This window comes from Struthio camelus, chromosome 2 (genome assembly GCF_040807025.1).
Source record: "Struthio camelus isolate bStrCam1 chromosome 2, bStrCam1.hap1, whole genome shotgun sequence".
NCBI lineage: Eukaryota > Metazoa > Chordata > Aves > Struthioniformes > Struthionidae > Struthio > Struthio camelus.
Window position 1 is genome coordinate 147,181,934 of NC_090943.1, and position 236,742 is coordinate 147,418,675.

Here is a 236,742-nt window from a genome sequence, read left to right on the forward strand (position 1 = left end):
AGGTATCACGGTATGCAAGGTAAACTCCTCTCTGTTGAAAAAGAAAAAGAAATAGAAAAAGAGAAAAAGAAAAAGAAGTCATCCACTTCACATTGTTTTATTAAACTAAGTAGACTAAATAATACTATGGCTTGGTTTATTTATTCAAGTAAATAATATTTTATTTAGAAGGATGCTTTATGTAAGTGACTTTAATCAAAAATCAAGCTTAACACAATAGACAGATTGTCAGCTGGAATGAACTGGCACAGCTCTGTGGGTGTCAACTGCTGACTTACACCGGCTGTGGGGCTGCCCCAGCACGCTCATTTGTTGATTAAACAAACTTCCTTAAGGCTGAGGAATCCAAATAACGGCAGTGAGGCTCACTGCAGCTTCTAACTTGTGCGATAAGGTCTTGGGCTAGTCCTCCCGACCGGGGAGTAAGACAAACAAACACAGCTAGCATTTCTGGACTCTATTGCTTTTTTGAAGGCTATTATTTAAAAAGTAGACTGCAAGAGATTATTACCAGAGGCACAAGACTTTAGAACAAACTTCCCAGAAACAAAATAAGTTTGGGGAAGACCCCTCCAACAATCTCCCTTGCTGTAAGACACCTGTTCTCCTTAAAACACTTTTTTTAGTGGAAGCCACCCCAGCTGAATTAAATTTGTTTCCCTTGGGCCTGCATTTTCTCTAGCCAACACAACAGCTGCACCATGTGGAGATGAGCCACAAGAAGTGTAACAACACATGTTTGTGATTGCTGTATCAGCTTTGGCAGATTTAAGTGCAGAGGTCTTTAGCTGCCTTCTATTAGAGAGCCAGCTTTACAATATATACAACATCTTGCAAAGTAGTAGTGATAATATATATAGTTTATGTATTTCTTGTACATGCTGGTACAGTAAAACCAGAAAGGAACTGCCTTTTACTTATAGCTATAAATATTGTATTAAGCACAAACATTTTCTTTTGCATGTAAAAGTAGGAGCAGAACAGGAGGATGGGTTAGCTACAGTAGAATCCCTAGAGGCTCCTTGTGCTAGCTGTTGTCCAGTCCTGCAGAGATACGCAACCATTCAGAATTTGCAGTAACCCTACTATTTCAAAGCTGCAGTAAATTTAATCTCGCCAAGAAATTGCTGAATTCCTGGAAAATAATGCATAATCTTTGTGCAGAGTATGTAGAGTATGCTCTTTTTTTTCCCCCTTGTTTTAAGAACAGGTGCCAAAAACTGGTCTTGGGAGCCTAGTTCAATATGCTTTAGAATAAGGCTTTAGAGTCTGCTTTTGAGGCATTTAACGAAGAGCTGCTGAGTATCCTACACCCTCTAACATGAGGAGGCTTCAGGTATTTGTTTTTGGTCATTTTGAAACTCTAGGTCAAACACCAATAATACAGCATAAATCAAGCATTTGTGTTTATAGTGTTCTGTTTCTGTTCCTTTATATGTAACTAGTACTATAGATATTTGTGGGTATTCTTTCTTACACAGTCGTTTGTCTTTAATCTGCCACTACATAATCTCACTTAAAATTACGATACCATTTAAAGAGTCCTCAAATAGCAGAACATTGTGGAAGTGTCTCTGTGACTCAGGACAGCAAATTTTCTCAGTTTCTCAACTGTTTATTTTATCTTATTTAACTACATTTTTTCTAATCAGACAAACCTACGGCATATTATTAAGAGATTATGTTAAATCAATGGTGGTGTCTAATGTGATCTGCTTCTGATTTTGACCTTTCCTCCATGCTCCCAGGAGATGAATCAGACTGAGGATGGAAACATCAGTCAAGCAAAAATCTTCATTTATATTCACACTCCCATCAGCAAATTAGAGATGATCTTCCTTTGAGAACTGGTCCCCAAAGCAATATATTTCAATGAAAGACTCTGTTGATGTTAATGGATTTTGGATTAGGTCCTAGAGATATTCCACCTACTATGAATTGTATACAGCAGGGATTTAATATCTACTAATCTTACTGAAGGAGAGACAATATATATTAAAACATCTAGTTTAGCTTTTTTCTTCTGTTTCAGTTTTTCATTATGCTACCTCATATTCAGATGAACACGTTCATTTTAAAAGGAGTTTTAAAGAATTAAAGATTTGTATTATTAATCAGGTAAGAGCTGCTTAATAACACCCACGTAACAAATTAGATCATAGAACTACAGAAGACCTCAAGGATGAAGCAATAAAACTTGTGTATTGGCCAGTTCAAGGTTACACAAAACATTAAACTCTCCCTTGTTTAGAAGACATTGAAACCTGATATATGAACACAAAAGAAGTAATGTCTTTAAATCTTAAAGCGATTAGCAGTTTTACTCTGTAGGGATCTCTGGGAGGAGATGGACTCCACCCTGAGGAAGATAAAGAGCCTCAGTTTTCTGGATGGGAAGAAATGATTCATTTTAGGTGGAAGCTGTGTACATGTGAGATGCTGAATATTCCTCATGTGGTAACTCAACTGTTCCCATTAAGAAACTTCCTAGCATATGAAATTGTTTTATTTTCTTCTGCTTTTCTAGAGAAAATCTTATTACCAAAACACTTTTTTTTTCCTGCTCAGCTGGGTAAGAACGAGCAGCACAGCTGCTGATAAGCTCTTTTTTACTGTTAAAGAAATTCATTAATCCTCCACTAGTTTTCTGCTTGTAACAAAGAAAACATATTTTCAGTGAAGAAATAGAGGAAAAAAAACTTAGTTCTCAAATTTAATGAGATTTCTGAGATCTCTAGATAGTAACTTGCTTTACGTTTTACTGTGATTTTTACAGCCTGCCCGGCATACGCTCGGCTGCCGCAGAGTTCTGTTTCGAGCAGGGAGCTCCCTGGCTCAGCAGTGACACTGTCCCAGCGCTCATCCCGGGGAGCAGGGAGGCTGCCATAAAATCTCTCCTCTTGAACCAAACTGAGCCTGATTAGTGGAGGCCAAACGAGTGCACCTTATAAAGGAAGTTCTGTGCAGCTTTACTGTGTGCTGCTTTGCTGTGGCAGAGGGGCTGCTGTGGGGATGGCGTCCTGCTGCTTTTAAGAGCAGAATGGGAACGTAAGTGCAAAGCTTAATCTTTTTTCTTGTACTGAGTGTGTTTCTACTTTCTGTGGGATCCTATTTTGTAATTAGACCCACTACTTTGGAGTTAGTCGTTAAATGATAATTATGTCACTGAGCTTTTTTGTGAAGCTTTAAGGCTAGAATTGCTTTTGTGTTTTTTTTTTTTTTGTTTCTGTGTTTGGCTTTTTTTTTTTTAAAGGTATGACTGTGTATGTTATATGAGTAGCTTATTTGGGTTTGAATTAAGATCTTTGGGCATGTTTTGATTGGGAAAACTCAGGGGAAAAGAAGAGGAAACTGAAATTTGGTGGTTTTAAAGTCAGCAGAGCAAGTGGTCCTTTCACAAACACAGCACTTGCTTTGTTGTAGGTATAAAGCAAGCTGGAAATGCACTTCAGAAACAAATAGGAAGGGTTTTATTAACAAAAGCACCATAAACTAAGGTAAGCTGTAAGCATTTCACGACACAGCCTTTGCAGTGCTCCCTATTCACAATGTACTTTTCAGTACTATGGGGTTCTGCTTATTTGTTATCTGTTCTTGTATATTTGTGCCTCCTATCTTTTTATCCTATAAGAACAGGAAAGCTTCCCTTCTCCATAGCCGAAAGAATAGATCTTGTTAGCTTCTTGAAAGCATTGTCCCTAGAAATGAAAATATGCTGTTCTATTCCTAATCTTTCTTTAATGTTTCTGCTATTTTCTCCTTTAACTCTCAGCTCTGCAACTAAAGGAAGAGGTGAGAAAATGCAGTCTTCACAGTGACAGAAACCTTGGGCTAGCCACGCTGATGTAGCTGTATATTCAGACAGCTGAAGTTTGCTTCCTGTAGCACTTGTTCCATCAAGTAACGATGATTCAGTCATTCTTTAGTTATTGATACTAGTTTCCATTGCTAACGGAGGTATCAAGCCCTGCTGGGAAGCGTTGTGGGCTCTCTGGTGACCCAGCACACCTTTTTTGCAGATGGGAGAACAGATGGTTGCGCCCATAAAGAGGGTGAATGTTTTTGTGTCGATGGGAAGGCAGAGTAACTCTGAGTATTACCAACAACAGCAGTGATTTTTTTAACAAATCAAAAGATTATTTTTTTTCCCACATTGATGGTGATCCTTAGATCCCAGGAGCACAATCAATGCAGCTGTGGTACATATTGGAATATCTTTTGTGGTTAACTGTAAATAGCAACTCTGTATCCACGGTTTATTTTTACTATAGTGTGCTATAATAGGAAAAATAGCAAATGGTAAGTCTATATATAGCCTGTTACCAAGACTGTGAGCTAAATGCTCAGTCAATAGAAAAATTCTATCCTAATCAACAAATATACTTAGCTCTAGCAATAATATTTCGGATATTAAAATGATACGTATTTCATAGTGAGAAGAATTGCAGCAGTAAAGTTAATATTTTACTATGCCACATTTTACTACTCTTTTTCATGCCAAGGAGGATCCTTGTGAATCACGCTAGTTTCAATAGGGTGAATGCGTATGACAGAATCTGTACCTATATTTTCTGACTGTTTACTTTCTGCATGTTTCTTTGGATGGACCAGCAAAAATCAATAGTCACTGTCCTTTTATGCAAAATGAATTGCCTGTTCAGATGTGGATGCGTCAGGGGAAAAATAAATGCAGTTCTTTATCTCTAAGTTTTGTAAAGAGTTGCTTTAAAAAAAAAAAAAATTGAAATTTTGGTCCAAACTTGAGAAGATGTTGTTCTTTTACTATTTTATTTATAACTATTTTATGACTGACAGGGTTAGGGAATTATATAACAAATTCTTAGATAAGCCGTCAAGGTTACTTCACATTAGATGTGATAGGTAGGAGAAAATACAGGCAAAAGGCAGTTTTTCTTATCTTCTGTATGAACAAGCTGGTATTTCACTCAAGGCCTTTCCTTAACTGTCAGCATACCAGATCGCTATCAGGCAATCACACTGAGAGACATGCAAACATGTTGTTGTTGACTATTTGTCTACAGAATTTATAAATCGGTTTCCTAAGGAAAGAAGGCTCCTGCAGCCCCTCTGCCCCCGTGCGTGCCTGCCAGGCCTTTCCTTTCCTCCCTTCGCGGTAGCTGGTGACTAAGCTGGCCAATATTAACGAAGTTTGAAGAACAGGAGGTCTCTAATAATATCAGGTTCCTATATTTGCAAAATGCGTAGGTGATTGGGTAGAGGAGGGAATGCCCTGTCTGTGGGTCCATCCGTCTGTCCCACAGTACGGGAGAAATAAGGGAAACGCTGCCCTTAGCTGCTGAGGGCGCGACCGTGCTGCGAGCTGACCCGCCAGCCGCCTCCTGCCTGTGAGAGGCCGAGGCGGGGAGCGGGTGCCGAATTCGCTGCCTCGCACCTCTGCGCGGCAGCGTCGCGGAGGACCCGGCCACTCGGAGGTATCGAGCGAGGCTGCGCAGGGGCGCGAGGCACCCGGAGCCGGGCGCGCGTGCGGGGTAGCGGAGGGCACTAAGGGTATCGTGGGGTTCAGTGTGGGGGCACGAGTGGGACTGTTGTAGGAAGAAATAGGGGAAAGGGAGGGAGCACAGAGGAGCCGAGAGGGACCTGGGAGGCTATGGTAGCCAAGGGGCAGAAAGCACGTGGAGAAGGGGGCAGGGCTGCGAGAAGCACCAGGCATGTGATGAAGAGCTGGGATATTTTGTTTGATGAAGAGCATAAGGTGCTCATGACTTAAGAGTAAATGTTTTCCTATAGATTTAAGTCTGGTGTTTCCTAGAAAACACCAACCTATTTGTTAAAATGCACGATGTGTAAATGAGCCTGACCTGATACCTTCTGAAGTGGATGTTTATTCTATTTGCTGTCAAAGAAGCTGTACGAGGTCCCTAATATAACACATCTTATTTATGTGATGTTTATGAATGTTTGTAAAGTACACATTTGGAATTTATATTTTGTTATTAGTAATACCTCCTAGAAATTCAGACATGATCTTTGCAGATAGTAACTTTTGTCCTTCTCAGTTTGTGCTTTATTATGAATTCTGTCTTAACTGAGGTAGGATTGACGTTTTGGAATTTGTTCGTACCTATATTTAGGGGCTTGGACTTAGTGGTTATACAGCACCGATACTTCTCCAGGCCATAATGATTCCTGATTCTATTGCAGTATAAATAATTATAGTTGTTGTAATATAAATTCTTCTATTTGCTTACGAAATTACATTTTAATACAAAATAATTAGAGCACTCAAATACTAAGTACGGTCTTCATTCATCCTTTTGTCTAAGGAACTGTACTTGATGTTGATGCCAGTTCTGCAGAGAAGTGAATGCATGCTGGTAAAATGGTGAAGTGGATGAGCTACTTAAAAGGAAGAAGAGTAATTCAGTAAGTTTTTATCCAGTCTTAAGAATTTTAGTAAATTCTTAGTAAATTCTGCATCAAACCTTTTCTTACAACACCACCAAGAAGGTGAGCAAGTATAGTTCCACTCTTGGAAGAAATCATGGGAATACTAGGGCAGAATGTCTGCAACTGCCTCATCTCCATGTTGTCTAGACACAAGCAATCTAATAGTATATTCATGCCTCCAGAACATCTAGACTTGCCTTTATTAGAAAGCCTGAATTAGACAGTAGGAGATTGTTTTCCCTTTCAAAATTCCTTTGCTAGTGGCTAGGTACAGTATTGTAATAAATACTGAATCAGTATTATATTTCACAGCAAGGTTCCCAAATTGACATTGCAGGGGAAAGGTGAGATGATGTTATTTATTCCAGGCTAAAAATACCATTTGGAAGGACAAGAGATTAATAAAATCATCTTGAAAAATACTACAGCATCTATGCTGTTTTCCTATTGACATTTTATTTTCAGCATGAAAGCATTCTGGCAGTTGCAGAAGTTTCAGTTGTGCCTTGTTCAAGTGAGAAAGGCATGGAACTAGTCCATATTTTTTGGCACTGCCCTCCTCACTAGCCTATAAAGCCAGGTTATCTCACTTTTTCTATTTATTTTCTAGTCATCTTGGCTTCCTTCAAACTGTTCTGTCTTCAGCAGTAGAGATGGAGGATGCTCCTGTTCCCTTCTTCCTCAATTATCTGGTGGACAGGGTATTTTGTAGAAGTGGAGACTGCGGTAGTAAATCACTTGGAGGTGCTAACCTCTAAATCTGCTTTTCTTGGACAAGCTGGACAAGTAAATCCCTTGGACAAGAGATTTATGAAGGGGGCATTGTGCTTAACCAACTGGATAGTCCTCTGTGGCAAGATGACTGCCTTGGTGGGTGAGGGGAGACCAATGGATGTTGTTTATCTCGGTGTCAAAAACCTCTCTAAAGCTGTCTCCCATAACACCTCACAGAAAAGCTGAAGAAGTATGGGCCAGGTAAGTAGACAGTGAGGTGGACTGAAAACTGGCCAAGCTGCCAGACTCAGAGGGTTGTGATCAGCATCACAAAGTCCAGCTGAAGATCAGTCCCTGCTGGTGACCCCCCGGGGTTGACACTAGATCCGATACTGTTTAGCCTCTTCATTAACGACCTGGATGACCGACTGAATGCACCCATTAAGAGACCTCAGTAGGTTAGAGAAATGGGCAGAGAGGGACCTCATGAAGTTCAACAAAGGGAAGTGTGAAGTCCTGCCCCTAGGGAGGAATAACCCCATTCACCAGTACATGCTGGGGCCAACTGGCTGGAAAGCTGCTTGGCAGAGAAGGACCTGGGGTTCCTCTTGCATCAAAGAAGGCCAACAGCCTCCTGGGCTGCATTAGGCAGAGCATTGTCAGCAGGTTGAGGGAGGTGATCCTTCCCATCTACTCAGCACTGATGAGACCACTTCTGCAGTGCTATGTCCAGTTCTGGGTTCCCCAGTGCAAGAAAGACATGGAGCTACTGGAGCAAGTCCAACAAAGGGCCGTGGAGCTGAGGAAGGAATTGGAGTATCTCTTGTATGAGGAGAGGCTGAGAGAACTAGGCCTGTTCAGCCTGCAGAAGAGAAGGCTCAGGGGGCATCTCATCAATGTGTATAAGTATCTGAAGGGGAGGGTGTTAAGAGGACAGGGTCAGGCTCTTCTCCTTGGTGCCCAGTGACAGGACTAGAAGCAATGGGCACAAACTGGAAAAATCCACTTAAACATAAGAAGAAACTTTTTCAGTGTGAGGGTGGTTGAACACAGGAGCAAGTTGCCCAGGGAGGCTGTGGAGTCTCCAGCCTCGGAGCTAGTCAAAACCTGACTAGACATGGTCCTGGGCAATGTGCTTTAGGTGACCCTGCTTGAGCAGGTGGGTCAGATGATCTCCAGAGGTCTCTTCTGACCCCAACCATTCTGTGAATCTGTGAAGTTTTCTTTAGACCTGTTCCTTTCAACTGCTGTTGAAGGGGGAGTGGAAGATTAGGCTGTTCAGCTTAACTTTTTCCAGAAAAAGAGCTACAAGTGTGGCTGTGACGTGGAACACCTGTTGGCTCGCTTTCTTTGTGTCTTGCTCTGACCACTACCACATAGTAACCGTATTTTTGTATGACTGTGGCTTGAGAGGGAAGGGGGGCTGGAAAAATCCTGCCTTCTCCGAAATAGTCAGAACAAAATATTGTCTTAAAGATGTGTATTAAAGGATGTGGAGACAGTCCCTGCATTCCAGGTGTGTCATAACCAAACGGGGTGTCAGGCTACCCTTCACTGGGTGAAACTGGTGAAATGTAAATAATAAAAAATTGGTCAGGTGGGTATAGCCAAATAGCCTGTAAAACAAAGCTGGAAACTAGCCACGTATCTACCTATCCTCTCTTGACCTAGAAACGGGAGAGTGGAAGTCCTGCAGGGTTCCTCCCCACCATTTTCTAATACACTTGTACTGTACTGAGTTTGAGGTATCCGCTGGTTCCTGTGTGCATTTTTGGTGTCTCCTGCAAACAGTTGTCTGTCGTATGGACATATTTGGAAGTACTGCTGGTGGGCCACTCGGGCTTATAAACTGATATTTGAAGAGCTCTGCATTAACCTGCTGTGTAAAGGAAAATGTACTATTGCAGTTTTAACTTATTTAAAAAAACAAACAAACTGCAAAGGTTATATGGTGGCATGTGCTTTGTTTTATGGGTTCATTTAATCTTGCCACTGTGCATGTATCCTGACTGTAGTGAGTCAACTGGATTGGACTGACTCGGGCAAAATGGTGGGTTTTGGTAGCACTGGGACTTGAGTCACTTAAAATTTCCTTGCTAATGCACATTGAGATGAAACTAGTGTGTGGTTTTTCTGTTTTATTTTTGTTATGCATCTAAAATCTGCTTAAAGTGAAGCTAGAATATCCCAGTACCTTTACAGATCTTACCCAAGTTTTTTACTTCCATTAATACAGGAACTGGCTTGAACGTTTAAGCTTTTCTTGTATTGACTTGACTGGGTCTACTTGGATGCTCTGCAAGTTAGCATCTGAACTCACGATGTAAACAGCATGAGATTTAAAGCTGTAATGGGGAGAGATTGCAGATAACTGTCACACAGTACTCAGCAGCCTAAACCCTCTTGAATAATTACATAATTGCTTCCTACAGTTTCGTAGGATAACTCATATGCTTCGGCATTAAAAACAGTCGACTGCCAGCGTTACTCATCTCCAAGCCGTGCTGTGAGCCGGGAGCCAGCCTCGGAAAGCGGCTCCCGCTCCCTGCGGGACTGACTACGGCCTTCCTGCCCCCTCTGCTCGGGAGCCGCTTGCCCATAGAAGAAAGGATATAACTTCCTGAGGGGGGGGGGGTGGAAGCAGCTTCGCGCCGGCCTGCGGCTGCCCCTCGGCCGCAACCCTGTCCGCTTGCGCAGATGAGGAAGAAAAGCACAGGCTGCCGGCTGCCCGGAGCCGGGCGGTGAGGCGACTGCGCTGGGGTGGGGGGGACACGGCCGTCCCTCGCCCCCCGGCTTTCCGGCCCGGCTCTCGGTTTGGCCTGGTCGGGCCGGGCCGGCCCCTCCTGCCGCCCCTCCGCGGAGGCCGTGGGGAAGACTACGTCTCCCGGCGCGCCCCGCGGGGCACCGCCGCGCGGAGCATGCCGGGAGCGCGGGGCCTCGGGCCGGCATGCGCCGCCGCCTGCATGTCGGTTCCCCCCTCCCGCGGGCGCCATGCCGCCCGCTACTTCCCGTGAGGCGCACCCTCCCTCCCCGGCCCCGTGGTGGGCGGAGTCTCGGTCTCCTGCTGGCTGCCATGCTGGGTGACTTCCTTCCCAGCCAATCAGCATTTGTTATGGTACGGTTTGTAACCAATGAGAGGGGCGAGAGGGCGGGCCCCCACCGGCAGGCGGGTAGGCAGCGGTAGTGGCGTTTGGCTGAGAAGCCGGGAGCGGCCGCGGCCGAGGGAGGGCGCGAGCCCCACTTAAAGGGCCAGCGAGTTTGGCGGAAAGTTGCGCGGAGTTCCGCGGGCCCAGCCCGCCGCTGGCCAGGGCCGTCCGCGAGCCGCGCCGGGCGGCGGCGGGGGCGCCGGGAGCCGGCGGCACCATCATGGAGCAGGCAGCGCCCAAAAGGTAACGACCCTCGCGTGCCGCTCCTGCCCCTCCCGGAAGCGAGCGCGGCGGTACCGTCGGTACGGGGCGGGGGGGAGGCGGCCGGGCGCGGCCTTGGCCCGGCGCGGGGCCCGGCGGGAGCGGAGCCCTGGGCGCTGGGAGGGGGCGTGGTGCGCGGGCAGGGCCGGCGGCGGCGGCGGCGCGGGCCCCGCTCGGCCCCTCGGCGGGCTGGGGCGCGGGGACAATGGGGGCGCGGCGGCTGCGCGGCGTCCCGTCGTTGTAGCGGGCTCTGGGCCGCGGAGGGGCGGCCCGGCTGCCGCCGCGGGCCGCGGCGGTGCTCCGCACCGGGTAACTGCTAGCGCGCGGTAGCGCTCCCGAAATCGTCGTCCTGAGTACGCGTCCGAGCGACCCTCGGGGGATGCGAGCGCTGACTTGAGTTAGAAGAGGAAAACTTTAACGGGGAGTGAGTGAGCCTGGAGCTAGAGAGCGGCCCTTTTCGGCCTTAAAGTCTGCGTGCTATTTCATAGTTCAGGTCTAAGGGAGAAACCAGTAGAAGCAGTTCACGTCTTCCTGCGTTAGAAAGTGCCCTTCTGTCTTGCTGGTAGAGAGGTGTTTGTGGGGGTGGGAGTTGCATACTTGCAGTTGCAAATCAGGGAGTGGGAAGAGGCAAAACCGAGTTTCTTTCCCCCAGTGTATGCGTTGCTGTTTGGAATAACCATTCTTAGTAATCGGTCATGTTTTGGGATATTTAGAATATGAGTCTTTCTCAGGGCAAGAAAAAGTTTTTGCTTCTGAGTTTAAGCAGTGATGTGAACCCCTGAGCTTTTGCTTTAAAAATAGCACTGTGGTCTTCATACACAAAACTATTCTTCTTTAATTACATGGATAAACTTAAACTGGAAGAGTCCTTTCTTAGATGTAGTTAGATAGTATACTGAAAGTAGTTATATAGCATACATGTGTTCTTACCACTTTAGAACTCTAAAGAGTTCTAAATTCTTGCTTCCTGTTAATTTAGTGAAAAATCTAGAAACTGCACGGTATAAATTTATGCTGGAAGATAATAAATCCATTTTTACTTCCTACTTTATTTCTTGTGTCTTAATCTTTGGCTCCTGATTTGCAAGCCTGGTAGTGTGGCAACGACAGAAGCTGCATTGTGGTCAATATGAGAATAAAATTTTGTCTTCTCCAAGTTGAACATGTGAGAGAAGACACCTAGTATATGTTTAATTTGCCTTAAGGACTGATGATGAGCTTTATAATGTTTGGCCCTGTTTTGTTTTCAGTGTATTGAAGCTCCTAGCCCTGAGAGGGACATGCTGACCCCAATACATTGAGGAACATGGGTGGTAAAGAAATGCACGAGATAATTTTTAATTTGGAGATAAACGCAATGTGGAAGGAGCTAGATGAGATTCTATTGATAAATTCCATTTTTGCAAATGAACTCATGCTGGTGTTATTGACAATATTTCTTGCCAATATACTTTCTGCAGTCTTTGTTGACCTAGTTATGAGACTTTGAGAAGTACTGGCTTTAGCAGTCTTTTGCTTTTTGAACTATTTGACCGTTTTGGATATGTTTATCTTAGGCTTCTCAAGCTTTTCTTTGCCATTATGACAGCTAGAAACTGTCTTTGAAAATGAAGACTCATACTGTTTTCTGGTAGATACTGGCTCCTGTTTTTATGCTGAGGAGGACAGTAGATACTGCAGTGTTGCAGAAGAACTGCAAGAAGTAGTAAAATTTGAAGGACAACAGCCCTGATTTTCTTCTTGGTGAATATAACTATTAAACTATCTGTTTCCAGCCAACTAAATTTACCAGTGTTTAAGGTAAGGGAAAAGCAAGCAGAGACAGTATCGCTATTTAAAGCATTGAGGCTGCCTTTCTCTACCTCACTTGTAGTGAGAGAGCATGCTACTGCCAAGAGAGACAGTGCTGCAAAGTGGATTGTATTTTAGGCTTTTCTATATTCTTCTTTCTTTATATTTATTATTTATATAATTAATATTTATTCTATATTTAGGTTTTTCTTTATTCTTCTCCTCTGGACCTCACCTCTGGGCTTCTTTACTAACTAAGTTCTTCTAACTTTAACTACTAACTTCTTTACTGTGAGGGTGACGGAGCACTGGAACAGTATACAGCCTGCACCGTGTATCCCTTTTGTCTATTGTCTTTTGCAGTTTTTGAAGTGTTTTGTGGTGTTGCCAACTATTCTGCTAGGCTACATGCTTGTTCTACAAGTCTGGAAAGAATGCAGATTATTTTGTGAGTGATCTTTTTTTTTTTTTTTTTTTTTGGTCTAAGTACCTGCCATGGGTGCTGTGGTGCAAGAGAAGCACCATGTTTACCTGGCAAAATAGATATGATCATCAGATTTCTTTACTTACTGTGTCTTCTATCTACAGGATCAATTACTGAGAGGGACCTATATATGTCATATATATATATGGTGTATATATAGCATAAGATGCTTATTTAGAGGTAGCAAGAGTTTCAGATGAACGCTTCAAAGCTCCATAAGATCCTGGAATCCCAAAGTTCTTGTACTTGATAGAACACTTTTATTTCTCCTTCCTCTCTGAAGGAACATACCACTGATGCCAATGGACTGCCTCACAGAAATTTGGTGTAGACGCTTGCAAACCTTTAAGACAGGTTCTTCAGAAAATAGCAATGTGGCAGGCCAGGGTGTTGTAGGTGTGTGTTTTTTTTTTTTTTTTTTTAAATTGGAATGATTAGACAAGGAAAGTTAGTGGTTTTAACAGCAATGTACTGCAACAATAGCAAAAGACTTGTAAGAAGTCCTTTTCAGAATCATTTCATTTACTTTTTTTTAAGCAGAACACCTACCTCAAAGGTGAAGAATTTTTGCAGCAATGACATGAATTGTTTTCTTGCATCTGAATCTCTAATTGTATTTCAGATGTGTTTCTCTGTCACTGAAAAAGATATTCACTCTTGAACTGCAGTCGGTTAGAAGTGGTTGAAAGTTGTTTTGGCTACAAAACTTGCCTCTGAGCCTTTCTGCCACTTTCCTGTGGTTTTTGGTTGTGTTTTTCTGTATGTATTAACATACTCGTGTGTGGAGAAGTAGATTACATGCAAGGGAAAAGGAAGGTGGCTAGAGATGCAATTCTATCAAATAAATGTATTTTAATCTTGCTCATCTGTGTATCCTGCCCACTGCCCCCAAATAGAAGGCTTCTTAGCAAGAATGGAACATGTTGATCAAGGTTTTACAGTCCTTTCTTTAAACTGTAGCGATTTCATTTTTATTTAAATACAACTTTCTAAGTTTGGGAAGGGAGAAAGTTCTTACTAAAATATGAATTGCCTGTGAAGCAGGTGCAGTTCCTAGTGTGAATGGGCATTTACTTGGTCGTATGGATGACAATTGCCAATTTCCCTCTGAAAATGACAGGACAAAGGTGCAAATTGGCTTAAGTTGAGAAAACTCTGCGCAACATAATGTAATCTCTCTTAAACTTGCCTCTGTTTATATGAATGGCGTAAAACTGTATAAATATCTGAAGGCTTTTGTATGCCACCTCTATTTCTGATGATTATAGTGATTTCTCTTACTAGCTTCTCTTTTAGTATTTCATTATAATTGATCCCAGCCATTCTTTTTGAATGTTTCAACATGCTAGTTCTTCTGAAAAATAAGCTGTGCATATATCCATGTTTCATGGAGTAGGTGTTTGATTTTTCTGTAACTCATGACAGTAATTGATGAAACTGTGTTCTTTAGCTCTGCTTTATTTTTCTTTGCCAGCTTTCAGTGTTCTTTATGCCTGTCTCTTGAACACATTGCCAGTTTATTTTGTACAGTCTGTGCATAGTGACATAGGACACTAAACTCTTGCTGCTTTTTTTCATGAGGGAAATATTTCCTGCTCTTTCAGTCCCAAATTCAGATTTTTCTAAACTTTATGCTAGAATCAGTAGTTTGGATATCTTTCACTGTTTCTAAATTTCTCTAGTTGTGTGCAGTCTTAGTGACGTAATCAATGACGCAAAGGATTCTGGTCATGCTAAGTATGACTATTTTTGCCTATCAATTGGATTTTTTTAAAGTAATATTCTTTACTAGTTTTTTTTTTTTAAAGAAACTAGATCTTATGCAAAAAGTCAGATCTACTTGGATCTAGAAAATCCTTTTGATACAACCTATGTTGCCCCAGAATTGTAGTTTAGTTGGTCTCCATGCTTGCAGGAACAGTTCTCCTGGATAATTACTGAAGTTGCTCATAATTGCTACTTAATGATTATGGGAAACCTTTCTAGATCAAACAAATACAGAATGACTTTTTCCCTAGGGTTTATAGTTATCTTCTACGTTTCTCCTTTAGGCTTTCTCACGGTTATATATATGGGACTTGCATCCTGTAGCCAGAATAAAACTGTTCCTGAAAAGTTCCTGATTTATTCTATTTTATACGCTTCTGTCGTGAGGACCCCTTGGGGAGAAGAATGCAAGGAGACGATTACTCTAATCGCTATGCGTTCTTGAGCCATTTGTCTCTACAGTTTTCCCTCCTTATTTCTGGTGATGCCTTAGCAGATAGGTATTGTGTTGGGTGCTCATAGTATGCACTTATTGTGTAGAACATTATAATACTTGCAGTAAATACCTATTTTAAATCAGCAGTGATGCTTCTAAAATGTTTAGCTCAATGTGTCTTGTTTGTCTTGCATGTCTTTAAAACGAGGCTAGCAGGGCGCACGCACAACTCTTGATTAAGAAGCTGGGTCTTAAGTTTTAGATGTTTCTTTCTGACTACGATTTTAGTTGCTTGGTTCTTAACCAAGATAATATGCTAGTGTCTCTAGTCCGTTCTTCTTGTATTCCATTTAGTGGTTTGTAGTCAGTTATGATAGCTGTCGTCTTCCTCTCCACTTTCTCATTAAATTTTCTTAAACGCTTTCTTTATCTCAGCCTTTAGTTTAATGGTTTCTAGCTCTGAAAGTCTAACAGAATTCCCGACCTTTAAACCATCAGTGTCTTTAGTAACTTTCTGCATGATTCAAAGACCTGTGGTGTTGATACTGTCACTTGAACACTGGCGTTCTTTTGTGATCTGCTATCTGTGCTTTTCCAGCATGTTTTGGACGGGGAAGGAGTGTGAAGTACTTTGAACAGTGTATTTGGGGATGAAATTACTGTGGCTGACACATCTTGCCTCCTCTAAATTGGTTTAGTATTTAGTTGTCTTGGTCAGTGTTACTGACCTCATAAAATGTTTTCCAGAGTGGGATAAACATGAAAATCATTTTAAAACTAGAGTGCTTATTTCTTTGGTCTCCAAGTTATCTTTTAAGTACTCCAGATAATATTCGTTATTTGACAGTAATGCTTGTTTCATTCAATTTATGGCTATCCGTTATCACTTCCCTAGTGCTTCACAAGCAGCCCTGATGCCTTGGCATCAGGGAGCTGATGAAACCCTTTAGGTATCGAGCATATTCTGAAGTCCTCTTTCAAGAAGCAGAACTGCTGAAAGGAACATTTGAAAGTGAAATTTTGAAGGCTTCTTCAAAATGGGGTTCAGATGGGGAAACTTTTATTTTAGCAAGCGTTATTCTTTTGGTGAGCCAAGCGGAAGTGTTTTCTTCTTACGCCTCTTTAGGAGAGGTCAGTGTATGTTTTCTTTTTTCCTCTAATTACTAAAAAAAAGTTTAGTCTTGCCACTGGTTCTGTTGAAGGTGTCATCTGTTACACAGTTCTTCAGTTAAGCGAGAGACTCAGCTAATGGTCATGTCTTTTATTTAAGGTTTTTAAGGCATTGCTGGTAGCATAAATGTATTGTTTTCTGTTGGTGGCAAACCGAGGACAATTGCAGTAATTTTTCTTCCACAAACCTTATCTTTAAGGGTACAGGTAACCTGGGTGGGGGTGGCGAAGAGAATTTGAAACAAAAGAATTTGAAATAAAAGAAAATGCTTCTAAGCTTCTTAATGATTTAGTACTTTGTTTAATACTTACATTTTTATTTATGCCTCAGTTTATACTCATTCAATAACGAAATATGTGCTTCCCTGCAAGATTTCAGTTCACAAGCAGCTCTTCTCCTTTGCTTTGGGGACTTTTATTCCCCCTTAAACCCATATGATTTCCAGTGACCTATCTGTTCGTTGTAGCAAACTGTGTGGTCTTTACTGCAGCACATGCACCTTCCGTCACCGATTGTGGATGCTCTTTATATTCACATTGGTTGCTTACATCAGTCAGATTGTTATTTTATATATAAATATATAGACGTATGTGTACGTGCACACAGCGCTTTCTTTCCTTGTTTAACACTAATTTACATGTGACCTGTGTGCTTGTACGATTACTTTGAATTTTTGTCTTTACTCAGATGACTGGCAGTAACAAGTCCTCCGTGTCCTGTCCCGTCCCCCACCGAATAGCTCAATCACAGTCATTTCGTTTATCTTTTTACTTCTCTATATCACCAAATTACTTCATTTAATATGAAGGAGTTTGTCTTTTGAGTACTGTTCTTTTGATATTAGATTTGACAATTTTTTCTGTTCATGCCTTCCTCCCTTCCTATGTTTTGCATCCTTTTCTGGGAAAGTGCCCCAGGGTAACATATTTTCCATAAGATCTCTGATAGTCTGTGCTTCAAAGTTTTCTTCTCCTCCAAATGGAATATATTGTCTTTATCTAGCACTGCAGCACCAGCTATTCTTCAGGTCATCTTTTGCTTTAATAGTCCCCTTGGCTACCATGTAGATTTAACTTGTTAATTCAGTCTTGTTGCAGAATGCCCTATAACTTTTAGAGTGAAGGATTTACATGTTGCAGCCATACGGCCTCACAGCAGTATGTATTTGGTTTTATTTTCCTGTATTATGTTCAGTGTAGCTTCATCAGAAGCTTGCAGCCCAGTTACTTTCTCCTTAGATCTGCAAGGAACCTGCAAGCTGAGTGGACAGGAGGACTGGAGATCAGGGAAAAGACTAGGACACAGTGTAAAGAGCTGAGGATGGTGGTGAGAGTGGGCTGAAGATGTTAGGAGAGATGGCAGTGTGATATGCGGCTGTGAGAGAGTAAACTGGAGGAAAAATACTGCAGTTACATAATTAGAGGTGCTGTGTTGTAATTGTCCCTATATGTATTCACAAACATGCTGCAGTGAACTGTGCCTACAACTCCTTCAAGAGTATTTGACTTTTGGAAATTCGGTGTTCTGCTGTCATTTGTGAGGCTGAAATGCGACCATCTGCTTCCAGAGTCATCTTGACTCTGGATTCTGCTTTTAACTTAATGTAATTCATTGGTTTATAAGAAGAGTGGTCTAGCTTAAAAACCCTGAAGACTTACATGGCTGAGTTAATTTAAGTTGCTTACACTTTCTGTGCTAATTGTTTTAGTTCCCTTCTATCTGAGGTGTGTTGCAGAACAAGCTGTGAATTTTAGATGTAATAGACATTTCATTTGTTTAAAAGTAACTAAAATCCACACTTTCTTAGAAACTGGGTATTTCTTAGATATGCTACAGAGTGCAGTGGTCAGTAATGACCCTGTATTTGCATGCTGGCTACTTTGTGATGAAAGGTGTGCCTTACTGGATGATTTTCAAACTTGTGCGATTTGTTTCTCTCCTGGCCTGTATGTATCCTTTGCCAAGGAAGTGGGTTGGTCAGTGAATTGGTCCCATGCTACTCTGACTTGGGCAAACATTAGTAGGAAGTTTGTAATGTCAAAATTGTCTTAACTTTCCCCATTTTGTACTTTAGTTGATAATATTTTATTAGTACATTATAATTGGACACCGTATTTTCATTGCGGTATGTTTTTCTTAGCAATCTTTTTTTTTTTCCGACCACTCACTCACACATTTGCTCAAGTTCTTTTTGTTTATCTTCCTCCTTCAAAATCAATTAACTTTTTGTCTTTATCTTAGCAAACTGAAAAAGCTAAGTGAAGACAGCTTAACTAAGCAGCCTGAAGAAGTCTTTGATGTTCTGGAGAAACTTGGGGAAGGGTAAGTGCAACCCTTTATGAGAGGAAAGGATCAGAGGGGAACGGTATATAAAGCATGTGCTGGAACGTTGCGTTACAGAGGCAATGACTGTAAAATGCCAGAGGAATGCTTCTCAATCTTTTCTAGAGAAATTTTAATAATAAAGCAAATGCATGCATTGATAAACTTCCTTGCTCTCCCAAAGCTGCTCCTGCATTCTTGTCATGTCTCTCACTTACTATGGCAGCAAAGGTGTGCGCGCCTATCCTGAGGTCAGATACAGTACATCTTGACAAAGGTTCATTATTCAGAGATATTACGTTTCTGAAGTCCTAATAGAGTAGGAATTCTTGCACCCTGGGAAAAAAAACCCCAAACTTCTATGTGAGATGTGGCTTATGTGACATTTTAGAGGTAATGCTTACTAGAAATGAGAAGCAAATTCTCTTGTAAAAATAACACTTTAATTCCCTCTTATTTTCAGATCTTATGGTAGTGTGTTTAAAGCAATACACAAAGAGTCTGGACAAGTTGTAGCAATTAAACAGGTCCCTGTGGAGTCAGATCTTCAAGAAATAATTAAAGAAATCTCTATAATGCAACAATGTGACAGGTAGGCATGACAATTCTACTCCCTTTCTAAGAATCTATGTGAAAATGTATTTGCAATTGTATTGTGTTGTGAACAGAAATTTAGAAAAGTGTTTGCAGCTGCATATGTGGAAAACTGAAGCAATTTACATTGAGTGAGCTGCTTAAAGCAACCCCTTTGAGGATCTAATCCTATTCTTAGTTTGGACTGAAGGAAGTACAAATGATGTACTTCACAGAAATTATTGAAAGACTAAATAGTTGTATCTGCTTTGATTTCTCCACATTTGCATCACTTTATTTGCACTGCCAAGCCCAAAGGTTAATATTTCCTGTAAACATTGTAGGCTCTGTGAATTTGGAGTTACTGTTTTGGAAGATTAATACAGATACTTATAGGACAAGCCTAATGGCTAGCTGTTAACTTCCAAAATAGGAGCATATCAATAGCCATTTTTCATGGAGGAACATATCTTAAATAGCAGACAGTCTTATAATAGTTTTGGAGAAAGGCTGTTATCTTACACCACATAAACAATATATCTTATGATGGCTGGTATTGTAGGATTGTAGCATCAAACGTCTGCAAGGATGCAGAAATAAATTATTTTGTTTCCTCTCTTCTATAGAATGTTTTTTCTGCTTCCTCCTACTCCATGTGTACCTCTTAGTATCACTTTTTAATGTTTTGGTTATAATTTCCCTAACAGATATGTCAGGATGAGTTTTTTATTCATATCTAATCAGTGCTGCAGAAGTCTATTGTTTGCAATTCAAGGAATACTTCACACCAGTTAGAAGAAACTTCCTTTAAAGTGTTGATCATTTTAGTCATTAAATTGGTGAATTTGTATTATAGCAGGTGGTCTGTTACTTTCTTAGTTGTGTTTTTGCTTTCCTGGGGTATCGGTGTTGAAGTTTTGTCCTTAAATGAAAAATTTGTCCTTATTTGACCATAAGCAGTACTCATCCCAGATTTGAAGATAATATTTTTAGTTCAATCTGTATTTATTCAGATGTTGCTGAATATTTTGGACAAGATGCAGCCGTTCTCTGGTTGAAAATGAAGGTTGGGGTGCAGCTCTGCAGTGTGTGCTTGCTTCTGTGTTGTCTTCCTCAATGCAAATACAATACTGTGCAGTGCTGATGGGAGGGAGGGACCATACCCTTTTACCACTTCCTTCTGTGTGGTTATTCCACAGATGTTGCATTAAAGCCCTGGGTTGTTGGAGCAACTTAAATAAAAGATGCTTCAATCTTAACACTTCCCCCCCCCCCCCCCCCGCCTCCATGCTAGGTTCTAGAGCTAGCTACAGTGTTTGGGCTGAAGCCCTCCTCGGGGGGAAAAAGGAGATTCTAAGGCAAGCAGTTGCTGGTTCACCTAGTTAGTTGGGGCAAGGCTGTAAGCAAATGTGATGTTCTTAAAATTGCCTTGTCTTGATTTGTAATAATACACAGTTTTTGCTGGGAGTGCTAACACAGTGCAAGTCTGATAGGAGATGATCACAAAAGTCAGTGGAGTTAATATTGTTGAAAAGTTTTTTTTTATTCTACAGAAATGACAGTGAACTTCCTCGCTTCAGGGATACCTAAGGGGCAAGATCAGTATGCAGTTCTTATTTGTTAGATTTGTTAGGTTTTAGTTCTAGATTTGTTAGGTAGGTGGGAATTGAATGTTCTTACGGCGCTGGCAGTAGCTTTTTAACATAGTGTAGTTTGCAGCACCTGCGATATTGTGAAAAGGTGCGGTTGTTTCAGGTGTTGACCTGTCCTGCGTGAGATAGCACTGTGTTGCAGGAGCGGTCTTCTAATAAAAAACCGTGCTGCCAAAAGCCGCCATCCAAAAACACAGTCCCTTGCTCCAGAACAAGACTGTGTTCAGTTCCACCACAATGTAGATGTTCTGACCAGAGGGGCCAGCGTTACAGATCTCAGGGTCTTTTTTGCTGCTCTGAGGGACTGATGCCAGTCTGACTAACCTCCTTTGCTTAAGTACCTGGAAAAAACTCCTTTTATTTCCATAAACACGTCTAATCACTGTTCTGAAGGAAGATCCTTGTTACGTCTTTAGCACATCTGTTTATGCCTCTTTGTTGTCAGTGCCGCAGAGGAAGCGTTATGTCAAGTAACACGTTGATGAATAGCAAAGCAACATGTTCTGTTTATGACAGTACTATATTTGTATCTTCATATGAGACACTTCAGTATGGAAATGGATTTGCAGATCCAGGCATCTTGTTCTAACCAATGCTAAATTCTGTTTTCAGGTAGTAGCCTACATCTGCACTTGAAAGAAATTCATGTATGTGAAAAAGGGGAAATGGGGCAGTGTGTGTGTGTGTGTCTGTCTGTCTTTTTTTGTTGATGGTGTTTTTTTTTTTTTTTGTTTCTTGGTACTGGGAGAGAGGAAAACAAAGGGGTTTTTCAAGGTACTGAGGGAAGAAGGGGAAAAAAACAGTAGCTTCCTGAGGAGAGTTTAAAGTGGAGAGGTCTTAGGAAGAGGAAAAACAAGCTTGTTCTGATAAAAGGCAGACATCTTTCTATCTTAAGACTGATTGGGCAAAACTGTTTCTTTAAGTTATCACTGAAAGCTTATGATGTACATAGTAGTTGCTTTATCATTTTATTAAGCAGTCAAACTTCATTGTTTTAACTAGGCCTTGGTTAAACTAATTATTGTTTTCAAATGTATTTGGTTACACTTGCTATCTGGATGTGCTGTTGTCTGTCAAACTGAAATTTTAAACAAAACTTGTGCTGATATTTTTCCAATGAAAATTCATCTGCTTCTCTATTTTTTTTCCCCCATCTAGTCCCTATGTTGTCAAGTACTATGGCAGCTATTTTAAGAACACAGATCTGTGGATTGTTATGGAATATTGTGGGGCTGGGTCTGTTTCGGACATAATTAGACTTCGTAATAAAACGGTGAGTTCCCCCCCCCCCCCCCCCCCCAAAAAAAAAAAATCTTATTAAAATTAAACTGTTGTTTAAGACTAGAAGTCAGAATGAAAATCAGAGTTACCAGATAAGATTTTGGCTGTTGCTGAGGGAAGTGTTTCCTGAGGAACCAAGGTGGAAACAGGCTTGTGCATTTGCTCTGGCTGTCTGTTTATCCATTCCTCCATGGAGTAATCACTAACAGTAGACAATGTATCTTGAAATGTGAAGTTCCTTCAAGTTTCATGAAAATTACTGCCTTGTAAAAGGAAAGACTTTTGTGTGGCTTCCTCCTCCTACCCCTTCCACCCCAAAGCCTGTGAGCAGGTTGTTTATTTAGTGCATGCATGGCTTGAAAACAGCCACAGAATTGTCTTTCTCCCACTCAGTAATTAGGGAGCATAAGTAAGTGGTGTTACTCAAGGGATGAGAAGGGGAAAGGATGCCGTTTAGGGTGTGTGGGAGAGAATCTAAAGGGGAGTTGTAGGGAGGAGTCACAGTGAGGTTATGATGAAAGTGATGTAGAGGAGGATGCAAGCCTGCAGGAAACAGGCTTTGTTAGTTCTACTTATGAAACAGTTTCTCCGAAAAAGGTTTTGTTGTAGATGCCGAATATTCTTTAAATGCTTTGGTGGTGTTGTTTCTCCAGCATTGGGCTGTAACATTAGGTATTTATTTTACTACTAAGTGTTTTGAGATGACTCTCCACTTGCTAGCTTTTTTACATTTTGTAAAGATACTTTAAATATGCTCTGAAATGTTCTTTGTACTGCATGTGGGAACAGAGAGAGGAAATAAAGCGTTGAGGCTTTGGAGGAAAAAAGGGTGTAAGGGAAGATGGAGCTGGATTTATGAGAAAGTGGGGTAATGTCCAGAACAGAGGGAGCCTGTTTGGGAAGAGTGACATTCATTTTAAATTAAAATACATCAGGACTGCTATGTTGTTGAATCGAAGACTGGGGAAAAGCCAAAAACTATATGAGAGTATACTGCTGGAGTTTCTGCATCATTTAGTGATGATGTTCTTATGGTTATATTTTATCCAAGGGGTAGGATAAGAATCAATAGCTCAAAGAGGAAATGGTGCAAAAAGTGGTCCAGAACTAGTGAAGTTCTGTTTAAACCAAGGTAGAGACAAATAAGCAAAAAAACTTCTATGTGTGTCTATAAAAAAGCTAGAATTCTTTATATATGTATACAACACACTTTTTTTTATATCTACATATATATAAATAAAATTGGGCAATACACTTCCTTATATATTTTAGAATATCGAAATGATAGGATGCTAGAGACTCGATGGGAAGATGATGTTTGAAGAGTCTTGGAGGAAATGTGTAGCAATGATCAGAGACTCTAACACTTCTCTGCCCCTGCCATTCCTGTTTCATATGGTAAAAACTGGTAACAGAAACTCTACTCTGAAAATAGAATCGATAGATACATGGATAAACGTAATGGGGGGGGAAAAGTCAACATACCTCTGGTAAAAGGAAGTCATGCCATGCATGTCCAGTAGAGGTTTTTTTTTAAAGGAGTTGCTGGCCATGTGAGTAACTCTGGGTCATGTCGATATTCTCTAGTATTGAAAGATTTACTTGGACAGACTTTCACACCAGAGACTGTTGAAGAAAAATGGCTGCAATGGTGTAAATGGGAAGTCCTATCATAGATTAAGTGGTTTATAGCTAGAAAAAGAAAGATAGGGTTAGAATAAATCGTCAGTTTGGGACCCCTATGCAGGTCTGTGCTATCATCTCTGGGAAACAGGATAGAAATGCTGATAGAGTATTACCAGTAGTAAAACCAAGGAAAGAGTTGCAGGCTTTGTGCATACTGAGTCTCTGGCTGAGAAAAGATGTGCAGGTAAACGTGAAGGGATTCGTTTAGCTTGGGGCGAGCAGGTGACTCTTTAAGTTGAAGTGCTCAGGAACCTGTGTCTAATGTTTGGCAATAATTAAATAAATAAAAGGGGGTGCTAAAGATGCCAAGGACGTAACAGAATTACAGAATTTAGAGAAAGGTGGTGAGGATGATCAAAAGCACAGAACGTTCCTGTATAAGGAGGTACTAAATAAATTAGTCCTCTTCTGTGTGGAAAGGAGGTACCCAGAGGGCAAAATGATGAAGGCTTAGAAAACCGTAAGTGGCATAAAGAAAGTGAATAAGACTTGGTTGTCTGCTGTTTATTACAAAACAAGGAAACACTTGGGTAGTAGATTTGAAACTTTTTTTTTTTTCCTCCACTGATGGTGATGAGGTCCACCATATAATTTTAAAAGATAGTATAGCTTTTAAGAGTTTGGTTTCAAAAGGCAATTGGACAAGACCATAGAAAAAATAGTGAGGGCTGATGAACACAAATATTGAATATCTGGCTCAGGAAATTTGCGTACTTCAGATTGCTGGGTAGGTGAAGCAGGCAAGTATCACTGTTTACTTGCCGTGTTCTTACATGCTTCCCTAGATACATACTGTAGGCTGCTGTTGAAGACAGACTATTGAACTGCATAGACCTTTTATTCTGGCTTTTGACAGGCAGTGTTCTGGTGGAAAAATAAAAAAGCAAAGCATACTCCTTCAATTCTCACTTGCATGTGTACAACTCTCAGGAGTTGGAGGATTTGGGCAGTTTTCTTCCTGTACTGCCAAAACTGTATTCTTATTTTGACATCTCCGTGCCTCGTATGAAACGTTAAGAGAGATTTTGAAAGTTGAATAGTATTTCATAGATGCTGATGATTGCCATTCGGCCTCCTTTTGTTGTCTTCTCTGTAAATATGGAAGCTATTTAGTGTTCTGTTTGCATAAGACAATTTGGACAGACAATTGCTATTGTATTTATGCATTATATTTAAACACAAAAATTTAGCTTAAAGTTGCATATATCTTTACAGACTTTGTGTGGTGAGTTTGTGGAAAATACTCTCAGGTTACAACAACAGACAAATCATAGTGGTTCAAAGTCTTCCCTGGAAAGCGTGTGTAGTGTACTGGTTGTCTGTGTTAGTTGTTGTGTGAATTTGTCAATAACCCCTTGCTTGTGTAAAGGGAGAATAAGAATTTTACTTGTGCTACGTGTGTATGCTTTAAAGTGTCTATTCTTGTATATGCTGAACTTCAAAATGAAAAAAATTGCTATTTTATTTCTAGTAAGTAAAACGATATTTGCTCTAATTTGCTTCAATCGCCTTATTTTAAGAATGTGGCCTTTTAAAATTGTAGTCTTCCCTTTTCAGTCCTACTTGCCCTCCCTGGCAAATCATTTCAAGCTGTCTGAAAGAGCTCTTAAGTGGTTTAATTATCCTATATACAGTTTAGTTACATTTCCATATGAAAGCAATTTTAACTGTTTGTATTGTAAGTCTCCATGGAAATAGTTACCTTAGTAAGCTAAAGCTGGTGCACATCCCATTAGTGACTTCCATAATTTATAAGATGAAACTACTATATTTTTTTGTATAGTGACTGAGGAACAACTGCACTTACCTTCTTGATTTTTGTGGAACAGTGACTTGATTACTCTGACTATTGTGTGGTGGAAAACGTCTGACAACGTGTTACTGTGGTGAGGCTGCTTATAGTATTCAGTGGTTCATCTTAAACCAAGTTTGTTTGTGGAAACAATACGTGGCTCCGCTATGTAGGAGGTGATCCTTATTTTGTCAGAAGGTGTATTCAGTAGCCCCAGACTCTCATGACAATTTTCCTAAGTTGTCCTAGTGCAAATGAAGACTATGGAGGGGCTAAGGAAAATGTGTTTCCTGCTTTTCTATATCTAAGAAGAAGAAACTGAAGAAAAGAGAATTGAAATAAGAACCCTTACTTCAGGGCAGTGGATATTTAAAAATAAGTGCTAGGAAAAGGTGGATGGCTTTTCCTATTTGGAGAGGAGACGTTATTAAGCACTTGTCCTTGTTGCTTATCTCTGCTTGTTGCTTGCCCCTATATGTAAGGATGTGCTTTTCAAGTTCACTAAATTTTTCTATTCCTTTGCTTACCATACCTCTTCAAAGCTTTGTTTGCCTAGAAAATGGGCAAATCTGGGCTCCTCTGTAATGTAGCTAAAATGGGGGAAGCAGAATCCAGAGTTAAGGCAGTTTCTGATGACTGGTTGGTAGCTTATGCACATGAAAAATTTTCCAGCTTGATAGGAGCAGCTTCTTGCTGAAGCGGTTAAAGCCACAACTCTGGAAGCTAAATCAACCCCTCAAGTTCTGCCCTAGAGTTGTACAGCAAGCTAGGCAGATTCAGCAACGCTGGAGCAAGCGTGTGATGCTGCCTGCTAGCGTATCTGAGGTGTAGTGCTCATCAGTCCAAGGCAACAAAGCTGTATATCTAGTTTTGTCCATTTTTTCATGATGACTGATTTGGGATGTGCTTGTATCTTACACAGTCAACTCCAGGTAGCTGTCAAAAAGGGCAGTTAACCTGGCTCATGTGTTCCTACCTCTTCCACGCCTCAGACCCAGTGATTTATGTGCCTCCAGAGAAAACTTGGATAAACTTTTACTTAGTTATTTATTTTGAAACTGCTTCCTCTTTAAGTTGGTTGGGATTTTTTGTTTGTTTGCTCTTGTTTTTTTCCGACTCTTAGTGAGGTAACTTGAGTCATGTTGTAGCAACATAGTGGGTAGATCTGAGGCAAGAGAGGCATTAAGAATGAGCAGTGAGGAAAGGGAGGGAAAAGAAGGAAGGAGACTGACTTTCGGTTGCAGCCTGCAATGGAATGAGATAGTATAAAGCTGTACCTTAAGTTCTGCTGGCTGCCATTAACGCTTCAGGGAGTACCAGCCTCTTTACTGATAACCTTGCTCATCCACTGATCACAATCTGCTCAGGTGTTGTAATCGCATCTCTTTCAAGGACCAAACTCAGTCAGCTGTAGCCTGCTGTATAGCTGTGCTTGGCTGTGGGTTTGTGAGATGAAACCTGCTTGTTCAGGACAGTGTTGTAAACAGCAAATGTAGCAGTGTATCACTGTATAGATGATGTGTTGTTCAGTCCAGAGGTCCTGCATCTTGTATTTAAGCTGCAGCTTCCTTAACGTATCAAATTATTAATCTGTTTACTTACCCATTGCCTCATGTTTTGTTTTCAACCATGCATCTGTTTTATTTTCTTAGCTAATTACTTTTTGCTTACATCTAAATGCCAGCAATTCAAATGAACAGTGTATCTGTATCTTTAAATGCTATGCTTGAATGTCTGCTTGATTGCACTTTCCCTGTCCAATCCCAGAGGGGCCCGGGGCACACCTTTGTTACCTCTTTGGGCTAAAGGCATTTTGCTCATTTTGCTTTGTTTTGCAGTTTTAAGCAGTCATACTTCTCGATATGTTTAATTTCACAGTTAAAATAGTTTAAACTTGTGGGCCTTTGCATAAAACATGTATGACTTGCAGCTGTGAACTGGATATCCAAGGCCTAAAATCTCTGTTAGGGTTTTCAGCTTAACTGATATCTATTGTAGAATTACTTCCCTTCATAATCCCACATGGGTGTATTTATAACCAGCCAGCCTTTACTCAAGATCAGAACTGCTTGTGTTCTGATTAACTTGCCCTCCTGGTATCAGTGGTCAAAAGTTGAGGCAGTGGACAAGTCCATCTGGGATTTGTTGCCGACCATGTTCTGTTGCTAGGCTTTCCAGGAGATGAATAGGATCAATAAGCTGTGCATCTGTTCCAGAGTGATCTTTAGGCCAAGACTTTTCAAGCAGTTTTCTGCACAGCCAGGCTGAGGAAACAGCAAGGCTGAGAAGGCAGGATAGACTGTGTGTGTGACTAGGGAAAGGAAAAATGTGTTTGTGTGTCCTCCTTCCTTTCTTGCTATTCTATTGCCTCTCTTTCTACCCTATTTTACACCCTGCTTATTTCCCTCATAGGATCACACTTACCCAACTTGCATTTGTTTGGTAAAAGAAACAGAAGTGGAATATTTCCTGTTCTTCTATTCCTATCGAAATAATTGTCTTCTGCCAATGTCCTATGTTTCCTTCTGTTCCCTCCAACCACTTATCTGTTGTTTTCTCTTTTGATCAATCTCATGCCTTTCTAGCATGCTAGAGTCCCAAGATCCAGCTTTATACCCACTATGCTTGTTTACTGCCATAAATCTGTCAAAATGGATCTTCTGCCACCTGTGCCTTTAGGTGCCTTCCCTTGATTATGTGCTGTGGGTAATAGAGTCCTCTTCCCTCTCTTTCCTCTGTCTCCTCCTGCTGAGCTCCTCTCATCTCTCACCTTCTCGCTGTGTCAGAGGCTCACTCTTCTCTTGCTGTCAGGACCCAGGCGGAGTAGTGGCTCCTGTCCGGTATTGCTGTAGAGCTCCACGTGTTGGAGTGCCACAGCTTCTTGCTGATGCGGTCATTAACAGAGAAGAGCTGAAGTGCAGCAGCCTTTTGCAGTCAACGCATGTATGATCTTGATGGCAAATAACGTCTAGCTTAGAAAGCTTATGTCTTCAGAAAGCCACCAGTGGTTGAGGGAGAGGGTTGTTAATGTCCCTTAACTTGTCCTTTGGTTTGGCAGTTGAATGTGGCCTAAGATCTGGCAGCTGCAGAGCACTGTCTTAGTTGGTGACTGCTACAATGGAAGTTGGGCTCCTTCTATAACAAGAATGGAGCTCCTTGGTGATTGTATTGTTGCTATAGTTAGTAAACAAATTAATAATATGAGAAGCTAATGATTAGTCTAAAAGAACAAGTACAAACTTTTGCAGAATAAGAGCTAACTTTTGTGTGGTTACCTACTTATAAGGTACATAAGGCTGCACTGCTCAGTGTGCTTTGAACCTGGATAGTGAAACTCTGTGGGACAAGGAGAGGGCAGCCCCTGACTACAGGCACTGAGCTGGGATGGAGAAGCGTTCTGCATTCCGGTGCTTTTCTTGGATTTTTTGTATAGTCTATAATTTTACTATATTACTTTAAAATGCATATGCAGTTTAGGGAACTATTCTCCTACTCTTTGCCTTTCTTTTCCCTTCCCTCCCAATTGTGCTAGCTCTTAGGCTGTTCTTGTTTTCTGTCCTTGTTTTTTCAGAGACCCAGCTTCAAAAACATGATGATCCCAACAGGATGACTTAAATGCTAATCTGTAGGCTTTCTTCTGGGAGGCAGAAGATAAGTGTGTTTGAATTCACTCTGAATGAGAAGGGCTTAGGTTTCCTGCCATGATTTATCTCCCATGACTAGATACTGGTTGTTTGGTATCCATGCTGGAATCTTTATATGGCTCTTCCTTCTGTCAGTTTGTGGAGAGAGGAGGAAAGAGGTTGATCCCAAATGTCCTGGCTGCCTTATTCCTTGCCTAGCCTTACAAACCAGGGTAGCCTATACTAGTTTCTGCCGTCCAGCGCACAGCTTATTCAGTTCTCGCACCAGAAAGTTGGCCGGGGTGGATGCAAACGTCTAGTGAAACCCTTGTTATGGCTCTGAACAATTGGCTGTTACATAAGTGCTGAGTGGTACTACCTCAATTTTGAGAGTTATTTTTGCTCAGTTCTTTAGAGTAGCAGTGTAGGTTCCCTCAGAACTTGGTTGTGGTGTCTGAATCTCAAACTGATAGAGCTTTCTTCAGCCCTGCAGTAAAACTGTATCAGCGTGTTTGGAAACTGGCTCATGGTGGAAAATGAGTTTTCATTTCAGGAAGAGAACTTTTTTTGCACCAGAAGTGAAATGGATGTGATATGTTGGTTAAATGACATCAAAAAGAGCAAGTTAGAACTATGCTGTTGTACACTAGTTATTCTGAAAGCAAATTAATATATTATATGCAAATAAGGCTGCAAAATAGAGCATTCAGGAATTGGGAAGTTTCTGAATCAGGATTCACTGTGCAATTCTGATTCATCCTCTGGTACATGCGCAGCATGAAATACTGTTTAATTGTCCTCTCGCCCCCCCCTTTTCTGCAGGACTTGGTGCTAGAGTGCAGAATGGACCATGCTCGCTCAGTGAATAAACACTGTATGTGCTGTTAAAAATACTATGTAATTCAAGGTTTTGTGTTAATTTGCACAGTATTCAACAGTTGCTCTGAAGATGGAGTTATTTTTTCCAGACTTTTGTATTGTATTATTCATTGTAAGATCTGAGTAGTTAATAGCAGAATTTATTTTCATAGAAAGCTGAAGGTCACATAAACATCTACAGGTCGGTTTTAAGGAGAATTAGCTTTCTGGAAGATTCCTCTAGTTTCCGACCTAGATTACTCGAGGTAGATGCTTAAGATGTTAGCTGTTTTGTGGGCTGTCTTAAAGTTGGGGGCAGCTGTGTAATGGTAAAGTGTTTAGCATTATGTAATTTATTGGTCATCTTATTTTTAAAAAATGCTTGTTGTAAGAAAATTGACACCAGACTACTTCAGTTCTAGTGGACGTATTTGTTGGGTTTCACAAGGTTTACTTTTGTTAATGATCTTATTCTGCCATCTGGTTGCTACTGAAAGCTGAGAGAGGCTTCTGTATGTTCAGTGGGGAATAGGGGGACAGAATTTTTGCGGAATTCTTGTTTTGTTTTTTCCTAGCATGTACAAAGTGTCTACTTGCATATTCAGTGGACTCCCCCCCCCCCCCCCCCCAAATTTGGGGGATTTCAAGAGAATGGCAGAAGTTACACCTGTGTTTCATATCTTTCAATTTGAGCTGTTATAGGGGTTTTTTTTTTTAAATAAAAGATTGCTAGGATTACATAACATAAGCAACACCTTTTTTCCTCTTGTATATAGTTTTAGGTAATGTCAGCCTTATGTTACTGAAACAATAGCATGATCATATAAACGCAGGATGAGAAAGAATTTATCTGTACTAATGCATTCCAATCAAAGGTAGCTACTTAAATGAGTGTTTAATCAGGATATTACTATAATACTGTTTCTGTAGTACTAAAGATGGAAGACTAACCTTATTCCCTTCCTGCAATGCATTTCCCCTCAAAAAAAAAAAAAGTCTGTTGTAGAGCTAAAACTGTCAAATGAGTTGCTAATGTCTCTTTTGGTTTTTCAGTTTGAGGCAATCTCTCACTATATAAAATTCTAATTCGGACAATAAAAATTGTCTTAATGATTCTGGTTTTAATTCCTTAGGATGAAGGTTAGAACAAGATAGCCTTCCTTCGTATATGTTTTCTTTCACAGTTAAAGAATCTATATTTAAAGTTGGGATGGATTTATTAAGCTGTATATTATTATGGTGAAGAAAGGGGGGAAATGTAGGAAAACTGCAGATAAAGGAAAGGTTCCTCTGTTGAAATTGAATGTTTATTTTGGAGGTGGTGAGGGAGGAGGTGAATAGCTTTTTGCCACTACTTGAAACAGAATAATTTAGCTTGGAAGGGACCTCTGGAAGTCATCTAATCCACTCCTGCTCCAAGGAAGGCTAACTGTGAAGGTCAGGCAGATTGATCAGTTGATCACCTTATCCAGCTGAGTTTTGAAAATCTGCCAAGATCTTTCTGGACAGCCTTTCTGTGCTCACTCACTTTCACTGGGTGTTTCTTTCTTCCTTGTATCTACCTGGAATTTTTCCTTGCTGCAACTTGTGACTGTTGCCTCTTCTACTTTTGCTAGGCAATTCCAAGAAGTGTCTGTGTGTGTGTGTGTGTGTGTTCGTTTTTTTTTTTTTTTAATATTCAGGTAGTTGAAGGCTGCATCAAGATCTCTCCTGTTCTCTAGACAAGACAACCCCTGTTCCCTCAGCCTCTCCTTGTGCGTCATGTGCTTTAGCTCCCAGCCAGCTTGCTGGCCCGTTACTGGACTTTCTCCAGTTTGTCAATATTTCTTTTACCATATTACATATACCAAATTTCTTTTACCAATTTTCTTTTACCATTTCTTTTACCAGTATTACTTCCAGCCCATAGCTGGAAACAGCATTTCAGACTTGTCTTCACAAGCATGAGTTAAAGGGCAGTATTTATTTCCCTTGACTTGCTGACAGTGCTTTCCTAATGAAGTGCAAGCTTACTGATATGGCAAGCCTTCACTGTTGCGAGTGTACTGCTGTACATGTTCAGTTCGTCTCCTGGGACCCCTAGAGCCTTTTTTGAAGTGATGCTGCCTAGCTGGTGTATCCCCAGCCCATACTGTTGCATGCATGGGGTTATTCTGTCCCAGATGCTGGACTTTGCCTTTGTTAAACTTAATGGATCTGCTGTCTGCCTAATTCCTCCAGCCTGAGTTCTGAGCAGCAGCTCTACCTTTCAGTGTATTGACAGCTCCCCACAATTTAGTGTCATCCACAAACTTGAAAGTGCATTTTAGCTCATTGCCTAGGTTATTTGATGGAAATGTTGGAGTACTGAGTTATTGGAGCTTTTGACTCCGTATCAAGCCCTGACGAATACCATTCATACCTGCCTGTTGGTTAGACTTTGAACCACTGTGGAGCCCAGCAGTACACCCAGTTATTCCTCCCCTTTTTGTAGTCTACCCACCTGCTCCATGATTCCCCAGTTTGGCTACGAAGATATGGGAGACTGTCGACAGCCTTGCTAAAGTAAAGATAGGCAACATCCACAGCTCTCACACCATCCTTGCAAAAAAGTGGTCAGGTTAATAAAGCGTAATTTCCCCATGGTAAACTTGTGCTGGCTCTTTCTAATCACCTTCTTACCCTTTGTGTAATGGCTTCTGTGAGGATTTGTTCCATAATATCCCAGAGACTGAGGAGAACCTGGCCAGCCTGTAATTTCTTGCCCTTTTTGAAGAAGATGTCATAAGGGACCTCCCCTGATTGCTGTGACCTTTTTAAAGATGGTGGAGAGTAGGTTTGGGTTGGCATTCACCAGCTTCTCAGCACCTTTGGATGCATCCCAGCTGTTCCCATGGACTTGTACTTGTCCAGTTTACTTGAGCAATTCCTAACTCATTCTAGTTTGCTACTAGGCACAGAGGTCTGGGAGGTCTGAGAAACTCCACTCAACCCCAAGGTGCTGAGGAGCTCCTTTGTCTTGTTAATAGGTTGCAGCAGGCCAACGTTTAGCAGCAGGCCCGTTTAGCAGCAGGCCAACGTTTTTCTTGATCTCTTTTGCTGCATATATGCCAGTAGAGCCTTTCTTGTTATCTCCATACTGCTATCCAGTTTCAAATCCAGCCCAACTTCGACCTTACTAATTCCTGAGTGCCCAGGCAATGCTGCTTTGATTTTGGTAATCTGTTCCTGCTTCTCTCTGTTACACGCTTCCTTTTTTGTACTCAAGCTCAGTCAGGAGTTCCCTGTTCATTCAAGATGGCCTCCTGCTGTGCTTGCTCACTTTATTGCAGGTTGGGATGGACTGTTCTGTGATCTGAGGCTGCCCTTGATGATGAATCAGCTCTCCAAGGCTCCGTCGCCCTTCAGGGCAGTGTGCTGTGCCATCCTGCCTACTTAGTTCCTGGAACAAACTAAAGTTTGTTATTTGGAAATCTGGTTCTGTTACTTGCTCCTGTCACTTCCCTCAGTATGTTAAGCTCCACCATCTCATGGTCACTGCTAAGGCTGCCGTTGACTGTCACATCCCTGGTGAGTTCTTCCTTGTTCGTGAACGACAGATCCAGCAGAACAGCAGCCCTAATTGGCCTCTCTAGCCTGCAGCAAAAATTGTGCTTGGTCCTGGATTTCTTGTGCCCTGCCATGTTGTCCTCCCAGCAGATACTCAGATAACTGAACTCCCCAGTGAGAGCCAGGGGTGAAGCTATGATCAGGGGACTTCTTCATCCACATGCTTCATCCGTTGTGTCTTTTTGATGGGGTGGTCTATAGCGGATGTCATGATGACTTCCCCTTTTTTGGGCTACCCTTATGATCCTGACCTATAAGCTCTCAACACGCCCGTTAACTATTCCATAGCAGAGCTATGTGCATTCATACTGCTTTTTTTGTGTACAGCCCAGCCCTCTGCCACTATCTTTCCTGTCTGTCCCTTTTAAAGAGCCTGTATTGCATCTGTCACATGCTCTAGTTGTGTGAGGTAACCCATCACGTCTCATGTGCCTTGCAACTGTGCGCAGACCGCTAGTTCCTCCTGTTTGCATCCCTGGCCAGTTGGTTTTGTGTACAGGAATTCAGATGTACCCTCACTTGCCCTGCTTTCTCAAGGGGAGCAAGAAAACCTCCCTGTTTTGATGAACCTAGTTTAAAGCTCTTCTTGTTAAGTTTAGCAAGCTTATTGGCAAAAATGCGCTTTCCCTCCTTTGTCAGTGGATCCTGCTTCTCCCCAGCAGTCCTTATTCCTCTGAGGATCCTGTGGTCGTAAAAATACTAATGTTCTGCTGGTGACACCAGGTGTGCCGCAAGGTCTCAATCTGCAGGTGCATCCACTTCTGCATGAGGCTTTCCCCTTGACTGGCATGACCAAACCCACCATCACACAGACCCTTGTTCTTTTTGTGCTGTTTGCTCGAGGTCTGCCTTGACAGTATTGTTGGGGCCAATGTGGAGGAGCAGCAAAGGGCTCACAAACTACACACCCATTTACAATACTGCCAAGTGATCTATTTGCAAATATGTTTTATATCATTGTGAAATGTAATTTTTTTTTTTTGGTCACAGCTCAAGTAGGTGCTTCCTGTTTGAAAGGCATATGGTGATATCTTTTTGAATGATCTGTGAATAGGATTTTCATTGGGCTTTTTGACCCTAATCACAGTACTTTGTCAGGAAATGACTTTGAAGAATCAAATTAACTGTATCGATGCTGATCACAATTGTGTGTATCGTGTGTGTATCATGACAAATGCTTGATATTTTTCCATGTTACCTGTACTTAGTACAGTGTTGAAGAGGCTCTGTGCTGTTCTATGCTAGCTCCAAGGTTGTGGTCAACATCTGGTTAGCCAATTTAGTATTTCACAGACTTTTTTTTCCTTTTTTTTTTTTTTTTTTTAGCAAGCTAAAACTTGGTAATGAATAATAAGGTCTAAGGAGTCTAATTTCCATATTCAGTTCTTAATCTCCTTATATTGGAGATTAATCACTTGGCTAATTAGCACCAAGTGATTGAGCATGGGTTCAGGGAAGATGGCTGTGATTTCCTGAAATAGTTTTACATAGGAGCCACTAGATGTGAATTACACAATTTGCTGTTGTTTATAGGCTAGGCTCACTTTCAAACTACAAATAAAAGACTGGTTCATTAGTGCGATTTTTGTCCAGTATAAAAATGCTAAGTTAAGGGACGAGGAAGCAGGGTCTATTGCATATTATATTCAAGAAACATTATAAATTTTTTGTTACAGGGATTACGTAGTCAAAACCTCAAATCTGAAGAAATACGAGAACCATTCCACACCTGTGCAGCTCTGTTCTTGTGACTGTTGTTGTTCTTGTGAATTATCATTGTTATGCTTACTGTTGTTTATTTTTCATGTGAATCTTGTGTGCTGAGTGATTTATGCTTAATAAGAAGAATGACGTTTCCTGCCTCACTGCCTTCATTATATACCGTATGATGCTTGTCTCGTTTATTATACTTCAGTAAAACTGGTAATTCCTCTGTGGTAGTGAGTTCTTATTCCTCCCATTACCATAATATTGAAGTGTTCCTTTAGTTTTACTACAAGAGGGGAAAGGGATTATCTCCCTTAGCATAAAAATATTGATTCCTGAAAGCCTTAAGCCAAACCCTGTTGGAATAACTAATTTAAATGTCATGATTTGGTACCTCATTCAAGACATACAGGCTGTAATTCTGTTTGAAGAGCACTGTCTTCACTTGGAGTGTGCAAAACTGCTTAAAAATAAAGTCTCAAAAGTAATTGCTCTGAAAGTGAAGCTCAAGTAATTATTGGCTTCAGGAAAGTGTAGTTTCACTGAGGTTTGTAGCAGACAGAGTGCGATCCAGAATCTAGCCTTGGCCTCAGGCTAGAGCTGTAACCGTAACTCTCTTTCTGTAGCTTCCTGCCTTATTTGCAGTATAGTTTATGAGTTTTAAAAAGTGAGGAAGGAGTCTTAGTAACTTTGTCATCTCTTCTCTGCTGCTAATCTCTCCCCTGTCTCAGCCTCTTAGTCCAGCCTAATCCTCACATAAATGAAGAGGGAGAGAGGTGTGTGATTATAAGGTCAGTGATGTCTGAACCTCATAGCTTGTTCTGGTGAAAGAATGATTATATCATGGCCCCTTTATTTGCCATGAAGCTGGGGACCAGTGTGCTTGGTCTAATCAATCAGTCTGTTCACGTGCAGTGATCTGATACTTCCTGGAAGCATCAGGCTTAATGTGCATGTATTACATGGTGTAAAAAGAGCAGCCGGGAATGGACTTAGGCAGTTAAAACAATTCAGCTGATTGACAGTCATTTCTAAGGGGGTCTCAGGAGGGAGAATGACTGACTGTGAGCCGAGAACCTGGTTAGATGAGCTGTCCCAACATAAGTGTGTGATATAAGTCACATAACATAAAAATAAATATGTGAATGAGGTGGTTTCCTATTAGATGTGGAACACCTGAATTTGCTGTATGTCTGATTTACTCCAAATTTTCATTTTAAAGATTGGCTTCATAGTTGATACTGTTATTTGTGTTGGTCAGTAGTGTTGTCCGTTTTTATCATTCTCATTCATTGTAATATATCTTACATGTTTTGTAATGATGAAGGATTTGAAGCTGCTTCATAGCTCTCTCATGTTTAGAGGGTACTGCCAAACCATCAAATGGACGTAGCGTACAGGACTAGAACTAGCCAAAGACACCAAGCACGTGAATGTTCCTCAGGATTTTAAATGAAGGTGCTGACATAACTGAAGATCAGAGACGAAGTAGGAAGACAATAATTGTGATATCATACAAAGGTGCAAGGTACAGGATACATTATGCTAGTAGAAGAATGGTGTTGTATATTTAAAAGCTTAGCATCAGATCAATCAGCTGCTCGAACAAGAAACATGGTAGCCCTATGGCTTGACCTTCTGGTACAGTATAAGAAGCATACTTGCTGCCTGACCGGGATAGCAACACCAATTGTAAGCTATTCCTAGTATTAAGATACTAAATAGTTTTATTTCTTTTAATGGTGTTGTGTGTTAGGTGTCAATGGCTTTAATTGCTTGTTAACATCAAACTAGTGCTAGGACTAGCGAGTACAGGGTATTAAGTAGATGGCGAGTTGTTTGCTATGCCAAGCCAAATTATGTACTGATTCTGTAATTTGTAGCTTCCTTTGTAGATTGAAAATCATTTCCAGGGACACAGGCATTATGCTGCCTACTCTAGTGACTTTTAACTGTCCTCATGAGGAGAGCCTGTAAGATAGGGGAAGGAAGGGAGGAGGCTTAGTTAGGAAATACTTTGCTGTGGATATTAAGAGTTTCTATGTAATTTTGTAGGCTCCGTCTGCAAATGAAGTGAATCAGAAGTTTTGGATCTGTTTTAGTGTGCTTTGGCTCTTTGCTGCTTGCAGCAATCGGGAGGTTCAAAAAGTACACCTGCCTCTTCTTTCCCCATGAATTGCACCAAACTTAAGTTAGTTTATGTGCCACCAAGTCTGTATACTGCATAAAAAAGAGCTATACATTATAATTTGCGGTTAAAAAATGCTATATTTTTATAGATTTCCCAACAAGATATTTTTTTCATAACTTGTAAAGATAATGATATATGCCTGTGATGCTTTTGGGGTAATCTAACTTTCAGGATCATGTCCTTGCAATGCAAGCTTAGAAAGATGGAATGCATTCCAAAATCCCCAAGGGGGTAACTGTACAGCCATAGTAGGGGGGAAAATGCCTACCTTCTGTTTGGACACAACTTGACTGAGTTGTTGGATGTTCCATAGCAGTTAAAATAAAGGGATCCCTTAATATTTTAGGGTAACATACAAGCCTTAAATGTAGATCAGTCAACTAAAAAAAAAAAACTCTGAATTATTCAAATGGCCTAAATGCACATAGGCCTGCTGTCTAGAATGATTTAGTTGTAAATGATACTAGTATAAAATATTTGAATACATTACTGCTGTGCAAAAACAGCTGCAATAGACAGTTTTGCTCTCTCACCTCTTTAGAAACAGTATAGGACTGTATGTTCTTGTACGCTACTTTGTGTGTTGAATAAGAGTAGGTAATGATAAAATGCATGTTAAGATGAAATTCATAGGTGGACTGTCTGTAGCTTTAGAAGTACTTCTACTGCAGAATTTCATATTTCTGTAAATGTTTGAAATGGTGTGCTTAGTGGAATATGTTCGGTAATAAGTTGAATGTTTAAATTGCATAAAAATCAAGATGATTCTGAAAAACTAACATGCAATCGCAATACAAAAGATTTTTAAGTAATGATTAATATGGTCATACGTTATTTTTTGAAAAGATAATCTTACGTGGGGAACATGAGCATACTTTTTTCTTGAATGAGACTAGAAGTCCATTATGTGTCTAAATGTTAAGATGTTAAAGTTAAATATTTTGTCTCTGTTATGTATACACTAGGCCATGTTTAGCAGCAATAATATAAACAGGAATGATTCCTTTCAAAACTGCATCAAGCTATATAGGTGATGGCTATATATTTTACAAAGTATAAGTGGATGGAACGGTGGCATCCAGAGTTGGGATTGCATGGCGAGTATCGGAGCGCTGCGAGGCAGAGTAAGGCTCTTCCTCTTTCTTTTCCCGTGTACTTTTCTGTTACTGCTGTTCCTGATAGAAGTGACTCGCGCTCTGCCATCTTGTTCGAGCTGCACGTCACAGAGCTTTCCGTTCTCATGGCGTACAGGCCTTGGAAGCAGCACAGCAGTCGGCTTAAAGAAGTAGCACAAAGGCTTAGAGCAGTGTGCCACCAAACGGGAGGGGTGAAGATGAACCGCTGTGACAGATCTAAGATAAATGCCTGGCAGGGAGTGTATGTGTTGGAGAGGCGGTCAGTGATGGCTACCGAGTGTGGAGTTATTGTCTTCCTCGATTTTCTTCTCTGCTTGCACAGGGAAGGGGCAAGAAAGGCACTGGGAATCTTTGGGTATGGTTGCACACAGGCTTGTTTGGAAGGCCGTACCCGCTTGAGCTCCTGCCTTTGCTATACCCTCATTGGCTATGCTGTGAGTTGAATCAGGGAACTGATTGCTTTGAAAAATAATGTGAGAGACAGGTTGGTTTTCACCGGGGTCAGTCATAGTCATTCAGTAGAAGGCCTGGCACAGGGTGGGAATGACTGCTGTGGGCTTCAGTGACAGGAAGGACTGGAGCTTGACACTGCTGTTGAACTAAATGTGTACGTAACTGTGCCCTTGGGCTCCACACCCAGATTTTATGGGGCTGGATTGAAGCAGGAATAGGGAAGTGGTTTTGTTTGTTAAATAATTGAAACTTGTTATGAGTAACTCGAGTAGAGATAATCTTGCTGACTAATCATTTTTTCGTTTCTATTGAGTCATTCTGCTGGCTTATAAAAAGTGACTGTGAGAATTGGTTGGTGGTTTTTTTCTTTTGGTGGTGAGGAGGGGAGGTCTGGATGTGTATCCAGCACTTTCAAAACTGAAACTGGACGGAATTGCTATTCCTTAATTTAATTTCAGTGTAGAATTGTGAAAGTAGAGAAAGGCAAAATTGGAACCCCATGTTGCAGCCCAGTTAAAGTATACCCCTTCCCTTTTAGAGGTTCTTGCATTTCTGAGAACGTCAGGTTCACTTACTTAGATTAAAAATTAATGTACTTTTACTGAACAATAACTCAATTGCATGAATAGTTTCTCTATTTCTTTTGAAAACTTGTATCACATGGAATGAACTGTGTTTTTATTTTATTCTAGAGTCTTGGTCAAAATCTAAGTGTTTTTCTGGGGTATGGCATGTGCAAAAGGTTTACTTGCACTGTTTCTCTGCGGGCACTTATTCAGGAAGCGTTACACGTTCCTGTTATCTTAATCTAGAGTGATTAAGACAATTATGCTAGCTGATGATTCAGTAGTTCACGTAGTTAATGAAGCAGATAAATGAAAGTATGTATATCAATTTTTTTTGAACTATGTTGCATTTTCTTTGGTAATAAAGTGCCTGTCAGTTTGTTGGCAGATGATACTTGCAGCTTATTGCATCATTTGTGATGCTATATTAATTCTATAATGTATTAATGGAATAAATGAGAGAGATATTTTAGGCTGTCTAGTTTACATTACTTCTTTACTTATAGTAGGTAGCTAATAGTGGGTTTCTTTTTATATTTTTAAAACTGAAGTTTGTTTGGTCTGCCTAAAAAATAAAATCCAGCAAAAGAGTTCTTAGTGGTTCATTTGTGATATCTTTTCAGAGTTTAATAGATTTCCCTGTTGACAGTTTTTTTTGGCTTACTCTTCAGTTTTTTGATTTTTATTTTTCAGTTTATGTTCAATTTTACTGTGCTCCTTGCCACTCTGATTAATTCTGAGAGTATCTTTCTGTTCATCCTGACTGAAAAATGAACAGCAAATGTAACTATATGAAAAAATGCCGAGTATAGCTATGCAAAATGTATTACTGACTTTACAGTATAGGCTCTATAGAACTTGAGTTCCTTTTATGTTATTTCTCAGAAGTAACTGAAGGCCATGTTGCTCTTAAAGAATCTTGTTAAAAATTCAACATGGTTATAGGTGATACTTATGAACAAGTAAGCTTCATGTTTTCTAGAGAACAGATGATACTAATAGGTTGCAGCTACTTTGAAAGTCACGTGTTATATTATTTTCACATAGCGGTAGGTTTCCTTATTAAAATATGGTGTCTTCCTTATCAAATATATTCAGGGCCAGCTGTGTTAGGATTCCTACTAGTTCAATTATGTAACCTTACAGTGCAATAGTAACATGATACAATGTAGCCCATGTGGTTTATCTACACTTAATATTATTAAGAGCTAACAGGAAACCTTTGCATAAACAACACAGTAATTAAGATTCTCAGAAGGCACTTTAAAGCGTATGGTATATATGTCTGAGACTGAAAAGCCATACATTCAGTATGACTGTATTTTCCTGTGAGGATGTCATGTAGCATTGCAGAACGATGCAGGTAGCAAGCAGAACGTTCTCGGCGTCAGCCAGCCAGCCAGCCAGCAACGGAGAGTGGTGGAAGAAGGAGCCCGTAGCATCTGATTGGCATCGATTCTCAACTGTTTCTGCGGTTGTCTGCAGATCAAAGGAACAGGTGATAATGGTTATTGGCACCTGCCAGCGTAACAGTACCCTGACGTCTTTGTTTTCCTTTTTCAGGGCCGAATAGGAGCTTTGGGAAGGGCATAGGTCTCATCTGTATAGGTGCAGTTCTACAGCTTTGTGTTAGCATAGAGCACAGGCCGAGTGAGAAATATTTATCTCCAAAAAAATTAGCATTTACTTTGTACTCTGTACAAAATTAAGGCCCTAGCCTTTAAAACAATAGCTTACTTTATAAAATTTTACTGAAGCCTGTTAACTAGTAGATAACTGTTGGGAATTTTATCTGATTATTTATATTTTGGCATACTACTTTATCCTCTTACAGAGAGTAAATAGCAAAGCGACCTTGGTGAATATATTTTTAGCAAGCTTTGTGATAAATAACTTTTTGGCTATTTTTTGTATACCACAATTCCCTGCCTTCTGTTTTGTTGATTTTTGTTCTTGCCAGGAAGCTCTTAATTCCTTCTTTCCACTTAGTAGATTGCTAGCAGTGAGAAACTAAGTAATGCAATTAGGGTTGCTAATGGGCAAAAGCAGATTCTTGATAATACTAACTGCAGACTTAGCCGGCGTTTCATATGTGGGAGTTTGAGAAATTAAGAAAACATGGCATTCCTTTCATCCCTTTCCAACCGTAGGACTCTGCTAGTTTGTTGTGCAAACACTTAACTTAAGGGCTCCAATGCTTGGGGAACGGCTCAGGCTTGCTAGCATGGAGAAAAGGTTATCTTTTTTTTCTAGGGAAGTATTCTGATGTGTACTCTCTGGTCTAGCGGGGACCAGCTGTTTTGACAAAGGTAATGCATAACTTGACAATTAATGTTTATGATTTTAGTGATAAACGTTAATTGTGTGTTGTTGAAACTGTGCAGTAGTTTTTATGAAAGACTTCAGTGTCTGAGGGGTAATAACTTTTGACTGACAGACAAGAGAATATTGCCTGTTGCACTATCTGATCTGCATCAGTCAGTCCCTTCTCTAGTTTTGCAGCTCACTTACTTTAATTGGACTCTAGAGGTGTAGACATTAGCTATGTGGATCAAGTTGCTAAATTAGAGGTTTGAATTGTAAGCGCTCTTGGGCATGTTCCTGTCTATACGTCCTGTTTTGTGTATTTTTTATAAGAATTGTTATGAAGTGCTGACCTGATCATGTCTTAAATAGTTTAAATATATACACATTGTGTATGCATATGCCTGCAAATAAAAGTGATTTTATGTATTCTTGCAGCTAACAGAAGATGAAATTGCAACTATTCTTAAATCTACTCTTAAAGGACTTGAATATTTGCACTTTATGAGAAAAATACACAGAGATATAAAAGCTGGAAACATCCTTCTTAACACTGAAGGGCATGCAAAATTAGCTGATTTTGGTGTGGCTGGCCAGTTAACAGTAAGTATATGTGGAAAGATCATTTAAAAATGCTTTAATGCTCCTTACTGTGTCTTTTACTTTTCTCAGACACAAAATCCAAGGGAGAAAAAGAGAAGTGACTAGTGCTGGCAGAAGAGCATTCTTTGTCGCGATGAGTATTTTGTGTATTGAAAGGCTATTTAGTTTCCAGTTGTTTAGTATAATAATACTGTTTTACATAGCAGTATTAAAGCTGGATGATCCTGCTTTACAGTTTTATTTGAGACTTACAGTCATTGTCACCTGTTTGGTCTCAGTAGGTTGACAGACTGAATCAGTTTGATCATAATTGGAAGTCGTTACAGTTTGACCTTTATTTAATTTAACGTTTAAATGTAGAATTAATATCAAAGAAGTCCATGAAAATAAGCATTCATGTTTTAATTGCACAAATAATATAATTGCAGGATACAATGGCAAAACGTAATACTGTTATAGGAACTCCATTTTGGATGGCTCCTGAGGTAATACAAGAGATTGGCTATAATTGTGTGGCAGATATCTGGTCCCTTGGCATCACGTCAATAGAAATGGCTGAAGGAAAGCCTCCATATGCTGATATTCATCCAATGAGGGTAAGTGTGTATGGGGGGGGCTGTTTCTTGTTTATTGTATAAAAATGTTAATTCTGTAGTCTTAGAACTGTACATTTATGGGCAAAGTTTTAATAGATTTTTTTATTTGCTGTCTTACTTCTGTTTACTGTAGTTTGCCTGTATTTTGACATTTGTCTGTAAGGTTTTGAAGTAGTGTTGTCTCTACGTACGTGGGAGAGAAAGCTAAGGCAATATGTGCTTAATTGGCTTGAAGGTAGCGTATAGAAGCCTGTTAGGCTGTACCTGTATTCCCAGACTTGCATCACCAAGAGGCCATCCTAGTTTAAAAGGCAGTCTTGAAGTGAAGATGGCCAAGAGAAGAATTCAGAATTGTCCTATGTAAGCACTGTTAATATAAATAACCTTGGGCAGTCTTTATTTATTACTGGCTCTTAAACTATTTACTGAACTAGTTTACTTTTTGCAAAATAAAATGTAATTAGAATTAGTAGTCTTACGAGAAGTAGCAGTTATAAAGAAATTACTTTGAGGAGTTTACGGGAAAAAATGTTTGTGTAGGGATAACTTGCTGCTGTTGGTCATGGATTTTGGTTTTTTGAAATGAGCTATAGAATAGTTCTGCTGGTTTAGTATCGATAAATACTTAGTTCTAGGATTGTGTACATCTAAAGCCCATTTGGTATGAACAAGGCATTTTATATAGTTACACTTTTTTCCGTCTGTGTGCTTTGCTATAGGAATGGCATGCACACCGAATTATCTATTCGATTTTCTTCTGCTGATGTCTCGGATACCAGGCTCTTAATATCGGGCAGTCACCACTGTTGATAGAGAAGGTCCTGTACGTACATGATTACTTAAGGTAGCACGTACATGAATTCAAGTGCTTTTCATGCTATTGGGTTCTTGTTTTTGGTTTGCGTGAGAGAAAGGACATTTTCTGAAGGTTGTTTTTTTTTTTTTTCTTTTTTGTAGTGTACAATACAATTAAAGCTAGTAACTGTTTTGTAATTTGAAACGTCAAGTTTTGTTCCCAAAACGATGTAGTATTTGTCCTGCACCATTATTTTTTCCCCTGAGAAGCAGCTATTTTAAAGTCGGTATCCAAACTGAAAATACTTCAGATAAAGCTGTGAAGATAATCATGTGTCAAGCTTATTTTTAGTGGGGAATTTAACTTAAGATGAATTAATATTTTGAAATTATTTTTGAGAACCATATTGATTACAGATTAATTTAATTTGGTCATGCTAGAGTTTTTTAGTTGTACCCTTAAATTAATAGTCGTCTTTGCCTCTGGGTTCATTTTAACATAATAGTGTGTAGTTGTACTAGCTGATGAAAGGTAAGGGCTACATTATCAGAGAGGATTTTATAAGCGTGACAATAGCTGCTTATAAACCAAAGGTCACTGTTTGAATTTGAAAGCTTATGAATCTATTTAATTCTTGTAATCAAATGAATGCTATCAAAGGCCAAAGTAAAACAATTCTGGGTTGCATAGAACACGTGTTCTTGTTAATAAATTACGTTATGGTCTTTAAGGACCTCTATGCAGTTAGTATTCTTTTGTATATTTGATACCTACAGTTTGCCTTAATTTTTATTAGTAAGTTGTTACAGTGGTTAACAAGAAATACACATATTTAAGTTGCAATAGTTTTTTCCAGTGTTATATGATATAACTTCACAGGACTTTTGGACATATGTAGATGCTTTCCTACTTTGTTTTAGTTATGACATAGAATTGATACAGGCAAGCATGAAAGCTTGGGCAAATTTTCATTGCTTTTTTTTCTAGATGTTGCTGGAGTTCTGTGGTATTTATGTAAAGTACAATTTTGTTACTTGGGAATGCATGTTGAAATTATCATGTGTGCTATTTTGCTGTAGGCTGGTTGGCACTGCCACAAAGGTAATGCATTGCCAGTAGGCCATTTCCTTGTCAACTGCATTTACAGTTTAATGGAAATATTGCATGACTTCTTTAAACAAGTGTTTTGGCAGAGAGGAAATAGCAGATTCCTGGCAAACAAGCGTAGCTTCCTCTCCTTAACCACACTCCAACTACTCCGAAGGATTGTACTAGTTTCAGTTGGGAAAGGGTGAGAAGTGGGGGGGTGCAAAATGGAATTTTGGCAGTTTATGGCACTTTTATGTATTCCTCATTTAGTGTATATGACTGCATGAGTATCATCAATGATATTTCTTTCACTTGTTTTTACTGCAAGTCTGAGTCCAATATAACCTGCAGTTGTCGTACTTTTGATTTAAGGCTCAAATGTCAAGATTACCTGCTAGCCTAATAGTCTAGTAGTAATACTTCGTGCAAGAATTATGGGATGCCTCATGTTTGATGTCAGAACTCTTTCATACTTTCAGTAATGTTATGATAATGATGTACTTTGCTAATGCTGGAAAGTGAAATCTCCGTATTTTCTCTGATATGTTTTCCTCAAAGCAGAAATTCTTTCAAGTAGTTTTAAAGGTGGGGGAAGTGCAGGCATCTTCGAGGTTGGTGGAAAACGCTGTTATACAGCAACTAAAAATAGCAATGAGTTTGCTGTTAAGTTGAAGATCACTCAAACCTAGACGTTTTAACCCATCCAGCATGGCTAAAAACATGTCTGTTGTAGTAGTTGGTGCAGCAGCTAGGGATTAATGTGGTTAATGGTGTGTGCATCTGCCTTGGATTCCTCTGCTGGGATGAGCAGTTATCAGTTTACAGCTAAGCTAATGAAAGAGGGCTTCACTATGATTCTAGGACAAGATTCGAGCTCCTGCTCTGGAAGTGTAATGAAATGCTTTAACAGCTGTGTTCCTGTGTCCCCTGTTGATTGCAGCATATATGCTGTCCTGTTCTGCTAAGGTATTTATGTCCTACTGCTGGCTGAGTTTAACTCAAATTATTAGCTACTTTGCTCAGCCTCTCCTCTTCAGGCAATATTTATCTCTTATTTCTTTTTGTTTCCAAATTCCTGCTCTTTTGTAATGGAAAGGCAAAGGTTGGCAGTATTTTGCTGTAGTAGTTCTGATATCCTTTTTTAAATCAAAACTGGTAACATGCCCTTGAAATATCTTTCATTTGTTCTAATCAAGCCATATTCTCAAATTCCTCATGTAAAGGATCTTTGACCAAAACCAACTCTTTTAAGCTAAGCTTATGCTTTTAAGCTATGTTTTTACTTACTCATAGTTTACCAACTCCTGAAGTCTGTCTTTGTTAACAAGTAGATTAGCAACACTCTACCATAAAGCTAATCATAAACTTTAAGAATGGCTCACTTTGAGATCCTTTTTCTAGGACCACTCTTACCATAGATTTTCTTATATTCAGGCAGTGTCATGATCACTTGCTGCTGTGAGGCTGTGATTTTTAAGCCAATTTAGATGTGGGCTGCTGATTATAGAGACAGCTTATTCCAGCCATGAGCTCCTGACCTTTCTGTTAAGCAAACTCTAGTGTTTTTGTGTCCTCACAAGGAATCGGATAAAGGAGTTGATCTCCTTAAAAGTCAATGTGACAAAAACCCACCAGAATGGTGCAAGAGGAGGTGCCAGAGCACAGAGGTAGACAGGGAAAGTGGGTAGAACGGAGCTGCATACACAGCTGCAGTTTGGCCACAGCTACGCACAGATCTTGTGGACCAATGCTAAAATTGACTTTTATTTAAAAAAAAAAAAAAATTTGCTCTTCTTTGCAATGTGAAGTCTTACTGACAGTATGGAGTACTTCAGATAAATGCTGGTAACTTTCTTCCAAAACACCTCTTTTCTTTCATGCTGTTCAGGCAGCTGCCATAATTTGTGTTGCTGTGGTATGGAAGAAGCTGGTGGTGGATGTGTTTTTTCAACACTTCAGTGTTGGCCTTTGTTTTTTATGGTGAAGTTTGTTAGAGGAGGACATGTGGGCGTCACATGTTCTACAGTGAATTGGAGGAAGCCAATTTGAAATGCTTCCATTTGCCTTAGGTCCAGTCATGCTATTTATTTTTCCATGGCACTTACCCAGGTTACCCTCCTGCTTAGCCTGGGTCATTTCCACCCTGGTCTAATCTGTTTGTAATAACCTTGTATTTCTGATAAATCCTATAACAATCTGCCATTTTCCAGTTTTTGATTCTCAGTATATTGCATATAAATTCAGAGATTGAAGTGAGAATTATCACTATTTAAACTTGCAAGAGCCAAGGAAGATGTCACGTTGGGCATCACTGTAGGATTGAGACCTGTTTTTCAATTGGTGAGAAAACAGTTTCCTCTAAGTCTTATGCTAAGAGTTAAGGACAGAAGAAAAATCCACTCTTGGCAGTGTCAGCTGTCTTTTTATATTCTAACAGAATAATCTTCTATGTTTCTTCTCTCCAGCAGTTGGAATTGTCTCATCAGTTTCTATTATTTTCTTTGAGATTTAATCAATCTGATCTCAGCATTCCTGCTTTCAATTTAGAGCAGTTCTATAAGAGTATATCATAAGTGAAAACACTAACGTAAGAAACCTTTTTCTTTAGAATTAGGGTTAACTTCAAGTCCTTTCCACTGAGAACTCTCTGTGAGACACTTTTTGTTAGTCTATGGTTTGCCGCCTGCTGTTTCTAGACAGGGTGAGCTAATATTAAAAGGAACTTACAATATGGATTTTTGATTATACCTTACTGTTTATTTTATATCCCTTCAAAAATCTTGTGGAAGAATGGCAGAGAGTTGTGGTAAGACTCATTGAGTAGGATTGTTCAGGGATAGTAATCCTTCAGCGTTTCTGTTGCGAGTTCTGTGGTGTGGTGGTTCCCTTACAGTTGAATATCCTATGTGCTTTTAATATTTTACCATTGTAAAACACTCTTAATGCTTTAAGTAGTTCTTGAAAAAGCATGCGAGACCCTAACACATCTAGTTCTTTCAATGGTAGGGTTGCATTAATGGATACAGTTGAAGGGGGGGAAAAAATTATTTCTTCCTCTGGATCTTTCTTGGTCTTGTCTTGCAAATTTGGATTTCCTAGGACAGGAATTAAATATGTGCTGTCTTAACACAATCTAAATTCTTAAATAGTGATCCCTTATATAATGTGCTTTTATAGTGGGGAGCTAAGGTTGTGACAGGATTTTGAATTGAGACTAGAATTTGAGACTAGAATTGAGACTAGAATTTGAGAAGCCTCTGTCTTGCTACAGGCTTCCTGTAGAGCTGTTGGAAGATTTTTAGACCTCTCTGGGCTTTAGGCAGTGTTTTGTGATTGCCTTAAACTGATGTAAAGGCAGGCCATGGCTACAAAGGGATATGCTTCCTGCCTGTTTCTCTCTGCTTCCATCACCCATTTCTGTTGGAATGAGCATTTAGGCAGCTGCATGACGAGCTGGATCAGGGAACTGCTCTGACTGACTCAATAACAAGAAATAGCTTTCACTTGTCATTAAAATGGTGCTGGCACCAGGTGTGGGCAAAAAGTGTGGCTGGAGCAGGTAGGAGAATTGGATCATCCCTTTTGGCAACAGCCGATGCTGAGGTTGACTTGAAATAATTGTGAGACCATAGTCTCAGCTGCTCATTTGTAAATTCATTTATTATTAAAAGATGGTAATTATTTAAGAAAGCTCTTATGCAGGTAACTACACGAAAGGTTATGATGCATCCAGATATTGGCATGCTTGAGGGCTGTAGCTGCAGGTGCAGTACCGACATGCTGTTTTCACTGTCTCTTGATTCATTTATTTATCTTTAAATGCGTGGATGATCTGAAGGAAAGGGAAGAAAGTACTCTTCCTTTTTCTGCTAATGGGTATGTGTCTACAGACACTATCCCCAAAGAAGCTCTGTATTACCTGTTTGTAAGGACCAAATTGACACTTACGTAGCTTGTTCTTCCTGTCCTTTTGGACTTTTCTAGTTGGGCGTATTGGTGAAAGGAGACATGCTGCTAGACCTCATGGTCTGCCCCTGCTCAGCCTACCTTCCTTCCCCACCTCATCTGCTCTTCCTTCTTTGAGTGCTCCTTCCCTAGTATAGCTGAACTTCCCGGGGATCAACTGCTCGGGGGCTTTCTGTCTGCGAGCAGTTGCAGGCAGGGCTTGCTTCCTAGTGTATTTGCCTTTGTGGGCCTATTTATAGCTAGAATTTCAAATCAGTGTTACAGTTTTACTCAACCAAAAAAAACCCCACAATACCAGACATTATTTGTTTCAGAGAGCATATTTTATTTTCTATATATTGATCTTTTTCTCCCATTGTCAAAGGAATTGCTTCCCACATAAATCACTAAGAGAAAAACAACTCCATATGGTAATGGGATATGTAACATTTTTCCTTTGAGGGAGTAGTAGTGTTTGTGCTTCAAACCAGTTGCACCAGCAGTAATACCAGTACTCATCTAGGAACTGCATTTTTACTGTATTTTTTTGTTCACAGCTTTCTTTTTTCAGGGTTGAATTCTAAGAACCTGAGAATCTTTTCTAAGAACCTTTACATAAAGCAAGCTTATACATTTTCATTTAAGTATGCTACTACTTTGAATCAATAAGCAGCCTATTCAGCTGAGAGGTCTGATCACAATGTGAATAATTATTTTTGTAAAAATCCTCATAAAATAAGAACAGATTGTTAAGATGCTTCTGTCTTGCAGTACAATATTTTAAAAGCAAAATGTACCACATGCTTTTTCAAAATTTATTTCACTTGCCAAAATACACAGAGTGTGCTTTTTAAAATCTTGAGCAAAGATCTGTATATATGGTATGTGAGCAGACCTCTTTACTTGAAGGATTTACTAGCTTCTATTTTAGAAAGCTCCTGGAGTGAGAAGTTAATGCCGAGGTGCAGTCTCATTCCTAAGACCGTTTTATGCTTCTCTTGCAGAAGCTGCTGGAATGGAGAGGTTGTAAATGGGAAGGGCAAATTAAAACATGAAGATGTGTACATTTGAATTTACACAACTGGCATATCCCATTTTTTGTGAGCGAATACCTGATGTGCCTATTTGAATGAGATCGAGATAATATGGTTCTGGCAAAATCTATCGAGATGTTAGGTCTACTGAGCCCAAGGAGAACTGCATTTTCCGTGCAGTAAGATGCAGTGAGGTGCCTGCCGCACTTGTGATGCTGGTTGGAATTGGTGGCGTGGCATGTCAGAAGCAAATTTTCTTTGGGCAACTTGATGTAACTTAACACGAGGAACTCTTATTTTGAGTTGTATGTAGGCTCTCCAAACTTAAAATTACTATTTATCATGGCTTGAATTAAATTGTCCTTGATATTCACCTTTGTCTGTAGGTGGTCTGGGGGGAATTCAGGTGCTTTCCTCCTTAGCTCCTCCTCTTAACGGAAATGCTAGGCATAGCTGCAGACACAGTATGCTTTCAAATGTAGTTCCTTTTTGTGTGCTTAATGTCCATAAGACTCACGGAGGAAGAGATTTTTTGAAAAGGATTTCATTAGTTGTTTGCTTGTTGACCAGCCCTTCCGCTGGCTGGATGTAGTGGAGGAGGCAGCTGGGAATGTTCTAATGTGGCTCTAGTGAGGAGGTCAACACAGGCAAGTGCATCTAGCTTACAGTCTTGTTTCTTGGTAATATAATAGAAGTATAATTTCTTCTCACTTTTCAGCATGTCTAGCATAGTTTTAATGAAGCTTTCTATGGCTATTTTTTCCAAACAATAAACAGAGTAAAAGAAATAGTACATGAATTGTTCTCAAGCATTGAAAACAATTTTGGGGGTGTCAGGTTTCAAAATGTATGACATAAAGCTTGTGATATTTTACTTATTTTCTTAAATTGCAAGGTAGTTCAATGACATTACCACATTGAGTTATGTATATTGAGCCTCCTTGAGGGTGATATGCTAGCATGGCAGAATTTAATTTTCCCTTTGCTTGCTATACAAAGAGATAGTATGCTTAGCATCACCCCATTTCACATGGAAAGAAGGAGTTTTGTGATACTGTTTTAAAAGCAAAGTAGGAGAAAATATCATTCGTCCTCTGGCAAAACTTGCAGATGAGGGAGATTCCTCCCCTGACCCCCAATCCTTCAAGGAGCTTTTTGAAGGGGTTCTGCCACGTTGCTATATTGGAGCCAGTACTCCCTTCTTCCCACAGAAGAGACTGGCAGATTTGCGGTTCATGGGACTCAGAGTGCAAACCACATAATAGAGTAGAGGCATGTAGTAGTTCAATTCTGCTTCCATATGTATTCACAAAGGGATGTAGAATGGGCCTGATAATCTAGTTTCTTTTAAGTGAGTTACCATCTCGCCAACATGTGGCTCTTCATAGAGGGAAAAATGGCATAAAAGAGGTGGCTGGAAGTAAAGGAAGAAAGTGGAAGATGAGGATTACTGTACAGAGAGATGGGTTGAGTTCGGCTTTAGAAATCCAAGAGATCTTACTGAGATAAGACAAGAGTAACTATGTAAAATCTGGAGGAAGAGCTCGCCAGCAAGAAGAAATCAATGTGTTGTAAAAGCTCACGTTCTTTTGTAGATTTTTTTTTTCCTAACCAGCACAAAATGATGCAACATGAACGTCTTACGTTTTCATAATCCATGTGTTTAAGGGAGATAATAACGGTGACTAGGTCAGAGGATGACAAGGCCCTGTTCCTGTCCCTATTCAAGCTTTTTAAATCTCCAGTCTGATATAGGAAGACAATTTGATTATATATATGAATTGCTGCTTTTATCTGTTGCCCTTGCCCCCACCCCTTGCATCTCTCTATCTTGTTTTTCCTGGAAGTGAAGCGATGTCTCAAAAGTTTACATAGTGGACACTGCTGCAATATAAATAAATTACAATTAAAAATATTTGTGGTTATAGAATCTACTATAAACGTTTCATCATGGTTTGAAGAATGCACCTTCACCCCTTTGCATCACTAGAATTATTTTAATTTAGGATAGGATGACATAATATGTATTTTTCCCCCACTATTAGAAGTATAAACTCTTTAATTGTTTTATGATATTGAGTCCATGTGCATGTGTGTTATGCATAAATAGGGCAGGTTAGTCTGGCATGTGTAATAAAGTAGCAGAAGCAGAGAATATTTGATATTTGGACTACAACTTGAGTTTAATTTGAATTAAACAAAAAACATTTATTTCATGCTTCTAAATGAGGATTTAATTAAAATTAAATTAGTTCATCTTTTCAGTCTTACTCCTGAATAGGAAATTTGAAACGTACTTCAGTTGATGGTTGGTTTTCTCTGACTTTGATTAATCACTTTCAAAGTAAGCAGACAATCAGTACAGTAATTTCGTAATTACACACAAGTGAGTTAACTTGAAACCTTAACTAAAAGAACTGTAAAGGCAGTTTGCTCTTGGTTAGTTTCATGGGATGCTGTATGTCTTTTGTATATGGTTCAAATTCTTACAAGTGCTAATCTGAAAAAGGCCTGCATGGTGATACTACCCATTTATTTGCACAATACTTTAATAGGGAAATGTTTGAATTGGGAATATGATTTTTTCAAAGACGCTGGAACGGTAAATGGAGGCTGAGTAAAGCCATGAAGGTGATGGGAAGATTCTTGATGGCTTCAGAGTGCATTGCATCAAACCCAATGTTTGTAAGTGTTGTTAGAGATCATTGGATAGAGCTGTCTCTGTGGTTAAAGCAGGCAAGTATTCAACAAATCTAGCACTGTATGGGTTAATATTATTCTCTGCTACTGAGCTGGCTACCTTCTCTCTGGAGAAATGTTTGAAAAAAAAAAAAAAAGGACAAACAAAAAACCCTAATTCAGAAGTTGAAATCACTACGGACCTGCTCATTTGTGATGTTACTGTAAATATTCATCAAAGTGCAGAGCAAAAGCAAAACTATCCTGCAACTTGAAGACCTTAGTTTTATTTGAAATGAGCAACCTTTATTAAATCAAGATCCATTAAAACTTGAATCATAATGTGAGTGTAGCAAAATTTTTTTTATTATTTAACTGTATCGATACTCTTGAAAAAGCCATTCTATCATTAGTACATGTTGTTGTATGCTGAATTTACTCAATTTATATTTAACTTACGCTATGGGCTTGGGAAAATAGTCAGCAAGTGCAGTCATATGTGAACCCATTTTACTAAAAATTCTACAATACCCTGCGGGATATTGTAAATTTACCACAGACTTCAAAACTTTGAGTAGCTATATATATTTACTGTGGAAGCTTCTGTTTCTTTTTATATTTATCATCTTTCAAGCTCCTCCAGGATTAACACAAAAATATGCAAGGTTAATTTTTATTCGGAGGTATGGCAGCTAGCTTAATTATAAGTAAAATACAAATTCCCTCTTCAATAAAGTAGGACTGTTTGGATTTGTGTACATGACTAGTGTCGTCTTAAGCCAAAAAAGAACTCTTAAGTAATTTTAGAAGGTTCTTGGAAGTTTGAATCAATTCTTCTTCTTTTTAGTAAACTGTATATTCATTCCTTTTTCTTGAATTTCAACATGTTTTATATCAATATAACTAATTGACTTGGGGAAATCCTTTAAGGAGACTTGACCAGTAGGGAGCCAAATTCTGGACACATTAATATACTTTTAAAAAGTGAAAGTGTATCTACTTGGATTTTGGGTAGAGGAATATCTATTTGATTTTTTTTTTCTTTTTAAAGTCATATAGGAGAAAATGGCAGTCAGATTAGGAGGAAAGTATTAAACTTTTATTGCTATTCACTTTAAGACTTTCTTATGTTTAAGTTTATATTGGTTGCTTACTTTGTAGAAAATCTTAAAAATTGCTTAGATTGAAGGAAGGGTAAAATTTGGAATTGAGAAAGCCTATTAACATTGTATATACCCACTTTCTATCTAGGTATTATATTGCCTTAAAATGTACACTAAGTCATTTTTAAAGAGGATGATGCATATTTAATGTAAGAAATTTATTTAAAGGAAGGGTTGCCAATCAGTTTAAATTTGTTTCAGTTAAAACTTGATGGTCTAAAGACAACTTATAATCCTTTTCTTGTTATAAAGCATTGTCAAATTTGTAGTAGTGTCAGTAAAAAAGTTTATGGAAACTTTCTTTTAAGGTGGTTTAAAGTAGAACTAAATCTTTAATTTGAATTTGATGGCACCTGTTTTCATTTTGTTTCCCCAGCAACACCAGTGGTATCAAAAATTGCCTGTAGACCACCCTGGTTTTAGAGAAGAATGAAACCAGCCTGGTTATTTCATTTCAGCTTTTTATTTTACTGGCTAAATATTCACACAGAGCTCTGACACGTTGTTGTAGTTTGTGAGCTAAGTCTAATAATTTGGATGTACAATTTGTGGGTTGTTTTTTGTTTGTTTGGTACTAGCATTTCCTGTATTTCAGTTTGTTTAGTTACTTTATTTAAAAAAAAAATTAAGAGAATACATTAAAAATTACTTGCAGTATCTCATGGCACAAAAAAATTACTGCAAGCCACATAGTCTACTTGCAGAAAGTTAGACTTAAAAGTTTGTATTTTTTAACTGGAGTGATCTGTTTTTAAAGTTGTATGGATCCAGCTTTTTATTCTAGATGAAAGTTTTCATTATGGATGTTCCCATGGGAAAGGAATGAAGCCAACACAAATGTTACCTCCAGATTTCTACTTTCCTCTGCCTCTTTACCATGTCTGTGAATTCATATTGGTTATGAAGATTGTTTAAAGGCTTAGAATGCCATATGTATTTTAACGTGTAATCAAATTTTAGTTTATGTTTTAGAAAAGTAAAAAGGGAGACAGTTCTTGGAGACGTTGTTTATCCTTACCTGCATACCTGAAAAGCTCTCCTTTTCCATAAAAGCCTTCTCCGCAAAGTATATCTCCGAACTCTGTGCCATACTGTTGATGCTGAAAATGTTTGTTCTAAGGAAGCAAATCAGAACTAGCAACAGAAATGATTTATAGTGAAAATTACAGGAACGCTTGAGTCTGAAGTTTCAGGTATGTTCTATTTTTCATTCTCTCCCAGAAATTTAGAATAATTTTGGAATATAATTAAATGAGCTGTTCTCAGAAAAAGAATATTTCAGTAGGGAGAAACTATGATGGCATTCTAGGGGATATGTACTGCCCCTTGCAGTATTTCCCAGCATTCTGGTACCTAGGCTATAGACTTGCAGTAGAGGTGGGAGCCCAGTACTCTCTCTGCTGCTGTTCCTTTTTTCATGCTTTGAATGTTTACATTATTGGAGCCCTACGTGGCAGCGTTAGAGAGCACAAAAGACTCAAGGGGAGACTAACATGCAAGTGTTGAAGTAGTCATCTGTTGCAGCAGATTTATTGTATTTCGTGAGGAATACAATAAATTGTGAACCCTGACCTTGTGACAGAGGGCACCTCTGCATTGACAGGTGCATACAGCCACAAGTGAGCTTTGCTCACACTGTTTCTTCTTGTGCTTTTCTCTAAGCAGCAATTCACTTTTGTCAGAGCGATTGTACGCTTGGATGAACACTTTCACTTTTTTTCTTTGTCAGATGAGGGGAGAGCCTTACACTATCTTGTGGTTTGTTTCTTTCCCTGAATAAGACAACTGATCTGTGTAGACCATAATATTTTAGATATTTAGGAGTAAGCTTTTTTTTTTTAGATGAAAATGAGTTTGTGCAATTTCCTTAAAGCCCCTCTAAAATTTAACCAGTGCCATTTAGTTCAGTAGTCTGATGTAACTGAATCTTGTAGAGAAATCTGTACACAGTTTCTTAAAACTTGATCTTTCTTCCATTGATGAGAGTTGTTAGATATCCATAAACTCTAGTGTGAATGAATAGCAACTCTGGAGCAAAACTATTTGGGACCACCTGGACCCAGTCTCAGTTTCTTGGTATGAGAGTACTTTGAGTGTGATCTAGCTAGAAGGTTCTTGCTAGACTGGAACTACTACAATAAGCTGATAGTGCTAGAAAAAAGTTTTATTGTCCTATCCCTGGATGAACAGTGGGATAGGCTAAAAGCCAAAGGGCATGTCTGTCTGTCTGGGTGTTGAAAAATGGGTGGGAGCTCAGATACCAGGGCTCTTAGAGGGCAATGTGTGAGTCATCTCCAGCTCAGAGGCAGTACACTGCGTTAATGTGCAGGTGTATCCAAAGTATTACACCTGACTTGAGAGTTCACTTAACATGTAACCTCTCTCAAAGTACAAACTACAGGTTGAAACACGAGATATTTTAATCGTGGATACTGGATTCATTCATGCTGCCTAGACTGAGTATGGGCACAGACATGCAATTCTCTAATTTGCTAGACTGTAAGCTGCAGTGATTCTGCTCCTAATTTGTTGACTTTATGCTGGTTGATGAGCATGTGAGTCAGCGTAAAGTTAGCTAATATAAAGTTTAACCTATTAAAATTTCTTTTTTTAATGAACTTACTGATAAAGTGTATTCAGTTGCAATATTTTTGATCTGGGACTAGGATTCCTAAATCTGCTTTAGTGTTGTCTGAAGCCATGTCTTCCTTTTTTTTAAAAAAAACAAAAAACAAAAAACAAAAAAACCCCTAGGTTAACGTGTCCATAATATGGCTACACAGCAAAAATGTGATTGTAATATTGGCTAATATGCTAGATCTACGTTATCTAGCATGTGTAAGGATAGCGATGATAGTGATTTAAAAAAAAAAAAAAAAAAGTATGAGGAAAACTGGCCAGTGAACCTCAACAAACCTACTCAGTGAACACAGAAGATCCATTTTGCCACAGCTTCGCTGTTCATCCATTCCAGTGATTCCAAAATACCACAGTCGGACCTTCAGTTAGTTGCAAGTCTTTTATCATCCAGAGTTCTTCTGAAAACTTAAAGCCAAACTATATTTTGTTAAACTTAAGATGAAAATATTCAGGATTTGAACTGTGTACAGAGGTATTTAATGTACTTCTCAAGTAAAGAAAAAAAAATCAAGTTTTTAGAAAAATCAAGAAAATAATCAGACTTTAATTGCCTTCTCTGCCTTTTTTTCCCCTCCCAACCTTAAAGAAAAATGTGAAACTTAACCAACTCAGCAGTTCTCTTTTGAAAAATAGGTTGTTGCTTGTGAATAATGTCTGACTATTTATTTTATTTATTTATTTTAAGGCATTACTTGGTAAAGGAAACACAGTCCAGTGCTACCTGAAATGTTTTAGCCCAGCCAGTAGAAATAGCATCAAGAGTCTGTCTTAAGAACTAGAAAATAGGATTATAAAAATGGGTGGATTTGGGGAAGGTACTCCTGTACTTTGTCAAGAATCAATGTTGTTAGTTATTTAACTCTTACATTTTACTACCCTGGAAATGAAGCAAAAATCTGTTGATAAAATGTTTTGGTGACAAATGACATTATAAACTTTGAGGAGGATAAGAATATCGTATGTGAACACCTAGATCATCTCGTGGGTTAGAGAGAAACAGAAATGCACTAAGTATTCCTGGTAAGAGATCAGTCCATTTTAAGAATCAGGCAGATCACAGGAACACCAAGATTGGTATTCTGCAGTGGTGGCTAAGAAAAATGGCATCTTGGAAATATGGGAATGTGGGGAGTGTTTGCAGTAGAGCTAGGGACATATGAGTACCTTCATACCAGAAACTGGTGAGAGTGTGTAGGTGGTTCTGGTCACCGTGAAAGGTGTGTTACTACCGGAAAAAGTACAGAGAAAGAGGGCTGAATACTAGAGGATCAAAGCAAAGAGGCTGAAAGAGCTTGGCTTATTTAGTCTGACAAAATAAAAACTTAGCAGAGAGAAGATTGTACTCTTTGGGCACACGAGCAGATAAATCCTGAGAGGGGAAGAAGCTATATAAGGTAGCGGACAAGGTTGGCATAAGAACCTGTGGTATAAATTAACCATGAGTCAGTCTGGGAAGCGGGCTTTTAAACATCAAGGAAGTAAGGGTAGAGTTGCATTATATGGTTGGTTGAAGGCGAAGCCTACTGAAGAAGTTCCTTCTCGTTTCCTTTTTTTGCCCCAGAACTGCTGTTTTATGCCCTTGCAGGATGGTGTCAGACTGTGCAGTTGTGCTGAGCGAATGACTTGTTGCTGTGGAAGGGGGCAGACCAAGGAGTATCAGGATTTCTGCAGCTGGTGTTTTATGATCTCTTGTGCTTGTCTGACCTGACAAACTTGTCTGGTGCTGTCACTAAGCTCATCCAACCTTCTGATTTGACAGAAGACTTTTTTTTTTTTTCTTTCGAGGTGAAGGTAATTTTCTGCCAGATCAACATGTTGAATTGATTTACCACAGTCAGAAAAGTACCAGAGGAGTAGGAAACGGGATGGGGAGAGTGATCTCATATTCATATTCAGTGGCAAGCAGCAGTTACATCAGCACAGTTGTATGATGTCAGCTGTGCTGACACAACTGTTTGTGGGAGACCATTGTAAACTGGATCTTTGATGTGATGTTGGTTAAAAATAGACTTTCTGAAAAAATTTACATTAGTATAAATGAACATAAAGATCTGCATATAGAAGGTTTGTAGAGAAACGTCTTTCAAGAAACCAGCCTATCTTTTTGTCTGTCTTGAAACATTTCTAGATGTACCGACTAAAAACAAATGTGCACACACACATGCGCACACATACAAATATGTATATATGTATATATAGCACCAGAGATGCCCAAACAACTCTGTGCGTGTCATAAATATTTTCCTTAGGCCAAAGTAAGCTCTCACTAGTATTGAGTTCCAAAAGAATGAAAAGATTACTTGTTTGTATTTACGGTATCGAAAGAGTTGGGTGGAAAAACTGCATAACTTTGGAGAGAAGCACTCTGCCCCTCTTTGAGAAGCAATGATAATTTTGACCAAAAGCCTCCGATGTTCCTTGCCCCCATCAAAGAAATTGGGAGGAGATTAACTACCTCTTGTAACCTTAAATTTAACATCCCCCTGCCTTATTTCTGAATCACGCATGACGTTTAAATTGCATAACTAGGGCTACTTTGGGACATTTTATCCATAGACTTGGATTTATGGAAGAGTTGGTCAAGGCAGGCTGTTTGCCTTTTCACCTTTGCTTGGTCCTATATTGTCTGTGTGTGTTCCTTTAAAACATGATGCGATTACAGACATCTCATTAACATCAAAACTGTATCTGTTTCTGATTAAGATGTCTCTTTGAAAGTGTTTGGTTGGTTGGTAGATTAATTGATCCCTGTGATGGTTATTTTTTACATCTGTGGCTGGTAGTTTAGAGAAGCCTATTTGGGGTCCCTTTTAGGTTTGCTCAGTGTTCAAGCAATGCTATTGTACAAATCAATTTCCTCATATTTGGGAAAAAAAAATCAGTATTTGGTGCCCGTAGGGGTTATTAACACTAACATTAGGCTACATACAAATATGTAAAAGCCTTTCCTTCTTAGGAAAACGCCATCTTGCTCCCTCCGTTTTTGGTTCTTTTCCTTGATCACCTTCCTTTGTAAATACTAAGCTTTTAACATAACTACAGAGCAAGGATAAAATTGCATTTCTAACTAATAGTGTTTGAACTGTGGTGTTAACTGTAGCTTAAAAAAAAAATCCTTAGGGCTTTATATTTCTGACTTTATATCTTTGACAATCATTACAAAAATAGCTTTTGATATAGCACATTTGGCTTTTTGGGGCTACCTAGACTCATCAACTGGCTTTCTGTAGAGTTCTCCTTGACCCTTGAGTACTTTACCTTTGTCCTCATCCCTTCCAGTATTCCAGAATGGATGAAATCCGTTGGGTATAATGCTAATCTTCATAAGCCGTTATTGACCATGTGTCCTTCAGGTGTAGTTTCTGAGTGCATTCTGTTTCAACTGTTGCTTAATAGTGTAATTAGTATGTTACCTGATTACTTACGCGTATGCAGAAAATGGAATGCGGTTGGCTCAATTGTCTTTCAGACCCCAGGAGAGCTCTTTTATATACCATAAGATTAACCTTTGCTGTGAGGTGAAGAAAAAGACCTACACTGAATGTCATGAGTGACAAATGTTATAATCATGATCATAACACATTTAAGAAACATAAGGTGAGTAGATGGAGACTGGGAACTGTACCAATTGCATCATAACTTTTTTTTTAAGCTTTTGTAACATTACTTTGCTCAAAAGGCTCTCTTGGTGTGTGTTGTGTACTGAAATAAGCTAATCTGCTCTCTAGAATTTGAATGACTGACAAAGTTGCCAGCTTTTCTGGTTTTGTTTGACAATTACTTTTTTAATAAATGGTCGTATGGAGTGTATTAAGGTTCTAAACTAGACCAGGGGCCGAGCAAGACAGAACAAGTCTGAAGCCAAAGACACCCCATAGAAAATATCTTCCTATGAATTTGAATTATTTCCTAGGCTCAATTGCTGTAGTAATCTTGCAAGGTGAGGTGACTTCAGCGTTATCCTTTCACTGGCTTTCTTGTTTTCATGGTCAATTTAGAATTTACTGTTACCTTCTTTGGCTTATTCCTTCAGCCTGCCTGTGCTGATGGGCATCAGCCTTATTTTCAACAACTTTTATGATTTCTCCATGGTACCTCCTGTGGGTAATCTGGCCTTCCTGGTATCTATTCTTCTGTCAAGTCTCTTCTAAAAATCCGGGATTACGATACTGACAGTAAAGCTTGTTGGCTTGTATTTTAAGACAAAATCAACTTTAGAACAGCTATTCTTTTTCAGTATCTATAACTTGAGGCTGATTAGTTAATAGATAAATTTTACTTGAAAAGAAACAAGATCTTAGCACGTACTGTGCATCTCCTGTGGGAAAAGAGGATAAGCAAGTAGGCAGTGCTCTTAGCTGTGAAATTAAGTATCAAAGGTAACTCCAATGTAAGCTACATCTAAGAAATTTGATGTTAAAATAACAAACATGCTTCTCAGTGACATACATATTTTTCTGTGTTTTTCATTGTACTTCTAAATTTCATTGGTAAGTAGGAGAACATTCTGTATTAGAGGATGCTTCTTGGAAAGCATCAAAATACCTAGCAGCGTTTTTCAGGATTCAGGATTGCTTCTGTCAATCCCATCTTTATATTAACAGAAATGGATTAAAACTGGTTCTCTTCTTTTCATCTCCCAATTCTGAATTATTTGAGTGCTTATTTCAAGCTGGTCATTCATGTTGGCTTCTTATGTCAACTCCTTGTTTTGTCAAACAAACAAGCAAACAAACAAAAAAACTGCAAGCACCTAAAGCAGTAACAGGAACTCTCTTATCTTCAGCTGCTATTATGATTTTGTGGGCTTTGCCTTCTAGATGGAAAGCAGATTTATTTTAAAACATTTTTACATGTTCACAGGATATTAAATTAATTTCCTTCTGAATATTTTTATTTATTTTTCTGTGTTCTTATTGTTTTTTCTTTCTGTGCCTAATAGTACATTACAAATGTCTTTTTGTATGTAATTATGTATTCTTGTTTCAATACTTGATATTAAATTCTCTGAATGTTATTAAAGAAGTCTGTAAATGTCCTATTAGTTCTTGACCTTTAAATGTTGGTGTTTGTTTGCTGTTGAGACTTAAGAGTTTATTAACAAATAAGATCATCATCTGCAAGAGAAATTTGTTCTATGAAGTAGTATGTTATGCTTCTTATGCCTTTGCATTTCAGTTGGTGATGGTTTAAATTATGACACCCCAGCCCTTTGCCTTAGGGCTTGTGATTCTGTAATTTTTTTCAGATGCATCAACTAAGCATTGCCTAATTTGTTACGAAAGTGAAAGAAAAGTTGTTCAATAATTCTGACTAAGTTGTGCTGCTAACATCTGTTTCTGATAAAATATTGGTAATATGATAAGGATTTGAAAAAAAAAGTGTGATTGTGGGGTTCAAATAACCATTCAAATAATAGTCAACTAAAGATGGCTTTTGCTTCCTTTGGAGAGTCATTTATATGTATGAGGTGTTGTTAAGTCCAAATGGCAGAGAAATTTAATGCTAAGAGGCTGCCAAGGTGTAGTCCATGTCTCTTTCGGCACTATTCGTCATGGAAATTCTGGAAAACTTGTAAGTTTTATGTTTGTAGTCGCTTCTTGAATTTAGCATTAAGTGTATTTATAATTTAATCAAGGGAATCAGTTGGGTATTCACTAATAAAATGAAGGAGATTGCTATTATAAATAATTCAAAATATACACTTAGTTTTTTTTAATACCTATTTTTAACACTTAGAACGATGGCTCTTTTTTTAAAAAAAAAAAAAAGAAAAAAGAAAAAAAAAAGTCCGCTGATAAGCATAGGATGCATTCTGGAAGTGGAGGGGATTAGTTGGCCCTGTTTGAACCAGAATAATGCTGGATTGATGCTTGGATGGTCCCACACCAGAAGTTAAGGGCAGACTTTGATGCTTATCTTCTGTTGTTAAGGTCAGGCAAGATCTGTTCAGAACTCTTGGCTGTTTCCCTGACTTCCACAGGTTCCAGACACATGGATTTTCTTCTCCTTCATCTCCTCTCTAGTTCCTAGTACTGTGCTTGCACAAAGGGAAAGGTGAAAGCTCTCCAACAGGCAGGAGAGAAGCAGTAAAGCCAGAAAACTGGAAGCCTTGCCAGGTGTCCTTGGGGGTTTTGCAGATCTATTTCACACAGTTTCTCAGTAGCTTTGGAAACAGGGTGAGAATTTGTTTGCATGATGCCCTTACCATAGGGATGTCTTTGGTCTTCATATATATGAACTTTGCATATAGTACAGGAAGACTAGACACCTGACTCTAAATTTTTTTTTAATCTTTTGATAATTTTTCATTTGAAATGTGTTAAGAACTTCAGTGAAGAAGAGAATCTAGTCATGGTGCTCTCTCCACTGGGAACCTCTGCTTTTAGTTTTTTCAGTAGTTTGTGATGTTTCACCTGTTTTTTGTTGTCTCTGCATGCTGACTTCTTCCAAAGTTTAAAAAAAACAGCGCGAGGTCAGAGCGTGCATGCAGGTAGTTAGTGTGCTATCACAGATGCGTTGTAAGAACTCGTCCTTTCTGAACTGCTGCAACTTGCTTGTGTGTCTGTACCTTAGAATTCAGCTTCAGCTCTGATGTGGACAGCCTTGGCAGAGACACCTGTATCAATCTTCTGCAGTGGAAGGTCAGTGAGTTTTAAAAACTTACTCAGGAGCCTCAGGATTTTCAGAGAAAAATGAGCAATTGTATTCTTTGTCATTTCTTTCCTGTGGTTATGAGCTAGTTCCAAGCACATGGAATCCAGGCTCCATTAAGTGAAGGGAAAGAAAGTAATGATTTTTTTATGTAGTTAGTTTTGTAATATAGTTATGGACAAGTGTATCGGGTGCCCCGTTACAGCTGGATATTTTGAGGTGAGCGGAAAAATACCCATTTGTTTAACTTACTAATACTCAGAAGGCGTTATTTGTTTAAGAACTCCTGTGCTGTCTTGCATGTGTGAACTGTTTGTCTATATAGCTCTAACAAATGTTTGTGCCTAACAGTTAGGATTAAATTACATCTCCATCAGATACTAAACTGATGCTCTGCTAGTTTCATTACTAATAACGGGTGCCTCAGGAATGCTAAACTAGTGCATGGAAAATGTTTTTTATTTACTTGTTGTTTTTATTTGTACATTTTGAACATTAATTGGATTCCAAGTATTTCCTCTGGAGCAGAATTCACCAGAGATCTTGTAAATCATTCCACATTTATCTTTACTGCTAGACAGACTCAACATGAAAAATATTTTAACTTCCAGCCATTGGATCTTTTTATGTGAAAAATATGAAGTAGTTGCAGGCACTGAACCTGTGTATGAATTTAGTCCTTTTCAGCTAAATAGATCGCATATATCTAAGTGTCTGTTGGTGGTTTTGAGAATAACTTTCTAGTTTAATCTGTGCTTGAGTTTTAGAACTTGAGCAGCTGAATAGGTTTTGTGTCCTCACCCCGCCCCGGTGCATGATTTTCCTTTAAATGATGGCTTGTGTCAGTCTAACCTAGTAAGGTATATAGCCTAGCAATCTCTAACGGTAGTGCTTACAGTCTTTTTTTTTTTTTTTGAGTTTCCTGCAAATAAAAGGAAGGGTGGAGTACATTTTGCATCTCCCTTTCCTTTTGTATGTCAGTTGAGTTAGGAATGTCTTTGGCTAGCATAAGTGAAATTATTCTTCCTTGTTCCTTTATTTTCTTCAATTTACATTAATATTCTTTATCCTAATTGGAGCGTTTGTTTAATCATGTTTGCAGCACTCCCAGCTAAGTGTTTGTGTTCTCCTTAACTTATGAAAGCTTATTCCCTTCAGTGGGCATATGCATTTATCAGCAAAGAAGATAATTCATTGAAACATTCTTTTTGTTGGGGGATTTGCTATGTAGTGACTGGAAAGACCTTTTGGGGGTGTGCTAGGCTTTTTGGGGCCATTGTTTCAGCACATCTCCTTGTATAGGTCCTTGTTAAGAACCCAGAGGAACTGCAGGAGGAACAGTCAAGAGATCATCCTTGGTGCTTTCTGGTCTTGCTTGCCTGTTCTAGTCACACTTGGAAACCCTTGCTTCATTACCTGCACTTGGTGCTTTGCTTGGTGCTGTTGCTCTCCTTTCTCTGACTGGAGATGATTTGGGTGCAACTTGCGCCCTGATATTAGGCCCTAAAAGTGTAGGGTTGCAGAGGGAGGAAAGGCATCAGCTTGTAAATCTCTTAACATTCATCGTTTACAGTCATTGAAAAGGAGAATGTCACATGTATAAATTCATTGCCCTATAGGTAGTATTTCATTGACTATCTAGCCCGTTTTGCTGATGGAAATTTTGTTTCAGCCCCAGAAAGCCCTTATAGGATGGGCTTAGATACTGAGTCTCCCTCTGCTTAAAGGAAATGGAATAAGTTTGCAGGGCCTTGCTTGGGGTGGGTTGCTGATTTGTCTCATGATTAAGAGACCAATCTCAGTTTCTTTTGACTCTGTCTTTTTGGTTTGCACTTGAGAAGAGGTCATGTTTACTTTGTAACTCAAATGTTTATCGAATTACATGTTAGTGTTAAATTTAGCTCTATATATGATGACAGGGAAAGATTATTCCAGAAAAATTTAAGGACAATTATAGATCCAGCGTTTGTAGGTGCAGTTGTGGCACTCCTAATGCAAGGTCTTATGGTGACTCTGGTCACAGTTAGCATATTGTTGTGGTCTAGATGTGTGGACTTCCATTGTATCCACTATAGAGATCACTTTAGTTATGATTATCTCAAGTTGGGGACCATCATGTTGCATAGAGGACTGTTAGAAATTTATGTGAAACTGCTTGAATGGAGTGCATGCATACTATTAGAGCATACTATTAGAGCAAGAGAGATAGGCGAGATCCTCAGCATCTTCAAAGTTATCTTTCTCAAATCTGCAAACACCTCACCTCCCTTGGTAGCTCCACCTGTACATTGCGAAGTACCATGCCATTCAGAGGCTGTCCAAGCGAGGTAACTTTGAGATGCCTTTCAAGTGACTGTGTAGGTTACTCAGCGTGAAAGATCATCAGTATTGCTAGAAGAAGATAAGAACATGAATGTTTGTGTGTTGAAGGAGAGAGAAAGGCTATTTACAGGTAACTGTATAGAACTGTCATGTCTTGAACCTCTGCACTGAGAATCCCTTCCCCGCCTTTCCCCCGCCACTTCTGCCTTGAACGAGGCAGTACAAGGTAGACCACATATCAGCACCAAAATCTACTAAATTTTGTCAGTGCTGAAGGAAAATACTCTAGATTAAATAATTTGGGAATACTGATGGGTGCTTATCTTGTTTTTTTTTCTTTTTTGTCTTCTGTAGGCTCTCTTCACACTCACTTAAAAATTGGTTTAAACAGAGCAATTCAGATGTAAGGCAATTCCCTCTTGTAAATCTTCTGTGTCAATATCTGTATATCTGTGCTCGTTCTAGCTTCAAAATGTTACACTTGATACTATAAGCTTTTTTCTTAATTACATAATTTTTTTCCCCAAGTTCTTGGTCCTGTAGAGTGACCTCATGACCATTTATATTTACATGCAACTGAGGAGTTTATCTGCATGAATTCAGTGCCTTTCCTCTAGGCTGTACACTGTTGTGAAGATAACGTCCAAGTCTGGAGAATGCATAGGGAAATCTAATTAACTTGCATTGCTGAAGGTTATGCTTCTGTTTTTCCACATTGGGTGACGTTTTTTAAAAGCTGGGCACATTTTGTTGGGAGGAAGTAGAAATGGATACAAAAACCTTGAGAGGTTACAAATAACAACAAACTTGCATCATTCAAACCCTTCCTCTCCTGTTACTGTGCAGATCAAGGTAGAGAGGAAGATCACAGACTGAGAAGCAGCTTGCTCTTGATAAGCTGCTATAAAATGTTGCTTGTATTTAGTCCATTGCTAAGTATCAAGAAAACTTTTTATTTGTCTCCATCAGACAGTCTGCACTCTTTACTGTGTCTATTCTGAATTTTGGTTATCCCTAAGCTACGTAAAGACTGAAAAGCTTCAGTTATATGAAAACTGCACAGTACCTTGGTTTTTAATAATCAAGGATATCATTCCTAGACTTCTTCACAGGAACAAATACTTTATATTCTGCATTTTCTGTGTGTTTTGGCAGCAATCATTGAAGAGTCATTTTTGAAGAGTGTGGGACGTCCTGATCTGTAATTTTTTTTTCTTGAAGGCTGTGACTGTTTGGAATCATCTCTGTAAACTACTAACTGGACTACTATTTTATAGTAGATATTAAATTGTGCTTTAACAGTTGATGCTACTGTTTCAGAAGAATAAAACTTTTGAAAAAATAAGCAAGTCCAAGCATGGCTAGAAATAATATCATCGATGAATTTGTAGTTGGTTGCACTAGGTCTAGTTTGATCTTTTATTTAGTAGTGTAGGCTTTAGTTGTCATTTTATGTGTAGTATTTTTGTCAGAAAAAGCTCGGCCCTTGGTCTTGAATAAGATATTAACAGAGGCATGTTGTGTATTTGCTTTTTGAAGATAAGCTTGAGGGTTTTCCTACTTCTCTGGAACTACTTTCGCTGCATTATCAGTAAAGGTTATTGTATGGCTAATTACATGGCCGTTCAGGTTGATTTAAGAGTACAAATGTTATTGCAGAAAGAGAAGAGGCTTAGACTAGTATTATTTTTAGTGTTCACTAAATCTCCAGTGCTATGTTTTTCTTTTGTACTGTAGCAGGTTAAAATCAACAGGCTTGAAAAGGTTAGTTAGCCACTTGGGATATTAAAAATAAAGTGGAAACTAGATTATTTGTAGTTCCTGGAATATTACTTTTTTTTTTTAATTGAATGGAGAAGAAGAGACGAGAAAAAATTATCACGAGTCTGTTCTTACCTATCACCTCAGCATGTGAAAGAGCTGACTTTTAAAGTAGTACACTCGAACGTGAGAAATCTAGAAGGAATGAAGAAGGAAAAAATAGTAGTTTATAGCTTCAGTTGTGTTTGATGTTAGCCAAAATGTAATTCAAGCAATTGTGTTCTGTAGCCACTGTATGACCTACCCAGCGGCAATCAAAATCCTCCCCTCCCTTTTTTTTTTTCCCTAATTGGCCCATGTTTAGTTTACTAAATGTCATCTGGACTCGGTAAAAAGCAAGTGACCTGCATTGAATTAGTATAATTGTAATGCAAACAGAACATCACATAGTTTTCGTCTTATACAGGAAAGGAGAGAGCTGGAAAGATTTTTCAGTTTGATAAATAAAACTGAAGGTATGGGGAGCCAGCTGTGGTTCATAGTTCATTTTACCTTCTAATGTCTTCTTTTAAAAAATAGTAATTGGCATTTGGATTTTGTACGCATGTTTTCCCTTAGGAATTTTTTTCCTTCTGGAAAAATCACCCTTAGATTATATGTGGTGAAAGTTATTAAATTCACATACCAATTCTAATTTTATCAGAGACAATGCCATTTCTGAAACATAATTTCTTTTTGATCTACCTAGACTGACAGGAATTTGATGTATTACTTTCCCTCTGTCATGACTGATTGGGTAGGGTCACTTCTCAGTGCCGTTATGTGGTTCGTCTTTATTGCGTTCTGTTGCAGAGGTTGCATCTGCCAAGATAGCAAAGTGCTGTGAAGAATCAACGTGTCAGTTCCAATGATGTATTTGAATTTTAACTGTATAACTTTGATCTTGTAATTGTATTATTCAATTTGATTTAAAAGGGGTGTTATTTTAAAATGTAAGGTTAGTCTAATTGTGTAAGTAATGCTGTAGCTTAGTTATACTTTTTTGTTTGGTCATGCAAAATAATGTCTAGATTTTATTCCGTGTTACGCCTTGTACAGTGTGTATCTGCATCATAGCCTATATGGAGCAGAAAAGGAGAATTGGATTTGCCCTAGCAACTAAAAGATGTAGACTTTTACACTATTGTTAGAAAACAATGAAATTAAGAGGCTATAATGTAAATGGTATTTTTGTAAAACTACTAGAGAGAACATTGAAAATAGCTAGGTAAAGACAGTAGCTGTTCTCTGTACGTAGCTGGCAGCTGCGAAGGCAGCACTGCAGTCGCAGCTTGGGTGTGAGCGGGCACGAAGAGGAGAAGATGCTTTTGCTGCTCCTTTGCTTGAAGGAGTACTACAGAGCTTGAAGACATAAGTAGTTAATAATGCTCAGTTACTCTTTAATAGACTAGAAAAATCTTCTGTAATTAATTAGCCACTTCGTTATTTCATGGGGTGTGGGCTTTTGGAACATCTGGAATGTTACCGCTTGTCACTTTAATTTTAGTTCTTAGTTCGGATGCTGCACGTAAATGAGTCCTTTTTTTTTATTTTTACCATCACCTGTTTACCTGTTGCCATTTGTTTTATCCTACTTCACTCTTTATGAATGTTGTCATGTGCATTGCTCCTTAGTTTTTCTTCTGTTAATGCAGTAGCTTCATCGTTCTGTTTCTGTACCTTGGGTGATAACTTGGATGATAAACTTCTTTTTTTGTAACCAAAATCATCTTTGAACATCTTAGTGAGAAGTCAGCCACCGTAGGTTTTAAAATTCACAGTGTGCAGTTTTTTTTGAGCAGGATACTATTCCAGTTGTGATTTGGCTATTTTTAAATTACTGTTTTATTTTGTTACCTGGAAGCCTTTAAAAGTATTGACTCTTAAAAATAAATCCTTACACAGTCTACTTACAACAAGCAGCAGAAGAGATGTGGGAGAGAAAACGGTCTATGAAGGGTCAGATGCATGGGGATTACTGAGGAAAACGTCTTGTGTTGTTTCACCTCTGTATCATGCACCCTTCTGCTGAATTTGCAGGTTAGACATGGGAAAAATACTGTCTTCCATGACTTTACTGTGTGAATGTTTAGAGAATGTATATGTATTTGTGTGAACACAGGGCAAATAGGGGCTTAAGGTGTCCGTGTTTGGAGTGGGAATAGATCTTCCAAATACATATAAACTTTACTCAAACCATTCCAAAAAGTGTTTGTCTCTGCTTTTCTTAGAACTTCTGTCATTGTATTCTTCTGTATCTCCTCAGGTAATCTGTTGGAAAATTACCTGCTCCCTAACCTGGCTATTCTGTGTTGAAGCTTAAGCTCATTAGTTTTTATTCTTTTCTTTATAGCCTGGAGGAAAAAAATATTTGCCTCCTCTTCAAAGTGGTGTTTAACATGTGTGAGACTGTTACCATGTTTCCCACTATAATCCCCTTTTCTTTAGACTAGGCAATCCTACTTTGTTCAGTATTTCCTCATAGATCATGGGTTTTTTTTAGTTATCTAATAATTCTTGTTGCTCTCCTTCTAACCCTCTTCAGATAGTTCATATCTCTCTGAAAGTGTGATGCCTAAAACCGAACACAGTGCTGCAGCTGGCGGTCTAACATATCCTGAATAAAGAGGAACTACTTTGTCTCTTGAAGGCTACCTTTTGTTGTTCCTACTGTGAGGTTATGGCAAAAGTTTCACGTTTGCTGGCCAGCTAGTTCATTACAGCTTTTTCTCACAAATATAAGTTGCTCATTTTTTGACTCTTTTATTATTACATATAATCAGGCATGCAGTTTTTTCCAATTGATGTCTCAGTAGATGTTAATACATTTTTGGATGTCATCACTGCCCCATTTTCTGAGAAAGTGTAGAAAGAAGTGTGGAAAGCAGAGAAAAGATATTATAACAAGCATATTGTTGGGCTTTTCTTGGAGGCAAGAGTAAGTTTCTTAGTCTGTAACGCAGTTTGATTCTATTATATCATCTGGTAACAGAATATGAACCTTGTAGTCGTTATACCACTGTACGTCTGCTGTGAAAGAGGAGCGAATTAATCAAAAGAGCATTCCCTGGGTTGGGTCTGGCAGCATGTGTGCTTTCAGAACCATTTCCTTGGTTGATAATTGATGAGAAGGCCCTGGTGAAAAGCACTAGTTCAGGTTCAATGCCGTTTGCTTACGCTCTAGACCTCTTGGATGCTTTGAAAATTGGGATTTAATTGGAAGCAATATGCTTATATCCAGGAAGAGGTATCATGGTGGTACCAAATATTTATGAGGTACCCTCACTCTTGTTCCCTAGATACCTGCACAGCTGTGAAACATCTTTTAGGCAGCTAGCTGCCTAGCTCTTGAGCAAGATCTGTCCTGATGTAGAATTTGGTCTGGGAGGATCCTAATGTAGCTTAAGTTCCCTAAGGGGTATGATAGGACTTGAAATTGGCTATTGTTCTGAAGAGGATCTGTCTAAGTCTTTCTTGCGTAGATTTCCTCAGAAAGACGGAAAAGGTTGTTTTATAGAATACAAACAAAGTAATTAGCTTGTCAAACAGTGAGGAGGCTAAAATGATTAAACAAGATTGAATATAAATAAAAATTACTTCCGTACCATTCTTTTCCTCTCAGTTGTCTTTGCTGGGAAGGTCTTTGCTTACTAACTTTGGTTTCGACCAGCTCTGTGACTTTGATAACAGGGTTCATTCAGTAAGTATACTGGTACCAAACATCTGAGTTCAGTGCTGGCCACTGTCAAAAACAATAAAAGATCAAGCCTGTAGTTCCTCGGTGTCTGTGGACTGTGGTGTGATCCCCCCACAAGATGTCAGTCATAGGACCCGAAACCAAGAACAGCTTTGATGCTGCAGCAGTGATGAGAAAGGAAGTTTTATAGTGGAAGAAGTCTAAATTCTGATCTCTGCTGCCTGGACTGTATAGGCATTTTGCACAAAATCTGTTAGGGGAAGAAAAGCAAAAAAAACCTCCCAAACAAACAAAAAAGCCCTCAGGTTGAGTATCATACTAGTTTTGTGAATTCTAAATATGAGGTAACTGTATCCTCTCTGCTGAGAGTGTTTACTTTATAGTTGGAGAGAACACAGGATTCTCTAAGTCTTTCAATGCTCTAAGGGGCTGTAATCATCTCCTCAACCTCTTCAAGTCACTCTAAGAGCAGGTGTTGCCTAACACTATCAAAAGGAAATTTTCTGCTATAGGTATATGTTTAAAAATAGCTCCATTTACAAAGTAAAAATTAGGTTGCAGAGTTCACAGCTACATCAGGTACTTCTTGCAGTCTAAAGGCAGCTTGTTTAATAACAGCGACTACTTTTGTTCTACCTTAAACTCCATCCCCCCAAAAACAAAACCATACATGGATGCCTGCATGTACCTTCCCTTCTCATGCTCTGATCAAATGAGTCTGGCTCAGTCAGAGTTGGGGTTAAGTGTATTTTTCAGAACAAGAATGATGAATTAATCTATGGCTTACTTAAATTTTTTTTTTGGAGAGTGAAATTGTTGGACATGCTATCCAGCGCCGTTGTGGATGGTGTCTGAATGTTGCAGTTCATTTCAGATGGCTGAAACTTATGCGTGTTTGTAAGACTTACTGATTTTCATTGTCTTGTTTTCTGATGTACTGTTTGATATGTTTCTTAATCGCCTTGAATTCTTGTCCCTGGGCAGTGTGAAAATGTGCAGACTTGCAATTACTATGGAGATGGTCTACATAAATCCTTTCAATAAAATATCAAGTAATTATACTGGTTTGCATGCATGGTAGATTATTTGTAAGCTAGTTATCTTTATATATTTCTGAGAAATCCTTTATGCATCAGTTTGTATGTGTTTGATGTTCAAAATCTTTAGCTGCTTGGGGTAGTCTAAGTAAAAGCTCTTGAGTTGCGTGGAGTGATTTTTGTTTTCTGTGAATGCCTTCACTTTGAAAGGTGTGTGCTTTGCTTATTTAAAAAAGGCCGGGGGGGAGGAAGGAAGAGGGGAAATCTAAACCCTTTTCATGAGCTCATGGATATTGCAGGTTTTTTTTTTTTTTTTTCCTTCATTTCTACCAACTTCTGAAAGGCAGTTATAGCTCTTGTTTTCAGGCTTGCTACATAAGTTCGAGGAGGGGAGAATACTGAGGGTCGGATTACGATCTCTTCTGATGTAACTTTCCTGACTTTAATGAGTTTTAATATTGTAAATTAAAATAGGCACTTGAATGTTGTGTCCGTAAACAAAAAGGAAATGGGAGGACAAAGTTCAGTTGAATGGCAGAGTTCAAGAATACTTTGTGCCTAAGAGTTGGGTTCAGGAAGTTGAAATGGGCCAAATGAAGTGGGTAGAAAAATATTTTAACCTTGTCATTTTTCACATTTTTCATAAGTTGGAAAGTTGGCAGAAGATAATATCTGAAGAACGTACATGCAGAAGTCTTGAAAAGTTCCCCAAATAGTAGGAGAGTATTTAAATATGTTGGAAGAAAGCCTGGAGAAAAGTCAGTAGAGCTGCTGGACTTCAAGGAAGTAGGAACAATAATAAAGTAAAATAAGCCACTGCAGAATAACAGTTATTTCTTTGCATACAAGTCCAAGAGGTAATTTGATGAGTTGCTTCCAGCTCTCTTTGGGTAGTAAAAGTGATGGTCAATTAGAGATTAAGAGATTAAAGAAGAGGAACAGCTGGATAAATTGGTACATTAACTAACAGAAGAACACTGTGCTGAAGTGATAAATCCTTCTGGGGAAGGTGATAAATATTTTTATCAATAATCTGCAAAAAGGGTTTGGATAGAGAGTAAACATGTAGCTCTTACTGAATCACTTCAGATTAATTAGTGGTGGAATCTTGCTTTTTGTCTTGCTGTTTGGATGACAGCTGATGCAATGAATTCTGCCGCTTACGTGTACCAAAGCAGATTTGTCTCAGCATATGCTAGAACTTGAAAGTTGTGACATGGCTTGGGAGTTAAAAATCGGTTGTATATGTGAGTTTATTTGAAATTAAATAAGAAAAACTAAAACAGAACTCACTTGCAGTCTTGCAGCATAGACTATTTCAAGTTGTTATCAACAAAAAAGAACAAACTTGTAATATTCTTTTGAAATTTAAAGCAAATTTTTTTTAAAAGGAAACATTGCCTTTAGTAGAAAGAGTAAATTTAGATGCGAATCTTTAGCCACAGTGCTGTTACGTGACTGTGTTAACAAGGTGAAGGTTGATTCTTTTCAATAGATTTACAATTGCACCATTACACTTACTGTTGCAAAATGTTTGAGATTGGTATCTTTACATTCTTGACCTATTGTAACGCTGTCAAAATGTTATGAATTTACTAGCAATAATAAATATACAGGTCAATATAAGTGACTTATCTTTCAGTAACCCATCTTTGCTGTTAATCATGTGATTATTCTTTCCATTATCTATCTTTTCTCTGTGTTTATTACTTTATTACTTTACATCTTAAGTGCATCATACTTTGCTTTGAACACCAAAGGTCATTGTTCTAGAAGGAAGCTTGTGATAGTGAATGGCTGTTAAACTACTGGTAATAGTGGTTTTTTTTTTTTTAATGCTACTAGTGTTAATAGGAATTGCCTGTCATTTTATCCTAAAGTAATTAAATTTTCATTTTTACTCTATGTAGTAGCATTTACTTTACATTATTTTTATCCCCAATCACTACTGAAGAACTATTAAAACACGGTAGAATTGTTATATTTATTTCTCATCATTAGGACTAAAAATTCTGTATCAATTATTATTTGTCCAGAACTTCCCTGGATTCAATCTCCCCTTCTCCCTCACCTGAATTTAGGGCTCTGTTCATAATCATAGCTGTGTTTCATTGGGAGTTTGTAGAGGCAGCTGGGTGTAACTGCACAGTATTCTGATTTTCATTCAAGTCAGTGAGGAACCATTGGTAACTATCAGTGAAGGAAATGACCTTTTTTTGTTGATTGTTCGGTGGTAATTTGTTTTAAGTTTTTGCTTAACAGTGGAAATGTAATTTTATTACTGCCGGTATGTCTATTACATTTTGGTGTTAGCTGTGTTTAAAATGTTGTGAAAGAAGAAAACGATTTCCTTTTTTTGATGATTTAGTTTTCAGAAGAATAATTGGTGGTTTTTTGGATGGCTTTTCAAAGCATTTCTCTGATAATCTATTACTGAAGCTAACTGAAAAATAATTCACCCTATCTTTTGTGTTTGATAGATTCACTAATTCATTTATTAGTGTTCTGAAATGTCATAGAAACAGACCTGCCACTTTATCCAAAATACTAGATTTTCTTGCTTTATCAGCTTCCAGACTGCTCAGCAGAAGAGGAGATGCGTTTTCATAGCGGTATCTTTGGAAAAACTGAAGATGTTGGTGAATTTAACCAGCTAGATCTCAGCACAGCGTAGTATAGTCCTGTTAGCTGCTGTCTGTTTGCTTCAGGCTACTGAGCTGGAGTCAGGCCCAAAATGGACATAGGCAGTTGTTTGACAATTTAAAAAAAAAAAAAAAACCTAAACTTTCACATAAAGGTTAAAGCAAGAGACAAAATCCAAAATAATCATAGCACAGGCATTTCACAAGAAAGTGTAAGGATATTGCTGTATTCCAGGAGGGGATCTCTGGTCCTGGAAGCTGGGAATGGAGGGGAGGGATGCTTTTGGCTGATCAGAAAGACCGATGGACAAGCTTCAGCTGATGGGTGGCTGCTTGCCAGGGGAGCAGTCCCTCTGTCTGTAGAGGAGGGGAGATTTCTTTGCCTCCTTCTGGTTGGGCTGGGGTGGCAGCAGCAGGTGGCACAGACTGACCCAGCAAGCTCCTGCTGAGCATTCTTGTCTTTCCTCCCCGCCGATATTGAATACCCCCGGACCTTCAGGGCTACCTTGTCTTTATGGTCCTGGGAAGGATACCCCAAGATGCTTGGGGGGGTCTGACTGAATCGTCTGGTTCTACGACTGTCCCTGGGACAGGCTGGCAGATGTCAGGTGCTCCGTAGAGACGATTGGCTTAACGTACTAAAGGCATTTACTGTTACAGACATATAAAAATTATTCCTATGTGGCTTGTAGCTACTTGGAAGAAAGGCTTAATGAGCCAGTGTTTAGATGTAAGTGATAACCTGAAATTTTGCAGAAAAATCTAATTTTTATAGGAAAAAAACTGAGCTTTGCCATCTTCATGGTGAGATTTGTTGTTCTTTAAGCACTGTATTTGGCGAGTGAAAGATTCAGAAGGGAGTTGGGTCCCCGGGGGAAGAGTTCGTCTGAAGTTGTTGATTGAATGTGGAGCCACTTAAACATCAGCTCGGTAAGTGGAGGGGAACGTGCAGACTACTTTGCTAATCTGTGAAGTGTGACTTTAGGACATGCAGGCATAAAAGATATTTATATATAATCAAAGATGATCATGGCCAATTCTGATTTTGGTAAGGAATTTTATTTTTCTGTTTTATTGATATACTCAAAGTAACTTTATTAGATGCATATTTTTTCTAAATGCTTAAAACAAATGTGTTTTTAGCTAAGATACTGGAGAAGCTGTTGTCCAGTGGGTCGCCAGATCAGTCTGGAGTATTTATTCACTGAAGATACCTTCAGTAAATGCTTTCCACAGCACGTTGTTTCCAAAAAATTAATGATAAATTCAAATAGGATGAAATTTATTTGACAACTCTAGCATATCTCTACTCTTTAATTCAGGGTAAGTTTTTCAGCTCTTTTTGTGCTAAACTGAAATAAGTGCTTTTTGTTTTAGTGTATTTCTCCAAGCCACCTCTCTCTTAAGAACTATGTGGAATATGGCGAGTCGGCAAAAATGAAAATTTTGGCACTGCATGACCATTGGATGGAGAGTTTTGATCTGAGTAGTCACTCTTGCTTTCTGTAGCTCATGTTGCTCTTTCATCAGTGAGATCAGGAAATAGCACTTGCAAAATGGATGAATGGGGGTTGGTGCATGGCTGAGGAAGAGAAAAAGTAAAAATTAGCTTGTGGTACTTTAACTGTTTGAAAAAAGGGAAATAATATTTCATAGAAAATGAATAAGCTTTTCAAACAAACCTTTGTGTATTATACATTCAATTCCCAATTGTTTTTATCAGAATTTGGTGATGTTGAAAATCTCCTTGGATGAGCTATCTGATGTAGGCACTGTTTCTAATGCTGAATCTTATGTAGAACGAGACCTATTTGTAATTTTGTGCAAAAGAAGGGGTGTACCAGCAGACCTTGGAACTGCTACGTTTGTGGATGGGAGGAAGAAGGTGGTAATTTCCAGGGGACTTCCAACAATTAAATTTAATCTATGCTGAAGCAGAAAATGTAAATCTTCTGCCTTGTTGTTGTGCACATAAGGTTGTTCAGTGACTGCTTCTTTTTGTCACTGTTGGAGTTTTGCAAAAAACTTGTAATATGTTATTGGTCTGAGTTAAAACCAAAAAAACCTGCAGGAACAGTGCAGAACCTGCAAGGGTCTCACTGTCCTTGGCTGTGCTGGTGCCCCAGGCAGCTGCCGAGTCTGTGATTGACCAGGTTAGTGGTGTTTCAGCAGCCTTTCTGTGGAAGAAGGGAGGAAAGTTCTAAGATGTACATCACAAAGAAGAAAAAATGTGCTGATTTTAGCCGATTCCTTGCTTCTAAAGCAGATAAAATGTTACAATATTCAAGGTTTAAAAAAAACAAAAAAAACAAAAAACAAAAAAACAAACCCCACACCCTAATGTAGGTCTTTGTACTCTAAAATGTTTTTCCTGTTTAAAAGTATTTGATTCTGTTACTTTTAGAAGTTTTTTAAAAGTAGAGTAATTAATATAAGTATATGGTGCCAAAGCCAACTATAGATGCACATGCTGCCTGTGGATGTCTTATATCCTTACCCTTTTTAAAAAGCTTCTCTCCCTGCAAATTGTCTGGCTGCACTTCATAGCGTAAAAATAAAAATGACAAAATTGCCACGATATAAAAATTTTTGCTGTCTCCTTCTGTAGTAACCAGCGTTGATTATGCTTGGCAAATAATAACAGTTAAATAACAGGACGTCGAAAGACTTTATTGCAAGTCGCTGTTATTTAAACTAAATAGTAGAGAAGTTATTCTAGGAGCTGAAAACAAAAAGACATAGTACCTCTACCAACTTGCTCTTTGATTATTTAACCTGTTCTTGGGCGACATGAAATAATACAGATGTGTGATCTGACTGACAGGAAGAATGAGCTGCAAGGATTTTCTGATTAGGAAATTCCAAACGCAGTATATGAGGTTCTCATTGCTCTTTTGGCATTTCCTAATTCATCTGATAATATTTTCACGCCAATAAAATTGTCCATAAAAGAAACTTTGCAAAAAATTGTTTTCAGCCTGGACTTCATTTAAAATGGTGGGGTCTTTAAGAAGAGTAAAAAGAAAATTATATGCTGACTTACTCATTTCTGCTGCCACTTGAGACGCTTTCCAATACTCCGCTCAGCTATATCTTGGTCCTTGGCCGATAAGTGCTTCCAGAGTAAATCAGGCAATGGTTACAGCAGAAACTGCGTTACATTCATTGCCTAGTGCCCGATTTGGAAGTGGTAGCTGAAAGCTCCACTGGAGAATGGGGTGGTGGTTTGTTTTGTTTTTAGTTCTTCTGTCATGTATATTGTAGTGCTCCTTGAATTCCAGTTTCACTAAGTGACTTAGAGCTTGTCTCAAAGCAATATAGGAAAGATAAGTTAAAACCCAGTTTTGGGTTTTAAGAGTCGGAGCTGGAAAGGCCTGTTCAGGACACATTTAGAAGGGAATCTATTACAGACCGGCAAAGCCAAACGCCGATTAAGCTATCGTGGTCCCTCCGGCCTGAGTTTTGACTTCTCACTGCTTAGAGATGTATTTCAAAGCAGAACTGAATAGATAAAACTGAAGATTAGGGCTTATATGATCTAACACCTTGACTGTATATGTTTGATGTGTTAACTTGGGTAAGACTTGCAGCCTGTCTCGGAAATGTAGAAGGTGATGCTGAAGATAAGGGAGAAAAGAATTAACCCTGTCTCCCCTCCTTAGTATGTCAGGGCCCTGGCTGGGGAATGATTTTTGCCCGAATGTTTCCTGCAGGTGTTAGCAGCCGTTCAGCCTGTGTGATCAGGTGGATGGCAGCGCATATCAAGTCCTGCTCGGTGCTGGTGTTTTAAGCTTCGATCACGTAACGCTGGCTGTGCGAACGTTGTCACTCGTCTTGCTGCAGTAATACTAACAGCAGTGGGAACTTTTTAGAGAAAATTATAAGTGGAGTGAAAGCCAAAAGTGATTATAAGTAGTACTTTGGGAGAAGAAAGGGAATGGAAAAATAGGGGGTAAAATGAAAGGAGAATATAAGTGAAGTCTCTTGTGTTTTCTGCTTCTGATTGAAATTTCTTAGTTTTATTTTAAAATAGGACAGAGTTCTATAAGAATATAAACATGCATTTGACAAGAAATGGAAGGAGAAGTGGTGAATAAATTCCTGTCAGATAAGCGCTTTGGTTTTACTTCTGGAGATTTGGGACTAGTTTTATAACTCTCCAGTGATTGCTCTGCAAATTTCTTGGAAGGAAAGAGGAGTAGTTGGAATCTAAATCGTAGACTGCTGTGAAGGAGAGAGGAAGCTGAACTTTTATGCAGAGAAACGTGCACGCCAATAATGGGAAGTAGCAAGTGAAGATGGAGCTGAGTATTGCCACCAGCCTTTCAGGCTAGTCGACAAAAGGGAGCCGTGAGGGCCGGGAAGGGGAGATGCACGCTAGCCGGTGCATGGCCATAGCTAACGTGTTGGATGAAGCGCGTGGAATAAGTAGTCTAGTCTCTATATGTTGTCTTGTATAAAATAAAAGCATCAAATTGTTTTTTTGGGTAACGCAGCCCACATCACATATCAAGATTTATAAAAGCTTGGAGCTTCAGTGTTAAAGGGAAAGTTTTTTTTGAAGTAGATATTTTCAACAAATGAACGCGGATTTAGGATCCTATCTCTAACTCTTAGATATCTCCTTTTGTAACTTTTATTGCCTGCCATAAAAGAATGGTTCATGAATTCCTGCTTTCTTCTCACTATCCTTTATAGATTGTAAAGAAGTCAATTCTTTGCTGTAGCTCTTAACTGCTGTAGGTGATTAAAACAATTTATGAAGAAAACATATATATATATTTTTCTAGGACATTCTGCTGAATGTGACTCCTAAGCTTAGCTTTGCTTTAATTTTGAGACATGGGTCAGTGTTTATCAAACACAATACGTACATTTTGACACTACATAAACAGTAGTTACTAGTCAAGTATTATAGCTGTGTATATTTAATAGCTACTGCAGAACTGGTCTGCAGAGCTAAGATTATCTAAAGATAAGATTAAAAATCATCTGTTCAAAGTTCAGGTGAGATCATTGCTTTCAAGGACAGAAACAGTTGAATCTGTTATTCACTGCTTTATAGCAGAAGCACTGCATTTGTACTGACAATTAGACCTGTATTGCAAATGAGTTATTAAGGCCAATAGCAGGGTAATAGAGCACTACTTTTCCTGCATGAGTTCACATACTAGTTTGGCAAGGCTGTTCACTGAAGATATAAAACTATTGTAGCATACATCTTAATTTTATTAAACAAAATGCCCAGATCTGTTCCTGAAAGTTTTATCTTAGTCAGGTAAAGAAATGTCTTCTGTAAATATTTAAGTATTTGAATTAAAATAAACTGTTCAGTACTGAAAGAATTTTTAAATTAAAAATTATAATAAAAAGATCTTACGTTGTTCAGCACGGGTTCTGCTTTTCTTCATCATATGAAATTAATTTTAGAATTGGGGTTTTGAACAGGATAAACTGACTTTCAAAGCCAGTCAAACATTAAGCAGTTATGGGTAAAATGTCAGGAAGTTTGTCTTTGTTCACCTCACTTCTCTTCTATGCTTCTAATACAGTCTGCAGTTTCTGGTACCTCTGCTATGTAAACTGTATGCATGATACCTCATTATTTTATATTCCAGTTAGTTATCATTTTACTTTTTCCCCCTTTTTCCATTTTTATTTCTAGAGAGAAAAAAACTCAGGAGTACTAAGCTTAAATATCTTCCTTTCACTTTGGAAAATGTGATAGTGTTGAACCTGGTTTTACAAAAATCATAGCTTATTATTTCAGTCAATAGACCTAGTTCATAAGCCTTAAGAAGTGATACTATATATGTTTGATATTACATGTGGAAGTTCAGAGTTTTCAGAGTTTCAAGTTTTCCTGCTTATTTTATAATAATCTCTCAAAAGTGCATCGCTTATTTTCTTTCTACAAGCGTAAATATTTGATAAGAGGATGTTCTGGTGAAAATCACAAAGGGCACCATTTATATAGCTTTAAGTAGGACAAGAATTTCTTTTTTCTTATATGTAGCATGAATCTTCTTCCTAGATGAAGAATTTGTGTGCATAGGGTTCCAGCAGTGTGAGACTTTGTATAGATAGGTAAATACTGCCTCTTCAGTTTTGAGTAAATTCTTGTTGCTAGTCAGCCAGTTACTCGACTGTTCTATTTTTGCAGTCTTCTGTTGTTTTCGGTCTTTTAGCGTTCCTTTTAAATTGCATTAGCAAAAGCGTATTTTGAAGTTCCAGCTGAACAATTATGAATGCAAAAGCAAATACTCCTACTAATTTTCCTCAGGAGTTCTCCTAAGCACTAAGTGAAATTAAGAGAATGAGAAAGTGAACTTGGCTTTGCGTAGCAACGTTTTGATACAAGTGTATTTAAACAAGCAGTGCCATTATTTCTGCTAAGAATTTCCAGAAGAACCAAGTCATCTCTTGAGACTGATAAACAGTAGTAGATAAAACAAAGGGATGTGCTCAATAGGGTACAGTTTAAATAGAGGAAATCTAATGGGAAATAGCTACATTAATAGCATATGGATTTGCTTCCTGAATCTCAATCTTAGTGGAAATCCTAGACTATTTAAAATTTGTCTTCCAGATTCTTAGCCTGATTAAATAAAAAAAAAAAAAAAGTGGATAAAGCAATTATTTTCTTGACCTCATTACTATGATGATTTTTTGGTCTAAAACTTACTTTTTAAATAATTTATTTATTTACACTAGGCTATTTTTATGATTCCTACAAATCCCCCTCCAACATTCAGGAAGCCAGAGCTCTGGTCTGATGAATTCACAGATTTTGTGAAGAAGTGTTTAGTGAAAAATCCTGAACAGAGAGCTACAGCAACACAACTTCTACAGGTCAGTATATAAGTTACTGAGGAAATGCATGTTTTATGGCTTTCTTTTCTTTTTTTCTTTCCTCCAATCTCAAGCCAGACCTGTTGTGAAAATTTCTAAGAGCAAGTCCAATCTTAGCTGTTTCTATGCTCTGTTTCTTTCCATGTTGTGGTCTAGCCCATCTTATTCATAACTCTGTTGCTGCTTCTAAAAATGAATTTCTATTTATAAAGTGTAGGACTGGTTCTTGCTATTAAAATTGCATTCTTGCTTTGTGGATAGAGGCCCTCATTAGGTTTCAGGATTTAGCAAGTGTTAGGCAAAGGAATTGAGCCCAGGTTACTCTTTGGCGGGGGCCACTTGGGGAGCGTATTCAGTCTACCTTTCTGGTCATGTCAAATTAAGCAGACGAGTTGTGTGCCCTGAAAGGGTCTGAAGCAGACGGGCAGTATGATGAGCAGTTTGTCCTTGGGCTGAGTTATGCCAGCCGGGCACTTGAAATCTAAGCCACAGTTGCCAGTGTGGATCTGTGGAGCCAGTCAGGGGTGTGCCAAGCTTTAGCTTGCTCATTGACCTGAGTTTCTAATAATTGTGGAAGCGTCACAGTTGTATCTTTGTGGTACTGAGATACAAATAAAGCAGAGGAAATTCAAAGAACTGCAACAGTTGAACAAACAGCAGGGACCTATGTGTCAAGAAAGATGTGGCATTGTAAAATAGGCCTAATTTTTTAATAGGGCTGCACACTTTAGTGTTTGGGGGGGGAGAGAAAATGCAAAGGAACGTTCTGCTTTTGGCCCTTTATTTGTATTATTGCTGCCTTCAGTGCTGTCATAACCAGCCTTCAAGTCACTAAGGGAAAACGCATTTATTCAAGTGTTACAGAACAAATGTAGTGGAAGAAAAAAAGGAGTTTGGATTTATTAAAAAATTAAAATTGGTTCTGACAGGAAGTTTTAGTTTCCGTTTCACTTGTAAATACTCTTTCTTTTGATGATGAAACAGAAACTAAATCTTGCTAGGTCCTTTGGTTCCTTTTATTTTTCTGAATCTTCATTCATTAACCTATTGGATAATATGATGTTCTTTTAAGCTTTTCATTGCTCAAGATGTTATTCTTGAGGTTCTTAAGTAGACTGATGAACAAAGAAAACGATTATCTTCTGGAATCTCAGCCATAAGACTCTTGTGATAGTTGTTGTTTTGTTTTTTTCCGCTCCTGTCTGCAGATAGAAGTATCCTCTTTTTTTAAATATAAATTGGAGTCAGCTCCACTACAAGGGGAAATCAACATTTTTGGAAGAAGTTTCCAGTAATAAATCTCGAAATTCATAGCTCATGGTATAAAGTATCTTGTTTTTCCACACTGTGAGATCCTCACAATGTAGAGTGGAAGGACAGTGCAAACTCAACGTTTTAGATTTTAATATGATGAGTGAATCGGGACTTCAGATCTTTAGTTTTCAGATACCTATAGTTAACTGAAAACTGGCAGCTGGATAGAAGAGACTTCCATTAATGCACACACTTTTGGGAAAAAAAAAAAAAAAAATTCAGTGAGCCACTTTCCTTATGCCTACTGGCCAGAAAACCAAATACTATGTTTTGTCCAATGTATGTACCTATTGTCTTTTCCCCAACTGGAATTTAAAGGATGCATGACAGAACTGGAAATGCTATGGGCTATAAATGGGAATTAAAGTACTTCTTGAGGGGGAATATCCCGGAGGGAAGAGGAGGGTAACTGGCCTAATATGGTAGGGGAGAAGACAGGTAATACGTGGAGGACATGAGACTTCATCAGTTCTGTTCTTAGTGGAACAATTTTATGTAGTAATATAGTTCTGAGACTCCGAGAGTTGCATTTTGCCTTGATTCTGATTTTTGAATCATTTCAGTAAAAACATTATCTTTCTGACAAGTGTTTACTAGAGAGCAAAATGAAAGGAAATTGCATTGTGCACAAGTTGCCTTAAAGGGGGAACGATGTTTTAAATGGTTTTGAATTAAAAATAATCTTCCTGCTAAAAAGTAGTATATTTTCTTTTGCTTGTTCCACGTTTAAGCATTGTAGATGATGAAATGTTTTATGACACGTTAAAGTACAGATTTGTTGAAGTAAGCAACAGCCATAGTTGCTCTGCTTACAGCCATTAATTTATGCTGTCAGCTTGTTAAGATTAATTAAATACTGTAACTGAATATCTGAAAAAGTTTGCTTTTCCATGTCAGACAGTCACCACGCTATTTATTTACTACTTAATATGCATTTCCTTTGGACAATTATATATCCTTAACTGCTAAGCAGTTGTGTTTTATGCTTACATTTCCCCATGGCTTGTTGTTTAAAAAACCCAGCTAAATAAAATAATAGAACAATTATAAAGCAGCTAAAGGTATTGGGTGTTGTGTTAGTGTAGTTTTTAATTATTGTGTGATTTGAAATACTGTTTATCATTAAGATCTGATGTTGAATGATATGTTATTTTTAACATGAGTGACTTGTAATTACGTTATATCTGAAGAATATCTATTGTAATGATGTTGTATAACTCCATGATCTTGTTTTCTAGCATGCATTTATTAAGAATGCCAAGCCAGTTTCAATTTTAAGGGACCTGATCACTGAAGCTATGGAAATAAAAGCAAAGCGACACGAGGAACAGCAGAGAGAACTAGAAGAGGAGGAAGAAAATTCGGTGTGTATCCGTATTTTGTAGATTAGCTAGTGTTTCCTTTTTCCTACTTTCTGTACTCAGATGCACAGATACTTTTACTGTTCCTGCTTTTACTCTTCAGCTTGTAAAGTCTGTGTTCTGTTCTTATTCATGCTGAGTAAAATGCTTCTGTGATAATGTAGCATCAGCCTGTTTTCAGCGCTTTTGCATGAGATGCCGTACTAGAAGATGGAAAAGAAACCGTGTCAACTTACTTGTGCAAACTGACATTAAAAAGAAAAAAGTCTGCTAGTTTATACTAGCAGGAACCGTTAAGTTTCCATTTTTACATATGAACTTAAAAAAAAAAGAAAGTCATATAGTTCTCAGAAGTTCAGACCACTTAGCTTTTTCTGAAAAGTCAAATATATAAAATAGTTATTCATGAAGCATGATAAGTAGTCATTAAAGTATCGTTTGACTCAAGTTTTGTGTATAAAGTGAAAATGGTGACAGCAGCTGATTTCTCAGATGACATTGTTAGCATATGTTTGAGGGGGAACAAGGTCATGTGGTAAATCGGTTATATTTATAATTGTTTAGTGATGTTAGAAATAAATCGGTGTTCCTTAGCGTTATTACTCTCTCTACATGATTTATTTTAGGGCAGTCTTGTGCAATGCAGCAGTATACGTTTCAAAGAAGCGTATTGCCACACATTCCGTCAGAGCCAAGGTCGTTCAGGAACAGCACACAAAAGATGGAGGCTGGGATGTTAGTAGAAATCTTGCAGCTTTGAGCAAACACACTAGAACAGTGCAGGATGCATTGTCTGCCTCATCTCAAATTATAGAGTCTCTGTTACATAGATCATCATCTAAGACTATGTAATACATCTAGGAATGGCTTTCAAGCAAATGCTATAGTGTGTTTTGAATCCCAACATGTAATATGGTCTTTTGTTTGCAGGATGTTTTTCTTTTCTAAGAATATTGGTAGTTTATGTTTATAAAACTAGTTTAATCTGGATAGCATTTGCTTATTCAGTAATAAAAGAAGCAGGGAAGGCTGGGATTATTTTTGGCATTAGGAAACGTTACCTATGTGGAGATGTGTGACTTGACATGCAGAGTTGGTTTGTTACTTAATATATAGAATAGTTGACCTTTGAAGAGACTGATTTATAACAGACATAAAAACTTAATGTCTTTACTAGCATGATTTCCTCCCTACTATTGCCTTCCAAATTACAAACCTCAAATGTTTGGGTGTTTGGTGATGTCTTTTCCGGGAGCCCAGAATGAGGAATGACACTTAATTGCACAGTCTGAGGTTCAGATGAGGAATCAGATGAACAGGCAGGGACTAAATAATCCTTGCCAGCCCAGTATGTGGTGTGCCCCACATGTTGTGTGGAAGAGTGCCACCCAACTTCTGTCTACTGTAATAGAAGAGGGGTTTAGCAACTTTTCATACTTTTTGCATGGATACAAAAATCAGAAATGAAGACTCCACAAATAAATAAATACATATATATATACATATATATTTATATATTCTAGACTATTCAGTGTTTAGTACGAGAACCTCAAATACAAGGTCTGGGCAGGAGTCTGTTATTTGTGTACCATTACAGTGTGCGGGAGTTTTACCATTTAGTTGTATAGTTGAGTCAGGCACTAGGTTCTGAGTTAAAAAGACAGCGAGACCTCAGTTTTCACTACCTATTGTAGGATCTAAGGCATCTATCTTTTAGTAACAGAATTATCTTTGGTTAGCAGGGCTGAGAGAGTAATAGTTGTTCATTAAAAGGAAGTGCAGTCACATTATAGTTCATGGAAATGTTAAGTTCATTACTTTTTACTTATATTAGTCATTTCTAGGGGCTGTGGTCATGTATCAGTGCGTGAGCATGAACAGAGGCTAGCTTCTGCCTGAAAGAAATTGGTCTTTAACATAAGGCAGAAAAGCAGCGTGGTTGACAGGGAGGCACGGACAGAAAAAAAAAAAAAAGGTGAGTCAGCACGGGAAGCGCTGGCATTAGCATATCTTGCCAAATTTTTTTCAGGATCGTAAAGTAGAGGAGTTTTAAAGGACAATAACGGCAGTCTTGCAGAGGGCTATTGGAAGCCCTGCCAATGGTAGCAGGGGACGTGAGGAAAGAGTAAAGGGATTTGAAAACTTAACAAGTGGCTAACTGAATAGACCAATTTGAGATCGGAGTTGAAATCTCAGTACTGATTGAGATACGATGGAATAGCAGAAGGCCATGAAGGGAGCTTGTGAATGAAACTAGTCACCTTACGCTTGAGAAAAGGAAGCTCGTAGAAAAATGAAAAGCAGGGTAGGACTTTATCATAATGGAACAGTGGAGAAGTTGGTAGAATGAACCTTTGCAGTGGTATTGCCTAGAGCGGAGGGATCACTTGAGCATCGCAGGCAAGAAGGAATGAGATAATCTGAATAAAAATGTTAGCAGTATGGACATGTTGAGGAAAGGGTGTATTTCTTAGGGCAAGCTCTTTTTACTGATATAACTATAAAAGATTTCAGAATGATTAAAAAAAAAAAGTTGCATTGAAAGTTGAAACCAGGGCACATTATACCATATGGTATCCTCAGAGCTCATTGTTCAAATTGTTTGTACAATAGCTTTACAATCCTTAGTAATTTGATCTCTTGTACTCCTTTTTGTCTTCTGCTATGATGCTGACTTACAGGCTATAGTTGACTGACTAAAGTTAATAGATGATATTTGTAAGGGGTACTGAGGGATGGATCCTGGATACTGAGTGCATACTGTATTGCATTTAAATGCATAAGACATAATTAGGCATTGACAGTTGAATTTTTAAGGTAAGAAGTTTGCTTTGTCAGTGAGATAAGCTGGTTGCTTCTATAGTCTATTTTACTGCCAAAGGTTAGGCTTAAATCAGTGCTGAAGGTAGTCTGAATACAAAGCTCAGAAAAATCAGTTAAAACTATGTCTTGCCTTTTCTTGCTGTAAAAACACTAATTTTAAGAGTTCATGTGGGCACATACTGCATCCTGCTTGGTGGAGGTTGCCAAAGGTACTTATTCTAACAGTTTATGCAAAAGTGCTCTTCCTTGGCAGGGGGACAGAAAGGTTAATCCTTAAAACTTCATATCTATTCTGTTTGCTGTGAGAAAGATCCCGCAGTAGACTAGGCATATCACAAAGAGCCCATAGTCAAATTCATTGTGGGCTAAGGTAAGTCATGTTACGTAAAACTTGCTGCAGACCTGTGTGTTCATCTGAAGGTACAGTAACTCAGAGGATGTGTTAGTAATGCCATGGTAATGTAATTGTGAGTTTAATTGTGTAGCTCTCCAGCAAAGGCCAGCGTTGCTCATAGTACAGAAAATGAGTATTTTTTTGAAGTTAGTTTGTGTCATTCTCATAAACTTCAGTAGGGGGAAGGAATAGATCTGTTTGAGCTTGGGAGGAAGCTCCAGATCTAGAGGAAGACCGCGTGCAAAGAGAACAAGAAGATACACTGGAACAGATGAAAGGGGTGTACCAGCTGGCATTACTGGAGAAGTAGAAATGGCATGTGTCAGTGTGACAATTCTGTATTTTTTTTCCTGACGATGGAGAGAGAAATTTCATTATTCCTGAGGACTGATTAAGCTGAAGAGTTTTTATGCCTTGTTTTATTCACTTAAGTCCATCAGCTTTACAGAAGTAAGGCTATAAGCCACTATGTATTTACTATTGCAAAAATGTCTTGTAATAAGTGAGGGGATAGCTCATATTAGTAGGTCCAGGGATCTTTGCTGTAAGGTTTATATGGAATAGCTAAACTTTTGAAAAGGTGGTATCCTTGCTAAAAGATTAAGTAAATTTTTTTTCTCCTGTCTTTCAAAGAGTTTAGTTTGTTCTTTTATGCTATTTAGAGATATATGCCTCTTTAATTCCCTAAATTTTCACATGATTCTATGGTTCAGAGAACCAATCTGTGATAAGGCTTGTGAAGTTGTAATTAGGATATGATTTTACTTTTTAAAATTTCTTAATGTGATATTTGGTAGTAAGTATGCTTTTTACCACTGGTAAACATATACCTCTAACCATTTTGTTTTGCTTGGTAAGCCTTGAGTGGGGGGAAGAAATTCTTAACCTTAAATTTTAAGTTAGAGCAAGTGAAATTAAAAATACTGAGGGGCATGGGGAATTTACTTGTATTCTTGACAAATACAGTTTGCATGAATCTCCACGCTTAGTAGCGACCTGTGAATAGCTGTCATATGGTAACAATATGTAATTAATTTTGTACAGAACTAATTTTAATAATCATTCGGTTGTGATACAGATTTCCCGTGTCTTGTCACCAAATTTCAGTGCAATAAATCATTATAAGAAACTACAGTTTCATTTTAGAAATAAAATCAAAATGTTGCCCTGTCCCAGTCATTAAAGATTATGATCAGTTTAAAAGCACAAAAACTGCCAAACTGGGAAGTTGTGCTGAACAGTAAGACAAAGTGTTACAGTTGTTTTTCTTTAATCAGAGAAGTTTTCTGTACTGCGTGTCCTAAACTGTAAAGAGCCAGACTGGAAAGGGCTAGAAGACTTCTGAGCAATGTGTGGGTGTGATTGAGGCCAGAATAAAGTGAAATTCTGGAAAGTGCGGATTTTAGTTTTTTAAAGAAAGTTACTAGGCAGAGATTGAGGAACGAATTGACAGATTATTAAAGGAAACTAGGATTTAAAAGAAAAAAAGGAAAGCCTTAGGACATTTGTTTGCCATTTTCTATTAAAAATGTTTTTATTTTTCAGTTTGAAATAGTGCTTAATTTCAAAATAAGATCAAAGATTATGTATTTCAGTTAATTTAGAACTTGCTTTGGGAATGGCGAGAAAAACAATAAACCAGTTCTTTTTACAGCTCTAATTGAGCATGAATCCCTTTGCTGGAAAGGGAATACAGATAGCGGGAGCGCTGATTTGGTGCATTGTAGTGGATGAAGTCAGTGGAAGAGTAAGTAACCATTGCATGCTCCCTGTTCTTTCATACCAGTTTCCACCCAGCTCTAGAGAAATACAGAGCTTCTTACACAGTTTACATGACTACATGAGCATACTATTCAAATGATAATTTAGTTTTTGATAAGCCAACGTGCAAGGATGGCTGCAGTTCTGGAAAGGAATATATGATTGTCCCTGTATATACTTTGTATACTAGCAGTGATAGCAACATACGCATATTTCTTCATTGTTTTAAAAACTCAAATACTGTCAGGTTATGTATGTAATTGAAATCACTGTTGGATTGGAAAGTTATAATCAGCTATCATGTAAATTCTGCAAAATAATACTTTAGAAGGGGATTTTGCCCAGTGATACTGCTGTGCTGAGGCCCAGAGAGGGATACGTATTTAAATAACACCTAAAAGCAAAAGCAAAGTCCGTTAGTGTAACGTAGACAGCCTGTTAACAAAGGTCTCGTGGGCAGTGAACTGAGTCTATATAGTGTTGAAAGAGAATGGTTTGAGTTAACCTGTCTGTGGCTTGGATTTATCGATCTAAAAACCAAAGAATTTCCTATAGAAAGCTTGAGCAGTTGTGTACTTACTGTCCCGTGTTTTGGGACCCTTCAGGAAGGAAGGTGTTAAATGTAAGCATAAGATCCCTTTCTTGGGAAACCAGATTTAACACTAAAAGTATTAAAAGTGTATGCACATATGCATGCGTATGTGTGTGTATATATATATATATATGCACACATATATATTGGGTAATGTGGAAGTTCATTTTATATCATCAATTTTATATGAAGTCCTAGGAAAAGAATGATTTTTATGTTACTCAGTACTTCCAAAGCTACTTTGAAAAGGACTCCACTGATATATTACATTTAATCTTTGATAGTAGCTACCACTTCTGGTTATTAATATTAATAAATAATATTAATGTACAAAATATCCATGTAACATAAAAAAGCAGAACATGTTAAACAGCATCCTTTCTGTATTTTAAACGGCCATATTTAGAGTTACATAGATGCTGTAACGGGCGTTTGAGTTTTAAGTGACTTATATACCTAGAATTGGAATGGAAAGTAGCGTGTGTTTTTGAAGAATTAAACTAGGTACAAAAATTTCCTGGTTATTTACTTAAACTTCAGGACCTATTCAGTTTGATTTTCTTCAAGTGAGGAGGAATCATGTTGCTAAAATTAATTTCTGTTTTTTGTTTTCACCGTTTTCTGTGATCATTTTATACTATGGGAAGGTGTCCGTTTTAAAACGTAAATATCTTGTACTCTTCCAAACCTCATTCTCCACGTGTAACTAAATGGTTGTGTTAAATACTGTCTTTGTGTCTGTATTCTTCCAGAGAGATGCATAAAGCTGTTATAAATAGTGCCCTCCAAATTGATTTTTATGCCTGTTACAAGAGCTGCTTGGCTGATGAGAATGCATTTTGACAAACTGACATGTTTTGATAGGTGCTGAGGTAATTGTACATATTTTTTTAATTAAGCAAAAATTGCAAGTGGTGTATTCTACAGAAGGTTAATCCCAATATCAAAGTTTAAATGTTAGTTTAAGCATTACTAAACATGACCAGTCTCTTCTCTAGTGCATTTTTTGAAGTGTGATGTGAATTTGATTCTGAGGTTGGGCAGCTGTATTAAGGGAATGTAAAGTAACTCGTTGCCTGGCAGCTCACAAGAAACATGTCTAAATATTTATTTCTGTGGATTTTTAAACGAATGAGCTAACAAGCAGCTCTTACTGTGTGTTTTCTTTTACATTTAGATGCCTCTATTATGTGGAGAATGCTTAATTATTTTAGAGTATTCATACAAGTAATTACTACTTCAGTAGTCCATTTTTGTTTCTCTTAGACCTAACTATCAGTACTGCATTCCTGTCTTTATGCTTATGTATTCATACAGAAGTTCCTTTGATTGATCGATATGAATTATGAGAAGCTGGCTTCTGGCTTTTGAGATTTAGCAAATAATTGGTGGTGGTATTCCTTTATTTTTCATTATCATTATATTTATTTTATATTTTTTATTATTATATTATTAATATCAGTAGTTTTAAAGGAATTAGTGAGTTATTTAAGTTATTCTGTATTTTAAATCTGATACACTAGGCAGTAATTTTCAGAAGTATTGTAGACTTGCTTTCTCTCATATATATATATATGTGTGTGTGTGTGTGTGTATACAGTTTTGCGTGACAAATAGGATGTTTAAAATTTTATATTTTCATAGTATTTTTCCTCCAAGTTAGAGAACACTTATTGTATGTACTAATTAAACCTGACTGCAATCCTTTAAGTTAGGTGAGAAATACATAAAGGTCACTTTGTCGAGTGAAATAGCTGAGGGACATAACAACATGCTCCTAAAAAGTTGTCTAAAGTCCACAGCAATGCAGAGCCAGAAGCGTATTACAAGAAGGTGAAACATAGTGAGGTAAGGGTGAGCTGTAAGTCACTCTTACCAGGTACATCAGTTGCAAGTACACAGCAAATAGTCATAAAACAGTGTTTAAGCTTCAGTTTGGACTATTCGTGCACATCCATTGAATTCTATGGGATTTTAGCATATGCTAAAAGTTAAGTCTTTACATGTTTTGCTGATAGATTTAAACTTAAACTTAATATGTGCTCAAAATTAAGCATATATTCGAGTTGTAGCCCGGGCTTTATAGATGTTATGGAACTTTGAAAAAATCCATGTACTAGATCAAACTATATTATGTGTTTATGTAGCTACTACAGTGCTTTTACAAAAAGATAGCTGTGACTACAACCACGTTTTTCAAAGGTGATGATGAGGTGTTAATAGTAAATGAAATTATTTTACACGATACTAAATTTTGCCAGCATGTAAATCTTCCTTTAATGCACTACCATCTAGTTAGCTGTCTTTGGTGTCCTCTAGTGGTTTTTTTTATACATACAAACCATAGATGAAGACCAATTTTAAAGGCACGCTGCCATGTTTGCTTGTCCCGTGCTTGTTTTCCTGTATCAGTCTTCATCCCTTTTTTCTCCTTTGAAAGTTAAAAATGCAACAGAAAAATCTTTAAATCTATATTACTTCAGTTCATTTGGTTATATCATAATGTAGTTTACCTATGATATGCAAGAAAGTCTTCTCTGGAGAAGATACCATCATCACCCGTTAAAGGCTTTTTTTAATGTGATGAGCATGTTGTGAAGTTTTGCACATGGTTCCCATTGAAATCTTTTTGAACTTGGTGTCTCCATGAATATATTATCATACTTTAAGGGTTTATTTTGATCATAAAGTCTTTTAACTTGACTTTGGTAGAAACGGAGATCCAAAGTACATAGTCATATAGCATCGTAGGATATTGACAGTGTTTTACTGAAGTGGTATTGTAGCCTGTTAGAAGTTAGCTCTTGAGCTCGCATGTGCTCTTGCTCTTTGTTGTTGTATACTGCTGTATCGGAAACCCCAGTCAAATACAAATTTGATGCTTTATTAATGTACACAAGAGAATGGCAGCCAGTGTAACGCTACAGTTAGCTGTCTTCATTACTTGATTTTTGGATCTGTTTTCATAAACAAAATGGGAACGTGACACTTCTGCTTTACTACCTTATATTTTTTCCTGGTTAAAGTTGATATTGTTTGTTTTTATTTAATCAGTGAGTTTACATTTTTTTAATAACAGATCAGAAGTTTTAAAAAGATATTTGAGCAGTAAAGTACAAATCATAATTTGTACTAAGGAATAACTTTCTATTATGTAAACATGCACTTACATAACTTTATAAAATTACGCAGTTGATCTAAGTGATTTGTTCAAATTCAGTATGGTCTGCTGGCTTATTAGCTAGATCTCATATTTGTGAAAAATACTGCCTTGATAATTCTGGAAGCACACAACCTGCTTAATCCACAGAACGGATGATTTTACAGCATGCACAGCCCCAGAAAAAGCTGTACATCACACTCTCTCAGTACATCATTTCTGATCTAGAGAAATCACGATTAACACAATATTGAGTACTTCCCTTTTTGTTATGTTAGTTATTTTGTGACCCACAATCTTCTAGGTAGTAGGTAACAATTGTTCTGTATGCCCCTAAGGATGGTTTTTTTTTTTTTTTTAACAAACAAACCAAAAAAGGACTTTCAGGTATTCTTAGATTGGAAAATGAAGTGCTGTTCCTGGGAAGAATCCACGTATTGATTTGAGACAAGAGCTAAAAAATACCAGCATTTTTAATGAAGTGGAAAAATATTAAACTGGCCATTAATGACTCCATTTTATTTGTATTCATATTGGTAAGGTTATCAATTTTTCGTATTAATTTCTATAATAAGATTTCTAAGCTTCAGGGAAACATTTATTTCATCTCTAATTTCAGTTTTAGTAAGTTTAGGAACTTACGTACAGCATACAGATATTAATCATAGTCATGTTGATAAATCAAATGTTACTGCACCTGAAACTCAAAGATTTGCTTGTGTATCAGAGAAACTTTCTTTGAAGCATTTAATAGAAAGACATAGCTGCACACCGTGACTCAGTGTTGCTTTGTATTACGGTACTAAAGAAACACTCATAGACAGCTACTTAATTGTTCTGCCACTTTTAACTAATAATGCAGAAAGACAGCTCTGCATGAAAAGACTTTGCTTTCCAAGTACCCTTTTCACAAAAGGGAAAACTTAAGGAAAAGAGTAGGATCAGCAGGAATGTTAAGGGGGGGGAAAAAAAGTAAAGAAATTTTAAGTTGCCACCAGGAGGAGCACTACTAAAATATTTCTTATTCCTCTGCTGGCGCAGTAGTTACAAATAGTTTACAGCTACAGCCGTGAATCTTTGGGAGTACCGTTGTTTTTTAGGGTAGGTATTAAATATACTTGTTTTAGAATGCAGCTCAAGAGAAATGTAGGAAGAAAGCAAGTGAAGGGCTTGCATATTGCTACAAATTGTGATTGGAAAATGATTCTGTTGACATCTGAAATACTCACCATGGATTTAGGTCTGTATCCTGGTGTCAATATGTTATGCTGTTGGCCACACTCCCTAAATCAAGATTAGATCTATTTCCGTATCTCTGGGTAGGGGAACAGTAGCTAATTTTCGGAGCTAGTGTACTGATATTGCTAATTACCATGCTTTGTATCTGCTTACACCAGCCATTAGTGAAGTAGGCACTCATGCTGCATGGCTTGCTCTTGCAGTTGTGCATATATCAGGCCAAAAAAGTGAATGCTTTGTCAGACTAAGGGGAAAGGAGCTACTTCAGTAAGAAACAAAGGGCCAGAGCTGTAGATGTGTAGAGATTTTTTGTTTGTTGTTTTTTTGTGCCCCCTGACAGATCTGTTTGTAGTTGAAAATAGAAAATATATAAAACAACATAAAGATTTAGAAAGAAAGGGGAAGTTTGTTAGTGGGGGAAATGTGATTTTAGTATTATATACAGCAACAGGCTTGTTGTTTGCTGTTAACATGTTTTTCTATTATTTGCTATGTGATAGTCCTTCAAGCTGAGCTGTGTAGTTAGAATATGTTGCTCACCAGGGGTAGAGTTTGTTGTATCTGAATGCAAGAGATGTTGTTGCATAGCAGAGAAAATGCATGCGTATCAGACTTGTTTTTCTGACGAGTTCCGTCTAGGACGGTTATAAAATCAGCAAGGGTAACACTTATATTTAAAATTTAAATGCGTGAAACTGAGTGCCTTCACAGGGATGGGTATTATTTGTTTTATAAACAACAAAGAGAACATTTTAAATTTATTTTCTTTCTTGGAGAATAGATATTACCCAGGTAGAAAATGTGTATAGTACCTCATGTTATTCCTCAAATTGTTATGATGTTGTGTATATGCTATAAATCTGACTTCAGAAAGGAGTAGGATTTGTTAATGTTTTCAAATATTTGTATTCCATATGGATCTTACATTTCATAAACTGCATTCAACTGGTTTATAATTCATAAACTGATCCTTACATTCATGGTGCACTAGTGCCACTGATTGAAAGTGCTTTTATATCTCCCCAAGAAACTAGCTCTTCCTCCCCTGCCCCTTTAGTGCTAAAGTTTTGTGCTCCACAGAAATGTTACTCCACAGTATCAGTAAGCGCTTTTGCTCGGTCTTACGAAGAAGGATTTCATAAAGAACGTCGTGAAATTAAACCCGTTGACTTTGTGTTTTTGAGGTGGACTTTCACAGCTGTTGCAGAGAATTGTTCTAACACTAAATCTAAATTTAAATTGTTAAATTTAACTGACTTCTGTCATCTGGGTGCTATGTGCTATGTAAGATCCTGGCCGTGGCCAGTTGGGGATGGCTGGAACAAATGCTCGGTGATGGTCCATTACAAAACCACCACATCACTTTGTTACAACGTGGTTCTGATTTTGGAACTCAGATAGGTATATTGGGTCCTGCAGATCAGTGAGGCATCCAGAGCTGTGTGCTCCTGCAGAGTGGATGTGTGGCTGCATCTTGTATTGCAACCAGAACCATGTAGTGTAATAGCTAACGTTAATGCAGCGGGGAGGGAAATGACTGTTCTGGTAAATCCATCCTGCCATACATATGTGAGAGAGAAGAATATTTACTTATTTTTGCATTTCATATATGTATATATCTGCACGTGCACATATATATTACTATTTTAAACTTGGAAGTCTAACAGTGCAAGTAGGTCATGTAAAGATACAAAATTAATGAATAAGCATTTAAGTGATTGCATTGCAACTTTATTCTTTAAAATGCTCTACTGTGTTCTCATAAATATTTCTTCATAGGACGAAGATGAGCTGGACTCTCACACCATGGTGAAGACCAGTTCAGAGAGTGCTGGTACCATGAGGGCCACAAGCACGATGAGTGAAGGCGCTCAGACAATGATTGAACACAATAGCACTATGTTAGAATCAGACTTGGGGACCATGGTAATAAATAGCGATGATGATGAAGAGGAAGATGGGACCATGAAAAGTACGTTGTTAATTTACTTCCCTTCTCTGTTAATAATGTAATACGCTTTCTTATACTGTGTGAGGGCGTTGTGTCATCAGGGTCCATTAAGTGGCAAGTGCTGTGGGGTATGGGGGGTGTTCATCTCCCAAAGTGCTCTGTATGGTTGGTGGAGAAAAAGGTGACTGTAGTGGGCGATTCAAAGCATAAGCCTAATCTTGGTCCTGTGATAAGTCTGTAGAGGAGTCCAAAATCAGACTTTTGTGAATTCTGCCTTCTGTTCTTCTATTTGCCACTTACTTTTTGCCTCCTGCCCATCATACGTTCCTTGGAGCTAAACCACAATGCAATGATTGTGTGAGAAGTTGTTGTGTCTGTGTACGTGTTCCTGTGAGCTCATCATGACTCCCCATGGGTTCAAGTACAGATCTTACTGACAAATTGTTTTATAACTTTATGATCATGTGGCATATTTTTCTTTTATCAGTTAGTATTATTATTAGAACACGTTTGTGGAATGTAATTCAATAATGCTTGATTTGGCTGAATGGTCAGAAGGTTATTGAAGCTCAAGTAAAACATCCAGATGGACTTCAGCAGTATTTGAGTGATTACCTAACAAAGAGAAAATTTATGAATGTTCTGAAAGTATAAAATTATATAAATTACACTAGTGAAATGCGTGCAATCTATATTTGTTAAATAGTTATTTATGTGCCTTCATTTTGATCTGTTTATAATAAAACTACTGCAGAATCAGGCCCAGTGAATGTAACAGAATTATGTATTTGAATCAGTGGCATCATTAGGTGAACTCTGGCTGTAGGTGCCTAATTTTGTGAGACACAATGTTTAACTTGAGTTATTTGTTAAGTAACTTCCTTAACTGAGGGGGGAGAAAAAAAAAAGAAAAAAAAAATCCTGGAAAGAAGGCTTCTTCCTCCCCCCCCCCCCCCCCCCCCCCCCGAAAAAAAAAAAAAATCAATTCTCAAGAATTGAAATTCATCACCAAGTAACTAACTCTGTAGAATGCTTTATAGGGTGTGGAATGTTACTTTTTGTTTGCACTTATACTCCTGATATGACTTGCACAAGATTAGTTGGAGGCACAAGTCAGGAGTATGTTTTATTTGTGGTTTAACATACAGCAGATTGAGGAAGTGGGGATGGGTGTGTGGGTTTTTTTTTTTTTTTTGTTCGTTTGCTTATTTTTTTAGTGTCTTCAACTGTAAGATAATACACGTACCTGTTGAGGAGTGATTGATTTTTAATAGGACGATCACGTCACAAAAGCACTCAGTACATGCTTTAATTTGTTTTGATGTTGAAACAGAATATTTGCCTATTAAACTATGAGGCTAATAGAGGACTTAAATGATCTTGATCTAATCAAGCTCAAAATATTAAGGAAAAAATTAGAGATATGAAGAAACAAAGATATTAGCAGCAAATGTGAAATAAAAGATAATAAAGTAATTCTTATGGTAGAAGTATTACAAAGTAAGGTTTTTGTGCAGTTGATATGCATCCTTCCAAAACACTTAAGGCTTGAATGGCTGTCCATGTAGTTTATGTGCGTGCTGGGGGGAAATATTTGTCAGTATGCCACACCAATCAAAGAAGCGTCGTTAGGCTTGCACTTCAGTCTCTTACCTGTGTCTTATTTGTCTCATATGTTACCGGAGACATTGTTTTCAAAAACTGCTTTCAATTCTGAACTGATTCCAGTAGCGATGGTAGTTACTTAGAAAGGGACCTACCCTTCTTCACCTTGGCATTTAATCTGTAGAATTCTTAAACCCATTTTTTGCTCTTGTGAAAGAGAATATAATCTTTGGTGCAGCAGGTTTCTCCTCTGCCTCCTTGGTGACTGTCTTGACACCTGTAACATCAGGGAAGGAAAGCAAGCAAACCGGAAGTAGACCGATGGCAAGTAACGGTTATGGCATTCAGTTGGCAGGGGACAGGTGTGGGTTCCTACTCACTGAACTTTGTTGTGTGCTTCACGTTAGACACTCATTGATTAAAAATTAAAAATATTCAAGAACACATCTCTCAACTGAGAGTAAATATAAATTGTACCCACCTTAGCTGGTCATCATCTAGTTCTGTGATTGATGTATTACCAGCTAAAACAGGAGCAACAGCAGGTGACCTAATTGCTCCCACAGTGGGAGCAAAAAGGTGCCTTGAACCCGTGTTTCTCACTACTTCCTAAGTGAGATATAAAATACAGGGAGTACTACTGTTGCCTCCTGAGCTGTTTTGTGAATGCAAATGGCTGTGGGTTTATTGAGCCAAACCCAGCTTTCTTTGTATTTAAGCATGCTCAGATCATACTTAAATCTCCCAATGCACTTGATTCATTGTTAGGTGCAGGATTGCCTAGTTTACGAATGCCAAGCCACCTCAGGTCAAAGGGAGGAATTTAAATCTTGGTTCAGCCTAAGTGACAATACCTGTATGAACAGTAGCCAGAATATGAAGCCTTCTCTCAGCTGCACCTAAGTACTTAGGTGAAGGTTTTTAGATTACTTTATTGGACTTGTTCATCTGAATTTTGCCAGAGTTGTGCTTTAGACCTTTGTGTATCGTTTTGTTTTTTTTCTAAGCAGTCCTCCCTTTTATCCTTTTTGTGCTATGTTGCCGGGCATAGGCATACAAACCGTTGTATTGTGCTTGAAGGAGATGCAAGATTGCGGAGATAGATTGCTTCTTCCAATGTCCCTTAGTAGGCAAGGTGAGGGCTTTCTAAATGCTTGCCTGATTTAACTGTAATAGAACAGGTAGCTTAAAAGCGCTCTTGATGCTTCTGAGCAATAGAACGTTGTAAGCCAGCAACTTGGAGAAATAAACTTAGTTAACTAGGGGAGAGGGATTTTTTTTCCCTCCTAGAGACGCAGCATATTTATGACAAACTTTTTTTTAATTGCTCTTATATTTAGTTTCACATTTTGTTTCCCTCTGCCTTTTGTTTCCCTCCTCAAGGACAAAATAAGAAACAATAATAAGTTTTTATTTATAAGTGCCCATGCTCAGAGGCATCTGGGAGCCATGACAGAAAATAATGAAAAACATATTTTTTTCACAAATAGGGAATTGTGCGCAAATAAAACTGGGTTTTGGAACAAAAAGAGGCCTGTCATCCTACCCCAACATACAATATACAACCCAGCAATAAACAACATTTTCCTTTCTTGCCTAGTATGTCTGTGCGTGCTCATGAACAGAGACTATGGAGTATGCACCTAAAAGGGGAAAAGAAAAAAATGTAAGAGGTGGGAAAAACAGAGCTGAGTTTTTCTCCCACCCCATGGTCAGCCACCTAAAGAGTAGGACTCATGGAAAGTAAGTACTTCTTTTGTATAGCTGCTCAGACTGCACTAGCTTTCATGTAGAAGTATCATTCTAGCTCAGAGCAGTATGCAGACCGGTTTCCCCAAGTATTCCCTCTGGGCCCTGTCTGTGAGACTTCACCAAGTATACACTTGATTGTTCTTTCTCTTTTTCATCATCTTTTTTCCCTTCTCCCCGCTTCCCTAACTTTTTTTTGTTACTTTTACATTTGCCATTAGCTTTGGGTTGGCAAACAAGTTGCCACCTCTTGCCATTTGGATTTATTCTGAATTTTTTTGTTGTTGCTTCAAACTTCAGTGAACCTTCTGGATGGTTCATGATTACTAGTGAGTAAACAGAAAGAAGAGGGCAATGAACTAATTAGGTGGCATTTGGCAGACTGAATGTAGAAAACTGGTAAGTGTTTTTGAGGGGGGGGTTGTTTTTTTTTTTTCCCCTGCCCTGTAAGAAATGAAATATTATAGGCAGTTATCCTAGCACATGGGATCCCTGCCTACAATGGAGCGTGCACCACGTTGTACAACCTAGGGTTTGGTCAGGATCCATTCTGTCCTTTTAGTTGAATAGGAGAGCTACATGGGATTTGATTAATTTTTTTGATGATTTCAATCAATCCAACATAAGACTGTACCATGCTGTAAGCCCATCTCCTCTGTAATAGGTGGTGGACACATGAAGCTCTGAATTGCATACTGCAGAACTCTTAGGAAGGGTTAAAGCCCTTCAACCCCAGATGGTTAGTCAGGTTGAAAGAAAAAGCTATTGGTATGTGTTTTAGAACAAACTATGACACAGGTCCTATGACAGCCAGGGCCAGCCATTGGCCAGACACATGTACAAAGCCCCTGCAGACTTCTGCAAGACTCCACATGGTATCTTCCCGTACAGATACATTTACGGGAGCAGGGAAAAATTTGATAGTCAGCATTAAGATGAGAGGAAAGAAAGGCAGAGCAAATAGCAGATTTAGCTTGAATGAAATGAACGTTTGGGAACATGAATTATTTCCTTTGAGGTAAGACTTTTATGTTCAGATTCTTAAATTGATACCAGTTTTCTCGGGGCATTTTATTTTCCTATTCTGGAAATAAACCTGGAATCTAGGATAAGACGGGCTTAGGTTTTAGTAACTGTATTAGTATTACTGATTTTAGTATCAGTTTTTGCATATACTGCAGTATTTTCCCCTCTTATTGGTAACAAATATAAATGGATTACTCATATAACTGCCGTATGTTTTTAACAGATATAAAAATGATAGCCTAGAATTTGAAAACCGTGTGTCGTTTTCTTTGTTTTGGACTAGTTCCTGATAGTTCTTTTAATCACATACTGGTCACTGAATTCATACTGGAATACTAGAGTCTCCCTGATTGGTCTTTGCAATTGGGATTTCGTTAGAAGGTGTTTCTGAATGGGGAAAGTTTTCTTTTATAGAGTTGTTTCTCTTGCTTAGCTGATTTGTAAGAATGAAAAAATACTCCCTCTGTTGTGGGGGATTGTAATGTAGACCTCATTCTGTAATGTGGAATTTTAACACTTTCTAAAAGTCCAATCAAATGATGTCAGCCTATGCCCGTGTGCATTACTATAGTACTAGAACAAAATATCAAGTAGTTAGTGAGGCATGACTGTCTTCCTGTAGCCTTGTTAGTTATTACTAGTTTGTTTCCAAAATGTTCACTCGCATGTTTTTTAAAATTACCTGACAACCTAATTCAGATAGTATTTCTCTAATTATCTCTTCTGTGCTTCTCTAGTTGTCTCTTGAGACTAGATTTTGGCAGTTAGGATGTCTTAGTTTGAGTGGGATAATTAAGAATTTATAGGAACTCGGCAAGAAAACTTAATTATTTACTGATTTCAGTGGTGCTGTAGCCTGGGCATTGATCTTTCGTTGACATAGTTTTGTTTAAGTGTGCTTACTGTGTCCGTGTTAAGACAGTTTGCTTGATGCCAAATACTGTGTACTAGGGCTTTTCTGTTGTACATATAGAAGGAGATAGGTGTTTTCCAAGCCTATTCCAGTTCTCACTCTCCTATGATTGGTAATGAAGTTGTTCATTTGTGGCACTAGTAGTAATACCTTTTACAAATTGGAAGGTTTTTTTAAAGGAAAAAAGCACGTTGGCAATTCTGGGTCAAGAGCGGTTGCAAAAGCGCATGCTTAACATGGATTTTCTTTTGTTTTGCAGCAAGCAGAAATAAAGTGTAGCTGGAAAGGACTAATGGGTTTATAACAGTATTGTCATTGACTGTTTTTTCCTTTTCTCCAGAAGGTGGGGAAAAATGGAGCAAAAATTATTAAACCAGTTTTACAAATCTCATTCTCAGGAAGCAAGCAATATTTTGTGCAATAACCTTTTCCATAAAAAATCTTTAAACTTGAGTTCATAGTCTCTTCAAAAAGTTTGTGAAAGCTGGTTAGTTGAAAAATATCTGGATTTTCGACTTAAATGCTAGTTGCCGTTATTTCTGATGGTTAGGTGTGTTATATTATAAAAACAAAACAAAGAGCTTTACTTCTATAGTAAAGTTCTCAAGGCTGGATTTATAGTTTCATTTTTGCCCCTGGGGTATCTATCCTCTATACTGAATAAGCCCTGAATTTGAATGAGGATTTGGGTGTTTGAGTCGAACTGTGGTGTGAAAGATGTCAATTCAGTAACTACTTTGTTAGGTAGCTTTCTGTTGACCAAACTATTTCTTAGATATATTTCTGGGTTTTCAGTTCTTAGATTGGATTGCTAATCGCTCTGGCCTAAGCAACTGGTTGTCTAGTTTCTGCTCCTACTTTCTTGTGATTGGGAAACTAAGTAGACTGACCTCTAGTTCTCTGAGCTGGGCATCCAATAAACATGTATAAAACATGCCCAATATATACCAGCAGAACTGGCCCACTCATACAATACAGTCATAGTGTCTGTCTGCTTAGAACATGGCTGCAGGAGCTGGCTGTGCTGACTTTTTACAGGGAAGTGTAAGAGTGCTTGCCCAGTAGCTTTGAGCTCTAAATTCCAGAACCTCTTCCGTCCTATGTATTTGAAGCTCCCATCTCCTGTTTCCCAGGAGAATTATCTGCCACTGTATTGTAGGCTAAATCAAGGGCTAAGACAAGCCAGGCTTTTCCGGCCCTCAGACTGTTATCCCCTACTGCCCATACGGGTAGGTGCATGCTGGTAATACTGCTAAGGGAAACCTTGAGCATATCAAGAGTGACGCCAGGGTTCTGGGGGTGAGGGTAGACTACGGTCATTGGGGCCCAGGTGATGTTCTCCTCAATCTTGCTGGTGAAGGAGAGAGGCTTGGAGGAATGGATAGATGCTGTGGGTCAACACCTGGCTGTGCAGCTGGTATTGTTGACAGGGATTCGGCTTTTATGACCATGAGACCTTCTTTGAGGGTGAGGGACTGCTGGGGAGACTGAGGATGCACCTGACAAAGTGAGGCAAGACTGTTTTTTGTCAACAAGCTGGCCAGCCTGGTGAGGAGAACTTTAAATTAGGAATGCCAGAGCAGGGAGATGATGACCCATAGTGAAGTGAGGAAATAGCGATCAGAAGTGGAAAACAAATGGATCAAGCAGACAGGAGCAAGAGAGACTTCAGGAACGATAAAATGGGGCTTAAGGAAGCCATCTTCAAGTGTACGTACACAAACACACAGCACTTGAGAAACGATCAGGAGGAACTAGAACTCCACATGCCATCAGAGCTACAATATCGGTTGGAGTAAGTGAAACGTGATGGGGCAGGCTTGTACAACTGCAGTGCCGTGATGGGTGGGAACAAGTTCTTCAGGGAGTTTGAGGGTGGCTTGCCCTCTGTGTGAAGGAGCAGCTTGAATGCACAGAACTGTTATATGGGATGGATGACAGATTGGTTAAGAGTTTGTTCATCAGGCTCAGAGAAGACCTCAGTAAGGATGGCATTGTGTTGGGATTGTGCTACAGACCACCTCATCAGTCAGAGTCGGGGAGTAGACAAGGCCTTCTTTAAAACAACTCAAGAAAATCTCTGGGTCGGAGATTCTCGTCCTTACAGGAGATTTTAACCTCTCTGATATCTGCTGGAAAGGCACCACAGCAGGATGCAAGAAATCCAGGAGGTTTCTGGAGGATGTCAGGGATAATGTCTTGATACAGGTACTGGATGGGCCAAAGAGGGGCAATACGCAGCTGGATCTGCTCTTCACAAGGAAGAATGGTTGGAGGTGTAATAATCAGTGACAGCCTTGACTCTAACCATGAAACAAGGGAGCTGAAGATCCTGAGAGGAGTGAGAATGGTGACTAAATACAGATGCTGGACTTAAAGGATGCAGATTTTGACACTTAGAGAGTACTGACTGGTAAACGAGGCTGCTTAGGAGGCAGCTCCAAAGGGCAAAAGAGCTCAGGAAGCCAGCTGGAAGGCATCCTTCAAGCTCAAGAATGGTTCAGCCCAATACTGAGGAAAACAAAAAAGATATCAGGAGATTGACTTGACTAAGGAGAGAATTTGTGACTAAGATCCTATGCTCCCTGTATAGAGGAGGTGGGAGCAGGGAGAGGCTGCAGAAGAGGAATTTAGAAATGTTACCTGGGTGTGTGGGGCTGATGTTAGGAAAGCTAAAACTCACCTAGAGTTGAGACTTGCAAGGAACATCAAGGACAACAAGAGGAGCATCCATCACTATGCTGGTAGTGGCTGGACAAGGAAAATACGGGCCTGTTGCTGAATGAGGTGGGTAACATAGTGACAGTGGGACATAGATAAGGCTGAGCTGCTTGATGGCTGCTTTGGTTCTGTCTTCACTGATAAGGTCTCCCAGGCCTCTGTGCTTGGAAGCAGGGTTCAAGATAATGATTGAGTCAGGGATTATATGTGATAACTTGAGCCGTTGAAGTTCCTGAGTATGGATGGGCTGCATCTGAGGGCACTGAGAGATCACTGATGGCATAGGCTACTGTCTTGTAATCTTTAAAAAGTAATGGAGATTTTTTGTTCTTATGGACTTGCTTTGAAAGATGAGTGTGGCATCCATCTTCAAAGAAGGCAGAAAAGAGTCTGGGAAGCTGATCAGCCTCACTTCAGTCCACGTGAAAATCATGGAGCAAGTCCTCTTGGAATACATTCCTGAGCGTATAAAGGAGGATATGATTGGGAATAGGTACTATGAGTTTATAAATGGTAAATCATGCCTGATCAAAATGAGTGCCTGCTATTACAAAATGACTGGATTTGTGGATGAGGAGAGCAGTGGGTGTCATTTACCTCAACCTTAGTAAGGCTTTCGACACCATCTTCCAGTATGTTCGAAATGATTGGATGGTCAGGCTCAGAAGGTAGTTGTTAGTGGGTTGTACTCTCCCTGGATGTCTGTGATAAGTGCTGCCGGGGTCTGTTTTGGGGCTTGTCCCGTTTAACATCTTTATCGTTTACCTGGAGGAGGTGACAGAATGCCACTGTTGTCGGGTTTGCAGACAACACCAAATTGGGAAAGCCCAGTTGATATGTTTAAGCGCAGAGTTGCCATCCGGAGGGACCTAGGCAGCTTGGAAGAATGAGCTACCAGGGACCTTAGAAAGTTCAGCAAGGACAAACATGAAGTCCTGCACCAGGAAAGGAAGAACCCTGGCAGTGATACAGACTGAGAAGTGACTGGTGGTGGAGCAGCTTATCTGAAAAGGCCCTGGGGGTCCTGGTGTACAGCAAGCTGGAGTCATCGGTGCAGCCAAAAGCGACTGTATTAGCAGGAGCACAGCCAGCGATCAAAGGAAGTGATTGTGGCTCTTTACTCAGCACTTGTGAGGCCACATCTGAATATTGTGTCTAATTTTTGCTCCCCAGTGTGGGAAAGACATTGCTCAACTGGAGTGAGCTCAGGGAAAGAGTACCAAGATGGCTGGGACTGGAGCACTTGTCTTGTGAGGAGAGGCTGAGGGAGGAGGGCTTGTTCAGCTTGGAGAAGGGATGGCTTTGGGGGAGCAAAGAGCAGCTTTCCAGTATCTACGAGGTTATGAAGTCAAGCTCTTCAGTGGTGCATGGCAGGAGAACAAGAGTCGGTGAACAAAACACAAAAACAAAAGAGGTCTAGGGACCTCCTGATGTCCTTTCCAACCTGAGTTACTTTGATTCTATGATTTTGCTATTGTCACCCTAAAACATTGTAATTACATTTTATAGATCATTATAGATGTTTATGTCTTTTAATACTTTGTATATTTTTTGTTAATTCAGGTTTTACCTGTATCTTCTATAAAGTCCATTCTTCCCATGGATTTTGTTCGCAGAAAGGAACAATAGAAATTTGTTGAAGGACTTTTTAATAAACTTAACATCAATTTAATATTATTATAATACTTTTCTGTTAGAAATATGTCACTAGTAAGACACTTTTCTTTATAGATGACATGAATTTGATCAAAACATGCATTAGAATGAAACGTGTATTCCTTCTTATTTTGAAATGTTTACTTAGAATTAGTTTTCCCTGTTACAGCTCTTCTAGATGAGGTATGTTTTTGAACTAGATAGCAGAGCTGCCGCCGTTATACGTGTCGTTGCCTAGCTTGTTTTAACAGCGTATTTTTTGGAGGAAAATTCCCTTTTTAGGAATAAAGTTGTTTCGTAGACGTTTGGGGAAGTCCACGTTCTTTGTCTTCCAATTAGTAGTATCAGTGAGGTAGAATGTATTTTTTACTGTCTAGGAGTAGTCTCTGATTGCCTTCCAGCAGCTTTTTAGACTGCTGTTGATATTGTGGCTTTCTTCCCAAAACGATCTTGAGAAGCCTTGGAGTGGGCCAGTATAGGGATGAGGGAAGAGAGGAATATCCTTAAGTGTTGAAACTGTGGCATACTAAACATGATTGTCCTTTGTTGAAGTGCAAAGGAAAATGAGAAGAACTGAAAAATCCAAATGCTATTAGAAGTCTAATGCATGTGACAATGTTTTTAGTCCAAGTGTCAAGCGATACCAGTTACGTTTAACTGTCACAAAAAACTGTAGATGATCTACATCATGTAGAACAAATGGAAAGTAACTTACTGGATATATTTGAATGAACTGGTTGTCCTTAAAAGATTTTTTTAATGTATCATGCTTTTAACTTTCTTCCTTCTTGAAAGACGGTCCATGGGATACTGTTACTCTGTTATAAAGTAAGATATACAAAGCTTTCAGACCAAAACAATCTCTCATAACCTTACATTTTTCAAAAATATTTTACAAAAAAGAGATAGGAGCCTTGAGGGGGGCACTGGGAAGCCGGTTATGCGCTTTTAAATTAGTAGGTGTCAACTTATGCCCTTGTTTTCCATGAGGTATTAACTAAGGTTGTTCATGTTAAGTTAGCTAGAGATCAAAAGGAATTTCTTTTTGCATTCAGTTACCTATAAGGTTAACGGGGGCGGGGGGGGGGGGTGTATGGTGGGTGTGTGGTACTGTGTGCTATGTGTGTTTTTTTTTTTTTTTTTTTTTCCTTTGGAGAAAACCAAATCCTCTTAGCACCTCAAGTCCTGTCATTTTTTGGGCATTTCTCTGTGTGCGTGCATGTATGTGTTCGTATCGGCAATATGGAAATAATAAGCAGCTTTTGTTCTCTTAAGTAGGTTAACTAATTGTATACTAAGTTGGAATTGGAAGCTAGTTCTAAATTCTTTCTTTATCAAAGAAAATAAAGAAGGCCCTCAAAGTGTGAATTAAATGTGTTTCACTCATTTCAGAGAAGTTCCAGCTCTCTAATCCTGCTTGACCCACTTTCCTTAATAGGCACTTGATGGCAAGGAAGTTGGGAGGGGGTTGTTATTATTATTATTTTTTTTTTTACACACATATTGTCAGTCTTCTATTATGTGTGTAAGAAAAATATTTATAAATAGCTCAAATCTTAGAGCAATGCTTGGAAAACCTTCAGTACTTTTTTTTATTACATGAGAAGGAGACTATCTTACCTATAATGGGGCAGCATTATGGTACTTCAGTGTTTCTAATGGAAATGCTGTTATTCTTCCTGTTTATGTCTGAAGGATGAAATGTAAGTACAGTCATCTCAGCAGGAAGAAAATAAGTGATAGTGAAAGGCCGGCAGCGTGGTGCCGTACCTCTTGGAACAAACAGTTTCACTCTTTTTTTGGGAAGCACTCAGCACATAATCTAGCAATTATAATAAAAAAGTGTCATTAAGAAAATGCATTGTACCCTGGTTTTTCATTCCCCTCTTCCCCTACTACCACTTTCTTTTGGATGCTTTTTAGTTTATGCTTTGCTAAAGTATAGTTTTCACTCCTTTAGTGCTAATTGTTCTAGCTGTTTGTCATCCCTGCCATTTCCCTCCTATCCCCTCCTCTGCTCTAGACTCCGGAGATTAAGAAACCTCATTGAAGTAATCCCAAGTTCAGTGGGAGCAGATTTGGGAGAGCAGGTGTCTTCTACCTGGGCCACTTACTTCAAACTTAAGATTGGCTCGCTGGATGCTTTTCTGTGATAGATAGCTGTCAATTAAAAGATAGCAAATAGTGTTAACTGTCATCTGAGATTACAAAAGAATATAGCGATGACTAAGAGGAAAAAATGGGTAAACAATCTGGGAGGAGGAGGTGCGTATGAAAACATGACAGACTGAACAAAGGAATCATCATGGAGTTGAGGTTGGAGCAAATAGTGAAGTGCCATAAGGCCCACCACATAGGCAAAACAGTGGAAGAATACATTCAAAAAAAAAAACAAAAACAAAAGAAATCTTGCTAGAACAGAATGATACAGGGAAAGTAGAAAGGAGAAAGAAAAGAATAAATAAGCCAACATGTTACAAAAGATGGCAGCGCAGAAATTAGGATTAATGAGAAAAATAGGCCACTATTAATTATGCAGCAAAATTGGAATAAATAAAAAAACTAGAAGAATAGATGAAATGAGATACTATAGGAAAAGATGATGAAATAAAAGATGAAAGAAAAATGTCATTGAATTAGTAAAATTAAATGTAGTCAGATGCAAAGATCTGCAAGTCCTAATGCTCAGAAAGTATTTCTAATGTCTTCCGTTTTTCCTCTTTTTAAAAACAAATGGCTCAAACAAAATGTCTTAATTCTTTTGTAACATTTATAATTAAGTGTAGTTCTACCTGTATTCTTTTTCGGGTTGATTGTTTATATTTCTCATCCTGTTCCGTATTTTACTAGTGGAAATGTATTTCATATTTCTCTATGAAAAAAGGTTTACATTGTGAGCAAGTACATGTTTCATGAGTCATAATACTGTTGCAGAAATAATCTGAGATAACCATTACGTAGAACTACTGAAGTATTTGTTAGGTTTTATTTGTTGCTCTATATAATAATTAATTCACTTTGAAATCCCTGAATCCTGAAACAAATTTCAATCATTTAGGGTTATGTTTTATTTATTTATTTATTTTTACTTTAGTTTCATGAAAAGGATAATAGAATGAGAGTTCATAGTATGGTCTTGGTCTGTGTTTCATAAAGCTCTTGCAGCTGTGTAGATGATGACAAACAATCCCTCGGGGTTTCTACACCATAGAGATAGGGCACTTTGCAGCCATCTGTAGAGTGTGATCCTATAATATGCTGAGAATTGTCAGTTAGCAATGCATTTAATTAAGCAACATCTAGACACAATTTGTGCAGTTGTATTTTTGCGATTTAAAAAAAAAATAATTTTTAATTCGCAGTTATGATGAAACTGATGGAACTTGCTTGCTTTCCTACTAGTGCCTGTGCACCAGGCCTTAAAGTTAAGGGCATTCAGCACCCAAAGGGATGCCTTAGCACCTTGTGTTGTTCAGTTTCTATAACAACAAATAGATATCACATGAAGTAACTTCTAAATGCTATTTGTGCATGCAACTCTGAAATGTCTTGAACATTTCCCCACATTGTATCTTGCTGCAAAAATATCATTCTTGGGCTATGAGCTTTTATGCCAGAGATCCTCAGGGGACAAACAGAGACTTGCACCGCATACAGATGATTGTAGTAGTTTCTTTAAAATCCAGGGAAATTAAGGCAATGAGTTAATAAATAGAGTTCATTGAATTAATAAATGGAGTTTATTTTATAGGACATAAATCTTTCATCTTTAAAGAGTTTTAACTTTTCTTTTTTCTTTCAACTAAGGAAATGCTACTTCACCGCAAGTACAAAGACCTTCTTTCATGGACTACTTTGATAAACAAGATTCCAGGAATAAAAGCCCTGAAAACTGTAATCAGAACATGCATGAACCTTACCACATATCCAAAAATGTTTTCCCTGATAACTGGAAAGTCCCTCAAGATGGAGACTTTGATTTCGTAAGTATATTCTTAAAGTTGGTTTTCTTGCATGCGGTTTCTTTTATATACGCCAAAAATAGAATCATTTTCTGTAATTCTGTTAATACAAATAAAATAAGTAGTCCTTCAAGAATACCATCTAGTTTTTTCATCTTAAGGTCATATACTGGCTGCAAAGTAAGTGTATTTGCATAAAACAAGACCTAATAGATGAGAATGTGACATTAAAAATATACTAAATTTGCTACTACAATTTTTAGCTATATCCTTGTTTTTTTTATAATTTATTTGTTGTTATGAGTTCAGAGTTTGATCCAGTTCTATTAAAGGTTTTAAAAATACTGTTAAAGATGAGAAATCATGTTATGTTGAAGGAATATCTTACTGAGAGAATGCGCATTTTAAACGGGATGGAGACACTAATTCAGTCTCCTTGGGAGATTAAGATCACTTAACTGTTTTGCGTGAGCCAGTTGGTTTGATAGCGCACGTATTTCTGCATGGATTTATTGTGTCTAACACTGGTCAATCCCTTTCAGGGTTTTTCTTTTGTCCTCTGCGTAATATGTATAGTTTCTTTCTTTTCACCTACGTTGCAGATAAGAACAGAGGCGAAAAGAGAATGTTCCTAAGCTATTTATATGTATGTAGTGGTTTTCAGATGTTCTTAATAAAGCGCAATAAATAATTACTTTGTTTGAAGACTTGTAGATGATTATACCCGATTTTCCCCTTTGTTAGTTTTTTAACATCTTTGAATGAAAGAACTTAGGTTATCTGTTACAGCTTTAACATGTTCTTCACTGCAGTGCAGTAGCTGAATATGATCACATGACACCTTTTCAAAGTACCCTTGGGATTTGGAGAAAAACATTGTGTTTAATTTTAGGTGACAGCTGTAGGTGTGGGATATTTTTTTTCCAGTTTTCACTTACTGCATTTCTAAATAAAGCTGACTCTTAAATTTAAGCTACTGGAGTGTAGCCAGCTAAACAGCACAGTACAAGCTGTTGCTGCTGGAGAGCAGAGTTTTGATTAAGCAGATATTTTTTTGGACCTTAAAATGCAATCGTCAGCATCCTCATAATAGAGTAATAAAACAACTAATTGAATTATTCATTGGAAAATAACTAGCTATGTTTAAGTGCGGTTATTATAGTGGCAACAAAATTGCTTATAGAATCATTTAAAATTCATTCTTTTACATCACTTGTTAAGAAATGCAAACAAAAATGATTCTTCTTGTAAACGCCAGGATCCCGATTCTGTAAGTGTGTATCCATGAATAACTTTGACACGAATAATCCCGTGGAACTTGCTGTGATTGCTTGTATGTGTGAAGTTACATTCCTGAAATAAGAATTTGTTCTAGGATCAAACCCTGAGGAAGTCTAATTCTTCAGAAAACAATTGTGCTCTTTGTTGGAGGTGAACCTTGCTAGCGGTTTTAGCATGAGTGGCAAGTGAAACACTTCAGAAGCTACATGATGTGTTGTTTGTCTTTGACTTTCTAAAAATACAGTGTTGCAAGTCTTGTTGCTACAAAATGATTCTGGCAGAATAGGATTTAAAAAAATGATTAGCTATTTGTATGGGCTATGTACATAGGTTTCTTTGGGATTTGATTTTAAGCATGGCAGAAGACAAATACGTCCACAGAAAAGCCAGTCTAAGAAAGAGGTTAGGAAAAATCTTTGATAATGGATGTACTCTTTCAGACTAGTACACTTAAATACCTTTTTCTGAAACATCTGCTATCAGCTGATGTCTCGCAAGATACTGGTTTTAACAGTGTGAACCACAGACAATTATTGTTTGTTTATATATTTTATAAACACTTCTATTTATCTTTTAGACAGTCCTGAATTTTTTAAAAAAACAATGTTTTGTAACAAGTGAGTGGCAGTATTGGTAAGTGGTCTGCAAGAGACTTTCCGAAAGGATAAATCGGTGGGTGGCGTGCATAATATATTGTCTACTTTTTATAAGTTCAGCATGAATGTTTTCAGTGGCTGACATGAAGTCTTTAAATGATTCATGAAAGCGATAAATAATGGAAACATGTTGTACTAAATAATTCTATTCTATTTTGATTGGAATTAGCCTTAATGGCATCTAGAAAGGGATCCTAACAGTAAATGCTGACAATCATCATTTTATTTAAGGAAGAAGAAATTAATAAACCTAAGCATAAATGATCAAAATATAATTTAATGTTCTAATAAGTGCTCTATCATGTAGAAAAGAAAGTATGCTCTGTAAGTTAGAGGTCACCAAACTCATTTGGTGGATGATACCTTAACTCTCAGAAAACTTACTTAACCGTATACCTTCGTAAGCTGTACAGAGCATGCCAGTGCTGGCAGCCAGCAAGCGCTTTGCTTGTGAGCCAGGACGGAATCTCAGCGCCATGCTGAGAAGAGGTATTCAAGTATATCAAGTGAAAAGAATTATAACAAGCTTATTAGTGCATATCTCTCTTACAGCATAAAATGGAAAAGAGAAAATGCTAGTCAATCGGGTTGGGAGGGAGAAGGGAACAGGAAGAAGAAGAAATCCTCATAAATCTCTGCAGATAATCAGTTTACTTAACGTCAGTGTATGAGACCTGCAGAGTTAAGAGCCGATTCTTTTGGCCCGAGCATATATTTGCTTTAGTTAGTGGTAATATAGTATCCTATTCCCCATATATTTTACTATTTGACTGCATAAAACAGTACGCCATTATTTAATTTGTTTAAATGTACATGTCATGCAGGTATAGCAGTTTTACACACTCTCTAACTTTTTTAGTTATTGTAAATAAATGATACATGAAGCTTTTATCCAAAGTTGGATAAATGAATGTATAAAATAGCACTGAACAAACTTACCACTAGGTCTAGCTTGAAAGTTCTATGTGTGGGCATAATTTTCTGCCTCGTTGTATATGGTTTAAAACCAGTTGCCAATGAAAATAGAAGACTTTAAGAAAATAAGATGCTTTGGTTGCTAACCAGAGCTGTAAGAAAAGTCATTTTAGCTATGATTTTTCTTCTCAAAGTAGATGTTTATGCTTTGTTTTTGACCATTGAAGTCAATCTGATTTGAAAGTCAAAAGCAGGTTGTATTTCTTTCTCACTAATGTCATATGGGAATTTGAGATCCATCTCTTTCCTCTTGACTGCTGGTCTGCTGCCCCTCCGGTTCGTGATCAGTCTGTGCTCATTGTTGGTGTAATGCTCCGTGAATTGATAAGAAAGAGCTCCTGCTGCATATCTTTAAGTTTTGCACTGTGTTCAGTGGGGAATTGTATAAATCAGTTTTAACCAGACTTGATTCTAATACTGCATACTCACCTATAACGTTACCTTATTCTATACATATTACCCTTTTTGTATATACCTCAGGACTAAGGTGCTATTTTCCATGAATAAGAGTTTTTTTAAAAAGCAAGTAGCAAAGTAGTGAAAAACAAACATTTTTGAACTTTGTGTTTTCTAGGAATTTAATATTTATTTTTAAAAAAATCTTTTTCCATTATTTTGTTGTCTATTTCTAAATCTCATGGTAAATTCTGGAAACTAAAAACATGAGTGTTTTATATCAGTGAGTCCCAGAGAAATGAAGTAGTTTTGAAGTACTTCTAACTAAACATTTTGTTCACTTCACCCTTTTAAAAAGTACACAGCGTTCAAGCTGTGGTTGGATATAAATCTTAAGAATGATAAACGGGAGGTTGTTCAAATTTTAGCCTTTGTATTAGACTTTGAGTATATATTTTACACTGGAGGGTCACTGTCTTTTGTTCATTTTTTTTTTTTCCCGGTGATTACTTCTGACTACAAGCAATTAATTTGCACGCTTCTGTTTTTAAATGACATGCAGCTAATGACCAAATGAAAGCAATATTTTAAACCCTAATTCTGCTAGTTTTACTCGGAGTTAAGTGGTGCTTTATTTCACAGCAGGCCCTGATGCCAATAGGACTAATTGACAAGATATGACTCATTCTGAGGAAAAGTGTATAATGTCTGTGAATAAGTAAAGATGTAGTAAAGCTATACAGTGTATGGATATGATAGTCGTATAAATGTTGATATACAACAGAAGCGGCTTTTCAAAATGAGGCTGAACCATTTAATGGGCTGACCTGTGTCCTGTCTCAGGGCTCACAGGTCAGTGGGTTGGAACAGTGTGCCGAATTAAAGCAAATGACGTGGTGTTTGTCTGGGCAACAGCTCGTCTTGGAAGGACTGTTTAAGTGAAGAGTCCTTTCAAGAACAGTTATTCTATGGATGCTGTGTACTCCTATGAATGTGTTGCTTCTAGAATAGCTCTGTTCTTTCCATGAGCAATATTTTCTATTAGACACATACATGCCGCAGAGAACTATAATGAATGAGCAGTAAAACTGCAAGGTGTCAGTCATTGAAGCAGCTTGTTCAAAGTTATCTTTGTTTTTTCACAGTTTAAGGTTTTGTGGGTATTTATATATAGCTTTTATCAGATTCTTACATGACCATTATAGAAGGTAGTTTCTAGAAAAAAATAAAGTGAACTTTTACTGAGCAGGAAGTGCATGAAACTTTCATCATGTGGGAAAAAGCAGGTAAATCTTAGCTGACTAGACTAATACACTGTGTGCATGTCTTGTTAATTAGCCTGCTCTTTAAATTTTTACTGTACCATGACATTTTACATTTCATTAAGATATAATGTTGCTCTGTGAAAACCTCCTTGCGTTTACTAATGTGTATTAGCATGGAGTGCAATGTTAAAGGATTTACAAGTGTTATGGTGAAATGATATGCAATTGATGGTTACCTGTGAGATGGCGTTACTCAGAATGAGTTGCTAAACTTCATTTGCACTGATTGAATATAGTATTTCACTTTAAATAAAAAAATCATTTTGTTGCAAGATGTCAAGAGAAAAATGTAAAAAGGCAAATCCATTTATTATAGCAACGCTGGGTAATGATTTCTGTCTTTAGTAGAACTATTTCCAAACAGGGATGGTATCCAGATTGTTAAATATTAAACAGTGAACATGTAGATCATGTTTTGCAGCAACTACAGTATCGTGTTGAAGATGCATTTTGGGTTACTTAGATTCTGGAATAGTAACAAAAATTTAAAAAGCCATCTGTTACTCTAGGCAGAATATTTCACTGCGTTTCTACCAGAGCAAATGCATTAGAATATAAGCATTGTGCAATAACTATCTTGCAGATAGGGAGTGCTTTTGTTAACATTTGCAAGTGTGTAATGTGACAATTGATTTGGCAGGAATTAAACACTGTAAAAAGAGTGAAGGTTATGCACAATTTAATTAAAACTTCAATAATAAAGCTAAGCTGAGTTAGCTTCATTAGAAATACCTCCGTTTGTCCAAAACCTTGGCTGGATTTACTCTGATTTTTGATCAGCAGATGACTTTTTTTTTTTTTTTTGGTATGGTTTTCTTTTTAATGGGAGTATATTTCATGTAGTTTGCTTTTCAACTATTTCATGCTCTCCTCTAAGTCATATGACTTTTTAAAATAAAGTGTTAACATATATTCTCTTTGCTGTGTTTTTAATTAGTTGCATAAATATCATGAAGCATTTCCAGATGCTGGCAGGAAGAACATTGAAGTATAAGAAATAGCTGCATTTTGTTTTTTGTAATTGGGCAAATATGAAACTTAGTTTTGGACTGCGTGTCTGTGTGTATGAGATAAACAGGAGAGTAACATGCCATGTCGTGTAGCTAATCAAAGTATTATTGATGTTGACAATTAATCTGCATGCAGAATTTCATCGATTTCAGTCCAGAGACAGCTAACGGAGCAGGGGCTCTAGAATAAATTTGCCTGCTGACTGCTGTATTGAGCTCATCTTGTGAGGACAATGTGAACCACAGCAGCAGAGGTTTTTGTACCTCCTACAGTAGAGGACCAGTACGGTAGCCTCTTGTGCATCAAGTGTTTTTTTTTTTTTTTTTAAAAAAAAAAAAAAGGGAGGGCAGGTGAGTGGTTCAGTGTGAGAGCTGTCTGCTGTGGACGACTTGAAAGTTATAGCAGTAGTTTCTTGGTCTTACTATATAGTTGTTTATGCAGTCAGTAGGGGAAGCTGTGCCAGCCTAACATGTAAGTTTAAAATGTATTATTTTTTCCTGTGGGGAAGGAGAACTGACCAACCTATTAACTTTTTTTTTTATTTTCTCTTTTCAATTCTGCAAGTCAAGTACTGACTCTGACTAAACTAAGGCCTTCTGACTGTATAAGGAATATTAGTTTATTCCTCCACTCTCTATAAGAAAAATATCTGAGCAACGTGATTCTCCAACGAGTATAGAATATATGATCCTTTCTCTTTGAATACATCCCTTCCCCAATTACTATAGAAGTAAATTATTGACCTTGATTTTAAATTCTTTTGGTCTTGTATACAACTCTAAATTGTTTAAGTTGTAAACAGGATCCATCCTTTGTTTGTTCTAGACTGTAGGATAAGATTACTGTATAGCGGTTACGCCAGTCTTGAAGTCATCAACATCGAAGTGCCTGTGCTACACTTCTGCAGTTTTGGAGGGTGAATCTTACCTTCTGACAGGGAAATTTTGTATGAATTTTGTATCCTGAAAGAGCCCAGAAGACGTCCTTCTAGACAAAAACGCTTTTTTGTTTTCTTATGTGTGAACAATGGAATAAGAGATTTTTAGTTATCAGTCTCTCATATCCTCTGAAGGATAGGGCAACTGACAGCCTAAAATTGTGTTTTAAGTTGGATAATAGGGAGACCTTCTGATAGGATAGCAAAGCGCTGGAGTAGTTTGCCTCAGAGGGCTGTGGAAGTGCTGTTATTTTAGGTGTTAAAAACCTGATTAGATAAACATCTGTGAGAATAGTTTTGGTGGAGTTAATCCTGCCTTGGAGCAGAGAAGTGTTCTAGGTGACCTCTGAAAGTCACCGACAGCCCTGTTTCCTCTGGCTGCCCTGTTTCCTATGACTTTTTAAGCTATTGCCGAGTTAGTTGTTAACTGGAATGATACTTTACTTCTAATGTCATAAATACCATGAAAGATTTGAAGAACACGTTCTTACAAGTGCAAGCTTTCAAAAATAGCGATATACCAAACTTATGTTTAAAAGGCTCAGTATTTTGGAGGGTCTGCACTTTGTGAAAATTTTCAAGGTTACCCAGTTAGCAGTCAGCCGTCGTTTCCAAACGTGAATCTGTCCCTGGAAAATTTTGGCCAAGGTTCAGTCAATACAACTTAACCACGTTTTCCTTCTTGAAAGTTTAAAGCATACCTGCTATTGTCTTATTGTATCATGTGAAATATTTGCAATAGGAAAAGGTGGTATGCTTGCATTTTAGTTACAAATTATTTTCTAGTGAGAAGACATTTTGAAACTTATTTTCCAGCCAATTTTCAATGCTTTGCATGAGATGAAAAGCAAAACTCCTCTACTCCAAGGAGTTTAAATGCCTGCATCATCTAAAAACTCTCTTTTTCCACACTAGCTGGAGTGAAGTATAGCTCACGTGCATATTTAGTTATACAGTATGCCTGTAATTTATGCATAGTTTAAAGGGAACAAATGAAAGAAACCAGTGAAACTGATGAGCTGAGGCAGCACTGCTAGTTTAAAGTTACATCTTGTTACCCTGGTAACCAATTGTCTGTATCAATTTACTTCTTTGAGATCATTGTGTAATAGCTAAGTAATGTTTATAGCCTAGAAAGAGCTTTGAAATACTTGCGGGGGGAAAAACCAGTTTTGGCTGGACAAGCTTTAGACAATACTTTTTTTGTCCATCAAAACAATTCACTGTCAGGTCTCTGAATTCTGTTTTCCCTTAAAAGAAGGGATATTTGATCCAAATTGTTTCCATGTTACACGGATCACTGTTAATGCCAAGACAGCGTACCACACCTTTGCGTCTGATGTCTGCTCCCCAGACTGAATGCTGACGCTGAGAGGTGCCCGTTTTACTTTCTGCTGCCAGTTTCAGCAGAGTCCTCTGAAATCATCTCTATGAAATTATCACACAAATTTGCCACTGAGGAGCAAAATCTGCTTTCTTACTCTTTGCCATGATGATTAATGATAATAAAAAGAAGTAAAAATAAAACTTGCCCGAGGAGAGTGGGCGAGTGGAATTTTGCAAGAATGTTTCAATGTTTGTAAGTTCTTGATTTTGAAGAAGATTTCCTCATTATATGGTTTGTTTAAAAAAAAAAAATACAGTTTTGTCAGTTTAATGTTAGGGGGTGTGTGTGGTGTGTGTTTTTTTTTTTTTTTTTAAACTGGGCTGAAGCAGGAGCACGAGAACGTCTCAGATAGGAGTCTAGCCGTTTGGGGTTTAACTGAAAAAAACTTTGGATTAGTTGGGTGTCCATGTGGCTAATTCTCAATGTTGTATTAAATTTCTGTTACTTATGTTTTGATCTGCAGCCAGCCAATAAGTCCTGTGTGTAGACTATACATTAAGACATAAATGTCAACAATATCTCATAAACAATATTAGAAATTAAATGACTGACATTTAATACTGTTGAACTTTATGAAGAATTGAAATTTCTACACAGTTTTTTTTTTTTGTGAATAACATCTAGAATTTGAAATAAGACTTGTGCATTAAGGCATTTCCTTCAAATAGTAGAAGGCTGTTAATACTTATCAGTGTTCTGTGTTATTTGGAATTAATGCCTCCGGATACCTGATTACACTGAACCTAGCGCGCACACGTAACAAACAGGAATTGCTCAGAATACATAATGTTTTACGTGTGTGTTTTTTCCTTTTCTTACAATTGTCATAGCTCGGAGAGAAAAAAGGGTACTCCTAAGAAATGTGAAAATCAAGCCTCTATTTCTATAAGGATATATCATTAATTGTTTGTGTTCTAGTAATGTGTGACTTGTGTGAATTTAAAACGTTACAAACGTCATTCCTTTATACTAATTGTCTGCCTTATTAGATGCCTTATTAACCACATTTACTTTTCTTTATTGAGAGTTATAGCATTGCCATATGCTAGTGGCCTAATTTTTTGTGGAAAAGGTCACTCTTTTAATAGAGTTTAGGTACTGTGTTGAGTCTTTAAGCTGATTCTCTTGGGCTTAATTTTTTGCATTTATTCTTATTATTTAGGTCTTGATAAAAGTGTGCTTTGTGGACAGCACCTCTACTTTAAAAAGATGAAAAACATTGTTCTGTAAAATCACGCAAAAAGAAGGGAGGGAAAAATGAATTTGGCAAGTGTTGGTACCTATTTTGTAGTGTTATATGGGTAACAATATAAAAATAAAGCTGTGTAATCCCAATATATACATCTGATGCAGTTAGTCAGTAGCTACAGCTAATGAAGGTTAATCCCATGCTTCTTGCTAAAGTCAGTGGCGAAAATCCCACTGACAGCCAGGTTGACTTTGGATGTTCACCTTATTGGAAAAACAAGCCATTGTCATTTATGTGTCTAAATGCGAACTTGAGACTCCTACATTTCAGTTTAGGGTTAGCATTGTCAGAGTTTAGAATGTTTTTCTCAATATTAGTCTAGGGCAAGTATGCCTGTAACACTCTTAAAAATATATAAAATGTGCTGTTCCTAGGAGAAAAAACAAAAACAAAAATCACAAAACCCTGAAGAATTAAGGTTTAATTAGCAGGTAGTTGAAGACTTTAGTAGTGTACTCGCTGTTATGTTAGTGTTTGTTTTGACACTAGGAGTTTTACCAATATGAGAAAATTAGTGTTTAAAAAAAAAAAAAAGTTTCTTAACCTGAATAGAGATACCAGGGCAATATTGCTCTGTAGCAAAGCTCTAAGGTATAATAACACAGTTGCAGCTTTTTCAGAAGGCTGCATGATGCTTAGCTGAGACAAGAACCCTCACCGTGTTTATGCATTTAGTCTGCCATACTGAGAAGTAAAACTAGTTAGTTTAAAGCCTTTTGAAGAATTTAACATATTTCACTTTGCACTGCAGCAGACTAGAGTCATGGCCAAGGTCAGGTTGTCTTTTCAGCTGAGAAGCAGGAACTTTGTAAATTGTGCAAACTAGACCGCTCGAAGTGTATGAAGATGGTGTAGTGATTATTGAATTAGATGGGACCGTTTTTAAAAACATTTGAATTTTTTTTCCCTCATGGTGTCAGTACAGGCCAATATATTTAGTTGTTTCTTATAATTGAATGGTCTTCTTTCAACCAAGACTGGAGGAACAGATGTTTGGCAAAAATATTTACAGAAGAGACTTCCCCTTCACCCCAAGAAGCTCTCCATATCTAAAAAGTTCTCTAAGATAAAATGAGCTATCCCAAAATGACTATATCTCTTTTCATTTGTTGTGTCCTTTGAAGGTTGCTCTTTTTGGCCTAGGGCATTACTTGGAGAGTGTGTGACTCGAAGAGGAGACTACCTTGCCAAGGGGTCCAGGGGCAGCACTCCACCTGCAAACTGGGAGGAGGTCCTCCTGTTTTTTTTTCTTTTTTTTTTTTTTTTGGAAGGCAGTTCTTCATGCGGTTCTGATGCAGTTTTCTTTTGCAGTCTGCGAAGGAAAATTGATGAAGAGTAATAGCCAAAATAAGCACTTTTTCAAAGAAAAAAAAATAGATGTAGCCTGTGAACAGGACTGGATTTGTACTGAAAAAATTTTCGTTAAAATTATTTGGGACAAAGCAAAGCAGTGTAAGAAGTCTTAGTGCTCAGGATTTTATTTCAAAATAAGTTTAAACTCATACTGTGCTGTTATAAAAATCTGAAGTTGTTGTTTTTTAATCAAACAGTAAATGCTGTAGCTTTAGTGTATATGAAGTGTACAGGTTAGCATTAAGAATAGAACATAGGATAAGATACGAATGAGAAGTAGTATCCTGATGGTGGTCTTAGTGATAGAAACGTACTTTAGTTGCATGATGCTTCTGTGATGTATACGTATACCCTTCTGCTGGAATAAGCTTTTTATTTTGCTTTTGTAAATTTTGTTGCCATTTCTAATTTTTTTTAAAGCATTTCCATTAATTGATTATATTAATCTATAGTGGCCTTTTAGAGAAGGAGACCCTAGGTGAGCAAGCCTTCATTCAGACATGTTCAATTAAAATAAAGACATTAGTTAAAAAGTAGAACTGACGCTGGTCCATTGTAGCTCTGTTTGTGGCTGTCTAATTATCCATTGACACGTGAGCCCCTCTGCGCAGCTCACCCGCTCACGCCTGCAGAGAAGCCCAAGTGGGCTCTGCAAGAGTGTGTTCATCCTAGTGCCGTTTTATTTATGCGTGCTCTACTGTTTTATTTGTTGACTGTTGTGCAGGTCAACTTCCTTGGGATGAGTTTCGCGGGGGCTGGGGTTACAGTGATTGGTTTTTCCTACGTCGAGCACTTGGACAACACCTAGCGTGTTTTCAGTGTTGTGCTGACGCAAGGCTGTTGAAGTGAGGAGGCTGTGGCCGAATCATGCTCCTTTCACTCATGCTCAGTGGTTAACAGGATTTAACACCGAAATTGTGCAGTGCCCTTTTCTAGAAGAACAAGGGTTTGCAAGAGTAAATTGCATTTGCAGAGAGAGAAGCTGAAGGAGCTGGTGGCTCTGAAGAGGGTTTCTGAGGGATTTGAGGAAGGGGGAGCCGTAGGTGGAGGGGACCAAATCCAGCCTTACTTGAGCATCTCCATGGCCTACCACACTCCAGAGCCTTGTTTTCCCCCTTTCTGTTGGCTGATGACACTATGGCAGCAGCCCACTGATCGTCTTAGAGGCTGGCTAATTCAAAACTACAGGCGAAAATAGTGACATTGGAAATGGGGGTTAGTTTGAAACTAACCTGACCCGTTTTCCATGTTTTAAAGAGCTGTTGCTACGGCAACAGCAGCTCGCAGAGGACAGAGTGCTGCTAAGTTTCAGAGGCTCAGCAGTCACGTGCGTGTGGAGGGGGTGCATCACTTCCAACACCAAACTGTAATCCCTGCCCCCATCATCTTTAAAGATACCTGCTCTAACCTGGAGTTACTGCAAATACATTAGAAAACTGTGCTGCCTAAATCCTAAGTGAGCAGTTCACTAACCTAGCTGGATTTCAATTCATACTTGCAGTGTTCTTTTTCTTCCCTCTCTTTTTGCCCCCTTCCTACAACAAAACACCTCCAAAGAACAGTAGTTGCTCTGTCCTACAGTCTTCAAACTCTCCTCTCATCAAGCACCGTGGTGCTGATGTTCCACATCCCCGGGTATGGAAGTCAGCAAACATAAGCTCTGTTTGACCGTGGGTTAGGGAGAAATTAGTTCCAGAGCTGAGATGCCTTCATTGAAGAATAACCTGACATTTTTAATCAGTTAATTATCTGAAATGTCTCTGCTGCTGGCAGTTGCCATTGTAACATATGGGGAAGAGAGGATTTTGCAGATGGCCAGTTCAAGCAACTATTTCACAGCTTTAAATTGAAAATCAGTACAGTGAGCTTCACCTGGTGTCTGGAGTGTACTATGCTGGCTGTGAGAGTTGTCACTTAGTGGACAAAAATACAATATGCTAACAGAAATGTCTGGTTAGCAGAGGTGTAGTCTGTTTTTCAGTTTACTGCAGTAGTGTTTTTATGAAATGAGTAGAGCTGCTGTGATGTGATCCATATCTGAAAGGGGAAGGTACATTCTTGCCAAGCAGACATTTCAAGAGGAGTCCTAGTCTGAACTGCAACGTGGATACCCAGGAGCAGTTAGGAGTCTAGCGAAACACCGTAATTGCATTAACGCTGAAGCCACTACCTTACTGAATGGGAGAGAAGAGAAGAAAGGATGCTCCAGTTGCTTTTTTCCAATCTACAAGCATTATTTCAGATTTCCCAGGTTCATCCATGCATTGAAAATCTTCCTCCATGTTGTAATCTCTAACAAAGAGATCTATAGGACCAACTATGAAGGAAAATATTAATCTGTGATTTTTTTTTGGCTGTCTGGGGAAAAATAATGATGTGAGGATTGTAAATGATTTTCAACCAATGTAATTTCATATCAGTCATTGAAAAGTGTTAAGAGCTGTGCTGATGTACTGAAATCAAATGCTCAAAATTTAGGGAATTCTGTATTTATGATTGTTTGACCTCTTATGTACCCATTCTAGCTGAGTCATAACTTGTAGTCATGTAATTAAGGACATCATTATCAAGTTAATGTGTAATTAAGCGTAACTGCAAAAAGACAAAATGAAAGTTGCATAAGGAGTTTGTAAGCATTATCTTCCCTAATGCGTTTCAAGTACTTAATTCAATAGTCTTTCAAGGAGTTGTATGCATGTAATTTGAGATTCATTTACAAAGGAAAAGGGTGAAGAAAAACGAAATTTATTCCATGTAAGCATAATAGTCCTCCAGTGCACAATGTCGTGAGGTCTGAAGGCTGAATTGTTAACCGCAGCACCCAGATCAGTGTCTCGAATTGTTAGAATAAGTATGTTGACTGGTAGAAGGAAGAAATCAAAAGGAGGAATAGACTACTAACTGGGAGCCTAGATGGAGGGGACTGGGAAGGGAATGAACAAGGAAAATCAGCTTGCTCATTTTTCTGCTCTTGGGATAGGTTTGCGTGAGCTGGTCCAGCAGAGGTGTTTCTCTGAACAAGACAAAAGTGACTTTGAGCACCAGTCCTTGTGGCGGGGAGTCAGCCCTACTCAGCTCCTTCATATAATAATACATATGTAACACAGTTGCCGTGTAAAGATGCATACTGTGAGATGAGGTGGGGCCAATTAGATGAGTAAGACTTGAGAGTTCAGGTGTCACTTTTTTTTTTCCTTCCCAGAGAAGTGGAATCAATCTTAATTTCTGTTTCTAACCTGTTATCAGTATGTTCTTGTGAAACGTAAGTGCTAGAAAGGACATGGCAATTAAAAATAGTTTATATCCTAGTAAAAGCAGTATAGAATTTCATGTAATTAAGCAGTTGTTGCATTCATAAACCCCAGGCACTTGCAACTTGCCCAGTGTGTAACGTCTGCTGAAGGAAACCGAGAAGGCATTGCAAATACTAAGATTAGATAACTTTCTGAAATGTTATACTGTATCTCGAATCATTCATAATTTCATGCTTAATGATGAAATTGGTAACTGAGTTTTGCTGGCATGTGTAAAGTATCTTGATGATCTCTCCTTACCATAAAATTTTATAAAAAAAAAAAGTGTTAAGAGCTTATTAAAAAGGAAATGTATAGGTTGCTACCAGCTCGCGACTGAATTCTGAATATGTCTAAGGACAGAGTCTCCACAACTTCTGGGCAATCTTTTCCAGTATATGAACATCCTCGTATTCTACTGATAATAACTTGTACAACCTTTTTCATAATGTTTACCTTTGTGAAAAACTAAAATAAGGAAATTACATATTTTCCTTTTGCTATACATGTTTAAGGAGTGTACTTTTTACCCTTCACTGTGTCTTTTCACACAGTTTTTTAAAATAAATTTTAATGCTTTGCAGTTTCTTAGATAAAGCTGGGATCCATACAGATTGGTGGGGTGATTTTTGTTTAAGCAGAGATTTCTTCAAGGGAATTTCTTGTTCAGTTTTTCTGTTGCTACATCTGTTCAGGAGTGCTCCTTAATATATGAGTAGAGCAATATATTAAGCAATTCTTATTTTCCTTTTAATCCGTCCTGTCCTGTCCTGTCCTGTCCTTCTGGGAGAAAGGTCTTGTTATATTTGGTGAGGGGGATAATAGTAACATAAATCCCTACCCTTTTTTTATCGATATCTTTTTTCCCCTAACCCTTTGGTACTTCTGGAAACAAACTGCAAGCTGTTCGGTTCCGTGTATTTGAAGTTACTCAGTTCTGTGTCTCTAAACTCAATGTAGATGTCTGGAATTGAAACAAAGGGTGACTAAAACCAAATTTATTTATAATTATGCTTTTAAAATCAAGCTTTGAAACTCAAAAATATTTCATTGGTCTGCATGCTGACTTGCAGTGTGTTATCTGAACAGGTACTCTGCTGTTAACACAGTAGAAAGCCAGAAACTAGTTAGATTGTAATGATCCTCATTGGTGATCCCTAAGTAAGGGCTTATGACTCAAACCTACAAGGAACATACGGCATCAGACATACTACTTCTGTGCTGCTGGAGGGTTGGTTTGTGCTTAGGAGGAGAATTCTGATCAGATCAACACTGTAATGTTAGAATTTCTAAGTAGGCTGTAGTCATACATCTGGGAGGCATCCATGAAACAGCCTCTTTCTAGCAGGCTGAACACATGGTTTCATTGCAGTAATGTAGCGATCTATCTTCCAGTCACTCCTGAGAATGATGGTCCTTTTTGGGTGCCTGTTTGAGGCTCCGGTAATGAGTAATGCAATGGCAGAAGGCATGCTGGATTTCCACAGCAAAGAGGACAATGCGTAGGAACGTGAGTAGCATTTGTACAAGATACGGCTTGGGAAGTAGTGTTAAGTGAACTTTCCTCAGTGATATTAGGGGTATTAGCGATTGTTGCCAAGCAGGAACAGATGATGTGCCTGGCGGTTTTGCGCATCCCTGTTGAGATGAGGCTGATAAAGCATCCCTGTGCCAAAGCAGCTCCCTGAAAGATGGGCAAAGTTCTAGAGGGCAATGGTGACCCTTTGTGTACTGGGATGAGGTTCATCAAGAATATGCTTTTAGCTGCAGAATAGCGTCACAGCTTCCAACAGAAGGAAATTGAAAGACACCTTTTATACCTGACAGTTTTGCACCTACTCTTGGCCGTGTCAAGTATCAGAAAACTGGTGCCATCAGTAGGTTTGGATCACCCCTTTGAATTTTGTATCAGATTGTTGTTCTCACAAAGCGAGTTGTCTGAGCTGTGCCTAATCCAGGTGGGAATGATCCCCAAAAGAGCAAGGAAGACTTGTGAACATATTAGATATTCAGAATAGTTGAGGTACCATTAAAGTGCTCACCATCCTCCGTTCCCAAAATAATTTAGGCATCTAGCAATACATACATAACAGTTTGAACTAATTGAGATTTCAGTGTAATTTTATTTAATGAAATTATGTAGAAGTTTACCTGTGCATGTATGCAAACATTCTTTGCGTATATGTGCGTACACTTATGTATGTCTTTGTATCTTTGGAGAGGGATAATATATTGTAAAAATTACACTTTGTGTTAAAGGCTAGAGCATACTTTTAGGTTCAGCTCTGAATAAATGGTGGTGTGTAAGGGGTATGGCCTTAGAGAGGTTTGGAAAACGTGCCTTGGAATGTTTCGTGGATGCCCCCTGGCCATATGCCTATGGCTATTTAGAAATTCTAGTAATGTGCCCATAGGGGCACCCACATATCATTGCGAGTATTTCACTCTGGGGGTTTAGCGTTAAGTATTGGGCTGAATGACACTGATCTATTCCTGTCAGCTAAGCTGTTTCTAGTTTGTTAATTACTCTTTAAAATATATTTCCTTTGGTCGTCTTTTTTTCTATTTGGATTTATTTTTCTTTTTTCTCTAGTCCCTTTTGGAGCTATAGCATTATCTTTCTTTGCAGAGTTATTTTTTGCTTACTTTAATTTTATTTACCTTTTTTGTTCCAACGTTTTGGGCCTAGAATTGCTTAAGCCCCCTGGCTTTAAGCTGTGCCTTATATGTGCAATTATATTTTGTGTTGGAAGGAATGGTCATTCCTGGATTTATTTTAGTTAGGGGAAAGCGGTGTACTTGGAAAATGCTTTGTTTGTAATGAGTTTAGGCCCAGAACCCTAAAAGTATCAAGAATAGTTTCAGATATACTATTTTGAATGAAGTTTTATTTGTTTGGGCCTATGGATTAGGTTTGTTCCAGTTTTTGTTTGAAATCTCACTCATTTTGATTTATTCCAGACGGAAGTTGGGAAGTTCTCTTGGATGAACAAAACGTCTCAGAAGAGGTGCTCTAGCAACCCATTTACTTTTTACTGCCTTTATCTTGCCTGCCTTCTCCAAACACTTACGGGCTGTGAATGTCTGGAGAGAGTTGTCTATGAGCCAGCTGAACTTCCGCATCTTGGGATTTTAAGCTTATCCAGAAGAGAAGAAAAGGGAGAGTTAATTGGCTCTTCTTAGCATTACTTTATAGAATTGCTTTAAGGCATCAATTATACGTAGATTTGAGCTCCCTCCTTAGAAGAGGGTTTGGTATCGTGAAATTCTTTTGAGGTTGTACATTTTAAGTTCTATCTTTATTCCGTTTTGAGCAAATTCTTGCCTTGTGGAATAGAAAGTGAAGATCCGTCCCAGCCTTTAAATATAACAAAGCTGTTTGCTTCCTGGTAAGATTTATTTCAACTGTCTCTTTTCCTTAACCAGAACTTGACGTATGTCCTTAACCTTAAGGTGAAGCAGCAGTTACATGGCCTATATCAGTTCTTTATCTTTTCCTGATGTAGCACTTCTATCTTGTGGTCGTAACTCAGTAACGAAGAAGCACCACTGCAGATGCTTGCTTTACTGGAAAGAATGCCAGGTCTAGTTCCCCCTCAGTGATCTAAAGAACAAACACCATCTGTCCTACACTAAGTGAAGATCACTTCAGTGAGTTTCTACATAACCACTCGCACTTGCCAGAGACAGAGAATCTCCCCAGCTGCTTTTTAACTTCTTTTTACAGAACTGTCCTCAAACTGCCCCATATCACACATACAGAAGTACTGCTTCCAAATTCCTCCTCGTTCAAGTCAGCAGCTTTCGCTGGAATTTCTCAGAAGTTGTTCTCTGCAGCATGAGCACTCCAGTGGCACCTGAAAGCGTTTCCTGACCTTTCTCTGGATAGTGAATACCTCTCCTCAGGGTGGTGGTCGAGTCAGAGGTGGCTCACAGTTGTCTTGATATTTTGGAACAGTGAGCTGATTGCTGTATTGGTGAATGTTTAAGTCTTACAGCTGCTGGAGATAACAGAAAGGCTCATGCTTCATACAGATACAGCGCAAAGCACAATTGTATTTGAAGAAATTGATTTTTTCACCATTCCGCTCTGTGCCCCATGTCTTTCACCATGCCACTGTGCTCCCTTGTGGCAATGATGACAGTAGAATATTAGGAACAATCTAAGTCTCCTTCTCTCAAGAGCACCAAAATATATAAGGAAGATAATTTATATAAACAAATAGGGAGGCATGAGGTCTTGATCTTCTGCAGAAAAGCAGAAGATGTTTGGAAGTGACATATCTAGTATCTAACTCAATATATTGGCCATCTATTTCTTGAGAGCACTAGTTATGTTGGGTAACAAATGATTTAATTACATTACCCTGTTCAGACTAGAGAATTATGAGTGGCTAGTCCTCACGGTGATGTTCAAAGCCAATTTTTTGGGATTTAGGGTATTCTACAATGGACCTGTTTTTCCTGTCAGCAAAGAAATATTTTTGATTGAATGAATTAATGTTTTTGATCTTGGCCTGGATTATCCCCATGGTCCTTTTTAGATATTTCTTCAATCTACTAGTCAGGGTCCTTTTACTCATCTTTTTCTTGCATCTTGTCTTTATCTTAACTGTCTGAGGGATCACCACTAATTAAAAGAAGTAAGGTTTCCCTAGCTTGATGGAGGTAGTTTTTATTCCGGAATCTCTTCTACCTCTCAGAGATGACAATGAATTTTGGGTTTCAGGCTTACTGTTGTATGACCTGTATTGCCTGACTCTTGAAATCTTAAGGCAGGCTATTGAATGTCTCCTTGAGTTAAAGTACTCCTGTGCTGATCCTCTGAGAGCATGCTTATCAGAAAATGTTAGCAGTTTGCCATATGTAGATATATAGCCATATGGTTTGATTTCTGTGGGTGGTGGTCAGCTTTGTCCTCATCCTTATGTCTCCTCCTTATGTTGATAAGGAGGAGAAGGTCTCACAGAATAACAGAATGGCCAAGGTTGGAAGGGACCTCTGGAGATCATCTAGTCCAACCCCCCTGCTCAAGCAGGGTCATCTAGAGCACATTGCACAGGATTGTGTCCAGGTCTTCTGCATGTTTTGTGTAGAGAGTCTAGTAGTTTGACAGGTGCTATAAACGAAAAAAATTGAAGCAATTATGTGAGGAAAATCTGAAGGGTCTCAGTAGTAGTTTGTATCTGCTACTAAATTGTGGGCAAGCAGGATTGCTTTGAGATACCTTGTTTGAAGAAAATTTGCTTCTGCTACTAGCTTAGGGGCATGCAGGATTTCTCTGAAGACATGTTGTACCTGAATACACTGTTACTTGAGGATCACTACTTTCTGACCTTAGCGCTTACGTTTTTTCCTAAACAATCTGGATAATATTGACTCTCTATGTTGTTGGAGGACAGTATTGCATAAATTATTGATCACCCTAGGTTAGCAATTAAGGAATGATCCCAACATTTTTTTTTCAGGTTTTTTCAGGTTTTTTATTTAGAAGGGTAGTTCTTCCAAACCACTCCTGATCTGAAAAATGATAGATGAAAATGACTTACTAAATGATCTGTTTTGTGTCCCTACTCAAGTAAATTATTCCAACAATCTGCTACTGAATGCTTTTTCCAGATGAGTTTAGCATGACAGAATTGAAGTTACTTCCATCACTTTCCTTAGGGGGCTGTCTCACAGTTTTGTAGATCTGACTGCTAAAAAATGGGGTTTTTTTTAATGTTCAGTTTAAAATTTTATGATGTTATGCCTAGCTCTTTGAACAATCTTCAGCAGTTCTTATTCCTCCAAGGAAAAATAACTTACTCAAGTTATATAGGTTATTAAGTCTTCCGTTAAATATCTGTCTTAGAGAGAATGTTACACAATAAAACGGTATGTGCATGAGTGTATAAATACCCATCCCACAAATCATTATGAAGATTTGCAGCACTGTGTTCATTTCTCCTTTGAAGGTCCCTGGAGCCTAACCAAGTTGTCAGTAGCTGCTGAGAATGTGATCGCTTCCCCTGTGTTACATGGATTCTGTACTTGAAGCAGGAGTATCCATAGGTGGGAACAGCTCCTCCTTCGGGAATAGGACATCTGTCAGCAGGCCACTAATTTTAGGTTGTAAAAGGCCATCTTTTGGTTCTGGAGCAGCAGCACAGAAAACAATGTAACAACTGCCTTGCAACTCTTTGGCACCAGCAAAGGCAGTGTAAGCAGAGGAAGGGGAGGTGAGTCCGTCAGTCCATGTGCCGTCTCCCCTAAGAAGCTACTTGCTCTGCCTTGTATGTTCAGTTGACTCCAGATAGAGTCAGAGAAAAGGTATTAGAGAGCAAAGTCTTTATATTTTGGGCTCTGAGGCGAAACGCTGTCAAGTTAAAAAGTACTCTAGCGTTTCATGCGTGAACTATTTTCAAGGTGTTGTGTAGATAAATTATTGGCTCCACAGAAGAGAAGAGACTAGCAATTGGTAGCCATGAAGGAATTTACGCTCAAGGATGCTGCCAGGGTTGTTACAATAGTTATGTAGTGTAGAAAGTGTAGAAGTAGCCATTATCTCCAAGCTCAGGATTTCATTCATGTAATCCAGCAGTTAGTAGGAATGATTTTTTTAGAGTGAATGATCTACTCGTACTATATTGTGATGTATTTTCTGGCTGGTATTAATGACTTGAAAGAGGAAAGGATCTTATGCCATACAGTATATTAACAAAGGTTAATGCAATTTAGTACTGGAAATACAAATGCCAACATAAAGAAACGATCTTTGAAATTTTTAAGATCATATCTTCATTGTTTTGTACATTTTTTTTTTAAGATTACGTTCTGATTCTTTAGGATTGTGTTCTGATTTTCATCATAGATTTGCTGTCTTGCAATATTTCTGAGATGTGTTAATTGTACTCTAATTCAAGCTACAGAAAGGATTAGCCATCTTTTAAACAGTTCAGCAGACTAGCTTCAGTTTATTTGGGTTACACAACATTATATTACCTGTGTTGTGCTGGTGAAATGGTGGTGGGTTTTTTTCCCCTCTTTTGTTAGAGAGATTCTTCAGTAAAAATTAGCGTTGTTTATGATTTGCAGATAAACTGCATTTTAACTCTTTGTGCTATTCGTTTCAGAGTTCGTTTCAGAGAATTTAGATATATTAGAGCTGGTTTAGCCTTCATTGTCTCAAGGCTTTTTCTCTAGATTACCTTTTTTATCTCTATTTCTGATGTTTTTCCTCTGTGCTAATTTAACGTACCTGTTTTGCTGCAGGTTATTTTTATGTCACTAGCATTGTTTGACAGACAGGATTCTTTTCAAACCAGCATAGCTATGCCAGATCTTAAGGGAATGAAGCACTGTTTGAACTTACGACAAATGATTTTCATGCTATATAAATCAAATAGAGTTTTTGTAAAACAGAAGGCAATTGTAAGATTCAAGTATTGTGGCTTTTGGGGGGAATTTTCTTTTTTAGTTTAGCAAAATACTGCATAATAAATCCAGATAGGAGTTTCTCAACATGTTGAATGAGCAAAACAACCTCATAAATTAAACAGAAATGCCTTGAGGTCATCACCCTTCTGAAAACTTGTGTTTTCTAACTAGGTGGTTTCAGGGGTTTGGTAGAGCACAAGACTGTTGAGAGTGATGAGTAAGCAGGGATGAAGGCAAAAGAAGGGAGAGTTCTTCTAAAGGGAAAGCTGCTACCTCTAGTTGCTTATATGCTTCAGTGAATGTAATCTTTGTGTATATGGGCTAGCCTAAGTTGTAAGAAAAGACTTTTCTGCTATAGCTGAAGTGAGATAATTCCACTAGTAAAGACCTCTTGACTGAGAGACAGCAGTGAAGAGATTCCAGATCTGGGTATTTATTCAAGGACTTTCTTAAGTGGAGCCCTGACTAAAGCAAAAATGAATAAATTATATGATCATCAGGAAAACAGTGGCAAAGAAACAGGAAGTGGTGTTCCTAAGATACTATCTTCGGTTCGTAGCAGAGCTGGGATAAGATGTAGGCATTTTGCCTTCTGTTCTCCTGTAAAGCTTAAACTCTCCTCACTCCCATGTATCTCATCGTCCCTTTCAAATGGTCTACTGCTTTGTAACAAACTTAACCTTACTTAGGTTGAATCCCCTTCTGGGCAATGAGGTCTCGGTTCGGGCTCTATTGCAGTTCAGATAATAACTGATATGTATAACATAATTTAATCAACATCTATTAGTAAATTACATAAATATTTTACTTATATGGTTGTAGATCTTTTCCTACTACTTCCTTTCTTTTAATATGTGTATATTGAATTCCATCTGTTGGATATTAAAAAGTGGAGTTCTCTTCTCCTATTCTCTTTTATTTTGCCAGCTAAATAAGTGGAAAGATGGGTGTTTGTCAAGATTCGTAATAACCTTGCATATTTCTGCTTATCTGTATGGGTTACTTTCATACGAATTTGTATAACTGACTAAGGCAGTAAGAATTTGTTTCTCAACGAACATCTAGCCATTTTGACCTGCTATATAGGCAAAATAGTATTTCTAACTTTCTTGTCATCTGCATTTAAAACATTGGCTCTGTCAGCGGTGATAGCAAACTGCTGTTATGCTGAAGCGTTGTCAGAATTTGTAATAGCAAGCCTCTCTGCAGCTTGTGCATTGGAGTGTTCTGTTTTAGAATATACAGTTATCAGTGATACAGAGCTTAGAAAAAAATAAGAATGCCTGTTTGTACAGCCAGGTATTTATAAATTAGTTCGGTAGATCTTTCCTGAGTGTATTTAAGTTTCAATTCCTGTCTTTCCTTACTGCAGCTGTTGATAGCATTAACCTTACATGCACTATACTTTGGCTGTTCTAACGTGTTGAGGAGGGAAGGATTTGGTCTGTAATGAGGACCAAAGTCAGAAGTATAAGAAGCAACTAGAAATCTGAGTAGAAAGTATACCTAAATTATTCCTGTAGTAAAATGAATTTGGAATGTCAAGAAAATGCATATTGTAAAATGATACATGGTATGTTTACATTACAGCAATTTTAGGCCTTATTGAATTTTATGTAGGCATTACATTCTGTTGACGTGAAATCCCAGATGCTTTATTAAGAATGCCATGCCGATTTCTTAGTGTTACTTGGTCACAAATAGGAGGAAAAGCGAGGGTGTCGAGAGGATGGGGCCAGACTCTTCTCCGTGGTGCCCAGTGACAGGACAAGAGGCAACGGGCAGAAACTGAAACACAGGCAGTTCCATCTGAGCCTGAGGAAAAACGTCTTGACTGTGGGGGTGGCTGAGGACTAGAACAGGTTGCCCAGAGAGGTGGTGGAGTCTCCTTCCCTGGAGATATTCAAAACCCACCTGGACACAATCCTGTGCAATGTGCTCTAGGTGACCCTGCTTGAGCAGGGGGGTTGGACTAGATGATCTCCGGAGGTCCCTTCCAACCTCGGCCATTCTGAGAAAAAACCTGTATCAAATATGTAAAGACCGTTCACTGATTTATTGAAACATTCTTATAAAAACAAATTGTCACTGAAACTCTTCAACACAATTCAGGAAGGAATTTAAGCGCATTCTCAAGTTCAAGCCTGTGAGTAACCACAGTTTAACAATAGGATAACTAATGTGTTTAAAACTGACATGACTATTTAAATAGTTTCTTGTGTCAGGGTCCTTTGTTGTCTCTTTTGCAGCTATGTTCATTGCTATAGCTTGCAGCTACGTTCATTGCTGTAGCTACGTGTTCCCTTCATTCATAGTTGCAATGCTTACACAAGACTAACTAGTTTCTGGAAAAACGTTGCTTCAGTTCCAGCAGGCTGCTGCTTGTGAAATCTAGCTTTAATATAGTCTAACACATTAAAAATATCAGTAGTGTGAACTTGGTGTTTACCTATGGAACTGTTTATAGCACTATTGAAATCTAAGATGGATTTGCATTAATAATGAAGAAAGCCATAAAGAGTGTATACAGATGTTTCCTAATGCAGTAAGTCTGTTGCTATAAAGGCGTATGATCACATTTGGAAAATTGCTATTGCATGTCTTGGCAGTTCGTTAAAAACTGAAAACTTAAAGTTAACTGGTATTTTGATAGACTGAGTTCAAGGTCACCTTTTGTTTAAATGATGTTTTGTTTTCTGTAATTAGACCATGCCAGGTGTATTAAGTATGTAATTAAAAACAGAAGGTTTGGCTAATTCAGAGTAAATGAGAATGAAATACAAGGTCGTTATTCGTCTCTGGTGAGACTCCAGATGAACAGTGCACATGGAACTATTTATAAAACGTTTTGCATGGTCAAAAATTGCTTTAGGTTGCTGTCCATGGCTTTTAAATTAAACTGCTCACAGATTTTTACAAAAGTACCTGTAGCATAGAAATATGTTCCCATGGCTAGTGCTGAATTTGAATGGAAATAAAACATATATGATGCACAATTTTATGGCTGAGGTTTTTTTTTTAAAAAAAAAAAAAAAAAAAAGCAGTAAGAGAGCCTAGAAGGCCCTCTGCAAAACATTATTAAGGTTCACTTTCCACAGATTGCAGCGGTACCAAACAACTGATTCAAACCAGTAGAAGTAATACCTGAAAGGGAACGGAGTACTCTTGTGTTAGTGGGTTGAATTTGTTGCTCTGTAAATGTGACGAGTTTCCACCACTATATTACATGTAAACCAAGGTCTAACGGAGTCGAAATTAGCCTGCCAGTGATGGTGCCTGTTGCCTCTGCACCACCTATCTGAAGGGCTCAGCCCTCCCCACAGCCTGGAGCTGCAGTGGGGACTGAACTGCAGCTCTGACCAGGCCAGAGTAGGGCCCGTGGAAACTCATGTAACTAGGGAGATTTTCTGGTGATCTCTCAAGGTTAGGAAATACAATGTTAATTCTTTTTTGCTTACTATGTGCATTTTGAGAAAAGCTAAGTAGAAGACATGTATCTTATACATTAATATGTATGCTTCTTAGATCAGATATATGCAAGTGAAATCCCTTAGATTTGTTTTCAGAAATTAGCATAGTCCATAAAAAAAGTTATAAGTAGTCCGTATGTAAAGTTTAAGCTAGTGACAAGTGATTTTTGAATACACCACTGTGGAAGCACTTTTGAGAGATGTTTAGGAAGTGAAGTGCATGCTCCAAAACCAGTCCCTTTGAGATATGTTATAATGGCCTCACTGAATTCAGGCAAAACAAGAAATGCTTCTGTTGTGCTTTCATGGGCTTTTGTATTTTGAATAGTTGTACGCAGTTGAAATGAAAAAATGAGTTTTTTTTAGTGTTACACATTTTATTTACGACTCTAATGTGCTTGGAAGCTCTTTTCAGTGAGAGGCTCTTCTTCACAATCTGTAGCATCATCTTCCGTCCATTTACAAGCGATGCGCGATTGGAGAGAGTTGCCTCAGAAGGACCATCAGAAGGAGCACAGATTTTCCTTTCAGTCCTGTCAATGCAGTCAACAACAGAAACAAGTTTCTGAACTTTATATTTGTGCCATATTTTCTGAAAGACAAATTTCAGAATACTCGTGCAGAATAGTTGGAAACGTCCTTTTATCATTTCTATTTCTGTACCAGAAATTCAACAGGTCTGGGAATTGTCAAGAATATGCGTCCACATCAGAAGATAGTTTTTAAGTCCTGTGTCTGTATCTCTTTGTCTATTTTAGATCTCAGTCTTTGTAGATTCCCACACGAGGAAGAGGGAGTACCATGGTATTCCTGGCCTGTTTTAGTTGCAATTATAAAAATGTGATAACTTTTGGAGTTATTTGCATGTCAGACAACTGCACATCTTTCTGAAGAAATGCTCGTTTCCCTTCATAGTTTTGCCTTCCCCATGTTTACTGTTACATAACTTAATCCTGTTTTCTTATTGTCTGTGGATTTTTCCCTGATCTTATTTTCTGCTGTAAAATGAGTTATTTTTTTGCAGTTTGTACTAACAACCTTGGATCCCCAAAAGTTTGTTTCTTGGAACCTGCAACCAAGCAATTGCACTGGTCTCTTATTGCGTGATCATCGTACTCTTCATTTGCAAAGGCAAAGCAACTAGAGTCCAAGCTGTGCCTTGTGAAGTCCATTTCAAGAAGAGAGCAAAGGTGGTCATATTGCACCTGGGTTGAGTTATGCTGGAGCAGTCTGCATGCGCTGTATGCTAGGACTGTTGTAATTGATTGCAACCTACTTCAGTTGCCAAAAGTCCTCTGCAGCCCCAAGGCTGTATTGCATGGAAAATAAAGCTGGCACACTCCCCATGTGTGTCAGTCTTGATACATATGCACTTCTGTGCTGGGATCCTACAGGACACTGGGACCAAGTGTGGGTATATGTGCCTGCAAACGCCTACAGCTATACATGCAGGATCTGTAACTACAGCTCCTATATCAGGAATATCCTGTCTGGAAATATGAAATTTACTTAGTAAGTGTGGATGTCGGTGCCAGAATCACGAGGAGCTGATTTATGGGATGCATAGTAGAGTTTTTCAGCTAAAAATTAAAATGGGTATCTGACATATGAAACTACTGACTCAGAAGGTTGCTGATTTTGCCAGCTGTTATTGCAGGACTGGCAACATTAAAAAAAGGAAGAAAAATCAGACAAGTAATTATCAATTTGGAGTGCAGTGTCCCTGAGAATATACAAACACATAGCATACAACATAGCATAAAACATATTTTAAGTATTTGGTTTTCCTCCTATCATCAGCAATACATGTTTCTTCAACTAAACAAAGGTGAAAGATGAAAATAAGACACATTCCTAAAGGTAAATGAAAGCATATTTATGCTTGATAGGATGGGAAGTAGTTTTGAGTATTTTATTCTTAAAAAAGAACAATCCCCTTCTTCCCCCCAAACCCACACATTTTAAAGCTGCCAAGGACTTAGCATGCAGGTGGTTATCAATTGAGTAAGTGTCAGGTATTAAAGTGAAGGCTGGCTGGCTTACTCACCTTTTTTTTTTTTTTTTTATTGTTTCTGGCTGACTCTGCCAGCAAACTTCGTGCTTTGTTTCACCTTGTATTCCTCTAATACGCAGGACTTAGGGCCAAGCAGTCCGTGCTCACAACTAGCAATTTCAGTTAAATTTCATAAAAGGTTGTACAAGGTACATTCATGAACATGGAATATACTTTTTGAGTAATATGTCTTAAATATTTCTCTTCAGGTTATTAATTTTTCTTTAAAGGACTTTTTCTGCTAGCTGCTGCAGATGCTGTTAATCTGTGGTATGCCTGTACTTTAAAAAGCATATGTTGACTTATGGAAAAAAGTACATAGTGAAAATGATGCTTTTATTACATCTGTTAGTAACAGGCATGTCTAATTGTGAAGCAGGTAATAAGAGAGAGAAATTTGCTCTAAATACAGCTGGGCTTTATAACAATTTCAGGAGGTTGATACATGTGTCTTCCATTCCTTTGGTAACTTGCAGATCACATTTAAGCCATTCCGTTTTATTTTACGTAAATACTCGTGAGATGATTTTTGTTGCTGCTCGTGTTTTGTTAGTATTTTCCTAGTGATGATACCAGAATGCCTGTGGCCAGTTTTATATTTGGGCAAGGTATTCTGAAAACCAGAAAATAACGGTGGTTTTGTATTCAGTTAACGTTGTTTGAGAACGCAGGGCAGCTACGGAGAAGACTCTTCCTGTCACTTCTGCTTTACCTACAATCTATAATACAGGGATTTGCACTTGATGGTATGGGAAAGAATTCTCATGCTAACATTGGTGCCTTAGGAAGCTTATATCTAGATGGACAACCATAGAAGTCATTAATAGAGACCTTTCTGTCTTTGTTGCTTGCCAACAATTCCTTCATATTTCATCCTTCTAGGGTAAGAAATACTAGGTGACTTCACGTTCTAAGTATAGAGGAGCTTCTAGATTTTATCTGTGGAAGGCTTTTGTTAAGAAAAGATATCTTATTTTTACGTTAAACATATTGAAGGGTTAAATTGAAACACATTCAGACAGTGCTTTGTCATTGATAGCAGCCATCTATGCAGTAGCTTATTCTGTAATATTTGCAAAAAATTGTATCTTATTTTTTATATTCAGTGGGTCAGCAGATGCCTTTTACTTTATAGGCCAGAAAATTTCCTAATAAACATTCACTTTCTGGAGAAATGTTTCCTAATGAGCCCTGGATAACGACTTAGACTTTCTATTGTATTGGGTTGCATCATTTGTAATGAGGAAGCAAAATATATGGAAAAAGTGAAATAGAAATTTCCTCATTGAAATAAATATTTTAATACAAAACATTTTTGTTGCTAAAGTATTATGTTTCTCTTTGTATTTTCATTAGAACGATCACAAGAATTGTGGATTCTGCTATTCTTATACTGCTTTTAAATTCATGTGCTATTTTGACAAAGTGGTGCTTTTGCACAGCAGTGGGAAGATGTGATGCCAAGTCACTGAAGGCTCTTCTGAGAGAGAGCTTCAGATGCTTCCAAATTAGACCATGGGCTGCCTGAGCAGCTAAGTGAAAGCAGGTCAAGACCTCAGCAATAACGCTGAGACAACCAAGGATGCATCAGTGACCTGTCAGTGACACCTTGAACTTCTCCAAAGATAGTATTGCTTCATCTCTGAAGATGCAAAGGCTTTTTAGAAATACATTTCGTGAGTTCGGTTGTGTTTCAAAGTTCACTGTGGTATGATGTCTAAAGTGCTTGAGTGGAACCGTATTTAGATCCACAATTAGGGCATAATTTAAATTCGTTTCCTAATGTAAGAAGATCAAATTTATATAGTAATTAAAACAATCCATGGTACTAGGCTTTTGTTTTGTTGCTTTAATTCTCTTCATTTTTCTCGTGATATTTTTTGTTTTTTATTATAAAGGTATATAAAGGCTTAAGAAATTATTGCGGTAGTTTATTTTCTAAGATGGTGTTTCAAAAAAACAGTTTCCAAAACCATATATTGCATAGCCCATTGATCATATCTGATGATCATACGACAGCATTTCTGGTGTGTGTTTTGCATTTAGAAGAAACTTTGTAAACTAAAAGCAAAAAGTTAACAATTGAATTTTTTAAGTCTGATACTCCTAAACCCACAAGAGATAAAAAAGCTTTGCTTGCTTTTATTAGATTTTTCACTTACAACTTGATTGCTTTTGAGATCCTTTGCTATTTTTGGTTTAGGTAGGGCGATCTTATTATTCTACTACTGAATGTAACATGAATCTTAAAATGTGCTGAGGATGCAGGGTCTCTGTGTTTCTTCTAAAGAGATATGAACACCAGAAGGAGAAAAACCTCTGCGTGGTTTTTTCCCCGCTGTGGTTTGATACTATTGTATTTTGATTACTTGTTTACAGTTCTGCTTGCAGATTGAATTTGAGGAAACTACCAATCCTGTTGCCAGAGCTTAGGGGAAAATATTTTATACGATTATTTCTTTAGTAGTTGTAGTGTATAAAATCAATTGTATTCACTTTGTTATGAAAGCATGGCCGTCTTTCGTAGGGTTTTTGGGACCCCCCTCAACATATCCAAAATGAGATACTCATACTATGTGTTTTCTGCTAACATACAATCATATCAGTGTTTCTCATTTTTAATTACCTTGCTCAAAGAAGAATTTTGTGCAGTTTAGGTATATATTATTTTTAGTGTGTTTCCTGAGGAAATGACACTTCTGTGATGTGCTGGTTGTCCTGATAACTTGTGAGACACGTTGTCCAAATTTCACAAAGGTAGAACTCTCCAAGGAAGCTAATTTGCTGCAAGTTTATTTTCAAAAATTGCAGCTGAGAGAAGGGATCCACATTAGTGCCTCTGCTGCAGTAGGGGCTGTGCTTTGAGGTCAGCTGTTACCCGTTGCCTGGGGCTTGCTTTTGGGCTGGCTCTCACCTGCCTGGCTTGATTGAAGCAGGGGTGGACTGGTGGCATCTTACCCAGCCTTATTTTGGAGATGGGAGTTGACGGGAGAGGGGAGCATGGGCGAAGGAGACCCCTTCTCTTTTTATGGTACTTCACTTGTGGCGACTGTAGGGGTTGTAATGTCCTCCTGTCCCCTCTCCCCAGTTCACCCTGCAGTTTCAGAAGGGGAAGATCTCCCGCAGGGGAGCAGGCAGGAGCCTGAGGGTACCGTACAGTAGGACTGACACTTTTGGCTATCTCCTATCATTAGAGCGGATTAAGTGTAAAATGAAGCTTTATCCATTTTCAGACTGCTTCCAAATCCTACTGCTGTTTTATTAGCAACAAATCAAGACCGTTCTTCCTGCTAAGATTCTTGTCTGTGGCTTAGTTGCATCTCACCTGAACTAACTTTCTTATCCAAGAAATCCCTTTTTTATATAATGGTTTCCTTACGTCTGCTGAATCGAAGCTAAACTTCCCATCTTTGATTTGAGCTCCATTTTACTCCCATCTCTTTTTTTGCCCTACTTTGAAACAGAAGAGAGAGATGAAAAGACAGTGTTTTTTCTTTATTATGCTCTCAATAGACGTCCATGGATAACATCCAAAATGGAGTGTTACTAGACAGACGTTCGGTCTGAGCTTTGTTAATTCTTAAAACAAGGAACTGTAAATGTATTATTTCTTCTACTGTACACAAACCTTTGATTTTGACTAGTCCATATGTTGATTCTAGCTTTGATATAACGATATCTGTGCAACATTTATTTTTATTTTAGGAGAAATTAATGTGTTAAAGGTGTTTTGCTTGTAGGTAGGAATGTCATATTATGCTGCCTGTATGACTTCCATGTCAAACAAAATTCAGGCTCCAGGATGTTTTCTCTTAAAGGTCGTTGGAAAGGTGAGGAGCAGAGATGAAATGATATCATTTCATGTTTACATTTATTATACAGTGCAGTAGTGGGTTGACCTGCAGGAATATAAATCCCTACATTTGAATTCCTTCATAACTTCCTAAGTCAATTGTTAGTTCCTTCTGCTTGAGGGAATTTTAGAAAACCAAGTGGAACTGGCAGCAATTTAGCTATTACTCTATTCTAATTTTGAAGGCTTTTAACTACTTCTATAGTGCAACAGTGCAGCAGTACTATTAGAAGTAAGAGATAGGTTTATAGGAAAACTGAAACCTAGAGGGCTTTGATCTTCTTTTCATTAATTGTGGCCTGTCTTAATGAGACGAAATCAAGAATAAGACCTGCAATTTTTATATTTTAGGGAATGGCTGCTATTGTAGGATTTCACTTCTTGCTTCTCATTAATAATAAGTCTTTGGGATTTATTTCAGTAGTAGCCTAAGAAAGTCAAATCTTCTATAGTTTGTTATAGTCTGATATTCTTTAGTATAAAATGAAACATTCAAAGTTGTTTTGCGCTGTTAGGATGTTGGTCAAGGAGCTCGAACAGCTCGCTTGTGCGGGAAGGGGTAGTCTTGTGCCCTCTCACTGCTTAGGCTGCAGCTCACTGAATCAGAAGCAGCAGTGAGAAGTTCTCAGCTAATTTAGTGAGCTGAATCCGTTCATCGTGGCGTTAGGTGAACACCTCTGTGGGGAGGGGGACGGGGCAAGATGGCAGTAGGTGGTTGTTAGGTCAGTTCATCTCATCTTCTTCTTGCACAGTTCATGAAACAATGAGTTCATACATCATCGCTGCTGATTTGTTTGCTCTAAATTTTTATCTAATGTGTTTTAGTTTTCCCAGAGGTGTAAACTAATCTGCATGAAATCTCTGTTGGAGGACATGGATAATATTCCATCTAGCTGCCTATTTCTATTTCCTCACCTTTTTATAATTCTATCCACGAATTTGTTTGTGCCTAAAATTTTGCTTAAGGCTAGTGCTGACACAACTCATTCTATTCTTATTCTGTTTCTATGGCATTTCATCCTTTATTGCTTGGTATTTTCTTATACAGATTTCTGTGGTTGCTATAGCAACAATAAATAGCAAATTTGTCAATTTTCAAGAGATATTGCTACTTTTAAAATATTGCATTATATTGAATTGCTGAGCAAGAGATGAAATACGTTCAGCATAGCTTAACAAATTGATATAATTAATTTAAATTACCCTGTGGCTTTACAGTGTTACTGCTTCTAGTTTAAGTTACGCACTGTGATGCTACCTGGGAGAGTGTACATAGAATTAATTGGTGAAAGTAAGAAAAAGCAGTCATTAAACTACTGAAACTCCTCGTTTATTATTTTTATTCTAATAGCCAAGTTCTGGTAAACGTGGCTGGCTTTCTGGCAACATCGTCATCAGTCAGGATAGTAGATGTTTAGCTTATATTTACTAGGGTTCCATGAGTGTTACTGGCCGTCAGATGGCAAAGTACAAGCTCCCAGAATGGAAGATGTTTGGAGATACGGATGTCAAAAATAATAGAATGCGCTGTTTCTTTAAGACTGTGTTTAAAGCAAGAGGAAATAGTGGCAGGAGAAAGAAATGTGTCCTGAGATTGAAGTGGGCGAGAAAGGCAAAAAGCCAATACCTCCTTAAATTAATTTTTACCCTCAGGATCATTAATGAAAATGAAAGCATTCAAAATTAGTTATTTTTAAAAATTGATCAAATGACTGAAGTCCACAAGTTTTTATGTGCAGTATGATTATGTCACTACCTTAAAATCTCTCTTGATAGGTTTGCGTTTTTTCAATGTTCTGAAGTCTTCATTTACATTCATTATGACTTTTTAGCTGAGTCTTTGGTGAATTTGATGTTTGCCTGTAGCGGAATAATGTGCTATAAAATAAGGTATTTTTCATTTTCTCTAATATATTTGACTTTACAGCATTGTGAATTCTTGAAAAGTGTTGAGTATTTGTAATCTCAACTACATATACATGTGTGTGTGAGATTAACTAGGACTATTCTAATGAAAACCTTACCTTTGCAGTGTTGTCAAGAAAAAAAATTGCCTTATTTTTGTCTCTTGCGTTCTTAAATTGTTAGTGTAACTTCTATGATGATAGGATGTTAGGACATCTAGTCTCTGATTACCTTGTGATTTCAGAGCATAAGAATGCAAGGTCTTCAGCTGTGTCAGCAGCAGTGCAAATCTCAAGGGCAGAAAGCAGAAAAAGAGGTCTGATTTTTTTTCTCCACGCAAACCTCATCTGGCAGCTTGTACCTTTTGAGGGAAAAGAATTGGCTTGTTGGTCCACTGTTCAGTACGTTTGGTGGTTCAGCAAGGCAGATTGTATTCAAAACTGTAACCGCTTTTTGGAGGATTGTGGCTTAAAGCCAAAACCCACTCTTCTGTCCTTAGGAGATTCTACGTAGAAGAGAATATTAATTTCCAAATGAAAATATCCCTCTTGATTTGGGGTGGAAAGGGGAGAGGAGAGCAGTGTTGGAAATACTTTAAATTATTACATTTCTAAGGTTCTTAAGATTTGTTGCCATATGTTACAAATGTTACTAAACTCCTTGATACTGTGCTGTTTTGGACTTGTGACAGGATATTAACATTGTAAAGATGCACATGGCTTTTCTGAATGTGGCATAATTCTGCCACACACGGTGAATTTCATTAGCACCGATTCAGGAATGTGTGAGGTGTATTTATATGTCTTTCTGGGAGAATTTGCTTTAACAGTAGGTCCTGATGTCCACATCCAGACATGTGCGACAGTTGGATCAAGAAGTAATTCACGTGCTTTGCTAAATACATATTTAATGCAGAAAGTCCAGGACAGACACGTGATCTTTTTGACAGTAACCCTGTGCTTCCCTGCGTTTGTGCTTGTGCGTATGCATCCGGTCTGTTGGTGAAGAGGGAGACGTTCATGCCCTCTCTATTCTCACAAAGCTCTGAACAAGCTAGTGACACTTAATATGTAATCAGTCCCGTTAATTTGTAGTTCCTCTCTTCAGTGTTATATCTTTGAATGTAGCATACCATTCAAACAGAGGAGTAGATCTTCTGTAAAAAAACAAAACCCAGTAATGGCGTTTTAAATGAATTATGAGCGCATTTAATAACTTTAGCATTTATACTTTTGTCTTTGCTTTAGAAAAGCGCTATTCTAACTGAACTGCTTTTGCAAGACACTCTAAATTGAAATCAATTTTTCTTTCACTTTTAATTACTTCTGTCAGTGCAGTTATGAAAGACATTATAGTTCTATTTAAAAATGAGCCTGTGAACTGTATAGCAGTGGACAAATTTTATTTGAGTACTAACACCCTGCATTTCAGGTGTATGTATGTCTGGCTCACATTTTCCTCATTCTTTTTATATGGTCTGGGAATATGCTGAATGGATTGTTTGGAATGAGTTGGAGCTTGATAGGGACGCTCATTATTTCCTGCCATGGTAGTTAGGTTTGGAAATAATACAGGTGAGGCCTCGGTTCTACTTCAGTTTCCAAATCATGAATGCTAAATCAATTTTAAAACCTGCGTTTGAGCCCCAACAGTGTTTTTCAGGAGAAGGATATAGATTTGAAGGTATAGCCATCTGTACTTTAAGTGCAGTATGTGTAGCGTTTTTATTGTTGATACACTGTGTGTTGACTAAGATTTTATAATTATTTCCATTTCTTTAATGTTTTTAAGTCTAGAAAAGTGAAACTTAATCAAAAGATAGTCACTCTAGAGATAATGAATAAAAAACTAGCAGTGGGTAGATAGGCCAGTAGGCTTCTACTGAGACTAGGGTCACATTTCACATCTGGAGAGTTTGCAGAGCTAGTATCGGTCCCCAGCTGTGGTCTGTGTAATTGGTGTAATTTAGTCAAGTGATCCGGACATGGAATAGCAAGTGCTATAAATTGGGACTGTGATTAATTGACAGTGTCGTTGCAAAAGCTTGCACGATACCTGTTTGCATTATGCTTAGCTTTAATGTCTTTTCCTCTTCCTAATAAACCACAAATATATCTGCAAAGTATAATCTGAAAAACATAATTAAATAATATTCTTTAAACTGTGACAAAGGGAATAGATCAGATGTGGCCTAGACCTTTCTAGGAGTTAATACTGTGAAGGTAAGAATGAACTGTGCTAATATTTGGCTTGATCAGACTAATGTCTAAGTCATGGACAAAATATGTGATAACAAAATTATTTTGGCAATTGATTTTGGCAGTTCTGAACTCAGTAAGGGAATGTGTCACTGAATCATTGGATCTTGTTCAATAAATAAATAGTGTACAGCATTTCTAACCGAATACACACCTTTCACTGAGTGGACTGTGTTTTAGAGAACAGAATTAGATGATGGTTAAGTTTCTGTTCAGTATTGAGATAGTCTGAAGTTCTTGTTCATTAAGCTGATGGTACTTGTTTAATTTAGTGTTGCTCTTAGTGGTATGTTGATACATGGGCTTCTTACTTCATCTATTTTAACATAATGATTATCTTGTTCTGTATTTTCATTTTTTAGGATATTTCTTAGTATATTACTTGTAGTGAAAGTAAAGTACTACTACATATCTTTAAAGGAGAAGATACTGAATGTATAAAAAGTTGCTAGCTAAGTGCTGTTTTTTGGTAGGTTTTTTGGTAGTTTCTGTATTTGTTAAGTTGTCTTAGATGTAATTTAGTCTGGACTTGAAGCATGATAGTAGCTGTCTGTCCTACATTTAGTCCATTCTAACGTGGATTTCGTCAGGTTGATTAAAGATTATTAGGTAAACAGTTTTTTATTTAAGTTGTGTTTTATGGCTGTTGAGCTGGTGCATTTTCTCAGAAGAAAAACTAAATCATCAACATTAATGAACCTACTGGAACTGCAGTATCTGTCTGATTTGTATGATTTGTAGATATGATTTCAATAAAAAGCAATGCTGTTAAGAATTAAAGTGTTTCCTAAAGCATAATGAGAATTTTGAAAAAGCTCCTCAGTTCTTGAAATGGGTAAGAAAGTTTTCTAAATGAGTTTCATCAGTTCTTATAACATCAAAGCTGTTCCTATAAAGGAAGAAGAAGTCTCCATCCCTTATGGTCGATGAGCTTCCAAATGTGATCCAAGAGTGAATCGGTGCGGTTCTGTTGTCCGGAGACTCAGCAAGCTGGGCTGCTGCTGTTGGGAACCCAAATGTTTTACTAACTTAGTTCTTTTAGTGCTTAGGAAAACTGTGAACCACATCAAACTTAAATAGGTAGTTGAGGAGTTCCCTGGGAAAAAAGAAATCCAGAAAATGGCTGACATGGAAAGGTTTGAGGAACTTATGGACTGGGACTAACTCTTCAGAAGCCAATAGCGCTTCTGCTGAATCCTTAAGGTTGTACAGAAAATGAAACTTGCTGCCCTCTAGCAAAGATGACAGTAGCCTTGGACCTTGGGATCATTTCTCCCCTCCCAGATCGCTACCAGCCCCAAAAGTAACATCAGCATGCTGTGTGTTGTTGTTTAAGGTTAGGTAGGCCCAACTGTTGTCGTCTTCCTGATCCCTTCTCCCAAGGCATTAAATTGATCTGACTTTTGTCAGGCAGACCTACCTCTCTCTCTCTCTCTCTCTCTCTCTCTCAGCCATGACTCACAGCTCAGTTTCTTTACTCTGTTCTTCTCTTCCTGTTTCTATCATCTGTTTTTGACTGGCTTTGCTACATGGTTGTGTTCAGCTTCTCCTCTTTCTGTTGTTTTGCAGGCCTCTTTATCAGCTGATATCTCAGTTTTACTGTCTTCTCACTCTTTGCTGTATTCTCTTCCATCCCCTAGTGATTAAGAAATGTGACATTTGTTGCCTATAAATTTCCCTGAGTTTCTATAGGGTTTTTGCTGTCCAACTTGTACTGAAAGTGATTGAAACGAATGCTCTCCTGTACGTGACTACCAGAGTGCTTTCTGCACGAAATGCAAACTGACAAACAGTATGTCTATCATCTCTCCGTTTATTAAAGATGATGTGGTGTTTTCGTAGATCCCTTCTAAATTGGCTGTTTTAAACTGAACTGAACTGAATCTTCTTCCTTATAAAGAATATAAATAAGTCAAGGTTCTTCCAACAACTAGGTATAAATATGTATGTGTGTGTGCGTGTGTTTTGGGTTTGGGGTTTATTTTCTGAGGTTGTCCTCCAAGAGACTTTTCTGGTTAGGAAAATTTAGTTTTGCTGTATCCGTTTTTGTTTTCATTTTGAGTATCAGCATGTTACATTTCTAAGAAATGAGAGATTAACTTGTATTGTCCTTCGGTATGACATTGAGGTTGAAGATTTGAAATTCTTTTTAGTCTTTTCCAATGTTCTCCAGGTTAGATGCTTTTCTGGGTCTAGGTTTAACTTCAGGGTTATCTATACGTATACGTTTATGTTGTCGTGTGACAATAAAGGAATCTGGATTATTTAGTGGATTTCCATTTTCATTTTTGTTTTTAAAAGAATCTTAAATGGAAATATTAAAATTAAAGTAGCTTTGCATGATATCATTATGTGTTTCATGAATTTGTAGGTTTCATAATTTTCTTTTTAACTTTAGGATTTTTATTTCACGTTAGTTATGTCTTTTAGTTTTATTTTTAATAGAGATTTACTTTTACAAAATATTGCAGCATAATGGGGAACAATTTTATTCTTCTATTTTGTCTTTGGGATTTTTGGGAGCCTTAATTGAATGGTTTTATTTATTAAAATGATTCTAGTCCTAAATAGTTCATAGTTGCAGTAGATAATACAACTTGCATTTACACATAGGTCAGCGGTACCTTAAAAAGATATAAAACTGTTATTTTCTGAACACTTAAATAACGATCATCTCATCTGAAGAATGAAATGTCAAGGAGGCAACGCCTTAGTTTAGAAAACATGTTTGGAATATGAAAGTAACTTTTGAATCTGTTTAACTGAATGAATGATAACTACAATTTGCTAGAAGCGTGATGCAGTGTTTTTATAACTATTAAACTCAAGTGCACTGTAATGTACCTGCCAGTATCTGAGCCAATGCTGAGGAATATGAAGAATAACCAAAAATGCATGCCCTGGAGATATACATCTTACCAGAGATAAAATACTGACTTTTAGATACTACTTACTGAGCACAGTAAGAACTCTAGCTAAAGAATTCCTTTTTGTTTTAAAAGTTTATATCTTCGCTGGGTTGTGTTTGAAAATTTTTCTTTTTCATGCATTTTTTTTTTCATTCTCTAAAAGGAGGAAGGGGGGGGCACTTTGTGTATTTTTAGATCGGGTAGTAGCTGCTTTGCTGTCAGCACTGTGTGGGTATATTTGCGACAAAGTTTAAAAAGCATGATACGAGTATCCAGATGAAGTATTTTCCTAATCTTTAGATTATTTACTCTGTTGGGAGCTTTGGTAAACATTTGTGGTATTTTTCTTGGTAACTGTGCCCAAAAGCTTGAGATGCCTGATATAGAAAATCACAGTATTAAAAATACATCAAGATCTGTATAGAAGTGTGGTGCTCCAAGGCATTTCAAACTGTGAAGTTTTACCAGGGATACCTGAAAGTCATTTGAAAAATCGCTCTGATAAATGATGCCATTTTAAAGAGAAGGTGAAAGCAAATTAAAGTATCATGCTTTAGTAGAGTCACTTGTAAGTGTGTAACATACCAAAACACTCTCTGTAAATGACAGAACAAAGAGAGATGAGAGTGAGAGAGAGCATGGTAGGCTTTTTTTCCCTTTCTGTACAGTTTTTTGTTATTATTATTAACAGGACATTTTTTCAGGTACTAAACAGTTGCTCTCAAAGCCTCCTGTTAACGCACATTTATTAGCTAACAGCTTTTTGAGGTACATTGCTTGCAGATGATTTCCCCAAGTTCAGATTCTTCTAGGTTGTTCTATCTTTCTTAGTGAAAATTACAGACTTTCCACCTACGTGAACATCAGCCGTCACAGTAGTAAAAGCAATGTCAATGATGTTTGAACTGTTTAGGGCGTGATGAAGCATCAACACGCACGAAAAGACTGGTTTTGTCAGGAATTGCATGAAATTGCGGCATGCAAGAGTTAGCAGTATTACTAATTTTATACTGCTTTTCATGATGATTTCTGCTTTTCCCTTAGGGTTCAATTTCCCTGGTCAAGACTGCTCGTTCAAGTTTTAGACTCGTAGAATTTTGATTCCTGAACTTTTTAGCTGTTTTAATTGTGCAGAAACGTTTAGATTCTAGCTGCATCCTCGTGGCTCAGAAATGAGAAGGGAAATAAAAAGACATCTTTCTCCCCCTAAAAGCTCTAATTTTGCAGATCTAATGTCTTTTAAGGTAATTTAATGATGGTGAAGGACCTGGCTCATGATTTTTGAATTGGCAGTACTTCACATTAGGTTGGCAGTACTTCATGTGCTCAAAGAAGACGCCCTGGGTAGAATAGCGTGCAAACGATGGTATACACTGATGCTACAGAAAACTCCTTTTCCCCCCCCAGGGTGGTTTACTCTTAAAATCTAACTTTGCATAAAGCTAAGAAAAGCTTTCTAAAACCGAAAGTGATGATTTTTTTTTTAGTAACTGAGATTTACCTCTGTTTTGTGAAAACAATGTAACTTTAATGTATGAGCAGAGACAGTTCTACTAGTGAATGTAGGACTTCGTCATATAACATTCATGTACAATTTTATTGCGAAAGACAATTAAAACTACAATTTTATTGTAAAATTACATTGACTTGTCCCTCTTTAATTTTCTCTTAATGCTGTGTGCTTATTTTACCCCCTAAAAAATTTACAGTAAGTGTCAGTCTTGTCTGACTTGTTGACTGAACATATTTTTAATTCTTCTTTCTCATAAATTCTCAAAAATAATGACAGTAAATGAGGTTCTTTTTATATCTATATAACCCCATGTTTCACATTTTGCCACGAGGAGGCTTGCTCTTCAGACCTGTTGAAATAAATGTTCTCCTTCTACCCCCTGTCCGAGTTGGCTTTCTTGTGGCAGATTGACCTACCCTGGTGCCAAGAGGGCAGGTATGCCAGCGAGACAGCTCTGACTGGTGGTTTAAACACTGGGGTGTTTAAATAGCTTGCTGCCTGATGTTGCCCTTCCTAGCTCAATATGATTTGACAAATAAGGACAGGACAAACAGCAGCTGTCGCCTTACAGATGGCAGTAACTTTCAGGGAAAAAATCCTTTTGCACATAGGCCCGAGAGAACTACTACATCAGTGAGATTCACAGGGTTTGGCTAGGAGTTTGCAGACCAGAAAATTAGGTTTAAAAGGCTCACTTTTTACCTTTTGGGTGCAGGCTCAAGTCCAACTTTTTTACATGATTAAATAGGAGTTTGAAATCATCAGTGGACCTCATTCCATAAGCGAAAAGAAAACTGCTCAGGAGAGGTAAAGAAACAGCTAGAATGGAGAGAAAGTAAGTTCCTCTTACCTGAGGCCGCTAACAATGCAAAACAATCCAAGGCATGCACTGGTTAAATCTTAGAAAGTGCTATGGGCAACACACTTTTGCAATTGCCATAGAAAATTATTGTTGTTAGCCATTCTGTTGATAGTTCATATTGCAGGAATTACTAGCAGATGGGAAAATAGATGACTCAGAATACAGTATTAGCAATCCATATTTTTTTAATCAAAGGCCTCTAATAAGGCATGTAGCATCTGTAAGATTCATTTAAGCAGTTGCTAGGAAGAATTTTTTTTTTCAAGTAAACACAACAAACTTAATACAGATTATTTTTTGATTGAATATCTATTTTCTTGACAATTTAAACCCTGAAAATATATTTGCTTGTTTTCATTGCACCAGCTTAATGGCAGTATCCCATAATTTAGTTTGATGGACTGGAGGTTTGTGATGGTAACTCATGCATTATGGAATTACTAATGAAATCTAATTTTATCATATTGAAAACATCACAGGCCTAGAGCTTTTATTTATCTCTGTTAGCTGTCAAGGGTGGATTAAGATTATAGTGTGCTACATCCACCAAAACTTTGGCTTTCACCCCCCGAGAAGTTTGGATGGCTACAGATATGTGCTGGCCAAGTGCAGTTAATGAGTTCCAGCCTCTGTCGTCCAGACCCCTTCACCTAAATTCATGGACTGCAAACGCCGCGAGTACCTCAGATGCGTTTCCTCCTCCCTGACTCTTGTGCTGGGAACAGGTGAAAGCCAGTAGCCAGGATTTGCATTGCACCGCTTGACTTGATGACTTCTGAAGGTCCTTTTTGGCCGTACGCTGTCTCTTTCCTTCTTAGCTGTCGCTACAGAACTCCAGCCTGTAGGCAGGCATGTGTATAGATTTTCCAATTGCCCGTTTTTGCCTGAAATTCCTTCAGTATGACTTGGCCATGGTTGCAAGCAAAATATATAGGATATGGTATGGTTCCTCCTACAGGTAAAAGAATTACTAGCTACAAATAATTATTCTTTGATTTGCTGAAAATACTGATCCAAATGAAGCTAGTCCACCTGGGATGCAAGAAGTTAGGCTGAAGCCTAACCAAAAAGTAAAAGTTGTCTCATTTGACTTGCTGGAGTTTAGTTCTGAAAGACGACCGCATGAGTATGTGAGGAAAGAATTCATTCTGTGTCATTGTTTGATGAAGACACGTTAAAAAAACAAAAACAAAAAACCCCAAAGGATAAGAATATTTTCTGCATAGAAAATAATCTTCTGATGAAATGCTAAAGGGCACTACAGGCCACATACCTTGCATGATAATACTACATTATTTTTTTTTGGCTACAAACTCATTTCTGCTTCTAAAATTACAAATAATAGTGATGGGCCTCCTCAACAAATAATAGTTTCCTCCTCCTTCACACAAGGAAAGTGTAACTATCTCTGGAGGGCTAATAGCTGTGATACGTGTTCTGATCTTGTCATTGGTTGTCAAAGTCCTGTAGAAACTTCAGTTTGCCTAATGCCTTGCAGGCTAATCCCAACCTTTGGGTTTTTAACCTATCCCAGCTTAAGATCTCAGTAGTGAAGAGGGTCACATTAAGCATTGTTAGCAAACTTTTCTTAATCTGTTCTGCTGCTTTTTGACTTACGTATGTAGCCTTTCTTGGAAATGCCTCTAACCCTATTACCAGTAAGTTGAAGAATGGGTCAGGAGGAGGCAAATGATTGGCCTGCCGTTTGCAAAAAGTCCGAGGTAAGGTGTACCGGGTTTCCACACTTACCTAGCTCCTAAGAGGAGCCTAAGCAGTGTGGCTGGGTTGCCTTTTCTAAAGATTATTACTAAAACTTGTGAGTATAGTACAGTAACAAATTTAGTTATGCTTTTATTTTGTGCTGATTGTCTTCAGTTCAAATCGATATTGCTTAAAGGATCTTCAGCCAGAGGAAGCTCTGGGGTGACAGAGCTCCTTTCTGCTTGGGCACCTTTCTACTGCAAGGATTTCCCCCTAAAGCAGTGAGAGGAGAAGGGAGCTGATGGCTCTCAGCTTATATTGCTGCGAGCTCCCTCTGTGAGGGCAGCTCTCAGCTGGCCTCTTTATAAGCAAAATCCATTTCCTTTGGTCCAGCAAAGCAGAGTAGATAATTTCATTCTGACTTGTTTGGGTGAAGCTATGGCTTGAGAATCCTTGAGCTTGTAGAAGAAATTATTCAATATTGTCTGGCTCTGGAGATTGCTCTGCTTTGTTTGCTCCCTCTTCCCTTAGCATTGTGCCTCTCTCTTCAGTTATTGGATTAACAAACATACCTTTCAGGAGAAAATATATACATTTTTTTTTTCCTCTGCACTCTTACTTCTGCTGGAAAACTGAGTATGCATACCCACTTTAGAAGATGATTTGTGTAAAACAGATAAACTCATCTATTTCTGGATATTATATATTGCTGTATGTAATGGATGCATTCGTGCTACTACATGCTCTAATTTGGCCTTTTGCTTCCCTAAAGCCATGTGATTACAAGGTGATATGAAGGGTGCCAGTGAAAGGAAATGCTTTTACCAGAAGCGTCATTCACCAAAAACTGCCTCTATCTTAAGAGTGGCTCATCCTGATACTAATTGTTTTGTGTTTGATGGCGGGTATTTGATCTCAGAAGGGAGAAGACTATTTCTGTTATTTGGAGTGGCAGGAATTGAACCATCCTCAGGGTAATTCTATTCTGATTACTGAAGTGCTACACTTTACAGCTTTTAAAAAGCTATCAAAATACCATATAAAGCCTTTCTGATTTCCTATAGCCTTCACAGCTGAACGCTCTACTCGGTCTTCCCATTAATGTTGGTAGCCGTAATAGTTATGGCAGGAAGCTATGTGGGAAATTATTTATGGCAGTTTGTGAACTGTTTGCAATTGGAAATAAATGAGAGTGTCTAGCTCTATCACTTTAAGAATTGGAATCAAAATATTTACTGATTAGCTAAATCAAATTGGTACCCTACAAAATTGAAAATTATTTCTGTTAGAATTAAGAATTAAATAAAAAGCTATTTATCATTCAGAGGACTAAACTGCATAGGAATAATTAAATTTCCTGCTTGAATTATTTTGCCACATGTCATTTGAGACCTTAGTCTGTTGTTGCGTGCAGCGTTTGGGCTTTTGCAGCCTCTAGGGTTCACTGGGAAATGTTGATAGCATGGATGGAAGTCAAGAAAAAATTACTTTGAAATTTGCCGTGGAGGCACACACACATGCACATCCCAGAATGGCCTGCAGCTTTTCGGTGGGATAAAGTGGTCTTCTGTAGTACATAGAGCACCATGGCCGGCCATTCCTATTTAATCCAGCATTTGATATCAGATAGGTGAGACATTCATTTTTTTCAGTTTCATAGTTTCCCTGTTTCTTGTCATTTACTTCTTTTGAATGACCCAAGCATTATGCATTGGTACAGATGAGTATTGCAGTTGCTTAGACCCCCTGGGTGAGGTGACTGAGATCATTCTGAAAGATGCTTGTTTTCTGGGTTTGAAAATTCAGTCTCTTTAATTTCCAGCCTGGCTGCCTGTGGTCTTTAAAGAGTATTTAATTCTGTTTGCTGTCTCCATTTCTTGATTGAAATTTAAATAAAAACTCACCCATCACATTCCTCGCTGACACTTTATACAAAATATTTTTCAACACAGAGTAATTATGCAATCACATGAGTTTGAGTCTACTACATATAGCGTAAGCCTAATGTCTACAGTGGTGAATCAGAGGGGATACCTGGCTACTCGAGCTGGTAGCTGGTCTGGCCCAGACGAGGTAGCGGACTTCGTTAATAACGGTCCTCACACAGCGTGCACATACAGAATTATGCATGGTGCCTTCCTTAGTCCATTTGCTAGTCCGTGGTGCCCCAAATACATTCCTCCTCTCATACATGCTAGAAAACATGGTTTTATTGCTCCTCTCATATGTGCTGCTTTGGAATTGGTTAAACAGGGGAATTGGCGCTCTGATCTTTTCCCGTGATACTGCAAATCTCTCTGACACTTCTCTAAAGCATATCTTCAGTGAGAAGTGTCTTTATTGCAACAGTTATATTTAGCAATTGGCCAAAAATGAATTGATTTTTTTCCTTTCTTTCCCTGAAAATGGAAACACGTTTTTCTGTAAGAGTCTTGGTGACTGAGGAATTATGATTCCTTTCCCCTATCCCTTCTCGCGTTTATCAAATGTGAGAAGCGTACCAAACTAGAGGATATTTAATTATCTGGGAAGCAACTCCTTCCTTCCTAAGAAGCCAAAGTTGTCATTTGTCCTTGGAGACACAAATATTACTCAATGAGCTACTAAGCACGTGTGAGATTGCTCTGAAGCTAATACTGGTGTGAGGATCTTTGGTCCTGGAAGGTGTTTTGACTTCTTGATTTGTTTGCCAAGTGCAAGGGGGATTGCCCTTGGCTGTGGGACCATAAACATCCTCACCTGGTTCCTTCTGAAGGAACAGCAGAATGATGCACATTTGCTGCTGTGAGGTGGCCTTGTAGAATTAAGAGCAGATTTTGCCTTAATTAGATATCTTCCCCTTAATTCACATGTTCATAGGAATTTCATTATTAAAATCGCATTGCATGAAAAATGGCATCTTTTTCCATATGTTCTTCTATGAATTTCTGATCTCTACTCCCTCTGTCTTCTGACTTTGTTATTCATTTACTATGTACAGTGTAGTATATTAGTAGCAGCCATAGCACTGGTGTTTGGACTATATGTAGCAATATGTGTTGCTAACTTATATGCCTCAGTTGCTGATAAAAATGCAGATCAAAAGTAGTATTGCGTTCCTCAAGGAAAACAGATCAGACTGTGTTGATAGAAGATTGCCCTAGATTCATGAACTACGTATTGACTCATTAGTGGGTTGATTCAGAAAATGTTTTCATTTTTTTTCTCCAAGTGGCATGCTTGTTTGTGGTGTCAGAATATTGGCAAACAAAATATAGATCGTCCCTTTCCTAGGATGAAATTCCATGTGCTATTTGAACTGTATTGATATCTTTCACACTTTTTGTCATACTCAATTTTACACAGAGTAATGAGTGAATCTTTGACAAGAAATAAAAAGGCAGAGAGGCACTAAATTTCCTTAGCAAAAAATACATAGGCCAGTCAAAGGAACAAATTGCAAATGCAGATATTTCCATGCAAGAACAGATAGGGCAGCAGTGCCTGAAGTGCCACGTTCGGTGGCCAGATTCCAGCCGTCTTCTTTGCAGTGTCCAGCAAGGCAGGGAGACCATTTATTTGTAAATGACCCATCAGTCTTTAATTTCTGTGCAAGTTCTGAGCAAGTAATGAGTTGATTAACACTGTCAGAAAATTTTTCTTTCTAAAAACGAGCTTGGTCAAAGCTAACTCCTTCCCATGAATTCAGGGAATTATTTCATGTATTATTTATACACTCTGGCAATTTCTTTGGCTAGTTATGGCAGCAGTCCCTTGAGGAATACAGGTGCCTTGTCATTCTTACCAGAAAGTACTTCTAAATATTTGTCAGAATATTACTTATAGCAGTTGTCTGTTTCTTAACACCTCTGTGGGAGACTAAAATTCAGTAAAAAGTATTTGATTAAGCGGTTTAATTTATATATATGAAAATATTTATATATATATTTTTATATATATTGTAAATATTTATTAATTTTTTTGTTTGTTTGTTTTCATTGATTGATTTACAGTTAAAGAATCTAAGTTTAGAAGAATTACAGATGCGATTAAAAGCTTTGGACCCTATGATGGAACGAGAAATTGAAGAGCTTCGTCAGAGATACACTGCAAAGAGGCAACCTATCCTAGATGCGATGGATGCAAAGAAACGGAGGCAACAAAATTTCTGAGTTTGTTTTACTTTTGGAGATAATGTCATGAGTCAGTGTGGACACTGGTGACTGTGTAAGTCTGAAGGAATTCTATTATGGCAGTTTTAAAAAAAAAAAAAAAATGCAACCTTTCAAATTTTCCTTCACAAACGATGACAATTGGAGCAGTGGAAGAGCATATGTATGGTATTCTGCAGAGGCAGTAAAACACATTACCACTTGTTTTATTTTCAAATGTTTAATGTAATAGAAGTTCAGTCTGTTACTTCTGAATCTTTTTTCAGCTGTATGGTGGCAATTTTGTGTTGTACGTTAGGAGCTGTGTTTTGGAGCACCTGGAACTATTTCTTGATTGTGCAACACTACAGAGCCTTATGTTGCAATATATTTTCCTTCCATTTAGTAGCATATTTATTATGTAATCTTTGGTTATCCTATTTATTTTATGCCTGTTTACTTTTTTTATTAGGAAGTATTAAGATAATACAGTGGAGAGCAGAGTCAGATTAGATAAAATTGGTGTTGCAGTATGATTAAAAAAAGCTCACCACTATATTGTCTTCTGAAACTCCAATTTCAGCAAGCACCCTAATTCAGGACAGCGCTTGAACACGTATCCAGTCCATTCAGATCAGTAAGATTTAAGCATAAACTAAATGATAGGCACATGCCTTGCTGCTGTCCTGAATCAAGGACTGTGGCTGCGGTTGAGCGATACAGTTGTTACACTAGAGAGCGTTCTTTTAGAGAGTATTTCTGTCGTCTTTACGCACACTGAATGATCTCATTAAACAGGAAAACAAGTGCCTAGTCGGTTTTGATTTACAATAATTCAGGAGAAGCAATAATTGCAGTGACTCCTACAATGTAAACTGCCAATTGCTATTGCAATTCTGACCAGTAGAAAACCCTATTTTGCACCCTAGTTTTATAATGAAGTAACAGCAACACTTTTTGGATTTTTTTTTTTTTGTTCATTTAATTTTTTATCACTATCTTGGGGGGAGAGGAAGTTATTAGTGGTTTCGTTTGGTTTGGTTTCACGTTATAGACATTAAGGCATAGTAATTTAAAAGCCAAAGAAAATCAAAATCAACTGAATACTGAAGCACTGAGAAGACGCAGCGTTTTGCAGTACTCTGCGGGTCCTGTCCTGCAGCCACAAAACATTCAAAATTCCTGTAGCCTTCTGTGGTAAATTTTGGGGAATCAGGAAGGCGGGATCAAGCCCTTAGTTCTTTTTACAGCTTTTCTCTCTGGTTCATGTTGTGTTATATCTAGTAGGTAGAATTTATCACATTGCAAGAAATAGTTCAGACTTAGCAGAAAATGTGATCCACTTTCTGAACAATCTACTGTGTTCTCTATTGATATCTTTATAATTGTTGCCTTTTGTGTAATTAATTTTACTGTGATAGTCATACTTTAAACAATACAGCTGAAAAGGTCTTTACTTGCAACCTTCAGCTGTTCATTTTTTAATGGTGACTACTGTATGGGCATCTTCTGTTAAATATTTTCTGGAAGTTAGTAATCATCTCATACCTCTTAGCATTTACTGTCATCATATGTGGACCATTCAGATGGGGCAGTGCAGATTTTGGAGACGGTGCAGTATATTATAGAGTTTAAGCAAAAGGGAAAAAAAAATTTGAACAGTTCAGCCTGTTACAGCCATGGTGGGACCAGAATTTGCTTTTGAGCCGTCTACAGCCATTGTTGTCGTTGTCATTCTGTGTGTGTGTTTGCGTGCACACCACGCTCTGACATGTAAACCTCAGAGTCAAATAAATTCTAACTGCGATTATTAGAACATCCTCATCCTCAGCTCTCTTTATACTTTTTAAAATAATGACCATCCCTTACAAAGAAACAAGAACACAGAAGATCCATAAAAATTATTTTAAGCAAGATAAGACACCTTGTAGTCTTATGCCTCACATTTATACAATGAAATATGTCAAGTAAAAAACAGTATAATCATATCACCATGTCGTTTGATTATAATCATAACGCAGCAAAAAAGTGGCAAGCCCCCCAATTAGTACTGTTATTTATTTAAAATTCATTTCCAGTTCTGAACTTTCTGTTTTCAGAAACTCTCTATTGTTTATATACAACAGCAAATATATGAAAAGCAGAAAGATTTAAACCATCAGGAGAGAAAAGTAACTTGTCTTTTGGTGGTGTGCCTTCTAAGCAAAGTGTCACTGTCCAGCACTCTTACTTGTGTCATTAGTAGCTGTCTTTTCCCTTACTCTCTTAAACTTTTCCTACCAAAGATAAGACACTGATTTTGAATAATGTAGCTTTGCAGCAGAATATACAGCGTAGTATAATGATCACAATTTTCATGTTTTGTGTTATGGAAATTTTTGCTATGTAGTGCACTAAATATTAAACAGCTACCCAGAGGCACTCCAGTAAAAGGCCATTTTAGACTAGAGCTGTTGCAGTCTGACATCTGAAAGATATCAGAAGATGAGGGACATGCTTTCTTTACTCCTGATCTGTCTGCATAGAAGCAATTTGAATAAATTTTGTGCACATGAATACATACAGCTCTGGATTATACACACGGGAAAAAAATCTGAAAGAGTGGAATAAATCAAAAGCCTAACAGGCCACTTAAAATGGCTGAAAAATAGCTTCTGCATAGCTTGGATGGATGCAGGAAGTTTGTGACCAAAGAATACTTCCACCAATTGATATAAAATTAGTAATATTGCCATCTGATATGGCACACTATAGTCAGTATAAAACTGTCCTTGGCTTCAGAAGCCAGCGTATCAGGCTCTAAATTAGATGCAAGAATAACATACAGAAATAGGTTTTGTGTTAAGAGATGGATACAATTTGTTTTTTCTTCTGTTTATATAACTGAATCAAATCCTCTCTATTAATGACTACACATCTCCACTGGTGGATGAGCATTCCTGTAAAGGAAAGCAGACAGTGAAATAAGATATTTTAAAAGCAAGACTTGCAGCAAATCTAATAGAACTACTGACAAGTTAACTTTCAATAAGATTTTAACCTAGTATTTTCTTGTTTGCTTCTGATTTTGTCTGTTTAGGTTAGTAAGAAAAAAAAATTTTGAAAAAATAATTAATTACCAAACATTTGTAATAAAAACTAGTTTCTTAGATATAATTGTCATCTTGTTGTTCATTCTAAGTGAAGCTAAATTATGTTAATAATAACCATTAAAGTTCATTTACATAGCCTTCCGTCATGCTTAAATTTCCTTTCTGTAATACTGTGAGCTCAGCTGTGAGCACAGAAAACCACATCTCTAAAAGTCAGATCTGGAAGGGTTTTTTCCTCCTGAAGACACTGGTGCAAGCTCCAGAAGTCTGGAGATCATAGTGGAAAAGAATAATAGGCCAGTCTAAGGACAGAAATCCTCAATATCGTGTAGAAGTCCCTCTCTGCAGTCTAAGCTTGCTAAAGGCCTAGTCCCGAGAGAGCTGAGCAGTACCCCAGCATGGTGAAGGTTGGAGGTATTGATAGATACCCTTTACTCGGAGGTATTAGCAGACACGAGCAGCTTTAGGTGCACCTTTGATTTTCTAGTGTAGTGAGAACAATAGTTGATGGAAAGTGTGCACTGGGGAAAGCTGCTGCTTATAATTACTTAGATTTGGTGCCATAGCCCATATCTCTTCAGATTTTTTAAAATTATTCACTCTTTTCTAAGAATCTGTCCATAAAGACCCTTTAGTAAAAGGGTCTCATGAACCAAACTCCTCAGTGAACCACAGTATATATGACGTGACAAAATTCTACTGCTAATATGGATTAACCTGACAGTTATTGGAGATTATAATTAGTTACTGTTTATCCACAATAAATAATAGCTTGTCTGTATTTGCCCAGGTAGATTCAGATGAGAGAACATAATGTGCAATGGCGCAGACTGCTTCTCCGTTCATCTGCACCGTACGTGGAGCTTAGAAACGGCTGGTTGTGAATGGCTCAGTGCCCGAGTACGGGAGACAGCTAACGTTAGCGACCCTTCCTAGGCGCTGGTGCTCCCAAACGGAACGTATGCTGTAAAACCGCTGTCAAACACTTCGTGTGCACGCTGCTTTATCAGAATGTGACATGATGAGGGTTACAATTCCTAAGTGTATACTTGGTTATAAAACTATAATTAAAAAGACCTTACAACATGAGGAAAGCCTTTATTTCTTTGCATTCATAAATATTAAGGGCTCCACCTTACTGTGGCTTTTTTTTTTCTGCACTTCAGAAAACAAGGAAGGATGTTCTGTAATGTCGTACAGCTAGTTGGGAAATTGGCTCAGGGCATTTTCTCTGCTGGGATATGCTGCAACAGTGTTATGCCCGCTCTTGCCAATGAAAGCCTCAGAGAAGACAAGTCTTTGGTAGCGCGTGGAGTTTCTTGCCGTATCTTTGTGCCAGGTGACATAATAGCTGATTCCTTTTTGGAGAAGGCAAAGTTGCACTGATGGTTCTTTGTAAAGTCATTAAGTTGCACTGGGGATGTGACCCATTAAGTTTGTTTTAAAATATCTTTTCTTCACAGAGTGTGTTTCCTTTCTCTGGTTAGTGAGTTTCCCTTATGGAAAAGGATTCCCATTTACATGTTTCCTCCTTTCTGCCCCACTGCCATCTGGGCCCATGGAGGGAGTTAACTGCAGATGATGGCTGTTTTGGCAGAGACTTTGCACGCCCCAGCCCTCGGCAGATATGGACAGAGCTAGTTCTATCAGGAGGGCTGGATGAGCTGGATCCTGTAGTCAGATTATCTTATAAACACTGTGCCCCACTGGAAACTGTTATCACCCTCCTCTGCTTCTCCAGTCCCTCCCTGCTGCGGCAGGGGCTTCCAGGCTCCCGGGAGGTGAGAGGAAGGGGTGCAAAGTGGTGCATGAGCAAAGGGGAGCAAACCACCCCATACTCACCTCGCCACCAAGGGAGGTAGCAGGAGTCTGGACGCTTGATCAGCATCAAACCAACGATTCTGGTCTGGGAAGCCTTACAGGAGCCAGCTTACCGTTTCAGGGACCAGGCCGCAGTTACGGGGCAAATGGCTTTTGATCCGACTTTGCTCCATTGGCAGGAATTCAGCATAGCCGTAGCTACTGGTGCAGACGTAGGCAGGGCCAAGGGAAGCCATTTGAAAATTGTACTTAGCCCTTAGAAAGGAAAAGGTTCCTTGTGCCTATTTTTATAGGGAGGTACCAGAAAATGTTTAGCGGCCCTTAAGAAACAATCTCAACATAGCAGAAGGGTCAGCCGATGATTGCTCCAGATGCTGCGCGATGCTGTTTTTCAGTCCAGTCGTGCTCTCCCTAGGCCTCTCAAGTTCTCGCTGTAGGCGGTGGGTTTAGCTTTGCTACAAGTAACAGTGAGGGCAGGAAGTCTGCATGTGCTGTAGGCCAGCACTTTAAGTTCTAGCTTGGTATCAGTACTTGTTCAGGGAAAATAGGCCTTTCTAAGAGCTGCAGCTGATTTGAGAGGGCATAAATTGGGCAGTAAGCAGGGAGCTGCCTGGAGCCAGCCAGCAGGAAAGAATCGGCAGGAATTAACATCATCTGAATCTGAGCTCAAACATTGACTGTTCTGTCACCCACAGTGGGTGAAACACATTAATGGTTTTTACCCAGGTATGGCAAACCCCAAGGACTTTCAAAATTTTCTTTCTTAAGTGTCAGGACTGTAGAAATTGAATTTGTAAATATGCAAGATAAGGTATCTGTATATATGTTTTCCTTTGTAAAGAGAATGAAACTACAGATTCTTTACTATAAAGAACTGGACTCTGCTCCATGTGGATGTTTCTTCTGAAGAGAGAGATTATATATTGCAAAATCTCTGCCTATCCAATTCCAAGAGAGAAATATAGCCCTCCTAATCATGTTTCTCCCCTCAAGGACAGGGGAAACTGACCCTTCAGTGCATCTTTCCGTACACAGGTGTGTGTATATACACACCCACAAACACACCCTCTGACCCTGTTCATTCTTTCGGTCACTTTTGGTCTCTGCGAGAACTGTCTCATGGGTAGATGTACGTGGCACTCAGATGTTTGCAGCTCTACTCTTTTCCCTCCTAAGCTCTTTCTGCAGCTCTGCACTCCTCGTGTACTTCCAAAGCTGTCATGGTTACTGTTAAGGAAAAAAACTCACAGCGAATGCATCAAAGAGGAAGACCAAAAGCTTTGGATTTGATTTATCTGACACTAAGCCTTTAGTGTGATGCATCAATTGATATTTCATTTTTATTACAGTACTATAGGATATACAGACTTAACAGCAAGAGGTGTCCTTTTGATCTCTCGTGGCACGTGAAAGCAGGTGTCATAGTCCAGAGATTATGTAGGTCAGAGATTATTTGAAGGAGGATTAAGTAGCATTACCATTTTTCTTAGCAACCATATCCAAATATATGAGATTCTTTTTCAAATTCAGGCCTTATTTTCAGAACGAAGTATTTGTTATATAGCCTTTCCCTGCTGAAACTATGGAAGAAGACGAGGGTTTTTTTTTTTAAATGTTTTGTGTTAAAAATGCAGAAGCAGATCAAACTCTGTGCTTAGAAATACAATTAATAAAATATCTTTTTGGCATTTCCTAAAGTCCAGAAAGACTTTTTTTTCTGTTAGTTGATCTTTACAGAATGAAATTTCTGAAATCATCCAGAGAATAATACGATGACTATATTGATATTCAATAATGTCGTGATTTATATTATATGCATATGTTTATCTACATGTATACATATCTAATTGCTTAATGCAAATCCAATTTACATCTGAAAAGTGAACAGAAGGCTATAATGCAGGAAGTATTGGTTCAGGTTTTTAATAAATGCAGTGGTGCTTCTGAAATGTTGCTTTTCTTCATTCCAAGAATCTCTGTAATCCTGTTAGAAACTCTGAAACTACCAAAAGTAATTTAGTAACCAGCTATGGGTATGTACCAGCAGGTATGGATGGACTATAACCCTGGAGTGTTTTCTTAACAGCCTGTTGTACTAAGCATGAATATCCAGCAATGACTGCTCAGAAATCCGGTAGCTATCAGGTTTGTTTATATTCTGCAGTGTAATCTGCCTGAAATTGCTGGCAGTAGTGTTGTATTAGATTTGATAAACCTGTTCCTTCTATTTAAAGAGTAATTATAACTGTGTTTTGTTGACACACAGGTGTTTAAACAGCCCCAAAATATGTAATTATTGGGATAAAGAATTAAGAATTTTTATGGTTGTAGGATGGGCAATACAGTAGCCCCACATCCCAACAATTAATGCAAATTTATTCCAAGAGTGGGTAGAAGTTTAAAGCCTTTTAAATGTGGTTAACATTCATTTATTCAGCTCATCAACTGACACAATTTTTATACATCTCATAGCACTTTTCTACAGTTACTGCCTCCACAAAAAGCACAATAGTTGGGTTCTATCTTGCAGCTCAAGTAGGAGGAAGTCTTATTAGCAAAGTGTTTGACTAATAATTTATTTTGTAGACAGATGCTGAACTAAAGTGTTTAGCTCAGCTCTTCACTCAGGAACAAGGAATAATGATTAAGTTATATTTAAGAAGAGATCATTCTGGTGTTTCTGAGCCATGTGCCACCTTCTGTCCCGATCGATGGAAATGAGCCTACTCAGTCTTGACTGTGCCTGAGCAGCTCTGATGTTCGTGCACCACAGCAAGCGACAGAAACGCTGGCCGTGCTTGGGCGACGGTTGCTTCACCTCCCCCTGTTCTCCCCCGTCCCCCCCGCATACGGAGGCTGACAATTTCGTATTTAGAGCTCCCATTCCTACTGCTGCCATCAGTGAGACAAGGCCACGCTTTGCATCTCTGATAAACACTCTATGCTTAAAATTTGGGGAATCTCCGCTTTGGGGAACCAACCTCAGATGTTTGGTCCAGACCTCTAAATTCAGCCATGCAAGGCATGGCTGTCCTGTAAGGAGACACACTGAGCGCTGTTTCAGCTGCAGCTTTGCTTTTGTTCAGATTTATTCTTTGTTTGTTTGTTTGTTTGTTCTAGTCTGTATAGGATTAATGTTTTATTTTAAAAGCTCAAGACCAAGTAGACTGATCTTTCTTTCACTGTGACTTTTTGCTGATGGAAAAGTGCATTTTGCTTTTAATTGTGTTCTCTGAGGAAGGAAAACTGTCAGATATCCGAGATATCTTGATTCTGGAAACATTAACTGTCCATCAAAGCACGTGGCCCTTCTCTTCTATGTTCTTGGTAGGTCTACATTGATCTCTCTTTGAATCTAAAGGGCAGTCACTTAAGACGTCCAGTGCACCTAGAAGCACCTGTCACATCCTACTCCCAGAAAGACTTGTGCCTGCTGGGCACAGTAGTGATTTCAGTGCTGTCCCCAGGGCTTTGATCTGACGAGAGAGCTCTGTTGCCCAACTCAGGCAGGTTGGGCTGGGAGGAAGCGAAGGACGCTTGCCCACAGCCCAAAGAAAATTGCTGTAGGGGCTGGAGATGTTGCCACTACAGCTGGGGTAGGAGCCAGGAGTGGGGCTGCCCTGGCTGGCCACAAAGGAATAAGGAAGGCTCTGTGCTCCGAGCATCTTTGCCCATGCCTGCCACTTAAAGCGTGAGCAACATTGCCCCATATTTATAAAGAATTTCCTGTATTGCAGTGGAGAAGTGTCACGCAAAAAAGTATTGTCCAACCTGCTAGCTCACCTGCCAGGTTGAACATAGCAGGATCAGAAAGAAGCTGCTTCTTGACTTGGACAGTTTGAGATGTTCCTCTTTCGGTGGCCTGCCTTGCCTCCCTGCTGAAAGTGCGTGAGAGAGGGAGAAGCAAACAGGGGAATTAAAGAAGCAATGACCTACTCTTCCAGCAGGTACTTGCAAGTGCCACCTGCTTTATTTTGGATTGTCTTTTTTAAAGTGTTCTCCCCCAGTGAATGCCAAGTGCCACTTCACCAGAGGAAAATACATTCAGGGCTCCTTCATGTTTTCAGGATAGGAATCAAAAAGTTCAAAAAGGCTGATGCTAACAGAGGCAGTAGGAAGCTGTGCCTTGCTATGGAGAGAAGAAAGAATGAGACAACACAGAGGAAAGGATTTTCCCCCCAAAGTAAACCACATTTTTGATGTATTATCTTTTTCCGTGCTTTAAAGCCTAACATATGAAAGTGCTGGCCTGAGATCCACAGTGCCTAGGCACTGGTATAATAGAAATAAATTAGAATTTATTTGGTAATCAAAAGGCTGGTATTTAATGGAGCTATGCTAGGTTGTATATGTTCAGAACATTGCTTAAAATAGAATGTGAATTTCAAGAATACCCTAGACGTTTAGGAGGATAACTTCCACTGAAAGGTGGCGGGACTTACATTCCTAAGTCAGATGATTCATTTTCAAACTCCGACCCCTAATTTTTCTGTGTTGTGACCCTACCACGCCACCCATTCGTCATGTGTAATGGGGGCAGCAGGAATACCACGTATCAGAATACAGCCAACAACTCAAGAGGGTCAGTCAAGAGGGATAGGACTTAAAATGGGGAGAACAGTGGCTGCTGGTAAGCAGACTGTGACATCTGAGTAATCGTAATCTTCCAAATGTGATTAAAAGTCATCTTTGAAGGTCAACAACGTTGTCACTAGCCTAGTCTGGCCAGAACTGCACAGACTCGTGCACTGCGCACAGCTCCTGGGCATGTGGTGACCACAAGCAGGCACTGCATTGGGCATCTCAAAGCAGACATTACTCTTACAGTGCCAGGTTTAGATGCACAGAAGAAATCAGCAGATTTATAGCAGGCTTTGCCCAATCCCTGCAAAACATGGCCCTGATTATTTCTGAATAGGGTTCAGCAAGAGGCCAAAACCCATTGGTAGTTTGAAAGGAAAAAGAGTAGGAGGTGCTGATGGCTTTTCTACTTTTGTGAGCTTGAAGTGTTGAATTTGTGTCATTGCCTCCTATAGCCAGATGGATGCATTTATTAAAGTGAAAACTTACATGATTTAAGGTTGTGTGTAAAGGCTGAGCAGCTATAAGGCAAACACATTTCTGTTGTGTCCACTGGGAGGTCAGTTTGAGTCTCAGCACCTGTGAGACAATTCTCCATCCTCTGTACTAGCAAGAGAAATACATGCAAGAACCAGGCATTCACCATGAGTGTTATACTATCTTAGGAATCGTTTCCTAGGCTGTTTGGAGGCTGCCTCTTCCAGTTGGTGACCCATAGTTTTGGATATGAGAGGTACTCTCATCAGCAATCCTTGATGAGGGTGGTGTTTCTTAAGAAACTCAACGATTGCTCTGGTGGCACATATATCATTAAGGCTATCTCTTAATCAATTAAGTAAAGAACTGTTGCTTTAGATAATATATTACCTCTTGTTAACCTAAGAAATTATTCTTGGGTGAGCATTGTCTTTTTGTTTGTTTGTTTGTTTGTTTGTTTGTTTGTTTCTTTCTTTCTTTCTTTCTTTCTTTTTTAAGGAAAAAGGCATAATCCATGGAAGATGGTTCAGAAACTGGATGGGAATGTTTTCCTATCTCTGCCTAAATTGTGGGCAGCTTGAAAGTAAGAGACAGGAGAACAAATAAATTTCTAGTGTAAGTTAGGGAAAGCCAGGTGGATAAATTGGAAAAGAATGAAGAATAACATGATGAGAAGAGAATAGTTCTGGCACACGTCTCATTGAGATATATGAGTGGTGACTGCAAGATGAACGTCGTTTGAAAGTACCATCAAATGTAGATTAAAGCCAGGAATACTGTGAGAGGAAATGAATAACTAGCACAACAAGAGCAGTTGCTCCAGAGGTGCTCTGCTGCTTATATGTGCACAGCTGGAGCCTCTAGGAAGGCATTTGTTTTGAAAGAGATGAAAGGTCACATCAAATTGATTTAGCACCTGAAAGTGCTATCGGTATGTTGCTTATTCCCTAATCTATGAGGTAAAGAACAAGAAGCTTGTGCCATTTGCTCAGCTGAAAAATGTGGGTCCCCCGCACCAATTAAAGGTATTTATAAAAAGGTAGCCTGATGTATCCTTTTAAAAGAAATCTATCTTCACAGTGAAATCCAGGCTTTTCTTCAATTATAATATATACTGAGAATATCTCAAAATTTAAATCAGTGCTGTGGAAATGTAGGGTTTTAATTTTTTTTTTTTTTTTTTTTGCATTTAATAGCCCAAGGCTGAATTCCTGAGTGTGTTGCACACCACTGGAACAAGATATGGAGTTCAAAGGACACCAGATACAGTAGTCCCCTGCAATCTCATAAAATTCTGTGCAAATAGATACAAATATTGAGGTATTAAAATTGAAAACTAAATGCAAAGTTCTTTGTTTTTAAGCCTGCAGTGTGAAATTGATCATACTGTACTGTGCAAAGAAAAACCTAATTGCGTTCAAAATGGGTAAGATATTCTGCAGGGAAGGAGAATTAGCAATTCATGAAAAATATGTGAATAATAAAATGGGCAATAATACAAAATCTGAACATACATGAAATGCTTAATCACAATCTATATGTGGATTTTACATCTCAAGCAGGTAGTATAGCATATTGCTTCTCGAGGACATCTCAGTCTCCATAGTAGCCTTGATTTGTACTTGAAATCAAGATTCTGTAACAGTTTATTTCTGGCAATAAAGTAAGTCCCCTCATTTCAAGCATTATCATAGTCCTTATTTAAGCACTTCAAAGCTTTCAGCCTAAACAAAGTAGTAGGAGCATGTTTCAGCATTTTCAGTGATGCCAGAAAGGTGACGGTCACCAGGCAGGAGGAGCGTGTACCAAGTGCAATGTTCTTCATTAAACTGCATGTCTAGAGGAAGCAGATTTCTGACCATGACAATTTTCAAGTTTCAAATGCCAGAGAAAGCTGCCAATTAGTCCCTAATCTTTAAATTCTGGCCTACTATTTTTTTGGACATGCCTTGCTCTTATAAACCAGTGATTTTTAAAAAGTGTGGCAAAAATGCTGACTATTCAAAAAGTACACTGCCTCTTCTCATTAAGACTTTTTGGATATTGAATTTTTCCTTCTAAAGGTAAAATTTTTCTTTAACTTTTATTTAATGAGAGGTGAGGATTCTCAGCACTTATTGGACTGAGCCTTACAATAGAGGTTACTTCATAAAATGGCAGGAAGGGTGTGCCTTAGTCTTTCTTACCTAGATGTATTCAGTGATTTAAGACAGCAACATCACTTAAATCAGAATATATGTGTCATCCTCCTCAGTGAAAATTTCTATAGCAAAGAAGTATTAATACCATTGTACAAAGCTGTAGTGAGAACTCATACAGGATACAATGCTGTGCAATGCTGGTTCAGAAAGATTAAATTTAATCAGAATGAATTCAGAAAAAAAAAGCTACTAGGATGATCAGGGGAACAAGACTTGCAAAATAAAAACTAAAAGGAGCTTGGCAGGTATACCCCTTGAAAATAAGTCTATAAGGGCATATGGTTGCTGCCTACACTACACAGGCAAACACCAAGGAAGAAGAGGAATTACTTAAGCTAAAGAACAATGTTGGCATGAGAAAAACTTCATATAAAGCAGCCATTAATAAAATTGTGCTAAAAATTACACAACTCTTGGAGGGCAGTGCGGTTCTGGAATACTCTTCCAAAATAGTGGGAGCAAATATCTGACTACTTTTAACATGGAGTTAGTTAAGTTTATGAAGGGAATTCCTATGTACTGCATAAAGTCATTGTCATGATAATGAGAACATATTAAATTTCAGTACTGTATTTATTTAGTGTCTTTGATCCAAAGCACTTATATAAAAAAGCAATAATGAAAATTCCTTTCAACCAGTACAATAAAAGTCATGATTCCTTAGGGTATTTCATTTTCTTTAGTAAAATGCAATTTGGACATGTTCCAGTCAATATTTGCAGAAATGACAGAGCACCAGCCCTATGAATAATAAATCTACAATGTAAGATAAACTATAGGTTATTGAAATGATGTGTTGCAAAGTTTGGATCCAACCTTTGCAATGCTAAACTAGCAACAGCTGAAGGAATTCGTGACTCTTTGGCAAGTTTATAGACCTCTTCAAATAACTGCCCTGAAAGGCATTGTTTTTAAACTCTGTGAATCTGCAGCTTGTGAAACTGAAATAAAACCACTGCTTAGAGCTAAATTCTCTGTAGGTCCCAAACCAACAGACCTAGCAAGGATTGCAGTGTCCTTGACATCAGTAGGAGATTTTTGCTGCTCTTGCAGACTTCATCCCAACAGGGGTGTGGGTGTCTGGCAAGCCCATCTTTTCCCTCTCTTATTTCTTTCAAGGTATTTCAGTCTGACAGCCAACCTAGTGCTGTGCTGCATTTGGTGGGTATTCCCAAGTGTATGATAATTTACACAAGCGCAGTGAGAGACACGAACAAGACTATTAACTTACACCTGTGATCCAGCAGAGGATTTGAACCAGCTCTCCAAAAGTGAAGCCTTAACAAAACATTTCAAGTTTGGATGCCTAATTCAGGTTACCTGAGCCTAGCTTCAGGAACAGGTATATAGCTCGCTGATTTTCAGGGATACTAAGCACCCTTCTTGCCTATTGACTTTATAGGTCTGGCAAGTTATGTTAAAATCTCTAAGAATTTTATTTTGGTAAGGTTAAAAGGGATCTGTTTCCCTCACAACTTATGCCCTAAATCAACTGCTAATTGATGTGAGGGAAGGGTGTTCAAAGGAAATTTTATGTGTGGTTAAGTTAATTCACATTGTGCAATCTGTGATAGGTCACTGGACATACAGGAATCTGATCCTGGGTGCTCAATTTTCTGTTTTCAAGTGGAGCTGATACCACAACAACATCAAAAAATCCAGACTGGACAACAACCTCTAGTAGTCTGATAAAGGAAATTACCTGTTCGTACCAAATTTGCTTTAATCTGCTAGTTGGGCTACTTGTATTCAAGTACCACTCTTAGTTGTGGTATGCAAGCATAGCCTTCCAAACATGACAATTTTAGCTTTATTGTTTTAATTCTTGTTCCTACTAGTTTAAATCTATTTTCTGAACCTCTCTAATCTTCACAAGTAACAAAAAAAGATTGGAACACTATATGTAATAAATTGGATGGAAAAAAAGTTGAACAGAAAAGCCATTATGTTCACTGAGTGTTAGTAGTTTGTTTCATAACACAAATCACTAGAAATAAAAAAAAAAAAAAGGACAGCAGTGCATTCTGCCTGTTGGCTGTGAGTGTTTGATGTCTGCACAATTACATAATGGAAAAGACAGATCATTGAAGAGTTTATGCGGATTCATGGTTATTCTTGGGAACACAGGTGATCTGCTCTCTCATTTTTTAAAGGACTTGAAAAAGTACAGTCCAGACTTTGAGAGGGTTTAAATTGACTGAGTCATTGAACCAGCTAGGAGGAGAATCTGCCCACAGTGAATAAAGTATTAGGCGCTTTATCGATTTTTTTCTTAGGCCCTGGTACTTTTTGTTAGTTGGAAGTTGTGCGTTCTTTTCTAAGTAAAAATATGACTTACAGTTTTTTCTCCCCCTTAGAGTTTCCTTGGCAGAAACCTTAATGGAATTGTCTGCCCTCAACACCTGTTTTCAAGCTTTCCTGATAAAATTAGATTTTATATCTCAGGATCACATATGGTGTCTTTATAATTAGTCTTTTTGCAGTATATGAATGTCATTTTCTAAAATGCTGCCTGCACTGTTCATGTGGGAATATATCTCTTCATTAAACAAATCCAAGTTTTCCGAGGGTACTTCCCATTGCTGAAAACCTACATATTTATGTGCCTAATCTCAGACCCATTTTGATGGACTGACACTGAGTATCTCTAGCTTCACTGGAACCAAGCTATGCGCTCGTAACCTCTGAAAATGGAAGCCTGAGATGTTTTCATGGGCCTCCATAACTACAGCCACTTGTGGAAATGTAGTCTTTGAATATGTAGCTGTCTGGAAATGAGCAGTGATCTTCTCCAGAATGCTCAGTACGGACCTAATCTTGGAAACAGAGGTAGGTCTATGCTTAAGACCTTCAGAAAAATATTACCATCTGTACCATTTCAAAAGAATAACATCCCATTTTTAAGACATTTGCTCAAGAGTAAGCAAGTATCCGTGAAATGTGAGGCTTGGAGGTGTTTATGGACATGTGACGATAAGAATTACCAGTCAGAAAGGTGGGGAAACACGTTCCCATGTTAGTGATTCACAGGTGTTTTCTAAAACTGCAGCATCATCATGCTTTAAAATACATTGGAAGTCCTACATCCGTCTTGAGATGCTCTTGAACTACTACAGATACCAGTATAGGTGATAGGTGGTTTGTTCATTATTAGTTTCACAGCTGAGAACTTTTATTCCACTTGGGTAAGTTCCTGTCTCTGTTCAAATGAGGGTTTCTATGGCAAATGCACAAAGTAACAAATTATCACTATACTGCTAGCACTACTGTTATGGACATGGTAACAGTTGTATGAAAAAGTCAGCATTTAGTATGTATGCAACAGGATGAAAATGTGCAAACTCTCAACTTGTAATACAAATTTCATTAGGTTTTCAAGTGCAAAGTTAGTGCAGTGTCAGCAACACTATCCTCTAGGAAAAAAGAAGACGATAAATAGGAAAACATTTATAAACATAGCTCTTGAAAGCTCTCATGCAAACTGCTGTCAAACTTGAGTGCTAATGCAGTGAATCATTCAGGCTCAGTTCACTGGGTGTACTCCTGCTCATATTGGTAAGACTGGCCATAAGGGATTTAACTTTATAGGCATAGTAGTCCCTTAAGTTGACTGATGGAACCTCTTTCATGCCATCACCAAAATCACAGCTTCTCATGGCACTCTCTAACTGCTTCTGACGCCTATAAAAGTGAGAGAATTTATTGAAGATCAGGGTAATAGGAAGCACTACCACTAGGATACCGGCTAGGATGCATGCAGATGCCGTCAACTTGCCAGCAGTGCTCCCTGGCACCACATCTCCATAGCCAACTGTGGTCATGCTAACCGTAGCCCACCACCAGCAAGCAGGGATGGTGGCTAACCCCTCGTTATCTTCTTTTTCAATGGTATAAGCCACTACTGAGAAAATGGAGATGCCAACAGAGAGGTAAAGTAAAAGAAGCCCTACCTCTCTGTAGCTGTACTTCAAGGTGGCTCCAAGAGACCTGAGACCTGTTGAGTGCCTAGCAAGCTTTAAGATGCGAAAGATCCTCATGAGTCTCAGGACTTGTGCCACCCTACCTAAATTTGCTAAAGTTGGACTACTTTCCACCACCAAGTTGACAATTAAGGTAATATAAAATGGGAGGATAGACATGAGGTCAATCAGATTCAGGGCATGCTTGAAAAATTTTAAAAAGTCAGGAGCTACTGCAAATCTTGCCACCAGTTCAAAAGTGAACCATGCAATACCAAAATGTTCCACGATTTCAAACCGAGGGTCTTCCTCAGGGTTCCCATTGCTGTCCACAATCTGAAAGTCTGGGAGACTGTTCAGGCACATGGTCACGATGGAGCCCAGCACCACCACTATTGAAAGGACACTGAAGATTCGGCTTAAGACTGAGTAACCAGGGTTGTCCAAAGCAAGCCAGAGCTGCCTCCTGACGTTTCCAAAGGGTTGTCTGTCAAATTTAGAGGCATCATTGTAGAAAGCCAAAATCTCATCAAAAGACGAGGTGGTACTTTCCTGGTCACTTTGTTCTTCCCATTTCTCCTGGTCTGGCTCCATTTTCCTCCCATGGTAGCTGTAACTGCAGCACGAGTCTATAAAGAATTCATTGATTCCCCAGTATTCAATCTCTTGGCTGAAAGAAAACACACAGAGTTCACCCATCACATGGAGCTTGCCGGTGTTATAAAAATGTAACACGTAAGGGAAGAGCTCAGGGTTCCTGTCAAAATAAAATTCATTCTTGGTGTCATCGTAGTCGTCACAGAGCTCCAGTATCGACTCCTTTGAATGGCAGCTCAGCAGTTTGCCCAGTCTGGTCTCGGGGAATCTTAATAATGTGTTGGATCTCATCTTTTTCTTAAAGCCTCCAACGTTGATGCTGATCTCATTGTCTTCAAAATTAGCTTCAGATAAAGCCTTCAGACTCTGCCCTGTCATAGTGAGCTCCTTCCAAAGGGGCATAGCGAATAAAAATCTAGGCTGCAATCGAACAGAAAAAAACAGCAGAATGGGCAAATCTACAGCATGTTCAGCTATTCACTCTTTTTTTCCCTTTCTTTCCCTTTCTTTCCTTCTTTCTTTCTCTTTCTTTTTCTTCCTCTCTCTTTCTTTCTTTCGGTCTCTCTCTCTTTCTTTCTCTTTCTTTCCCTTCTTTCTCCCCTTCCTTCCTTTTCTTTCCTTCCTTTCTCCCCTCCCTTTCCCCCCTCTCTCTCCCACCTCCCCACCGGGGTCGCCGAGGGCTGCTCCTTTGTCTCCGCTGCAGGTTTCTACCTCCCGGCACCCTTCACCTGGGCGGCCGCGACCGCCCGCAGCACAACGGCCATTACACGCCGCCTCTTCGCCACCGGCCCCGCTCGCCCCTCTGCCCCGCCGCCGCGCCCCGGCCCCGGCCCCGGCCCCGGCCCCGGCCCCGGCCCCGGCCCCGGCCGGCCAGCGCCGACACCCCACGCGGCCGGGGCGGCCGCACCGCGCTGCCGCCGCGTTACCCGAGGGCTGGAGCCCCGCGGCGCCGCCGCCGCCTCCCTCCGGCCCGGGGCCCCGCTCTGCCCGCGGGGCGCCTCCACCTCAGCCCGCCGCCTCCTCAGCCCGCCGCCGCCGCCGCCGCCGCGCCTTCCCGCCCGCCGCCTCAGCGGAGCCGCCCCGCGCCGCGCCGCGCCGCGCCCGCCCTACCTGGTGTCTCAGCGCCCGCGGCCCCCTGCCGGCGCCCCCGGCTGCCCCCGGCCGCCGCCCGCCATCGCCGCCGCCCGCGGGGGCCACCGGGGCTCGCCCGCGCGCGCGGCTGCAGGCGTCGCCCCGCCGGCGGGAGCCGCGCCTCCTCCGCCCTCTGCGGCGGCTCCCGCCGCGCCCGGGGCCGGGGCAGGGGCCGGGCTGGCCGCCCCCGTCGGCGGCGCCGGGCAGCGGCCGCCCGAGGCGCTCCGCGGTGCTGAAGGGACAGCGGCCCCGCCGCCGCCGCCGCCGCCGCCGCTCAGCCCAGGGAGGCGGCCGCACGCGCTCTCGTCATGGCGACGACCCCCGCGGCAGCCGCCGCCCCCCGCCTGGCGGCTCCGCACCTTCCCGGGCAGCCGCCGGCCGTCCGGCGCTGCCCCGGCGCGGTCCGGGCTCGGCGGGCGGTGCCAACGGCCGCCGCGGCAGGTGGGGCGGCTGCCGCGCGGCTCGGCGGCTCGGCCCCCGCCCCGGCGGAGCGGAGCGGAGCAGAGCGCGGCCGGCGCGAAGGAGCCTGCTGAGCCGGAGGGTGTTTCCTCGCTCGCTCGCTCGCTCACTCGCTCCCCGGCGCCCACACAACCGCGCTGCGCGGAGACGGCGACAGCTCCGCGCGCTCTGCTGCTCCCGCTCCCCTCTCCGTCGCCCGTCGCAGCCGGGAGGACTCCCGCCCTCCCTCACAGCCCTGCTGCGCACCCTTTCCCCCGAGCACAACTTGGCCAGCTGCCTCCCGCAGGCGGCAGCCGCGGCGGGGCCCTCTCCCGCGGTGGGACACCCACTGGGGACACCTGCCACGGCCCCTCTCCCGCGGCGGGACACCCACTGGGGACACTCGCCACGGCCCCTCTCCCGCAGCGGGACACCCATCACCCACCCACCCACTCACGCTGGCAGGGCCCCGGTTTCCTCCGTGTGGCCTGGCTCCACCAGAGAGACAGGAGAGCGGCACCCCTCGCCCACCGGCCCTGCTCTGGGCGCGCTGCTGGAGCCCGGTTGGGTGCACGCCACCCCTGGGAGGTGGCACAGACCGAGGTGGCAGGGAGGTGACGCAGCCCCTTGGCCAGCCTTCTCCGCGGCCCTCCTGTGACGCCCAAGCCGCTGTGCCAGGCGGGGTCCCCGCGGTGGCTGCCAACACGGAGGCACTTGTAAAAACGGTTGGGTCTGGGCAGCGCTGGGCTGCCTCTTGACCCTGACCTCCTTGTGTCCCCCTCAGAAGCAGGCTAGGAAACCCCTGTGCCTTCTCTGCACAAATCCTGACCAGGGATCTGGGAGGGAATAGTCCTAAAAGATCACGCCCCTGGCAGAGGAGCCTGCCTTCTCTGCACTCCAGAGACATGCTCTCCTCCCAGTTTAGTATCATCAGCAAACTTGCTGAGGGTGCACTCTGTCCCTTCCTCCAGGTCACTGATGAATACATTGAACAAGACTGGACCCAGGACTGACCCCTGGGGGACACCACTAGCTACAGGCCTCCAACTTGACTCTGCGCCACTGACCACAACCCTCTGAACCCTGCCATCTAGCCAGTTCTCTCACCATCCCTCCACCTCACCGTCCACTCATCCAGCTCACACTTCCTGAGCTTGCCTGTGAGGATGTGATGGAAGACAGTGTCAAAAGCTTTACTGAACTCAAGTTAGACAATATCCACTGCTCTCCCCTCATCTGGCTGGGAATGACCCAGCCAGTCATTCCATCATAGAAGGCATTCAGATTGGTCAAGCATAATTTCCCTTTGGTGAATCCATGCTGACTACTCCTAATCAGCTTCTGATCCTCCACTTGCTTAGAGATGGCCTCCAGGATGAGCTGTGCCATCCCCTTTCCAGGGATGGAGGTGAAGGTGACAGGCCAGTAGTTTCCTGGCTCCTCCTTCCTGCCCTTTTTGAAGATGGGAGGGTGACATTTGTTTTCTTCCAGCCCTCAGGCCCCTCTCCTGAGTGCCATGACCTTTCAGAGATGATCAAGAGCGGCCTAGCAACAACATCCACCAGCTCCCTCAGCACTCGCGGATGCATCCCATCAGGGCCCATGGACTTGTGGATGTCAAGTCTGCTTAAACGATCTCTAACCTGATCTTCCTCCACCAAGGGAGAGTCTTCCTTTCTCCAGACTTTCTCCCTGGTCTCCAGGGCCTGGGATTCCTGAGGACTGGCCTTAGCAGTGAAGACTGAGGCAAAGAAGGCATTCAGTATCTCTGCCTTCTCTATATCCTTCATCACCAGCTCCCAGCCCCATTCAGCAGCAGGCCCACATTTTCCCCAGTCTTTCTTTCGCTGCTGATGTATTTAAAGAAACCCTTGACATCCCTTGTCAGATTAAACTCCAAATGAGCCTTGGATTGCTGTCAGCACTGCCGGGGATCCCTAGGGGCAGAAGGGGAGACAGAGGATTGTAAATGCCTCCTTGCTGCTTCCCCCAGCACTTGCCACTCCATTCCTATACACCACCTTAGGTGGGGGGGGGGGTGTGCCTGGGCCCATGACACCCTCAGCCTCCCAGAGATGCTTCTCCCTGGAGGCACTTCTGTTTGCTGCCTCCCAGCTGATGCTTGTACTCTCTTGGGTCTTCTGCCAGTGAGTGAATGGCCACCTCCTTCCTCCCTGTTCTCCCATGGCCGTCCTGGGTGTCCCTCCTTTCTCCACAGATCCCGTGGGTCTGCACTCTGGGTCTGATTTGCTTCACTGCATGTTCAGTGGTATCTCACATGAGGTTGGATCTGCACTGAATTATGCCCAACAGACTGCCTCCTGGCCTGGAAAAGTGCTGCTGCTGCACGGTTCAGTGCCCACGTCCTCTCCTGGGACAGAGAATGCAAGAGACAGTGGTTGAATGCAGCAGGGAAGAGGCTTTCTGAACGGAGGGGCACCTTGCACATTTCCCTGTAACAACGGCTTCCTTTTAATCTCCAGAGGGTTAAGTTATGACAGCCTCCTCCTCTGAGAGCTGTGCTACTGAACCAGTCACTGAGGAAGCTGTAATGCATTGGCTTTTCATACCTAGGGCAAGGGGTGGCAGGATACAAGACAGAGATACCAAGTTGGGATTTCTGAGCTGAATGCAGTCCCGCCTGCCCAGGCTGAGGCGAATCACAAAACCTCTCAGCTTTTATTTCCCTTCACCATTAGGAGAACAGAAATAACTCATATTCCTTACTGGCATTGCAAGGAATAGTGAGCTACCTTTGGCAGTGCATTCAGCAGACACAAGGATTTCAACAACTCTTTCTCTATTCTAGATATTTAGTGGAGGCTTGAAACTTATTGAGATAACTTCAACAGATATTTCTTCAAAAGTATTCTTTTCTTTCTTTTCTTTCTTATCTTGAGTGAGACATTGTGTCCCTAATGCTTCTTTGGAAGAAAGTAAGTCCAGATACATTTGGAGAATTTTCAGAGGCTAGAAGATGGTTGATTCCAGAAACCCACTTTTCTTTGTATTCTTTCTACATCACATCAATACTTTCCTGTATGCAATAATCTATGTTTCTGAAATATTTTTCTTTAGATGAGGAGAATGTTCTTCATCAGAACCTACTGATTCTGATAAACTTTGATGCATTGTCCCCTTGACTAAGAAACTGATTATAAGCAGCCTCATATTTGTGTTAGGAAATGCAGTTAGTCATCTGCTCTTAGCTTTACCCTGGAAACATCATAGGTCACTCTCAGCTGGATTTCTGACCTGGAATATTTACTTTTTTCCCTATTAAATGGCACAGTGAAGTCCGTGCAGATATAGGAGATAAATAGCAAAGTCATATAACTGTATTATATGTCAGTCTCCTCCTAGTGTAACTTAAGTGCTCCTGTAATTCGGGCTAATTGGCTCAGCTGGAGCGCTTTGCTAATAAGGCTAAAATGCTTCTAGCGCCCAAGATAGTAATGCAACATTCATCTGAATGTTCCTGCGAGGCATGCACTCTGCTCTATATACATACATTTAAAAAATCTATAGCCAGCATAGTGCTTTTGCCTTTTCCACTAGTGAGTACGGGATGAATTTCTACAAAAGGAGTAACAAAACAAACTAATCTCTCTCATGCGGTTAAAAGGCTGAAAGTGGAAAGTCTGAACATAATACCTACTGGAAGGTCTATCTCTGGCCCTAGAGCCAGATTCAAACCTACATTCTTATTGATCATTTTCTTTTGCACCAGGTGGACTAGAAAATCCTGGAGACTTAGTATATCAGCTCAAGGTCAAAGACTCTCAGACAGCTGGGAGCAAATCTAAGATCCTTTCTTGACAGCATTTCTACTACCACAACTGTTGACTGTGGCCAACTGGTCAACATGTTTAAAAGAAACAAAAGTCATTTTACAGATGATGCCCATTTAAAAATGGGTAGGTAAACTCAGGAAGTGTGAGCTGGATGAGTGGACGGTGAGGTGGATTGAGAACTGGCTAGATGGCAGAGCTCAGAGGGTTGTGGTCAGTGGCGCAGAGTCAAGTTGGAGGCCTGTAGCTAGTGGTGTCCCCCAGGGGTCAGTCCTGGGTCCAGTCTTGTTCAATGTATTCATCAGTGACCTGGAGGAAGGGACAGAGTGCACCCTCAGCAAGTTTGCTGATGATACTAAACTGGGAGGAGAGGCTGACAACCCAGAAGGCTGTGCTGCCATTCAGAGGGACCTGGACAGGCTGGAGAGATGGGTGGAGAGGAACCTCATGAAGTTCAACAATGGCAAGTGCAGGGTCCTGCACCTAGGCAGGAATAACCCCATGCAGCAGGACAGGCTGGGGGCTGACCTGCTGGAAAGCAGCTCTGCAGAGAGGGACCTGGGAGCACTGGTGGACAACAAGTTGACCGTGAGCCATCAAATATGCCCTCATGGCCAAGAAGGCCAATGGTCTCCTGGGATGCATGAGGAAGAGTGTTGCCAGCAGGTCGAGGGAGGTGGTCCTCCCCCTCTACTCAGGCCTGGGGAGGCCATACCTGGAGCACTGAGTCCAGTGCTGGGCTCCCCAGTCCAAGAGAGACATGGCACTCCTGGAGAGAGTCCAGCGGAGGGCTACCAAGATGATTAGAGGGCTGGAGCATCTCTCCTCTGAAGAAAGGCTGCAAGAGCTGGGACTGTTCAGCCTGGAGAAGAGAAGACTGAGAGGCGATCTCATCAACGTGTACAAGTATCTGAAGGGAGGGTGTCAAGAGGTTGAGGCCAGTCTCTTCTCCGTGGTTCCCAGCAACAGGACAAGAGGCAATGGGCACAAAGTGAAACACAGGACGTTCCATCTGAACATGAGGAAAAACGTCTTGACTGTGAGGGTGACAGATCACTGGAACAGGTTTCCCGGAGAGGTTGTGGAGTCTCCTTCCCTGGAGATATTCAAAAGTCATCTGGACACAATCCTGGGCAATATGCTCTAGAGGACCCTGCTGGAGCAGGGAGGTTGGACTAGATGATCTCCAGAGGTCCCTTCCAACCTAAACCATTCTGTGATTCTGTGATTCTGTAAATAGTGGAATAGGACTGCTGCAGCATATCGCCAAGGCTAAAACAGTGAATACATTGAGCATGGAATGGATTTAAACAAATTCACCGAGGATATGTCCCTGTCTGGATATTTAGCACAATCATCTGAGTGCAACGTCCAGTTTGACAGCACCTCCGATTGACAGAAAATATTCCAGAGGAAACATCATTCTATATATGCTTTATTCTTCAACTTTTCCATGAACAAGGTAGCTGTTCTCATGGCTTTTAGTTGTTGGCAATCTATGGCTAGCTTTTATAAACTGTAAGCTTAAAGAAAGCTGAAATTAGCCCAGCTGCATGATTCTTCATCTGTTCGTGAAAGAACTATGTCAAAACTTCCATAACCACACACAGAAAAGAACTGTCCATTGTTTACGAATTTGCTTGTTACGTAAGTGTCCTGATTGGCATGCTTGCTTTTCTTAGGAGGCAAAGGCTTTGGTATAAGCTATTGTGGCATTTGGAGTATAAAACTGGGCAGGGAGGTGAGTCAAATGCTTTAGTAAGCTAGAAGTTTACAAGACAGTGATAATGATATATGAAAACAGAACTCTACTGTGAGGAAGTGAAACTTGAGTGGACTGCAGAAAGGCCATCTGGCAGCTAAAGAAACAGAGCTACATATATAACATTTCATTTTGGATGAATATAATGACCTTTTGTGGTGCATTGATTGCATGCCCATTGAAGTTTTACTGTGATGACTGCTGCATTATGCCCGTTGTTGAGAATTGACCGTTTTGGTAACTTTTGTACCTGCTGCACTTCATTCTTCACTATGAGGAACATAAAATAATATTTGCTTTAGCAAACCCTGTAAGGAGCATTGACTAGCTTAAGTAAGTCACCATATCCCAGAATCATAGAGTGTAAGGCAAGAAAGGATCATCAGACAATCTATCTTGACTTTCCTTTAGCACAGATTGTAGAATTTCAGCCATTTGCCTCCTCCTGAAAATTGATGCCTGAGGTTAAGTGAGCCATACCTACTGATTCCGCTGACGATAGATTAGAGGACTCTGCGTTGGGTATGTCTACATTAGCATTTTACTTGGGATTGGAATTGTGCTTTTCAAGTGACCCTCTTGATCAGCTTCACTACTGTGCTTTGGTTTACACTGGATTTGAGAACTGTATTCCCTTGGGATGAAAAAAAACCCCAAAACCGATCTGCAGGAGCATGTCTGATGCACTTCAACAACAATGGGCATTCAGTCCACAGGACCAGACTAGAGTTAGTCTGAAATAACCTCTGAATCATGTATAACATGGACGTGATGTCCTCAGCAACAAGCACTTTCACTCTACAGAAGTGCTCTCAATGAGCCATACTGACTTGCTAAGATACACATAGCCAATGCCTAGCTCCGATGTAGATGTCTATACAGTTGTATAATGTAGATATCCTAGATTATATGAGATGCTTGGTGGTGCTCTGGAGTTTTAAGTATTTCTTGTTGTATTAAGCAATAGGCAAAAAGTGTTTTCAGGGCTGCAATTTTGGATTTAAGGTGATGAGCTAATATGGTGCAGCTGTCACTTTCCCCATGACACTGGTACAGACAGAAGTGGGCATGACCTCTTTGATATTTGCCTGAATAAAAATGGGGGGGAAGGGTCTTGCTTGGATTAGGGTTATGGCTATTAGTTTTAGTCAGACTAAAAAATGTAGTTCTGTGCTGTCAGTCAGCTAACCTAAAGCATTCGAAGGCTATTTCACTTCCCTTTGGAAGCTACCACATCTTTCTTACCCTACCCTTCTCAGATTTCTGTATTTCTAGAAAACAAAGCCATGGGAAATCCAGCTACAGCACAGCTCCTCTGGGCAGATCCCCAGATCTGATATATTCACAGCTGATTTGCAGTCGCTGAGAACATGCTTATACGGTGCAGTCTGTTTTGTCTCCATTTTTCTTCTGTGCACGTGCTTGTCACCACTTAGAGAAGATGGGGAAGATGCTAATTGTTTGAAGCAAGTGATAAAAGGCTCATCCAAAGCTAATCTGGGTCCTTGCTTATTAAAAGAATAGTTGAGATGATAGTTTCGTGTTCCTATATATATATGTATGTGTATACATATGTATACGTACCTGCGATACAGGCATCTCCATTTTAAATACAGAGAGCTAGTTGAATACAAACAGGAAGAACAGTCCTTACTTGGAAACATTTTACTCAAAAAGCATTAATATGATAAAACCTCTCCTAGCTTTAATTTCAGTATAGGAAATAGTGTAGTATAGTATTCTATGGTATAGTATAGTATATTTCAAGGAGGAAAATTGCTTCTGAGTATAAAACAAGCATGCAGAAGGGCAGGAGAAACCTCTCTAGCTAACTAACCCAACCTCGTAGGTGCTACTAACCTCTTGGAGCAAGTAAGGGCCATGCAGGACTTTATATGGGTTAGTAAGCTTCAGGAAAGGATTTTTCAGTGTTATGGTGATGGACCAGCTCCAGTATTGCGGCCTTTGCTTGCCATATGGACCAGTATTTTTCTCCTTGCTTCTTGGCACTTCCTGAGCTATCTCTGAGAGTTTGGAGTTAGGAGACCACTAAATGATCCTGTCTTTCAGGTAAACAATAATAACATTGAAACTCTGCTGGTAGCAGCCAGAATAGACTTCTTCCGCTGCCAAACACAATTTCTTAGTCCAGTGACTTCCCTTCCCGATTTCTGATGGATGTCCAATGACTATCATCAAACTGTCAGTGGAAAATACTAAAAGTGAGGAATTCACACCCCTGCCTTCAACTTACCATTACCCAGAAGAGCCTAAAGGTACGTTACCTCTGCCTTTGCCATCATCACTGGCACCTTTGCCATCATCACTGGCGCCTTTGCCATCATCACTGGCCAAGCAACACATGCTGGCTGCACTCATGTGGTTGAAGTCACACCAATACAGCATATTCCCTGCCATGAGACCTCCTCCACCATCCTTTACACCCTGTTAGCACAGACCTCTCCAAGACACCCTCTGCTCTGACTTGTCTGCCTCAGGTACAACGGGAGGGTGTTCCATAGGGATCCAGGCAGGCAGCCTGTCCCATCTTTTGTTTCATAGCCTTGTCACTAATGATATCGGCAAGGACAGTCTGAGGAGGATCATTTCATGGTCACCATCCACACACTGTGGGCTAGTCCTAGAATAATAATAAACTTTGCTTAAACTAAAAAAAAAAAAAGAAAAAGGAAGCCTAAGAGAACACAGCAGTTCAAATGGAAATCTTAAAAGCCCAACTAAATGAATGAATGAAATGATACAAACAAACAAACAGAATGGGAAGCAGGCATACCAGCAGCGTTCCCTGTGCCTCCCAAAAGCGGCTCTGCAGGGAAAGAGCAGAGGAAGCACTTTGCCCTTGACACACCTGGGTTGCCTCCTGCTACTACTCACTGGCTGCCCAAACAGCCTGCTGCTGCAATTCCTCGTGGCTCACCAGCCTCTACCTCTTAGAAATCCTGGATCTACCTCTTGACCTGCCCCATAACACCTGGCAAGGACAGCCTTCCTGGAGAGGTACTTGCAATGATGTCCATTGTTGTGTTCGCCTATGCTGTGATTTGCTGTCAATGATCCAGGTTGTGTTTTCAGTTTGACAATAACTGACTTGTGGCAGCAAGAACCAGGTGAACGCTGCAGTTTTCCAAATGAACAGGGCAAAGGGCTGTGAGTAGCCTGCAGTTTCTGCTCCATACGAATGGAGAAAGGGCTTCAATGTTGCTGAACACTTCTTCCTGTATAGCGTCATGATTTCCATCTGAGGCTTATCCCCTGTCTGCCATAGGTGGCCCACCACATTATCTACCATATACAAGCCTTAATACAAGTGCTTTCTGTCCTCCAGCATATCTCTAGTGCTTAGGAGCAAAAGCAGCTATCTCAAAATGCACACAAGAAAATATCGCCTTCCCCGTTTTATCTAGCGTCAGGTGTGCTCTTGGATGGCAGTATTAGGAAAAAAGGAAAGGCCATATTCTGGCTTGAGTGATGGCTCTTCTTCTGGGTCCTCGGCTGCCTCAATGCCTGAGCATGGAGAGATTTGGGAGGAATTATTTTTGGGAGCTATCATAGGCACTGAGACCCAGCTCTGATCACAGATGGTCATAGGCCAATAGGGGCTCCCACCCTGCCTGACTCCCAACATCTCGTGCAGCTCAGAACAGAGTCAGAAGCTACTGGGTGCTGTCTCCCATACATCATTCTCAGCTTCTTAAATCTGAAGTACCAGTTTGTATGAAGCCACTCAGTAACAGCTCCTTTGTTTTCACATTGCTTGTGAGGAACTCAGTTCTGTTGCATCAGAGCTCCAATGTTCACAGTTCTTCAGTCCTCACACTGTTTTACCAGGTTTCTCCCCTGACAAGAGCAAATTTTGCCCCTAATGTCACCATGAATGTGAAGAAGGGTTCTGGATGATTAGAATAGTAGGACCATAAGGTCAAAGAGAAAGTATCCCAAACTGGCAGCACAGACACATCCTCAGTACTCAGCATCGCTAGTAGAGAATTAAAGGTCTATCACCGCTAGCTAGTTGCCTGAGGCTTCCCAAGACAGGTGCTGTGAATACACTCTCCTAATCTGTGCAGTGATGTGGACCATTTACTATTGCCTGATACATCACTAGGTGCAGAATTTGTGAGCTGGTAATTTAGGATAAATCTATCTTCAGCTGTTTGCGGCAGGTAGCCTGGGAAGACACTGTCTAGGAGATATACAACCATCATACTCAGTCAAGAAGATATGTTTCGGTAATGGCATTGCCTTCAGCAATTTCTCTTTTTTTGGAACAAAGTAAAACACAAAGACAAATATTTTGTGCCAAGCAGAGCTTTACTGTGAACGCTATAGATCAAAAAAAGAAAATTTCCTTAGTGGAAAACAGTTAGCTTGAAACATTTATTTTTTAATGACTGCCCACACAGTAAGAGGAATTTGAGAACATTTTCTTAGCCTGGATGGTGCTTACGTTACGTGTGAATGGGAGAACACCCCCCCAACCCTTCAATAACTAATAGTGAACTTTTCGCAGCAATACTCCATCTCTGATTCATTCGCTGCAACTCTGCATTGGAAGTACCTTTTCTGAAATAGATCTCAAATGCAACTTGGGCTGTAATTTGTCCTAAAGGTCAGACTTGCCTATTCAAAGGTCTAATTGGAAGTATACATATTGTTGTGCATCACCAAACCCATTCTGGCTATTAAGAAATCTCTCACTAGTCGTTGAAGGGTCAATAAACTATTTCCTTTGGATTTGATTCACTTTGGTGGTTTTGTATTATATTTAAAATGAGTACAAGCCAATTCAAAAAGCCTAAAAGTTGAAATTAGATTCGAATTAATTGTTCCCACTACTATCAGTGAACAAAAGATTTTAAAGTTTCTGAAACACGTTGCTCATATTTCTATGCACAATGCGGAAAGTCCAAAATGTCACGGAAAACCTTATTCTGAAGGGATGCAAGTCCAGATCCATGATCTGAAGAGTTTCATATGGTTCAGATCAGTTTATAAATAAGCCTCCGAATTGTTTTATCCTTAGCTAATATGATTTTAAACTTCAGATTTTATAAACTTAATTCACCAAAGCACTTAATGACACACTTAATTGTAACCACCTCTGGTTTTCAGAATCATGTTTTCCTTTGTTCCCCTGGAGTTTGTTATTTCTATAATAAAGAATAAGAGGAAATAATGAAGTAATTTTTTTTCAAGAGCATACTATGAAATTAAGAAAAGACAGCAGTATTCTAAACTTTACCGTTCCACTCACTGACTGATTCGTTTAGTATAAAGTCAAGTGAGGGCTAGCATGTTATGAATACAGGAAGACATGAATTTCATTTTGTTTGTTTTTCTTTTCAAACCACCACTTTATAGAGCAATTCTGAACATTGCTGCAGTCAGAATATTACACTAACCAGCTGCTGAACAAAGACGTCAGTGAATCTAGGTCAGGTTTAATTTGTGAAGCTAGTAGAGTTAGTCACTGTGGCTGCTTTCCGAAAGGTACAGATGGAGAATCCATAAGCTGTGCGAACAGAAAGACGGGGCTTCTTCGCACCATCAGTTTTAATGCAATTCATTATGTTTCCTTTTCCAGGAGTTCTTGTTCTCAGAGTTCCTAGTAAAAGAGAGATTAAATGTGACAGCCACATCTGTTTTAGGAAATTCTGGTGGAGATATCAGATTGGTAGCTGGATCAAGCACCGTTAAAAACGAATGCTTCTGGTCTGAGCAGGTGGTCTATGAACATTATGAAAAATCTGTAGCCTTTTATAGTGATTTTCATCTCAGGATCTCAAAGAGCTCTATAAATGTCAGTTGATCAGGCCTTACAACACCCCTGTGAGGCGATCGCTTTGTAACTGAAGGGAGTGGGTTTTGTGGCTCACAAATTTGCTGCTGGCTGTGAAATCCTATTTGTGACTCACACAATCTGCCACAAGTAGAGCAGATGTATTGCTGCTGTGTCTGGAAATAAGAGCTTTCTGAGACGCAGTGCTACTTGTTCCAGTCTTACAAGGGTTCTTCTTCCCTTCTTAGTTGCTCCACTGTCCCTTGTTCTTCCATGCTCGTTTTCCAGTGCCCCCTGCCAAGACTACACACCAGCTGTGCTTTCTTTTGGACGTTCCACTTTGTGTCGTATTTTCCAGTGAGAGCTCTACACAGATTCACGCTTTGCAGAATGTTTTTCTGCAGTTCCTAGGACAAAATGCATGCTAAGATGTATCTCAGCCAGCCTTCTCCGAGGCATAATAGTGGGGAAAATAGCAGTGGAATTTTACTCTCACTTCTCAGTAGAGGATTGTAGGGATTAATTTATTGGGCTAACTTAGCACCACAGAGACCACCTGGACAGACAGATAAGAATGTCTGCCTGAGCAATGGCCTGCAGCTAGCAGAAGAAGGTGCCTTGAGAAGCAGTCCTGTCTATCCCGCAGATAGGACAGAGCATCAAGGTCACCAGGACCATGTTTTCTTTGACAATTCTTACTTTTGGATATCACAAGAAACCATGAACTGGCTTATTTCAGAGCCTAAAGTCACACAGTGATAAAAATTTTGGCATTATGTGCGTATATGTATGTATGTGTGTGTATGCATCGCTTATACGAAAACCACAAACATTTCTTAGCCTTTAACACAGAATTTGGGCACAAAATTAATCTTTTATGAGTTTATTTTTGTCTCTGTAGCTGTAGAGGCTATTTCTGTTGAGTATTCTCAGACTGGCTTGCACTGAACATATTTAAAATTCAGCCAGACATAGTCTTTTTGGTGCTGCAAAGATTTGATCACTTTCTTCTGTAAAATATGGGAGGGAGGGTATGGGAGAAGAATAGTATTCAGGCCAAAAACACACTCACTTAGATAAAGACACGGGGCTTTGTTGCGTGTAGAAAATCGTTCAGGCTACAAATATCAAATTCTGACAATATTGATCAGCAATCTATATAATGCTGGCTGGTAAATCCCAGTTTGTTCCTTTAAGCATTCTGTACAATAAGGTTGCCATCCAAGGCTGAATGGAGAGTCTCCCAATGCATTACTCTGGAACTTGCCCAGCATATTATACCTCTTGGTTGATAATAGCAACTCTCCTCAGTCAATATTTGCAACATGATGAAATCCTTAAATGCAAAGATATTTGACTTTTTATACCACTACACCAAAAGGGAACTTGACATCAGATTTGCAAGTGGTTATAATGTATAAATTTGCTTTGCAAATGACTTTACCTTCCCATCTCTTTAGCAGTTAGCACATCTGGGTTTCCACCCTGATGGTAACCTCTGGATACTGCCATAACATAAATATTAAATAAGAAAAATTACTGATAGAAAGTGGCCAAATTATTTCTTGTCTTGATTTGTGGTTTAAAAGATTTCCGTGGGCATGTGCTGTTGCTAATCTACAGCTACCAAAAGATTAATACAATGACTAGTGTGTGAGGGTAGTGTCACAAAATCAAAAAAAGGAGGATTCTTTTGGATGGTCAAACCAAGGTGATTGAGTTTAGCATTCAGTCAATTCACATTTTGACTCTATCACAACACACTGCGGACATTTTCTCTAACAATATTGAATAGTCACATGGAACTGATATCCCCCTGAGAGAAACTGGGAATTTTATTGGGAGAGAGGAAGTAATGAGAAAGTTTAGTACTGTAAAAGTTTGTTTTGTGCCCCAAAGAGGGGAAGAAGAAGGATAGTTTCTTGGAGGAGATTAAAATGCGTAATATCAGGCAAACCTTCGTATACTCAGAGCATCCAATTCTTAGCACAGCAAACAGTAACCTAGAAACATATGTGGTGAGCAATAACACTCATAAATCTTATGAGATTATATGTTCCTAATGTGAAATTTCAGACTGATCTATTTCGTTAAGTGCCAAGCTTCAGCATGATTCAATCAAGTTTTGCTTAATCTGAATTTATTTACTCTTGGTGATGATGATTCATTGAACATGTTTGTAGTCCAGTCTGTTGAACTAATTTATCAGGCATTTTGATGGACTGATGATTTGTCTTCTTTGAACATTTCGTGGTTTATTTATTTATATCATCTAGTGAAATCTGGATTGCGTAGAACAAGGGCAGCAGTTCTGCTAAGAATTACACATTCCTTAGTGATGCCTTTAGTAACAGGAAATGCTTTCTAGATAGGTATTCTTGTTGCATTTCAGCCAAACAATAAAGCCAGGAAAACTTCCTTTCTTATCTACATATCCAATTCCCCTAGCTAAACTCCTACGTTAATCTGAATAGACTTGCATCAGAGAGGCAACACTGCAAAGCTGGAGGGACAACAGCGGTGAGGTTTGCCTGTGAAGGACATGGAAATCTCTTGGAGGCTGGCCCAAGAGTATAGGTCATCCCAAGAAGAAATAAGTCACTAGAGGTTTGCTTACATACTCAAATTAGCATGTGATTATTGTGTGGAGAGGCATTCTCACACTAGCTGTACTCTGGCTCACATAGATAACGATGACATACAGACAGGCCAGCACGGACTTTAGCGTAAGTTGGCAAGCCATATACTTTCCCAGAACTGTACTTGAATTGCTGTTCTATACTCAAATCTATGTCACTATAACTTCACTACTGTGGCTACTTGTTAAAAGTAACTTCATTAGAACTAAAAGCAAAAGGTATGCTGACCCTCACTGCAGGCACATTGCTTTGACCTTCTTTCTAAGGGAATATAGCTCATTAAATGTTTTTTAGAAAGACTGTCAAGCTCAAACATTCCAGCTCTTTACCTGCGGAAGGAATGAAAGAGCAAACTAGTGGAGGAGCCCAATTATTTTCCCAGTTGGAAGGTACTCAACTTCGGTAGTGTGAGTGCAGAAGAAGTAACTGGAACAGAACAGGACAGACAGGCTAGACTAAACTAGACCAGACTAGAGTACACCAGACTAGGCTAGATGAGAAATATCTTCTTTCCCTTCCAAAAGGAGGCAATATGCCAGTTCTAGCTCCCCAGTCCAAGAGAGACATGGACATACTGGAGCGAGCCCAGCAAAGGGCCATGAAGATGATTAAAGGACTGGCGTATCTCTCATACAAGGAGAGGCTGAGACAGCTGGGACTGTTCAGCCTGGAGAAGAGAAGGCTCAGGGGGATCTGATCCGTGTGCATACATACCTGATGGGTATGTGTAAAGAAGACTTTTCTCAGTAGGTCCCAGTAATAGGATGAGAGGCAATGGGCACAAACTGAAATGAAGGAAAATCCACTTAAACATAATAAGAAACCTTTCAAATGTGAGGGTGGCTGAACACTAGAGCAGGTTGCCCAGAGAGGTTGTTCAGTCTCCGTCCTTGGAGATATTCGAAACCTGATGGAACATGGTCCTGGGCAGCCTGCTCTAGGTGACCCTGCTTGAGCACGGGGGTTGGACCAGACGATTTCCAGAGGTCCCCTTCCAACGTCAGCTGTTCTGTGATTCTATGAAATTAAATTATAAAATCTCAAAATCTCAACTATTTGTTAGTGCAGATTTTCTTGACAAATGGCAGCAGGGGGTAGGGCGTTTCTTGTGTGTCAGGTGTGTGGTGATCCTGTTGGATCTCAGGCATGCAGGGTTCACTTGGTGAGCAAGTAAACAGTGGATTTAAATTACACATCAAGCATCATTACTAGAACAAGAGAGCTAGAACAAGTCTGATAGTCAGCAGGTGTGATGTTGGTTAAGAGGGTGTAAGAAAAGGTAGGGACACTTTGCTTGCAGTTGCTGTTTCATGGGCTACGTCAACCCTGAGCTTGGCTCAAGGACTTCCTCAAGAGTTGTGTCATTTGGGGATTTTTACCTCGTCATAAGAAAGAAGTTGCGAAAAATCTAGTGTTACATGTGTTTATGGCACAAGTCACTGGGGTTGTAAATGGCACTGATTAGGGCAAAAATATGTCCTTTTTTTCTGTGAAACTTTCTTCTGGCTTCCCCATGTACTGACTTACATTGTAGGTTAGCTATCCCTAAATGCAAACCTATTAGTGCACATCTAAGGACAGAAAAATGCATGTAAGAAAAATGCATCCCAAACATATCTGGCATGTTTGAACACATCCTTTCAGCTTGTCTGCTTTCACACAGCTTCTGAGTGTTAGTTACTAATAATATCATTTATTTGGATGATTGATTCTGTGATTTTTGCTTCTACATCCTAAATGCAATGCTCTCAGCCTTCACTTTTTTTCATCTTCAGGGATATAGATTCAGCTTTTCCAGTCATTCCATGTATTTAGAGCTGGAAGACCCACTTCTGTACAGGCCTAATGGTACTAAACAATCAGAACTACTCAGATCTAATTGTTTTATTAGTGTCCCTATATAGAATTTGACTGAAGTAAGAGATTTACATTGCCAGGTGGAAGAAATGAGTTAGGCTTTTATGACATATAGGCAAGTGCAAGGTCCTGCACCTAGGCAGGAATAATCCCATGCAGCAGGACAGGCTGGGGGTTGACCTGCTGGAAAGCAGCTCTGCAGAGAAGGACCTGGGAGTGCTGGTGGACAACAAGTTAAACATGAGCCAGCAGTGTGCCCTTGTGGCCAAGAAGGCCAATGGTCTCCTGGGATGCATGAGGAAGAGTGTTGCCAGCAGGTGGAGGGAGGTGATCCTCCCCCTCTACTCAGGCCTGGGGAGGCCATACCTGGAGCACTGAGTCCAGTGCTGGGCTCCCCAGTCCAAGAGAGACATGGCACTCCTGGAGAGAGTCCAGCGGAGGGCTACCAAGATGATTAGAGGGCTGGAGCATCTCTCCTATGAAGAAAGACTGCAAGAGCTGGGCCTGTTCAGCCTGGAGAAGAGAAGACTGAGAGGCGATCTCATCAACGTGTACAAGTATCTGAAGGGAGGGTGTCAAGAGGATGAGGCCAGACTCTTCTCCGTGGTGCCCAGCAACAGGACAAGAGGCAATGGGCACAAAGTGAAACACAGGACGTTCCATCTGAACATGAGGAAAAATGTCTTGACTGTGAGGGTGACAGATCACTGGAACAGGTTTCCCGGAGAGGTTGTGGAGTCTCCTTCCCTGGAGATATTCAAAACCCGTCCGGATGTGATCCTGGGCAATATGCTCTAGAGGACCCTGCTGGAGCAGGGAGGTTGGACTAGATGATCTCCAGAGGTCCTTTCCAACCTAAACGATTCTGTGATTCTGTGATTCTGTGATTCTGTGGTGTATATATATATACACATATATATTAGATTATTTTTGAATGTTTAATATGGGAAACAGCTAGCTTCATTAAAATGAAAAAAGTCTTTATATAACACTGTTGTTATTTGCTGGTATTACCTTGAAATAATTCCATGGGGTCAGTGTAATTGGATGTGTATAAAATCTGTGGAAGAGCAGAACTGAGATCTATGCTTTCAGATTTAATTTAGGTTCAGAAATCAGCACAGGAACTAGGTACAGTTTCAGGAAGAAGATACTTAGGTTTTCTATTCAGTTAGAGATCCACAGTATTTGTTTGTTTGTTTGTTTGTTTTTTGTACCTAACATCTGCTGAGCTAAATGTAGCTAACTAGCTTCTTTTAACAACATGGCTTTATTTTTTTCTAATAGGAGGATATCAGATAGCCAGAATGCTGGTACAAGTATAAAATTACCTGGAATTTGAGGGCAAGAAGCTGATGTGACAGAAAGAACATTTGTTTGAAGAGTATCCTTTTCAAGAAAAGAAGAAATAATACTATTTTTTTTCTGAAATGCACGAAACCTGCTTGAAGATATGCAAATACAAAAAGCACCTGAAGATAACAGCCTATCATCGTTACCAGCTGTGCCATTGCATCTCCATATACCAGCTGAACTGTACTGTGGGCGCAAAAGTCCCAGTTCTGCTGTTTACTCAGCTGTGGAACAGATGGTTCTATATCAGGAATTTGTCTTTCCATTTTGCTTTGGTAAAAATCTAAAAAATCAACTTGCAATAATAAAAAAAACAAACCCATAAGAAAAAGAAAATAATAATTGTCAAGCCAAACTAAAGAACGTCAGAACAAAAGTTGCCATAATTCAGGCCCATTGTGTGCATTATCTTCCAATTTGTGACTGCATGACCACAGCCTGTTTTTTTTTCACTGCACAGGATGGACCTGCTGTGGGATGAATCATGGTTACTTCATTGTAGAAACTTAGGAACTTGGAAGGTGATGGCAGAGGAAAGATAGGGAAGGATTGCCTTGTGGTTTGGGAAACTGAATGTTGTCCTGGTTTGGATTTTGTTGCTGTTATGGATTTTGTTGTTATTATCTTAAACATCATTGCTATGTAATGCTGGGCAGGTCACTTAGCTCAAAACTTTTCGCAGATGGTAACTGATTTTCTGGAAACCCTGACAACTGGGATCTGATTTCGGATACTCTGAATACTCACTATTATTGTGAACTGTACTTCGAAGAAATTTTATAGATCCTGAAGAAAGATTGGTAAGCATCTCAAACTAGACACGAAAGTTTATATTTTCGTTTGGCAATCTTGACTTTTATTTCTTTATACCTCCGCTGCCATGAGTAAACACAGAAGGTAAATGCTCCCTCTTTATCTACAGGAGCACTATGAAAATAAATTTTTAGTGTTTGCAGAACATGAAGATCCTGCAGGGACAAGGCCATAAAACGCCTTTTTGGGAAGGTGTGTTTCAATGCAGTGCCAGATGATGGATGCCATGCCTTGAATAGCAGGATAAGAGTTTTCAAACAGTAATGCCCCTATTTCCATACAGTGAATTGGCAGACAACTGTAGCAAAGCCTTCAAAAGTTCATTTAATCCACTCCCCTGCCTGAAAGCCCGATCCGCTAGGCCTAATACTTTCCTATTAGGTACTTATCTAAGCTCCAGTAACAGATTTTCAGAATCTCCCTCCACAATTTTCCATTGCTTTACTTACCATTAAAAAGCCTTTCCAAACAGCTGAAGTCTCTTTCCTTTCCGGGTCCTCAGCAGAGATGGAGACAGGTTTATCTAGGGAACTGCGTCACAGTACACATGGAAAAGCAGACAGAACTGAGGCTATTCCTTTATTTCCAGAGATTTAAACATTCCCCAGACAAATGGCCTGCGCCAGTACAGATTATGGACCAACTGACTAAAAGGCAGCTTGGCAGAAAAGGCCCTGGTGGTCCTGGTGGACAAGTTGACCATGGGGCAGCAACATGCCCATTTGGCAAAGGCGGCCCATGGCATCCTGGGCTGCATTAGGCAGCACGTTGCTAGCAGGTTGAGAGTGGTGGTCCTTCTCCTCTGCTCAGCCCTGGTGAGACACATCTGGAGTGCTGGATCTGGTACTGGGCTCCCCATTATGAGTGGGCCAAGTGAGGGCCACAAAGATGGTTAAGGGAGTGGAACACCTCTCATGTGAGGAGAAGCTGAGAGAGCTGGGACTGTTTAGCCTGGAGGAGAGAAGGCTGGGGAGGGATCTGCTCCATGTGTATAAATACCTGACGGGGGCATGTAAAGAAGACAGAGCCAGAATCTCCTCAGTGACAGGACGAGAGGCAGTGGGCACAAGTGAAACACAAGAAATTCTACTTAAACATAAGGAGAAACCTTTTGAATGAGAGAGTGTTTGAACTCCGTTCTTTGCATTAAACTTGGAGATGGGTGTTTCACTCAGGGACTGTCTGTATAATAAGGGGAATCAAAGTAGAAAAACTTAATGTCTGAACATCTGTTATGATGCTGCATGGTGGGAGTTTCCCCTTGTTCATGAGGACCCTGGGCACTTTCCTAGCTCTCTGGAACTAAGGCTAATTACTTTTTGCAAATTTATTTGCATTCTTATGTTTTTTTTTTTTTTTGGACTGTTGCCCAAGGAAAGAACTGCAGCTTGTTATCAATCTAATGCTTACGTCACCAGTGATATATTAAAATGCTCCTCACTTTCTCTTCTGTTCTTATCTTCTTCGCACAGCTGGGAAGCCAGTTCCCAGTGTCCTCTATTTGAAAATACGATTTTTGCTCAGTCTTTCTCCTTTTCTTCTTCCCATCAGCCCAAATCATGAGATCTCATTTTATAATGCATTATAGTTACTTCTCTGGGAAAAGGAGCTATCTAAATGAAGGGAATTTTTCCAGGATATCCTGGACATTCTTGTGGTGCATGGAAGAGCTTTAATGTATTGAAACCATGACTCTGCAAGATGTCAGTGCTAGATTAACTGATCCCGTATCCAAAAGTAGATCTGAAACTTCCCATGCCCTTTCCACTTCTCCCTCAGAGTATCTAAATTCCTGAGGCATTTGCGTTTCTGCCAGCCAAGTTCCTTTTAATTATCTGTTTCTGGTTTTGCCTCGAGCCATCCAAACCTGCACTGTGCTGAGTAGTCAGCTTTAAAGCTCACATGTCCTAAACTGCCACCCTGCCTTTTTCTTCTATTGAAGCTCTTTCAGATTCCCTGTGCCTCCTCTCCTCTTCTTCCTGGGAAAGGACTGAATGAATGCTTTCCTTTTACTCAGTAACTCTGCTATCAGAAGTTGCTGAATGCTGAAACGTTTTCTGTGGGAGCTGTGAGCTAGATCTTTACCCTCCCGTATGATGAGAACAGCATTTTCGTTTCCCATCCTGTTTGATGTGGGTTCAAACATAGCCTGCCAAAAGGGGGGCGATGTCAGGTCTCCTGTGCCTCTGGTGAATATGCCAACCCCTGAGCTGTTAAGTGTCAAGGTCCCTTGATTTGGACCTGAGCTTTTCCCAGGTGATGCCAGTTGTCAGGTGGCTCTTTTTAGTTCCTTGGGTTCTCTCTTGCCCTTGTATTTTCCATTAGCTGTTCCTGGCTTTGTGATTTTTTCCTTTCCAGACAACTGCTGTGCAGGCAATTTTGGGTAGAGGTAGGCTTACTTCTTCTTAGGATTTTACAACACATGAGACCTCTTAGTGCAAACAAACCCTTTTATCCAGACAGCAGTCACTGTGACTGCCATTTCCTTGGGTATTTATTCGGTCCATCCTCTCAAAGACAAAAAAATCTGTTTCCTAGAGGACGTTCTCTTAGATGTTTTTGAGCAATCTAGTTTTAAGAGATTCAGAGAGAAGAAATGTGAGATCTCTCTGCAGGTAGCTGTTTCACAGGGCAATACAACTCACCCTGTCACTGAGCTGGCCTATATTTTGTTCAGCTTGTTTCTGACCCTTGTTCCTCTACTCCATAAATCAGTTCTTCTCCTCCTCTGTGGTGTTTACACTGTTCAAATAGATAGATATATATGTAAACAGATAAATAGATAGGTCCCTGGGGTGGTTCCTCACCTCCAGAAGATTGTCTCAATATTAACGCCTGAGCACACTCTGCTCTCTTTGCTCAGCTGTCATGCGGCCAAACTCATCTTATTGACTTCATTCCTCATAAATCAATAGGTTCATATACTTACCCCCTTGATTCCTTCGGGATGAGTCTGTTCCACAAGTTTACAGCCAGTTTGTCGGTCTCTGCCATCATTAGGACCTCCTGCTTCCCTTCTTTAAGTGCATTCCTCCGCTTAATCTCTGCATTTGAGTTTGTTCTTCCTCTTGCAGATTATTGTCTTGTGTTCATCCACTTGACTGTTATTTTGTTATTTCCAGCCTGTCTAGGTTTCATTGTGTTTTGTGTCTTCTCCTCATTGGTTTACAAAACACCTCTTTAATACATAGGAGTCATTACATCAAATATAAACTAAAGGAATATGCTATTTACTGCTTCTTTCCAGATCCTTAATAGACATTAAATAAAACTAGACTTAGTGCAGATTGCTAGCCCTCCTTTCCTCCCCTCTCCACACCCAGTCCATGTCCCAGATATTCTCCTATCGGCTCTTCATATTCATGTTTATCTTTCATCCTCTTTGTTTATGGACCCACAGCCTGTATTCAATCTCTATGACAGTACTCATTTCCCAGCCAATTTGCATCCATTTTTCAAGTCATGTTTTGTACTGAGGCTTTTCTCAGGACTAGTTACAGGTTGCTTCTGCATTCCCTTCATCTGCTGATCTTGAAATTCAATAAGAAAGGAACGATCATGTTTGTTTGGCAAGATGTAGTCTTTGTTGACTCTTTGGGATGAATTTCACGGTGGAGCATGCATATGCAAATGCACCATCATTGGTAATGGTGGATATGCTCCCATTTGTGCCAACAATGGATTTTCCCTATGCTCTTCACTGCTTACTGATTTATTAATCTCATTGTTTTATTAATCCAGTCCCTTAGCAGCATAGAATGCAGGTCATGATGACCAGCTGGTTGTTTTTCCATGCTGGCTGTCATCTGCTTCCTACCAGTGAATACTTTATTCATCTTCTTAGGAAGGTCTCGAGTTTGTACCAAGAGGAAAGAGGTTGTCATTGACAAATTCTGAGAAACAAATTGCGAATTGTCTGGAAGGGTGGAGGCAGAAAGGAGAATCATGTGGTTCAAATGCGATCTCCAGCAGAGACAACACTGCAGTGGAAACTGTAACGTGACTACTGCAGCCTGCTCTCTGAAGGCACCGTCAGGTAACAGGAGCTGGTGGGACTCATCTCTCCTTGGCACCTTGTTGCCATGACTCAGCTATACTGATTAGTGGAGAGAAGGTGCTGAGGGAAATTGCTAAGATCTTGGCAGGAGAGACAGGCATGTGCGGAGTAGCCTTACTGACACCTGATGAAGTTATGAGGAGAAACATTATGTGGGGTTTCTGTTCCACTGCTAGCACCAATAGGCTTCAGAGTAATGAAGAAAAGTGTCCGAGAAATGCAAGCCAAAAAATCTTTTCTTTCCATGAGAAACCCAGCTCACTCTTTTGCCAATCTCTTCTTGCCCTTTATCTTCCTAGATGCAAAATTCAAGCCGTTCAGTGCCCTCATTTGTCTCTGCTACCTTATTCTCTGTTGCCTTATTCTCTCTTTTTAAAGATATATTTAGTCTCTCCCACCTTCCGTACCCTTACAATGGATCACTAGTTGGTCAAGAATCTGTGGGAAGAAAGTTCCAATTCTTCCTGCAAAAAAGGATCTTTTGGTAGAAGAGAGGTGAATTACCAACTCTTCCCATTCAGCAGCAGGTTCCTAACTTGCTGCCATAGCAGCTTTGGTTTGATAGCTTTAGTTTCCTCCCTTTTTTAAGACGTTAGGGAGGACACTGAATTTTTATGCCTCAATATCAGATGGATGGAAATGGTAGGCAGGGTGAGGGAGTACAAAGAAACAATAAAACAGTTAGGATAACCAGATGAGTGACCATTAGTGGCTCAGCTCTGAATAGGCTTTGTGGCAAGGAGAATTTGCAAAGAGGGTTTTCAAGGTGTAGAGTGAGCAGGATGTGTGGATGTTTATGGATCTTGAACAAGAAAAATTGATAGGTAGTAAAGACAAAAGCTAGAGCTTCTAGACTGGGCAAATCGATTGAGGGATCCGAGATGGTGGTGTGCTCAGAGCCGCAGCTGAGCTGTGAGAGGGCTGCATGACCTCACGTTTGATCCAGCGGGGAGCTGGACTGGAAGCAGGAGCCAGAGCCCATAGTCCCAGCTGGCTGATAGCGAGGATGGGGGAAGCCAGGAATTAACCAGCCCAGGAGAAGCAAGGGGAGGATGCAGGATCCAAGCGTTCTGTGCCTACACCTCTCTTTGGAAATTAAATATGCCCTGACTGTATCTCTGGCACCGAGGTTAACTGGCACAGGATGCGTCTTATTTATTGCCTTAGCCTCCAAAAAAGATGACTGTATGTCAACCCTAATTTGAGCTTCTGCCCAAATTATGCCTTTAAATTGTTTAGGAGTGTATGCTGGCATGGATCCAAGCCATGTAAGGCTGTTCTTACAACTTCACAGTTGCTGTCATTGAGTCTCAGCACCCAGGAACAGCCTCTGGTGCTTTTTATTTTACATATATAGATGACACTCTATATGCAGCAAGGGACAAGATGGAGTCTAGGCCAGGGATTGGAGCAAAAAGTTGGAGTAAAGGAGTCCAAACAGCACAGCAAGGACCCAGGAGTAGGATCAGTCAGCGCTGGAGCAAGGCCCAGCAGGATAATCAGAAACAGGTCCCACAACAAGGCAGCGAAAGGCAAGATCAGGACCCAGAAATAGCCTTGTTAGGGGGTACCAAAGCCTTAGCCTGATAGAGGTGAGGCTGCCACAGCTCCCTGTTACCAGATTGCACCAAACACACATATACAACACATATATACATATACACATGGCCACACAAATCGACACAGACAGAAACACTCAGCCCTCGCAGAAGCACAAACAGCACCAACAGTCACATTCTGGTCCCCTCTCTGGCAGTTCAGAATGAAGGTTCATTAGTAGCTAATGAAAACATATATAAATAAAATGGATCCCTCCAGCAGCTGGCTTTAGACATTCGCTCTATCCAGTAGGTGCCCCTGGATCCTCACTCTCTCTCAGGTCATGGCTGGACAAGTGTACTGACCAGTAGTGTTTATACGTGACCAGCCACTTTTATCCTCCATCCCTCTATTTTCCCACACTTGTTCCTCCTGAAGCCACCTTGCTCTCTCCCTTTCCCCACCTATGGTCCTTCCCCCAAACATCCCACAATAACTTCTGTATAATCCCCAAATGCATCCCATAGTAAATCCTCAAACCCCATAGGAAGCAGCCCCGCTCCATTTGTAAAGTGTCCTGGAGATCCTCTTCCATCGACCTATCTAGCTGGTGTCAGCCCTGGCCGTGGGTTGATGGCTCTCCTGGACAACAGTGAGAGGCACCAGAGAGGGCTTTCCTTTCTGTGGCTGGGTCACATGTGAAAAGAGTGCATAGATGCAAAAAAATTACAAAAATGTCAAAGTGATGGTTACTGGTTGGAATGAAAAGCAAGGCTGTGAGACCAAGACAGAAGGATGGCTTTCTAAGGGAGGGTTAAAGGTCTCATGTTGCACTCTCCCTGAAAGCCTGATGATTAGGAGTCCTGTCAGGAAGACAGGTTGTGCTGTGGAAGACAGTTCTGCATCATTCCTATAAAGATAGCAGCTAAATGGATGTTTCTTAACGAAATAGGATTTGTATGGTGCCTGTCTAAACTCCAGCATAGTGGGTGCCACTTAACCCACAACGAACAATACATTTTCCTTATGTCTGGATTGTTTGGACCAGGATATAATTTAAAAAAGTTGCTCAGACAGAAGCAAAGACAAATATTGGTGCTCTCACACTGCTCTATGGCTAGGCAGCCAGATTGGCTGGGACTAGATCTAGTGCAGTAGGTTTTATGCCTCTTTTTCTACAGCCATGTGAGGAAGACAGACAGGTCACTCTGTCAACCACCTCTTGGGAATGTTCCTGTGAGAACGTGACAGAGTGTGAAACCCTCAAATGTCCTGGGCACTCCCTGGGCAAGGAAGCTTCTGGGAGGTGCCTGTTCAGAGACCACCGAAAAGAACATTTCCTTAGCTTTCGTTGCACCATTTGGTGCATGGGTGGGTTAGTTCTTGTCACTTGAGTTGAGGAGCAAAACAAGTACATCTTGTTGCCTCGTTAACAGATGCTGCTTCTGCTGCTGCTGCTGCTGCTGATGATGATGATGATGGAGATACTGGCAATTATGGATGAGATCTTGCTCTCTTGGCCTCAACAGGAGTCTTATTGTAGAGTTACATGCTTTCTGTAAAGATTCTTCAAATGCTAAGGGCTGCTAACCGAAGATATTATTTTTGTTATCAAAAGTTGTTGATGATTTTGTTAGCCTCATGTAAAAAGCATGTAACCAAGACAGCTGTAACCTTGGATCCACCCATTGTGGAATGAGGACACCAGGAACCCTTGCTCTGGCGTAGATTACATAAATGTTGCACATAGATCCGAGTTCTTGGATATCATGGGAATAAAAGTGCAGAAAAAACACAGTTCCATGACTTTTAAGGGCCAAATTTTTAGCTGTATTCTGTACGTAAGGCTCTATCAGGAAGAAGTGTACTAGAGTAAGGGAATGGCTGGAGCGCTCAGTCTTGCAGTGAATCCTTTGGAAACCAAAATCATTGCATGGTACTAAGCTGCTCTAACTCACTTTGAGGCCAGAGTACAACAGAGGATCAGAAGCCATAAACTAGTCTTGGATATCCCTGCTTCTTGGTTGTGTTAACTGGTCTCAGCTGCTGTGGAGGATCTGGACTTTTCTGCTCATGGCTGAAAAATATTCTGAATGACCATGCTTATAAATGGGCAAAGCACCAAATTGCAACAGGCCATGTTGCTTAAGTGCTATGTTTAAACGGGTAAAGTTACCCATGGTTTGAATAAAGTTGAACTGCAAACGTCATTAAAACGTTACTCCCCAGCCAGCAGGGTGATTCTAAACAGAGGGTCCCCAGTGTGGAGACACAGCATTAGTGAGCTGCCAGTGCAATTCCCAGCTCTGCAGACTGTGCCGTAGCCACATCTGCAATAACGACACCAGACCTGGGAGGCTTGGTGTGGAAAGTTATGGCAAGCCTTGGTCTCTGGAGAGAGGAAAAGAGAAGGGTTTAAAGTGACTTTGCACCTGTGGAACAATATGCTGCTATTACAATGCCCAGCACTAGCCAGTCTTTGCTCCAGGGATGCCTGGAGTGCTTTAGAAAGCCTTTTGCAACAGCTGTGGTCGCTATAAACACAAATGGAGAAAGCAGCTATTAAAAGATTTTCAAAAGACCCTCTGTAGGTGTCTGCTCTCTCTAGCTGCTTTTGGAAAGGTTAAGGATGTAGTGAATGCCGAATGATAAGCTCTACAGTCCCCAGTACTCCCAAGACCTGAAAGAAATCTGCTAGTAATTGTTTTAAGCTAATGATTCCCTGCAGGTTGATTGGTGCTTATGTGCCTAGGGGTGAAAGGCTATAGTTATAGGAGCTAAGAAAACAAATTGCCTCTGTGCTAAGGAATGCCAAGTTCTCTCTTCAGTTTAGCTCACTTCTGCATTTTTATTTTAAGGTCTGTTTGCAAACTCTGAGCTCGGATCCTGCTGATTAAATAGCCTCCTACTAGGATTTACTGAACCACGGTAGGATATTGATACCAGGACACCGTCCCTCCTTGTTAAAGACAAGGGGGACTTCAGTGAATTCCATTTAATGCAAATCACATTGGCTATTAGATTTTTGGGAAGCAAGGAAAGAAGGAGTAGAGAATGACAGCTTCCTTCCCTTGGAAAAACAGAAAAACCGACTGCACTTTCAACAGATGGGAATTGTGTTTAGTTCCCATCTGTGAATAATCAGCTGCCTCCCAAATGGTATTTAGGCTTGGGCTGGAGCTGGAAAATCACCTGGTCTTTAGAAGAGCCAGCAAGGAGACTTGGTTCTGGGGCGGGGTTCTCAAAAGGACTCGGATACATGTATCCTGTCCACGTGGGTCTGTAAGAGCCAGAATACAAAATGTGGTTCCCCAAACACCCCTGCTCAGTACCTACCTAATCTTGGAGACATCTTAGGTCCCTGGGGAAAGGTGCAAGAAAGCTGAACACCTTGAAATTTGCATTAGGTGGTAAATCCAGGGGATGCCTCCCCACCGTACAGTGCCTGTGCAGAGCATTATTCGTGCGTGCCTCCCTGGACATGGGTGCTGGCAGGCACAGGCAGGTTGCAGGCTATCTGCTCTGAGCTAGCTAGCACGTGGAGCTGGACACTGCCTCCCACTGGTCATAGGAATGGCTAAGCCCAAGATTTTCTAAATGTGAAAATCCTCAGGTTTAGACATTTTGCACAAGCTGCAGCCCAGAGTAGAGTGTCTTCATGTGCAGAGGGGTAAAAAGTAGACCATTCCCCTGCCCTGGGTTGCCTGTTGACTATCGTTGGCAGCTAACTACTCAGTGCTCTGCCTTCTGCAGCCCCTTCCAGATTCACTGGGAACCCAGGGTCTGGATTCAGTCCAGGTGCCCCAGTCAGGAGCTGAGCCAGCCAAGGCTCTCTGTACACTCAGTACAGAGACCGTCGCCCACCAGGACAGTCCAGGGGGTTCAAGAGACAAAGTTGACCCAGCTCCCGATTTAGGCACCTCATTTAAGTTAGATGGAGTGAATCAAAGTCTTTGTGCCCAATGCAGGGTGCAGACTGCCTTGGTGAGTTCCCCTTTGCAGGCTTAACCCTGGTCTTTGTAATGCTGTCTTGCCGGACACATACTGGAGAGAAGAGGGGAACAGAAAGGCTCACCTTAGCACCTGACAGTGCTGGCCCAGCCCTCATGCCAAGGAAACACCTTAAAAGCAATAAAGGGACACTTGAAAAAGGTAGTGGGTTGGTAGGACTCAGCAGTGATACTGAATTTGTGTTAAACAGGTATACGTGAATAAAAGCAATGGCTGAAAGAAAAAAGTACAGGGATCCTCTGATGGGAGTATGTTCTTCAGAGCATCATATAAAGAATTAAATTTAACAGCCTGCCTACAGAAGGCACAGAAGAAGCAAACTGCTCCCAGGAAGGGACTCCTCTGCCGCCACACAGCCTAATGGCTAGCAGCTGACTGGATGATTTATAAGCCCACTTTTACTGGAGATACTGGGCCCTGCTTAAAGAAACACATTAACAGGGAAGTCTAATCCAATGACAAATTCTGTGCTCATGTGGCCACTTGCCCTCAGCTGAACAACGTGTGCATTACTGTTAGTAATGGGATGTTCCTGGTACCTTCAGGGATATTCACATGGGAGCAGGTAGAAGCCAGATTTTAATAAGCTGCAGGTGGCTTAGATACCAAAAGCTTGGGCCGGCTAGCAAAGGAGCAAGGTGAAATGTGCAGAAAGTCCCCTAGCTCATGTTAGCAGGCCCAAGGACACAGTGGGGGAGTTGAAAGCTGTGAACCAGGGACTGGGGTGAGGACTGGGTGTAGGTCTGTGCTGAGGACCCACTACAAAAAGTGCCACTGTACGAAGGGAGATGCTGTACCTGCTTTTGGACAAACATGAGATCCACAGTTCATATAGACCTTCCTCCTGTTATCAAAGCAGTTGGAGTCTTTTTAGCACGTGGTAGTTTGTCTGTCAGCCCACCCTTGCCTATTATAGTATAACTTGCCTTTCATTACCACTTCTACGATGGGCAATCTTGCAGCATCCCATATCACCGCCTGCTGAAATGCAGATGGCTGCATGGTAAGGTGGAAGCCTAAGGGGTCAGGCCTTATTTCTGACTACATATCTTGTCCTATTCACCCCCTATACCAACATGGGGGAAATGTGTGCTTTGAACCTTCAAGGGCCACTCTTGCCTGAACTTATCTCTTTTAGCTTGTGGAGGAGCTATTGGAGACCTGACGAGCTGGGTGGAAAAGGATGGATTTGGATTTTCCTGTAATTCTTCCTGCATAGCTGAGAGAGGAAAAATTACTCCCAGAACTTTATTATCTTGCTGCATCCTCAGTGGCTGTGGCAAGACTTCCCTGGTAAGTGTCTAACGCACACTATGTCAAACCCTAGAAACTGGAGGCTGTAGCAGACTTGTCTGCCTGACATTGTATATGTGATGCCACTGCAAGGACAGATGGGATGGATAAATATACAGTAAGGCACTTGGTTCCAGCATTTGTGTGCCTGTTAAAAGGAAGAGCAGGTCCAAATGTTCTCCACCGATCACATAAAACTCACGCTTGAGAATGGGCATCTGCCCAAACTAGCTACATATCAGGTGATTTAGGCCTCAAATACAGTACTAGGTCCAGACTTGGCAGGCAAAATACACATAATGCCTAGAATTCCAGCTTCCTTTTCAAACAGGCATTCGTTTTGTCAGTGCGATCTTTGACAGTCCATTAACAAAAGTACTATTCCCATCATTTTTTCTAATACTATCACTTTCACCATCACTAGCCCATGTGTTAGTTCTAAAATAGTAGCATAAGACCTGAACTTTTCCACCATGAGCAGGGATTGAAATTCGTCTGTAAATGCTCAACACATAGGACATGAGCTTCTTTGGGAACCTGTGCATTTTATGTAAGATAAGTATGTGATCATTTTGAACTCAAAGGCTATTTTTGTGATGTGGGGGAGAGAAAGGCAGTTGGAGCTGAGATCGGGGATGATTTCAAAGGCACGCTGAGTTCTCCCAAGGGAGGTGAACTTTTCCCCTCTCCGGGGTCTTTCAGTGCTACATCTTCTGGAAATCTAAACAAAGCCAGCACTGGGGAAATATCTGTTATTATCCACTGAGGGAAGAGACAGGCACAAGATACATCAACAAACAAGAATGCTTTTCTTCCCTGAAGAATTTAAATTGATCACTAGCAGAGTGGAAAGCAAAGTGCTGAGCATGGTGTTATTATTCAATCTGTCTACAAGAAACCTGCTCTTTCAGGATCAGCAGGACCTTCACAAATCTCCTAATAGGCAGTTGCAGCAGAAAATAACATAACACAGACCAGCAAGCCAACTGTAGGCTTGTAGGCAAGAAGAGAAGATCGTCTACACATTCATGATTTTCTTTAAAAATCGCGAATTGATGACACCCCTCTCTCAGAAATATGCCTACCAATTGCAACACTTTGTTCAGCTTTATCTAGCTGTGAGCTTCCAAGTCAAATGAGCTAGTAAGTGCATGCACATTTATGTTTCTCCTGGTAATCATGACCTTTCTATAGTATTCTGAAAGCAAATGGTCTAGCTGTCAGTGATATAATACAGATGCAAGTTTCTCTGTCAAATAAAGCTGTGCACTAGACATGCAATCTCATTGCTGTTGAAATAAAATCAACATGGAAATATTTTTATTTCTACAGTAACTTAAACTAGCAGAAAAATTGCAACTGACTATAATCCCCAAGCAACTAAATGGTACGCATTTCAGGGCTTGCTTCTCTAATAAGTTGACTACTACAATCAGTATGATCTGCATCATCTACATGAAAAGAGTACTCTCTTCCCACCCGTACAGTGAGGCACATAATCACCTCTGCCTGCCAAGAAATCCTTCAGCAAATATGCAAACAAAGAAACATAGCAGCAGAGGCTCACAACATACATCTGAGCAATTTCTATCAATCAGTGGTGTTTTTGATACTATCTGTCACCTCATTTTAAATTTCATTAAGTGATATGTATCACTGGCCAGTCACAAGTAACGGCTACCCATTCCAAGAACATTTCTGTGCCTATTACGCTTGTTATGAGAGGAGGCAAATTTTCAACAATTCATAGACAAGTTCATAGAGTCAGAGAATGTTTAAGCCCAGAAAGGACTGCCCGCTGAGCCCAGTCTCCTGTGTGTTCCCGGCTATTCAGTTACTTCCCATCGTTTCTACTTTGAGTCCAACAACTAGTGTTTTACTAAAACTTAACTTGAAGAAAGATGTCCAGTCTTGAACAGGAGACACTATGAGAAAATTATGGAAAATCTACCCTTTCCATTTTTTTCCCCCCGAGTGGTTAATTGTTCTCACTGGTAAGAAGCTGTGCTTTATTTCCAGTGTGAATTCATCGGGCTTCATCTACCATCCATGGTTCTCATTATGCTTTTCTCCATCAAAATGAAGTGCACCTTCAAATCTGGTATTTTATCCCAGTAAGGTGCTTATAAATTAGTCTTTGTCTTCTTTTTTTTTTTAAATCAGCTTAACAGCCTAATCTCTTAAAGTCTCCCCTATAAGGCATTTTCTCCAGCCCTCCAATATTTTGATGGTTCTGCTCTGTACCTTCTTCAGTTTTTCAGAGGCCTTCTAAAAAACTCGAGAAAGAAAATGATGGTGATAGACAGCACTGTGATGTCGTCTTTACTAGTGCCCATACTCAGTGGCAAATTTCAGTTAGTTTTTTTCAGCAAGGATTCCTCCACAATACTGCACTAGGAGTTTCTGGTAAAGTATTTGTTTTCTGTGACTTCTAGATCCCCATTGGAGTCACACATCCCAGGCTGGAGTCCCTCTACTCTGCAAAGATTTGGTCTCCATTTGTTGATCAATAGTGTATAATGTGGAATTTAGCTCTATTGAAAGGTATCTGGATAAAATGAGCCCAGATTCTCAGTTAGTATGGATCTCTCTTGTGTGACTGTCCAGCCCTCACAATTCACCTCTTGAACAATCTTTCTGTTACCAAATATCTTGTTAGCAATGATTTTGTGCTTCTAGATCATTGGTGAAGATGTCAAACAGTGCCAAGCTCAGCACCCACCCCGACAGAGCCTGAATAAAGCCAGACTGATTTGATAATGGTTGTCACTATGATAAGTTGGTTCCTCAGTAGCTTAATGTTCACTTTATGGAAATTCTGTAACTCCAATTTTTCATCAAAACGTTATGTAATGCTAGTTCAAGTACCTTGCAGAGACTGAAGCATATGATTTATACAGAGCTGCCTTTATCAAGCAAGGATATGATGCCATCAGAAAAACAAAGTGAGGCTGCTGGAAGAAAACTACACTTTACAAGTGTATATTTTAAATTAACTGAACCAACCTTGATCAGGTCTAGAAATTTAAACTGTAACATCCATCCACCCTGTAGATATTATAACTGGTCAGTGCGTGTCTCAGTGCTGTGGCCCGGAGAGCTCAAAGTCACCAGCAGCTCCCGGATCTGAGAAGCTGAGAAGTCAGCTTCTCCAGCATGGATCATCAGGGAGGTATTGCACTCATGCTACTCGCCCCGCAAAATGCCAGCAGGCTGGAAAAGTGGTGCCTTTGAGGAGGAGAAGGCCTTTATTTGCACTCACTTCAGTTAAAGAAAGGGAAGCAAGACGGGGTTTTATGCCAGCCTGGGAGTGCTTGTTTAGCCCCTGAGATGGTACTTACCCATCTGTGGTTGCCTCCTGCGGAAGTCCACTGTGACCCTCACCTATCAAATGCCCTCTCCTCCCCCAAGAGTAAGAGAGCATCAGATGGGCTACAGAAGCCTTGCATGTGTTCGTTTTATGACCCCTGTCCTTCCCCAAGGATTCCGTGCAATTGCAAAAACCACATCTGGCTATGTAGGCCAGCTTTACATTTATTTCAGAGTGCCACGGCAACTCTGATCAGCACCAGGGCAGCTGGACTTTGCTCCATAGTACTTGGCTGGCAATTACAACAAATCTTTGACTGGTCAAAAAAACTATGTGAGTTGCAAACCATGTGAGGATTTCTTTCTTGTATTTACAATTTCTCTCCCAGATTTGGTAATTTCTCCTTGGTGGCAGGGCTCTGGTCTTTTTCTTTTTAACTGAGGAGGCTCATTGCAAGCTTGTGGGTTTATTAAGAAATGCCACCCTTCATTGCTCATGTGCAGCAATGATATTAAAAATAAACCAGCCAATTGTCATAGCTCAGGAACGTGCATATGAATTAAAAGTAGACAGCAGGCAATATCTGGGAAAATCCATGTCATCAAAAGCTTAGAGGTTTGTAGTCAGGTTCACTTAGGTCACAAGTGAAGCTTTTGGAAAATAGGATCAATAAATATATTTTGTTTGAACTGTGAGTGAGCCTTTAGCGAAATAAAGTTGAACTCAGATTTAACTATTTTCCTGTAGAATTTGCAGCCCAAGCACTGCTGTGCTGAGTCACTGCAGGAAAGCCAGGAAAGGAAATTGAGCAGAAACTAAGTATAAACAGCAATGAAACTAACTAGATTATTTTAAGTCCTGAGTCTGAATATAAAATAGGTGCCTTTAAAATATGGACATTTTACACCATGCTCGTTTCCCTTCTCTTGGCAAAGACTGGGGAATTCAGAATATTCCTTGCTCATAGAAAGTTTGAAAGGACTGATGCTGTCAGTGAACATTCAGCATTGAATGCCATCTTCTGCAGAGGATGAGACACCTCTGAGGTGACAAAACAGAAACACACAAGCACGGTCCTAACTGTCAGAGCAGGAAGCTAAGAAGGGATGGCTTGGAGTCCTGAACTCCCTGTGGTGCTTGCTTATGTTGTGAACCTCCAAGGCTTGTTATCTTCCATTTGCCCGTGGGGTAAAAGGCGTGTTCAGTGTTTGCCAAGGAAGTGCTATATACGCACTTTTCCCTCTCCCCTACACCTATCTTTTCTCTTTTAGACACTTTCTAAAAGTTCTCTCAGTCCCTAAGTATTTCCCTTCTTCAAAGCATGCAATTACTTAGCAGCTTATGGGGCAAAGGCATCTTTTGCTGGACAAGGAGCAGCCACTGAGCATGGAGCAAGTCTGCTCAACACATGGCCTACTGGCAACCTGTGGCCTGCAGGACAGTTTTTTCCCTGAAGAATATACTCCTGAAGCCGAAAGGCCAGACAGCTGAGAGGTACTGCATGATTGCCATATGGGGTGCTGAAAGACCACAGTGCCTTGTGCTGCGGTGCCTCTTCTGAGAGCTCGACTCTGTACAGAAGGCCCCCAGAGCTTCTCTTCAAGGGGAAACGTGATATTAGGGCTGGGGGAGAGGTTTGGAGGAGTTGGAACAGGGTATTACCTGATCTTGACAAGTCTTCTTGGCTTATCTCCTCAAATGACTTGTGCACCCGTGAAGTGAAGGTCAGATTTCCTCATCCATGTGACAACCGGTTTGCCAAGGGACATTAGCTACTAATATGATAGACCCTTAGATTAAGAGGCAGCCAGCAAGCAGAGTGTGATTCTCTGAGTCAACTATGTGTTGCTCCATATTCTGGGCTATTGGCAAAGCTACATTCTGCCTTGGAAAAGCTCAACAGATGAGAATGCTGCCAACTCTGATTTTAACACAAGTCATCATATTTCTGTTTTTCTTAGAGCTGCAGAGAAAAGTAATTGAGTGAGAATCTTAGATTTTATTTAAAAAAGGAAGGACGCTAGAGGAAAAACTCAAAACATGTGACGCATACGCATCCTTATGCCTTAGAAGACAAATAAATAGTGAAGGAGTTGCTTAATTTTTTTTAATCTCCTACTTAAACAAATGTCATGATTTATTTTTTAGGTATTTCTCCTGAGTGTTTGACAGCTTTGGGGAATACAGAGGCTGCAGCAAGAAACCTAATGGAAAGCAGTAGGGTTAATGAGTATCGTTACAGGCATTACTACCAGCACAAGTGAAAGAGCAGTTTAGACTTGTTTGCATGCTGCTTTTAAGCTGAGCATCTGCATTTACAGACACTCGGGGAGCATCTCGGTGACAGCTGAAGCTGTCCGGGGTGCATCTGCCTCAGCTCTGGCCCTCGCTTGAGCCAAGCCTGTCCAAACCCAGCTCTTCCTTGCACTGGCCCTGGTGAACGTGGGGTGACCAGATGCTCATGCGGACCTGGTGGGAGCAGGAAAGGGTCTCGCTGCCACAGTCCAACCTCAGTGAGCAGGCTGGGGGTAAGTTCTTACAAGCTTCCTCACTTGCTCACACTATTTCATTGTGAGATTTTTCTTCTGGAGAGCAGGCAGTGAGGCTCACTCACAAACCCTTCTTTTCCTGGGAGAGCTGTAAAAGGTCAGAGACTCCTTCAAAAGTTTGCTCACTCTGATGTGCTTCTCCTGCAGGATGAGCCTGGTCAGAGGGGCACTAGGCTGCTCCACCAGTGGTGGGTTCCAGACCATACGTCTTGCCAGTGGGAAACACGAGTTACTCGATCCACAACTAAAGGCTGTACTGGGGCTCCCTTTGAAAGCTGGTGGTGGTCCTGACCCGCCCGCCCCAGGCAGACTTCTCTGTCTCTCATAGCCCCCAAACTGCACAGTCCTGCCGGAGTCAGAGAAGACACTCACCTGTGACAAAGGAAAAGCTGGGGTGGCTGTGATGAGTACCCCTGCGTTTTCCACTCAGGCCGTGTGGAGACACTAGCTGAGGGATGAAATGTGGTGAGGGAAAGGGATGGATGCAAACAGGCACAAGCCAGTTTGGGTAAGGAAATGAACTCATGGTCAGCAATAATATCAAAAAGACAGTAGAAAAATTACAGCTGTGAGCCTGGAACGCAACACAAACATAAAATAAACCTTAAAAGCCTCCAGAGAGAACTGCAGAGATGCCTCCACCCTTTTAGGTTGTCAGCAAACATCTCAATGGCAAGGAGAATGGAAGGCATCTAAATGCACTCAAAACTCTGCATCCCTCCAGGCTCATAATGTATGCACCTCGTAACTCAAGAAACACAGGCACCAGCTCAACAGGCAGACAACAATTTTTAACCTCTTTCTGTGTGATCTCTCATTTTTAACAGGAGAAAAGAGGTTATTGGTTATAATTTGTCTCTCTAAACAGCAAGATGAATCATATATTCTGTTGTTTTCCAACTCAAGGAATGAATTTAAAGTTTTCCTTTCACAAAAAAAAAACCGCATGAGTCCAAAATTTGACAGTTACTGCTGGCAAATCTCTTCCAGTGAGAATAGGTGTCCTTCACACATAGAAACCCCAGCAAAGAGCCAGAGTGTATTCAGAGTGTATTGTGCTTCTAAGCCTTTCTGAACAGGGTCCAGAGATCACCAAATCTGTAACATGAGGATAGTGTTCTCAATTACAGCACAGTGAATAATTGGCAGTGACTGATTTGCCGAGTGTATGTTACTGGCTTTCCAAATAGACTTGCCCCAATGTTCCTTGAGGTATTCGATGTGACTTGTTCGTGCACAGATGTCTGCACATCGTTCTGGCTTTGCCAGCTTGCTTGGAAGCAATTAATGATGTTAGTGTTTGATGCTCAAAATTCAGGCTGCAAAAGTCTCAGGAGTTTCTTTCCTCCCTCAGAGCGAATAGTTTGTATTGTTTTGGAGCCCCAGTTAAAGAAAGCACTCAAGCATGTGCAGATAACTAGTTGGGGACAAAAGCAGGTTCCCAGGGTGGATGTGCGCAAAGCTGAACTCTTTGTTTTTCCTTGTAAAGTTTGCTGATGCTTTCCTGTTCTGGCTAACAAGCCTGCAAGTACACTCCTCAGCCAAATTCAGTGCTCCAGGCAATTTCCTTACCAAATTTGCCAAAGATTCACGTTCCAACATCTCGTCTTTCAGTTCTGAATAAAGGATGTTTATAGTTCTCGTTATTGTGGAATAATGTGAAAAATGTATAAAACATGTCAGTGCTGTCTTTGGAGACTTTGTTCCTCACAAGTAGAGCTCATTTGGGTTTCTAAACACTCTGAAGGCCACGGAGAGATTCCTCCCTGCTGAAACAAGCTTTGAACCAGGATCTGTGTGTCTTGAGCTGTTTCCCCTGTCTTGTAACGGTGGCCTCAGGACCCCCAAGAGGGGTGGCTGTGCCAGCCTTCCTCACTCCCGCCATCCGTGGCAAGGCCAGAGGTACAGCCTGTGCTCCCACTCCTGAGGACGTGGGAGCATGTATCTGAACAGAGCTGGTGCGTTGACCTGCCAGGAGCTGTTACTGCAGCAGCAAGTGGCAGCCAGGTGACCAGGACGTGCACAGACCTCTGCCGCAATCATCTTTCAGGGTCATGTGTGCATAGACTGTGAGATTAAATCCCAAAATCCTGGGGAAGACAGCTGAGGGCTTGAGCCGACTCTGTTGAGAAGGTTGCAAAGCCCTTAAGCAAAGCAGCAGTCTGGTAAAGCACATAGCATGCACTTAACTTCAAGTCTGTAAGCAATTCATTTTAGAGTATTCATAACTAGAAGGAGTCAAAAGAAAAGCTGTCCAGTATTACATTGGTGAGCAGATTCGTAAGCCTTCAGTATAATGGCCTGAGGATGGCCATATATTTTCTTTCCTTATTGAGTGAAAAGCAATGAGACCTTCCAAAGTTTTAAAATGATCCTGTTGATAATTATTAGACTTATTAGAAATTACTGAGAAGGAAAGTAAAGCGGCAGTCAGATCTCTGCTCCTTAAACCCCCTCAGGCAAACTCATTCCCTAGTGCTCTTATCAACTCTTCCTTGTAATACCGCATAGCACAAGTCTGTAACACTGAAAGAAGCTCCATCATAGTGCAGTGTACCATCCATCCTTGTATATTTAAGCTGCATGAGTCACAGTGTATTTAGAGATCTCCTTCCATGTAAGTGTGATCTATTTACAAGCATGCGTAGGTTTTCAGAGTTTCACAATAGCTGGCATAAGAGCATAATTTATCTGAAAACTCAATTTGTTCTGGACGGTTTGCTAGTCATGTGACCTCAGCTGCTTTTTGGAAAGACAGTGTCTGTCTGTAAATTCAAAGTAACACTTTGATCCTGCTGTATCTGAGGTGCTTCTTTTTCAAGAAATGCTTTCTACTGACAGGCCTTTGGCATGGACTGCCACACTGAGTGTTTTACTGCAGAATAAAAGTGAATTTCTTCCTTGTGTTTCTTGTAGAGCTCAATATCTCCACGTACTGTGCTTATTTCAGAAAGCGAGGGCATTCAGGCAAATAAAAGCCATTGCATTGTACCTAACACAAAGCTGGTACAAAGTACAACTTTTAAAAGCCTCATAAGATTAATTTAGACTCAGAAATCATAATTATCCTCCTTCTTTTGTTGCAAGTAATAACAGAAACCGCAAACTGTCATCAGAGGAACCACCCAAGCAGAGAGGTGGTCACTGAACAGATCTTTTGTATTATACCATGGGGGCTAAATTCCATTTCTGTTTCTGTGTCTAATGTTCCCTATTGACTAGCTCTAGGCAGCTCCCTACTTACTGCCTTATTTAGGTCCTATGAATCACTCTCAAGAGGCACCCGCGCTGACATAAGGAGATAGGTGAAATTTAGGCTGCAGGTTTTTCTACACCTACACAAACGAAAGGCCGATCTCAGTGCAGCTGTGTATGACTGTGGGACTAAGTCTGCACAGCATAACTGCTGGCTCCCTCCTCACCTGAGACATTTGCACGTCCTCTTTCTTGCAGGTCCTGTAAGCATGTTGTACCAGTAATGTTCCCTTGGAAGAACAATAACCGGTGAAGGTCCCCTCTCTTTTGAAGGTCCCCCCCTCCTTGTCCTTCTGAATTGGATCAGACAATGTAAAGCAATGGGCGAAATCTTACTTGCACTGAAGTCAGAGGCAAGAAACCAGCACGTATAATCTCTGCACATAGGAATATGGAAATGAAAGGGATTTGTGTAGCAGTCCAGCAAGGTCCCAAGTCCACAGCCATGGCGCAGCAGTACTAAATCTCTCCCCAGTTAGAGTCAAGGTCTGGAATAGGATCTCATTAAGAACTAGGCTGAGGAGGGAGACCTGCTCTGCCCTTGACCTTCTGTGTGACATTGGAAAAACCACACAGTCTCTCTGTGACTCAGTTTCCCCATCTGTAAAATAGGTTGGGGAAATGCACAGCCCTGCTTTGCAAAACATTTTGAGACATTTTGCTGGAGTATGCTATGTGCTATTATCAATAATATAGCAATTAAATCACGAATAAAAATGCAACAAATGTAACACTGAGCAGAAAAGTGGAGCTCTCACTCTTGAAGGTTCCTGGGGTCACTTCTACATTCGCAAGTGGTGTCCCCTAGCATATACTGTAATCCCACAGCTCAAGACTAGCGTTATGTAAATAATAATGAAATGAAGAACTGCAATGGAGCATCAGTAGTCATTTCTACATGCAGTGGTGGACAGGCTGCATGGTACAACTCAATACTAGTCACTGAATCCACACCAAGGACCTGACTGGATGCACTGTGGTGCTGTCTAGACCTTGTTTCTGGGCATCCTTGTGAGGTGTAGTAGGTGGCAAGCATCATTCACGGCCAGGTCTTGACCAAGTACGGAAAGGGATAGAGCTTAGAGCTTGGGTTTGTACCTGGACCCAGATGCTCAGAAGCACTCCTAAGTTCAGGAGTTCACACACAACCTTTTTTTTTTTTTTTTTTTTAAATCAAAAGAAGCAATTTCTGCTGTAGGGTGCATGCTTATACCTCGTGCTTTGGGATTTGCTCCTGTGTATCTGATGGCAGGATTTAAAAATAGCAAAAAAAAAAAAAAAAGAAGAAGAAGAAAAAAAGAAAAAGAAAAAAGAAAAAAACAGCAAAAACACCAAATGAGAAACCAGAAAGAATCCATCTCCTGGGGGCAGTAGTTTTGAAAGCCCATGAAATGGGTCCATCAAAGCCTCCTGCAGCTGACTTTGCAGATAATCCCTCTCTGTGGTATAAGGAAGCAAACGCTGTGGTGTTCTCACCCTGCTGGAATAAGTAGCAAATTCCTACTTGACTCAGTGGGGCTAGAATTTTAGCCACAATTTTAACTGTTACAGTACTATAGCTGCCTTGACAACTGGGAGAGCTGAACTTGTTTGGGAATATTTAAAAACAAACTGTTGAAAAGGAAGATCAGGGTGCTGCTGAGACCCTTTAGAGCATGTTGCTTGTTTGTGCTATAAAACCTGACAAAGAAAAGCAGAAGGATCTGGTTTTGAAGGTAATGCTTTTTCCTAGATTTTAGTGCTGCAAGACTTTTTAATATGTGAGCTTGGCTGTGTCTCTACAGACGGTCCAAAACCAGTGTATCCAATTTGAGAAAAGTTTGTAAAAATTTGACTGAGGCCAAATTGGCCTGAAATATTTTTTCCTATCGTCTTTCCTACTTGTGCCCATGAGCCACGGCAGTCCCACCCAGCTTTCTCGCCCTGCAGGCAGAAATGATGGGACTAGTCCCAGTCCTCCCAACAATTGGCTCTGCAGCTGGGAGTCGAGTAAGCCCACCTGTGGCCCTGCAGGACGCCAGCGTCCATGCCTTGACACAGGGAGCCAGGGCCCGTCACAGCCAGGGGTATGAATCGTCTCACTCCCTGAAGTCACAGGGTCTCCAGACTTCAAGCACGCTGCCTGGCATCCCTGTGCGCCAGGGCCTGGCTGCCAAAGGCCATGGTGTTGGGGCTACCGTGCCTCACGATGAAAAGTCCTGTACTGCCAAAAGCATACAGCAGACCTGGCTGGCTGGACCAACCTGGCGTCCCGGACCTGACGAGGAGCCTCGTCTTGTGTATTCGGCCTGGAATCCAGGCAGGGTTGTGTTTATTTAATTTGGTGAAAGCTTCAATGAACAAGAGATTTTTCAAACAAAAACATTTCAGGAGTAGAAAGATTTTTCTCACGAAGCATAGTTTTGCCAAGAAAATTCCTCGTCATCTTTCCTATGACTCTTAGTAGCCACCAGAGCTAACAAGATACTTCTTTTCAAAGGGTGTGCCTGGAGTATAAGATGTGCAGTGCTGAGTCCACCTCGCTGGCGTTTCCTACTAGCCACTACACCAATGTGCATTATGTTTCTCACCTCCTGCAGATTTCTGAAAGATAAACTAATTCTGTCATAATGGAAGCTGACCAGGTCACACCAGATGCCCTGAAGAGCAAGGAGTTGCCCTAAGGATCCGTTCTGATCCTGCGAGGTTTGTAATGGAAACATTACAAACAATTGTGCTAATCTTCAAAGAAGTGATATGAAAATTCGAGAGGGAGACGACAAGCCACAGGAGTTGATGTTTTTTAAAAAAATGTATCATTTGCCTGGGCTGCCAGCTGCTGTCCAGACACTGTGTTAGCTGCCTTCCTCAAACAGAGATGTCCCCCATCTGCTGAATAAACGTAAATGCTCCTTTTGCGCACGTTTTTGCAGCGGAGGCTTGAACCAGAAGCCCTGTGGTCTGCAGGCGGCAGCTCCTCCAAGACAGCCAAAACTGATTCTTGCTCTGGACTAGACAGGCGGGAAGCTGAAGCCTTTCTCAGCTGGAAGCATTCTTTGCCTATCTCACAACATCCCTTCCAATCATATAAAAATCTTTGAAGGAGAACATCTCCCTGCAATCCTTCACAGATCAAATCTACTCAGGCAAGGCATATTTTTGGGAAGGAGCCAGCTTTGCTTGGTGGTCCTGGCTTTTGGCATCTACCATGACTCAGTAGGGAAGAGAGAATAAATAAAATACAATTAAGAGGTACAACAATGTTACCAAGTGGAATTGTGCCTTTCCCAATTAGAGTTGTTTTTGCTACCTCCATATGTTGCATATTACAGAGCCCTTTTGTTGGTAAATATATCCATGGCTCCCTGCAGGGGTGCCAGGGCCACTCACCAGGAACTTTGAGACTGAAATTGTGCATGAAGTCCGATATGCCACGCAAAGATGCTCTTATTTCCATGTATGCTCCCCTATAACACAGAGGGACTCTGAGAAGCTGGAAGCTGCTGGCAGTTGGCACAACAATTCTTCCACAGATACCTCTCCCTTAAAAAAAGGAGGAAGGCTAGGAATAAGCTTAGTAATTTGTCTTTCTTTATATGGTGGATCCACAATAAGAATAAAGTAACTAGAACATTTCCATTGCTGTTTTCCATCTGAGAATCTCTGAGACCTTAATACAGTCTATGGGAACATACTTCACATTTGCAAGTCAGGCAGTGCTATCCCAGTTTGTGAAGAAGCAAAGTGATTTTTCCCAGGGCTCAGACACAGGAGCCAGTAACACGGGCTTAACAACCTGCAATGCATCTGCTGAGTTGTGTCTGTGTTTCCGCTCTCAGCCCAGGGCAGACGCAACTTAAATCTCTTTCACTGTGGACCACGTTAAGTTGTTACTTGGCATTTAGTGGCAGGTTTAGCAGATACAAACACATGCACGGAGAGTTACTAAGGCTTAGCTGTTGCACAGTTATCTGTTGTATCACAGTCACTTGCCTTTGGGTCTAAATCTCAAAATCACCTGGCACATTGGTGGCAGAGCAGGCAATAAAACTCCCGAATCCTGGTCCTCAGAGCTGTGCGTTAAGCACTGGCCTGTCAGTTCATTTAACTCTGCAGCAGAGCAGGCACGACTTTGAGCACAAACCACAGGAGGCTGAGTTTTCTAGTGTAGGTGCAGCATAGGCATTGAAATAGGATCTGCTTCTTACTGCAGCTGTTATTTTGTTAGCCTTTCCTGGCTAACTGAGTAAAAGTTGATGGGCACCGGAAAATTTCTTTGTCATATATTTCTCCACTAATGTGTGTGATTCAAGGGTGATGTAAATCATCATTGCCACCTCAGTCTATTTATCTGTTTCTTCAGCAGGCTCTCATGGTAACCAGTAACTACTGTATTTAAAGAATGCACTGTACCACACCTACTCTGTGCAGCACTTCACTATGGAAGAGGGAGAGAAAGAAAGGAAGAAAGAAAGAGAGGAAAAGAGAAAGGGATGGAGCTGAAAAAAATAAAGATGGAACCTTATGTCCTTTATCAGAAGAGGGGAAAGATTAGACTTATTTCTGGAGTGACTATGAATACCAGACCAGCTAACTGCAGTTTAGGAGGTCTTTCTATACAATCTACCCAGTCCCAGTTATTTTAATTCTGTGTTGCCAGCTGGCCTCTGCAGAAATCTATTCAGGGTTCAATTCTAAACAGTAATGTTTGGGAAAAGTACAATCTAAAACAGACAGATCTGTATGTGTTTAGCTTTTGCTTTCTTTCCACTTTTAAATATTAAAAATTGACTCCAGCTGCGGGGTAAACCAACGCCCAACCTATAAAGACACTGACAAATAAATCACAATGCAATTTGCTGTGCATTTTCTGAGGTCTAAACACCAGCTCTTGAAAGGAATTTTCCATGATTACATCTTGGGAAGATATCTTCACTACCAACAACTTGTTTGACTTTTATACTTCCTAAAAGTTGTCACATTCCAGTAGGGCCAGACCCTGCCGTTACTTCTCTGGCACATATCTCAGAAGCTAAATGAGCTATCTAACGCTACTTAATACATAAGCAGAGCTTCACTACCCCTATCTAGGATGTTGCTAACAGGAATAGCTACCTTGTGTTTTTAAAATGCACTTTTTACGTGGGTAAATTGTTGGCCAATTGATCACCCTCTCAACTGATTTGTGTCCATGATCTGAACCACTTGGTTCCTCTTCTGTGCTGTGTCAAGTTTAGGCAGCCTTGCCTGAAGTTAAGGCTTTTCTTATTACTCCTCTCAAAGTTGCTGAAGTGTAGGAAGGTTCCTGCTTCATCAGGGTATAGCTCAGAGAAAGCAGGTTTACCTCCTGAAAGCTGACCCTGAAAGCTGGCTCTGTTTGTGGCCTGCAGTAATCACCCAAACGTCCTGTCTAACACTTCCTCCTCAAGAAGAGATGAACATTTAGTGTTCAAGAGAGAAGAACAAGATGGAAATTCCATCCAAGAGGCACCATGCTTCGTCTGTCAAGGAACAGCCAACAACCCACAGAGCTGTCTTCACCTGCACAGCTTGAATAATAATCTAGAAATAGCTTTTATTTTGATTTTTTGTTTTTAAAATGGTAAGTTAACCAAAAAAGCTAGCTGTGTGCTAAAACCCTGCGTGCCAGGTTATGCTGGGGCGCAGTCAGCTCTCCAGAGCATTTCCTGCCCCAGGGTAAGCTGAAGCATTTTGTTGAGATTACTGGATCTTCTCGCCCTCAAGAGAGGTGTCCGGAGCAGCCTGTGCAGGGGCCCTGCGAGTAACACGCAGAGCTTTCCCAAGGGATCTTGATCTCAGTGCGGGCCGGAGCCGGTGGTTGCGGGAATTCCTGCTGGGGAGCATTTCGTACACCCTTTACTAGCTGCCTGCAAAGTAGGAAGCCAGTAGGAAGAAAGTTATTCTTCCTCCTGTGCAAATGCATTATGAAGTGCAATGAAAACTGCAGGAAAGAGCAATCTCTGAGGCAGGACGTAAAGCAGGAACGCCCCCATCTCTGCGCTACGTGAAGACTTGCAAATCTGGAACGGGAGGGCACAGTGCAAGAATCTCCCCTGACTGCAGTCAGGAGCTCTTCGTCACCTGGAAATCCAAAAAGCAGAAACAAGGGCATGTTCCTAAGCTGAAGAGAAACTGCAGCATAAGAACAAAGCAGCAGTGGAAAAGACTTAAAGGCCCTAAAACAGTTTCTAACAGCAAGACATGTAAAAACAAACAGTCAAAAAAGGATTCCATAAATGCAGTAGATGTAAAATGACTTAGGAGGTGAGCAAATATCCGCTTCTATCAATAAGGCTGGAAAATAATAAGTTTTAACTAGATACACAGTGTGATAAATAATAACAAGGAGATAGCATCACAGAACAAAACAGGGGAAGAATACATAAAGGAGGAGGAGATGTTGCTTACAGGAGAGTCTAATAAATTTTGGCTTGAAGGGTCAAAGAATTAGCCAAAGCAATCTCTGAACAAGAAGCAATTGACTTTGAACTGTGAGTAGAGGAAAATATTTACCTTTGCGGGGGGGGGGGGGGAAGAGGAGGGTCTGGGGATTTGTAACTTGGCTAGGTTATCTATGTTTTCAAGTTATTCAAATAAATGCACTGATTTAGGACTACCTGGAAGGAGGGGGAAAAGAGAGATAACAAAGAGAAACATAGAACTGGTAAGAGCAGATTATGTTAAAGCAGTCTACTTCCCCTCTTTGAAAAGAAACTGGCATCATGGAAAAGATGGGATCTATCTTGATGCGAGTAAGATTTTTGACATTTTTGGATATGGTGTTCTCATAAGAAACTCAGCAGTCTGATCTCACTGAAATTGCTATGGGGATGATGCACAACTTGTTGGAAAATGTAGCTCAGAAAGCTACTCAGAAAGTAGTTCTCAACAGTTGGTTATCAAATGGGACAAATGGCATTCATGGGGTTTCAGAGAAATCTGTCCTGGGCTTGATAGTGCTCAATATTTTCATTAATGACTTGAATAGTGGAAGAGCAAACGTGCTTGTGAAATTCACACAGGACACCATGCTGGCAGGCTCTTTGGAGGCCAGGGGAAGAATTTAAAATGATCTTGATAAATTTAATAAATGGTCTGAAATCAATTAGGTAAAATTCAATAAAGGCCAGTACAAAGTCCTAGACTTGGGAAGGGAAAAATCTATCGCATAAAGACAAAATAACTGCAGGAATGTCTCTTTCTAAACATAAAGCAATTCTTTAAAGCAGAAAGGATTTGAAATTGCAGTCCAATTTTCATAAATCCTGAGGGCAGCTAGGGTGTCAGGTAATGAATGGGCACACCTCTAAGATTTTAGCCTTGACTTTTCACCTAAATGAAAGATCACAGAAGTTGTCACGTTTCCGTTTCCTAAAAGATGGAGATCCGACAAAAAACTGGCTTTGGTCTGCCCCAGCAGTGCGACTCTTCCTTACGGTGCTGCTGCTATGAGTTAAGGTGTATTTGCAAACCCCTTGAGGAAAGAATGAGGAAAAATATATGCCTTTTGTTTCCTTTATAAATATCAATATATCAATATCAGTATTGAGCACCTCTCTGTTTTCCTGGCTGGCAATTTCCTGCCTGGCCACATGGAGTTAAATCAAAGCAGGCTGCTAGCGAGAAACCAGCAGGAAATGAAGCGATGTGAGGGTCTAAGGAAGGATGGATGTGTACGGTCCTGTGCTGGAGAGCGCTGAGAGTCCCTGCGGAAACGAGGGGAATCTGCTAATGAGCAAACGGTCCCTTCCCTGGCTGCGAGGGACTGCGCGGTCTGAGCGCTGTTTCGGTCGGTCGGCCGGAGCCCCGCTCTGCCGCTTGCGCCCGCTGCCCGCCGCTTGCCCTCGCCGTTGGGTGGGAGACAGCGGCCTGGGGCCGCGTCGCAGGGCAACACCAAACTCCAAAGGCTCCTCAGGTGTTGCTTTTTCTTCCTGCCAGGTTATCGTTTACCTGCCTTTCTTCTCCAGCCCAGTTCCCTGCGCACCTTGGTGGGGGTGAGGAGGCGGGGGCAGCGGGCCGGGAGAGAGATTGTGTTTCGGGGTGGAAAGGCGCTTTTGCCACCGAAAGAAATGTGCGCCGAGGGTTGTTGTGCTTCAGTGCCAGTACGGGAGCGGAGGAGCCCGGCCGGGCACAGGGGAGCCGGGGCGGCAGGGCTGGCTGGAAAGGACGCCGGTGGGGAGGCTCGCACCTCGGGGAGCCGCAAGGGCCGCTGGCCTGGGGCGGGGGCGCGCCGGGGGCCCTGGGCTCTCCTCCGCGCCCGAGCTCTGCACCGCCGCAAGCGGGGCTCCTGGCCGCTGCCCCGGGGCAGGTGCCTCGGCTCTCCCGGGGGGCGCGGAGGGGGCCAGGCCTTCTGCCCGAGGCAGGCGTTTGGGGGCACAAGGTGGGCCTGCAGCCCAGCTGGCTCCGTGGCTGCGACTCCACGGCAGGCCCGGGGTGTAACGAATCCGAGCACGAGCCGTTCTGGCTGTCGTCCGGACCAGAGGTGCGTTTCATTTCGGAGCAGTGGTGCCCTCAGCTCCCCAGGTCCTGCTGACAGCGGTGGCGTTTTGCACGGCCTTACTGTGCCAGGGCAAGGCTGCTTTGGCTTTGAGCGTCGTGGTCATGGCGGAGGGGCCCTTGAGCGGCGGGGGAAACGGGAGGGTTTCCCGGCGGAGCAGCGGGCTGTGGTGCCTGCACCGCTCCTCCGCTCCTGCGGGAACGCGGCATCTCTGCCTCCCCCCTTTCCACGGCGGGGCTCTGCCTGCGCCGCAATTTATAAGCAAAAGCGTCCTAGTGGATACGAAGGGCGTAGGCATTTCTGAGACCTTGGGAGTTATGTGGGTGTAGGAGAGAGCGGGTTATGTCCTACGCACATAGGCTGAGGAACGCGCAGAAAGAGAGAGTGAGAGACAGTGCAGCGCTGGAAAAACTGAGCAAGTGACAAATACTCTCCCTCTTAGTAAATGAGTAAGCAATAAAAGAATATAAACACAAATTTACTGCTTTAAGTTAGAGGCAGCTCTTGCTGTCCTTAGCGTGTGTGCTATTCCCGGGTGCAGGGACTTTGGCGTCATGCTGTTATAATGCCGTATCTGCAGGTACGCAGGCAAATCTGGAGGAGGAGATCAATGGCTTATATAAGAAAACGCTTTGGTTGCTACTGTATTGTCAGTGACCTTTAAGAAATCACTGGCTATTTTGCAAACAAGCTAAAGATCTCATTATTAATACGCCACTTACAGCTACTCATCTCGTTCAAGAATGACAACTGATTGAAAAAAGAATTCTACCAAAAGCCCAAATAATCCCAATATTAAGTCCAACTACTTTGCAATAAAGGGCACTTTTTTTCTCCTTGTCATTATGCTGTAAGGGCAAAGTAGAGACAATACTTTACCTAAAATCTCAGTATCATACAGGTTATCACAGCGTAACCCAGCGAGAACCAGGCTCGTGACAACATGACTGGCAGACATAACTGCGTTGTGGTTGTGCTGTGGGAAGTGACTGCATTAAAAAAGGGCTTGCTGTCCCAGGAGACGCTCCTTTTGCTGAAGAAACTCACTCCTACATAGAGGTGGTTAGACGCAATTCAAGCACTTTGGATTTTGTGGAGGGGAGATGGTCACTCTGTGCCTATTTGCTATCTCTCCTGCTTACACCAGCTGGGGAAGAGGATCACTGCTCCCAGCTCTGAAGTATCAAAGTGCCTTTGGAGAGGGAAAAGCCACCGTGGGCTCCCTGTTTGCCGGCAGCTCTCCCAAAGCGAGGGCACTGGCACCTGCTTTGGGCATTGCTCGATGCCAGCGAAGGCTGCAGGCAGGGAGCTGAGGGTGCCATGCTGGGACCACAAGACTGTAGGGGTGTGTGAAGCCTGGCAAAGAGACTTTGTGTATTTATATTATGCATAATATGAGCATGTATATTTACTTGCAGCTGTGGGTAGGATAGCACTGCAAAGCAAATACCAAGCTTTCTTCCTCTCTCATCCTTTGCCATGTCCAGGTTTTCTGGGTTTCTACCACAAACACAAATATGTTAGCCCTCCTACCTGCACACTGCAAGAAATCCAAGTATAGGAAGGAAGCAGAGTCTAGGAAGGAAGCAGAGTCTATTAAATGCTGTTCTCCAGCTGAGATTGTCCTTATATTCAAGCACCATACTATCCCTAGAGATAGGGGTTGTCAGGCTGTTGCATCTTTGCCTACCGTCTCTTAAAGAAGGAGAAGGATGAATTTATGTGTTATCATCTACTGAGGAGGTGTTCAGTAATCCACCTAGCTTGGAAGGAGTGAAGGAGTTTGTGGAAAGGCCTAGCTCTACAAATGTTTATTGCTGTTACTGTGAAATTGTTTTGACAGAAGACGTTGGCTTCCTATCAATTAGCAATAGCTAGGAAAGAAAAATCAACTTCCTGAACCAGGCTCTTACCTCTAGATTCTCCTGCATGTTTTGAAGATCAGCTCCTGCTTTTACTTAGTCAGGTGTATATCAGCTGAGGTCAGTGGAGTTTTATTTAGGAAAAAAATGTCGTGAGCCAGACCTAGCAGATCAGTCAATCACACAATCTCCCTGCTGACAGGTCGAGGCCAGGCCCTCTTTTAACCTTTGCAACACACTAACTGCAAAGTGCTCTTATTATAATCTTTTTTCTTCTTGCAAAGTGCAGTCACATATCAAGGCATGGAGTATACTGAAGTCATTTTGAGTATTGTTTTTCTTCTGTATTCTCACGTACCTTTTTCTCTCCCTCTCACCACAGTGTCCTGAGAGTACTTCTTGTCACGTGCAAATATCAAATTGTATCTGAAGCTGAGACTGTGTGATTTTGAAGTATCTGCTTTTACCTATAGCAAATCATTAACTGCCACTGGTTCGCTAGAGAGCCATGGAGAGTGTCAACATTTGTTGATGCATACCTTACAAATCTTTAAGTAGCTCAGAGCAGTGAGCCTATGCAAGTGCCTACGTGATCGAGGTGAATGTTACTGCTCAGGTCTCTATTCTCCTTTGCCCTGCTCCCCTCTGGGATTGCCTAGGACAACTTTCCACCTGTAGGCTCTCCTTGACATGGATGGATGTCGTATTTGGGATTCGGCTGTGCTGCTGGAAGAGGTGCTGTTGGCAGGTGTCCACATGCCTCATCCCCACGGCTTGTGGCAGAGCAGCTGGTGCCAGGGCCCTGCATCTTGACGCAGGTGCTCCCTGCATTGGCTCAAACCAGCAACTTTAACTTTTCTAAGTCACCCAGGATGAGCTGGACTGTAGGAGGCACTCACCTGTTGGGAGGGAAGGGGGTGCTAGCAGAGTGGGGGACAGCAAACACAAGCAAGTCTGCAGCCAGAAAGACAGTCTGCAACCCCGAATTTCAAAAAGTGCACTGATTTAATGGGATCCATTTAAAGCTGCCATATTTAAGTTGGTGTATCTCTGCACATGTAGGATAGGTGCGAAGTCTCATGCATGCTTGTCACAGCTTGCCTAAAACTGGATTTGAAATGCATAAGAAAAGAGCTTGCACCTTCCTTGCACTGGCATCTTTGGACACTTTTGCAATACTAGCAACTGAGCCCAGTATTGGTGCTGTTTATTGGCACCTGGAAAGAGACACCAGTGGGATGGTTTACACTGGGAAATTACATCATGTTAGAACATGTTGCTCAGGAGTCCTCATGACTACCACGGTGTAATTTCCCATCAAAACAAGGCCTGCAAGACAGCTGTTGGGAGGTCGAGCTCAGCGGATGGAGGCTGATGCTGCTCCCATCTGAGCTCCTTTGACAGTGGGTGACTCAGCCGAACGTAGCAGGGGGCAGGGCTGAACCCAGGCCCCAAGGATCATTTCAGAATCATGGTACAGACACACTGTTTGTTTTTGTTTGCCAGCTACCTGCTTCAGTGTCCCACTTCTTTTTCTTTTTAATGACCTTCAGAGAAATAGACAATTTTTTTCAGCCCTGAGAAAAGCTAATTCTCCCCTCTCCTCACACTAACTGTGACAGGCTGTAACCAAGATCAGAGTAAGAAAGTGTTAATTAACAGGCTGTGTATGCTCTCTTCTGGGATTGAATGGGCAGTCGGGGCTTCCAGGCAAGGATAAATTAGGCAAAATGTTGTGCAAGCCTTGAGGCCCCACAATTTAAAATTCAGTTCCTCCAAAAAAGCTGGGGTTATTGCCTCCCTGCTAGCAGGCAACTCTGCAGAAATATAAAACAGAATCTGCAAGAACTGTTAATTTACATTTTAAATGGGAACCTATGATTTAATTATGTAAAAGGAAAGGTTAAATACCGAAGGATACTTGGTTGTATCCCACATTAGGTTAATTATTCCCAAGTCATGCCAAAGTATTCAGGCTCTGCTCATATCTCTCCAGTCACCCTGTGCACCACCCTGTGCTTCACTTTACCACAGGGCCCTGGTGAAGGATGGTCGCCATGGGATTTCTCACAGCAGATTCTAGAGGCAACTTAAGTAACACGTTATTTTTGCATGCTGTAGTGTGTGCATAATTTATAGGGTGAAGTAGGAAGATTTTGCATCAAGATAAGAATAACTGTAAGCAGAAAAAGCTATAAAACTAACCCTGACAAAAAAAAAAAAGTTTCAGTCGGATCGGCTCATGCCTCTGATTTTCTATGGGATTGCAGGATTGCTAGAGCTGCAATGAGAGGAGAGAAGGAGTGCGCAGCCAGGGGAAAAGGGATCAGGGGAAAAGGAAACCCCGTTTTAGTGTGTGTCCCCCGTTAGACTGCCTTAAGTCATCTGTGAAACCTCAGGATCAGTCACACCCTTTATGATCGACCCTTGTTCAAGGACAAAGTTTGGAGAGTTGAGAGATGAGCAGAGGAAATTTGAGTTACCTTTGGAATGAAAAAAATTAAAAAGTGGTAAATGGGGGACAGTCCTTGACATTTGAGATGGCAGGAAGATCACTTTGGCTGTGGGGTTCCCTTCTCCTAGCGCAGCACTCCTCTTGCACTTGCTTCATACACATCTCTGTGTGTTATTTCACATTATGCTGCACTGCTAAAGCTCCTATGGAAAGCAGACAACGATTTCAGAGTCTTCAGTTTCTGATGAAGTGCCTCGAGGCGATAAGAGTTTCAAGATGAGGTTTCCGAAGCTCCCCCAGCGCCACATCCCGGTGTAGCTTTGCTGTATGAACTACCCAAAATAAAGGCCTCTGAAACCGCCAGTCACTTGAAAGTCTCTGTCTATCGTTATTCTCCACTGACATGATGACCAGGAAGCATAAACTGCCAGTAAGAGTTCAGTTTTTACAGGGACATAATTTTTAAGCCATCTGTACAGATGCTTTTCTTTATTTAATTTAAAAACACCTTCCTTTCAATTACTATGTATTTTTTTCCTTGTGGTTAGTATCACACACACAATTTTGCTGAGAAGCAGCTCAGAATGAACCACTTCAAAGATTATGCAGCGTTTGCAAAGGAAAGAATTTATCTCTGACAGCTCAGCAGCACCAGCATGTGCTGGAAAATAAGCATGCGCCGCTAGACAATATGCTACACACGAGAAGCCCTAAACAAACAAACTGGTCACAGCATGACCGCATGCAGAGACCTAACATGTTTTGGAAAAAGCTGTTTTCAGTACCTTGCAGCTTTGAATCAAACTGCACAGAGCAAATAGAAGCTGCTGTTGGTCTCCATGTGATAATAATTATTAGGGGAAAGCATTACCATTTTGTCCTATTTGTACAGTGCAGTCTTGGTCCATCCTGGGAGTTGAAGGTACTACCAGAATGCAAGTCATTAACAGTAACAGAAGCCAAATATATCCTCCCTCGTTGAAAACATTAGGTTTTGTGAAATCTGTATTCACATCTTCAGACAATGTAAAATCGAGCTACCATTACTGAACTAATGTATGACAAATAACTTGATCCTTGCAACATGCTATTCAGAAATCACTGGCTTGTCTACACACAGAACGCTTGCTAGAGCTGTGCCTGTATTTCCAAACTCTTGACATTTTCTTCCAAACAGATACAAGACGTACATAGAAAGGAAACAAATAAAAAATAAACAAATAATATTTGGCCCTATAAAAGCAAGTAGATCTCTAGTGAGTCATAACTGAGGCTGGTGAGTGACCTACAAAAAATTAAATGCCTGGTCAAAACATTTTCCAGTGAATTTTTTCAAAGGAAAAATTCACTTTTCATTATTCCTTTTTGCTTTTTCAGTGGGAAGTCCTTTCCTGAAAAATTATTGAATGTTCATTTGAAAACCAGAGATTGGGTTGTGCTTGTTAAGTTTAAAAAAAAACTTTCCAAGCAACTTTCCAAATCTTTCCAAGCAGATCTAGCAGTGATAAGACTCCTGATGGTAGTGAATTCAAAATCAATGATAGATAAAACAAAAATAACTAAAGGGTATTTTAGACAACTTTGTCTTGAATGTCCATGCAGTGCTACGAAACCTAGTAACATTAAAGGCAAAACGAGAAGCCTGCCGCCCGGATGCCCCACCGCAGCACCCAGTGCATCTCTGCGGCCGCCCAGGGCCGAGAGCAGGCGCCACGCAGCCTTCCCAGCTGCGAGGCAGCACACGCAGACACCCCTGCCGCCCCTGCCACCAGCGATGGACATTTGTGTCCACACTGGGAAGGGCTGTGATGCTGGCGTGGTGTTTGTCTGCCCATCAGAAAGCCTTGTCTCCCCAGCTAACCCCGTAATCCTTTTAACAAGCTATTAGATTTTTTTTTCTTTCTTTTTAGTCGTCTTTGTCTGTGTTTGGATTTTGCAGAAGTAGCAAACTCAAGAGCTGTACAGGTGAAATATATGTGTGCTGTGCTATTCCCATATGCCAGGAGAGAGGGGAAAAGGGAGAAGGTACACACATAAAACATTCATCTAGAAGGATAATCTAAAAATGGAGAAGGAAGGAAGGAAGGGGATGAGACAAGACTTTACAGGAATAGTGAATACAGCTTGTGTCCAGTGTATAAAGCTAAAGGAAACCTGTTATAGCCTTCAAATACCATTTCTCAGAGAATCTAAATCACCCTCAGGAAAACAGAGAAAACATCAAAACTCCTCAAAATGTCAAAGACCTAAAATCCCCTCTGACTTACTTACAGTTTCTCTCTGTCTCTCGGCTATTTATGAAGCAGATACCACGACTGCTGTCACATGTTTCAGATAGGCACATCCCAAGCTGGCAAACTAGTGGGTACAACACTGACCTATATAGCCATGGTAGTAAATGAAGATATCTGTGCATGCTCTGAACTGTGCTTATTTATATAACAAAAAATGTCACATTTGATTTAGAAAGAAAGAGATGAGTGGTTTCTCCATGAAGCTCTGCTGATAGTTGAAAAACCAGTTCCACTGTGGACAGAGGTGGACTCCCTGTTCTCCACTCACATGTGCATCTGGGGTTGGATCCTAGACCTTTGGGAGAAACCCAGGAAAGCCTATTTGCCTTAGGAGAGTATATTATAGAGCTCAGGAAAACCTTGCAGACTTGAGATTTGGGTGGAATCCATTTATTCCACATGTGCAAAGACTGGATGAGGAACTGGAAGATCCACAACAACCACACTGAAACTTCTCCATGTGTTACACACATAAGCCACTCTAGATTGAGATCATGTAAATCTTTTCCTTATATAATATGGTTCCTTGTCTGGTGCAGCTTGATTTCAATTTATACTGCTCTTTTTTTTCTCTCTATCATGTTCAAAACTATCATAAACAGTCTGTAAACCCGGTATCGCAAATGGCTTTTAATAATGAAAAGGTATTTTCAGAACAAAAATCAGTTCCTCATGCCTAAGTTGAAAAAGGGACACTGTCACGCAGTCTAAAGTAAAAATAAAAAAAAAAAGACCTGTTCATCTTAAAATTATTGTAATATGGTAAAAATATAATAAATATAAGGAGGAATGTTCTGCAGGGTCTAAAAACGGAACTAAATTTCTGGCAAGGAAAGGTATACATTCCCCAAAGGAAGATAAATCTTATGCAGTGACCCTGATGAAGATATTTTATATTTGAGTTGGTTTTTAAGAGCTTAAATACATATTTTAACAAAATTGACCAGGTCTAGAAAAAAACAATATCACAGGAAAAATATTCATTTTCTCCAGTAATACAGTTTCATCTTCAGTGAAGTATTTTAAACCTGTCATTTGTCTGAAGAAAATGTAACCCCCCCCCCCAAAGATACCCCTGCAAAATATTAGAATTCTGCCTAATTATATCTAATAACAATTCATCACCAAAGTAAAAACCTACACTTCTGCATCAAATGCTTCAGAGATCTTTACTTGCTATTTCAGGAAACAATCTGTGTCAATACATCTCAGTGAAGATGTTCTCTGCAAAAGAAGTATATTACCATGTTCTTGATTTATTATTATTTACTGTTGTCCTGTCCAAATAATCCGAAAAGTTTATCCACATCTCTAAAGATTGTGCAGATTTAGCATTACTGGTTTGATGTTTTCACAAGGATTAAAGCAGCATTTTGAAACACTGTAAATATTTCTTTAGTTAAAGCAAAAATACAGGACTTCGATCTTTGGCATTTATAAAAACTGGTTTGTAATCAGGGTATATCTTATCTATTTTTATAAGGCTAAATGGTACATTTATGAAATCATAATTTCTAAGGAAAAAATATTGAATCTTAATTTAAAACGTGAAAGCATACAAAGATTTTGTTCTTTGGAATGTGAAGAAAGCTTGTTTTCAATTCCCCAAATATTTTAACAAGCAATATTGTGTATCTAGAAGCTTTGTGATATCAATTGACTAGTTATTAAAAGTATCTGAGCTCTTCCTCTGCTCCTAGCACACACTCACACACATATACGTATGAGAGATTCATGTTAACAATTTATTTCTTGGAGAGAAGAAAGCAGCGGTTTCTCAGTCCAGTTCTCTGGGAGGTTGCCTCAGGTTATTTTAGTTTTTATGTTTAATATTGCAGGGATTTTATGGATTTACCAAAAATACTATAATTTTTATTTTTAAATCACTTTTTTTTCCCAAATAGATCCAGTCCAGATCAGACCTTATCATGCTCTGTTTCAGTTCACTGCCACCATATGTAAGCGTTGTCAAGGCTATAATACATAAAGTATCTGCCTCCAGGGCTGGCTTCACTGTGGTTTTGGAATACAGGTTTTATAATATGCAGTTTCCTTCCTCTGAAGTCAGTGGGCTATTCAGTGGAATTATTGAGGCACAGGTCAGATCTTCAAAAGCACATAGGCACCTAAATCCTGTTTGAGGATATTCCCCTGATTTCAGGCAAGGTGCCCATCTTATCCTCTTCAAAGTCTTCCCCAAACTACAGCTACAGCCAGTTTAACTAGTCACTCAGAGATCTCCCTAGTGTCAAAAAATTCCCGAGCAATCAGTGACTCCATGTCTCCTAGCCTTACTAGGCCACTAACATAAGATCTAGGTGGGATACCCCCTTCTTTAGGTGAGACTTAATTGATGCAATATAGAGCCATCCTCAGATTGCTCTAGCTCCTGCTGTGGACAAGGCTGAAAGTCCTGATGGATCTTTTGCCCTTGGACTGCTGGAGTTTCCTTGATGTTACTGCATGCACGTGTGTGGTAAGCTTGCTGCACAGATGGTTTGCATACACGTGCTTCTGGTACATACATCCGACACTTCTGGGACACATCGGATAGACTGAGCAGGAGCAAAGCAGCAGGATAGCACGTAGGCAGCAGTGTTGATAGTGTCCAGAAACACTGTGCTTTTTGCTTCTTCTCTATGAACGTGCAACCTCTGAAGCTGCCCAAAAGCATCAGACTGGCTGTGTTGGTGCATGGTGACAACAGCATATACCTGCAGCAGCATTTATCTCCTGAAGCACGGTAGCTCCGGCTGAGAGTGCTGGAGGGGTGCCAGTGCAGTTGGAGTCGTGTACTGGGCCTTAACTAAAGCTGCTGTACACCCAGAAAGCCATCCAAGCACAGAGAAATCCTCAAAATTAGATTAAATATCTTGGAGAGAAAGAGAGGACGTGTCCTGGAAAACTCAGCTGTAAGGCATTTTGACTCCCAGATCAAGATGAATGTAGCCTTGTTTGACTGTCACCAGGACTCTGGCTCCCTCATTTGAACTCGTGCTTTTGGGTAGATCAGTGTTCTTGGACTTCTCTGGATGGGTACAGACAACAGGAGATTTAGGTCAGAATTAATGTGACAGACTAACATCCTCAGCTCTGTACATGTTCACTAAGAAAAACACTTTGAAAGGGCTCTTCAGGCCAGGGCTACCATATGAAGCTTTGTATATAGCTGTTTTAATATAGCTGTTTTAAAAAGTACATACGGCTATGAGAAGAGGAAATCTTATAGTGTGTGCCCAGCTTCAGCAAAATTTGACCAGTCTAGGCAGCAGGATGTAGACAGGCTGTGTTCGGTTGTATTACAAGGTCTTGCCACAAGACAGGTAAAAAAATAGGGACGAAGCCTGACTGAAGGATCCCACAGGTTTTCTCTTAATCTGAAGACGCTTGTCATTGATTTCAGTAGGAGAATAGAGAGCCTTCATGTGCATAAACTACAGTTTAAAAATGTTATCAGTTGTTCTGTACAGATATTAAACCAGGTGGTCCACAGGACAATTTCAGCCAGAGCTGGAAAGAGTATATCAGGGAAAAAAAACCCTACGCCATAATTTCCTTGTTATACGTGCTTTTTCCAAAGTCATCACTAGTCACTTTTTGTTCCCACCTCCTCGGTGAGTTCTCTTGTTCCTACATAGACGAAGACGATATGGCTATGGTATGGCTATGGCTATGGCTAAGGTGTATCTTCACTAACTATGCATATGAGAAACATTTCTTTGAATCCACAGCAAGTTTTTCCCTTTGTTCTGAATCTGAGAAAAATGCAGGTCCTTAGGCCCATGCTGGGAAACCCCAGGGGAGGGGTGTAGACTGGGAATGGCAGGCCTAGGTGCAGGGATCTAGCCAATCTAGCCAGTGAATCGGTGAGGGAAGGCAGGATAAACCATCTGCTCTGGTGGGGTGGATGGGCACTCCCCAAGGGTGGAGGAACTGAGCAGACGTTTGAGTGAAACCTCACAATTTCTTCCAGCTAATCCCTGCCGTAATTTTTCCCACAACAAAGCTGACCTGATGCATCATTTCCATCAGACAGAGGCAGTTTTGTCGCTGTTCGCTTCTAAGGGGTCTTAGACACTTGCTTTCAATCATATAGTGTATGCTGACATCTGGTGGCATTCGGTAACCAAATCTTGGTTAAACAAGTGAGTTTCAGTTTTAAGGAGTTTGCATTCTTCTTTTCCCTTAGATGGATCAGAAAACCAAGGACACCTCCTAAACCTTTCCAGACTGGGCACTTAGCCCAATGCACACATATGTCACCAGTATGGCTCTGGATCTCCTCTGAGATACTCAGCTGGAGATTGGCTGCCAGGTAAGCAAGGGAGCCCCAGCCGAGTGAGCCGGCTGCATTTAAACACAGTCGTTCCGCTTCAAAAAGCAGCAAACTGCATCTTATCATCTCCCATACTGAATATGGAGAATCACAGCCCTAGAAATGTGTGATGTAAAACTACCATGGACATTAACAAGAACAGAGCCACTGCACCTCTTTAGATGGTGGCACTTTCAGTATAATTTGTATTATCTTTACTATGAATTGAAAAAAAAGATGCAAAACAGCATGTTTGACCAGTGAGTGACACATGGTACCAAAGTCTTGTCTCATGGCAAGTGAGGAAAAGTAGCGCAGAGTCAGCTGTCGCAGTTTAAAAGATATCTGTGATGTAGCTGTTCCATTAAAATTTGGATTAAAATCACATTTAAATTTCATTTCCTCCACTCTTTATCCTGCTTATGATTAGTTTTAAGAGCAGTTGATGGTCTTGTGATTTGAAGATTTTGCATTTTAAATTTTGTGTACATTGTCTGGAACTTTATGTGAAATGGTATGTTTGATCTTTGACCTCTGTTTACTGCAGTCCTGATTTGCCACTAATTTGATAGCAAGCCATAAGGGCCTACTGTAAACAAGCTGCTCACTTTACATAGCTATGTTTGGCTCCTAAATGACAAAGCATGCATGGAATATACTTTGGGAACTGTAGTCTACTAAAGAAATAATAAAAACCACATCCTTGCTTAGCTCTCCAGGTAACGTTTACATTTGGAGAAAATAAGTTGAGTGCCTAATAGAGAGAGAAAACGCAATTCTTATCCATCTTAGATTTGTTTGTTTTAAATTGGGCTTTAGAGTATTTGAGAGCTCTGGCCTGCTCTTTTGAAGTCAGCAAGAGCTTTGCCATTGATTTCAAAAGGATCAGGATTAAGCCGAAATTGGTAAGGTCTAAAAGACAAAAATGAAAATGTCTAAAGTCTGTAAATCTCTCAGGGATCCACCATTCAGAGAGGAAGGACAAAAGTCTTCTCCAAGGTCTTGAAAGTACAGCTTGATACCAGGGCACCTGGATTCTTGTATTTGTAGACTTCAAGGTGGAAAGCAACTTCCAATCAGAACTGTAATTGACAGCATATGAAGCAGGACAGACTTGCACCATGGACTTGTAAAGGTGCTGGGGGAAGCGAGATGAAAGCTGTTTGTCAAAATCAGCAAACTGTCTGTATGGGTCTTGCACAGGTGGTTCTGTGCTAACACTGCACAATACCCCCTGCCTGCAGCCTGCAGGCAGACCTGCCCTTGGAAGGTTCAGGTCTCAGGTACCACTGTGGTCTTCACCTTATCTTGCCAGAAGTTCATCACAACAGTCTAATCACAGGCTTCTGGGCAGTCATCTGTGTCATCCAGCAAGACTTCCATGAGTACCTTCAGTAGCTGACCGAGCAGAAGCCTCTGGTGCACAATTAACTTAGCAACATTTCTGACGATCCTGCACAAGTTTAGCACTTTGTGGCACTAAGATGACATTAGCAGACATGTTCTCTGAGCAGCAGGTTAAAGTCAAGGCCATGTCCTTGATCCTGCACCAGCCAGCTGGGAGCATCCATCTCAGCAGTGAACTTACCATCACCAGACCTCTCTCCTCACAGTGGATGGTGGTGGGAAAGCTTAAATGTCCTTGAGGAAGGGCTACTATCCTCTTCAGCAGAGGAAAGAACCATGACCTCTTTCATGTTCTGGCTTAGGAAGTCTTGGTAACCAGTGCCCAACGGTCAAGGATGTGGACTATTACCTCAGCTAGGAAGGAGTCATCTACAGTGATGAAGTGTAGGCTCAGAGAAGTAATGGAGCATGGACAAGCAAGAAAGCTTCTCCAGAAGCATTCCAGAGCAACCATGGTACAATGGTCACTGCAACTCCAGCCCCTATCAAGATAACGTACACCAACATAGACTTTGAGCAAGGCGTAAGGTAATAGTATCTTGGCCAACTGAGGGAATATCTATGCTAGACTAGGACTAGTGTTAAATGGCTCCTCTGGTAACCAGACTACTTCTTCCTCCTTCGGTTCAACTTTGAGCAGTTTCTATTTTGCTTTTGCTTGTACATCGTTTTCCATAACTCCTTGTACTTTTCTTCTGTATGCCATGTCATCTGAGGTTGTATTTCCATGATACTGTTTTCAGAAACCACCAGAAATTGCACCAGCAGAGCTTGCTAGGTGCAAGTGCAATTAACAAAGGAGAATAGCTGATGATGTGAACCAGGGTATTCCTCACAATTGGCCCTTTCACTGGCAGTGGGGCAGGTTTTTGGAAGCTTGTTATGTTTGGGCATCATTCTGTTCCTCTATTTCTTCTAACTCTTACAAACTCTGTAGAGTACCCAGCAAACATAATACGACCTTAGTAAGAGCTTTGGGCTCCTCTCAAACATGAAAAGCCCTCTTGTTTCCTTTTCAGACACCCAAGTGCATTGGGTGTCTGAATGGAAGTGACCCTGGTGCCAGGCCAAGCTATCTGTGGATGACTTCCAGAGGTGAAGGCAATCAGAGGTAGGTAGCTGCAGCTGCAAGGATGGCATAATGACCCCATTGCTTCATGTGATCCCAACATCAACCGGGCTGGGATTCTAGAAGACATATGGACCAGGCACCTTCTCAGATGACCTGGACTGAAGGGTTACAAGGTATCCATTGCAGTCTGCCCACCCTTCTGACCCAACATAGTAACGCCATATTCTGTTATTAAAGACCCATACTTGCCGTGGGAATATCAGATAGGAATACAGCATCAAAGAGAACTCGTGCAATTGAAATAGTTTCTGTGTCTCCATTGCTGATGTACTACAGAAGGTGGGTGTCATTTCCTAGGCTGTGCAACGCCCTCTCTCCTAACCTAAAATGACTGGCAATAGAATGGGAGGAGCCAAAGACTGCCAACTTTCAAAGGACTTAGTTTAATCATCCTGGAGATTTTGTAGCAATGAAATCAGCTTAAGCAGCATCCACTCCATCTTCACAGGTGCTAGCTACCTCCTGCTATGTACTGCTCATAGGGAACAAGGTGGCCCAGTCCTGGCTTGATTCTGATGCAGCCTAGTCACCATATCCAGACACAGATGAGTGCTGCTATTGCCTTTGCCCCAGAGGGAAAATACAAAACCAATTTTATTTTCATGGTTTGAAGTGGTTCTAGTCTATTCTGCCAGCTCATCTGGCAGAGGACACACCTACTTTGAAGGAACCTCAAACAGAACTTGACTTTGGGCAGAAACTTGCAGCACAGCTGAGCACCACTGAAGAACAGAAATAACTTTCTCAGTGAAAACATCCTGCAAAGTCCCCATCTTCTGCTTCTACTCCATGGGGCATTTTCTCAGACTGTTTTGAGTGTCAGTTCCAAGGGGCATAGTGCCTTTACACCAATCAGTTCAGTGTTACTTGCAGCCTGAAAACCAGCCACGCACAGGTATAGGGATGTTTGCATTTACTGAATTGGTTTTACTAATAGAGGGTGGCAATTGGGTAGAAGTAGCTTCTAAAATGCCGTTTACTTTCTTAACAGGGCCAGCTTACAACCCAAAGAAAGGTTAAATTCATCTGGATAACTTTGGGTTACTACACATGTAAGGCAATCTGAGATTTTTAATAAATAAAGCATGCCATAACGGCCCCTAGAGTTTAGGTAAGACGGAATAGGCATGTCTGGACCCAGTGTGGAATAGTGATCCATCACTGCTAGATTGATTTCAAAAGCAATTCAACAAAGGCTCAGCATAGACAACACTACAGAAAACTTGTTCCAATAGCCTTCTTATGCAACAGAAAATCACGGTCACATTTGTATTTCAGACAGTGAGCCAACCCAGAAAGAGGCCAAACTACAAGAACTATCCTTGAAAGACATTTTGGGCTGCTCCTCTCCTCCCATTGCCCTACACTCCTTTTCAACCTTTTACCAGCTTGGGCATTTTAGGCCACAGAGAACCATACCTTAGAGGTCATTAGCAGCCTGGTTAGGACCACTATGGCTTTTGGCTACCAAAAATAGTTTTAGGCAGTAGCCTGGGGAAGTGTCACGCTCTTTGTTCCTCACTTTGAGCTATGGCAAAGGTGACTTTGGGTGAAGGAATTGGAGAGCTTTCCTCAGCCCAGCAACTTTGGACAACCGCTTGCTGCTCTTCCTTTTTACCCCAGGATCTGCTATCCAGTAAGTGCAAATTGAGGATGACAAATAAGAATATTACCAGGGTGTTTCTGCTAAAACGATCTGCCCTGAAGTAGCTGATGTTGACACTTAAATTGTCAGCAGACTTTCAGTGTAACGCTCCAGTTAGAAGAATGGGTCCATTCACACATCCCTCAGAGCTATTGTTTCAACCCTCTCTAGACCCAGGCAAGTATCACTGCAGCAGTTTACACTCCAGTTCCACTTTAAAGGGTTTTTTTTGCAACCATAATCCAATTTGCCTAGAAACTTTTTTTAATGTAAGCTTAGACTCTAGAGAATAATTACACAACACTGTAAAAATAGTCTGCAGCAATTTACATAGGCATGAAATACCAGAGCTGTTTCTCTCTCAGTGTACCTGTGTATACATGGCTGCAGCTAGTCCCAGTATTTACAGAAGACTCACTGGAGTTATGATCACAGAAACTGGTATTTCAAGTTAGACCACACACACACACAAACGAACAAACCATTTCTTGGTATAATGCAAGGTTTCATATATATTTTGGGGTGTTAGGGCATCATCTAACTGAAGCACTACCTTGCCATTTCTGCCTTCCCGTATCTCAGTTCACTTTCTGGCTGGATTCAGATAACACCCCGGTGGCTGCAATCATTGTTTATGTAGGAAAGCAGGAGCATATTGATTTAACTTCAGTTTCTTTCCTATAATTATGTGTTCTTGCACTTCTCAAATAAGTTAGTCAGACCGACAGGCTGTATCCTCTTCTCTCTCACTGCGGCCAGCTTTGCTGCTGCTTATTTCTATTGGGCCTGGTATCTCCTTGTCTGCTGGAAGTTCGCTCCTGAGCCTGCTCTCCTGCCAGTCAACTTGTCCTCTTCTCTTTTGGTACATCTTGCTGATGGCTGGACCACCAGTACCACTGGAACAGAGCAATGAATCCCTTTTCTTCTCTTTTATGTAGGGCAGGAGAAAACTTGGCTGTAGTGGGCGGTATAACAACTGCCTGTTGACCCTCATCTGCTAAAGAAATTGTCGCGACTTGGGGCATTTTCAAGCCCAGCTGACCAACAGTATAAATTGAGATGGCCCAATACTTCCAGCATTTTATGAGCTGTCTAGATTACAAGCAGTTATCCTGTCCTGAGTCTGAAGATGCAGTGGCTTCATTTTTGCTCTGTAACTTCTCTAG

At 40.1% G+C, this 236,742-nt stretch overlaps 2 protein-coding genes across 16 annotated transcripts; one reads left to right on the plus strand and one right to left on the minus strand.

Annotated features, from left to right (window-relative positions):
* Positions 1–2,843: 2,843 nt before the first annotated feature.
* STK3 (serine/threonine kinase 3) lies at positions 2,844–162,505 on the plus strand. 13 transcript variants are annotated; one of them, XM_068932951.1, is made up of 13 exons: positions 2,950–3,048; positions 3,424–3,497; positions 6,306–6,405; positions 18,441–18,521; positions 18,985–19,113; positions 21,905–22,019; positions 42,370–42,534; positions 42,963–43,130; positions 81,343–81,480; positions 84,033–84,158; positions 95,904–96,096; positions 109,553–109,728; positions 155,506–162,505. In XM_068932951.1, the coding sequence occupies exons 3-13, from the start codon at positions 6,347–6,349 to the stop codon at positions 155,662–155,664; spliced, it is 1,509 nt and encodes a 502-aa protein (XP_068789052.1). In that variant the 5' UTR covers positions 2,950–3,048; positions 3,424–3,497; positions 6,306–6,346; the 3' UTR covers positions 155,665–162,505. The 13 variants fall into 13 exon arrangements, 11 of the variants coding, with proteins under 11 accessions (XP_068789054.1, XP_068789051.1, XP_068789052.1 ...); XM_068932950.1 differs by lacking the exon at positions 3,424–3,497 and having other exon boundaries at positions 2,913–3,048; XR_011139266.1 differs by lacking the exons at positions 3,424–3,497; positions 6,306–6,405 and having other exon boundaries at positions 2,932–3,048; positions 155,506–155,719; positions 159,530–162,505.
* Positions 162,506–168,369: 5,864 nt separating this feature from the next.
* Positions 168,370–173,536, minus strand: KCNS2 (potassium voltage-gated channel modifier subfamily S member 2). Of its 3 annotated transcripts, none has more exons than XM_068932961.1 (2): positions 173,482–173,536; positions 168,370–172,791 (listed from the first exon to the last, which is right to left on the minus strand). In XM_068932961.1, exon 2 carries the CDS (start codon positions 172,771–172,773, stop codon positions 171,316–171,318), a length of 1,458 nt encoding a protein of 485 aa, XP_068789062.1. In that variant the 5' UTR covers positions 172,774–172,791; positions 173,482–173,536; the 3' UTR covers positions 168,370–171,315. The 3 variants fall into 3 exon arrangements, with proteins under 3 accessions (XP_068789062.1, XP_068789064.1, XP_068789063.1); XM_068932963.1 differs by lacking the exon at positions 173,482–173,536 and adding an exon at positions 173,376–173,425; XM_068932962.1 differs by lacking the exon at positions 173,482–173,536 and adding an exon at positions 173,298–173,357.
* Positions 173,537–236,742: the final 63,206 nt, after the last annotated feature.

What these genes read in the sequence shown, in the direction of transcription:
- STK3 (XM_068932949.1), top strand. Translation starts at nt 10,510, where the DNA reads ATGGAGCAGGCAGCGCCCAAAAG. An exon ending in CAGCAACACAACTTCTACAG is followed by an intron (nt 81,481 to 84,032) that starts GTCAGTATATAA and finishes CTTGTTTTCTAG; the next exon opens with CATGCATTTATTAAGAATGC. An exon ending in AAGATGGAGACTTTGATTTC is followed by an intron (nt 109,729 to 155,505) that starts GTAAGTATATTC and finishes ATTGATTTACAG; the next exon opens with TTAAAGAATCTAAGTTTAGA.
- KCNS2 (XM_068932961.1), bottom strand. Translation starts at nt 172,773, where the DNA reads ATGCCCCTTTGGAAGGAGCTCACTATGACAGGGCAGAGTCTGAAGGCT.